This window comes from Galleria mellonella, unplaced genomic scaffold (assembly GCF_026898425.1).
Source record: "Galleria mellonella isolate WM207_F2 unplaced genomic scaffold, CSIRO_AGI_GalMel_v1 utg78, whole genome shotgun sequence".
NCBI classification, from domain to species: Eukaryota; Metazoa; Arthropoda; class Insecta; order Lepidoptera; family Pyralidae; genus Galleria; species Galleria mellonella.
This window is the reverse complement of record NW_026442151.1, coordinates 4,067,057-4,300,773: the sequence shown is the minus strand read 5'-3', so window position 1 is coordinate 4,300,773 and position 233,717 is coordinate 4,067,057. Positions and strand designations below refer to the sequence as shown.

Sequence of the window (233,717 nt, the reverse complement as noted above, 5' to 3'; positions counted from 1 at the left end):
CAAACCTTTTCATGTGAATTAATATATATATATATATATATATATATATATATATATATATATATATATATATATATATATATATATATATATATATATATATATATATATATATATATATATATATATATATATATATATAATCAGGTCATATATAATTTAATTTAAAATCTATTATTAAGTAATTATTATTTTAATGTTATTTCTGTTTATATGTAAAGAGAAATAATACATAAAAAGATTCGTGTGATAATTATTTATTTATATAAAAAAGGACAACAGAAAAAAAAAACAAATTATTAATACAGATTATCATTGCATATAATGGCTATCATTAAGTAAGTTCGATCTTTTATGTTATCCACTTTATTAATATTCTTATTAGGAGGAGTTGATGTTATTCGTTCCCGTCAGATGCTTTAATGAAATGAAGACCTGTTATGCAAATTTATCGTGGACGACTCAAAGAAATTCATTACAAAAAAAATTTATATATTTAGATATAAAAATTTATATATATAGATTTTAATTTGCCTTTTAAATATGAATTATAAAAGACATTTTTAAAAGGCATTGTTGTTTTATTCAATGTTGTTTTGAGAAAATATCGGAAGAAAGATAAAAGTTATAATTTCAATCTTTTGTTCTTTTAATAATGATTCCGTGCACTCATGTGGCATACAAAAATGGCATATTATTTTATGAGAAAAAATAATAACATATTTTTTTATTTATTATTATTTTAAATGTATATAAATGTATATATTATTATTTTAAACGTGTCATAGACAGTAGATACGTATAAGATTTTTAAAATTTGAATAATATTTAACAAAATCTGATCCGTCTGCCAAGACAAACCTTCTTGCCAAGCGAGGCTCTTACTGGCAAAATCTTTCTTATGGTAAAGGCCTATGCTCAGCAGTGGATAGGTAACGACTGATGAGATAAAGGCTAGGACTTATCACTTATGTTGCATATGACATATTACTTATGTTGCAAAAAATATCAAGAAGAGTGATATTGGATTAGGAAAGAAGATTAGAGAAAAATGTCTTACAGAGGGTAGATTTTACGAGTGTTGCCAGTATCGGCTATGATCCCCTATTAAAAGTTTGTGTATAGTGCCTACTATATAAATAGATATAGTTTATTAAACAGATAATTAAAAATATATAAGAATTATCAGAAAAATAGAATAAAATTAATTTTATAAGTTGCTTATTTTGTTGTTAATAATTTAATAAAATCATTTTATGTTCGGAACACTTAGGTCGTGTTATATAGTATCTATACATATGCATCAGTATGTAAATATAAATTATTGCCTAATTAATATGTAAAGGAAACTGTAAAATAGGAATTAAACGATTAATTTTAATTATAGTTGCCTAAGACACGTAGTCTAAATCTAGGCTAAGACATAAATATGTAGATAGATAGATAGGTTCTTTATTGTTTCATCCAAAACATTACAACAGTAAACTTATTCTAGATATAAACAATTACAAGAGCATGTATGTAGCATGTCTTAATCTATGAGAAATCTTTTTAGAAATTAGTACATAATGCTTCTCACATATTTACGCTCTACTTGGTATTCTTTCTCTATTATATCCCGCATACATCTGAACCCTCTGTTATAAACAAAATGTTCTGTCTAAGAGGAAATGTACATATTTGACAGCTGTTTAGTGATTTTCTTAATGTCACTTCCTCAGCTAACGTCTGTCAAAATGACAGTGATGTTTCACAATAAGTATAAATCATATTTACTGTTTATGATTAATAGGTCTTTTTTAATTTGAATTTATATAAACAGATTATTTACTAAATACTATCCTTATAAATCCTACCACTATTATATATGTAAAAGTTTATTAGAGACATCATACATATATCTATGTATAAATGGATGTCTGTTACTCTTTCACGTAAAAACTACTCAACAGTATTGAATTATATTTGGTATATGCATAGATTATATCCTAACTTAGGATACTTGGCACAAATATAAATTATATATTATCTAATTTTTTCGTGACATTTTTGTTGATTAAAAAAAACATAATTTAAAATATGCTCGTATTTATGAAATATTTTATGGAGGAGTCAAACAGAGCGATAGAAATACATTTTTGAAAATATGTGGTGGCGAGGGAGGACGCCATCCATTACATGAGGCTCAGGAGGAAAACCTCGACTAAACAAAATATCTAATAATAAAAATGTAATATTAAAATAAAAAATCCAAATTTCATCCAGGTTTGTATGCTCGTTACTAGATAGTTGATGATAGACAGTTGCTTGTTCTCTAAATTCGATAAAAAGAACCTATAAGTTCTATTCTTCTATACTTCCTTATTTCCCTTCATCTACTCTTTAAGTATAAAGGTGACAAATAATGTATATTCTAACCAGACAAAACATACTACTTCTCGCAGATGTAGCCGCGAAGTAAAAGTAGTCTTATAAATATCATCATCATTATCAAATCATTAAAAATATAAAAGATATTAATTTTGTTTGTTACCTCTTCCTATCTTAAAGGGTTAATTTAATATGTATTTGGAATGGAAAAGGTACCTATAGTCTATTTCCATGCCGGTCGATTAACATATCCTAGTTATGTGAACGGAGTCACTACTAAAAATAAGTTCTTATATAAATTTTAGATAAACGGCTGAGCTATTGAGGCGGTAAGAGGTAATATCATATTCTTTATCTCATAATATTGGTAAGGATAAGTATAGTAACGCCTGCACATATAATGAGAGCAATGAGTTGATGAACAGCAAATAAAATAAGGATTTTTTGGAAACCACTGGATTTGAAATCGCTTGTATTTACATTTACTTGTATTTCATACTATGTATAGTGATGTGTTTATGAATTCTGAATTAATTTAATTATAATTTTCTATTTTGTCAACTAATTTTAGAACAAAATTAGGAACCCTTATTATTTGCAATATACTTTATCAGATCGACCTCTCCGCAGTTCCCCCTGGAAACCATCGTGATTGATGAATTTGTCATGATGGGCTAACTAATCTGTTTCATCATCACTTATTATCCCTCACTGGTGCTCCGCCAGTGTATACCGGTAGCGCTGGCGAGGTTACTATTCCATTACCATCTATTAAAATCACTGTATGAAAAAAATAATTTTATTTAAAATAATCTTGATAATAAAGTGCAAAAATATGTTTTGTCTTATAGAAAAACGAAGGTAAAATTGTGTCGCATTCTTAGACAGTACAATCGCATTTGGCAGGATGCCACAGAAGTTAAGCGATGCCGTGCGATAGTTTGTTTAAACATATCTTATCAAATCAGTTCATCGGATAACGCCGGGGAAACTCGACTCTATTATAGAGAGTATGATATATATTTTGCCTGTAACAATTATGTTCATAAGATTTTATGAAATGTACTATGTATGCGCATAAATGTACGGAGCAATATACTTCTGTACAATCTGATCACAGTTTATGGTACGATACTTGAACGGGACGGGAATTTACATATTGTTCAGTTGTACCAGTAGGTACCTACTAGAAGTATCTACGTTTCTGTTGTCATTTGTATATTTTTTAAATAACTAGCCATTGTTTATTGTATTGTGTATAGGAAATTTACATATTAATTCATGTAGGTGTTTTGAGATAAAAAAGTATTCTGTGTTTTAAATGCGAGTAATCGAAATCGAACGGTCGTTTTTATTTAGAATAAAAACTGCTGCCGCAACATTGTTTCTGGTTTAGTATTAACCGATTCAATATACACCCGCACACACGCACACACGCACGCTAGCACGTACGCACGCACGCATGCATGCACGCACGCACGCACTCACTTACGCACGCACAAATACAATTGCACTTGCACTTTCATATACATACGTCGTCATTTCTTGATAATTCATTCTTTAATTTCCGATCTAAGTTTATCTACATTCCTTCGATATACATATAAACTTAGTGATTCTACCTTTTATCTGGCAGTATGCTTACCTACTATAGAAGTAACCATGCTCCATTTCAACTGAGGCTACTAATTTAGCCATTTCGTGACATTGTATCACTTTGCTAGTACGTGCACACCAAGGGTAATATCAGGGAATACACGCACGGGCGGGATTGGGTTGTACTTTAGCGTACTTGTCGCTGTTTTTGGCCTGTATGTTCTTATTATGTTAATATTCTTGTCTTATCTACTTATTTACTTAGTTATACGCAGATAATTTATTTCGTTTATAGATCATTATAATCTTCTAGCATATTCCTTTTTAAAAGGCCGGTAGTACCTGCAATGCTTTTGGTGTTGTGGGTGATAATGGGCGGCGGTAGTCACTTACCATTCGATGAGCCGCATGCTTGTTTCCCCTGTGTCATAAAAAAAAGATTGCTCGATGAAATGGTATTTAAGACATATCTTCGAGTTTCTTTTGTTGCAGATGTAAGCTCTTGGTAGTAATTTATTTTATTGTTAGGGTGGCAAACGGACAGCCGGTTCATCTGATGAGAAGCGGCTACTGTTGCTCATGAACACTTGCAACACGAGGGATAATTGCTTGTTCTTTGCATAATATTATTTGTACGTTTATTCAGGGTAAATGTTTTAATTAATTGGCAAATAATGCTCCTGTACACTCTGGGTTTGCTGGAAGAGAACTGTTGCAGAGCTCTCTTTCAGCGTATGTAAGCTCGCTTGTTTTATATCTTTATACAAAATAAATTATACAATGTAATTTTTGTGCACAATAAGGTATAAATATATATACACACTTTGTATTTTTTAATCACTATTATTATAGTATAAAACAAAGTCACTTACTGTCTGTTTGTCTATGTATGTATATGTTTATATGTATGTTAGATATTTATTTTAAATTATATTATATTAATTTTCTTAAACATCTTGTGTCAAAATGTGTACCTACCATTAATAAAAATCAGCATAACAACTTTAAAATAATAATATATTAAAATTGTTATTATACCAAATTTTGTAATGAATTATTCTTGTAATGTATATAGTAATAATGTTAAAATTACGTGGGAAATGCCGTTTGTAGGAAAAGTATTCTGATTATCAACATCTGAAAAATTATAGAGACAATGTCGTAACTTCGTTCGTGAGATCAGGATAAAAAGCAGCCTACATCCTTCTTCATTCTAAATAATATGCCAAATCTCATTAATATAATTAAATTGTGCCTAGAAGATATTTACATATGGGATATATTTAAGGAAAAATTATGTGAGGGGTCCTTATAAAAACAGTCAAAACAATATATTTTAGAAATTTTGTGTTTGTCTGTCTATTTGCATCAGCATCACACAAAAACTACTGCAGGAAATCGGATGCGGTTTTTAAAGGCATATTTTTAAAGGTTTAACTTAAAAACTTGTCTTTGTTTTATCTCGATCCGCCATCTAGTAATCTATTTAATTGATTCTTGCATTTTTGAAATTTACACGTACGAAGTAGCGGAAAATAAGCTAGTTTCATACACACTGAATAAATAAACAATTCATTTTTACAGTTATAAATTTAGTAAAATTATAACTCTAAGTCAGTCATAACTAAAATGTCCTCAAAGGTTATTTCAGAGACGTGTTCTCAACATTTCCAGTGAGCTAATGATGTGTTAGCATGAAAGAATATAATTTTCACATAATTTAGGTAATAATATAGTGCCGAATTTTTACTTTGTAATAGTTTAACAACCATGTTCTGCTTAATTTATGAGTCGTAGTCATAAATAGATTTATTAGGTATTTACGCGTTATATCTGTAGTATTTTTTTTTAATGGATGATAATGGAATGATGACCCCGCCTGTGCTATCGGTATACACTAGCGGGGCACCAATGAGGGATGATTGGTGAAGATGAATAGGCAGGTCAGTTAGCCCATCGTGGCAAATTCATCGATAAATTAGTTACGATGGTTTCCAGGGGGAACCGCGTGGAGGTCGACCTGGTAGGGTATATTGATAGCAATGAGGACTAACCTCCCCATTACCAACAATCCCTACCTCCCCATCTGTAGTATTAGGTATCTACATTTAGATAGTTCTTGAAGTTAATTATAGTCTATGAAACTAATAGATTTGTAATAGTCCAAGTTTGTGACTACAACTTTCAAATAATGATATCGTAGAGTTAATTAAAAATAGTAAAAATAATGTACAATTCATGCGGAAATTTACTACCGCTGTTAAATTGTGTAATACGTCCCCACAGTGACGGCAGCCAAGTGTTTTAAAATTGGTTAATTAGGAAATTAGTACGAGCATTGCCGCTAGCATAGCATGAGTTATCATCGCATCAGTATGCGTACAGGGCAAACAGAATTATTTTCAAATTAGAAATGTGACATAAATATTGGGTTTCAAGAGAAAGGAGGTCATTCTTAATGTGATGACGAGGGACGAAATTCTCAATTAGTCCGTGCTTTTTTTTTACAGTATTAATATATGTTAAATGTAAAATAGATAATTATAATTAATATTGGTTACACTTATGTATTTTTCTGTGTGGCTGTGTCGATTTAAAAGGGGAACTTGTGGTAGTGAATTTATTTAGTACAAAGACAACACTTTAGCCTTCAAGAATAGCATGTGGGTAGAGTTGTTTATAAGTTTCAAAGTACATTTTGTTCTTCGCGTAGTTCATATCTATAAGCGATTGTTACCATTTTAAAATGTGCCGTTAGCTTGTACTCCTATGTCATGGAAGCTATATAGAAAAATAAGGCAACATGAATTATATAAAAACGTATCCATAGGTATGACAATTTAAGACTACGCTGTACAAATAGCTTTTGGACAAGTGTTATTATTCAATTAAGGGCTTGATTGACTAGAAAAAAAATCCAGTTTATAAATACATTCATAATATGATATATTTTCATTAGTAATAGAAAAAAAAAAAACACTATAAATACTAAAATTTTGCATGCTATATTTTTGGCAAAACACGGATGTTCATAACATATTATTACTAGCATCTGTATAGGTACTTTGTTTTTCAGTAAATAAATAAACTATTATTACGATGTTTATAAAGAAAACTTCTAGAGAAAAAAAAATACAGTTATGCTAAATTTATTTACACTCTAATCTTTGCTCGTTTTGACAGGAATATAAGTATTTCTCTATCTCAAAGTACTAAGTATATGTAACATTTCATGACAGTAGGTTAAGACGTTAGAGCTCCAAGAGAAAGGGATTGTTAGCACTGGAATTTGACAGCCCCATTGCTAGCATATTGCTATTAGATCGGCTTTCACGTGGTTCCCCGTGGAATCCATTTTGAACAATTCTTGTTAAATTCGTCACGATGGGCTAATTGACCTGCTTCATCTTTATCTATTATCCTTTACTGGTGCTTCGCCGGTATATACCGATAGCGCGGGTGGGGTTACCATTTCATTATCAGCCATTAAAAAAATTACAATGTATAATTATATTGAAAAAAAAAGACATTGGCTCCCAAAATAGTATAAATAAAATTATATTAACTACAGGTTTAACTTACATGTAATTTAGTTAAAAAAGCTCAACTAGTTTCGGGACAATTCAGGTCCGTTAGCCTTGCGCAGCTGTGACGCGAGCACGAGCCTGACATTCTCGAAAAAAATACATGTAGGTTAAACTGGTAGTGATTACATTAAAATATAATGTGAACTTACTTTGTCGTGTTGTCCCGACATAGAATAGGCCAACCTTTCCTTTCGGTATTGAAAAAGACGACTAAGTGAAATGAATATTAGAACATCACCAAAGTCTAACTGCGGCTGCCAATCCGCGTGCCAAGTGCGGCAACTAGTGGCAAAACTCCCTTTTTGAAGGAGGCTTATATTCAGCTTTGGACAGTAGACGACTAATATGATGATGATGATGATGATGTGAACTTACGAAATTTTTAACAATAAGAGCTTAAATCAAATTGCAAAATAGTTTTGTAAATAACTATATCTCTATTTCATAAATCGTACAGACTTATAGGATCCGTTAATAATTACAGAAATATAGTGTGTAATGTTATTATTGAAGTTCAGTATTTACGGTAGGCAAATAATCAAATTAGGCGTAGCTGATTTATCGCGGGCCTCACGAACAGTTCCTCCCTTTTATTTATTTTTCGAGCCTACAAGTTCAGTTCAGATAAAGTTAATTACGGCGAAAAGCAAACCTGAAAAAGTAAAACTTAATCGCGTTAAAAAGGGAGGGTCTCTGATTCTCAGGTATATGTCTAATGGATGAAGATACGTAGGTTCTAGGGATTAGTATATAAATGGTAAGAAGTACGTAGATTTTGTTCTGTAAAAAAACAAAGATTCCCGTTACGTCAAAACATGATTCGAAGTAGATATTAGAATTTGAAACGCGGTATTGTTTGTTTACCTACATAGTAATTTATGTTCCTCGTTGTGCTGTTTAAAAGGGTTTTTAAATGAAGTTATTACGCTTAATAAAGAAAACGTAACGTCATGACGAACTCGTAAAGATTCTATTTTTAAACAACACCGAAAACGAGGAGGTTTTCAAATTGTTTGTATTTTGTTATGCGATTTTTTTTTGTTATGATACGTACAAGCTGATGCCAATCGACAATTAAATTTTTGCAATAGATGAGTCTTTACTCCTGTGATGATTCTTTTTTATTTTGTGGATTTTTTAAAATTAAGCACTGGATTAAATAAAAAATGATCAAACGGAGATTTTGTTTTGAATCTGATCTGCTCTGTATATACATATATTATATTCTAGGATGCAATCACTGTTTCTATGTCATTAATAATGTCTCTGTGGTTAACAGATGTAGTCACAGATATTAATTAGTTTTTACCAATATTATAAATGTGATAGTGAGTTTGCTTGTTTATTGGTTCATGGGTGCATCTGTTTTATGAGCAGTATAGACAGATAATATAATAACAGGCATAATACTCCCTCAATGTAAAATTCACTGCCATATAAACCCTTCAAACCGAAACACAGCCATGCAAATACAACTGCTTCACGATAGAAATACGAATGGGACAGAGATGTCCAAGCAAATTTGTGTTTTAAGCGTTTTACCTGCATTAATCAATCACTATGAAATTTGGTATTGATACACGTATAGTACGTGGATGATAGGATGCACATAGAATGACATAAGCTTTTTATATCGGTTAATGAACAGATCTCTGTGGCGCAGACAAAGTCGTGGGTAAAAGTTAGTTAATCATAATAATAATCATAATATATTACTGAACTATATTTATATATTCTCATTACTATATTATTATATACATATAACTATTATAAGTAGGACAGGACTAGCTAAAATTGGGGAACAAAGCAAAACATAGGACCATGACAGTTATAACTTGCTACGCGTTTCTACGCATCCACGACACATGTAGGGTTGTCAGTTGTAAGTTATCTTACTCGAAAATATGATAATGTATAATATTAAAATTAACAATACAAAAAAATGAATTATACTATTAGTGTTATCATTTAATTTACTAATTGTCTATTATATGCAATATGACAATTCAATTAAGAATTGTTCGTGTGATCCCGGCGTAGAATACGCTACCCCTTTTCCTGTGGGTGTCGTAACTAGCAACTAAAGCAAATTAATGGTAGAGGGATGGGCAGCAGCGTTCCTCTTAAAACATCACCAAGAGCTTAACTGCGGTTGCCAAACCGTCTGTCAAGCGTGGCAACTACTAGCAAAACTCCCCTTAAGGAGAAAGATTATGTTTAGCAGTGAAAAGTTAACGGTTGAAATGATGATCCTATTAAGAATTACAATTGTGTATGCTCACATTATTTATTTTTTTATTTGTTTATTTTTATACATGGTGTATTCCCCAGTAGTTCGTGAGAATTAGGTTAAGGTATTTCTGTACGTTATAACAAGATAATTATGGTTTATATGTGTACGAAATTTTATTTAAAACCATCTATGTTATTAAGTGTGATTGAGTCAGAAATATCCAAGCTTATTTATAGCTATTTTTAGAACAGAAATAGGCAAAATGGAATTTAATTTAGCAGCGTATTAGACAATTACATAGTACCGCTGCGTTGTACGCATGTACGCAATGTACTCAACAAACAGCTAGTTGGACACATGCGTCCAACGGGGTGTTTTGATGACCTCTTTATAGCTATATTTGTAGCAGTTGTATGTTAACCCTCGTACGCTCGATAAAGGCGGACACCGGGGGCCTGTGAAATCAAATAACGCACCTAATTCACTGTTGCAGAGAAATGTTCGTTCTTTCTCATGACATGATGTTCGAATAATGAATTTCTTCGTGAATTTCCATCACGTCTCAAAATATCAATAAACTGTTTGATGTTTTTTTTTTCTCAAAGGTAGGTTACGTCTGTTATTTATGAATGTATTTTATTGGGTATAATAGTCAAAAGCGAATTGTAAATGAAATATCTTATTTACGAATTGAAATCATTAGATCTCTTTTATGAGAGTGTATTAACACAGTATAACCTGTTTATTTTTCTCACAGAAACATGAGTTAAATGATAAAATTTCAGCTTACATAGTATTAGAGGCTCAAAATTTTTTATTGTTTTTCGACTAATTAATATTATTATTAGACAATAAGGTTTAGTTACATTTGTAGAATGCTTTCTTAAAATTAAGAATGTTAAACTAAATTATTTATTATATTTCTACAATAAAGATATACAACAAGAACATATCTTTTTATAGTATCGAAAGGGGCAAAACTGTTGACTGCTCGACTAATGAAATTGGCGACTGTCACTTATAGTATAACATCATAGAATATACTGCGCCGCCTTTGTATCAGAGATTCGATCTCACAATGTGTCGGTCCCAAATGGAGTAGATATAAAGTCGTAATGATGATAACTGATAAATGAATGATGATAAATATTATAAAAATAAAAGCCCGTATTGGGGAAAAGTATTGGAATTCAGTATTGATTTTGGTAACTGCCAAAGGGGTCGGTGGTTTAAAACCCTAGAGTAAATGTAATGTAATCAATTATTCAATGCCGATGATCCATGCCACATTGAATTTTAATACGTGGTATTTTTTAAAATGGGTATCGAATAAAAGTATTGACGCACTTAAAAATAAATATTTATAAGTTTTCAATTAAAAAAATATATTTTACAACGAAACAATTAAAACAATAAAGTAATTACAAGTGATCTACTTAATTCAAATATATATTTTATGTGTGTATGTTACACAATGTATTTGTCAATTGTGATTTGATTTTGAAGATAATTTTTTAATTGAATTTGAATTTCACATGATCATAGTTAGCTATTTATGTTAGCTATTTACAAGCAATCATCGATACTAATTTGGCTATATACTTATTTTTTTTTTATAAATACACTTATATATATGCACGACATATATTTTTAAAATAAAATCAATAGCCATTTGCCAAGGCAATTTAAAGTTAAAATTAATAGACAAAAGACGTATCTATATTTTGACGTACTCTTTCAAGATTATAACAAAGCAAATAGAAAAAAAAAACACAGCATTAATATAAATAGTGTTAATAAATATATGAGTTATTGTATAACATCCAAATATTTTTACGTAAATACAATGTTAATATTGAGTTCATGTATTGATTTCCCAGTCGATTGCTATGAGACTGATTTCGTAAAAGTATTGTCATTCTCATGAGAATCAAAAGACCAATTACAGTATCATTTATACTCTTTTCATTTGTATTTAAAAAATATGGATTATACATTTATCTATGTAGAATTTGAAACATAAACAATGTTATAAATGTAAAATCTTACGAAATTTTATTTCAGCTGAGCATTAAGTTCTTTTTCATATACTTCAAAAAAGCAAAAGTATAGTGAACTTGGTAATATTGATAGTGAGATATTATTCATATTACCAAGTTCATTGTATTTAAAAATTTGACGATAGGCTAACGGGCGGGCTGCCAGCGGGTGGATGTGGTTAAAATTAAATTTTTTCATACGCTGTTACTATGTTCATTTATAACGAATGTATTTGAGGGCACCACTCGCATGTTGCCAACCCTCATAATATATAAATGTAGACCGTTAACTACAGTACGTTTTATTAATGGATGGCAATGTAATGGTAAATTCGTCTGCGCTATCGGCGGCAGGGCACCACTGAAGGATGATAAGTGAGGATGGAAACCGGCCAGTCGGATTCTTGTGACGTATTTATCAAGAGTTGACCATGGTGTTTTACTGCGTGGAGGCGGACTTGATAGGTTACATTTATACTACTAGTGACGGAGCCATTGGTACCCATTATCTTTTACGAGAACATTTATATTTCTACATCAATTAGTTTGCCGAAATTGTACATTAATTAGTCAATTACATTTCCCTTTTGATGTAGGTACATACAATGATTTTGTTTTGTCGTTAATAAAATATGTATTTAAAAAAAGAAAACGATTTTAGAAAATATCAAACTGTATAAATTTTACGAATATTATCTATTTTATTAATTCATCGCATAGACAATAGCACTCTCAAAATTAAGATGAATCGACTCGATTAATAAGTAAACTAAACTAAAATAATTCTAGTTGAAACAAACTCTGGTCTTCTTAGTATTATAAACAGTTTTAATATTAATATTAATAAAATCGTAGGAATATCTATCTATACATAAATTTTGAAAGAATAATCGATATACATTATAGGTATTTACTCACATTTAATGTAAGCGAAATAATGTAAATATAGAAAAATCAAGTGATGGCCTAGCATACTTTCTTAAACCTAAATAACCATTGAATTATAAACATTCTACTTAGTATCTATCTAATTACCTATTCGAAAAATTGGCTACAATGATTGTTTACCACCAGACGGGCTGTTTGCTTTTTTGTTTTTGCCATTTTTGTGGTATAAAAAAATTCCAATTATGAGTGATATGAATATTTTCCACAAATCCATTATATGATATAATTAAATTTTATTTTATACAAATCTAAAAATAAAATTAACGTGAATTTTATTTTTAACAAATTCTCCCCTCATTAATTTTATTTTTATATTTGTATGAAACAAATTTATTTATTTAAATGTAGCACACAAAACATACATTTATTTCGTTCTAGCCAAGTTTGCTGCATTATTTTCTTGTAGATTGAATATTTTCCGTGCATGAGTTTTTTATGACAAAAGCAAATAAATATTCTTTCCGCCTACATACTAAGTATCACCATACTGAATTTGATTAAAATCTGTCAAGTAATTTCGCGTGACGCGTGTACTAACAGATAGGTACACAAATGTATACCAAATTTTTCTAAAATATTGGTATTATTACTGTCTTATTATATATAGTATGTCTATGTATGTAATACGAATATTACAGTGTTGATGTGCCTTATTTTGAGAACATAACGTAAGAAATAACAATTTCAACTTTGATAAAAGTACAGAATTACGGCGTATATAAAGTGAGTGTATGTATGTGTAATGTAATACGTAAAACATTGTTGGCTGTAAGTAGATTGTGTGCAACGGCGTGATACAGCGGTGAACTTGTTGGAGTTTCTTAGTGAAAATTTAAAGTTTACAAACATTTACAATGTTTGCAAGACGAAAAGAAATCATTAATACGATAAAAAGATAATTATAAGTGATGGAAAACGTTGATAACAAACCGAGTGACCGCGTTTAAGACTGTCCTCTAACACATTGGATTCTAATATGCTAGGTGAAATGTGGGAATCTAGCGTGTTACCTTCACTGCAACGCGCAACAGTGCTATCGACAAATGATTGACAAGTTGTTAGATTCAGATCGACATCATTAGTCGACGAGAAATATACAGATCATTAGGGATTATCGTATTGTAAGCATATTATAGTTGTTTATTTGAAAAAATACATTCGAATTACAAAAGAGTCCGCATTTATAAATTACTATATATTATATTATATTATATATCACAACGGTAAACTTACTCCATGATATTTTATGATTTTACCGTTGTTATATCACAACAGAAGAGCAAAATGTATGCGCTTGTATGCATGGAGATGATTATACATAGAAATTTAATAATCTTTATATTCAATTGCAGAGATTTTCTCTTCTAATATACGTTGACGGTAGTATTGACATATATTCTGCTATGCTACGGTAAAAAATTACGGTATAAAAGTGGACAATAGTAAACAGTACTAAATATCCTACTTATAAATAAAGATTATGTTCCACAAAAAAAAAAATTGACTTCAATTATAGAAAAACCAGTTATTTTGATTTGAAACTAAATTATTTAATCCATTTTAATAACATTTCTATGGGATCAATCTGTAAGTATATATTTTCAGATAAAGAAAAACAATTTTCCAGTTGGATTCACAATCGAAGAAGAATGATGAAACAAACATAAACAAGGCAACCTTACCTTCATTTTGAAGACGGTTGAAAAAAAAAACATAGATTATACTATTGCAGTATCATCAACACAAATGTATTGATTGTTGAAATTGAGTTAGCGATTACTTAATATAATTGAGGCACGAAATATAATTATTACCATCTCCTGGACTACACGTGATGTATCGTTAGACAGATAAATCGATACAAACGGAAATGAGGGCTAAACATGAAATACCTCAATATTGAGTACAAGGAAATGATTTGATTCGCTTAAAGAGCAAATTATTTCAATAAGATTATGGAATAATTGAAAAATTTGAGAAAATATTTAGTTCATTTTGTGAACATTTGAGTAATCGTCTTAATGTATTAACGCGTAGGTTATTTTTATCCCAGCATAACTTTCTATTTCTCTTATAATAATATAAAGATATTAATTACTCAATATACAGTAAACATGTGTACAGAAATACATAGATAGGAATACACAGATGGACCACATCTGAGATCAATATGCATTGTATTTTTTATCCCAAACTATGTGAGCAATGCCTCGGGTTACAGTAAATTGTACGTAATTTATGCTTATAAATAATATGCAAGCGTAATGAGCTGATTAATGATGTATATAGAATTTCATCACTAGACTCGTATTGGACCACCGCTGAGAGCGCCCGCCTACTTGTGGTGTCTAAATAGAAATCTGGCTTATGGTTATACACAATTTCACCTTTCAAGTACATCCATGTGGGCTGGCGCCGCCGCAACACACCAGGAGACTATCAAGCGCCGTAAATATTCATCTCTTGGAAATGGATATATATTTGCGGCGTTTGGAGTTGAGATTCTGGGCCTGAGGGGTTCCAAAACCATGAGTCTTTTTGAAGAGATATTATTCCCGCTGGTAGAAACCTCTAGCGATCAGAAGGCTGGCCTATACTTTGCTCAATGCATCTCCATAGCCATTCAGCGTGGAAACGCGGTAGTTAAGTACCCTTCCAGTTGACAGTGACCTCAAAGGAATTTTTTATCTTTAACTAATATTTTAGGGTCTTGTTATCAATATTTGTAGTATTTTTTTTTATGCAAGCTGACGGCCCACCTGATGTAGAAACTTGATTTTAGTGTACTCCTATTAAAAGTAGATGTATGTAATTGAGTTTACAAAGGAATAAATTTATGCCTTTATTGTTAAATTTCTATACAGATACTCTTTTATAAAACTGGCAAGAACTGATGATTTATTAATTATTCGTTACCTGTAAAAATTAAAAACATTTTGTAGAAAAAAAATCGTAGCTGTTTTGTTTCTATTTTAATTTCCTTGTTTAGGTTAAAGCAAGATAAAGCGGAGTTTAAACGCAAGCTATGATGATGTTGCGGATTAAAATCAGAAGAAGATCACAAATTATTTTGAAGTATTCCTTCCTGAAAGACCGGGAACACACCTGCAATTTTTCTGATGTGGCGGGTGTCTACAGGCGGCGGTAATCACTTACCATCGTGTAGCTATATATATATCAGTAGTATAGTATATATATATATAATCCTAATTCGGGAGACTCTTTGTAGTATACAATTAGCATAAATAAGTCCAAGCACCGACATTCTTCCTTTATGTATATAACATTATCTCATCCGAAAAACTTTTGTTTTATAATACCTACAGTATTGTAAAAGGGAATGTATAAACATACACCAATAAAATACAATATTTCCGTATGCCTCCTCCGTGAGGTAGGTACTTGACATAAATATTCATTTAGTAATACGAAGTTTTATAAAATTTCTTTACATTACATACATACAGGTGATATCGAAAGCGTCAGTCTCCTTTTTAGGAAATATTCTACCAAAATAATTAAATATATATTATTCCCAAAGAAATATGGGTCTAAATACGACAAAATCTCTTGAATCGTCCGTACTAACTTACCATATCATCTGGTAAGCCGTATGCTCCTATTCTATAAAAAATAAATACGAATCGAAGATTTTTAGATACGAATAAATAATAACTTTTCAACTGACAGAAAAAAGTTCTCAATTCTTCTTTTATCTGAAAGGATACATTTACAGATTAGTCTCATAGAATTTTTTTTTAAAATCGATTCAGTAATTTAATTCTTAAATAAAACAAAAAATCGATTTCAATTGTGTGTCAACAAAACGTTGGTATGCCACAATTGAAGTCAGCTTTTTTAGGGAGCGCAATCTTAATTATATATTCTACCCATGTACCGTTGGGAAAAATGTTCAATTGCACTGCCTCAAAAAGACACTAATAATTCTAATTTCAGACTATATTACATTATTATACTCTCTTTTTTATTATAGCACAGATAGTATATATATATATATATATATATATATATATATATATATATATATATATATATATATATATATATATATATATTTTTTCTGCCTACCCTTTAGAAGCGCTAGTGTTTTATTTAGATATAGGTACCTACACGGCTATAGATAAAGATAGATAGAGTATTTCAATTTTTATGTTACGCGTCCTCTACTAATTAATGTTTAGAACGCATAAATAAAAATACAAAAGCGTTGCTAGCAAACTTCTCCTCTGTTATTTTTATTATTTTTCTAAATATCTTTTAATACAGATTTTACGATTTTAAATTATGCATTTCGAGGTCATTGTTAATTCAAGCGCTATATTATGCCTAATTTATACCCAAAAATTGATACGCAATATTCATGGAGTTGCGGTATCTATTTAAAGCCATATCTGTGAATTTGTATTAAATTCCAATTGAGTTCGTACACTCCATTATCATTAATTCAATATTATGTTCAGATGTATCTAATAATTCTAATTACAGTATTGTTGGGGTTGTTATATCATATTCATGTTTAGCATTCGTTGTCGAAAAGGTTCGTTTGTGAACAATGGTTTTAAGTGTCACAAAGGGCGCGAATACTAAACGAATACAGGCTTCAGAGGCAGTAAGGGCGGCGCGGTGCGTGGGGTTGCGCGGGGGTGCGCCGCGCCAGACTTGTACGCGCGACTGTGGCGGGTGAACGCCGCGCCAGCCTCCACATACCCGCCGCTTATTCCAAATAGTCAAACGATAGATTCAGTGCAAAAATTCTGTGTGAAAAAATGCTAGTTGATTAGCCAGTTGTATGTGCGCGTGCCGTCGCCTGTTGCGCCCGCCGTTAACCCTCCCGCCTCACTTACGAAGTTACAAGGCCGCGCCTTTTTAGGCCCCGTCGATAATTTTCGGTGAGTACGTTTTCTTTTGTTACATTTGATGGGTTTTGAGGCCCAAACCGATTGTTTGGCGTGAGTTAATTTTAATTCCATCACCGAAGCGAAAGCCTCGTCGGCACGAATCACTTTTTATCTGTTGCACAGAAAAAGTTTCTTTCAAGTGTATTACTAACGATTCCAAGTTTCACAGCTTGATATTTGTGTGACTAATAATTTAAAATAGGCATCTATTGCTTGATAAAAGTGTATGTTGAATCTTAATTAACATAACATGTAATTAATAACTGATAAGTGGGTATGGGGTTCTCTTGTTACGAAACAATATTTAAACTACTATTACATCTTAACCAGGTGGTTGGTTAATAAACTTTTATTTTGAATTTTACTTCTCTTACATGACTATACTGTTCTTTGTTCCTGCAGTCGCCTTTCGAGACAGCTTTTTAATGAAAAGGAATTGTTGTATTCTTACTTCGTTATCAAACGGAAGTACAGGTAGAATTTTATATTAAAATAATTGTAATTACGTTGATATATCTTTATAATTGCTATTTAGAGATGTACTCAAATATATTGATGAATATAAGTAAAAGGGAAAATGACAAATCGCGGAAGAGATCTACTATTAGTAGGGTAATGAACGGAAAAATGAAAATACCTACGAAAACATATAAGAAGCTCAATATTAATAGATTTTGCTTCACTTTTTATTATAGTGATACTTAATAAACTGGGACCTTATTATAATATTTATTGCAGTTAATATATTTTCTATAATAAAATCTTCCATTTTGTAGGATTTTCGTGGAAAATAGGGACTACATTGCTTAGCGATGGCTGTTGCTTTCTTTAAAAGATTTGTCTAGAACAGATTTTGATATTCTCCTAGGCACAGAAGCAATGCAGTTGTATTTTAATACAGGTAGGATGAATTATTGTTTATTAATAATAACTTATTTTACTATCAAAATTTAAACATAATTTTTACTATAGGAATAAAGAATAGGTATTTAGTCTTATGGCTACACATGAAACCATTTTTGTAAAATAATGCCGAGACGTCATTGTGTTGAGGGTATTTAAAAAAGTATTTAAAATAAAACAGTTTCTAGTGAACTTCTTTTTCTTTATATCAGTTGTGACAGTCGGATTGTGGTGTCACAGAATACGTAGTAGCTACAGTAATAACAAGAATATAGTACAGTGACACATTAGATTTCTTGATCTTCCTAACAAACGTAACAATCCATACTTTCCTCATTAAAACTTAGTAAGTCCTTTCACATCTCGCCAAATAAGATAACACGGACAAAGAACGGCTGATAAGGGATAATTTATTCCAAAAGGGTGTGACCCACGGTCTAATCTGAAAGGATCTTCTATCGATGCTAAATAATGAAAGAATCTTGATTAATGTCACTTTGAGAGGGGAAACAGAATGAGGTTAATCATTAATAAAGGCCCAGATATTACAATATAATGATGATACGTGACCACTGTTACTTATTTGAATTACTGTTCCATTATTACAAAAGGAGGAAGTTCTCAATTCGTCTATATTTTTGTGGCTAGGTCACGCGATTACGTCGTATTTCCGAGTCCATTTGAATAATTCTTTTAATAATAAATAAGGTTTTTTAAAACGGAGGGTTTTTATCCTACATTAATTTTGTGATTATTAAAGTTACTGTTTTCCTTTGAAGCAAAAAAAAACTGCTTCTTGCGAAACCATAATTTAGATTCACAAATCATAAATGTACATTCTAAATTCAAATATTTAAATTAAATGTATTTACGACAAATTTCATGTTTAATCCGTGTGTTTTATGTAGTTATTGTTTTTTTGTGTAGCAAAATTTTTTTTCTTGAGTTATATTTATTAGTCGTATATAAAATAATCAGATTTTAAAGTTTCAAAAGTGTTTAGCATATTTTAAAATGCAAGATAGTATATTTATTAATTATTTTATAAAAAATAATCATTTTTATGTAGTGGTTTAAACATATAATCAAATATCTGTTAAATCATATTTACTGAGCATATTTTAAACGATGCAAGACGAGTGTAGTAGTTGTTCATGCACTGAATTTTCATTTAATGTTATTATATAAATATACATTGTAAATAAACCAAAAAAAAAAAGTAAATGATCTTGAGTTCTTCTCAATTTTATATACCGAACTGGACGGTAGGGTGTAAAGATTTGACGTTCATAACATATAATAAATGATTTTTGAATTTTGAATTTTTTTGAATTTTATAATTTACAGTCTTTAACCAACGCGTGTTGCGAGTAATGATTAATAGTGATATTAATCATTGTTATACACTGCTAGTTGTATGAGGAAGATCCATGTCGTTCAACAGGCTGTAGTAACAAAGTAACCAATATAGAAAAAAGAATTGGTATATTGAAGTGAAAACGACCAATGTATTGGTAAGTTGTAGTGGTAGAAGTGTTCGTAAGTGATGACTCCGTAAGGATAAATGCAGTGTAGGGCAACTTCTAGTTGGATAGAATAGTACTCAAAGGTATTGTAAAAGTCAACAAGGGCGGCTTCTCATGATTTTTGCAATATCTTTGAGTTAATGTAGAGGCCTATGTTCAGCTTGAGGACTGTGAATGTTTAAAATGATGACTATTAAGTAAAATGTGTTAATTAAAATTCCTATTTACATCATTTTGATTGTGAAATCGAATAGAAATTTTTATATATCTATTTTAGCTTTTGTTGTAAGAAAATTGGGGTAGTTACAGCTAAGTTAATAATGTTAAACAAACTCTTGTTATTGTTTCGAAATTGAATGTTATTGCAGATTCAGAGATAAAGCTATTTCATTGTTATCATGTGGTAAATGTGTGGTATGTAGTCACGAAAATAAATACGTCTAAATATTTTCTCGCGTGAATCGGCATATAAATATAATGTGCTAGTTTAGGATATAACCTATCTGTGTACCAAATTTCGTTTAAATAGGTTTAGTACATTTTACGTGAGTGTCTATAAATATAATTTATAATTGTCATATAATACTAGCTTAATCCAAAGTATGTGTCTACGTATCTGGGTCATAATGATTAGGATAAAATATACTATCTACTTGCCAAATATTACGTATTGTTTAATTTTTATGATAGGTATTTGAGCTGTTAAAGAGGAAAGAAACAAACTCATTTCTACTTTTGCTTATATAATGTTTACAGATAGGAAGCAAAGATTTAACTATCACCAGCACATTATTATTTAAAATTTATTTATACCCTGCTGTATAAATCCCAGTGCATACGAAAACGTCTAACAATTTTCTACGTGTTATGAGAATAAAGCTATCATAAAAGAAAAAGCTTTGCAAGCAACAAGAAATATAGGCGATTTAAAATCCAATACAGTCCGCGGGAGCATTGTTTCTAAGATGTTTATATTTTAAATGCAATGAGCTCATTTGTGGCACCGACGTGATGAATAAAAGAAACTGCGAGTGCTGTGAAACTTTTATGAGTAGCTGAAATTACTTTCAGAATGGATTGTTTAAATAAAGGTTTTGTAAAATCGTGCAATACCTTTTCTTGTATGCATTTTTCGTAAACAGACTTCTTATTATCAGCATAATATGTAAGGGACACTCATAGTTTGAACTAATATTATAATGAGGAACGATTTGTATTTTTTTTTATAATGGACAAACTGAAAAAAATGCTTAATCTATTTTCAAAATTGTTTCACCCATAGAAAATATTATTTTCGAGTAACATGAATTGTATTGAAAAAATCGCATGATGCTAGGATGAATCATAAAGAGGAACGATAATTTATGATTTTGTTCCGTCAAAAATGGAATAAAAAGAACTCCTTCTTTTTGAAGTCCCTTTTTAATTCTTAGATTTTTCTTTGTGCTTTTTTATGTTAAAGAATAGATTGTTGTCCGACCAAAAATTCGGTGCAAAACAAAAAAAAAACATTATTTTGCATTAAATTCTCAATCACAATGCTTCTAACGACTCTCCATTTACATGATCAGTTAAGGTATTTAGCATAACCTGCGAGCGGTAACACACATAATACATTATGTATCCATATTACATCAAATGTGAATATTTTCGCTTAAAGAGTATTTTGACATGGTATAATAATGTAAATAGAATTTGATTTCATTCGAACTCTTATCTTGAACGTATTTTTTCAGTTTCTTTTTAGTATTAAGACGAGCTTAGTGGAAAGAATATATATAAGGTGGGGGACCTTATATATATTCTTTATTGCACTAAAACATACAGTAACAACATTAAGTTAATAACAATGTTAGCAAAGGCGAAAGTATTGTACCTTCTGAAAGTATTAGGTTCAATACCCGTACAAGTATGCCTGTTAATATCATTTTGGGGTTTTCTTTTATGTACAATATGTATGTATGTATTACAAAAAATGAGCCTGTATGCGTATAAGTTGTCTAGTACCCATAGTTCAAACTCTGCTAAGTTTGTGACTAGGTAGTGTTGTGTAATAATGTACATACTGTTATGATAGAATATGGAATAATTGACTCGTAAAAATATTTTCATCTAATGTATGTAACATCTAACGCAGTGTTGGACGACCCCCCACTAGATGGAGATTTTGTACAAAAGTCGATTGTTTGGGTACCTCTGTCCCATTCGTGTTTCAACCGTGAGGCAGATGTGTTTGCATGGCTGTGTTTCGGTTTGAAGGGTGGGATATGGCGTGAATTTAGTGGGTACAGAGGAATAACACCTGAGTCCTCAGGAATGGCAATGCATGGGGGGTATCATGGGCGAAACAGTATACTATGCTATGTCCATGGCACTGCTCATGTCTATAGGCGACGGTTACCACTTTCTGTCAGGTGGGCTGTCAGCTTGTTTGCCATTCTAAGTTGTATAAAAAAAAAGATGGAGTGACGACCTGAAATGCGTCAGTGGATGCAGGTGGCACAGGACCGTTCGTTTTGGCAGTCTATAGGGGAGGCTTATGTCCAGCAGTGGACGAATAATGGCTAATGGCTATATATAAAATAATTAGTACATATTTATTTTTTATATTTATTTATTATCAACATCAATCAACATGTAGATACTGTAGATAATCGAAATGCTTATGTTTGTTTGTGATATTTCCAGGGATATATAGTACAAGGTGAAACAGAGTAATAGTTGTTGTAGTTACCCTAATAACATGTAATTTAATATTCTGTAAATGTTTGACAGGTGAATTTATAGCAAGGTTGCCGTGGGGTAGTGATCTGAATGTTAGAGTGAGAATCTGTCTATTCTTAAAACTATAAGTCTTAGTTTTAAACTTACATAGCGATTGATTGAATTTAAATAAAAGATATTTTTTGTTCTAATTAATTATAACTGAGATATATTTTTTAAGACGAACGTAGTTTTAATAACTACAGAATTTGTGAAAAATATAAATTTTACTTAAAAAAATTTTTTTTTTAATAATATGTTTTAGTTATGTTTTTCATTGTATTACTATAGGAAAAATAATTCATGTCGGTAACAGTAAAATACAGTTAATGCTGTAATATATATTTGTTTTTATACTAATGCTATCTTATTAATAATTAATATTATGAAAGTATGAATGTGAAGATGTTTGTTACTTAAACACTCTTCTGATCATCGGCAGAATGGTTTCGAATAAAATTTCGTACATAGATATACATACACATATATATATATATATATATATATATATATATATATATATATATATATATATATATATATATATATATATATATGGATAAAAAAAAAATATAACACAGATTATTTATATTTTTTTTTTAATGTAACTACTGGTTTTACTTATGTCCGTAATTAGATCGAGAAAGCTCGACTAGTCTCGGGACCAATGCAGGAACCTTAATCATGAGCGGCTGTGACGCGAGTGACCTGTTTTTATCTTACTTTGTCAATTATTTATTATTTATATTTATGAAATATTTAACATTTACCATACATTTAATATATATAGAAGCCACATTAATGTGTGGCTTCTATATATAATAATTTATTAGCGTACATATATGTAAAGATTATACTCTAAGATGAATATTTAATTTTACTTTTCTTGAGAAATAAAGCTGTAGTTTGAAGAGGTGTGAAGTTTGGCAGCAGTATCAGATGAGAGTTTTGGATAGTTAGACAAGCTAGCCGGCTCCTCATTCACAGTCTTTTTTCTATGTTGCCATCTCTTATGTTTCTACTTTATGTATTATATATAATGATGTGAGAATATAATAATGACATAAAAAGTGTACATACATCCATTAACTAGCTTTTTTGTACATTACTTTGTACGCGTGTTTTTTATAAGAAGAATAAAGAAATAAATAGATCTTCTCAAACACAACTATAAAAAGCTCGTCAAATTTGATAAAGTACTTTTTGCATGATGCCGGAACGAATTTATTAGATTACTAAGATAAGATAGTGTCAATTAATTATAAGGATTTTCTCTAAAGAAGGTCGAAATATGGAATACATGGGGTACTTTAAATGTTTTGCAAAAATATCATTCGAAATTCAAACAATTGTGATAAGCTAGAAATAATTGTTTGTATTTCGAATGATATTTTTTTTTATAAAAAAAAACTTTGTTCGTTATTTATAAAAGACAATAAATTTTTGTTACATATTTATATTTGCCGAGTGAACTGAAAATAGAAGTAACGTGAAAAGAATTCAGAGCAATATAATTAAAAGTGATCCTTCTCTTCAAGACTGTACCGCTCAGCTTTGAAATGTATTTGGAAGTAAAACACCATATTTAAGTATTGTAAAATCAAAGTATGCCGAAATCCAATGTGGACGGATTTCTTTTAATAATGAGATTCGTAAAGACCGTTCTTTAACAGGGACTGACAAGGAAAACGTGACCACAGTGAAGCGGTTAATTGAAGAAAACCAACGTATTTACCTATGAGACGATTTGGGTATATATAAATATATAATAGTATAAAAAAATACATGAATATAGTTAGGAGATTTTGTAGCTGGATCCCTAATGAACAAAAACAGGCTCATATTGAATGGTGCTCAAAGATGTTGCTTCTATACGATAACTGATATTTAAATACAGTTCATGACTACATCGCAGGAGATGAAACTTGGATTTTTTTTATATGTTGAATCAGAAAAAACCTTGTAAATGGGTTTACGAAACTGAGAACAGACCTACAAAATTGAGGCAAACGAGGAATGTGCGTAAAAAATGATTGTATTTTTTCCTCCTGCACGGATACTGTTTGCACAATTTCACTTGAAGATCAAAGGAATGTTAATGCTGAGTGATACACCACAATTTGTTTACTTACTGTCCTAGAAAAAGTCACATGAAGACAACCGAGCGTTCTCTTGCATCACGACAATGCTTCTTTCTATACAGCCAATAAAACAGAAACATTTTCCAACTCCGAAAAAGCTCGACTTTTTACTCGACTCGTGACCTATTTTGTAAATAGTTGAAGTGTAAATACTTGACACTACGCGATTTTTAAGATAGATTATTAAGATAATTTGAATTTTGATAATTTTTCCCTCTAAAAACAAAGATTTCATGAAAGGTAATTAATTTCATTTATTAACTCAGAAAAAGCGATGATAGTTTTCAATCAGCACGTGAAAAACATACCCTCAAATAATAATCGGTCCTCGAGTTTTGAAAAATATTCGAACGAATGAAAAAATCTAATGGAGAGTATTTCGAAAACAATAAATGTAATATTTTTATTTCAAGTCGTTTCATTCGTAAGTTACGCAAAACTCAGTGTGCCCTACCTAAAAAGAAAATCGATTTTTCACCGAAAATACGCAGTTACGTGACATCGATTTAATAATTTAAGATTAGGAAAGTATTTCAAAGTAAACATTAAAGAATATATTTTTCTATTAGACTCTTCATCATAGCGATATGATGTTTCGTTTGAAATAAAATGTATATGACAGTAGGTAAATCATCATCACGTTTCTTAGATATTTTTCATTATTTGGGGTCATTGTAGTAGTCATTGTAGTAGCTTCCGTTGATAGATACGCGTAATACCACAGTTTGAAGAACTTGTTTTTTACACTGTGATAGTACTATATAAAATAGTATTTCAGTATAAGGAATACCGTGCACGTTAAAGCATTTATAATTTGTGGAAAATCTATAGTTTATTGTATTACCGCTATTTTTTTTTAGGTAATATAATCATTGATTATGTTGTAATTTCAACAAATATACTTTTTTGACTGTTATATGATTTTATAGGTAAAAATCAAAAATTTAAATATTAAAAAAAGTGATTTATTTACAAAAAAAAAAGACCAGAGAAAAATATATTTTTACGTAAATCTACGCATTAAAGTGAGATCTTTCGAGCGCTCGGAATTGAGAACCCTCAGCGTGAGTTTTTAAAATAAGGTTATTGCAGAATTGTGAGAACCTTTTTAAAATCAGTGACATTTAGTTACTGATTTTAAAATAAATATTTTATGAAATGGAAAATTCGAATGGTGTTTATGAATATAATTTAATATAATATTAAAATATAAATTTATTACGTTTTTAGTTCAGTGAATGTAGGTAATGGTGATATATTACGTGTTCCTTTTTTAGAATTTAATTTGGAAAAGTTTTGAAATATCATGATACAGTGCAATTCAAGTGGGACGTTGTTTACGTAAATAAAAAATTGCTAATTATGTATTCTATAGTTGAAATTGCGTGGTCATTGTTTTGAAGAAAACTTTCATTATCGTCATAATAATTTATAGAGCACCATTGCTGTCGTTCATAATATTAATTAGTATCAGCTTGTTTTTTAATATATGGTAATGGAATGGTAACACCGCCTACGCTATCAGTACGGACGGTAAGGCACCAGTTACTAATAGGTGAGGATGAAAGCGGATCAGTTAGTTTATCTTAACGATTTGTTAAGAATTAACCACGATAGCCGAAGGATAAGTAAGCTGAAGTGGCAATGGGCTGGACACATAGCTCGAAGAACCGACAACCGATGGGGAAGAAAGGTTCTTAAGTGGCGACCTCCTACAGGCAAACGCAGTGTAGGATAACCCCTTACTAGATAGAGTGATGACCTCAAACGCATTGCAGGGAGTCAGTGGATGCAGGTGGGTCAGGACCGTTACTTATGGCAGTCTATGGGAGGGGCCTATGTCCAGCAGTGGACAGATAATGGCTGAAATGATGATGATGAACCATGATGGTTTTAAGAGGGGAAGGCCAACCTTGTCAGGTTGCCAACTAATATTGCCAGCAATAAAGTGTAATAATGCCATTTTTAACAATCCTACCACCCAATTAGTGCCAAATGAATCATGCTACTAGCAATAACCCCATTACTAACAACTCCTACAACCCAATTAGTACTAACTAAAGTCATGTAGCCAGCCAGTCACAATGTTCATTGTGCCCATTAATAAGGACTTTACAACGGGTATCGTTCCGGCATTCGGAACTGTATCCGGCCCATCTTCCGCCTCTCTAAATCCTTTATAAATCAGTCAATCATAATAATCCCATATGAATTGGTTCAGTGGATTTGACAAATAAAAATTCGGACTGATTTTTAAAGTGATCACGGTCTATGTACTATGGTGTTTGTTTCTAGTATGTAAATAGTAAGTAATTTCAAAATAAAGGAAGTTTTAAAATCATCATTAATTTTGCATCTAAATTGTATAGTTGCTTCGCCAAATGTGAATTGATTTTTATTAATTCTTTTTTCAATCAATAGAATGTAGTTATTTACCTCTGTATTGATTTCATAGTAATTTTGCTGCCGTTTATCTTTGCGGAGCAAAAGACTGCTTTTAGAAAAATAAAATTTAAATATAAGCACACAATTCCGCGTTATAGATTCAAACATAATCAATACCACATCATATCACATGACATCTCGCTGTTCGTTGGTATATGCGTGATTTCTTTTGTACAGCAAAATGTACTTGTAGTCTTTTATCGTCCATTAGCTTAAAGAAATCAACAATAATTAGTAAGAACTGAATTAAAACCGGGACAAAGATTGTGAATATAAATGCGTTGTTCTCAGTAGATTATTAGTACGTTATATTATCTTAATTATCTTTGTAACATAGGATGTTTAGCTTTTAGGCAAATAATTGCCACTTTGTAACACATCTTTGTTGAACAAAGTAAATGGTAGCAATACGAGTGAATAATACGGTAGCATCTGAGCGTGAAATAGGAAATTTTATTCGGCCATTAAGGAGAGAGCAGTTCTCGGCTAGATCGTGTACTATGATGCAAAAAGATGTCGTCTTTAATATTAGGGAGAATTCTACTGTTATTTCTTGGTTTGTTTCAACGTAATAGTCTAGTTTTATTGGTCACGTTTTGTCTGCAACAACATTGAGTTAAAAGTTTTGAATATAGGTTCTTTAATGTGTTTTGTATTGACATGAAAACAAAGTAATGACTAAAAAAAGTTCTCAACTATAGAAATCGAATGGCATAGATTAAGAATAGTATCTACGATCATTTGAAAAGTGTATTATGGTGATATATAGACAGTTTTTCTCTCAAAAATAGAGTAACAACAAATTTCCAAATTATTTGAAGGTTGGTTTCATATATATCCACGTGAATATTTCCAACAAGAGCTTCACAGTTTTCAAAAATATTTCATAAATTTGCGAATGGTCTTGTATAGATTACTAGACATTAGTGTGTTGCTACCACCTTGTCTTTCTGATTAAGCCAAGTATAGTACAATTAGCTTTTATACGTGACTTTGTTCGCTTGCCCGGGACATCAATTAGCCTATATCCTTTTCAATTAGCATATAGTATGTGTATGTATATAAAATTTTATAGTAATTGATTAAGTTGTAAAGGCACTGTAAGGTAACAAACAAACTCATTTTCACTTTTATAATATTAGTAAGGACAGAGAATATAACCTCTTTTCCTCTATAAAATTATTGACATTGCCCTGAAACAATATTAAGATGGATGGATGGAACTTAGTGCTATATTTATCAAATAATGTCTTACCACAAAAATGTTAAACTTGCGATAGATAGATGTTCAGTACATGTTTAGAAATCTTACCACAAAAGCGTGTCTAACACCGTGTAACATGTCTGAAGGAAAGCAAAACTTGCTTTCCTGTCATTAAAAATAGTGTTTAGAGTAATAACTTTTATTACTAAATAACAAATAAATTTTATTACACTGACTGAACTATATATTTAATTACTTAGACCTCTGTCTAAAAAAATAATTAAAACACCGTTTATCTAAATAATGTTTAATTAAACAATGTTTAACAGAACGTTTTTCGTTAAACGTTGTTTAGATAAACAGTGTTTAAAATATTTTTTGTAGACCGTATAGGTATTGAGTTCAAATATGAGTATACAGTCACATAGTTGTCACATATGTTAAAAATTCGACTAACTCTACCGTAAGGAAATACCCCTCGAAAGTGCAAGTTAATGTGAGAGATGACAGTGGGTTCACGGTTTCTTATGTTGGATTTAAATATGCTGAGTGAAATATGGGTTGACGTCGACAAGTTCTTCTGAACACCTTATAAAGGACAGTCGTGAGCATTTTGTTTTTATTTTTTGTTCTAATACTATATACAATCTATTAGGCGTGGGTATAATTATTTTTCATTTTAACCAACTTTAAAAAAAGAGCTTTTCAATTCGATTGTATTTTTTGTGTTTATTACCACACATCCACGTCGGTTGTAAACCGATTTGCGGAATTATTTTTTCATTTGAAAGGATATACTTACAGATCGGGACCAAAGAAATTTTATCCAAATGGCTTAAGTAGTTTAAGTTTTCAAAACAAAATAACTAGGTTTACCTTAATTGAAGTAGTTTCTTTTTTATAAAACACAATTTCAATTATTAGATTTAATATAATAATCTTAGTTCTTCTTCTAATACGTTTCACATGAAACATATTTCGAATGTACGAAAAATGTTTACGAAGCGCCGGGGATATTATCGTTACGTGAACTATGTATGGGAATATGGTTCCATGCAACACGTGGAGGCACATTACGGCTACGCGGGCAGTAGTTACTTTCTTTTATGTGATGTGATACGATCGTGTACGGCGTGTTATTATAACTTTCGCTGTGTGCGTTGATAACATCAAATTTTGTGGACATAGATCTTGTGATCGTTATTATTGATTGCATTGGTTTGAATTATGTAATACTAAATGTTCATATGAGGTCCTTTTATCGTTATAAGTTTATTATTGATCGAATTTATTTGAATTATATTAAGTCTACATATTCTAGCTTTACATAATTTGGAAAAATTATATATATTTTATATATTATTATACGTATTTTTCTGTATATGATTATATATGTATATCATATGGGAAAAAGAATATATATGTGTCAATCTACAATATGATCATAGCTGGTAGATTTAAACGTTTGATATTAATGTATCAAAGGTTTAAATTTATCTAGCCATTTAAGCGTGAATGGACAAACATTCAAATATTTAACTTTTATATTTGTAATATTAGGAGGGTGATAATATTTTATGATATATATACAGAATAGCTTTTACTTGCGACTTCGTCCGCGTTACTAGGATATGATGACAATTTGAGGTAGCATATTTTTTTATATATATATATATATATATATATATATATATATATATATATATATATATATATATATATATATATATATATATATATATATATATATATATATATATTTCATGATTTCAGCAGTTCCTAGTATTATTGACAAAAACATCGTTAAGAAACTAAATTACTTGTAATCTGAGTAAGAGAGTAGTAGAGGAAAAAATTTCATAAAGGCTTTAATATAGAATTTTTTTAATGTTAATATATCTTCTCACTTATTTATATCAGTTAATTTATTTCAGGATTTCGCGGCAACAACTAAAAAATAAATCGAATTAAAATAAATAAAAATTAAAACTAAATATTTTTATTCATTTTTGTGATTAGTTTATATTACTTATTGTATGATATTGGAATTTTTGAATACATCCATTTTTATTTTGTGGTTATGAGCAATGCTCCGAGCGACAGATATGTGAGATCTACATTTTTATTTATGTATTGTAGATAATCAATCTCTTTTGACATTGAATTTACCATAAAAAAATATGGCACAAACTCGATATGCCCAGCAATATGCATGTAATATTTAATTTCCAAAACTACGTGCAGGTTGAAAGGTGGCTTTTCGCTAGATACACACCGTTAAAAGGTTTTATATCCTTAGTCAGGATCGCTCCATATTTACATTATATCACTTGAACAAATATTCCTATAATATTTCACGACCATCGAAGAGATAAAAAAATAAGTAGATAATCCATAACGAGAGAAATTGATCGATGTGAATACCTTAGGTAGGGATGACTTGTGAGTTTTATTCAGATATGTAGGCATTATTTTAAGTTGCTAGCTATTTTTCAAACCGGTTTATCAGAGTTAAAATATTTAGATTGATCAGGGATTTGGCTTCATACGTTTGGTATTTTAGCTGGAAAAGTGATTTATCATAATTTGGAGCAGTGTCCTCGAACTGATTGTCATGTACTGTCATTCATTTATTACGTTTGTGTACTTGTTTCTCTTTTGTGCGACATTTAATTTTGTATACTTGTTCCTTTTAGCTTTGTTCGGTCAAAGTTAAATATTTTATATTTTACAAGAGGGAGACTACAAAAGTCGTCTGCAGGCTACCTCTGTCCGGCACGTGTTTCAACTGTATAGTGGTTGTGTTGCTACTGTGTATTGGCTATATTTATATATACATAGCTTTCTTTTGTATTAAAGTTTGGGGTATGATAGTAAAATTACAGAATACACCATAGACATGGCAATGCATGAGGGGCACCATGAGTCGTACGGTATTGTTCACGTTTATAGGTGCTGGTTGTCATTTTCTATGAGGTGGGCGGTCAGTATGTTTTCTATTCTAAGTATAATAGAATCAAGTTAAGTGCCATTCTTATAAGAATTTTTGTCATGTTTCTATGACATGAACTTTCGGTTTCGAAATCTTGATGAACTTGTATTGATCATGTAAATAAACAAACATCCCTGCCACTATATACTCAAGCTGTATATCACGACTTGAATCATATATAAATTCACATCGAATTCCATCAAATCACATTAAATCTATTCTGTAATAAGTTTGTATTTTATTTTCTATAACTAAATATTACTAGGATCAATCACGAGCCAGATCTCTAGAAGTATTTATTGATCAAGTTGGTGGTCACGATCAAAAGCTGTTATTGTCAGTTGCCAGGGGAATACTGTATTGGAGAGAGTAAAACTTTTATAACTCGGTTGTAACTGGCGCAAAACTTTACTATGAAAGGCCACTAGATATGTTGCGGTTGTTATAGCCTAGAAGTTATAAATTTTATATCTTTTTATTACGTATATATACTTTGATTATATTGGACATTGATAGCTAAATAATGAAGTATCTGTATTGGATTGTAACTTAATTGTAATGGAACTTATTAGTTTCCTGGTTCCTGTTATACTAGTAAAACTGTATATTTTTCATGAAGGAATATGAATTGCTAAACAACAAAAATTTTGTGCCTGCAGTATTAACTTGACAGTTGGGTGTGTCGTGTTGTTATGCGAGACTCATTGGTTTTTCAATTCGTGTTTCTTTGGGAAAAATAATTGGGTTTTTTGGTAAAAGATCCTAAAAAGGATAATATTATTGTAGTGGTATTCTTGACAAAGGATTATAATAAAAATATTTGTATTATTTTTATTTGAACGTAAAACGTTTCCTTTTGTCTGATTCTTTGAAGTCGGCATACTATGCGTTTCTGTTCTTTTGATCTCCGTCAGCAGTGATATCTGAGATTACTCTGTTATTAAACATAATAATTGTCGAAATAAAGAGTAGCCTATGTTTTTATTTATACCAACTATGTGTACTTATAATTTCATAAAGATTAGTTAAGTTGTTAATGGTCCAATAGGTAGTTAAAACTCACTTTAATAATTATAATATCAATAAAAATATCTATTGTAGAGTTTATATAATTTCTCTGCTATTTTTATAAAATTTAATGATAATGTTGTCACTTACATATACTAAAATGTTTACATATCCTTTGTATGATTGTTGAAACTTTATACAGCTGTTGAAGATCGTTTCGTCAAAGTTTTGGTGTAGTGTCATTGACATACAATAGATGGCCTATGAATCGTATCAAATATTTTGTTACAAAAAATAGAATAAATACGTTGTAACGCAAGTACCTGATATTTCACAAATAATTCAACTTTATTGTACCAATGATTATTTTAATCATATCCTATTATTTGGTATTGCAGATGTTTATAGGTTACGGTAATGTTTACCATAAGCTGGGCCGTATATTTATTTGTCACTTCAGTGGTATAAAAAATAATAAGTGAAAGTTTATAAGTAAGGATATCCAATTTGTTTGTAATTAGGATGTACACATAAAAAGTATGTTATATTGTCACAAAATATGACGAGACGAAATTCAATAAAACTTTGTCATCTTGTTGGGCTAACTCAAGCCTAATGTAAAAATTTATATTGATATATTTTGTTGTATAGGGTTGATTTAACAAATTCACCGAATCACATTAATACACTGGGATTACAAATTGTATGAAGTCGCGTAGAACATACATGTTATTGTTATAAAGAAGTTTATATAGAAATCAATTTGAATAAAAGAAGATTTGACATAGAAGATTTTATAACTTAAGGGTTATATTAAAAAGAGATTTACAAGGCGACAAAAATTGTTCCGCGCAAGCAATCCGCGGAATTAGCTAGAATTAAAACGCAATAGGCCTATCACTGAAATATTGGAAATTAAATTTAATAATGCATTTAGGAGCAAAATATGATTACAATTTATGGCAATTTTAAATTAATCATTAAGCAACGTATGCAGTTTATCATTAATAAAAGAAAGAAATTTTGAAAAAAGTGCGTTTAAGACAATCAATTTACCGAAACCAGACCAAATTTCAAGTTAGTGTACACATTACGTACAGGATTCTCTAGAGCCAAGAGTGATTTAGTGATACCCGTAATAATTAACAGTCTTTGTAGTTTATTGAAACTGGTCACGTTTCGTTAGCATTCGTTTGTGGGCGTACATTACGTATGGACCAAATCAGCGTAATCTGTTTTGTGTGTACATGTTAAGTTCGGCTGGTGTAGTGGAATATTAATTAACTCCTTTATTTTATCATTATTTTACATTAAAACATGCTTCGATTATAATTATTTTATTAAACGATATATTTTGCAACGACGAGCTATGAGAATTGTTGACGATACCAGGCTTACAAGCAGTATCGAACCTTTGTCTTAGGAGAGATTTTGCCTCACTGCGTATTCTACCGCTAGTACGACGGATAGCGTTCAGAGGAATTGTTTAATATGATGCCCATAGCCACTTTCTGCAATTGTATAGCTCGCTGTCGACAGGGAGAGTTCACCCTTATACCCCAGACCCTAAATAGTCGCGTACAACGCGTTTTTTCTCCCACAACATCTGGGATGTTTTCTCTCACGCACACTCAGGTTATGGAATGAGTTCCTTGCCGAGGTTTTTTCAAGAGACATATTGGGTTCATCGAAAGGGAAGTAAAGAGGTTTCATTAGAGTCGGCACTGCGCGCAATACCCCTGGTATTGCAGGCGTTAATAGGTTACGGTAACCGCTTACCATCAGGCGGGCCGTATGCTTGTTTATTACCTCAGCGGTATAAAAAAATTATGCAGAGTTCACTTGATGGGCAATGATATAAACATTAACAGTAGATATTATGAATATCACTAAATACACTGTGATACCTATTATTTCCCCTACTAATAATGGATGGATTTTTCATATGCGTTGCCATTCCTTAGAATTACTTATTTATTTATTAGTACACGTATATGTACATGGCGGACTTCATGCTAAAAGCATTTTCTCTCAGTCAACTTTAGGGAAGTGTCAGAATACTCGAATGCGGTACTAGTAATAATTGATATACCTACATACATACTAAAACTTCCACTATATATAAACAAATAAATATATATAAATAACAAATATACTTATACATAGATATATTATATTATACACAAATTTGAGAATAATATATAGTACTTACTACTCGGATACGGTATAAATATGAGCATAAACGTTATTTTTGAAAGACAATTTAGTCGGAAGTCTCTTGTTGGTATCAAGGAGTTCGTTCCAGAGCCGTATCGATTATGGTGTTATACTTTGTACCCTGTAATTTCATTGACACGCCTTACTATTTTAACCAAAACACAGTCATGTAAGTTTGAAACATGTGTGCGACACATTTATATTAACAGACGAAGTTTGTACAAAGTCACCCTCCTACATTCAATTACTAATATTCGTAAACAACTCTCTATTGAGTAGACTTTTCATAGTCATTACGGAATGACAGAAGTATACAGCTCCAAGTAATAAACTTAAATGTTAAAAATTGGCACAGTGTTTTTTTTTTTTTAAATAGCATAGCGTACACTTGGAAAGAAGATTCGTGCCAAATTTCGATGTTCAACTTCAGTAGTTAAGACTCTGTGTTACTTTTATTAGAATCATAGTTTTTTTCATATATTTTACAAAGAAGAGTTGAAAATCTAAGATTGGATATATTTTTTTAATACAGAGACGGCATTATAATAATTATGATAATATTCAACGTCACAAAAGTGGAATTGTAGATATCAATTATTCATTCTCTTCTCTCCAAGGAATATGAAATGAAACTATCATTGAGGTAAATTACTAAGAAAATGAAAAGATATTTTCGCAATTCCCTAGACATTAGACATTTTTCTGCAAACATTTTCTCATATTGAATCAGCTAACGGTAACTTGTCGTCGTTTATTTTGCGTAAAGAGGAAAACTCTATATCTAAATGGAAATATGTTTGAAAAGTAATTTCCATTGCATATTGAAATGATTTGAATTAAAATGAATTCAGATAACATGGCGTCTCTATTAGATTTGTGGATGATAAGCAATCACAACGGGCGAACTATGCAAAATATCTGTTCTAAAATTATCTTGATTTAAATACTTAATTACTAAATCTATTGTGTTAAAATTTGACTATTGGACTAATTTATAAGTATACCTTTTAAGATAGAAATAGAATTTTCCAAATTGATTTACAACTAACGCAGTTATGAGGTAACTAATAAAAAAAAATAGAAGCGAAATGAGAACCTTCTTTTTTTGAAGTCCGTTGATGAAGAGAAAATCGTCATAGTCGTAGAATACTGACGGATCTGACAAATATTACATATATAGATCCGTCAGTATTCTATGACTATGACGAAATATTTGATTGTTTGTAATGGATAAACTCAAAAACTGTTCAATTGATTTAAAAACTTCTTCTACCGATATAAAACAACTACATGATCAACGTGTAATGAAAGTTATATGAAAATTCTTTATACTCTTATGTAGTTGGGCTGGATTGCTAGTGTATACTATAATATTATTTTACCTGTGCTTTGAAAGTGAGGAGATACGACAAACGGTGTCTTTTTTGCGGTAAACGCGCAGACTTGTGTCTTCTTAGGGTTGAAGTGAACATGATTGCGTTCGCCTCAGATCGAAACTTGATCGAGTGAAGTTTCGATTTCAGACACAAGTCTGTTCCGGAGCTCATCGGTATGTGCCCGCGAGATCTTGTCTACTGCATGACCGGTGTATAATGCATCTCCTGTACTGTCGTCTGCATAGCAATGAATATTACTGATCTGTAACATATCATTGATATGCAGAAGAAACAGTGTCGGAGATAGTACACAGCCTTGCAGGACACCAGCATTCACAGGTTTTAAGTCAGAGCATGCTCCGTCGACTACGACCTTAATGCTACGTTCCTTGAGAAAACTGGCGACCCAACTGCATAATCTCGCAGGCAACCCAAACGTAGGTAGTTTTGAAATTGTTTTATATACAATAAAAAAATATTGTATATAAAACATACCATATATGTTATGTTTTATATACAAACCCTATATATACTTTCTTTTTTCGATAAGTCCGCCTGTGTACATTTTTGTTCTAATCCTGATATGTATATAAAAAAGTAAATATACATAATCATATAAATAAATAATAATTTGATGATCTCAGTGGTATAGCGGTTTAATACACTCCTTTTCTTACGATGGTTGCAGGTTCGACCGTATTATACACGTAAACAAATATTTGTATTTATGAGAATTAATCTAATCGTTTTCTAATGTATTTTATATAAAAATTAAAATTAAAATTAATCAGTCATTTTCAATAACAGTACAAGTTGTAACTTTAGATTAGACCTATCAATTGCAAAAAAGAATGAACAAAATCATTTCAAAATTGGCGACGATATCGTGTAATATAGACATGAAACATATATATGTATGTATAAAGGCAAACCTACTTTGTAAATATCCGCGTCTCTAAGGGAATTTACCCCGGCTCGCATCTAATCTCGCTGTGTACTCAAACCATCAGATTAGATTATGGCTTGCATACCGTATTCTAAGACATACGGTACGAGGAACTTGAGGTTTTAAGATCTAATTGATAAATGTCAATTCCTTATCACAAATCATCATCATCTTTTATACAACTAATTCTCTACTTTTTATATCAACAGCATTACGTTTTGCCTTTTTTATGATACTTACTTAGTATAGCAAACAAACTAATGGGTCGAAGTAGTAACCGTCACCTATAGACATACTATGGACATCACTGAATATATACTATGATACCCATGGTATCGCTTATGTGTTCCTATTTCTGCGGATTATGGTGTTATGCCTCCGTACCCTGTTATTTTATTGCTATGTATCACCCCTTAAAAGGAAACAGCCATGCAAGCAGAGCTGCTTCATGGAAGAAACACGAGTGCGACAGAGGTACCCATGCTGAACTGCTGTTGCGCTCGTGTTTGTAATGGAAAGTGGTAACCTTCGCCTACAGACATGAATATCCTATAAATATTATAAATGCGAAAGTTTGTAACGTTTGTTACTCTTTCACGTAAAAATTAATGAATGGATTTGAAAGAAATTTGATACACATATAGATTATATATCCTCATTTAGCATTATTTAGATACCGATTCACGTAGGCGAAACCGCAAGCATAGCTAGTCTTAGATAAATTATTACGCCTATAAAATTTCCCTTATGTGCCGTTGAGAACTAGGGTGTTGTACCTCCATATTTTATTAATAATTTGTTAATAATAATAAAATAAAACTGCAACTAGATCGTGTTTGTGCATAAAGTACTGGTTTTTGATTATAAATTAATAGCCGGGTCTACGAATAACTTTTGTATACTTTATATTAAGCGAAAAATGACATAGCGAGATTAGTTGATATAAAAAATGCTTATATAATTTATTTACATAAATTCAAACTTTCAACTTCCTATTTATTATAAATAAAAGTATTTTAATATATTATTAAAAAAATATTATATGATTGTCACAATTAATATTTTTTTTTTAAATTAGGCCAGTAAAGCTAAAGACTAGCATCAATAAAGTTAGAATTACTACAGTGAGGGTTCACAAAAGATTTATAATCTCTCAGGTGACACGGTGACACTTCGCGTCACCGTGAATTCTGTATGGCCATCAATAAAACAAGCTAGTTTGATGCCTAGCGTAAAATGTCTAAAGGCCTATAAAAGTTCGATATACCCACTATTCGAAATTCTAGTATTCCTGTAAAACGACACTCTTATATTTTTTAAATGTTCTATTATGAATATGTAGCTAGGTATTTTTTTCCGATTAGGTACATAAATTCAAGAGTAATAAAGTCTGTGTAGCAGCAGTGTTACTCTTAAAATATTGCTAAAGCCTGACTGCGGTTGCCAATTCGCCTGCCAAGCGTGACAACTACTGGCAAAACTCCCCAAGCCGGGGAGGCCTATGTTTAGAAGACAGCTAACCGCTGATATGGTGATGATGGAAGGTTGTAAAACTTTAGATAGTAATAGTGGTGGTAAATCTTCGAGTTTTGACAATCACATGCATACTAATGTTAGCAAAATTAAACAAAATAATTCTAATCAAATAACTAGTAATATAGACTTCCGCAAGATAACATTTAGTTCAGTAAAATAAATAAGTATATTATTTAATTTCATTTCTAATGTTAGCTAGCTTACTTGGTAAGTTTACAGATTCCAATTGCAGAATACCCACCTACAGCAGAATCTAAAGTTGCTCTAAGGATTACGTAATACTATTTGACCTAACCGTAGTTAGAGTCTTGTTTCCGCTAGAGCTCAGCGTAAAGAACATAATATTCAATTAGAGACGAACAATATATTTAATTATAACTAGTTTTTAGATAATTTTTCTCGTAAATTATAATAATAGAGGTAATAATTTCTACAAACTCTGTCAAATGGGTATACTAACTTATTCGTATTTCTGCCACTATGTAGCGGTATTTGTACAGCTATTTTGGGATTTGGAGATTTTGGATTATAAAATTACATTTTTTTTTATACAACTTAGAATAGCAAACAAGCTGACGGCCCACCTGATTGAAAGTGGTAACCGTCGCCTATAGACATGAGCAGTACCATGGACATAACAGACTATACTGTTTCGCCCATGATGCAGTATGATAAAAAGGCAAAATATCAGCACAGAAATGGATGAGAAGTACGTACCATGGGTACTGTCTGCTTCGTGTTCATACGCGATGTTTATGGTACTAATCGTATTTATAAGTTACCACTTTCCATGAAGTCATCAGCTATTTCATATTTTAGGTTGTGTAAATACATTTACAAAAATTATGATTTTGAATTCAGATTTTTTTATATTCGTATATTATCCCAGCTAATTATAAGCATGCCAATTGATAATGGAGGAATAATTAAATAAACATTACGCTACGCGATGCCGATGGGTATGCTACGCTATGTGACTTCTATTTTTACGTGGTTTCTCAAATATGTTTTATCAACAGTGTATTATATCGTGAGGTGATAATTTGCTAGTTTATATACATACATATATACCAATAATATATATATATATATATATATATATATATATATATATATATATATATATATATATATATATATATATATATATACGAGTATCAGTTATTTCATTGTTACTAGGATCAAAGTTTTTGTAATTTCTTATTTTCCTGTATTGGCGTAGATAAATAAGTGGTATAAAAGCGGATAAAACACATCTATACAACGGTGACTTTTTTGTAAGACAGTTGTATTAAAACAAGTCGTTTAATCTATGTTACTTTTATTTTTACTCTATTTTTTCTCTTACGTGGCGTCATTGGTCGTCTGTGTGTTTGTTTGGCAAAAATATTTAGCTTCACTGGTTGAACACTCCTCAAAAAGGATGCTAATGATTCTGTGATTTTATACTGTACAATGTAGTGAAAAATTAAGCCTTTATTTGAAAACATGTCTACGTAATATTTGGCAATGTACCATAAAATACAATGCCCCTATCAGTACGTTGGGAAAAGGTGATAGTTCAGAGAGATTTTCAATTATTACCTTGCCCTTGCTTGCCCTTTTATTTTCCATTTATAGGTTTGAACTTTTACCTTTACGGTAAACCTGTTTCATTTTAAAATCATTATTAATTTATCGTATAATATATAATTTATAGATATTAAAGCAATGTTAATACCTACTCGTATATTGGAACTAGAATTAAGGATTATCTTAGTTTGAAATTTAATGGAGGAAACTAATTGGTTACAATTCAAATAGCTGTTTGCCGTTGTAGTGTTTATTTATAGGATTTACCTTATAAATTGTTTATGTCGACAAGGTATTCAAATGTTTACAATATGCTCGAAAGTTTGCTTCTTAATATAAAATTAAATATATTTCTTTACAAAATAATAAATTAAATATCTTGTATTTTTTTTGTATACAACTGAGAATAGCAAACAATCTGACGGCTCACCTGATGGAAAGTGGTAACTGTCGCCTATAGACATGAGCAGTAACATGGACATAACAGAGTATTCTGTTTCGCCCATGATACCCCCATGCGTTGCTATTCCTGAGGACTCAGATGTTATTCCTCTGTACCCTGTAAATTCACGCCATATTCCACCCCTCAAATCGAAACACAGCCATGCAAATACAACTGCTATACGGTTGAAACACGAATGAGACAGAGGTACCCAAGCAAACGATTTTTGTACAAAGTCTTCCTCTGGTGTATCTACATATTGTATCTTACTTTAACTATAAATAAAATACAAATATGATTTTAAGTATGAAGAAAATATAATTATTAAAAAAATAACACAACAATATTGTGGGTAACTCTTGCTTTGTGTAGGTAGTACATAATTTCGGTTTTTCTAGTGGAAATAATATTATCCCTATTGAATTAAAAAAAAATATCATTAATAAAAACGGTTTAGTTTGGGGCGATCACAAATTTTTTAACATTATAGTCAAGATAATAATATTACTATATAGTTAACCAATATAATCTTACTAAAACAGCATATTCCTGTTGTTTAACATTTGGGAATTGCAATTTAATAATTTATAATAAAAAACTGTTTCAAAATTTTTCGTTTTCCATTTTAATTGTTTGATTTTGTTTCCTGTGTTCACCATAAACTCACTGTTTACAAAATCGTAAACTTTTAACAACAGCGTTAATCCAGTCTACAAACAAAATAACAAAAAGCTGTTGTCAGCTCCACTTCATTTAAAAATTACGAGGCCCGCTGTAACTTTTTATGAACGCGTCGGAAGTGGATTGCACTCAGTAGTGGGAGCACCTCAATTTCCAGTTATGAAATTCGTTGGACAATTTTCGGAATGGTAGAAATTTCGTTCGAATAAGCTGTTCAAATTGCTATGAAAATTTTTTGTGAGATTGAATTTTAGTGTTTGGATAACTGATTTTTTCAAGATAATACATGTGTATATGTAATTGTAGGTAGGAAGCTGTAAAGACTGTTACGAAAATTTTCTATGAGATTGGATTTTTATTGTTTGATCAATGACTATTTATTTATTTATTTAAAATAAGAATTCACAGCTCTTAAAAAAACAAATTACATGCCGTCTCTTTTAAATACAGCCAATAATGGATTTTAAATATACATATAAACGAAAATTATAATGCAAAAGCAAGCAGCAAAGGTAGGCAAGTTACAATGATTGTATGCAAGTAATGTACATAAGTGCATGTCTGGAAGAAACTATGTACAACAATTAGTGTCCATAAAGTCAGGTTAATTAATATACAAAATAAATAAAATTCATGTTGCTACAGTTCAGATATTCACAGCAATGATTAAGTAATACAATTTTATGGTAACCAATGGAAAGAGGTATTGATGTATAAGTGGGTAAGATAGTGTGAATTATAGTGTAATATAAATAAATGTAAATGTGTAGTATATGCGTATATGTGTACTATATATTTGATTTAGCCGACGGCCCACTTGATGAAAAGGAGTAGCTTATAGACTATCAGATTTCATTTCTATTAAAAATAAAGAAAATCTATATAACCATTAGGTTTATTATTTAACAATTATTTAGTTGTAGCGTTGTAGCAAACATGGAAGTTTCAACCGTGTGATTCTATAACAAACAGAGGATAAACTAACTACCTTATCAAATCCATAGGAGCTATGAAACAATAGTTTTGTTACATTATACATAACTGGTAAATACACTGCATATCCACTGAACTATTAAAGCATTAACTTCGACGGGAAAGCTGCCTAGCAGACCGTGGAGGCAGAAACTTGAACAATTAACATCAACACAATATTGTACCAATTGAATTAAATGTACAAGGTTTGTAGTTGACTGATTGCGTTGGAATGTATGCTATTGCTCACATTTCGATTGGTATTCGGAAATGACGAGTGACGTTATATTATTATGTATGGTTCAGTTATAAATATGAATGAATATAAATGGTAGATAAGGCATTTATTTGTGTTTCAAAATGACGAGTGAAGAGATACTCTGTTATATATCGTAATGTGATCGTACAAATGAATGTACGATCCTACAAACGTTTTTTAATCGAGTACGTAGTAAGAATTTATTTGTTTTCAAAAATTACAAGTGACGAGTTTTTTATACGTGATAGTACAAACGAGTGTATATAAACAATTTTTGAAGAGAATGAGATGAGAAAAGCTGGTTATTATGAAAACAACCATTCATTTATTTGTATTTGAAAAGCACGCGTGAAGAGCTATTGAATGGCGTAGTGTAGTTGCAAATACAAAAAAGGTTTAAAATGATATTGCAGTACTAGTTAGGTTTTATTCTTTGAGTGAGGATATAAAACTAACAGACAAAGAGGCTGTTACATAAATGGTTTAAAATAGTTTAAAATGCTTTTGATTTGCTTCGTCATTAATAAAAGTATCATCATCGTCATTATATCAACCTTTAACTGTCCACTGCTGAACATAAGCTTCCACCTTGGGGGGGTGGGGGTGGGGGAGTTTGCCAGTAGTCATCACGCTTGGCAGGTGGATTGGCAAGCGCAGTTAGGCTTTAGATATATTTTAAAAGAGACGCTGCTGCCCATCCCTCGCTCTCCCTTAGTTGCCTCTTACGACACCTACGGAAGGGAGGGGTGGTCTTTTCTATGCCGAGACCACACGGTCATGTATAATAATAAAAGTATATTTTAGTAATATTGGTTAACTTTTGAATATGTATTTGAAATATTAACAAGAAATTTAATGAAATCGACTTCGTCATTGAATACTAAAGTATGAATAAAAGTCTTAAAAATTACGTGAAACATTGTTGACGTTTTAATTTATAATTATACTTGGTTTACAGTGAGAATAAACAACTGGTGGGAGTTTTATTATTATTAAATTTGTTATTTGTTGCAAATTTCGTAAACAGAAATGAAAGGTTACACTTAGAAAATTGTTTGTGTTATTACCATAAAGTCTTTTTGTTTTAATTAGAATTTTTGTTATTATAAGTTTAATTAATTTTATTGGAACTTCATGTGTAAATTTAAGTTTGGTCGCGTTACAATTTCCTTATAATGTTTTGACTTTTGTTTTGTTTACTAGAAAAATTATACTCGACATACATGTCGTACACGAATAGGAATTTGCTTAATTAAATACAATATACTCTAGGAAACCTGAAGATATAATTCCATATTCCTACTGCACCATAATATATATATTCATTACAAATTTTGAAGTAATATTTTCCACAATCTATGAAATTGACAAACAATTTAAGAACCACCTTCTTTTATTGAAATCGGTTAATAAACTAATGTCAATTTGAATATTTCTTTATTTTTTTTTGTATGTACCACGATTGAAGTCGAATGAATGATTTTTGTAACTTCTAATATTGTGTTCATTAGGCAATAATACGACTTAATTCAATCATGATAATGAGAAAGATTTATATATAGTTTTAACTGACTAATTACCCTTTAAATGGCTGTGATAAGAAAACAATTACTTACCTTAACAAATTTTAAATGAATGTTTTAATTAAAAAAACCAGAAACAAAAAAGTGACGCGTTTTTTAAGAAGTAATATCACATTATTCGATTGAATGAAGAGAGTGTTTTTTGTTATTTTCTTTATCAACATTTCAGGTATTCATTGTCCACTATTACCACAATGTAGGGCTATTCAATATTTTGTCAATATTTTTTGTAATGGGTTCGATTTGTGTTGTTACTTCAAATAATGGGATGTCTGCAGCAGGAGAAAAATACAAAGGGTTCGCTAATAAAATGTTTTCATCGTTTTCCTAGAGCCCTTTGCTTTCATTCGTTTCCAATTTAACTTACATCGGGTCATTGGTTACAGTACAATTACACAGGTGATCTATTGTGAATGCGTCATCAGGGCCGAATTTAGGGAGAGGTGGGGGCAAACCGACAGGACAATTGATTGGAGCGCCAACAAAATTTAGCTGCTTGAGGGGGCTAATGCTCAAAAAATATTCAGTCTGTCGTGATATGGTAGACGTCGTCATTAATATAAGGGCTTATTCAGTATTTTTTCGTTTGTCATCAATGTAGTGTATTTTATTTACCGACAACGATTGGTAAATAAGGTGTTTGGAGTAGTAAATGTTTTTTTTCTTTGTTGGGTGAAAATGGTATGGTAACCCCGCCTGTGCTAACGGAATACGCTGGCGGAGCACCAGTGAAGGGTGATAGATGAGAATGAAAACAGGCCAGTTAGCCCATCATGATGAATTCGTCAGGAATTAACCAAGATAGTTTCCAGGGGGAACCGCGAGGAGGTCGACCTGGTTGGGTACATTGCTAGCAATGGGATTCTCAGTCTCCATTACTGACAATCTCTTTCGCCCCAGTAAATATTATATTTGCCCGCAGCGGCAAAGTGACTAGATCGAGTTCTTCACATCACTAGAAACTAATTACTACAAATGAAATATTTTGTCGTGCTTTAATGTTTTAGACGTTCACGGAAAAGTGTAATTTACTAAAATTCACTCTGACAATAGACAAAAGTATAAATGGGACTTTAAGGAAGGTTAATTGACGGCTCCGTCATTAGATCTTATTGGCTCTGTGCCCGAGGGGAAATGTTATCTTCTCAGAATAAAGGTTTAGGTTTCGAATTTCTAGTAATCTTGATTGATGGCGTTCATCAACCGAGTTAAAAGAGAAATAGGTTTTTTTCCATTGTATTTTTTGTGTGTATGTTACACAATACCTTTGTAAATTTAATTGTTATTTTTTTATACATGCCCAACTATGAAATCCTAATTTTGTTATTTTTATTTATCAAAAAAATAGTTTTAAAAAAGTGTAATTTATAGTTTAAAATTTGCAATAAACAACCACAACCACTTTTATATAGGACCAACATAATTGGGTTGTAAAAAGAAAAATATCTAAATGTGTTCAGAACTGACGGAGATTTGGTCGTCATACATAAAAGAAAACGGGCAAACTGAGAACTTTTACCGTTTCGAAGCGGTTTATAAATGAAAACATTTTCCTGTAGAATGGAAAATCTTATTGTTTACTTTATTGTTATTATATACTTCCATCAATTACCTCACTCACTCCCAAAAGGTAACCAAGGTAGTCGTTAGATACCTACAATGTCTAACATCGTTTATGAATGGCCGGCGTATAATGCTAATTCATGACTCCGGCCCATTGGGAGACAGTGGTGGACTCAGATTTGGATGGAGAAAGACGGGTTACATAATTAAGGCCCATGTCCACAAACTGACATATATTTACTGACTGATATATATATATATATATATATATATATATATATATATATATATATATATATATATATATATATATATATATATATATATATTGTAACTATTTTTTTATTATAAGTACATCAGAAAAAATCTACTATTACATTTATACTAAAGTCTAGGCATTCTATTTAAATAATTATTACCTTTTGGTTTTGGTTTTACGTAGGATAACGAAATTTCTCTATAAATAGTATCTTAAAATAAAAAAAAAACAATTATCGCAATAAAATAATTAATAAAAAACATCGAAGTTGTCATATGTAATAAAAAAAATAATAATACAAAATAAAAACAAAATACTGTGTGAACAAATATATTCTTCAGTTCTATTTACTACGACAAATAAGTGTCTCAGGAAAATGCCCGGACGTAAACAATGCAAACAAATGCGTAGTGGGGACTGATGCCAATTAAGTTACCAGGGCGACAGGAACAGGCTATCGGAACAATTAGCCATCGTTTGCCCGCTTTGTAACTTCTCGTATTATAAAAGGAAATACACACTCGTAACTGCAAGAGCTTTTTAATCATGCAACGAAATTTATATAATATATAGAGTGTCATAGAAATAAAAGTATCCTCAAATTATGGTACTTCAGTGAGTTTTTATGTGCGCCATCTAGTTAAAATAATAAGTAATATTAGAAATTACAATGTACCTATAATAATGAATATAAATATATATACATATATAGAATAGAATTGCTAGAATGAAATTACGTTACACAGCAACAGATTTTCGTTGGTCGATACACACTTTTTCTTTATTTCAAGGTACATCCGAACCCCTATAACTCACTCCCTAACGTATTAAACTTCTCTGATTTATATGATTAAAGATATACCTTAACTTTCTCCTAATTCGTTGTATTTTATGTGTATGTTTTACGTAGAAATATGTCGTTAGTTTGTCAGTAAATTATTTTGTAAATATGGTAAATATATTATAGAAATTTCACGGTATTATTTTTTGTTTAGGCATTAGCTGTATTCTGTGATTTAAATTACAATATAAAGTATTCTATATGATGTTCCAATGACTTATCGTTTACGTACAAATATTTTTAAAAATCTACACATTTATTGGTAAGTACCTAAAGTAAATGTATTATTTCTTATTCGAGTGGATATTTAAAATTATACATTTACTTCTTATTTATTTAATAAATAAGCAACTAATGTATCTGTTAAAATATTTGAAAGCGGGTACGTATTTGTGTATCTTATAAATTACTTGTAAAATTGAGCGATCCTGCTCATTTGCCACGGTTTTGAGTATATTAAACGGTCTTATCAAGCCATTTGGAACATTTCAAGTGTACCAAATTATAAGGGATGGTTCATTTAGCATTTGTTCATTTTGTTTTTGAATGCCTCTTATATCAAAATGAGTTTCAAATTAATCGAAATTATATAGAATTTTCAAATCATTACTTTGTACATGGGGCTTGGTTCGCATGACGTGGATAAAGATATGTCTTTCTCTATCTCGTATACTATGTATATAACAAAATTCATGACGATCGATTTAGCCTTTAATATGTTAAGATGTAATAAACAAAAGAATGAGGAAATTCATTAGCTTGTAGTACCTGAATATTATAATAATATAAGGTCTATGTTTAGTAGTAGATTGTTAATAACTGAAATGACGATGATTATATAATTAATGTTAGAAATTAACACTAATTGTAAGGCAACACTGTATTTACGTCACTATATTTTTGTAGACTTTGATCATATTGCTCTGTGTTTTATAAAAATAAATTAATTTTACTTGGAATTGGCTATACTCGTATTAGTATTCTTTCTTCAACAACTTTTTATTAACTTCTATGACTACGGCTGCTGATTATGGATTTAGTTCCATTTAGGTTTTGTTATAGGACTAATATATAAAGCCTAAAGGAAACTGAACAGGTAAGATCTGAAGATTTTCCAGTTCTATCAAGTTAGGGCAAAGACTTATTATTAATGGGAATTAGAGGACCCATTACCAACCATTACCATGTTCTGACAGGTTGACCTTAATACAATTCCTTCTGTTAGCTATCGTGGTTAATTTCTGACGAATTTGTCATGATATGTATTCCTTCATCATTATGTCCCGTGCTGGTTTCCCACCAGTGTGAACTAATAATGCAATTATTAAAAAAATCACGAAGACGTTGTTTTCTAAGTTTATTAAAGTCTATTCAGCCAAAAAGATTGTATATATATATATTCTTTATTGCACAAAAACATACAGTAATAACAATAAGTTAATAAACAATGTTAGCAAAGGCGAACTTATCTCTAAAAGAGATTTCTTCCAGTCAACCTAATGCAGTGGCATAGGAAGTAGTGAGTGGGCAGTAGTAGTGCAAGACAGAAATTTAAATAAATATTTACATAAATATATAAATAATTATATATATACACACATACATTCACATATATACATACATACACATACACATATATATACATATACACATACACATACATATACACACATACATACACACGTTAAATACAACATATAAATATCAGATACAAGAGAACACAATGATGACAGTCTTCTAATCATTTTTATATTTAAATTAAATTGGAAAGATAATAGATATTTTATAAAATATACAATATTAAAATAAATGTAAAAATTGGGACTGCATAGCAATATCTCCAAGATACTGGCGGTACTACCTCGCTAAGCTACCAGTAGGATATATTACCTAAGGGATGACCCGGTAGTGTTACGAAGTGAGTTACCGAGGGGTTTAGACATATTTTTTAGAAGTTTATACTATAGATCTACTAGTATCCTCTATGATTGGAATGAAGGAGTATTGAATATTTTATATTTAATATTTTAATTTTATTTATTTATCATCATCATCATATCAGCCGTTAACTGTTTACTGAGATTTTAACTGCAGTTAAACTTTTGGTGATGTTTTAAGAGGTATACTGCCGCTCATCTTTTATTAAGTTCCCTTAGTCGCCTCTTACGACTTTCACGGAAAGAGAAGAGGTGGCCCATTCTATGCTGGGACCACACAACAGACACGGCACGACATATTTTATTTATCTTATTTATTTGTTTTATTATTACACTGTCTTTACAGGATAGATCCTAAGTCTACGAGGTATAATGTATACCTACGATTATTTAATTAATGAATAAATAAGAACATGTTAGGTAAGAAAATAAAAAAAACAACCATTATACTCTCTTTTCTCAAGTAATGATGTAAAAAGTAGGTCAATTTCGTGAAAAATCTCTATATACAACAGAGAACGTGCAAGTTGAACTCCTGTATTTAGTATTAAAGTGACTACGTTGTACGTATGTTACATAAGCTCTCAGCCACCCGACCATTTAACTACACCCACTCGTTGTATTTAACGTCCCACTGCAAACTATAGAACAGTTTAAAATTTACCTTGCCGCAGTAGGAATATCAAGCTACCTACTCGTTTCTGAGTTAACCATTCAGCGGACAATTCCTCAGGTTATTTTAATATTTTTTTTTAGCTGTGGTTTGTTCATCGAGTTAGAGTATTATCTTTATCATTAATAATATTATGTATATTATATTTGTTTGTTTGTGGCTCTTTGGCACTTTAGCAGTTATATCAATCGTCACGAAATTTTGTATATATGTTGTATTTGGGATAGATATAGAAGGATATATATCTCCAATTAATCGATATATCTTGATCGCACGGATGAAATCGCGAATAAAAACTGTGAGAACGTTTAAATAAATTATTATATAGTTTGGTTTATTTTGAAAAAATACTACCAAAATTTGAACATAAATTCGCTACTGTTTATTCGCTAAATGCTATTAATAATTTACATTGAATTTAGTGAAATATTTTGACACCTACTTTCAGTAATAATTAGATCAATCTAATGCAATATAAAACACAAAATTAATATTGGATTGTGATGGGAGTAAATCCTATCAATTGCAAAAATAATTAGAAAATCGAAACCATAACTGACATAATTGTATAACGTCGCTGCCCAAAAATTCCTTAAACACCTTCTTCTTTTAAAGTTACATTGAAATTAGAACAAGAATTATAATTTTTGGTATTGTTGAAACGTCTAGGAATGTAGTGGAATGACATCTGGCAAAACATTATATTTTGAGAGCGTTTAACTTTAGTCCCGTGAGTGTTACTGGAATTTCGAATCACGTTGTGAAACCAAATGAAATAGCTAAAATATCTTCACAACATCGCTGGATGGGAAATGTAGTGAAGCTAGACGGGTCCGGAGTGCTGACTCCATTGCTGTCGATATTCAATTTGGCTGATCTGACTTTGCGTCAGAATTTGATGCTTTCTTTATGCTGGATGAATATATTTATATAAATGTAAATTATATAAGTGGACAAATTACATAACACCATTTAGTGACAAGTTAAGTTGATTGTGTATTATAATGACTGATATACATGTATGTATACATACGTAATACAAAAAATACCCAGTTCAATACAGATATATTTATAAATATAAATATTTGTACAATACCGGAATTAAACCAGCGAATATCGGAAGACGAGGCGGTGTATTAATTCGCGCACAAATTTAATGTTAAAATTACATGATACATACCATTTAAAAACATTGAAATTGCTAAAATGTGATTTTTTTAGACTCTTATGGTAGGGTTTATGACAAAAGAAATGTGTATCTTAACATTTCGTTACTAGGTCGCTTTCGGTATGAATGAAAAGACAAAATTGAGTCCGAAAATTCGGAATTTCGTTTCTTGGTAAACTCCTAAGTGATTAGTGTGTATCTGTGGTACTAATTATTAATAATATTTATATAGGTGTGTTTCATTCGTAGTACCACTACCAACATAAGAGGAGGTGGGATGGGAACACAATTATTTTGCCGAGGTCAAACCTGTAACCAACAGAGGGTAAGACAAAGACTTTAACTGCTACACAATTACTGTTACTATAAACTATCAAGAGGGGAGAGGCTCTTTACCTAATGTCGTAGATATTATCTATTTATGTTCGAGGTTGGATTTTTCCCCCTGCGTCTCTTTTCCAGACACATAATTTAGACCTTTCGTGAATATACTCTATATATAACATAGGCAGTCCATAGGCCTGTGAGCTTTATCTGTAACCTCAGCACCAAATAAGATCAAGGTCAAACGCAGGACTCTTTAATACTAAAAAAGAGAATAAAGGTCTGATCTTAGATAATATAGATAGAGTGTCTCAATACAAATGCTTCGAGAAAAGTGGGTCAATTTTTTAAACAATTTTGTGTGATAAATAGTTATGAGTGATCTCTATAACTTCGATATTTATTTTCCTTTATAAATTCTGCACCTTTCTAATGCGCAAAAAACAAAAATTAAATAATTAAATATAGATACATTGTGTGTGTGTAAGTATATAGAACATTAATAAAAAAAAACGAGTCAGCTGTTTGGAAAATTAGCTAACAAAAAGTTGACCCGTGTTTGATGCTCGATGCTCTATCTATACAATCTAAGTTCCTGATATAGTCACTAATAGATGGCACAGATAAAATGCAAATTGTCCGATTAACAAACTAGGTTATAAATATTAAAACTAGAGATCATTTTTACTTTAATATACTCCATGCGTTACTAACACACTGACATATATAAGTGCCTAACTGGGTAGATAACAACATAATACCTCCATTTATTCATTGCTCGTAGTTCAACCCACGTGCGTTGTCTGTTTTTTGTATCATAATACGAACAAGGTGTGTAATATAATCTGTACAGGCTATGAGGGGGAAAAATATACATCATTGAATAAATTTTACTCAGACAATGTCTGTAATATTAAATGATAGCTGTTTTTGGAAGCGTTACAACTGGTATATTCACAACAATTGGATTAGTGATTATTTATTTATTTGTTTCAGGTATTTAAGTATCTATTGTAATTATTATTGTCCATATTTGTAAATAGCTTACGGACTAACGTACGTACTTGTATTAAGTAATAAATAATGATTAAAATCTTAATAATTCAGACCTTTAGTGTCGACATTTTCGATAGGTATATTACTTACTTAATTAGCACTTACAAATATAATGTATCAAAGGAAAGAATATTATATTTATAATGTACATACATTTAATTATACAGGTTAAGTTTTACTTCAATCTTTTTGAAGACCCATGATTTTAATTCTTACCGTAACTTTTATCAAAAAAAAAAAAATCTATTTAAATCACTACAATAAAATTACAATATTTCTATGCATACAATTGGAAAAATATTTTATTTATTTATTATTTTTGAGGGAAGCTTACAGCTATAATAACTTAATAATTATATATATAACAATAAGCTAATTAAAATATATGGTAAACGTAATTTGAATTAGTTACAGTCTAGATAATTAATAAGTGTGCAAACATAAGCTAAAAGTCGTTAAAATCACTTAATGAATAATTTGCGATGTTTTTTTTTATATAAAGTTTATATATTTAAGCAAAAATCATATAATGATAATGCATTATTAACAATAAAAACATGTAATTTGAGAGCCAATGAACATTTTCATAATAATGAGCAGCAAATCAAATTTCATTTGTTTTTCCTTACGGGGACTCACCAAAATAAACAGTCGTAGTAAGTCCTAATATCAAATATTTATGGTGAAAGCTTGCTGAAACTGGAAAGTAATCCCTTGGCATTTCGCTATCGATGCTTTTTCCTTTAACAAGGGTTTAATTTGGAAAAGAAATTTAAATTTTTTTATCTCATATAAATTAGATTTTTAAATTTTGTAATAATTGTTTTCAGCTGTTAACTGTCCACTGCTGGAAAAAGTCCTCTTACATAAAGAGGGGGTTTTACTAGTAGTTGCCATGCTTGGTAGACGGGTTGGCAATTGGAGATGTTTTAAGAGATATGCTGCTGCCCATCCCTTGATCATTAAATTTCCTTACTCGCCTCTTACGACACCTACGCGAAAGGTGGGAGTAGCTCATTTTATGCCGGAACTACACGGCAACGGTTGTACAGAAATAGTACGAGTATATTTATTTCATTATTTAACACTTTATTGCACCAACATAACATGATTTGTTAAACAATTTTCAATAAGTATAGTGTAGTACAAAAGGCGGTCTTATTGCTATATAGTTGAATAATATTAATAATACGAGGGCTTCCTTTTAAGTCGTGTCGTTTGTCAACCTTGTATTTGCCACTCAATGTTGTGAGGGTATAATAACATAGGGTATGTTATGAGAAACAAAAAAATGAACAATCCGGAGGCGCAACCCAGAACATCCAGACCCGAGCCAATTTAGAAAAGTTCGTATCCTAAATTGGTTCGAATGGGAACCGAAGCCTAGACCTCATTTACGCAAAGCAACGTGTCCACTATTGTGCCACAGATGTAATCAATACTTTTACTAGTTGACATACAGTGTATTTTGCTGTATACTTTGTAAAACGCAATAGTTTACATCTTGTCAAAGTTGAAAAAAAAATAAGAAAATATAATGTTCAATATCTTTTTGTACACAATACATACACGGCGTAGGGATATTCTGCTAAATATAATCAGTAGGTCGATTTTACTTTTATCCAATCTTTTTGATGGAAAAATCTAACGATAAATATCAGTACTAGTTCTATCTTTCCAAGAATATATCTATTTAGAGTTTTCGCACGTACAGTTGTTGGATTTATTTTAAAATGGGCAACTTTGGTCTTGTATTCGCAAAGGTGTTAAGACAACGCTGGTATAGTAATCTTGTAACAGTTCGGGCGAAGTTTCCCGGCGCTTCGCGAGCTCCCAGCAGGGAGGGCGGGTAATGAGCTGCCAACTCTGAGAGAAATAATAAAATCTGAGGTTTATGCCCGGCGCAGATGTTGCCACGCGCTCTTCGCAAATTGTGTTGTTCGAATTACATCAACGTTGTTTGTCTGTGTCACAAATGAAACGCCAGCCTTAGTTGTATAACTTTCAAGACCATAAATCTTTTTTGTTATGTATTCCGCTAAAGTTAAGTGGGAGAGTTTTTAGAGATAATTTTGTAATTTTAATATTTTAGAGATATAAATTACCTACCTACAACACTTTCTTGTCTTGATGTAATTTAGATATCCCCTTATATATTTTCTCTTCGGCTTTTTCTGTACGGAACCTCTTTCCATTTTCCGTCGTTTATTGATGTTCCTAAAAGTTCATTTCCGACGGATACCAACGCCGTATAAAATTTCAGTACGTTTTTATTTGAATTAAATTTCGCGTAGAAATTGAATCCTAAATTAATGCGGTACATTTTACTTCCTTCAAAGCTGTACTGTAGATATTATGAGAGATATTATGATACTATGATAATTCTGCAAACTAATTATAACAAATTCATAGCATGTTCATAATTAACACGTAATAATATTCTATTTAAAGTTAACCTGGTGTGCTAAGTAGAATGTTAATTGCACCATGATGCCTTTGACACTTCAATATGACAGTGTTCCTTTGAAGGTCCTCAAAGTAATAATTAAATTTGATAGTTTACGCTACTTCTATAAGTGGCTTCAACACATTTTTAACTGACTAAAATAAGGTATGATAATGCGTTTGGTATATAAACATTTATATTGTTTTTAGATGTATTAAGGTGTTATTATATTCATCAACTTTTTCTTTTTAAATAATATATACCGATTAACATTAATTATTAGTTTTTTTTTATGCAATTTATGTATTTTAAGTTGCATAAATTAAAGTTTGTTACGATGGAATTTATTTTGTAAGATGGTAGGTGATGATTAGACAAAAGTGATGAACATTGTCCTTATATATTCTGCTTATGAGAAGGTGTATAAAAATTTAGTAATTTTTGAAATTAAATAAGTATATGTTTTTAATTTTAATTACAAACATTACTCATACTTTCAGATTACAGACATTCGTGTCAATAATAAAAACAAAGTGTTTGTATAACAGTTATTTAAGTAGATAATATCAATAGCAGTGGACGTTAATGGCTGTTATGATGATGAACTGATTTATTATTGAGCCGTTAACTGCCCACTGTCGAACATAAGTCTTCTCCATAAAGGAAAGTTTTGCCAGTAAGTTGCTATGCTTGGCAGGCAGGTTGGCAACCGCAGTTAGGCTTTTACATATATATGTTAATTTAACACTTTTGAAGTCTTAAATTTTATTTGCGTAGAAAAATCTATCTCTTTTAGTTGTTTAAAAACAGTGGAATGTTATTAAAACTTGGTACTCTGTCTACCTCGTAAGTATCATTTTCTTAAAGATAACAGAAAAACATTCCCGTAAGAGGGATGGTGTTAAATAGAAAAAAAAAATTAAGAATTTAAGAGACTCCACTATATTCGTAGTGAAAAAGGGAAAAGGGACGTAAACTTCCGACCCTTCGAGTCACAGTTCGCTAGTCTTTTTACCTATGCCCGCCACGTTTTTCTCCAAAACTAATGGCTTATATCCAACTTTGCCCCAGGTAATGAAGGGAAGTGTTTTCAGTAAGCTTTTTTATCATTTTTTTTTGCAGTCGGTATTACCGTATAATAATAAAATCCATACTAATAATATAAATGTGCAGCTGATTTTCGTAAGTACAAATAATATTTCATTTATAATTTTTTTTTATATAGATTACATGGACTTACGTATATTTTTATCGTGAATACTCAATTAGTTATCTATCAATCTTCATTCGTCATTGTTAGCATCTGTTAAAATGATGTTGATGTTCACTCACGTTTGATTTTGTACTGCAATTTTTTTTTTATTTATACAACTTAGAACGGCAAATAAGCTGACGGCCCACCTGATGGAAAGTGGTAACCGTCGCCTATAGACATGAGCAGTTGTATGACATGTTGTGTGATTGTTGAATTTTGCATTAATCTTGTGCTACAATTTGCTATGCTTGCACATTATAAATGTGTATGAATATTTTACTAGTGGAATTTAATATCGTAAAGTATAAGCGATTTTCAATTAGGTAATTTAATTTCTAAAATATTTTTTTGTACGTGATCTTGAAGTTTCCTAGCTAATAAAGCAATTCACAGAGATTCTGAAAGGGATAAACATTCCTTCATGAATGAATCACTACGTGACCAAGTACTACAGGAATATTGAATACTATTGTAAAGACGGTAGAGAGAAATGATCCGTATTTCATTATTTGATCAGTCTAGCGCTGACGGCCGTGGAGAGCAGACCTCCTTTACGGTGCGTACTACATCAATTTATAGACTTGTAAAGAAGATTCATTAAGTATACAAATTAGCTACTGTATATTGAATAGATTCGGTGTTTTATATTTATTATTTAGTTTATTTTTTAAGGTTTATATTGATTTTAACGCTTATTAAAGATAAATGGATTAACTGTTATATTTTTAATTAAAAAAAAAAAACAACAGCAGATAAGTCTCAGGTTCAGGCTAGCTCTATTTAAGCTGTCATATGTCTTATAAGGATTTGATTTCAATTGTTATAGATCGGTATTCCAATTTTATGTGTATCTTAAAAAAAATATTCATTTTCACTAGTAGACAATAATAATTTTGATTTTTCCTTGTACAAAGATCTTCATCATCATCTTCCTATCCTTATCTCAATCCCAAAGATAATACAAATTTTGTATACACCTATATATATCGAAATGTACAGTTTTAAATATTCCATACTATTAGCATTGTTCGTGTAAAGTGTAAATACATTTAACGCGCAGCTGCAAAAATAATTGAATTTGAAACAGCAAACAGAAACTATCGGCTGGCTGTGAACAATCGTTATTATGCATCGAAAACTATTAAGCTCCTCGCGGAAAATGTCGGTCAATATAGATAAGTTTGTCGCGCAACTTCGTGTGGCTGTCGCGCTTTGTTGCCGAGGTTTATCTAGCTTTACCAAGTCGACTGTGAGTTGATCGGTCCGATAAAGTCGGCGTGCCGTGAAAAAGTTACCGCTTTTATTTGCCCACTGAGTAAAAACACTTAACTTTTTCATTCAGGGGTTGACAACACATATTACGAATATACTTTGGGGGTTGGAAATTGGAATAGATTTTATTTTCGAGTGATTCCTAACACATTTTATTATCTTGTTACAAGTAGCTTTGTACCCGTATAATTTATAATGAAAGGACGTAGTGACCATTTTATTTTCTTTTTCCTGTTTCTTTGCTGGGTAGAGGTCAATTTTAAATTCTGTTATCGTTCTATAGTAGCTGACGTGAATACATATATGTACATATATATTAAGTAGTACTGCTTACAGACATGGACAGATGTATATTATAAATGAGAGAGTATATTAGAAAACTACAGCCAGCTGTACTCTTATGCATAAAGAATATTTTTTGAGTAATACGTCTAATTGCAAGCAAGTTTTAAATTTTGCACAATTACATTATAATCTTAGTTAAGAAAGATCCATAATGATATTGCGCAATAAACCATTAGGTCTTCAATCAAGTATATTGGCTGGCATTGTAATATCATTATTAAGGTAGATTTAATTTCTAATGCGGTATCTAAATGGCAATTTTATGTAGTAATAAAAATTATAATTAACTAGCTTATACGACAGACGTTGTTCTGTCAAATGCGCGAACTATCATATGCGCAAAGTTTTCTAAAATTTTCCAGTTTTCCGCGCAATTTTATTAATTTTTATTTCCGTCAGAACCTTCTATGAAGTATTGGAAAACATCAAAAAATTAATAAAATCGGTCAAGTTGTTCTCAAGTTGTGACGTGACCAGTGGAAATAGGAATGAATTTTTACATTATATATAGATTACTTGACTTTGTAAATTTGTTTAGTCCCTTTGCAGGAGTGATCTGATAAATATGTCGAAATAAAGACTATCTCATCTGTAGTTTACATTATGTGAAGGTGGAGCAAACAATACACATTTACAAAATCTCAACAAAATCGGTTAAGCTGTTTCGTAGATTAGCGTGAACGAACATCGTGACGATGATGTGATCGGGCGATCGTGACATACATTCGTATGGCACCGTCCGTTTCTTTTTTTACTACAGGTAATGTTTAGTTTTATTGGAAATTAAAATAACAGAAATGAAAAGAAAACACCTGGATTGGTCATAGTTATAGTACTAAGCGATTGGATCTTATAAAATCCATAAGCCGTCGTTTTTAAGATATCATCGACTATCGATTGGTTCAGAATGGGTTCGTGCCGTGTCGGTACGGCGTCTTTCGAATCCGGGGGTATTATGTAAGATATCGAAAGGTATCGAGTCGTAGCAAAATTATCTGTGCTGTGATACTTAACCATTGTTTTATGAAAGCCTCAAGAGGTACAATTGAAATAAATTCTCGTCTATGTACAATGTAATTCTTAATGAAGTAGGTTCGGTAATGCATCGATCAAAGAGACTTATTTTAGAATTTAACTTCTAGATAATGTATTATAATATATAAGAATGAAATGCAGATACTGCATATGATATTTAATTGTATGAGTATATATATATATATATATATATATATATATATATATATATATATATATATATATATATATATATATATATATATAGCCTATATCATAATACAGTAGTTAAATTTATTTTGGAAACTTAGCGGTTTCAGGGGAAAGATAATGTAAGTACTTATAATAATAATAATATTCTATTACTCTCTACGTGGAACGACTCATTTTCCCCAAATAATTTTTATTACATAGACGATGGCTAATTGCATATTTTTATTTGTATATAAAAACATTGTTATTATAATGATAGACCCGAAAAATCAAACTGTGTGCTTCGTAGAGTGCTCATATAATGCAAGATTCAAATTCACATATTTCAAAACGAAATCGAAAAGATTATTTTTATAATCATTATCAGATACATATATGAAAGGCAAATGTGGTAAAATACATATTAACTAATACATGTAAGTACATCGAATAAAACGAACTGATTAAATTTACAGGTACCTAAGTATTTGTTTATATTAGTTTTAAAATTTTTGAATTTAGAACGTGGAGTCATATAAGATCAAATAAAATTACACGTACAGTTTTAAAAAATAATATGAAATTATGACAATGAATTGTTAACATCGTTTTAGAATCGGCGAATACGTCAAGTAACATAGGTACTAAAAAAAATAGATGAATGAATAACCTTCTGCTTTTGAAAAATATTTACAAATACTTATAATTTAGAAAAGAAATATGTTCAAATAAAAATAAAATATGGAACAATGCCTTCACCTAGTCCGGTACATTGCCGTTATTTTTATAAAATGGCGTCGACAAAGCCAGCGGACCGTTTGTGATCGATACAGTGCGGTCCTATCCGGCATCTGGTTGTTGTTATGGCTGTTTTATCGTGACGTCAACAGTAAACAGGCCCCATCACTTGGAGTGAGAGCATCTCAGTTTGATGCTATCTTAAAAGCCAATCGCAAGAGTCAACATTGTTCTACTCGAAGTGAATTTGTTGCAACATTTTATTCCTTGTAACATCAATTGATAGAATGTAACACAATTTGTGTTACCTATTTTTATACGATTTAGAATGGCGAACAAGTTAACAGCCCACCTGATGAAAAGTGGTAACACAAACAGCAACATTAACCTCATACAAAGTGTGTATACTCTCATTTCATCACAGTATTGTGATTGTTATGATACTCCGTTGTCATTTATGAGGACTAAAAATATATGTACGACCTACACAGGTATTGTGTTCTGCACGTGCATAAATAAAGATTGTGTCCCACAAAAAAAAAAAAAAACCGACCTCAATTGTGACAAAATTAGTTATTTTGATTTAAAAACTAAAATATTGAATCGATTTTAATAAAATTTCTATGTAACCAATTTGTAAGTATATCCTTTAGGATAAAAAAGAATGTTCTAAATCGGTTTAGAGCTGATTGAGTTATGAGGTAACAAACAAAAAATTACAACCGATTTGAGAATCTCCTTATTTTTTAAGTCGGTTGAATATAACGGATTTTCATAATACAGCTGTATTGGTGATTGGAATAATAAATGTATCTACTTTCAATAGTCTCTAATAATATAGCAATATACAACATTTTTATACCACTGAGGTAGAAACCAAGCATACGGCCCACCCGATGGTAAGTGGTTACGTGTTGCCGACCTCTTTTCTACCTTTTGAAGAACTCCATGCTGTAGTCTCTTGGGGAAACCTCGGTAGGGAGCTTATTCCATAACCTGAGTGTTCGTGGTCGAAAACATCTCTGAAACCGCGTTGTACGCGACCATTTAGGCTGTAGGATATGAGGGTGAACTCCACAACAACAACAACATTGTATATATGTATCTACAGTAAAATTTCCTTTCTGACACTCAATTGCTGTAATTATATTGAACCCAAACCGATAACTGCATTGAGATCAAGCAACGTTATGAACGCATTGTGTACATAATTGCCGTCGTCCCTTCAACGGGCGGATGTATTATAATACAAGTACTCAAAATTATTCAAACATTGTTGAGAGTGTTTCACATATGGCGTGAATTTACTGGGTACAGAGGAATAACACCTGAGTCCTCATGGCAACGCATCATGGGCGAAACAGTATACTCTGTTATGTCCATGAATTATTCAAACATTTCCTTGTCCCTATTATGTTTGTTAATTTCTTATATAATAAGATATTGTTAGGCCTCTTTATTACGTACAATGGTGTATTATGTCGATACTCACAAATCCCCTTTTAATTCTTTATTAAGGTTATATATTTGTCTTAAAATAATGAGCTGAATAAGTTTATACAGATTACACTTTGGCTAAAGAAATCTTGCAATTTTGAATAGCTGTGCTTCAAAAAAAGTCTTTCTAATATTACATTATCAATTAATATAGGATTTTTTAGATAAAAATTTATTTTTAATATGTTTAAATTTGGAACCGTAAATAAACAGAATTATCAAAATTTTAAATAGTATTTCTTTTTAGGTAATATTAAAAATGTGAAGAGAATTTATTTGTTTATTATATTTTGGTATTTTAAAGGTTACACCAATTCTTAAAATCAATAATTAAATATAACGTATTGTAAAACCTTTATCGCACGTACTTTACATTGGGCACATTAAAAAAAAATATTATCGTATTCATAATATTTGGGGTAATCATAGATTACTCTCTATACCCGTATTTATTTATCTGTCGCGTAGATGATGTCACTGATAAAAAATAATTGGTATTAAGTTTATTATATACAGATATCTACAATAAAAATATATAAATTTTTGAACCTCCCATACTAACATCCGGCTGTCAAACGTAGTAACTACTGGCGAAACTGTTAATAGGGGAGGCCTAGTAATGGACAGATAACGGCTGATAAAGATGGATGGATACTAACATGGCACGTTCAATTGTGAAGTTAGTATGGGAGATTTAAAATTATTTTACTGGTTGTGTAATTATTTTAGTAAGGATGGATGCTTCATTTTACATATAGATAACAGTTTCATCTTATATAGATGAATAGATATATTCCTAATAGTAGATGTATAGAATTATAGTCCCTTCATAATTTCGGTTGATGGTGAAACTGTAATATTATAATTGGAAGTTGATTAAATGGATATAAAATAACACAATTTTGTCACGCTACAAATGTGATAACGAAATTGGATCAAACAACATCGATTTATATAACACTACTAGCTGTATTAGATGTTATTACGTATCCTGTATAATTTATGTCTAAATACATTTAAATTACTATTGTATTCATTTCAGGAAATCAATCGTTTCAGTCCACTATTACAGAGCCATAATAAATGTGGGTGGATTAGTTTATGATATTTGTTGATTTGATTATAATAGATGTTGTAAGATATGACAAAGTACGTTGTAATACTGCATGAGAATAAAAATTAAAAATGAAAATAAAATGAATGTACTATTTTTATTGACATTATTATAATAATTATTTATTTTTATCAGACTGTAAATGACAACTGAAATCTTGTAATGGATGGTCTTTTGATTACCACATAGCCATGTGGTAATCAAAATACCTATATATATATATATATATATATACATACATATATATACATATACATATATACATGTAAAGACTGGTGACGGCGTGGTGAGTTGGCTCGTATGGCTGCATATAATATGATTGAGCCCAATAGTGGCTGGCTCATCCGTCATACTAAAAGGGTGCTGTAGAATCATGAAAAATTACTATGTAAAAGAGTTTGTAAACAAGTCTATGTTTTGATTACATATATTTTATTCTATTCCAAGATAGGCCATCGTGGTAAAGTAATATGTTTTTTTTTTTGTGAGGAGATGCAGTAGCGGATGTTAAATGACTGAAATTATGACGATTGATAAAAAAAATATTCACTTAATAGTGGTAAGATTGATTGCGGACATCCAGAGAAAAGAAATAATTATTACGAATATCCATAGAAAACACAAAACTAGAGAGAAGTAGGTTACTTTAGATATATGATATTTATCTGGAGTAATATATGAGTTCCATAAATTCAAGTTAATTTAAAGTCACGACTTAAAATGAGCTTTACGTTTGTAATAATCTTTAAACATTAGATATTAGCAAGAAGTATTATTTAAATAAATTCAGTTTCATTTCAGCAAATTAATTCGGCTTGTTTACGCTGCACAAATAATTGAATACGTGATTAGCCGTTATAAATTAAGGTAACGACTAATCATTCTGGCTTGAGTTACAAATCCAATTTTAGGTTGCAACATTTCATGTTTTGATATAATGAATATTAGTACGTCAGTACGAACGGTTTATAATACAAGTTTAGATTAGTTTAAAAGTTTGCAATGGTCTCTACTTGATTTGTGCTTTCTCGCTTCGCCGGTGTTGGTTTTATAGTTTTGTTACAAATTGCATAAGTTTAGAGTGCATTTGTGAGTAACGTCATCGTACGATTGCTCATCATATTTCATCGTGGAAGCGACATTTATCTTGCCAAGTAGTTCATTTTTAAAGTCACTGCTGTAATGCTTTTTGCATATATGCATACAGGTATTCTGTTTTTAAACTAGTCCTCATGAAAAATTCGTGTTTTAATAAAACCAGAGCTACAATGCTTTCTGCATACAATTATGTATGAGGTATTTTTAAATTTATTTTTAAATAAAACTTATTAAAAATTTAAATTCATGTTTATTGTGCAGCAGTATTTTATTTCCAGACAAAACTAAATAAAACTTCGAGTGTACTTCAGAATACATTTGGGTTACATTTATACAAAGTTCTTTGCATGGGTACCTTTATCCCACTTGTGTTTTTGCCGTACCGTAGCTGTACTTGCATGACCAAGTTTTGAAGGGTTAATAATATAAAAGTTCATAAAAAATCCAAAATATATTCGAATTTATTTATATGAACAAATAAGAAAGAATATATCTTCTTAATATTATGAATGTGAAAGTAATTTTGCTAATTACATCTTTGCGTATTAATAAGTTATCATACAATTTGGAATTCAATATAGAGATGTCTCTCAATTTACCTGTATTTTATGTATGTGTACAAAAGTTACATCTAAGAATTTCTTTCTATTTGAAGTCAGTTAAAAGTAAATGAAAGAATATCTACATATTTTTTCATTAACTTTGTTAAAAACAAAAAAAAAAGATATAAAAGCTTTTTAATTTTCGAACCGTTTCTATCGATTTTGAAATATTATCTGAAACCGATTTTAATATATCTTTCTACTATTTTTATATACTATCACTTTTTGATTGATTGAAGTCGCCATTTTTTGTACTAAAAAATCTTATGTAATATATAACATACGACTATATTAACCATACATAACTGGTACATAACAAACATATTAACTATAGTATAACCTTAAACACTTGTCGTGTGGTCCCGGCCTAGAATAAGCCACCCCTTCTTTTTTCCGTGGGTGTCGTAAGAGGCGACTGAGAGAGCTTAAAAGTTAAGGGATAGGCAACAACATTTCTTTTAAAATATTACTAAAGCTTAACTGTGATTACCAACCCGCCTGCCAACCGTGGCAACTACTGGCAAAACCCCTTAACAGGGAGAGACCTATATCAGCATCATCATCATCAATCCTAAACACTGAGGTTTTTCTATTATACTCCAAATGTATATGTAAATAAGCCGATCTAAATAAGTTTATTATGTAAATTGAACCAACCGAGACTCGAAACCACAATCTCATTTACGTGAATGTGAACACGCTGTAGATGTCCTTGGATATCGTCTCGTCATATCGCGAAGTCCACAATTCTCTTTAAAGTCACAAAAAGTCGATAATAAGAAGTCATTGATCATTAGGGTCGTGCGGAAAATTTGGGGTACAAATGATTTATTCAGAAGTTTGGTACATTCATCTTAAAAGATAATATCTTAATGTGCTTTTTGTTTCAGTAATAAGATGTTACAGTAACAGGATGTTTCCGTTATCTTTTCTCACTTTTTATTATAAAATTTGACATTTTTTATATAAATTATTCTGGACATTTCTTGTGGGTAAGTAGAGACTGTCTGTTATCATAAAGTGTTATGTAAATAATAATATATAGGCTTAGAAAGTTACAGAAGCAGACTTATTAATATTATACTTACTCCTTTTTTTCTAAATGTCTGGTTGTGTATCAAATCGCCTAGAGCCGAACTGTGTTTGACAACCCACCTGCCAAACATGGCAACCACTGGTAAGACCCTCCATATGAAGAAGGCTATGTTCAACAGTTGTCAGTTAACGACTTGTACAAAAAAATACTTTAAATTTTGGATGAAACAATAAAGAGTATCTAGATAGACATATAAAATAACAGATTCAATTATACTTTTGTAAAAAGTCCGCTTCCACCCACGCGCCTACGCGGAATCCTTTACATCCTGTTCTCGTAGAAATTTCGAAAAATTTATTCTTAGTATTTATTTTGGTCACGTAAATAAATAAATAATTATTAACTTGTGTATAAAATTTCTAGTTTACTATTTCCTTACTATATAATTTGAAACTAAGATTTTTTTATATGTTACTAAAAATCAGTTTTCAATTTCCAAATTTATCAATCTGCTATTTAAAAAATCTCGAATGTACTTTTAAGTATTTTAAATATTATTAAATGAATTTATTATTATTTCTATTCTGTGTACAAGAATTAACTATATTAAAGTAATTTAATTTAATTTTCTATGATCAAATGATGAGATTAAAGCCAATATCATATTTAGCCTAAAGAACTCTGAAATATTTCAGTATTCAAAATGCGGAGCGGCACGGCGATCTTTCAATTTCGTCCAACTGTAATACGTGGGTGGCCTCAGTCCAATTGCAAAGGGATGGTATGAATTGGAGGGCCAATGAAATTTATTCACCATAGTACCCTTTTTAATAAAATTTCACGTCGAAAAGGAAAATATGAAAGTTTTTACTTAGTACAATAAATTTTCATTTCTATAATGATTTGCTTCATATATTTTTAACGTAGTGTTGTGTGCCATTCAAAGTTAGTTAGAATTAAATTTCTAGTTCTCTAAAAGCAAGATTGAATATCAAAATCATATATATATATAAATATATAATTGTAAAAAAGATGCGTGTCTAATGATAAACCAACATTTTAATTTATAGAAACTTTTTATGTTGTACATATGTATGACATAATGTGTCTACTTTTGTATTTTTGTGCTAAAAAGTAAATATATGGCTCCTGCCACTACAACATTTTTTATTCATAAAACACGTCTAATATACTCCAATATATTCAGACGTCTATGTACAGTCTGGTGCATTGAATATTTATTGACATAAATTCTTACATTTTTGCGTGATACTCAAATAAAGAAATAGACAAAATTGTAAAAATATTTTTATTCATGATAGGTAATGCGAAATATTAATTTAGAATTCAAAATTAAATTTTCATTACCTATTAAGAGACAGTCGTAATATCTATCATATGTGTAAATATCTTGACCGTGTAGTCCTGGAATAGAATAGGCCACCCCTTCCTTTCCCGTGGGTGTCGTAAGAGGTGATTAAGGGAGGGCAAAGGATGGGCAACAGCGTCCAACTCAGAACATCTCTGAAGCTTAACTGCGTTTGCCAATCCGCCTGCCAAGCATGACAACCAATAGCAAAACAATGGACAATTAAAAGCTAATATGATGATAATATGATATATATTACGATAAGACAGGAACTCACGCCGTATGATCGCTTTAATTTTAACTGAAATATAAGTATTATCCTTTAGCAGTTTGCAGAACAATTGAAATAACATTTGAAACAAAACGGACGAGTTTGAACTATGCGTATACTTAAAACAAATATAATCTATAATGGAGTTACAATTCAGAGCTTCTGGGCTTTTAGTTCGATAGTACTTGTGGTTATTTCGGGTTCCGATATAACTTTTGTTCGAATTGTTTTCTAGTTTTCGAATGGAGGTCAGAATAGTTTTGTTAGGACTGGCCATCTTGAACAGTTTACGTGAAGAAAAGGTTTCTTGTTTGAGAAGCGGGTAGGCTGGTTTAGTGGAAATTATGTGTATCTGTTATTTCTTGTCAGAAGAATTATATAAAGAGTTCTCTGTAGAAAATTTGTATCTTGACAAATAGTTAATTTTAACTTGAATTTTGATAGGTACAAATATCACTATTACTAAAACTCGTTTTTAAAATGTCCCTATGATTAGGTACTTTTAAGTTTTTTAATTACTTCCTCAGGTAATTTTATATCAAAAATTTTCAATTTCATCTGGTCCTACATTATTGTCCTTGATATTCCTTTAAAATTAATGATTATATGTATAAAAAAATCAATGGTTATTTTATCTGAATACATAAATTTATACTTATGCGAAGAAGCTATAAAATTAGTACGACCCATCAAATTCTGTTCAGTGCTATCGTAAAACGTTATGAGACGAAAGCGTTGGATAGGAAATCGCTGGTCTGTGCGTATATGGTACTAATATTAGGGTAAGATAACCTTTTGAAGTGCCCATAATGTGAGAATTTGCCTTCAAAAGTTTGTTTTTAAATTGTGGTCAGGTCATTGTCTGACCCGCTGCAAACGTAATAGTTTTATGTTTATAGTTTACAAATAACATAAAAGTACAAAATCGAAAGGAAATTGCGATGAGCGTCTTACAAAAGAATGAGGTTCAGGATAACTTTGTTTTTTTTAAATAAAAGCTTCTTTAGGCACGTTGGGCACTTTTTGGGACGAGGAAAAAGCACTGAATTCGCATGACCATCCGATTATTTAAAATTATTTTGAACAGTATGTAATTATTACAGCCGCTGATTTTGAATCTATTTTAGTAATTGTTTTATCAATTGATATGGTTTACTTGAGTGTGGGTCCCATATTAATTTTGTGAGTATAAAAGCTGTCGTTTTCTTTGCCGAGTAAAAAATTGTTGCGAAGTAAGTTTTAATTATTAATTAGTTAATATCGTTATCTACATAAAAATATAGTTAAATTGAAAATTTTGTAGAAAAATTGACTGCATAGGAAGTTGTGTCCATGGTGATATTAATATGTATGGACGCTGATCTTTGTCTATCAGATGAGCTATCAGTATGCCACTTCCAGAAAATAAACGTTTTAAAAATAACTGCCTTTTTGGTAAAGTTAAATAAATTGATGAATCACAAAATACTTGGTTCTAAATAAAAATTTAAATTTCAAAGTATTTGGATCAATATGATGATCATTGATGCAAATACAGTTCTGCTATTTTGCCATTACAATATAACAAATAAATAAATTCATGTTTAAAATGTGACGTTGTATATATTACCTATCCAATTCGTTTTGTATGTCTAAGTATTTATTCATATAAAAAGGCCACATTTCATGAAGTCACAACTGAACAATTTATGTTTATTATCTATTGTGTGATAGGTCGCCAGCAGTAAATTTTGTTTAGCGCCCCTTTGTCATTGTCGAGGTAAAGCATTTGTATGAGTGTTTGAGACAGGATAGGTTTAATATTCATGTCGACCGATGAAAATGCCCTATATTCAAATTATGTAGGTGCCATTTTAATATAAAAAATATAAAATCTACATTTATATAAGTAACCTTATAAAGATTTATTTATTTATTTATTTAACTCTATATTGTACCATAAATAAAAATATTTAAACAATTGAATAATTTAAGTGAAATACAGTAACATAAATACAGATTGAAATATACACATAAAGGTACAAAACGCGGTCTTATTTGTATTTAATTTCTTTTTTATACTCAATAGAAAACTCTTCGTCTATTTGTGTTTTTTTTTGTTTAAAATACAGGAGGCAAATGAGCATACGGCTCATCTGATGGTAACGGACTACCGCCGTCCATAATCACCCTCAACATCAGAGGTATTGCAGGTGTGCTGCCGGCCTTTTAAAAAGGAATATGCTCTTTTCTTGAAAGTAATGATGTCGTATCGGTTCGGAAATACTGCTGCTGGAAGTTGATTTCAAAGAGTGGAAATTATGCGTATGCGAAAATAACATATATTTTTGCGATCTGCAAATTTTGAAGATAGTTTCACAATTGGCAAGTATATCGTGTGTACATACAAAGTATAGTTGTAGACAATTAGAGATTGTTGTTTTTTAAATGATTTAAAAAATTATAACAAACATTTAACGAAGAAAAGATGTTTTCTATACAAAAGAAACTCCTGTGAAAATTCATGTTTTCAAAAAAAATATTTCGGCTGTATGTTGTGTAGTTCCGTCTTTTATATGTATATTAACCTATAGATATAGAGTTTATACCGTGCATAAGGGTACAGAGTGTAATATAATAGAGTGCTGAAGGTCCGTTTTCACCGTTTTGGAATGGGATTATTAATATTCTCACGTATACATTCATAATAGTTAAATTTGAATAGAAGGTATTCATAGCGTTAATGAGTTTAAATGTCAATTATTCGCAGTAATTATCGAAAACGGTTGATACGAGCTTCAGGTAGTTACATTATTTTAGATTGGAATAAATTTGATTTGGAGATACACACGTTTAGTATATAATATATAATATATTTTAAATAACAGCGGCATTCCGGAACAGATATGATATCGAAATCTTCAAGAAAAGAGCATATTCCTTCTTAAGAGGCCGGCCACATCTGCAGTTTCTCTGATGTTGCGAGTGCCTATGGGCGGCGATAATCACTTGCTATTAGTTGAGCTGTGTACTCGTTTGCTCGTTATGTTATAAGAAAATTGGTCTAATTACAACTGTATTTATTTGATAGAGTGGTACGTCTATGTAACACATTAAATTTTGAACTATATTTTCCTCCGTGACAATCTATGTACCAAATGATGGAGTGTATTGCGTGACCACAGTGTACCTACGACACGTAAATAATTACATATCTTCACCGGTGACGTAACACGTAATGGAAGTTTATTTATTTCTCGCCTTCGTTTTTCAAAACACAAATAAGCGGCTTAGTACTCAACTCGCATGAGCCATGAAAGAAAATAATTATGCGGCCGCAGTCGCTAAAGGACTACGCAAACGAGTGACTTTCCGTGGAAAAAAATTCTCCATTGTTTACCAATTCGATGGTATATTTTGTATGTCTTTTGAACCTTTTGACAATTCTTCAAGGTTTTATCCTTATATTTTTTTTTAATATGGAATAAAATAGAAAGCCGTGTGTCTGTGCTCGCAAAGAAAAAATGGAGAGACAATTCACAAGGGAGTATACTTTATCGAACGCAAAAAGAATTATTAAAATTGGTTCAGAATTACGAAGATATAGCATAACGCACACACATAAAAGTACGGATAAGTTGAGATTATCCTGTTAATGGAAGTCGTTTAAAAATTGATACAAAACAAATGAAGTTGCGGCATCTTTATAGGTATATAAATCGCTGTGCACGCGATCAACGCCAAGCGACAGAATTTATAAATGGGCGTTTTTTTTATGTAAATTAGAATGGCAAATAATCTGACGGCCCACTTGATGAAAAGATGCAATCGCCGCCTACAGATACGAATATTGTGAGCCTCATGGTACTTAAACTACTTATACATTGCCATTTTTAAGCGGTTTCCAAAAGAAGGAAATTATAAATGTGTCTAAATATATTTTTCAACTCAGGTATGTTAATTCTGATTAAATTATTTTGGATATTATTTTTCTGTAATCGATATGAATTACACCCATATATACCCCATATTATTCTGTAATGATTGAAGTTAACGTTTCTTTGTGAATCAAAAAAATTGTTGTGAAGCTAAGTCTACCTACCACACAAATGAGGGGGGAAAGGGATTGTTAGCAATGGAGTTGGACAGCCCTATTGCTAGCAATATGCCCTATTAAGTCGACCTCCACGTGGTTCTCCCTGGAAACCAACGTGACTAATTTGTTGTTGAATTCATCATGATGGGCTAACTGACCTGCTTCATCCTCACCTGTCATCCTTCATTGGTGCCCCGCCGGTGTATACCGACAGCGCGGGTGGGGTTACTATTCCATTATCACTCATTAAAAATCACACACATTGGATTTGAAAAGTACGAAATATCAAATTGTTTATCACTGTGTTTGATTGAATAGATAGATACTCTATATTGTTTCCTCAAAACGATTACGGTAGTAACTTATATAAATAAATGCAATAATATAAATGGATATGTACGCGCGGGAACCAATATTAGGTTCCTAATGAACGTACTGCGGTCTGGTTTAGAATATCAAATATGTATTAAAAGATACGAGGGCTGACCTTTAGCTGTAACGTAGTAAGCTGCATCCATCAGTAGGTACTTTTGTATCTTTGCTAGTGGCAATCCTTGCGTCCAGGGCCTTGCAGCGTTTCTTCTCGTTCAAAGATCGTCTCCGTCCTCAGATTAGCAGATGCGGACTGTATCAGCGGTGTATCACGGTTTATCCAGCGTGGATAGATGGTAGAAAGAGGAAAGACGATCAGATACAATGTAGCGGCTTCTCACGCGTGGTCAAGAAGGGCGGTTTTCATCCAGCATGGGCGGATATCAGCGGGAATACGACACAACCGTCCGATGATGTTACCTCATAGGCAGTTATGGTAACACTGGTACATGCAGCGAAACAATAATGAGAGCGGAGCGTATATAATATAAGAGTAGGGTAGATTAATTATAAATTGACGGCGTCAAAAGTATATACTTTCTATTAAATATATATACATATATCTTATATTATATACTTAAATACATGTGTAAATATATATCCACCTACATATACACATAAAACATACAATTATAATATTGTTAGGTATGTAAAGAAATAAGTATTCTACCTTAATTTGAAATCCTTTTTTGTGGGGCAACATATGCAAGCACTGCATGATATATTTCTAATATTATTATGTCTAATATTATTTTTAAAACTTATGTTTATCTTTTAACGATGCATGTATGTATAACGGAAATTTTATAAATTTATTGTCGGAAAATACAAACATAGTAAGTTCATAAAATTTACTTTATACATATACGAGTATATAGATATTATGTACATATTATAATTGCGTATTTTCGATACTAAGGAATCTGTCCGCATCATGATAGTGAATTTATATTCTTTTAGGTTAAATATGACTTCTCTGAATTAAATCTAGGTATAGATAGGTTAGTTAACTGGTAGTTTTTATTAAATAGATCTTTCTTCTTTTCAGAGTACGACTCATAAGCGGAGATACTCCACGCCAGAACAACCACTGTGGTTATAAAAGGTAAGATAAAAAATTATTGTCACTTCACTCAATTGTATTTAATATTGTATTAAATACGATTGAGTAAGGTCCATTAAACTAAATGTTGCATTAAAATATAACATTTAATGTTGGACTATTTATAATACATGATTTTGTTCGCGTGACGGGAATATATGGATAAAAAGAAAAGTACCCTATGCCCGTCTCAATTTATATATGTTAACATTTCATGACGATTGGTTGAGGATTAAGTGATTAAGGTGCCATGGCAAGAGAATGCAAACAATTCACTTACATATTTATAATGTATAGTACGGATTAATAATTCTTAAAAAATATTTTTAAGTAACTGAGTCAAAACATCAGAAGACGAAGTTATAAAATTACGTTTTGGTGAAGATGTTTGAATAATTATTACTCTGTCACGCTTAAACAGATGAGAGATTGGAGTGAAATTTTGGTACATTGCACACTATCATGAAATAAATATATAGAATACTATTTACTCACGCGGTTAACGCGGCGGATTACAACTATTGTACAATATTAGTAAAGATAAAGAATAGTACGGATCATTATAAGGAAGGGTAAGGAATAGAAACAGGTAATAAAATAAAAATCCACCCATTCGACTCTAATATCAACACCAATTTAATTTCTTTGTCTATTTTCTGTTCGTTATAGTATACTAAAGTTATAGTAACAGTACAATATTTATATATTTCAGAGAATGTAAACCATGGACGGAAAGTATTCAAATACAATGTAAATATCCCAGTTTCGGTGTAGCTTGATGGGTCTCCTGAATATTCATGTAAAATTTATCTAAATGAATAATTAGATATAACTTTATTTTATGTCTGCTAAATGACGTTATAACTTTTAGAGTTTCTAAGAAATTGTCACAAAATTTTACAAAGATGTAGAATATTAAAAAAATGATATATCAGTTCGAATATTTTTGAGTGTAGAATATTTTTTTTTATTTTTTTTATTTAGAGGCTTTTATCCTATAAGAATGTGTCAGCTTCATCATACCCTAATTTTATAAAATACCTCACATACTTAAAACATTGATACATAAATAAATAATACATAATATCTATTTTCTATTTTCATAAAGGGAATTATTGATACAAAAATATAGTAATTAAAGATTTTGCCATTCCAGAATGTGGTTCTGCGAGTATATTTGAAAATAAACCAATCTCCTGTCTATTGAGATTATATTTCTGTATCAATACATATTGGTATCTGTATATTAGAAATGTGAAAAATATGTATATATTTTTCACATTTCTTATATACAGATACCAATAATACTACGTCACCACACAATAATACGTCATTAAAAAGGTAATTAAAAATGCAATATATATTGACAAATATTATTTTTGTATTCTCAAAATAATATATCAGTTTTAAGGATGTGAAAAAGTAAATTCGATCTTTAACAAATTGTTATGTTACTAATATAAGAGTAAACTATATCGATTAATAATTTAAGATTTTTTAATACCGACGTTAATTTCAAGCGTCATACAATTAATATTGAATCAACACGGCAGTAAACCCAAATGATTGTATTGAAAATCTCCTTTCTATATCTTAAAAAGTATAATATACTTGTGGGCATATATAACATTTTGTTTTTTATAAAGATGAAATTGTCGAACAATTACAGATTAAGGGTAGTGCCTAGAACGAGCAACGATTATTATCGATTGCCAATAATAGATAGACGTTTTAAAGCGTACATACTTTAACTTACCGAAGTGTGGCAAAACCGTCGCAATTATCTATGAATTTTCAAAAACAATTTTGCTAAGCTAAGGTTTGTTTAATCGCTGTGTAATGTTTTTAATCGCTGTTAATAATGGTTTTTTTCTTTTGTCTCGCTCTTTAATAATGTTATTGTATTTCAGTGCACCTTTTTTTATTTATCCTTAATTATTAGAAATATGAAAATGAACACTTAATTTGTTTATAATATTTTCTAGGAAAATTACGAGAGATATAGTTTAAAATTAAATGAAAATGGATTTATTTATAAATACAATTATATAATTGGATAGGCAAAACGGAGCAATTAGAACAAAGATATTTTTACTTACTTAAGCTATTAGCTTTCTTTTAAAACTTTAAAGATGTTTGCGTAATTAGATTTGGAATACCATATTCTTCAGGATTATTACATTCTTAATTACGTTTTTATTCATAATTTTATTAGGCCCTTTTTCTTAGTTGTTATAAGTTAAGAATGGAGAGATTATTTGTCATTACTGTCACAATAGAAGGCAGTGTTTTTTGCGGGTTAAAGTCTAGTTATGTTAGACTGTTATTATTAAATAAATATAATTAGGTTCTGGTCATCTGAATGAATTGATTATAAAAACATTATTTATTGTTTATATGTGTTGAAAGTGCAGTTGAGTATGTATTAGCATGAAATATACGGAGGTACATAGAGGAATTTCAAATTTGTATTAGTTATAAATGTGTGTTGGTTTAATGCGCCCCTAACAATAGTTTTTATAAAAATAATAAAAAAAAAAAACTATATCGGCTTCATTTTATAATGTTTATTGAATAAATAATTTAAGTTAATTTTCCTAAAACATTTTTACGGCTTTGAAATCATTATAATACGTAATTATTTCTTCGAACTGTTTATTTTTACTTAAACATTATGTTTTTATTAGAATGATTATATTTGAATAAACACGAAAGACTTAAATACCCGTTATCGTTTCAAACATTTTGATTATTTACAAATGAAATAACAGTAGGCGTTGTGAAGTCATGTACATGTTTCTTAGAACAAAATGGAATATGAATGAGACATTTCGCATTAAATAAACCGTTTATTTCTATTCTCATTCCTTTATTTTTGTTGTTGATATAACCTTTTGAAAATTTGCTGTACATTAATATATTGGCGATGGTTATTGCTATATATCAGGTGGTTTTATTGTTTGCTATTCCTAGTTATGTACGAAAATTTAAGTGTTAATAAAAAATTGTTTGCGAAATTACTATTATTTCCATTAAAATTAGTATGTAATACTTATTGATATCTATATCTTGGCTTTTACGACATTCTTCGTTCTATTTCGATATTTTGGTCAGTAGCATTTTGCATATTGGTAAAAGTATAAAACTGATTTTTATTATTATATATAAAAAATAAAACTCAATAAATATTCTACGTTAAAAGTATAAACGATTTATTCGATCTGAAATTTGCAATTCAAAACAAGCCACCAAACAAAATCAAGTGCCAAAAATTCCAAAAGATATAATGTGTTGGATTTAAAATTGTATAAATGTTAAATCGAATACATTTACGATACAATAATGTTGCGTACTTTACACGTAAACGTTCGTATTTTGAAACAAAGGTATTCCCGAATTCCTGGGAGCCGATTAATGTTTATATTTAATTTTTAATGCACTCTTAGCATATTTAACCTCGGGACTTTGTAGCATGTTTTATTCATGTTAACTGGAGCAACCAGTAATGTTCGTCTTAATCTGGCGGATTCTACGCGAAAAATCGCTGCCATGAAAGAATCTCCATTTGAATGAAGTGTTTTCTTCCATTATGTAGCTCGTATCTGGCTGTTATTACCGGCCTCACAATACGGCTGGGTCTGAAAAGCGGGAGGTTCACTTGTTGCGTCGTGATTCACAGGATTTCGAATGCCATATATTGATGAGTCGTTTAAATAAGGGATGACTAGATTTTTCATAATTTATGTTGTTAAAACTAAAATGTATTTTTTACGTAATATAGACTGGCAATAAGCCATTAATGACAAGAGGGTTTGACACTCAAGTTTGTCTGCCTACGTCGTAACGAATCAGATAGAATTAAATTACTACAATATTGAATTATGGGCACATAAATAAAACAAAATAAACCAAGAATAAAATAAACATCTATATAGAGTTTATTATATGTAGTAGATAATATACTGAAGTATTGTGAAAAAATATCCATTATTTCCCACCTAAGTATTCTTAGTTTGTTTTTTATTAACTAACCTATGCCTAGATTTTTTATTTGTTAAGAGTAACCAATCTTTATAATGTAAATGTATGTTCAATTATATGTTGGTATTTTAGGATAGAATAAATGCCCACATTTTAAACATAACAATAATTTAACACAGATAAAATAGGTATGTATATAATAAATAGAAAAAAAAAACGTATAAATTCTAATTTAGGTATTGTCTTTCTTTAATTCCAATTAAATATCTAAACTGTATTTAGACAATAGAGTATTTTTTAAATTTTCATTTATTTTGATAATTATGGGAACTAGAAATGAATGTCGATTATTTGGTGTGTAAAATTATACGAGAAATATGAATTATAATTTATTCAAAAAGAAAAACTAAATAAGAGTTTCTTAATAGAAATATTCGTATATTATAATATCTAAAATTGTCGTGTATTCTTAAAGTAATAGTTACATTTATATACTATATTATCTTTATAATAGATATTTTTTTTTTAAATATTATAGGATTAATAAAGAAGACATGCTTTTGAGTTCTTTTAACTTTTTTTATTTATTTTAAAAAGCCGATTACGGCTGTATTATTCTATAAGTGCTATAATAATTAATATTAAAAGATTTTGATATTCTGTTTATTCTCATACAAAATTAATATACGACCAATATTAAATTTGTCAATATTGAAGTAGCCCTTTTTTGTGGAATTAAATTTCAAATTATATTGAAACTAGTAGTGCCATACATTAACCTCAGTATGCATTTTCATAATTCGAATGGTATGTATGTAAGTGCTCAATATAATTGCTTAGTATAATTGCTTGTACAGTTGCTTCAATAAATCTGCATAAGTAAGTTCCATAACTAATTACTATATTTGTGTGTACCGTCATTACAGTTGAATAATCACCCTCTGTAATTATGGGTCATGCAATATTCAAATGATTGAACATTGTTGGAGACTTTAACATGAAAGTGAATATTTTAAAACTTACATTAACTGCAAACATAATTTGTTTTTCATAATTTATTTTACATACTTATTTTCTACGCTATATGCTGTAACAGATTTATAAGTATAATATAAAGTTAACGTTTTGTGTCAAAGTTTATATTCAAAACAAACACAAATAAAAATGTATTAGTCATAATAATGATTGATTATGAATAAGTAACTAGTTGTGAACTTACTACCGGTTCTTTTTTTCTATTTTAGTAAAATATATCATCATTACATCAAGCGTTAACTGTCCATTGCTGAAAATAGGCCTCCTTCTATAGGTCGGTTTTGCCAATAGTTGCCATGCTTGGCTGGCAAGTTGGCAACTGCAGTTAGCGTTAGGCTTTGGTGATGTTTTAAGAGAGACACTGTTGTTCATCCTCCGACCACTAAGAACCCTTAGTCGTCTTTTACGACACCTACACAAAAGAAAAGAACTACGTTGGGACCATACGGCAATGAAATACTATATATTCTAAGGAAATATAATTTTTAAGTAAATACTTGTTTTTAATATTGTTTGTGTCCTATGTTTATTCAACGAGGAAAAAAATATAGGGCGTTGTTTTTTTTTATTTATATTTAATGTTATATTTATGATACTTCAATGAAAAAAAAAAGAGAATGGATAAATTGGCTTAGTTTTATTCAGTTATAGCTTCATAATGATATATCTTTGCCTTCACTTGTCTTGATCTACGGTGACAGATGTGACAACTGACAAGTGTCAACGTCAGAAATCAGAATTTTATTATCTGTTACATTTTATGTTACATTTTAGTACAATGTTATAAAAGTAGCTGTATTTTATGGCTCCGCTTGCGTGTGTGACTGACATACATGAAGTATCCTCTATACTAAGTTAGGATAAAACCTCCTCGTGTAAATTCCATACAAATCCGTTCAGTATTTTTTGCGTGATGTTCGAACGATTACATGGATTTTTCTGAACTGTGCAATCAATGTGCTCCCAGTCCATAATGGTACAAGATTGTGCAAACTAGATTATGTAGGTAAATGTCGCATTAATTCTAGTGGATTTGTTTGGGTTAATTAAGACTAAAAATTCACTAGCGGTTTTATTTTCACTGATTACTGGAGTGCTTTAACAAAAAGAAACTTAACTAAATAATTCATCACTTTGTTAAGTTCCGTACATTATAATTAAAATCATTAGTAAATGAATTTAATTCAATAAAATAACATTTAATTAAATTAAATTCATGTTTTATTTTATAAAAGTAATAATAATAAATAAGTGAATTGGGATAATTGTTTCATGCAGCTTAGAATGTCAAACAATATATATTTATATTCAAAAACTGATTCCAATATTGTTTCAATATAAACTTATCTTGTGTTAATCTGTTAACCACATTGTTCAATAGTTCATTCAGTCCTTTATGTTGGATTCTATTCCATTTAAAAGCAAATATAATTTGCGGTAAATGTTAGTTATAGTGGAGGGAAAACATTTCAATATTGTTATATAATTGCCAAGTCAGAATTATCCATCTACACAATTTGGAGTTAAGCTGTCTCTTTGAAAGCGTTCATGAGTATGAAATTATACTAACAAGAGTTTAGTTGGGTTCTGATGAACATTCAAAGCGATAAGCAGTTTGTTAATGTGAGTTAGGGTAATTAAACGTCAAGATGGGCGACTGGTAAGCTCTTCCTGTCTTTATCTGAATTATAGATTCCAAGAGGAGGATTATAATAGGATTAAGATATTGGAAGAGAATTAACTTTATTGTTCATTTCGTATTAAAAAATATGATTAAAAATAAAAAAAAAAATTAAATATTCCTAAAAAACAGCGCCTTCATTCTTAACAAAATTAATATCTTGCTATTTTTATTTTACAATAAATAAAGGTATCAAAAATACAAAACGCTGTGTAGAGACAATAGATTCAAATTATTTGAATTTAGAACGCGGAGTTGTGCCTTACATTTTTTCCGCCACCGGTATTCTGACAAATTTAAAATTCATTGCATCGAATCTTGAATTCAAATTTTTCGGTTGTTAACACATCAAGTTACCGCAGAGGAATAAGAAATTTTTAAAATTAGAACCTATTATTATAATATCATTCACGAGTAGAGCGGTTGTAACTTTTAATGCAGAATTTTTTATTATTGTGTAAAATGCTAAAGATTAAATTACCTTTTTTAGTTTCTGAAAGTATCCATTTGTTAGACTCTGAAGCTGTCATAAGGCCCACGGTGTTCGCTCACTCCTATAGCCCTGTCTGTTTACCCAGAGGGATCTTAGAATGTTCACCTGACATTGTTTCCACACATGTTGGCGGTTGGTTTACAATTGTATTGTTACTATTGTGTGTTTACCTTTATTACCCTTACAGTCTAACATTACTAGTATATTTGGTTATCTACAAAAAACACAAAGTTGCTAAATTAGAGAAGAATCTTTTAATTATACTTGTACTGGAAAATTTTTGGGATCGACTTATTTTTGTTAAACAGTTTTTAAGCGAAAGGAGGAGGTTTTCAATTCGTTCGTATTTTTAATAAGCTTTTATATAACTTATAATGTTTTGCTACAATTGAAGCCAGTTTTTTTTTATGTGGAACATAATCATGCAATTTTGCGATCTATAGGGTAGATTTTCGTATTATTTAAAAAAAATAAATTATCACCATTGAAATATTTTTTTCTAGCTGAAATTTCAATCGAAGAATTTCATTATTCATTCACAAACATTATGTTTTTTATAAGTGCGCGACTAATTTTGTAAAGTTCATATCTTTAACAAATCTAATTGTTCACTGACATGATGATAATCTCGCTATAACGGACTCTAAATACAAATAATTATGCTGAGTAAAGTGTAGGCAAGTCCAAGGTTACATTTCACCTAAGCAGTGGAAATCAACAATCGCCATGTAACGGAATTAAATGTAATTATATAAAAAAAAAACGCTTCCTTCCAGATAAGGTTAATATGTTCTTCACGAACTTAAAAAAATACTACATCTTTTTTTATTACAAATTTGAAATAATTTTCAACCGACTTTAAAAGAGGGAGAGGTTCGGTTTTCTCAATTCGGTTTTATTTTTATGTTTGTAACTTAATAACTCCGTTAGATATAATCTGATTTGGAAATTTCTTATTTAATCTGTGAGAATGTATTTTGAAATTGGTCTTATAAACATTTTACTAAAATCGTTTTAGTAGTTTAGTTTTTAAATGAAAATAATTGGGTTTGCTACAATTGAAGTTGGTTTTGTGAAAAAGAAATTATATATATATATATATATATATATATATATATATATATATATATATATATATATATATATATATATATATTTACTTGCATTTTATATATAATTATACTTCAACACAGTTCAGACAATTGAAATTTTTTTAGCAAAACAAAAGTTTCTTAATCTAAAGTTTAATATTCTTCACGAAGATAAAAAGAAATATGTCTAATTACATTACCTACCTAAAAATGTAAACGTAAAAATTTATGTACATATTTTGATGTGAAATATAATCAAAGTTACAAGACTCACGAAACAATGCGGACTTTAAGCTGGCAATGGTAGCAATTGTAAAAGTTTTCTATGAAAATGTAGCGAAGCAAAATTTATTCCGTGACTCAGCAATCCCAGTGAGAAACTTTACGTCTACTGAGCATATTGTACAATATGTAGAAGTATCTTCGTTATGGATCTTTTATATCAGCGTATGTAACTACATAATAAATACATTTGTATACCAATAATTTTAATTTTTCTTAAATAACTCTTAATGATTTTAATTTGAGCAACACGTGCATATGCTGTCATAAATAGAATAAATATTATATTAGTATTCCATTTATACAGTTATTAAGTATAATATAATGGGACAGATAAACTATAATAAGATAACAGATTCTTCACATTCAAAAAAATGTGGAACTTGAGAATGGAAAGAGGGATATATTACCTTCAAATAAAAATATAGTTACAGAAGACTAAACAATAACTAAAAATTAATAAAGAATAAATAAAATACCTACATTTGCATAAAAGTCATCTTCAAGAACGTTCTTATGTAGAAATATATGCATTGTCTATAATAAAGCAAAAATAAACTTTTTGCAATGTTCCTGTATAATTATTTAAAAAAGTGTTCCGTTACCGAACTAAAATGTTAATTTGAAATAAAATACTTATTAACTTGTCGTAGAAAATAGTAATAAAGTATTTAAAATTTATGCAAGCAAAATACAAAGTAGGTGCAAAACCTCAAGCGATTATTTGCATATTGTTCTATAACTAACGTTTTAGTTGCTTATCATAACATTTTTTAAATAATAATTTAAGAATACTGAAAATTGCGTATTTATTTTAAATTAGCCAAATCAGTTTAGTTTTGAAATCATTAATTTTGTGTATGGTATTTTTAAAATAAATAAAATTCCAAGATGCTCTTTGATTTTTATTCAAACGTACATAAGAGCATTTTTGAATCATTAATAAAATGAAGCGTATGTCTGATGTGATCGCATAAAATGATTGTTTATTAATTTAAGAAGCTTTTTAACTTAAGATTCTTGATGTATCTTAAAAATTGAGATTATATTCAAATGTCTTTATATATTATAAATTTCCAAAGAAAAATAGATTTTTTTAATACAAAATAATAGTCGTGATCCTATAATAATATATGATAATAAAAATTTTTTGGCAAAATGTCTAATGTTATAAACAAATACCTTTGATTTTTTCTTTAAATAGTATAAAACAAAATTACTATTTACCATCTGTCTGTTTGTCTGTTTATATGTTATAAACTATACAAAGATAATTCCCTAAAACTAATTATATTAATGTACTAATAAGAATTGTAAGGTCATCAGACTTGACCAACAATAAAACTTTCACTGTCGTATTTTTACATTTCTTAGAGTTTTCTTACGAAAGGTCTGATATACAATTTATATCTGTGCGAAGCCGGTACACATCTCTAGTTACATACATTTAATACATTCATAAAGCATTTGTTACTAAAAATAGAACAGCAGCAACGCATATTTTATACCTCTTCCATTATTTTCTGTTTATGATAAAACGCAGTTTATTCCAACACTAAAAACAAGCTTTTCGAACTTTATAGGGGTAATCTCCATTGTGTTTATGCCTTTATTACAGTATGTCCCGTTGACAAATAATTTCCATTTTATTCTTTACTAGCTATAGCCTTCGAATTTGTCCGCTCGAATTGGAATAAAAAGTTCCTATATTGTTTTGTTAGGATTTGGGTCACATGTGTACGTAATGTCAATTCATATTTGTTATTAAAAGAATATGGATGTATGAAGAATTCTTTAGCACTTATCATCATCATATCAGCCTTTAACTGTCCACTGCTGAACATAAGCCTCTCCTTTGGGAGGTTTTGCCAGTAGTTGCCACGCTTGGCAGGCAGATTAGCAACCGTAGTTAGGCTTTAGAGATGTTTTAAGAGGGACGCTGCTGCCTATCCCTCGCGCTCCCTTAGTCGCCTCTTACGATATTCACGGGAAAGAGAGGGGTGGTTTATTCTACCCTGGGACCACACGGCCATTTATGATTAGCACTTATTATGTCATGTAAATAAGGGATTATAGAAATACGGTAATTTAAATGTAAATAAGGTAATTTACTAAATTCTTATTTACTCTTTTCTCTACACAGCTTAACAAATTAAATAAACTAGTCTTTTATGACTATTATATGTGTACACATATATTCTCATAGCCAAATAATGCAAGAAGATGGTTCTAGTATCAAATTTTATGATATTTTAACCTAATTAAAAAAAGGTGGAAAGGTGGTGAAAAAAAGGTTCTAAATCAGTCGAATATTTTTTATATTTGTTATCGCACAATTTCGTCATTTATAAACTGTTTTTTAATCGAAAGAATATATTTTTAGATTGTAGGACCACTACACAATTTAAAAAAAAATCAGGTCAATTTGTTTCAAAATAACTAGTTAATGGTTATGACTACCTATGCTTAATTCAGTATTGCTATAATAAAAAAAAAAAAAACACGTATTTTTTTTGTGAACCAAATTCTATTTATAAATTTTTTAAAGTTTCACATTTTCATCTGATTGTGGTGGAATAGATGCTGTCTCTGTACGGATTTTACGAGGATTTACTAAAAGAAGATATCAAGTAAATACAAACAATGAAGATATATAAAGGTAATATTGTTAGATCTAGAGAAATGGAGCAGAACTTTCTAGATAAAGTCTGCGCGCGGTCAGTTGTCGCACGGCATTTATGAGAAATGCCACGTCTGGAATATAGCGCAGCCCAATTTATCTCGTTGCAAGCGGTAAGGAGTTAGTGGGTCCCATCGGCTTTAATTTTATGGTGCTATAAATTTTTCTCAACTTAAAGCTCGCTTGAAGTATTCGGGTTCAACATTTGAATGAACGATTTAAGAGAGTTCATACCGAAATAGGGCAACGTCTATATTATTTATTACAGTAGTGGTGTTGTGTTTGAAGTAATGAAATTGTCATAATATAAGCGATGTAAGATAAGAATTCTTAAAAATGAGATATTATAATATATAATAGATCCCTCTATTTCCTCTTTCAAGAAAAGGTTGAAATCACATTTTCTTTCCCTTGAGTAATATTTTTTTTTGTATTTTTCTAATTGAACTGTCAGATCTTAAAATCATTAAACTAAATTTTTAATGTAAGTAGTACATTCATTTATTTTAACATTTATTGTATATTTTAATATTTTATTTAATTGTATATTTGACTGGAAGAGATCTCTGTCAGAGATAAGTCCACCCTTCTCACAACATTTATAAATACATTATTTTATATGTAACATACAAGTGCAATAAAGAATATATATATATATATATATATATATATATATATATATATATATATATATATATATATATATATATATATATATATATATATATATATATATATATATATATATATATTATTTTAACTTTAATCATGGTTTAATATGGGAGAGGCTTATTCTCAGTAATGGACAGTAAAAAGCTGAAATGGACAAATCTATAGTCTTTATCAACAATTTTACTAGATTAGTAAACAAAGAATAGTTGTCGAATGTATACCTAAATATATACAGATATTTGCAGTAAATTTTAAGTATGCAGTTTGTAAACAGTTTGGTTTTATTAATAAAGCATTATGGTTACATGATAATACAAGTATTGGGTATAAATTGTCATTTAGTTTAGTTTTACCTAAATTCTGTTTTGGTCTAGTAATATACTATTACGTAAGAAACAATGGATGTATTTATACTACATTATAATCCAGTACCACATACTAGGCTGAGATCAAATCCAAATGCAAACTATCTTTATTTAAATAGACATGTTTCATTATCATCATTTTCCTACTCTTATCCCAATTATTATTTGGGGTCGTCGTAATATAACTTTCACTTCCATTCTTCTCTATTCACAGTCGAATAGACATGTTTACAAGTACCTTTAAATATTTTTTTTTTTTAAATCTACTGCAGGGTTTCGAAAGTTGTTATTTGTTGAAAAGAGACCACAAGAAATTCAACAGTTACTCTTTTAAATCTCTCTTAACATTATGTGTATTTATGACATCAATCGGACCGAGAACTTATATTAGAAGTTATTGCTGGTAGCTTGATCAGTCATCTTTTTTTAGTATTTTTTTATGCAACTTAGAATGGCAAATAAGCTGACGGCACACCTTATGGAGAGCAGTAACCATTGCCTATAGACACGAACAGTACCATGGACATAAGTATACTGTGTCGACCGTGATATCCTTTATGCGTTTCACTATATACATACATTCTGTTAGATGCTTTTTTCATGCGCGGATTTTCTCTTAATGAATATATTGTTCGTTGTGAAATAGTTTTTAACTTAGAGGAACTTTATAACCGCTATAGATGTACCTAATAGAAAGAGAATAACTTGCAGATATGGGATTATTCTAGGTATATTGTTGCTGACTGTCATCTAATCGTGAAAAAGCACTCTATTGGCCCCCATTTCGTTGAACTTATAAATTAATTCAATAACCAGGGCCGTACCTACTCCTCTCCCGGATTAATTTAATTTGTTAACTGTATTTTCTTCACCGGCGAATAAGTCGAAAATTTAAATTAACAGACAAAGTACATGGATGGATGCCACTCAATCCAATTCACGATTTTTATGCTGCATAAATTTGAGTAAAACTACAAAGTTGTTTTTATTTACAAACTTCCTCATTTATAACATTCCTCATTTACAACATTCTGTTTGAAGTCTGTGCCAATTGATACGTTATGTTATTGTTGATAGATTTGTAAAATTTGACAACTGCTTATAGTTGTTTAAGGGTGTACAACTGCTTGTAGTTGTGTATTTCATCAGAATTGTGTTTCCTTATTAATTTAAGCTGTATCATATTTTATTGTTCTCATTCTCTTTGAGCTTGGCACCGACTTCAATCAGATATTGTCCTTTAAATTGAAAGTCTTATTTATAATTAGTTTATTTTCGCTTTTTGATTTTTGTTTTATCTTTTTTTAATGTCAGTTTATTTTTTTAAAAGTTTGTTTATCTTTTCCTTTTTAGTGTGAATAATACGCAAATAATGAGTACAAAACTACGTCATATAATACAATCAAACTGTTATGTATTATATCATAACAGAGCTGTAAATTATTTTCCAAAAACTTTAGTGTGAATTATATATAATTTTTTAACTTTTATTTTTTATTTTTAGTAATAGTACTACTTGTATCTAACAGCTATTAACTCTCGCTAATTGGAGAACCTACTCGAAAATAGGATATCATCAACTCAAAATGCACGTGTTCTGTTAACAGATACAGAGTCCTATGGCTTCCATCATCATCCCAGTAGCTTGAAATTATGATTTCCAGAAGCAATCACCCAAACTAGAAAGAGTCTAAGAAATTGTCTATATGTCCTTATATTGCCCAAGGAATTATACAGAATAAACCTTCCATCAACATGAGATGATGATAATCAGAGGTATATATTTGAATAAGTTGGAAAAATATAAGAAAGTCCATATAGCCTATAAACATTGAGAGTCGCCCTCGATATATCGATATCCTTAGGATCCTATCATCAGATCAATGCGACTATCTTAAGAGTATAATCTTTCGAATAAAAAAAAGGATTTTCAAAATCAGCCCACAATTGATGGCAGAATCTGTAGATATACATATAAAAAAATATACAGCGGAACATAGAACCTCCTTCTTTTTTTTAGTCGAATAAAAAGTACAGCCAAGTTCGACAGGCTCCTATAAAATAATGACCAGGAAAGTTCGGAAAACCATAGCGCAATACACGTCAATTTAATATAGGTACATTGTGGCAGTGATATATTGGTACGTGTTCACCAAACTATTGCCGTTCTGGGAGCTTATGATGTAATAAGCAATAAATTTCATACGTACGAGTATAGTATCTAAATTCAATATCCGATAACAATTTGTAGGTACTAAGTTTCGTAGGGGTGTGAATGAACCAGTCCAGTTGTCTCTAACTACGAGTACGTAATGGTACATGTAAAATAATACTTAATTTACATCTCTATGTCTGTCTGTAATCATTGAAGCGTAAATTATTTGCCAGTATATATAGTCTTAGTTGTATCACATAATTTTCTCTTACTATACATATTGCTTAGGCTTTGTTTATTAAGGATATAGAAGTAAAAAGTCGGTCAAGTGTTATTATATTTTTTGTTCAACTTAGAATGGCAAACATGCTGATGGTTCATCTGATGAAAAGTAGTAACCGTCGCTTATAGACATGAACGGTAGCATGGACGTAACAGAGTATTCTGTGTCGTTCGTGATATCTTTCATTCGTTGCCATTCTTTAGGTCTAACGTGTTATGCTTCTGTACCCTGTAATTTCATTGCCATGTTCCGTATTCCATGCAATATCAACTGCTTCGCGGCTAAAACACGAATGGAACGGACGTACCCAAGCAGACGAGACTTGTACAGTTTCCCTTTGGTATATTATCATTATTATATCAGTCTTTATATTGAACATATGATATTGGAAATTACAGTTAGGATAAAGAACTTTTAAGATATATATGAGAAAGGAAGGTGTGGTCCCTTTCTATGCCGGGACCATATGGCTATAATGAGCTATAGTTGTAGTTATAAAACATGATCCCGCGACTGTAATGGATTTTTAAAAATTGTATTAGTTGTAATTTATGGACACGAACTATGGACATTATTAAATGCCTTGTAATGCCAATAGGACCATTCAAATTTGTCGCTTTATCTTTATTAATGTAGTTATTGGTTAACTCAGTAAGTGAGTAATTACATACAACGATTAACAATCGTAGTCATATAGGTTCCAAAAAGTCGGAAATGCAACGTAATATACTTACGATTCTCGACAGTATTGCAGACTGAATAACATTTTATTACGTAATGTTTACTTTGAGCAGAATGAATATAATTATTGTATTGCCATTCTTTAGGATATATTTTTATTTGTACATTTGCAACATTGAATTGTTTTTATTTGAAATTTCGCGATTGTTATTAATCCTATTAATAAAACGTTTAAACGGCTCAACGGGTTTAATGAAATTTGTTTATTGGTACGTCAGCCACGGAATATAGCCAGTTATATATTTTTAACCGTGACCTTTAAATCTCTTCAAAACTAATTTGAACTCTCGTTTCGTATGTTTGTGTATTAGCTTCAAAAAGATGAAACTTTGAAAACAAACTGACGGCTTATCTGATGGAAAGTGGTAATCGTCAATTTAAACCGTCAAATATTCACGTAATAATATTTTTTATTACGCGTCTTTTTTTTATTATTAATTTTTACAACGATTTATTGAACTGTCAAAAAGTAGAGGGAATGTTAGTAATAGGGTCTAATAGTCCCATCGTGTCATCCTCGCGGTTTCTTTGAAAACCATCGTGGATAATTACTATTGAATTCATCACAATGGGCTAACTGACCTTCTTTTATCTTCATTTATCATATTTCGTTGGTGATTCGCCAGCATATATTGAAAGCGTAATCGGTGTTACCGTTCCATTTTAACCCACAAAAAAGCTGTTAAGATCCCAGAGTTAACAAACAAATCCATGTTCACATTTAAAACATTAGTTTTTTATAGATCAAAGTATAGTATAGTTACCATGTACATAAATGACGTGTCATTTTCCAGAACATCAAAATATGTGACTGTAATGCGAGAATAATGTAGGGGTCGAGGACTCGAGAGGCCCACTGTACTTGAAGTGGCTAGCTAGGTGTGAAACTTTTAAATGAGCTAGGTTTCCAAGTAGTTTTCTAGCGTAATAGCTTTTGTATTATATATGAGTCTGTAAATGATACATACTGTTGTAAATATAAAAAAAAAATTATTACATTTTTAAAAAAAAAGAAGGCTCGATTGTGTCTTATTTTTTAGGTGTCTGTTACAAGATTAATTCTGAATCTATTCTGATGATTCTGAATTTTTCCTTTAAACCTGTATTGCTTCCATATTAATTTTGTATCAATTAAAGCTGTCGTTTGTCGTCCAGGGTAACAATTCTGTTATTTTCGCGAATGAAATCTATCCGTATGCCATTTTCTTTCTTGATACTGTTTATTGTCTCCTCTGTGAGATTACAATAGTAAACTTATCACAAGAAAATATTACACTAAAAAAAAAACAATGCGTGTCTTTATCGCTAAGAGCGATCTCTTCCAGGCAACCTTTGGATGGAGAAGAGTAATTGTAAACAGTCTAAATGTTAATAATATTAATAGTTTAATATGTCTATGAATTGTCCACTGATTATTACGTGTGTTTTAAAATATTTAATATTTTAAAACACACAAAATAATTTAAATAAATTAATTTTGATATAGTCTACCTAATATAAATGGAAAGCTGCTGATTAATGTCCAACAAAAATTACTATATTAGGAAATATGAAACTTTGTTTTACATATCGTAAATCGTTATACGCATACTGAATCGTATGGAAGAGCTAATAAGTTACAGTTGGTTACAATAGTAAATTAATGGTAGTAAATTTTTGAATAGGTAGTTATTACAATTGAATCTTTTCATGTTTTTAGTAGCATGGAAAGAATTATGGATATATGGAAGGAAAATAGGTAATAGGTGAATATAAGTAATATGGCAGTGAAATTACAGGGTAAGGAGGGTTAATGCTTTAATTCTCAGGAATATCTAACTATAAAGAGAGCTTTTACGTGGGCTCAGTGGGGATTGGATTGCGGTTAGGTATAATGTTAAAGGTTTAAACGGTATTTATTATTTACTAGTCATATTCCGCGGCTTCGTCAGTGTGAATCATTATATAAAATACTTAATGTTGAATCTACTTTAGTATGTTATGGTGCTTTATAAAAATAGATTATATCCTAACTTATTAGGATATAACGTATTTGTGTACTAAATTCAATTTATTACAGTAGTTTTTTGCGTGAGTGTAACAAACGTCTATCCATGGATGGTATCCTTACAAAGTTTCGTAGTTTTTTTTTTTATACAACTTAGAATGGCAAACAAGCTGACGGCCCACCTGATGGAAAGTGGTAACCGTCGCCTATAGACAGATAGTTTGATTCATCCGTGTCGTATAGGCTATGCTATATGTTTATGCTGTATGTTTATTATTATTCTGATGCCACTTAGAATGGCAAACAAGCTGACGAAATAACTTATGAAAAGTAGTAATTATGTAAGTCAATTTATGAACAAATTGAACATGACAAAATACACTGTAATACCAATTGCAGTCCTTCATCTCGTTTTATCTCATATAGCTTAAAACATTTATATCCTCTTTCCGACCGATGATCTCGTTATCTTGTCACAGATATTTTTGCTTATATAGATTGGGGATTTACATGCAGTAAATTTAACAATGTCGATAATTGCATTGCATTTAATTTGTTTTCGTATTACACGAAATATGAATTACAATTAATATGTTTCTCATATTACTTTCGCGATATATTAAGCCTTTTATTTTATCACTATACTAACGATTCGGCTTGGCTTCGCACGGATAGATAGAACTTTTGAAATCATATATAGCTTATGCCTATTCTTTGCTGATAATATAGATTTCTATACGTGAAAGAATTTTTAAAATTAGTTGAGTAGTTTTTATGTTTATCTGTTACCTATTATTAAATAAATAAACATTTGATTGTTTAATCAAACTTTGCTCTAAAATATTTATTATTTTTGGTAATAATTTACTTTCTTACTTCTTAAATTTAAACGGTTTGGAATATAATAACTTAAATTTTATAATTTTGGGGCACATGAGAGAAAACCTTTTGGATTAAAAAAATACCAAAATTAATTCATAGTTGGCGTATCCAGAATTCTGTATATCTGCATATAAAATGTATATGCATACTAGTATATAGACAAAGTGATAACTTCGTTATTTTTAAATTTCATGTAAAATGGTTCTCAAGAATAAAAATAGTGTAAGGGTACTTTCGCAAAATTGTGTCCTCTAATGAGAAATAACGAGTTGCGTTCTAAGAATACTTAATACTTACCCGTTCAGTGAATGTAACAGCACTCTAATTAAAACTTGAGCTTTGACATAAAATTTAATCACTGACCTGTCTTTGTTAGTTACAGTTCGATGCTAGGTTTTATTGAAAGTCAGAAATTTACGATGAGAATTGTAAACCGCTCTATAAAACCCGAGGATTGGTGGGAGGGATTGTTAGTAATGTGGACTACCAGTCTTATTGCTAGCAATATACCCTGTCAGGTCAACCTCCACGTGGTCCCCCTGGAAACCATCGTGCTGAATTCCAGGTGTATTTATTACGATGGGCTAACTGATTTGCTCTTTCGTTTTCACTTATCATCCCTCGCCATTCCATTATCATCTTTAAAAAAACAACCCTAGGATTTCTAGGCTGGACGACGTAGAAGTAGATCTAACGAGGTAAATTGTTATTATTGAGCAGGTAGTTCTTATCTTACTAAAATAATAAAAATGTATCCAGACCAGATCCAGAACGATCCTGAGCCACCTGCATCCATTGACTGCCTGCAATGCATTTGAGGTCATCACTCCATCTAGTGAGGGGTGGTTTTACATTGCGTTTGCCCGTTAGGGGTCGCCATTCAATAACTTTTTTCCCCATCGGTTGTCGGTTCTTAGAGCTATGCGACCAACTTCTTGCCACTTTAGCTTGCTTATCTTTCGGGTTACGAGTACGTTAGTGACTTTGGTTCTTTTGCGGATATCCTCATTTCAGATTCTGTCACGCAAAGAAACTTTAAACTCTCCATAGCTCGTAGAATAATTTGCATATCAGAGATATTAAGAAAATATGAGGGATCTTAAAGAGAGCAATATATGTTATAACGATAATTTTTAGAAATTTTGCATCTCTGTATATTTTTTTTAGTGGGTGATAATGTAATAGTAACCCTACCCGCGCTGTCGGTATACACCGGCGGGGCACCAGTGAAGGATGATAGGTGAAGATGAAGCAGGTCAGTTAGCCCATCGTGACAAATTCAACAAGAATTGTTCACGATGGTTTCCAGGGGGAACCATGTGGAGGTCGATCTAATAGGGTATATTGCTAGCAATGGAGCTATCAAACTCCATTGCTAACAATCCCTTTCCCCCCTCTCTGTATATGACTGCACCAATTTCGATATGGTTTTCACATTTGTATTTCTGAAGGTCTAACTCAAAACTGGTGTATGTTTTATCTTAATACACTATCTACTTACTTGTTTACTTGTTTTCCTACTTTTGAAAACCACTCATACGAAGTAGCGGGCAATAAGCTAGTTTTTAATAATCCCATTGATGTATCGGACAAGTATCAAATATTTGTATTATTTTAATTATTAAATAATATTGATAATTTGTAAAATATTAATAAATAAATGTTAGTTATTGAATGTTAGATTTGTATGTATGTTGTAAGTAATAAAGTACTCTATAGAATTGAATTAGAGTACATATTCCTTGTTAAACAAACAATAATATATTATTTATTATAACGCAGACAATACACGACTGTTATTGTAATACAGATAATACACTGCTATCCTTTATGACTTGATCCTTGAGGGCCGAGTTATTATGCCTTTGATGTCAATGAACGCTTTAACTTTTTATCTTTCAGAACAAAAATAAAGATTTCAGAGAAATACGGAAATTGTTCAAGTGACGAGGCAACTTCATCTCCCAGAAGACTAGCTAAATAAAGCTCCTTTTGTTTATTATTAATATTGTAATTATATAAAACTTACTTTTTCTTACGATTTCGTCCACACCACCGGAATATGTTTATAGATCAGGATAAGTAAGTATCTATATCTAATAGTCTATGTCTTTCTCTATCCCAAGCAGTGTGTGTATGTCAAATTTTGTAATGATTGATTGAGCGTCAAGAGATAACAAAAACCAAATTTTTATTTTTATTATTATTATTTCAGCCGTTACTTTCCACTGCTGGATATAAGCTTTTCCCATAAGGGTAGTTTTGCCAGTAGTCGCCACGCTTGGCAGGCGGGTTGGCAACCGCAGTTAGGCTTTTAGAGATGTTTTAAGAGAAACGCTGCTGCCCATCCCTCGCTTTCTCTTAGTCGCTTCTTCCGATGTCCGCGGGAAAGGAAGGCGTGGCCCATTCAGGTTCAAAAATGAAACCAGCAACTAAATTAGCTAATATATCTGCCCCAGTAAACCTGATATTAAAAGATCGCGAAGCCTTGTGTAAATCGCTATATCACCTAGATTGTCATCAGATAATGTAATTTTATTTAGACTCATAGTAATTTATTTCAAGAGGCCAGGCAAGAGAGAAAGAAAATCTATATCACTAGTTATTTCTTTTGATATCTTCATGACTGTGATGATAGACATCTCTAAGTTATAAGACAGTTTATCTCCTGCGTACCAAATACTACGTGTATGGCAATATTTGACAATGTTCGGTTGAGCTGTTAAGCAACCAAGAACCACCAAAGTCACTGTTACATTTATAATACTGTATACACGACTACGTTTTCGTGACCGGGATAAAAAATAGCCTATACATATTCTTTTCCTTTCTAGATATGTTTCATAACAATTGGCCTGAATTGTTAAGATGGCGAGAGGTAATAAATAAATTTAGAACATTAGTAAGGACACTTCATATAGTCAGGGTAGTATTTTTACATAATATGTGCATATGATCATTGTGTACATTACTAATTTAAAAGACTTCATCTGTAGTTCCGACCTAATGCCATTTCCAACCTAGTGGGATAAAATAGAATAATTTTATTCTATCCAACGCACAATTTACAAGAATACACTCTCACGGTCTGTCACGCGACATTGAAACTTTAATGAGCTCTGCGTATCTTTTGATGCTATTTTATAACAGCTGTAACTACTGATATATAGGCCATAATCATAGATGTACAAAAATTCAAAGATGCATAATCACATACAAACATTTAAAGTTATTCTAAATAAAAATATAGATAAAAAGAAAGAAAGAAACTTTATTTATTACAAACATACAACAACACGTAGGGGGGGGAGGGATGTTACAGAACAATTAAAAGTAATAATAAAATAATTAAAAAAAAAACTACCTACTACAGCAGTCTATTAAGAATGTGTGTGTGTGTGTGTGTTGCAATATTTGTCAAAAGAAAGCTCGTGCTCAGCATGGTGTGGTACTGTCAGGGATGCTACAGCGCTAATTAATATGAACCATGGATGAGTGGAATTTATTAGACATGAGTACCGCTCCGATATCTATATATTGGGTTCTTCTAGACATTAATAGTCGAAAAAAGGTTCATCAAACATTTCGACATCGCCTGTACTAGTCGGATATTTAAATTCCATTTCAATTGGTTTCTTTATTTCGATACATTATATTGGATAACCGATATTAAATATGTCCGTTATTGGGTTAACATATAAATATTGGAAGTACAATATATAAATACTGCTATATATTAGACACCTCTAGAATTTATTATAAATTTGAAATATGTTTAAATATTATATTTTTACAACAAAATTGTAAGAAAATTTTATACAATTAAAGACTTCCGGATATAGTCCAAACAATTGTTGAAAACGACAAAAACTCAGTGAATTCATTGATTTCCCGTTACATATGTATATAGATGTATATAGACAATTGAAAATAAACTATAATTTCGTTGAATATTTAGTTTCTGACAGTATATCTTGACTTTTTGTATATCAATGACGAGATTTGAAGATGTTCTCTTTGCAATCGAGTCCAATTCTCACTTTACAAGTTTTATATAGTTTATTTAGTTCGCATTTCTTAGTAACCTATTTTTAAATATTGCAACATGCAGAGATAGAACTTGCAACTATCCAAAAATGACGCAGTGTTTTAATTGTTAGTCGTATATTGTATCATCATCATTATCATATTAGGCGTTAACTGTCCAATGTTGAACACAGGCCTCTCCCATAAGGAGAAATTTTGCCAGTAGTTGTCATGCTTGGCAGGCGGGTTGGCAATCGCAGTTAGGATTTGGTGATATTTTAAAAAGAACGTTGTCTATCCTTCGCCCATTAAGTTCTTTTAGTCGCCTCTTACGATGCCTACGAGAAAGGAAGCGATGGGTCATTCTATGCCGGGACCACACGGTTATATTGTATATGCGTAAGAAACAGAACAATTTGTAGGCATTTAAATCTATTAATATGAAACGAACACGGGAGTAAACTCTGTCGATTTCAAAAAGGATTATCAAAATCGGGTCATAATATGCAAAGATAAAACGTAACATAGCCCACGAATTCCTCCCCTCCATTTGCAAGCCGCTTAGAAATTAACTGGAATAATAGATGTCTTTTCGAGTGTCAGATTAGTTACTGTCGTTGAGATAAAAAACATTTTGTACTCGGAGTTAAATTATTGTCCACTTTAAACAATCTGATAAACAGTCTACTGCTTGAACAGGTTAAGGAAAGCTGATAAAATCAACGGTGTCGCTTTCGTAATATGTATACAGTTAAGGGTGGATTTACAATGCTTAGGTTTACATTATACATTTTACAGAGTTCCTCAGAGTTACTTCTATGTATTTTTTTGTTTACTTTAAAAGAACTTGTGTAATTATTTTTAATGTTCAATTTATGATATGTCCAAGTGTATATATAATATTTTTACAAGCGAATAGATAAGAATTTATAAAAAGTGCTCTCTATTTCATACTGAAGCTAAATAAAAAGCAAATTATTTATTAATCTTTTATTAAAGAAAAAAAAGACGTTACAAATAAGCTCTTAGAGTTTCTTGTATATAGGTATTAGCCTTACGGGTATTAGATTGATAGCGCTTTCTTCATATTACTTTTGTAACAACCTTATAATAGAAAGACAAAAGATTTATCTTTTTTTTTTATTTAATCTTTCTATTTTACTTTATTAATATTATCATTTCTATCTCTGGTCTTTATCCCTGAGAATTGACATAAAATATTAATGTGTTAATCGAGAATATTGTATACGATATTTTATTCAAATGTGTGTAGTAACGCTTAAATTTGTAATAAAATTCAAATTTCTAAACATCAAAATACCTTTACAAATTTTCACCTTTACAATATTAAGTAGTTAGTTGGATTCATAGTCACAAGTTTGTATCCTCATGGACATGTTACTCCCATATACCCACATCTATTTATACTCGAGAAACTTTACTGCTTCTGACGTTGATAACATAAATTAGGCATATTGCCCCTGGGGAGTTTACTATGTATGTACACAATGATGATAAGAGAATGTAGAGAGATATTAGGGAAAAATTGATTTATAACTTATATTAACATAGAATTTAAATGAAATTGGAAATAACATAATAAATATATTTTTTTAATAACTATTAAGTAAATGAATAATTGTTTATTTAGAATTAGGTCAAAGGTTGCTCAAACATTATCTCAAAGAACTTTTTCCTAATAGTCGTCCAAGGGATACGTTTAGATGGAACAACAACATTCTATTTAAAATTATAATGTAATTGTTCGAGACACGCCAAGGGTCTTTGACTACTGGTTGTTTCTTAAACTGTGTCCTAATATAAGATTATGGTTTATTTGTGTATCAAATTTTATTGAAACTCTAAGCATATATGACTAACAATTACCAAACATATATACAAACTTTCACATATGTAATTACTACTAGCTTTTACCCGCTGTTTTGTCTGTGTGACTTGGCTATGTTTACTGGATAAAAAGTAAGCCTGTTTTCTGCTACATCTCTTATAGTACGTGTATATAAAATTTCATATTAATTATTTTTTTTTGTATACCACTGAGGTGGCAAACAAGCATACGGCCCATCTGATGATAAGCGGTTACCGTAGCCTATGAACACCTTGAATACCAGAGGTATTACGCGCGCGATGCCGATCCTGAAGAAATCTCTTTACCCCCCTTTTGAAGAACCCCATGCTGTAGTTTCTTGGGAAAACCTCGGCAGGGAGCTCATTCCATAAGCTGTTAAGGCACAAAGAAGTAACAAACAAACTCACTTTCACATTTATAATATTAGTAAGGGATGAGTATCTACGATATATCTTACTATTTGAAAGTCATACTAAAATGATATTTCTGAAGAGTACGTTTTGAAAAGAACATTTCGTTGATTTTCCTCCTTCAGAATTTTCTTTTTGATCCCGGACTTTTCTATTTCATTCCATACGATCAAAGTCAATAGAGATATCAACAACAACGCTTCTATTTTAAATGGTAGTACTTTGATCAATGTTATAATATTTTATTGAAAGAATATTTTAGTTTAGTTAGATTTAGTTAAACAAAAATTTAATTTGAGTCTTGATAAAAATAGTAGAAAAAGAATATGCCTGTAGATACGAGTATTATTTATTTATTATAGAGATAGGATTAAAAAAAAAAATAAAATGTGTTCAGAATTACAGAAGATGAAGAATGATGAAGATTAATATATATATATATATATATATATATATATATATATATATATATATATATTTATTAAAAAAAATATAAATTTGTCTGTAACAAATCAATACCAAACCACACAATAACAAAATACATTTTTAAATAGTAAACACACGTAAAACTTTAATAATAACCGATTAAAACAAAAAAAAAAAGAAATTATAATCGTAGGTCTATTTAAAATTATAATCGTAGGTCCTATTTAAAATTGCAATTGATTTTTTTTTCCTGAAATATATATATGTATCTATTATAAATATAGTACCGTTGATTATCCCATAACACAAGTCTCGAACTTACTTTGGGGCTAGCTCAATCTGTGTGATTTGTCCGTGTATATATATATTTATATATATTATTATTTATTTTCTATTTCTTTTTCCATTAATGTATATGTATCTTAAATTGAAAATATGTAAAATTTTATGTTTTCAAGTGACTACCAAAAGAATGAGAAGACATAATATATATTATTTTATTTGAAATCAATTATGTTTAAGCAATAAAATAGAGCTCAAATAACATTTCACGATAAAATAAATTCCTTGCCTTTCTATTAATATTACAAAAGAATCCCGAGAAAGCGGCGTGGGTAATATTATTCTAAAGAAATTGTCATCGCGAGATGTTGATTTTACGAGTACCTTACAAAGTGAGTTTTTGAAAAATTTATTTGTTGCGCAGGGAACTTTCTAGACACAGTGTTTATTGTTAATACTTGACGAATCTTCAAATAATCACTTAAGTCGCAGTTTAGTCTCACTTTGACATTTAACAACTACTTTGAATACATTCTATTTAAAATTGTATCAAGAATTTCTCTATATTAAAAATACTCTTTACTTTCAATAAAGTTTTGCCATCAGTTTAATTTTAATAGTCTTCTACAGAGATTTCGCAAGCTGATTGATGTATTATCTTCAACTTATTATGCCTTCAAGGGACAGAAAATGCATTTCCAGAAGTATTAATGACATTAATGACATTCTCATTATATATATATATATATATATATATATATATATATATATATATATATATATATATATATATATATATATATATATATATATATTTCATTGTAAACATTTGAATTTAGAACACAAAATCGTGCGTAAAAAACAAACAGCTAAAACTGACATGATTTTGCAAAAAGCATTTTCTCGTCGTAAATAAAAAATAGTCGTAAAAAAAAATTTAGACGTATTGAGAATTTTCTTCTTTCATATACCACTTATTACTAGAGAGACTTATTAATTAATAATTAGATATACGACCAAAACGTTTGGGTGCTAATAACTTTATTAACAATTTAGATCACAGAGATTGTCCACAGCTGTATTCGGGTAAGATTGTCACTAGAAAATCATGTCTTTTGAATTATATAAGACGGTATAATACAAGAGCCTGCAACCCTGAATATACTTAACCTATTGAAATGGAAATTATGACGGAAAGATGAAATTGCAACCTTAAATTTAGTCCATTAGAATGGAAATGATGTCGTCTGTATCAGAATCAAACGCTCTACAAGGTGGCCAATTGTAAGTTGTAGAAACAGAAGATGTACCTATTGAAACGTAATACAAATATTAATGATGGATGGATGTATAGCAAGATTGTAATAAATCTTAATAATATAAAAATATTGTGATTGGATTAAACATTTTTCAAGTACAGACATCAATCTATACATGCAAGTTGTAAAAAAAAAAAATGGTGTAAGGAGAGCAAGAGCAATAAAAACTTAAACAATAATTTCGTCTGTTTGTATGTTTGTACCAGCACACGCAAAAAGTACTGCATCAAATTTAATGCGGTTTTCATTGTAGTTTTTTTAAAGTGTGACTTAAAAACTGGTATATGTTTTATTTTAATGCAGTATTTAGAAGTGGCTCATTCCATTGGTTTTCATTCTTTTGAATATAACGGGAAAAAACTACTAACTACTACTAACTAGTAAGAAATAAATTAATACTACTGGATTTATATATAATGGCGATAAAAAAATGTTTTTTTGCTATAATTTTTTTTATACAACTTAGAATGGCAAACAAGCTGACGGCCCACCTGATGGAAAGTGATAATCGTCGCCTATAGACATGAGCAGTACCATGGACATAACAGAGTATACTGTTTCGCCCATGATACTGCCCATGCGTTGCCACTCCTGAGGACTCAGATGTTATTCCTCTGTACCCAGTAAATTCACGCCATATCCCATCCTTCAAACCGAAACACAGCCATGCAAACACAACTGCTTCACGGTAGAAACACGAATGGGACAGAGGTACCCAAGCAATCGACTTTTATACTAAGTCTCTCTTTAGTCGCAAAATACACAAAGATAGATAAGACTAAAACAAGTTAAAGTCAGAACTTTTTAAATTATATAGCTTGCTGCTTTGCCCTTATAAACTATGAAAAAATACCCTCTTTGCTTATCTAGAACATGATATATATTTGTGTCAAATGTTATTGTGTATTTTTTTTGTATATTAAATCTGTTCAGCCTTTTAAGCGTAATTGAGTTTCATCCAAACGTATTTATAAACTTTTACGTTTATAATATTAATAAAACTTCAGGAAGATAAAGCGACTATAAAAGCTACAAAGTAATAATTCTAAAGAAGGACACGACAGCTTCTAGTCCGAGGACGAAGTTAAAGCGATGTTTTGGTTTATGTTTTATTCATCGGTCAGTTTACGGACGTGTTCGTACTGCCCAAGGGAGATAGAGCCTATTGTGAAGGGACTTGAAAAATATTCATTCAGTGAACTTTGTAACTTTAAAGTAAATAGTAAATAATTGACAGTATATAATAAGACATTAAAAATGAAAATATTTATATGAAATTAAACAGATATGTACTAATATTTGATGTGGCGTAATAAGTACATCTAAGCCTTTGTATTTTACAATATTTTATGATACATTTGTATAAATCTCATAAAGATGTTTTTAAACTGACTTAAAAAGGAATAGATTCTTAATAAAATAGAACAGGCCACCCCTTACTTTTCCGTGGGTGTCGTAAGAATCGACTAAGGGAGCTTATAGTGGACGGATGGGCAGCAGCGTTCTTCTTAAAACATCGCCAAAAAGCCAAACTGCGATTGCCAACCCACCTACCAAGCGTGGCAACTACTGCTAAAACCCCCTTTATGGGAGAGACTATACTCAGTAGTGGATAAATAACAGCGGATTCAATAATAACATAATAACAATAGGTAATAAAAGAATATGTTACGCGATATCTTTGCTAATTCTAAATTGACATGAAGATTTATTTTTTCATAAAAAAGGTTTAGTTCTGCGTTGTCATTATATTATCGTGAAAAATTACAATAATATTAATGTGTATACTAATTCGTAGAATTTGCATTAAATATCAATTGATATTGCCTAAACATAATTTGGGTAAAATGTATTTTTCAAAGCAATTACTTCACACACCTTTTAAACATTAAATATTCCATTTACCGCTCTTGACCCCAGAGAGTTTGGTCATTAAACATTTATTCAGCAGGACACATGAGGATGTTGTCCGATGGCTGAAATCAATACACTCGAAGGACATTTAATTTTTATGTAACCATAAGTTATTTAAAATACAAAATTAATATTCTAATGGATCGTCCATTGTGTCGTGTTGTAATGTGTATGCACCATATGTTTCCATTCCCAGAATATCGAAAATAACGAGTGAATAGAGCATTTTCTACTTTACATGCAAAGAAAAGAAAGGTGCAAATGAAGAAAGGAAAACTTAAAATAAAAGTCCCAGGCGGGTATCCGGAAAAGGACTTTAAAGAACTTTAAAATATATCAGATTAACTCTATAATAAAAAATATTAATTTGCCTCTTAAAATTGTACTGAATACTGAATAAATGTGTGAACTATATTTAACAGTCAGGATGACTTAATTTTTTTTTTTATAAATTGAAAATAAACTCATTTTTTACCATTGCGCAATCTCATAATTTGAATACTAGTATAACATTGTAATTATTATATTATTGTGCCTAAGTAGATTTTAAGAAATCAATATTTAACAAGAATTAGGTGTATCCCGCGACTCTACCTGCATGACCAGTACATAAAGTATCCTATACCGTACATAAAGTATATATTATATAACCTATACCTAATATCGTGGTGGTTTTAACGGATAGGAGTCCGGCAGTATCTATACGCCTCCCCCGGGGCGTATGGGTCTGCATAAAGCATTTCCCCACGTTAAAAAAAAAGGTTATAGCTAATTCGTGTACGAAATTTCATTCAAATTCGTTCAGTAATTTATGTGTGAAAGAGTAATCGATCCATCCATCGTTATAAACTTTCGCATTTATTATAAACAGAATTAGATATAATTAAACTTATAAATATGAATATTTGTAAAGATAGTTGGATCTTCATAACAGAATCACGATTTATAAGAATTAATGGAAAGTTAGAGCATTGTGATGATTGTAAACTGTAGTTAATCATACGTATATGTTCATGTATATATACATATGTGTATACTTATATGTAGGTATTAATACATATTATATGGGGAAGAAAGGTTTTTAAATGGCGACCGCGTACGGGCAAACGCAGTGTAAGACGATCCCCAGTTAGATGGAGAGACGACCTGAAATACATTGCAGGGAGTCAGTGGATGCAGGTGGCTCAGGACTTTTTATGGCAGTCTATGGGGAAGGCTTATGTCCAGCAGTGGACGGATAATAGCTGAAATGATGACTATAATAATATAATAAAATAGTATATAATCTACCATCTTATACTAAAATATAAATAATATTATTTTTTTTAAACCGCCATCGACTATCTGTGCACATCCTAAAGGTTGACTGGTAGAAATTGACTATAACAATAACTCCACATTTTGTACTACATTTTATTGGCTAATAAAGTTTAAATAAATAAATGACAATAATAATGATTATACACGTATTTGCACAGGACATTTTTGTAGTGCCTATTTCCTAGCCAAGTCGCGGAATATTTATAGCTACTGTAATAATAATTAACACATTGTTTTATTCATTTGATAATAATTATGTTGACAGTGATTTAGTGGTTTGTGCCAACTGAATTCCCACTGGCTGTATTATGCCTTAGGGACATAGAGGAAATTCATGTAATTTTCTTGTTTGACACATGAATAACCCACTCATTGACCTGACACACTGTTTCCTCCTTCCGATTTTCCCTTTTCAGATCACACGCTCGTTACATTATCAACATTCAGTAGATGTTCACAAAAAGAAGTTTATATATTCATGCTTATACTCAAATTCATATTTATTGTACAAACACATAAGTTTGTGTAATTTATAAAGTAAAAACACTTTTATTTTATATTATAAATTATCTGTAATTTATAAATTAAGTAACATTTATGTAATACCTCATCAACATATAAAATTTTTAAGTTCCCTCATAGCTAATTTAGCTAAAATAGGAATTCGGTTTCCATTTAACTAAATAAAAGTGATTAAACAATTAGGGATCTACTGTAATAATGAATAAAAACGGTACAAAACAAATCTAAATTCATTGTTAAAACTTTCAGTCTAAAGGGAACGAATGTCTTTGTTTGAATTTAAATGAAATAATAAAAATACAGATATTGTTGGGTAGTGAAAATCCGTTAGCATTTTTAAGACTATATATATTAAGAAAATCTACAAGAGAGTATTAAGTTTCAATGTATTTTTATTTAACGTTATAGCTGTGGGTTGAATCCTGGTACATTTATTACAAACATTTATATCGTTGTATGAGAATTTGTACTAATTCATGAGTATTTCTTGTTTATATGAGTGTGGTATTTTCTGTGTATAAATATGTCTATATTTACATAAAGTTGTTTAAATAGATATGTCTGTAAGTTGCCTACTACCCATAGTATAAGCATTTAATAGTATTTATTTATTTACTCAGAAATCTGGAGTTAAATCCAACTAGTGACAGACTATGCGGCTACTTCTTTAACTTAATTTATATTCACTGAGTTAGATCTACGAATCAATGCTAATTCCTTTGCCTTAAAGTCTTGCGTTTTAAAATGTGACTTCACAGATATTTATTCAGAGAATAGGAAAAACTTTATCAAAGTAAATTCATTTTGAACTTTTCTAAACTTATTTTTAATTAGATTACTTTTGTTATTCGGCAAAGGATTATAAAATTAATTAACGGATTCGAAACAAGCAATTTCGCAAAAAAACTTAACGAAAAATGTAAAATGACGAGATGTATAATAGTAATCATAGTTCTATCGCATAAATGAAATTCCTTCATGAAATTCTATATAACAAAAAGTTTTGACAAAGTGAGAGAAGGATTAATAAAGTCATTATTAGTTAGTATTAGTTATGCATTAAGTTCAACTATTATACCTCATTTTTGTTGCCAATAATTTAATATATTGTAATATTTCTTGATAATATAAAATTTTAATTTAATGTTGGCCTTATTCAATCTATATTAGCTGAACTTAAACCAGAAATTTTTTAACATCTCTCTAAATTATTGATAACCATTAATTCTTCTCTTTCCGTGTCTAGGGAAAGTAGATAAAGTTTTGTTTGAAAAATCAGTTCAGGGTACGATAGGACTGATATACCTGAAGAAGGTAAAAGCCCTTAAAATAATAAAAAAAAAAATTCAATATCATTTTTAATAACTGTATTTAAATTGTTGACGCACTTCCCTCCAAGTGGAAAGGAATTGAACATAGCTCTTTTAGAAACTATGCAGTACCTGTATGGCAACAGAATAAAATGTGTAGAAATTGCTGAATCTAGGTAAGAAAGGCAGTTCTCTAATTTGTAGTATGATTAGTAAGTTTTAGTATTTATTGTATCCTCGAATCTATTTCTTAGAAAAGTCGTATTATTTAAAACATCTCAAAATATTTCATCAAGCATTGTCGAAATATGTTGAGAAAGATGTATTTATTTATCTTGTTATTCTATGAAATAAATTTATGTAATATCGAGAATTCTAAATTAAATCAATCGACTTCAAAGAATACATACTTTATTATAAAATTATTAAAGTTTCCAGTTTTCTTACAGTGAAGCTATCAAAATAATACCCTTAAATAACTTCGCAATGAAATTGAATATGAAATGTTATTGTAGTAGAAAACGTTATTATTGGTAACGTAATAAAATAACAGTTAATTGAATAACAATTTAGAATATTTCATATTAGCTATATCAAGCAGCTAGTTAAACTAGCTGAACACGTGATTTTGTTAGTACTATTTGGACGAAATCATCACATAATATCTATGTCAAATATCATTATGGTTGAAATACCAAAGTGTCATAAATATATTTTTACATCTGTAATATTAAGTGTATTAGTATCTGTATTATACTGAAGATGCATGGATTGGTTGCACCGACAAGAGGAAACTCTTAAATGAAAATGAAATATTAAGTAAGAATAAGGATTTTTTTTTATGGGTGATGATGGAATGGTATCCCCGCCTGCGCTATCGTTGTACACCGGCGGGGCACCTATGAAGGATGATAGGTGAGGATGAAGCAGGTCAGTTTGCCCATCGTGCCAAATTATACAAGAATTGTTCACGATGGTTTCCAGGGGGAACCACGTGGAGGTCGACTTAATAGGGCATATTGCTAGCAATGGGGTTGTCAAACTCCATTGCTAACAATCCCTTTCCCCCCAAGAATAAGGATTTGTTGATAAGATTATTATTATACCTAAATCTAACTGAACATATATTAAAGTCATTAAATAAACTATATGACCTCTATGACGGGATAAAATTTTACTTGAAACAATCTGCGAATTTATGCTGAAGTTGCAAACTTTAAATCTTTTCTCGTAATATACATGTATTAAATCAATTTGTTCAAATCTAAGATATTTGTAAATAGTAAAACAGCCTGCCGCGTTTATTATTTCTTGATTTTAAATAATAATTTCTAAAGGAAAATTATAACTTATAAATAATAAATACTTGATGGAATTAAAGTATAGAAACAGATGAGTCTTTGGGAACTTGTATTCCTTTGAACTTGATATTAATATTTCTTGTCAGTTCTAAGAAAAGTCAATAACTGCTGCCTGGGCCCTGTTATCTCCCGTGAGAATTTCGCAAACTGAGAAACCTTTTGTTAGTGTTCACTTATGACATATAAAGAACCTTTCTGATGTAAAATGTATGCTGTTAAGTCAGCAGCGTTTACTGCCAACAAAATCTGTAGGTATATATAAGTTCCATAATAAATTTATTTTTATAAAGTTGTTTTAATCACAAGTTAAAATTGTTATTTATTTTCATTAATAGCCGAGTGATAAATGTGATTTTATAAAAACTTTCTAATTACCTGTTAAATTAACAAAATCGCTGTTAAATTAAAAAAAAGTGCTAACTACAAAATAATTAAGTTACTACGTCTTCAGACTTATAGTTTTTTTTAATAGATGATAATGGAATTGTAACCTTTAACACCAAAGGGTAACTACTCTTACACAAGTAGTAGTGGTTTATTTATATTAATAATGTACTTTATTTATATATTTATATACATTTATATATTTACGTGAATGTTTAGTTTGCGTAGTTATTTTAGTAGGCGTGTTACAATAATTATGAGTCACAGCGTTTTCGCCACTACTATCCCTTAATCGTTTTCTATTTTTATCTAATGGTTAGCCGGTAGAGAACGCCATAAGATATTAAGCTCGACGTTTCTGCAAATTTTGTGAAAGTAAATAAATAATCGAATATAAAGAAATGTAAGTATTGACGACATTTCTCGTTATAAAATTGGAAGTTTATATAACAAGGAGGTACGTTACAAAGAATTGCGCAGTAAAATAATCTTTCTTTGTAGAGTTATGTCATATAAAACAAAGTAATGTTGTGATTCTGCGTTGAATAAAATTTAAATGTATAAGTTTTAAACTTAGATACTTATTAGCTGAACTATTTTCATGGGCGAAACAGTATACTCTGTTATGTCCATAGTACTGCTCATGTCTATAGACGACGGTTTCCACTTTCCATTGGGTGAGCTGTTAGCTTGTTGCCATTCTAAGTTGCATAAAAAATTATATCTGTTTATATAGCGATTGCTGCCAACTTGCTAACTTCGTAACTTATCGCAATTTTATAAGTGTGCTTCTAAAACTTCGATAAGGTTTATTGTTTACTTCATTTCAATACTTCAATTGATTAATCAACTAAAGTTTTGTATAACTTTTAATTAGAATTGTGTATCGAAAGTCTTATAAACTTTTCTTCCAATTCAAAAGTTAGATGTTAATCATTTAAGGTTTTGTCTGGAAAAAATAGTAATTTGTTTATTTCACATTGGCTATACAGTTTGGGTTTGGATAGATAGAATTCAGCCGTTAACCGTCCACCGCTGAACATAGGTCCCCCATTGGGGGGAGGGGGGTTCGCAAGTAGTTGCCACGCTTGGCAGGCAGATTGGTAACCGCAGTCAGGTTTTAGAGTTGTTTTAAGAGGGACGTTGCTGCCCATCCCCTGTCTTCTCTTAGTCGGTTCTTACGACATCTATGGGAAAGGAAAGGGTGACTTATTTTATACCGGGACTACATTTTTTTATATATATTTATATATTGCAAAATAGATACAAACAAAATCTAAACTATCAAAATTTTGATGCTAAAATCACTATTATAGAAAATATTTAAACGTTCATAATTCTAAAAGTAATCAAACAAAAGAAAAATAAATATTAGAAAAACGAACATAAAGGAACGCATAACTTTTATTTTACATTTTACGTTCATTTTCTTATTGAGGTGAAAGCGTAACCCACCTATGAGTGATGGGTGCGTTTCTATTAATGGATGTAAATGACGCAAAGTGAAGGAACAAAAATAACAATTTATCTTTACACCTTTTGCATTGTATGCGCTATAAATAATAAAGAATACATTATAAGAAAAAACGTTTCCGTGTTCCAAGCAGTTATAGCAATTTTTTTCATGTCTACCTTCTTTCCATAGCATACAATTTATCAAAATACGTACAATATGCTGGTAGTTTAGTCGGATTTGTAGGTAGGTATATGATGCTGAGAATATTTTAATTTTATAATATATATAATATTATTATATTAAAAAGTATATAGTAGTGTAATGATGAATAAGGGTTTTTCAGAGTCGGCAACGCGCACGTGATACCCCTAGTGGTACAGGCGTCCATAGACTACAGTTTTTCCATCAGACGGGCTGTATGTTTGTTTGCCACTTTTGTGGTATAAAAAAAGTGTACCGATCTTATTAGGTAGTTGATAGCCTTTGGTAGTTGTTAAATTAAAGAACGTTTTGAAGTAAATAATTATTATTTTAATTGAAAACAAGCAAAGAGTTCCAGACATGGTTCGTAAGTTGAGTAGCGTTATTATATTATATATAAATTAATAAGTTAAGCTTCTAATTCCATCGCAACCATCTGGTTGAGTGGCCATCTTTGACTGTACGTTTTTCAAGATACTTTTTTTCCACGCACAGTCACGCTTTGGAATTAACATCCAGCAGTAGTATTTCTGAACAATATTTAACGTTACTTTGTAACCTACAAGAAAAGAACATATTCTTTTAAAAGGCTGGCAGTACACCTGCAATTCCTCCGGTACTGCGGGTGCTCGCTGGCGGCGGCAGTTACTATCAGGTGGGCCTAATGCTCCTTTGCCTCTTCTGTTAAAATAATAATTGCCAGGTGCAAAAAATAAATTAACGTTACTTTCCAACATGTTATAGTTGTCGAAATTTTATACTGAATTGGAATAAATACGTTCCGCTCTGCAAAGTTAAGTCAAAAAGTTATTTCCATCGTTAACATACAGATATGCTAATGAACGATGCTATGTTTCGTTTTTATTTTAAAATTAATATGTGGAAATAAATCCTCAATCAGTTGCAAAAAGAATTGTAAATATCGGTTCAGAATTTGCGACGTAACTGCATAACATATTTAAATCTTTATTAATATTATAAATTTGAAAGTGGGTTTCTTTGTTATTATTTGGTGGCTTGAGAACTTAAACTGTCCCTATGAAATTTAATATATACGCAGTATAAGGTATGGAAAAGAATATAGGTTACCTTTTGTCCCGGTTAGTAAACATATAACGGTAACGACAATGAAATCGCATGTAAAATTCAGTATATAATAAAAAATGAACAAAATAAAATGAATTGAGAACTACCTTCCTTTAGAAGTCCCTTAAAAATGAAGAGATTATATGGATAACCAAAGTGATCGACGAGGATATAGCTTTAAAACTCTTTAAGCCGAGATGACAGGGATCGGTCACATCTGTCGAGTGGCAGATAGGAGGGAAAATTATTGAAGTGTAGATCGAGTACAGGAAAATACTCCGTGAATTGCTTTTTTCTTGAGAAAGACGAATAGTTTGTAAAGATGGCATAATAATAGTTAAGCTATAGATACCCGTGTCTTTTTCTCGTAAATTACGATTAAAATATTTAAATCAATTCAATACTATTAATTCGTATGTTTTGTTTAATTTAAATCAATTCAACTGTTTAAAAGTCATTCAAGTGTCATTTAAAGTATTTTAAGATAGTCACTTTTACAGTTTCCACAATACATACACTAAATGTTTTTATGTAAATAAATTATATATTATATTGTATTATGTAGAAGAAAAAAGAATATTTGTATATTTAAGCATTGTTCAGACATCTGAAACAGTTCTAGACCCAGCTAATCTGGAACGGTAAGAAATGTAAGCAAAATTTGACCTCCACCTGCCGTGTCTGAAGTCCGTAACACGTAGCTACTGGATCGATACGCCGCGGCTCTAAAATTATCCAATACTTGTAGTGCCGGGTACAGTCAGCATGTTAAGTTGATGGTTGGGAGGATAGATTGGATATAGGTTAGGTTAGGACAGACTAATCAGAATATCATACTAATGCCAATAGTACTAATATTATAAGGGTTCGTATATAAATATGTATGGATGCTTGTCACTCATTCATGTTTAAATAGTTGTCATAAGTTCTATTCCACACTAGATAGAGTCTACTCGTATGGTATTTATTATATTTATATAATTTAGGTTGCTCTAGTTCTTTTGGAAGATAACTCTTATATAATTAAGCTTCCTTGCGGTACTCATATAACTTTGGTCACATAAATTTATTAAAACGAAATTCGTATGTACATCCGTTTGTTTGATTTATAATAATTTTACAAAGACCAAAATTTTTAGAACATAATAATATGGTAAGCACAAAGGCGAGCTTATTTCTAAAGATCTTTTACGTGCAACCTTGGACTTAAAATTTGGAAGATGGATGTAATTGAAAATTTTATTGATTGATACAAGCTTCCGTGATGGAATTGAAAAGATACTCGACTTTAATACTCTGTTCTCTGTTGAAAGGTATATTTTATATCTTTTTTTTTTTTATTTAGCTATGTTTGATGAGTTACTAACATTTAATTTTTTTCTCTTCCTTTCCTGTTTATAAATATCATGTATTTTATTTACAATTAAGATTTACAATAAAATTGAAAATGTGTTCTGACTGTACTTCTGTACTTATCAAGCGACAAGATTACGTAAGCACATCCTTCATGATATATTTTATAAGACTTTATTTATTCAATGTGGTTTTTATATGGAACTTAGAATGGCAAACAAGCTGACGGCCCACCTGTTGGAAAGTGGTAACCGTTGCCTATAGACATGAGCGTATTGCTTATACTGCAACATAATAGAGTATACTGTTTCGCCCATGATACCTCCCATGCGTTGCTATTCCTGAGGACTCAGGTGTCTTTTTTTAATGGGTGATAATGGAATGGTAACCCCGCCTGCGCTATTGGGATACGCTGGTGGAGTACCAGTGAAGGATGATAGGTGAGAATGAAGCGGGTAAGTTGGCCCACAAGAATTGTTCACGATGGTTTCCAGGGGGAACCACGTGGAGGTCGACCTAATATATTGGGCATATTGGTAGCAATGGGGCTGTCAAACTCCATTGCTAACAATCCCTTTCCCCCGGACTCAGGTGTCATTTCTCTGTACCCTGTAAATTCACGTTTCTAGATAAATTATCAAAATTATGTAAAAGAAAAATTGATTCCAAAAAAATTACATGTAATATTTTAGTCCTGTTTTGTAAGTGGTATGCTTTTTAAAATTAGAATAGGAATGAGTTAAAGTACCATTATAGGACATTGTGTGAATTGGTGCTTCGAATGGACTCGAAATATTTTTTTAGAGTATGTATTTACTTTTTACCACATCTGCCAGAAATGGTACGAAAGTTAAAATTATACATTGCGATCGTACAGTTTTCAATAGTTGTAGATAACTTCCTTTCGGTCATATATTTAGTTTATTCCTGTTTAGTACTGTTTTAATATATTATATATATAATATTAGGAGATTAGAATCATGATAAATTAACACTTTCGATAGGTACTGTCTAACATTATTAACGTACAAGCCTATCTATTTTGAAACATTTTTAATGGTAATTAAAGTTCAATTTTGTTAAGTTTTACACTTGTTTATAATTGACATTCTTTTCTATTTTTATGTTTTTAGTATTACGATTAATAAAGTATGTTTAAAGAAATTGTTATTCCTTTCATAATTAGGTAAATTAAAAATATGAACAAGAAAATATTAGAATTTTTATAAATATTCCAGGGAGAAATATTCTTAGGAAGAACAGTAATGAGCTGCTTTGTGTCCTATTAAGGATGTTTTAATAACTCACTTTCAGATATAGTAATAACAAAAAAGAAACTAAATCTCATAAAATTTTATCTTCTATATTTTTTTCTTTTTATATAACTTAGAATGGCAAACAAGCTGATGGTCCACCTGATGGAAAGTGGTAACCGTCGCCTATAGACATGAGCAGTACCATGAACATAGCAGAGTATAGTGTTTTACCCATGATACCCCCCATGCGTTGCCATTCCTGAGGACTCAGGTGTTATTTCTCAGTAAATTCACGCCATATCCCACCTTTCAAACCGAAACACAGCCATGCAAACGCAGCTGCTTCACGGTTGAAACACGAATGGGATAGAGGTAGCCAAGCAATCAACTTTTGTACAAAGTCTCCCTCTGGTGATTATGTTTAATAAATTTAATGTAAAAATAAATAAGAATTTTGTTCTATAAAAAGAAATTTGCTTCAATTATTGTAAAATTAGTACGGGAATAGGAGTAACATAGAAGTTAATCCTACCTTTGAAGTTAGAGTCCTCAAAATCAGTTCAAAATTACGAAGAAGAACAATTCGTCTTATAATATTTTGATAAGTCATTATATTTCCATTATTAGATATTGGTTTCTTCTCTTGTATTAAAAGCTAATATCTTAGATATTAGAATATTACATATAGTGTGATGTTAATTTATTATTACCACACTTGTTAAGCGGTTTAGTGTAAAGTTTTATGTGTGATTTATTTAGCCTCTTTTTTTGGAAAAAGTTTGGATTTTTTTTTTCTTAAGTTCATTAAAACGAATTAATATGTACAAGTATAATCGATCGGTTAAAAAATGTTTGTACGAGTATCCATTTTCGCCAATTTTGGTATGGGGTGCTAAAAGGATTGCATTTTTGATAAAATTATAAATTTAAATTACAAAAGCGGTTACAGATTTAAGCTGCTTAAAGGTAAATTAATACCGTGGTTCCATACACGGAAGTCAATCCTATTGATTGCAGAAAGCTTATCAAAATGGATTCAGATTTGGCGAAGGTCGCTATCGAGTGCAATAGGTACACAAAAAAAAATTTTGATAAGTTGAGAACCTCCTTCTTTCACACTTATCGATGTGGCGTTAGGATTTATACCTATTCATAACTTTGCTTAACTTTTCTTAAGGTAGACCTATTGAAAATATTGAAATAAGTATGCAAATAATTTCTGTTTTTTTTATACTTAATAGCTCATGTGACAGCGGTTTGTTCTGGAAAATTACTTAAAATATGTCTTGAAGAAAGAAGAATTGGGATTGCAATACTTTTTCCATTACACACGGTGTAAGTAGATTAAGTACTTAGGGTTCACCGACGTCTCGATCGGTCACTATCCAAGGCGACTGGACATCCATTACAAACGTATATAACTCAGCAAACGGGCGCACAATCACTGGCGGACATGAACGGAGATGGCCGATCAAATGATTACGGATCACAAAGGGGCCTCGACAGTCGCACTATATGCGCAGAAGCAGATATTGATCGTGAAATTATAAAAACAATACGCCTAAGTTCCGCTTTGGTGTTTTCACCAATAATGGATATTTTCGAGTGGGTCGAATGTGATATTTGTGGAAAGTGTATAAATGTTTTAATGTAGTGTAATGATATAGGAAGAGCATAGTTATTATACTATACGGTTATATAGGGAATAATAATAAGGAGTATTGTGCTAGAAATACGCAACGACGTAAGGGTATGTATGCATGTATAATACGTGTATTATGTTTATTTGGACGAAGTTATTTCAAACCACATATCTCATAATGGAAACCCCGTGGCTTGGCATGCGCGGAAATTATATTCGGTACCCGCGGGATTTCCAAGAACCCTTCATTGGTGGATGCCTACGTCATTGGTGGAATGTGTATGCGAAATTTCAAGTTTCTATATTCGGTTTGGGTTGTATATCAGTATGTCAGTCAAATTAACCAAATATGTACAAAGTTCAAACCTATATTTATTACAGATAAATACTGTTATCATAAAAAATAACAATGAGCGTCATTATGTACAGTTACGTCAAATGCATAATTTATGAAGTAGAAATCTGAGGACAAAACTCGATAGTAATAGTCACCATAAATTTTTAAAAGTTTGTTAAATTAGAATGGATTTCGAGGTATTATTCATTTCAAAAACAAATGATTAAAATTGATTATAACTTTTTATTATAAATTTTTGTTAAAATAGTGGACTTTTATTTGTAAATTAAATTGCACAATACAAATTTTAAGCTAAATTCGCATCATGCACTCAACTATCATAGCCTTAATTGTATATTAAAGACTATTAATGTCAAAATATGTAATAGTGGGCGCAGGAATTATCCTTAGTCTATGGCAATGGACCGTGATTTTTTTTTTCGTTATGATATCATTCGCAGTATCTACTTAAGTATCATTAATTTTAGATTATTATTTTTGTAAAAGAAAATCGATCGCAGTAGAAAAAAAATCTCATATTACAATCTCAGTTGTGATAAATAAATGTATTTAAAAAATTGCGAAACTACTCAGTTTGGCTATATAGACATATGTCCTTTGTCTTTTTCTATGTTCCTATTAATTTTAATTTTGCAATTCATAAAATAATCTTAAATAATTTATAATCGTTAATTTTATTTGTAGCCAAAAGAAGACTAAGCTTCATATATTTGTATCTACGCCTTTCTCATTACTAATTACACTATTACCACTACCTACTTTGGCGCCAAAACATTTTAATTTATACTACAAGACATGCCTTCGTCATTTCAAACAAAAAATCTTTTATATAAAATCTATTTCTTGTATCAGCCGTTAACTGTCTACTGCTGAACATAGCCTCCCAAATAAGGGGAGTTTCGCCAGTAGTTGCCACGTTTGGCAAGCGGGTTGGCAACCGTTGTTTGGCTTTTGGTGATGTTTTAAGAGGGACGCTGCTGCCCATCCACCACCATAAGCTCCCTTAGTCGCCTCTTACAACACCCATGGAAAGGGAAGTGGTAGCCTAAATATAAAATATATGCAATCAGTTACTTGAATTTGAAAATTATACAGTACAAATTAGCTTGGCTTTTTTTTGATAACTATCGATACCGATATTTTAGACAGAGGTATGTTATAAATAATAGTATAGTCATACTCGTGAACGGGTGCTGCCTGTAGTGACTGGTCTGCTCTGGTCATTGCAACTGATTTATTTTAGTGATTTGTTTTAATTATTTACCATATAGTATTTTAAATTTTATGATCTGATGCTGTTTAGTAGTTTGTTTCACATTTACACAAATTCATTATTTATATATTTATTAATAGTTAATTTTTTTTTTCAAAAACAGCTGAGATTCTTGTCCGATCTTCTTAGCTGAAATTGTATTCCGAATGAGTTGTAGGGAAAAATGACTACTCAAAAATGCTTATATCTAAGTTTACCTATTTGAATAAAAATATTTCTTTCTTTCTTTCTATAGTAGTTATTTTATTATGTGAACACTTTTGGGTGGTTGCATAGAATAATTCTATAGTTTCATCATACTAGAGTAGTGCTAACCCTTATTCTAGTTGGTTACTTGCTCTGTGGGAAAAAATGCAAGGTTAATTTGTTAATTATTTAATAAACAAGGTGAGATTGTTTTAGTTTTGATATCAGTGTGGCTAAAATTAGTAAGTTTTAAGCTTAGGTATCAAAACTTATTGACTATTTGCTTATTTCGGTAAGTTATTTATTAGGTACCTATCTAACTAATTATATTAGTTTGTTAAATAATTACATTTATAAATAAATTGATAGGTATTTGCTATATCAATAATTAAGGCTATATATATATTCAAATAATATTATATTACTTATTAAATTAGCATTAATAAGTAATATAATATTATTAGAATATCGATAGAAAGGAGGCGAGATAAAAACCGATATCAATTTTATCACAAATAATAAGAACTTAATTACCTTAAATTAAATTTTAATGGTGTTTTAATATAGTAACATAAAACAGAATGAATTTAAATATTAATGAATATTTAGTTGAAATCACATCTTTTTCTTTAAAGTTGACTAAGAAATATTATAGTTTCCTGCATTTAAGTATTAAGCATATAACTTATCCGTGTACCAAATTTTACTAAAATTTTTTTAGCAGATTAAGCATGATTGCGTAATAAAGATATAAACATCCATACATCGTTACAAATTTTTAAATTTATATTATTGGTAGGATTGTAATATTTTATATAATCATATCTGCCGTTACCTGTCCACTGCTGATCGTAGATCTCCCCGATAAGATCCCTTAGTTGTCTCTTACGACACCCACGGGAAAGCAAAGGGTGACCCAATCTATGCCGGAGCCACGTGACAATTTTTACTTATATTTACCTGTATATATATATATATATATATATATATATATATATATATATATATATATATATATATATATATATATATAAATGTAGTGATATTCGATAGTGTGATTTGACTAAAGCTAAAAAAGTAATACAGAGACTTTTCCTTGTCTATAATCTTAGTAAAAATGATAAAAACGGGTTCCCGGGATATGTCTAATATCTCAGCTATCCTTTTGGCAGAAATTCGATCTTCAAGAATAATATAATGCTGAAATAGGTGTTATCTTGCGGAAGTTCATATTACTGGTTATTTGATTAGAATTACTTTGTTTAATTCCGTTACCTTAAGGAGGTGATTTGATGGTACGTGTGTGATTGCAAATATTCAAAGATAGACTACCATTATTATTACCAGAAGTTCTACAATCTCTTGTTACTGTGTCTGTTGAACTTGTTGCTTGTTCACTGCAGGGTTCATTTTCCACGTTGAAATGTCCTGTCTTGTAACGAGACATCTAAATTTTGACAGTGCTGTAGGAAGGACTTCTCTTAGTATCTGTGATGTCTTAATTTCTCTGTGTCCTTTGCAGATTCCTTGTAAACCTTCATGACACACCTTAACATATTTGTGACGTGGAACTTATTCGAGACTCTGTCATGTTGTCATTTACATGAAATTTCAAATAGTAGAGTAAAAAGCAAATGAAATTTATGCAGTAATATTACAAAATGTTAAGCAATATAGTATCAAATTATTTTTAAATTTCAAGTAGTCAAAGCCAGGAACTATTCGGCACCCCTTCGTAAATCTTGATCCATATTACTTTTATTTTAGAAAATTTATTATATTTTACATAATGTGGTAGTAAAATAAATCCTCCATTATTGCAGAGGACAGATGTGGTAAGTGTTAGAGATATATTATTACCTTACGGGTTAATTTAGGGATCCGTGCTCAGGCAATAATTCTGACACTGCAAAAACCGTGTTTATCCAAGTAAATACACCCACTCGTGTACTCGTACACGTTAGCACTCATCGTTTGCTGTTATATACCGTGACTTTGATCAGTGAATTTAAAGTATATAATTAGATTTTGTCTCGCAAAAAATCTATTACTGCAATCGTGACAAAATTAATATAGGGCCTATGTAGGTGTAAAACTCTATCGGTTCCAAAAAAATATCAAAATCAGTTCAGAATTGGCAAGCATTTTGTTCAATATATACACCAAAAGTACAGTGGAATTAAGAACTTCGTCCTTGTAACTTTGATCTTTGGCATTCACTACACATTATTAATATGGTTCGGTGGATCTTACCAGGAATTACTTAATGTTAAATAAAATATTACCTCACTTTCTTCTTTTTGAAGTCGCTTAAAAAGTTAATTGTGACTGAGAAAATCTAAATAAATTCAAATTTGATAATTGACAATTTATAAGTTTTTGGAATATATTTTCATTCATATGAAATTTTTAACGCAAAGTTTTTTACAGAACTTGAAACGTTATATTATGATTTAGTGAGTACTTTTAGGACTTAGGTTATAAACGTTATGAGTTCGAATTTGGTTCATATCAAAAACTATATGTTAATTTCCAAGTAATTCTCCAGTGATGGAAAACACCGATAACAAACCAAATTAATCCGTGTGTAGACCCGCGCCCTGCCATATTTGATTCTATTATGCTTGGCTAAAATTAGATATGTCGAATGTTAATGTATGTACTCGTATATAAGTCGTGAACTCGGCTTGAAGGACTAATTTAGTAGTATAAATAATTATTGAAAAGGTAAACGAAGGTTTCTACATTTATATTTATAACTAGCTGACATGGGAATCGTTGTTTTACCCACTGCTACTACTACCTAAGTATTTTTTTTCTTATTGGGATAAAAAATATACTATTTCTAGTGAATTCTTCATCTTTGTCGGGTGCCCATGATTTACTACACTCTACTCAAATTGTAGTGCATTTATAAAATTTCATTAAAATTGGTTGAGTGGTTTCAGGAGATTAGCGTGAACGAACGTATTGGGATATGGGATTTTCATATACTTATTAAGACTAGTCTAGTTGCAACTTGATCCACGCGATCAGAATATATTGATAGAAAAGTAGCCTATGTTCTTTAATATTATAAATAATAAGTGCACACCAAATTCCGAAACGATATTTTGAGTAGGTTTAATGGCTCGATAATAATTGCCAAGAGATAAACGTGCAAACTCACTTTAAAATTTTATGTCATTAGCAAGGATTTCAATTGTAAAAAAAATTCGTGTTACTGATATTAATATTATTGGCACGACGTAGAAATCAATTTTGTATATTATTGTAAAAGTTTTGTACACATAAAAAAAAATAGGAATATTCAAGGTAATGTCTTATTCCAAGTTGGATGTTGTTGAGTTTTTGCCCCAAGACTGTATATTAAATTAAAGAGTTATGGAACTTCGAATAAGAATAACTTTGCCAACCGTTGGACAGTTAAAAATTAAAAGTTTTTTCTTTGTATAAAAAATAATTAAGTGTCCTTAAAAGCTTTTAACATTACGTGTATTTCAAATGACTCTTCAGGTCCGTATAATCGAATTGGAGTATTTAAATTTCCCTTAGGACGGTGAAGTGTTTTCTTAATTTCATTTCAGGAATCAAAGCAACTGTTTCTACAACTATTAATTGGATTATAGTTATATTTGTTTTATATTTATATATTAGCTATTTGATCTTTTTTCTAAGTCATAAACAGCCAAATTGTTTTAATGTTTTTTACCATATAAATATTTTTTTTTCTGGATAGGGACAAATATGAAATATACTTTAAGACTTTTTTTTATTTTTATTTCGAATTAGGCACACCAACAGTATACATATTATACATAAATTAAAATAACATTTCTTATGTAGTATGCTGATATGCATACGTATAGCAGACTTATTATATACCTATCAAATATACATAAAAAATCATAAAAATCGTTCGATCCGTTTTAGAGGAGTTCGATCACTAACACCGTGATATGAAATTTTTATATATAGTATAAGATTATATTAGATTTAAATTCAGTAGTGGTAGATTTTCAAAATTATCAGTAACTATATATAAGCTCGATGAAATTTGGGCAGGACGAATCTTGTGTTGCCCGCAAGGGCAATGGCCGTGAATTTTCATTTTAATTTTATTATAAAATTTTAAAGTTTCAGAAGTAGTTTAATTTTTTATTATTATTAATTTAGGAACCTTTCTAAATTAAGTAGTAGATACTACTCTTAATATATACATTTTAATTTATTTGGCCGATATAAATAAACGAGTTTAAAATAGATCAGTATCTGCGTCGTTAAATTTGGGATTACCTAATTTAAAATCGATCGGAATGTTTAAACTTTGGTAAAGTATCTTTGTTTGTGAAAGTTTCGCAATGTACGTGAGTACTACGAAGGATCTAAAAGTATTAGGCATTATATAATTAACAATTTAGTACACTACATCAGTGTACTAAAATGGATCATGGATTAACAACTATTTACTACAGAGCAACTCTACAGATTTCAGTATTTATATAGTTTTTTTTATAGCACGTTGTGCTATAAGCAGCTGCAATGCAGCTTAACCTTAACCTTGGTCTTATTCGAAGCGCTTTCTATCCGAAACCATTTTCGTAATAGGTTGATTCTGTAATAGTTCAATGTTGAGCTCTACTAGCATTAGTTATTTGGGGGGTCGCTCTCAGGGGTCTGTCTGGAATTTCTAGGCCACTTTCTTTATACACATATGTTTCTTATGTATATAATTTACTGGATAATGACTTTATGCACGAAGGAATTCTAAAGGAAAATTTAAAGGTTTAAGTTGGAATTCGATCTGAGAATTCATGAACGCAGCCAAGCTTGTACGACAGATTAGCTATATGGGTGAATTTTCTAACAAATTTTTACGAAACAAATTTGTTTTATTTTCAATATATTTTTAAAAAGTTATACGAATGATAAACATGTTTATATACGTTTATTTGGAAATGTACTACGTAATTGCAAATTGATATAGATCGAAATGTTATCCATCGTTATTTTTTACTTTGTTATTCTTTTTTGCGTCTATTTATAAAATTAATGAACACGAAAAGTCACAAACATTTTTAAAGTTATTTTTTGCAAATATATGTAAGAAAACAACCACCAGTTTTACCAGGGAGAGACTTTGTACAAAAGTCGTTTGCTTGGGCACCTCTGTCTCATTCGTGTTTCTACCGTAAAGCAGTTGTGTTGTGTGGGTTATGGCAGTGAATTTACATGGTACAGAGTAATAACACCTGAGTCCTCAGGAATGGCAACGCATGGGGTATATCATGGGTGAAACAGTATACTCTGTTATGTCCATGGTACTGCTCATGTCTATAGGCGACGGTTACCACTTTCCATCAGGTGGGCCGTCAGCTTGTTTGCCATTCTAAGTTGTATAAAAAAAAACAAAAATTAGTATGTTTGTGTAATCTACAAAATTTAAAACGAATCTATTCAAATATAATTTATTTAAAATCCGCAAGGAACTGTTCCTTGCGTGGATGTATTTATATAAACAATGTTGAAAGTCATTACCTACTTTTCTTCAGCAACGAGGTCAAAGAAAAATCAAATGCAGTTTTAAAAAAGAATAAAAAAATACCCTGCGACATTTCGCAGGTAGATCCATTGATCAAAGATTAAGTGACAATATTTTGAAATAAAATTAATATACCCTTAACAAATCCCTGAGCTTTTCTAATAAAACGGAGTAACTGAAATAACTGTAAGATCATTATATAAGTATACCTGTTCTATTTATTGTTAAATATCTCATAAAAGTGATATTATTTCCTGTTAAATTAACCTTTGGTGGTTATGAAGTCCTTTCCTTTGGAGGTTTGAGGGGGGGGGGTATGATGGTGAAATTATATGGCTTGGAACCATAATACCAATTTCAGAAAAGTAAGCCACGAATAGTATCATGAGTGTTACTGTATGTTATATGATATTAACGGTATTATTCATATCCAAATTCAAAATGTATAACTTTTTCACCCACTTTAAAAAGAAGGAGGTGCTTACTTCGGTTATTTTTTTATGTTTGTTAACTCGTAACTCCGTCAGTTATAAACTGATTTGGAAAATTGTTTTCTTTTCTTTTATCTGAAAGGATGTACTTACAGTATGGTTAAAAAAAATACTAAAATTATATTAAAATAACTGGTTTTGCCACAATTGAAATATGTTTTTTTTGTGGAACACAATTTTAAATAATTAATTTATATTTTAGCGTTTTCACGGCTCATCCGAGTATTACAATTTGATATAGGTATAGTAATTTAATGGTGGAAGACTGGTAGCAGCTTCCCCCTTAAAATATCAATAAAGTCTAACTGTGGTTGTCAATCCGCCTGCCAAAAGTGGCAGTAACTAGCCCTTGATGGGGAGGCCTATGTTCAGCAGTGAACAATCAGATACAATAATAACAATAATATGTAATATCTAGTATGAAGAAGCACATAAGCTATATCGCGAACATAGTAGGTACTTTTATAAAATACGGCGCTTGCAGCCCTATTTTATAAAGGAAAATAGACGACTATTTGTCTATTTTCCTCTGTATAAAAATTTATTAATAGACAATGTGAACATAATTGTGTGGTACGCGTTGTAGTAGTGATTACACTATGATAACACATTATTTCTTTATATTATAAATAATTAACTTTAATTCTCAACTATTGATATTTCTTTGGCAGGGTGGCTCGCGGACTTCTATGAACATGACCTAGTGCCCCATGACAACGGCACACCCATACTCACGCCATAATCGCTCGCCGACCTGACACGCACAAACACATGTGAGTATTCTATTTATAAAAATATGAGATATGTGATACTCAAATGTGAATTTGTTTTTATAGTCACATGTTAAGGTTCATATTCGACTAATTCTAAGTAACTAACAAATCTCTTGGTACTTATATGAGCGTAATTTATTTCTGTCTGCGGTTTATTTTTTTCGTACCGACTTGTTACGTTGCCTATAATAATTTAGCTGACAGTACTAAATTCCAGCCAATATACAAATAAAAGGTTTTGGCACTCAATTCTGATTACTTCATAAATAACCTATATTAGTTTGGAAATTACTTCCAGTGTATAAATGTCGTATATTTTATGTTTCATATGCTCAAATTATAAAACTAGTGAAATATTTTTTCGATATTATATATATTTACTTTTTAATAACAATAAAAAGATAGGTAGGAAAAAGAAATTTACTGGAGAAATCAGTTTATAATACAATAGAGCTGATGTACTTAAGAAAGAAGTCAGTTGTTGAAAAAATATAAAAAGCTTTTATAACTTGTCAATGTGAACATAGTCCTAACTCAATTATTAATTGTTAAGTTTCAAGAATGCAGTATTAAACTGCCACTGACAAATACATTTTTAAATTAAAATTGAAAATAGATTTAAGAGTCAGTAGACGTGGTGATATGAAATATTTCCTGATGCATTGTCAAGGTAACTCTACTATAATGTATTAAGTATATACTTAATACATAACAATTATGTAACGGACGTTATTGCATACGCAAATATACTTATACATGATGTAAGAAATAGGGAAGTCACCCAAAATCTAGCGATACATTTATGAAATCGAGCGACTATCCCCGAGGGAAGTGGGAATAGAAATAAAATTGACCCTTTATATAAACGGTTCGGTCAAGTGATCGATTCAAAACGGTTTGGAAATTGTTTTCATATTACGACTCATGCTCTTTTGGGAAGTTCACACAGAATCATTTGTACTTGTATTGATATTGTGATATTCATCACAATTACATAACAATGAAGGTGTATGCTTACGTAATCTACATAATTCTACGCTTTGAAGAGAAGAGGGAAAGAGAGATACAGAGCTGAATATACCTAGCTCGAAATTAATTTTGGGTTAAGTATATTCAGCTCTAAAAAGATCTTCTCTGTAAACAAAATTTTATGAAATTTGTGAAAAAATATTAGCTGAGTAAATTAAGTAGAAAAGGGATAATAAAACGTCTGCTAACAATGAGTTGAAATTTATAACGTTTTTAATAGATTGTCAGACCCTTTCTGGTTTTATTACGCTAAATTTGTAAAGTTTCAAGCAATCAAGATTTTTATAGACTGTCTCTTTAAAAGATTCCTGTATTTACTAAAAAAATTAATATAAGTAGGTACCTAGTGTAAAAATAAGTACTTGATAAATATATCAAAGTTTTTTAAATGATTAAATGTATGTAAATATTTCAGACGCTAGTTATTTATTTTACTTGATATTATTCTATTCCCTTCACAAATATGATAGATTTTTATTTATAAAAATAGAATTTCAAGTTTTATTTTTTATCTATCAGTCATATGTAAATATTTTTTATCAAAATAAATATTTCAATTAGTCACATATTTTTCCGTTTACTAATTTCGTTCCAGATCGTCTAAAAGGGCTTAATAATAAGACCGTATCTTGAACTTTTAAGTCTATTTCTTATCCCTTTGTTATAAAAGGATTTAAAAGTACTTCTTGTAATTTTCGCGGTTTTATTGGTAAGCTTATTATTACGAGTATTAATAACATTCTATTATATCTCATGTATCAGAGTATATTTCTTCATGGATATTTTTTTTTTATAGTAACGTAGGTAAATTATAAAAGCATTCTTGATTCAGTTCGTGATGTGAGACATTATAGTGTTGAGTTCGTCTTTTACACTGTTTATATGTATTAAAGTTGTTGATGCTCTCCGTGGCCCAATTGTGGGTGTATTGCCTTGCATCAAGGAAGTCCTGAGTCCGATTCCTGGTCAGGCCAATTTAGGATATGATCTCTTCTGAATTATTTCTGGTCTGAGTGTTCGTTGTGCTCCAGAAATACTTCGTCTGGTTCTTCATAACACAGGGTATACAAGTTTGAAGATTGAGCGATTGATGTGATTTTATAGCGCTTTATAATTATGGTAAATAAGTGACTTTCTTCGTTGGTTGATAATATAAATTATTATAGGTCTACAATGTTGCCGCGCTGGTTGCTAGTATGCTGCGTGGTGCTGTGCGCGCGGCCGGCATACCCGCAGGGCGCGCAGCAGTGTCCCGCAGCCAACACCATCACCCCTTGCAGTTGTACCGTGAAAAAGAACGGCCTCGACATATTATGCGAGTTCACCGAACAACAACACATACAAAAGGTAATTAGTTTAATGTCGCGCTCACCATCTATGCTACACGAAGTTGTGTAAGCTGCCGGAAAATTATTTTAGCTAATAGGAAACATGTCGTCGCTATACTGTCACTGTCACAGACCATTATTTTAAAATAATTTTGGTGGAAGAATACGAAAGTGGTTTTTGTAATTTTTCACTAAAACATAGTTCTGAATACATCATTGAGAATTTTTTTTTTTTTTTTGTATGAATTTCGACTAAATCACTTAGATAAATCCAAAAATAAATGCAGTAAATATATAAACGTTAATTTTCACATTTTACTGAATTAGCGTAAAGTAGAATTTAATATTGTAGTAACAACCTATATACTGGGGGGGGGGAAGGGATTGTTAGTATTGGGGTCTAACAGTCTCATTGCTAGCAATATACGTATCAGGCCTACCTTCACGTGGTTCACCCTGGAAACAGTCGTGGCTAATTCTTATGGAATTCTTCATGATGGGTTAACTGACTTGCTTTCATTCTTATCTATTATCTCTTACTGGTGCCCCGCCAGCGTATACCGATAGCGTAGATAGGGTTACTATTCCAATATCACCCATTAAAAAAAAGGAACCTATTTACTATCAAATACAAGAGTACTTGTAAAAAGTGTTGTAGCGCTCACGTAACGACTAAATAAGTTAACAGACTTGTCACGGCGATAAATGTTAGAAGTCTAGACTAATCTAGACGCAGCAGTTCTAGACTTTTTTCTTGAACTTTATTCATACAAGAATGTGACACATGTCAGACGTGTTCAGCAATGGACGATATATGTAATGATGATAATCAATCAACAAATTAAACACCACCTTTTTTCCGTCGTACCAAGAAAATCAATTAAAAAGTGACATCAAAAAGATTGTGACTATTTCCAAACATTAACTTCGCCGTTAGCGAGTGTGAATTACTCTACGTTAAATTTAATTGTGTCCATTTAAAAGCTTTGTTGCTCGCATTCCACATAAATCTTGGGGAATGGAATGCAATAGTTCGTACTACTGGATAAAACGAGCTTTGTAACTCGTTTGAACATTTGTCCAAGCTATTAATTGTTGTTTTATTTTTCCTTTTTATATATAAATGAATTCTTATTCGTTATGAATAGAAAAGTATTAAGGCGGTAGTAATAATTCTATCATTGTAATATTTTTTATACCATTGCGGCGGAAAACATATATACGGCCCGTCTGAAGGTTAATGGTTAGCTATTAATATATCAGCCGTTAACTGTCGACTGCTGAACATAGGCCTTTTCCATAAAGGGAGTTTTGCGAATATACATTGCCTTTTTTTGTTTAATTTACCCAAAATACGGGACCTAGGCCCTTTTTCTAAATTCCCATTTTTCCTACTCTTACGTTCAGACATCATTTACATAAGAAGTAATTGATGGATTTCAATGATAATGATGTCGAATTAAAGCTGACATCTTAAGCTTTCGAATGCCATATCATTTTTCTAATTGACATTTGTCGTTTTAGTAAAATCAATGCATATATGCGCCATCAAGGGTTGAGTCGATTTGGTTGCTCGCGAGTGTAGTTAGGTATACATAGCAAGCAATAGCTTGCTACGTGCGTTTTATTGATCCTGAAAAAATCTCCGTTCATTTCTTAAATATAAAATTATTATTGATTAATTTAATTTTTAATTGTGTCTTTTGTATGAAGACAAAATAATACAATTACCTAAATTATATGTAATAAACTTTATTTCTAGTTTTATTACATTTAATGTTCGACACAATTAGTTTATTACATTTGTGAAATGTACTATAAAAACATCAAGAACATTTTTATATTAAACAAACATTATTCTTAATTATAATTATTTATAATTGTCTTCATTAACGTAGCTATTTTAATAACAAAAGAAAATTTTCTATTTGAAACATTCATTAAAATTATATTCAGTAGAAGTATTCTTGTAAAGCAATTTATAAATTGATTGCATTGAGTGATACTCGAAGAGCCAAACCAGTCATATCATTAAAATTTGATATTTTCAATGCGAATACAAAATTTCATCAAATATCAATAATTAGAAATCGTATATTGGCAATAAATTCAAGCCATTAGTGCAAGTTTTACCTAATAATTGTGGTCTTATAATAATTATGTAATATAACATACTTTATTTGTGTGACCTCACAAACAGTTTAGATTATACATTAAATATATTTATTGATATTAAATTAACTGTCAAAAGGCGTTTGTATACTTTAGATTAGTACAAAACTTTAATCTTAACTTAAGCTTATCTAATTTTCGAAATGATTATTTCTATCGACTAACAAGCGAATTAGCAAACTTGAATAAAGAGGATATTTTCGAATTAAATTTATTTTAATGAATATACTATTTTTGTTTTAGGCAATGAATACACTGCGTTCAAAGCCAATGATAATATTTTATCTGAAGTTGAGGCACAACAATCTCGCCAAGCTACCATCTTACATATTCCTGGGTTTGGACATTCGACACTTGACAGTACACAACAGTAGTCTTGCTGTCATAGAAGATTCCTCACTCAGTTCTATTGGTGAGTACATAGCATATAAAAATGTTAATAATATTTAAGTAATTGTATTTATTTTAGTTTTCGTAAATTTTATCCACGAACTTATAATTTATATAAATTTTTTAGTTATACTATACCAATTAAAATCTAATTTAATGGCTGTGATATCAGGACTAATACAGATAATGAAAGTTCATTTGAAAACAATAAGAGATAATCTAGTTATGTTTTACTTATTCGTATATGAATGAAAATACTTTATATATTTGATTTTAGATTTGTGATAATATGTTATATTGTCTGCAAATCTTATAATTGCAATTATTATTAAAACCACTACTATTTTTGGCATTAATATTAGGCACATAAAGTAGAATTCAAGAGGAAAAATGTAAGAGTTTGTCGTAATGGATACTCCATTAGAGATGTTGAGTGACGTAGTAATAAATTGACTTCAATGCAAACAGTTGAAAATGTCGGAATTGGTCTTTAAATCAATTGGTCTATATTTTGTACGACTTTAGATGCGTAATGTAAATCCATGCTTGAGTATATACGAGAGATCAGCATTAGCCTCAATCAAGTCTTTTTTCGTTTTTTGAACCCCTGCCACAAAATAAGGGATGTACCTAATGAGTTTGAAGCCTTTGTGTCTCTGTGTGTCGACTGAGGCACTGTAGGTCCTAAACGAATGAAACGGTAAAATGTATTTTATTTTATTTTTTGTTTGAAAGGCTCGGTTAATCCGGATTGCTTTTAGCTATGTATATGTGATAGAATTGATTCATTCCATGTATAGCAGATTATATTATTTTACCTTTTTTGATATTTAGAATGGTAAAAAGGCTGACGGCCCTCCTAACGGGAAGTAGAAACCGTCGCCTATACATATTTAAATCAGAGTACACACTGTTATCATTCCCATGGTATATCATTGCCATTCCCGTTTCTTACGAATAAAATGTTATGCTTTTGTATTCTATTATTTTACTGCAATATTACACCCTTGAAATCGACATACAGCCGTGTAAGCTTTGCAGTCTCAGTAAAAAGTCACAAAAAGAACAAAATGCTTTGAGCACAGCGAAATTTCGAGTGACTCTAAAGTGCTGAGTGGAAAGTGCTTCAATAAGCAAAAATGCTTTGTCGCTGTTGGCCTCTACTATGTTATTAGAGTAGCTTTACCGAATGTTAGATAAGTGCGAGAGGTGAATACAGAATAGTTGACGGTTAACTTTGAGCAGGATCAGTATGACTTGTATTTTTTGGCTCGGCCCTCGTACTGTAGTCCGTTGTCCCTTTTAAAGTGTTCCTTCTTCCTATGTTTTGTTTCCAAATACTTTTATATAAACTCCAAGTGTAGTTTGTTTTAATGAGACTTAATGAAAATGTAAATAACAGGATAATTAAAGCGTCAAATTGCTTGCTGGTAGCACAAATCAAAAATCGACTTATTATTTTTTGACTACATTACAAAAAAATTTACTAAATATTAGTACAAAAGACGGACTTAATGCTATATAGAATTCTTTCCTAGTCAACTTTTGGAAAAACAAAAATGTGGTGAAAAATATTGGAAGTTATTGTGGCTAAATAGTTACAGTCGTATTTATATTTAATATTTAATCATAAATTATAACATTGGATTTTTATTTAATTCTATTAATACAGACTAATATATTCTAATTCGTTAACAAAATTGAAGAAAGAAATTAAATTCCATTTCGAAGAACCGTATAAAGGTATCGTTTGTTTCATAATAATTTAATATGTTCTACAGGTAATAAATTAACGCAACTTGACGTATCGCAAAACAGTTTGGCGACAATACCTACGTCTTCGTTCACTCACCTGAACCACCTCCTCATACTCAACATGAACCATAACAAGGTAATTAAAATGCCAATTAAGTTAGCGGTCTGTCGTTGGTAATACTGAGATGTAAATACGCCATTATGATTTTGTACGCTACGTAACAAGTTTACTGGAAATATGTTTATTTATATCGTTCAATTTATGTAATGTACTTAAGTATTCATATCACATTTTTACATTTAAATGAATTCGATGAATATTTGATATTTTTCTGAATATAATAAAAACAATGGAAAGCATAACTGCTTGCATTCACAAGTAGATATTATATTAATACATAGCTATAAAATGTTTATAATTGTTGATATAGATATCCTATATTGATGGATAATTAATACTGTTATGTAATTTGTACATTTACAAACAGCCAGCAACTTTATAAAATGGTAAAGGAAAACCATTGATTGTATTTTATTGAGCGTTAGGCTTTTTATAAAATTTTGTACTTGGACCCTTACATTAGATGAATGAATTACGGATGTAATTATTACATATATTATTATTATTTACATTATTACATAGTACATTAGATAATGTAAGGACCTCATTCATTTAATATTAATATAATGAAATATTTCCTTTCATAATTTATATTCATTCAATATTTTATGTAATATCATCCTTATTATCGATTACATACGAGTAATTTTCGTTGTTTACAACAACAAATTTATAAATCCAATTTTCACACAATGAGCGTGAAATAGCATATAAAAATGGATTCTCCGAATATTATGTCGGCGTATGACCTGATTTCTTAAGGTGCATGAATATGAAAATATAAAGGGATGGAGGGGCTTTTGCTAAGACGATCATTAATAAACTAGTTTTGACGTGATGTATTTTTTCACGATAAGGGGAACAAAAATCGTGTAAGCTAAGTTACAGAATAATGTTATGCATGATATCTAAACACAATCTAAGTCGGGCTGTGGTGCCACCGAATAACTCTATAATAGTGTGGATTCATTTGATAATTGCTTTATTTAAATGATATTATTATAATAAATTTAAATTTAACATCAATACTAATTATAATAAAAACATGTGATTAATGAGGTAATATTTAATAATATACAGTGCCGTGTGGTTCTCGCATAGAATGGACCACCCCTTCCTTTCCCGTGGGTGTCATAAGAGGCGACTAAGGGAACTAAATGGTCGAAGGATGGGCAGCAGCGTCCCTCTTAAAATATCACTAAAGCCTACCTGCCTAGCCTGCTGCCAAGCATGGCAACTACTGGAAAAACTCATGGGGGAGGCCTACATTGACCAATGGATACTAAACGGTTTATATGATGATGATTAAATAATATGAATTAAATTAAATTAAAATGCAAACAAAAATTTACTTTAATGTAGATAAATAAATATGTCCATAATTACAATTCCTAATTGTGTAGCTTAATAAATCAATTTAAACAATTAAATAATTCACAAAATATATTTTCCTATCTCATATGAAGTTAAATCGTTAGCGCGTTTATTTTTTACAGTACCGATAAACAATTTGAGTATGGGATTTTCACTTTCGTAGAAAACCAATTACCCTATTTTCTACACGCAGAATGAAATTCCCGTTACATAACCTGGTTAGTAAACAGGATTGTTTACCCTCACAGAAAATCTGTTACCTAAAACAGTTTGTACAACGAACAAAGGGTCCAAAATAAAAAAAAAAAAAACCTTTTCTTTATTCATGGTTAGAGAAGGATAAAGCATAACACTTACACTTGTCCTTTATTTGTTGTTCTTACTTAAATTTATAATGAAACAATTTCTTTTAAGGTAACTGCAGTGCATAACAGAGCTTTTATGGGCCTAGATACATTGGAGATCTTGACTCTGTACGAGAATAGAATATCTGTTGTTGACGGTGAAGCTTTCAAAGGGCTGGAAAAGTAAGTATTTTACTTAACTTTTATTAAAGATTTTTTATAACCAATTCGTTTGTTGTCCTATACAAGGATTGTTTTCTATTTGTCATGTAAACTGTCGTTAGGTATTAGAGGTTTATTATAGGTAATATACATATACAATACAATATACAATATTAAACAACCAGTGAACTATAAACGTTCTTTGAGTTTACTTATTTAAACAGTAATAAATATTCATCAATAAGTACATATTGAAAATTTGTTGGTTGTTACCTATTCGTGATTATGACGTGGATAGTACAATTAATTTTCTTTGTATTCTTCATCAGTTTCTTTAGTAATTTTCATATTATGTTCTTAATAAATTTAAGCCTTTTTTATCATTAAGATATTACTATATTTTTATATGTTTTTTTTTATGTTAGAAGTCTAAAGACTATTTCTGATATTACGAATTTACGACATAATCATGTACTTTTTTTGTATAATGTTTTGTATTCCACTTTAACAAATCACATTATGCACCCACTTTGATTTCCCATCAATTTGATTTGTTTACATAATATGGTGTAATTTGATCGATACAGTCAAGGACGTTTTCGAACGACTTAATACGAATTAATTAGAAGGATTCCATCTCCGCTCATCGATCATCGTTACAAACTTCGACATGAAATTTTAATAAACTACATCAGCATTTAATTAATTATTCACTATGCGATTATTGGAAAGTTCATGTTAAGCTGAACAACTTTTCCAATAACGTTGCAATATCAAACAGTAAAAATCCAATTAAAATTAATTGTATTAATAACAATTTAAGGTTAAATATGAAAGTTTGTATTTTACGCAATTATTTGCAATTATAATGGCAAATAACTCGTCATCTATAGACATAAATAATACCATAATCATCATATAACGGCACATGCGCATAGCCATGCTCTTGGGGTCTCTATTAGATAATAGCTTGGCCTAATAACCACAACATTTTTTGATATTTGTTTCAATGTTCAACAATAGTAATCTCCGAAATTGCTCAACTGATTTTAATGAATTTTTGTCAATTTGTATTGTTTGCTTGAAATTAAATATTATTTGCAATAATTTTATTTGCGTTTAATAGTCTTAAACCAATAACAAAGGCGACCTAGTACTAAGTTTGACACCTATATAATTGACTTAAGCGATGTAGGTACGCAAACAGTTTCTTTTTTTAACTTACCTAATAAGTAATAATAAGTTATGTTTTAGTTTTTCAAAGTTGACGAGTTCAGACTAAAACACAACTTACGAGTACGCATTATACTTCAGGAGAGAAATAGGGCTGATAACATTCATGAGCTTTATACAAAACTATTTGATTAAAACTATGGAGTGTATAGCTGTAATAGTTTATCTAACATGATCTAATTGGTTTCAAGGAAGTTGAAACGTTTAAATCTTGGCGGAAACGATCTGACGGCTGTTCCGCAGAAGGCGTTGGCTCTGCTTGAGAACTTGAAAAAACTCGAAATGCAAGAAAATCGCATCGCATCTATTTCAGCGGGAGATTTTGCAGGTTGGATTTGATTTCGTAAATATTAAAACGAGGTTATTTGTAATGTTAGTTATTATTAACTTTATTAATTAAAGTAAGTAACAAACGTATAAAGTTATAACACAAATAGTATTTAGGAATTATTCTTTCAATGGCATGATGTGACATAACAGCATAAATCTTTTCCTTTGCATGTAATAACATCTTTTATTTCAGGTCTTCGTAACCTAGATTCGCTAGGTTTAGCACATAATCAGTTACGTGAAGTACCAGCTGAGGTATTTTCACATTTGGTATTCCTCAACTCGTTAGAATTAGAAGGTAATCAAATCCAACGGATTGATGAGAAGGCTTTCGCTGGACTTGAAGGTATACTATCTTTTTTTATATACTTAATTTTATACGTAATTATTTTGTAAATGTAAAAGATATAATTTGCTATTATAATATATATCAAATTTTAATGTGAAATGAATTTTATTCATTTATTTATTATTACAAAATCTACAGCTCTTAAAATCTATATTTTAGTGTTACTATTAATTAACTAACTACAGCCAATTACGGATGTACAATTTATAAAATATACCTTATTAAGAAGTAAGCGTTTACAAAGCTGAAGTTATGTGTGTGTACGTGTGTGTGTGTATATGCGTATGTGCGCATGCGTGCGTATGACTATTTGTGTGCATGTGTGTGTGCGTGTGTGCGTGTATGCGTACGGGCGTGCCTGTGTGTGTATGTATATGAGTGTGTATGTGTATTAGTGTTTTATGACATGATATACTGTAGTTAGTGTTAATGTTGCTATAATACATATATTCTCTCATCCAAACTAAAAAAAATGTGTCTAGTTATGTGGTACTTAAAATGTTTATAACAGATATTTTAAAGGTCGCCTTATTAAATTTTGTAAAGTTTAAACGTTGTATTATATAAGTCACAAAATCGGGACAGTTTCATTTGTCCCTATCAACGTTTCCCCACCGGTGTGTTGAGAATGAAATTTTTCTACCTGCCCCTATTATTGTTCTATCATTAGGGATAACTGTAACAAAATGTCCACTTTTCCCTGCTGTTTAATTTAAGTTAATTTGGTGATATCTAAATTTTATTTTTCTTGATAGTACTTCAATAAATTGGTTATAATATGAGTATCATTAAAAATCCTTGTACCTCATAGTACCTGTCATTTACTTTTAAAATTATTCATGTAAGCAACTAGCTTCGCTATCTGTATCACCGTCAAATATACTTGATGATCAATTATTGTAATTTTTACGTTTCACAAAAAACAATACCTCATTAATTTTATTTATTATTTATTTTATTTATTCATAAACAAAAATTTGTATTTGAATGTTATAGTAAATATTTTCCGGTATCAATTTATTCAATTCAATTTATTTTATTCAATTTATTTTTACTTGCATTAGGTCGATCATTAATAAATCCGAAAAAGAGTACAAGTATTCTTAATTGTAAACATATTATAATTTTGTTGTTTGATTAGAATTATTTTAATTTCGCTATCATTAATATGAGCGTGACTGCAAACACTTGAAGATTGACCACCAGAAGAAGAATTTTTACCAGAAGTTAAAAATAGTCACACATTAATAGTAGCGGGATTAAACAAAATAATTCTAATCAAATAACCATAATTTCGCAGAATTTTATAATTTCTTGTAAAATTTATTAGAAAACCTGCAATATCTCCGTTTGGGCGACAACCGCTTGCATGAGATTCCGTCAGAGGCTCTTCGCCCGCTGCACCGTCTGCGCCATTTGGACCTACGCTCCAACAACATCACTTACATTAACGAGGATGCTTTCACTGGATATGGTGACTCCATCACGTTCCTCAATTTGCAGAAGAATATGTGAGTTTTATTTTTATATTTTTTTAATAAATTATTTGTTTACACTGCAATATTTTAACTTACTCTTTACGTATCTTTGCTAATTTTAAACAGTATTTAATAATTATTTTTTAATCGATATTAGAATTTTATCTGGTAATGTACTCCATAATATTAAATTATATTTCACTAAACATGATCAACAAACTATCACTTCTAAAGCACGAGTGGTAATAGACGCCTATCAATATTAATGACGCTACATATCCTATGTCGCCCATAATATTTCTCTTATTCACCTTACCACTTTATTTATTATTTTATTTTTTATTAAAGAAAAACCAACAGTTAGTAAATTTCGTAATAAAAAAATCAATGAAGACAATAAGCCAATTACAGGTTGTCACAAATGAATAGAAGATTTAAGTAGATAATTTACCAAGGTTTAAAAACTAATAAGTATAACTAAATAAAATTTAAAGTAAGAACATTATAGTGGTAAAAACATTATAGTTAAACAAAATACAGTTATACAAAATAAAAAAATAGAATGTTGAATTATTAAAGAACCACTGACTCAGCACACGTCTTGCGGATTCTATCTTAGAATTAAATAAACCTAAATCGAGATCTCTAGATATTTTATTATAGTTATCGCTTGTACGCCGGAGATATGAATTTGTAGATTATGGTAATATGCTTTGTTATCAGAAATTGCACTAGATTAAAGCATCCATATACTTTCAAACTAAAATACAACAACGCACACATTGTTATGTTATGTTAAAAATAGATTATTCCTTTTTAAAGCTAAAGCTTTTCTTATATTAAATATATTATATACAGTGGATCAAAGATTATTATTTTATGTTGTTAAAACCTGATCATTGTTATATTACAAGTAACTATTTATAATATCTCAGGGAGATGTTAAAAATATAAATTGTACATAATAATATGAATAAAATTATGAATTGTACGTAATAGGTTAAATTCAATAATCCAATCTATTACGTATAATGTACAAGCTTAGATTATATAGATAGAGCATCAAGCCTCAAATTAGCTAATTGTTAAATTTGCTGACTCGTTTCATCATTTATCAGTGTTCTATCTTTATGCACATAATATATCTTGACGTAATTTTAATAAATAAAATAAATGTTTACGCATTAAAAAGATGCAGAAATTATAAGACTCACTCATTACTATTTACCATGCAAAATTGTATGAAAAAATTGGACCGTTTTTCTCGAAGCGTTTTTATGGAGACACTCTACCTATGTAATCTAAGTGTACAAGCTATCTTTACTGTTATTTTTTATACACCTTAAAATGGCAAACAAGCTAAGGCTTCAGTTGAATTATTTCAAATAAGGAAAATCTAATGACTTTTTCTCGTTAATTTAAATTTAAATTTACTTTAGATTTTATCGTTCTCCAAGTCGGAAACAAATTTGGAATCGAATATAAATTTCAGTCTTGATTAATAAAATAAATTTCCCTCTTTAACAACGTTAGTAGTAGAAATAATTTTGTTCCTTGATTTACAATATTGAATTTTCCTCGATTGCTTAGCTAAATTGAGATTTACAATCTTATTACATGATTGATTAGATCTAAATTACTTCGATTATCGCTCGTTACTATGAATAAGAGTATTGCGTGTTCGCAAACTTAGTCGTTCGCTTCGTTACTTTCACACAACGGATACTAAGTTTTCCTTGTTCTGTACTTGATATTATATGATCATATACTATATTTTTAAACTATTGTGGATAACAGGATACATCAGCTGCCGACGATGGGCTTCGACAACCTCAACTCTCTAGAAACGTTGAACTTGCAAAACAACAGGCTTCAGCATATACCTGAAGAGATAATGGAGCCCATATTGGATACGTTACGCGTAGTTGATATAATGGGTAAGTGAACAAGTTACTTGTACAACGTAGGTTTATAAGTAAATTAGCTTATTTATAGAATGCTTAACTGCTCTATTGGAGTCCTGAGCTCGAATGCTAGTTTAAACCTACAATATTTTCAAATTCGTGTTTTGATCATTAAAAAATGATTGTCATTTGTTTCGTATTTCGGAGGGAACGGAAAGCCGTCATTCCGTAAACATGTTAATGGTCTTTGTGTATGGCGAGGCCGGCTTCGAAATTTTTGACAGCAGAGCGTGCCTTTCTCACACGAGTAAGTTGCAGTAGTAGTAAACAAGACCTATTGTGCAGACTGCCTAATATAATAGTCACAGAAATTAGTAGAAATTGACAATTTAAAAATGTCAAAGATTTATAAAGTTGTATGTTTGTGTATTTTCTACTCGTTCATTTAAAAGTTTTCGAATGAAATTTAGTACATAGATGCATATTGAACTCAATGCGTATATCTAAGTCATAACGTATTTTTTATCTTAATTCTTGCAGGTAAAGTTGTATTTTACAGCTAGTGAAAGAATAATAATAGTAATAGTAGGTGTAATAGAATAGAATGAAAAGAAAATATTTCTAGAATATTCGTAGTACTAAAAACTAAATATAATTATTAACTAAATCCGAAATAAATTTGTTCTTTTTTAAATAAAACACGTATTCCGTATAAACTAAACGCGGTACTAAATAATGGAGAATTCGAAAAGGAAAAAATATTCACCCAAGACATTGGAGCTTGGCAGCGCTTAACAAGGGAAATTCTAAACTTTTTCATGAAATTTTAATTAGTGTACAAGAAAACTGTTTTTATAACTGAGCGCGGTAACATTGTTAGTATCATAGATGTTTATACTCGTAATTAAAGTTTCTTAATAACTTATTTAAGATTTTGTTTCACATAATTTGAGTTTAGTTTCCCACAAAAATACCGACTTGATATAAAAATACTTTGACTTAAAAAATTCTGTTATTTTGATTAAAAAGTGAACCACTGAACCGACTTTGATAAAACTTCAATGAGACTATAAATATATAAGAAGATGTAAGCGAAATCTTTACAACCTTAGACTAACTAGTCTGTAGATGTAATTTAAATGACCTAAATGACTATTATATATAAATTATTCAATAAAATATAATATTAACAAAAAAAATAAGTGATAAAACGTGTAATAAAACGAGTGTGTAATCTAAGAAGCGAGGAAGGAGAAAATGAGGCAGATGGAAGCCGGCTCAAGGAGATTAGTTTGATATTTTCCGTTTCTGTAAGCTTAATTACGAAATGAACGAAGTTAATAATACAGTATAATTCCTAATGAAAATAAATATTAAATTTAATTAGCTTTATTTATAAAAAGCATGTATATTTTAATAAGTATAATTAACTGTAAATTATAGCGTATTTTGTTTCGTAATTAAATAATACTTTAGTACTATTTCTTATTATGTGATATTAAATATTTCAAGAAAGTGTTCTACCGATGATGTTAAAAATGAAGAAACATGTTCTATACTAAAACGATGTATTTCATTGGTAAATGGTTATGGGTAGATCTAATTTTTTTTTTATCATCTAATGTTTATTTAAGAAAATTTTTAAATTACCTGACAGAGTAATAATTTCGATTTCAACATATTATAATCGCATATAGCATAGCTGTTTCCCGTAACTTTGCCTGCGTTAATCAGTATATAAATATATTCTATGTGTTAGGATAACACAGAATATTTTATATATCTTAATACTGCATGCTTGAATAGTAAATGAAAACTGCGTGATTGAATAGTAAATGAAAAATGATTTTTTTTAAATAATACCAGTAGTAGTATTAACAGTAGATTAGAATTATCCTCTTATTAGCAGAGACTAACATATTCAGGAGTGAAATATTTATCATCATACCAGCCGTTTACTGTCCACTGCTGAACATAAGCCTTCCCCAGAAAGGGGTTTTGCTAGTAGTTGTTACGCTTCGCAGGCCGGTTGACAACCGCAGTTAGGCTTTACTGATGTTTTAAGAGGGACGCGGCTGCCCATCTCTAAACTAAATTCTCTTAGTCGCCTCTTACGACAACCACGGAAACGGAAGAGGTGGCCCATTCTGTGTCGGGATCACACGAGTCTTTCTGCTATAAATGGGTCATTATTGTGAAGAAGTAAGGCTGAATATTTATAACTCGTAAATAATTAGGTGTATTTTAATTAGCAGTGACTTGACAACGAGAAAGATTATAATTAGTAGCAGTTAACGGTTGTTTTACCTCAAAAACTGCTGGGTTTTAAAGGGTCGAAGCCCTTTGATTATAGTGTCCTATTTATAAATAGTAACTAGGTACTTAATTATTCATAAAAAGACGTTAAACCTTCAACAAGTTGTTGTAATTTTATTTTGTCATTTTTCATACCATTGAATAGACTCAAGACATGAAATAATTATTGTTCCGAGTTTATTATAGGTTTCACATTAAAAAAAAAGAAGTTGAATAACATTTTATATTTTAAATATGTTTTGGATAGTTAGATGAACTAATATCGCTCTCAAAAAATATCGCCGATATCATAATGATATGATATCAATCATTGATATGATAAAGGACTTAATTCCGGTCTATTGACTGTTGATATGACTGATGAGCATAATACAAAATAAATCTCGAAATATAAAATCTATGCATTGCGATTGTTTCTCCATAATGTAGGTTAATACAAATTTACGTTCTCAATTTGTTTACAGATAATCCGTTAATATGTGACTGTGAGCTTGCGTGGTACGAAGCGTGGTTGGCTGGCCTTCGGGACAGAGACGATGAGATGATGCAGAAGAAACGCACCGTTTGCACTATGGTCAGCGAGCACCGAGAGTACAGCGTCTCCAAGATGCCTCTAGAGAAAATGAACTGCAAAAGGAAACCGCCGTACGGGCGTACCTCCGGCGCCACTTCTAATTACCCCACCATTGTGATGAACAGTCTTCTTATCCTTATCACCAGGTGGCTCTAGATTGTATCCTTTACCCTAAGTTACCCCTACTTCGTTAAGTGAAGACTCACACTCGAATCAACTGTGGCCGGATGGTTCGACGCGATGCTTCGCAGGTAAGTTATGTTTTAAACTTGGTAACGTGATGAATTTGTGCAATAAAATACGATACATATCAATTTTGGGCTGATTAAAACAAAATTAGTTGTATTATGGAGCGGTAGCTTGATAAGTAAAGATGGCGGTGTAATATCGAGTAAGTTAGTGATACAGTATTTTTACGAGTTAGACGACCTCTTACGGTATGCCTTACTATAGTGTAATGTACCAAGAAGTAGGTAACAGCAAATACTTGACACCAGTATGGCATTATAGTAATAATAGGTATCACTGGAAAAATATTTCTTATTGAAAAAATTGTACTGAACTCCACCTTCTTCGGAGGTAAACTATAGAGTATTGAACTCATCTTGATAATTGTGATTTTCACGAACGAGCTATAAAAACAATCTTGAGCACAATTTTTAGTTACATATTTATAAAGCCCTTGATAATAAAATTTCAATATTTTTTTATCATTTACCCCTGCCTTTACTATGATAATTAAATAAGCTTTTACGCATTTACGATGTTGACTATTAAAGTATTGTATTTATCTTGTAAGGAACGAGACGTTTTTATGCTATATTTATGTACGATTTATACCCATCTATTCATGAATTTCCAGCGATTCTTTCAATAGTAAGAATATAATGTTTATAATGTTGTTACATTATGTTGATTAAGAAATATATTTTAAAAAGAAATATATTCAATTTGCCTAAAATAAAGTAACAAACACATGGGACTTTATTAAGCAAGCTTGTTTGTTATTGTTCTTATTTTTGAGAAATAAGTTATCTTTAAGTGCGAATTATTCCAAATTTTACATCTAGAAACCTTTTAATGTTCGATTTGATGTAGTTTAGACGTAGATAGATTATAAGTGTTAGATAAAATTTGTCGAATTACATGCTGTTAATATGTTGACACTACGTAGACTTCTTGAATAATATATGAACAAAAATATTATTCCATCTTTATAACGCGTCGGAAAATGTTAAGTGTTAATATTTTATTATTCCATAATAAGTTATTGAAATGAATAACATCGCTTTGTTAGGGAATAATTTTGTTTATAGCTTTATTAATTTCGTAGGTGAAATACACTGTAATTATACTTGCTGTAAAAGTTTTATCAATATTAAGTAGTCGGTAATAAATGTGACTTTAGACGTCGTTTGCTAACGATGTTACTTTGCGAATTAAAGTCCTTCAGAGAACGTCATGTCACAGTACATACATTTAAATTTTATTAGTACAGTCAGCGTCTCATTTAATGGTAACAATAAATGGGTATGAAGTCATTATGAAATCCACGTCTAAATAGGGACGTTAGAGAGCCCGCAATTCATTAAAATAATATATTATTTTATAACAATCTGTTATTATACTTTAATATTATTATATAATTCTATATTTTACCCGCTTGTGAGAATTTCGTCCTCAACTCTGACATTAACGAGTATTTCGGAAAAAAAAATTTGTACAGCAAAAATAGCAGATGTAGATACGCATTTAAGGGCGTCACGCAACCGTGCTCAACATAAACTGATTTCCGAAGGGCTTTGGCAATATTACTTACGGTAAGAACATGATGAATAGTGGTATTTCGTAGGTACTTACTTTTGTAAGCCAATTTTTTCGTCAGTCACAGGGATAACTTTATATGATACAATTTGCCAGCATTCGTTTCATCCTCTGGATTTTATAAGAGATGATTAGGGAATGAAATTGAAGTAAGTACACCAGTATAAGAGAAGTAATATTCAATATGAAACCACATTACAAGCCATTTGGCTGGCATATTATTAATAGTAATTTCATCTCATAGAGTGAGACCAATGTAAAACTGTAGGATATTCATGGGATGTTATGATTATGGTTTACAAATCCAACTTTTGTAAAATAGAGGCCATTGTTTTAAAATATAAATGTATTAAAGGTTGCAGATAACAATTTAAATCTACATCCTATCAAATTGCCACGTATACGAAATTCACTTAATGTTAAGTTGGTGATAGAGAAAACGCAGTAATCCTTGAAATACCAAGAAATCAACTTACGTGTCTGTGTTTTATATAATATGAAATCTCTTAATATTTCATAGTCTCAATATTATTAGGTTATGTATTTTTCTTGTATAAATAAGTTATACTATTGTGAGCTATTGAGTAGACAGATTTTGTTAGTTTTTACTATAATTTCATTTAAAAACGTATATACAATATTAATATCTATCCTAATCTGATGCTGACTGTATGTATTTGATGTTATGTCTCTTAATTACCAGAGCTATATAAATTATGAAATGAGTTGATCTAAGTATGACATTGGCGAGTCTCCTATGACATAATATTATTATAAAAATAGTTTTTATTGTACAATTATATTTATTTTATTATTGGACAATCTGAAATGTACCTATGGTTGATAGGCGTTCACAGTAAAATTTTAATGAATCAAAATGTGTGTACTTTGAACGTTATCAAGTGATAATATTGTAAACAAAAACATATCCCTTAGCCTGAATTATAGAAATTTAAGAATATTAAAATATGTATACAAAAAAAATTGAAAACAAATAAAGCTTAGGTGATGTGATATAGTGGAGGATTTTGTCGTGTTTGCTACGACGACTTTATTTTACCCCTCGTATGAACATAGTTTGTATGAATGTTTGCTATAATAACTAAAAAAAAAAGTTAGATTATGTATGTAAGACGCGAGATAGAATACCCATGTGTTCTATTTACATACATATCTATATTTGCCAATGTAATCATAAAATGGATTGTCATTCATTGTTGCACCGTAAATCAGTAGTAGTTGCACTATCTATGTTTAAATATAATTATATGTAATGCACATTTATTGTACGTAAATGTTATGAAATGTAACATTGTAGTATTCTGTATTTAATTGTAAAAATCGGAGTCGCAAAACCTGATAACATAGGGATTATACTCATACCCATGCCGTCTTATACTCACGGTATATACTCAAGTATTATATTGGAGTTACATGTTATTTCATTATACTCATGTATTGTCTATAATTGGTGTTATATGTCGTGTTATGTCAATATACGTATTTACTATTTCACTTTTACGGTATATAAACTGACGCAAGTTAAAATTAAGGCTGCCAAGTGAAATTTTCTTTGAAATACAGTAGATATATCTATACATTTTTAGAATAATATAGACTATATGTATACATATTATTATTATTATACATTCATATTATTATATCAATATATCTATTGAAAGCAATGAAGCATTATGGGAACCAGTACCAAACATATCTGGTTGATGTTGTGCGTTTTATAAAAGCGTTGCACTTTGAACCAATGATCATGCATATCAATTAGTATTAAGTCACTCTAATATAACTTTTATCTCTATTGTGTGTTATTGTATAATCTTATACATTTACTGTTATAACATTATTCATTGTTGTATGTATGGAGGCTTGTAAGATACTGTGTTCATTGTAATCCATCACGTAAGCTAGGCTGTCACTTTGTGCATGATTTGTCATTATGACAATTTCAACACTCTTATAAAGTGGTGTGTTTTAATAGTGATATATCTATAGACTATAGATGCATCACATTTGTTATTCTGATAATAATTCTGCGGAAATCATAAAGTACATACATCCACATTAAAATTAATTATAGACTTGATAACAGCGATATAATTGTCATAATGACAAATACCACCCATACGTGTTAGCTTTTAATGTTTTAACTAAGACATCTAAGCAACATAGTAAGATACTTGTGACAGTTTTACAGCAATAATAACTTACGAGCTGACGATGGCAGTTTATTATATTGACTGTAATAATTCGAATCGGGAGATTTGTATTGCGTAGAGACAATTCTAAAATTGTATGTCGAACGTTACTGTTGCAATCTGTGGTGTATTCGAGTTTATAGTCACATTTATTATTTAACAGTAATTGTAGGTAATCTAACTCTAATATTGAAAATTTACTGTAAAGATGTATTTATTTAATTTCGGTTTAAATAAAATTTAAATATAATTCAGAGTGTTATTTTATTCCTTCATACCTGATATGTAGTTTGACATCGAAATGTTTAAGGTGGTTGCTTGATTAAAGATTGGGATACTTGGACGTTTGGTAGTTTGATTGAAGATTAGATATTGTATAGACCCTTTGGATTCTATTATATTACTATGTAATGCAATTAATATTTATTAGTATACATATACCAATTTTTAAGTTGACCTTCCGGAATACGACTGTGAAAATCACATATAATTTGGTGCAGTAGTTTTTGCATGATACCGGAACAATCACACAGATAGAAAAAAAATAAAAAAAAATATATTGTATTGGATTCTATTGTTCTTATTGAGACCCCTCATAACAATTTTATTTAAATATTTCCCAAGTAGCAGACATTATCCAGTTATAATTTTATTTTATTAGGAAGATTAGTAACGACATAAAAAATGTCGAAAAATCTTTGTATATGACCATAGCGACTAATGGTTTAATATACTGCTTCACATTTCAATGGTGGTGGGTTCGATTCCCGCTTTATGTAATTATTCTATGAGATTGAACTTCTTGTAGGTTGAATGGCAAATATAGATAGATAAATACTCTTTATTGTTTCCTCCAAAAGATTACAGTGGTAAACTTATTATGAATACAAACAATTACAAGAAAAGCATACACTAAGAAAAAAAATCGGCCTTATCGCTAAATATAAAGTATATCTGTTACTAACCCTAACAGAAACTTTGAGACTTTTTGGAGCAGAACTTTTTATTATTATTTATAGCCGTAATACAAGTAGTTAAGGACCCTTTCGTCTCACCAATTCACATATGAGCGATAAGAATATTTAGCAGAAGAGGATATTTAGTTGGAATGAATAATCGTATATTATTAAAAATAATATTAAATTCATAATCGATAATATCTTTGACTATCCCACTTGGAATTTCAATTGCGGACATAATCAATTGACTTCAAAGAAGGAGATTCTCAATTCGATTATTATTATTTTTTTTATTAAGTTCGTTACCTTATTACTTCGTCAGTTGGAATTTTTTTATTTGTCTGAAAGTTCCCATGGAAATTTTATCAATATCGGTTAAGTAGTTTAATTTTTAAATCAAAATTTATCTCGTTTTGCCAAACTAACTCAAATAGAGTTGGTTTTTCTGTGGAACACAGTTTTAAGTTATTTATTATTAGATATTTAACTCGATATTTCATTTGTTTGTTTTTTTAAATAAATAATAATTATGTAGGCATTTTTAATGAAATAGGACTTCTATATGCGTAAACGAATTCCAAGACTTGCACAATGAATATCAATGGCTTCTTTTATAAGAGTCGGGTCTGATTGACTTAAATATGTTTAACCTGTTTCCTTTATTTCGGTAATCCGTGTTCGACTGAATTGGCAAAAATTCGGCAGTAGAGACTTTGTGAATTTTCACTGAAAGTAATAAGAATAAAATGGACTAGCACTCAAATGCAATGAGCGGAAGAAGAGACACTTTTTTATTCATAGGTACTGTAGTAAATTGAACGAGAATTTTATTGAGGGGCTAAATGGAGGCATCTTATTAAAGGAAATAAGCAAAAAATATACTTAACAAGATTTTATACAAATATTAACTTTTACCTGCGACTTCGTCCATGTGTTTGTTTGTTTATAACACTTTATTGTACAGTAAAGTCTTAAATTATAGGATATAGAGTTCTTAACTATATTAATTTACTAATTATAGAAATTCCTTTTTATAGGATAGGTTCTTGAGGCGGACCTATCCCATAAAAGGCATTTCTTCCAGTCAACCTTTGAATATTTGATAGAAATTGTGAATTGGTGGAGACAAAAAACCATAGCTAATTAAAAAAAAATAGGAAAATAATACGTGATACAGTCACAACACGAGCACAATATTGATACTGGACAACATAACACATCTAAATAATAATCATATTATTATATGTATCACATTTCCCATATTTAGAACTAACAGATTTTTTCATCATGCCTCCCATCAAATTGTTTATAATTACTCCTCTCCATCCAAAGGTTGTCTGGAAGAGATCGCTCTTAGCGATAAGGTCACCCATTGTTTTCTCATTGTGATTATTTCTTGTAGTTATTTATATTTATAATAAGTTTACTATTGAAATCTTTTGGAGGAAACAATACAGAGTATTTATCTATCTAAATGACACCTAATAAATTTAAAACAATTATATCTCTATGCAAAACACTTATAATATTCTAAATTGGGATATGTTCACCGACCAGGATAAAAAGTTGCCTTATGTAAGTAAATATGTGTGTATGGAGTGTATGGAGAAGTCTCCATACCATATAGAATAGTACGTGTATACCAAGTGTCATAGTAATTAATTAAGTAGTTGAGGTGCCCGAGGTTACAAATAAACAAATTTACATTTATAAGAATAATAATTTAGTAATATCTAGAATTGGAGGAGTTTAGCTTTTTTATTGTGTAATACTTTTTACTCGCGACTTCGTCCTCGTGAGTGAAGTATCCTCATTTTAAATTCCACATGTATATAAAAGTTCATGATGATGGGTTGAGTAGTCTAAAACGTTAAGAGGTAACAAACTTTCATATTTATGATATTAGTAAGGATTTTAAAAATTTATAGTTCTTCACTTAGTAACTTATAAATTCTTAGTATATTTAATTTAGGATATATTTAGTTATAAAATCCAATATGGCACTAAATAAGTTTACAATGCATATATCAAAACTAGCTGTAACTAATAAAAGGACCGAAAAACAGATTATTTGTATTATAGGGAATACCTAGAAAATATAATTATAATTTATGAATATCATAGTATATATATATATACGATCCTAAATAGACACAGTACCTTCAGTATCGGAAATCGTTAATTTTGCGGCAGCATCGTGTTTTAGCGATTTCATTGCAAATCGTCAGTGAACTTATAATAAGTAAGTAAGTAATGCGTAAGGTATTTTTTATGTAATTTTCATGTTTCTGTACTATTGTTAAAAATCTAATTCAATTATGATTATGATATATAATATGAAAATATAGATACTGCAAAATATGATAGTGCAGTTCACCGTGTGTGGCATAGAATGGGCCACCCCTTCCTTTCCTGTGGGTGCATAAGAGGCGACTAAGGGAGGGCGTGGGATGGGCAGCAACGTCCTTTTTAAAATATCTCTAAAAGCCTAACTGCAGTTGCCAACCCGCTTGCCAAGCTGGGCAACTACTAGCAAAACTCCCCTTATGTCCAACAGTGGACAGTTAACGGCTGAAATAATAATAAAAATAAAATGATAGTGCAGATCACCTTAACACGTCAAAAACTTCGATTCTAAATGATTTCCTTATATTGAAATTCGATGTTATCAAATGGTTTTTGGTCTCCTCATCAACATCATTCATCTCACCATACAGGTGCCAAATTTTTAAATACATTCTGTTAGAACTACAACAATGAATGGTTTTAATATTGCATCTTAATTTGTTATGGTGCTCTTCTTACAGTATATTATTATGCTGGATAGTTGCTTGGGTATAGGACTTAAAATCGACCCTTCCTTATATTGATAAATAGAGCTTGTTCTTTTACCTTACACTAGTACATCGTGAGGAGAAAAAAGAGTGTGTCTTTTTTTAATGGGTGGTAATGAAATGGTAACTCCGCCTGCGCTATCGGTATACGCTGGCAGGGCACCAGTGAGGGATGATAGGTGACGATGAAAACAGGTCAGTTAGTCCATCGTGACGAATTCCATCGGAATAGAATGCAATAGAATAAATCACAATAGTTTCCAGGGAGAACCGCGTGGAGGTTGATCTGATAGGGTGTATTGATAGTAATGGGGAAATTAGACCCCAATACTAACAATCATTTTTCTTCCAAAAAGAGTATGTTAGCAATCAACCACACTAGTTGTATACTTACTCCTTCAGCACATGAAATGTTACTATACAGAGAACATATGGAATCATATAGGATTCACGTTAATAAATCCACTTGATACCAACACCGTCGAGTTGGGTACTATGGAACGTTTCTGAATTGAGGCGGGTCGTGACCCCAGATGTTTGCTTTCTCAGTTTTCTTATAAAAAAGAAAAGGATTGTTTGCTATTTATTATTATTATGAAATATTATATAAGAGAATCAGTGCGATGCACCGACACTTCTCCTGAACGTTTTTCGCAATTTATTTGTTACTAGTTTTTACTTGCAATTTCTTTTAGGTAACCGGGATTTGTAGATTGATCAAAATAACAAGTAATGGCCTATGTCTTTCCCCAATATCATGTGTATACCAAATTTCATGACAATTAATCGATACATTAAGCCACCAAGAGTTAAGAAATAAATTCAATTTTACATTTATTATATTATTAAGGATATTCGAATATACGATGTTTTGTTAATTTGTATATATAAATTATTGGGAAAGCAATACACATTGCCTAAGTTACGTGTACCTAACTCATCTGAGGTGTACCTACATTATTTAACAGAGACTTCAGTCTGTCAGCTGTCATGTTAAAGCAAAGAGTAGTCTAGCGTCAAGGTAATTATTGATTTTGTTTGTAAACTAACAAATAGTACGTGCTGGCGGAGCCATTATTCCTTGGTGACAGTTGATTTATCACCCTCCGCAGGGATCGGCTTAGTGAGGTCAGACAGATCCCACTATAAGCTTTTTCATACGCGCCGAAGCTTGTTGTCGTCTGTGAAAACAGTGCTGCAAGCTTTATATAAAATCTAAACATCCTCCTAACGTTGAATCTTTCTCTATAATAATTATAAATGTGGTAATTTGAACCATTACTTGGAATATATATTATCCATTCATGCTTAAATGAACAGATTTGAATAAAGAATAAATCTGCAAATAAATCATATTTGTAATTAACATATAGAACATTTTTATTGTAATCCATGCGATAACACTTACGGGTCAACTAGAAATAATAAATGAAGTTTACAATTATACGTTTATAATATCACTTATCAGTTACCCTATAAGTTATTATTAACGTCTTTTTAATTACTGTTTCATGCAAGTAAATATTAATTTTATTTCATTTTGACAGTATTTAATTATACGACAAATTTTGAGGTGGTGTTGATTGAATTTTAGTGTATAATTACAGACCTGCTATTATAGGTTCAAATTCACGACTGTACGAATGATTTTTTTTTGTAACACAGGCGGTAAAAGAGCATGCGGCTCACCTGATAGTAAGTGAATACCGCCGTTTAGGAACTTCCGCAGCACTAAAGGATTTGTAGGTATGCAGCCGGCTTTTTAAAGTAGAATATGCTCTATTATTGATGATATTTTAGTTTGTGGCAGGCTGTACGATAGTAAAATTTATTTTATTTATTTAAACTTTAATGCACAGTAAAATTCTATGTACATTTGGCGGACTTAACACCGGACGGTCTTCTTTACCAGTCAACCATTGGGCAAACCGAGAAATACGTAGGCGGTGCATTATTGAATAGAGGAAAAATTTAGTAGCAGGTATCAATCCGAACAATTCCTTAGAACACAAATGTTACTCGTATCTGTCACATCATTATAGTGGTTGTGAGTACTAATTAGTATTACAATATATATTAATGTATCTCAGTCTTTTTTTTTTGTAAACTAGTTTTTACCTGTAACTTAGAAGCAGTCTTTACAAATAGATAATTTTTTCTAGATGTTAAAAGACAAACCAATTTTTAAGTTTGATCTCCAGAACGCAACTGTGAGAACCGCATTCAATAAAGATCAGAATTCGGTTATATTTATCCGTTGGCTGTACTAACACCATTGAAATCTTTTATTTATTACAAATGAAAGTAAAAGTAAAGTGTAAAAGATCTGATATAAATATTGATGAGCTAATTACAGCATCTATGAAGAAAGGGACTCTACGAATGTCCTTTGAATACTCGTAGATATCTCTATCCGAGCCGTGCTTCTGCTGTCAAGAAATGCCGTATTTCAGTTTAACCGAGTGTAATTTGCTAGCGATCCGATAATTACTGGAAATTACCTTATTACCTTATTCTCATCAATAGCATTGTTTTCAAGCGAAGAATAACTCACTATTTTATGATGTCTATTGTGCCGGTTATCAATAGAAGGTATTTACTTCTTAATACATTTAAAAAAAAAATATTTCATTGGAAATATATTTAGGAATAAATGGCTTTTATACCACGGGAGTTTCTAAGAAACATTGCCATGATATACATATAGACTGAGACCAAAATTTCACACAAGGGATTAGTTACGGAACCATAAAAACGAATGTTTCAAAGCGAGTCTGTTAAATCCTTCTGTAAGAGATTTTCGTCCGTTTAATAAATAATGAGAGGATGAACGAGCACGCAAAGCAAAAACCAAAGGATCGGAATATTTTAAAAGTAAGCGATCTCTAAATCCCATCCCTGAGGATAAATGTAAAGGTAAACAGCTCATCTTATGCTACGGAACGAGTCTAGATTTATCACAACATTTTCAGTGCAAAATTCTATACTGTAGATGATACCGTTTAGGTTTAAATTCAACATTTTATCATTCGCGTGGACAGTAAATTTCTCTAGTATACAAAATATCAGGTATAATATTTCCTAATGTTTATTAAAAAAGTAAAAACTATAAAAATATAGAGTTCAAAGACAAATACCGTGGACTTGGAGTCCACGGTATTGTCGCGATTAATTAATATTCTCAAAATAATATCATAGATTTTGCTCTCTGTTACAATACAATATAATTTATCATCATCAACATATTAGCTTTTAACTGTCCACTGCTGAACATAAGCGTTCCCTTAGAGAGGTTTTGCCAGTAGTTACCACGCTTGGCAGGTGGATTGGCAATCGTAGTTAGGCTTTAAAAATGTTTTAAGAGTCTTACGATAACCACGGGAAAGGAAGCTGTGGCATATTCTATGCCGGGATCACATGGGAATTATAACACAAATAATAATATATACAGTAATAATAATACTATAGCAAATAAAAAATAAATATATTGCCACTCTTATTTCTTTTATAAATATTACCTATTCTATAATATTTGCTAAAAGATTAATCCTTGGAATTTAATAAATCAATAAGATTTGTATAAGAAAATTGAACCAAGTAAACTTATTGAACATTATACTCAATCCATGTTACCTATTTATCAAGTTACGAGATAGAAACAAAAAGGCGAACGGAATCTACGGTTTTCCTGTTTGGAAATATATAAATAATTTATTTCCATAAATTCTCTATTTGGTGAATATTTTTTTGGCATAAAACCTCTGGATATGTGTTATGCTCTTGTTGCTCGTGAAACGTGGTAAATTTGAACTCGCACAGCCAGGCGTCGCGTCGGGGCCGCCGTGATTACAATATTGCTGGCATTTTCCGTCGCCTCTGCCCTGATGAAAAATATGTTTTTCCCTCGTCCGCGTATATATTTTTTTTTCAATTGCTACAACTACAGCTCCCGGCGATGAGGCTATTTTTTATATTTCTACTGTACATGTGTCTTTGTAAAGAAAAAGTACTATACCAAACTAACAAATAATGATTATGGCGATTTATTATTTGTATGAAGCCATTTTTAGGGTTCTGTCTTAAATTATATAGATAGAGCGTCGGACCCCAAAAACCGGTCAACTTTTTATAAATTGTCAAATTAGCTGCGTCGTTTTTTTACCAGTGTTCTATACGCATACAATGTATCTTAACGTATTATTTTATAAATAAAATTAGTATTTACGCATTAAAAAGATGCAGAAATTATAACACAAAATAAATATAGAAGTTGTAAAGGAATCATAACTATTTATCACGCAAAATTGTTGAAAAAGTTAACCCGCTTTTCTCTCATACGCACAACGGCCCAAATGAGAGGCTAAGCGCGGAAAATAGAGTCTTTTTCACATTCACATTTCACAACCCGCTTTTCTCAAAGCATTTGTATGGAGACACTCTATAATAATACCTATATATAATAATCTAAGAATAATAAATAATAATCTAATAGTAACAATAATAATTATCTAAGGGTTCTGTACTTAAAGTGTGTCTATTATAATGACTGTAGTTGTCTATCTATAATGAGCCTTTAGCTAGCTTATGAGTGTTTCCCAACCTTTTTTGTACCTTGCCCCACTTGAACATTTCTAAAATTTTTATGTCCCCATACATTTTTTTTTCGAACAAGTTTACTTGATGACTTTAATCGCCCATTTGATATTTTGATAACGTCAATCGAAATTTTACTTAATAAATTACTTTTATTAAATTTGGCAAATAGTTTAGTAATTTTTTTGAAATTTACCCATAAAATGTAATAATATAGTTCAAATTTGAATAAAGCCTTCTTCTACTTAGCCTTTTTTGTAAGCTATAATTTCAAAAGATTTTAGTTGTGTAAATGATTTGTTTAATATATTTGATATAGATTTTCATCATCTTGTTCATTTTATATATTCCTCTCATGATAATATTAAACATTGTGATATTTAAAATAAAATGTTAGCAATATATGTATGCAGTGAAGGAGTTGTTGCTTATTTAACATGATAGAGTGCCTCCATACAAATGCTTCGCAAGAAAGAGGTCAACTTTTTTATCATACTATATGAAAAGGGTTACCATAATATTACAGGTATATGAGAGAAAGTATACAAACTATACAAACATATTATATTCGAAAGAATCAAATAAATATTCCATAGTGATTTGTAATAATGTTTATTTTTACTGAATACTTTTATTTATATTTTAATATAGACATAAAATAGATTTAGTTTTAAATAATTGGAACTGGGCGCTGTTTTATTTAAGTCATATATATTAATTTGTAAGCAATACGTACATTTGTATTTTTATATTATATGACAAAAATAGTTCTCAATTCTATTGTAAAAATTGTCTCGATGTAGGAAACTTTTGATCTAATTACTTGCAACACTGAAAAGAAGTGTGTTTATTTATATACATCACGTTCTCTTTATATAATATAAGATTTTTTTAATTTAATAACAACAATATTGATCTTTATTAAGTTGGAGGTGTACTTATAGTAATATATCTACACTATAATAGGTATTATATGTACCTATTATGTTATAATAAGCTTATTCCAAAATAAAGATAAAAAATATTATCTTGTGCATTATTTACTAATATGAAACATGTTTATAAAAACCTATTACGTTATAGAACTTGACGAGAACATCTTGTTTCTCCAGTGGATCCATAAATGCTAGTAAGTGTATTAAACTACACTGGAACACATAAAAAAATAATGGCTCTCTATATTGCTTTCTTATAACAACAGCTCCCATGTCTTTCAATGTCTATACCTTTATAGGTGTTTTATTTTACAGTTTTATGATTATTATAGATATTGCATAATATTTTATTTTAGCTTTCGTATGTTAAAAATAGAATAATATAAAATTTGCAATAGACGATGTTACATATGTGAGTGTGATTTGTCACAAGACTATAATGTTCAGCAGGTTGAATGAATGAATGAATGAGTTTATTTGTATTATACAATATAGGAAATAAGCAAGATAATTTACAAACACAACGTTACAATTGTATACGTACAGTAAGTATTGTTTTTCTATATACCTATAAATTATTTTGACATATATAGATATTTATTTATTTATTATATTCATTATTACAAATATGTGTACATGGCGGACTTAATGCTTTAAAGCTTTCTCTCTCAGTCAATCATAGGGAAGTGTCAGAATACTCGAATGCGGTACTAGTAATTATTGATATACATGCATACTAAAATTACATATATAAACGAATAAATATATATAGGTACCATTACTATTATTTTATATTACACATTGTTTTTTGTTTAATGATGTATTTTATAATCGGAGTCCATAAATCTCAAGATAATTATTTATCATCATCATCATATCAGCCGTTAACTGTCAGCCACTGAACATAGGTCTTCTCCATAAGAAGGGTTTTGCCAGTAGTAGTATTATACTTTTTTGAAGAATTTCATACTACATTTTTGACTAGCGCCGAGAGGAATACTGGGGGGGTTTTAGTGGGTAAGTATCCCACAGTACCCATCGTAATCCCGCGGCGGTGGGTCTCTTTCTGAAGATTTTCCCTTCGACAAAAAAAAGGGTAAATCGCGGCAGGGAGCTCATTTCACTGCTTGAGCGTTTGTGGGAGAAAACTCGTCTGAAACCGCAATGTACGAGACCATTTAGGTTCTAGCGTGTGAGGATGAATTCCCTGTCGATGGTGAGCGGTTACTGATTCATCTTCCAGTTCTGTCAGTGATAATTATTACATGGAACTACGTTCATGTAAGCAGAATTACTATGAACAACTATGAACAATCATCAAGTTTAATAACTATATAATAAATTAAAATTGGATGAAATTCCGTTTTTTATACAAAAGAATGTTAAAATTACAATCACCAATGAATAACTTAATAATCATAATGATAGTTGACATAATAATTACTTTTTTCTATTTTATAATCAGTATTTTAATACCAAAGTTTACATCTTGTTATTATATAGGTAAGTTTTTTTTTCCTTTGAACGTCTCGACTTTTGAAGTTTGTTCTAACAAAGAAAAAACTTTGAATTTATAATTGCTTTGGACTCGAACAACAATTATTGTTTTCGAAGACTCCATTTTAGAATTACTATAACAGAATATTATTTTTAAAATATATTTCAACTTTTATCAGTATTGCATTGATATTTTTATTGTTTGTATTTAAAATTTTATGTTATTATTTTATTATATTCGTATTAACTATAAGGGTCTTTAGTTTTGCAAAAGAAACATGGCATAATTTTATTAACAATTCAGTTAAAGTATTCATGCAATAATTAAATTAATATTACATATTTAATTTTATTGAATGTTCAGTAAGTACCTTGCTTTATATATGAGAGTTAAAAATTAAGGACATTCAATTTTTATTGAATGTCCTTAATTTTTAAAGTGCCATTATAAGCTATCAAGTTAAAGCTTGATACTTGTACTTGTTATTGTTGATTGATAACAAGTATCAATCAACAACAACAAGTACATATATACTACAACAGTATATATACTATAAGTATAGAGCTTGATATTTTAAAATAGTAAGCTATATAATACAAATAGGGCTGTCTTTCAATTTGAAAGGAAACGTATGATAGATAATTTACAAGTTATAGAGACAACATTTTACTTCTCAGGAAGAGTAATGTATAATGTACCCCTGTGTGCTAGAGTGTCTTTGGTCAATCATTACTATTAGGATGTTTATCATAACTATACGCGATGGTTACCACATTTCATTAGCTGGATTGTCAGCTTGTTTTGCATTCTAAGTTCCTTAAAAGAATAGGTACAAAGACTATGTTATGTAGTTCTGTGTATTAAGGCTTCTTAGGCTAACCCGCCTGCCAAGTATGGTAACTACTAGCAAAACTATCCTTATGGGAAGGTCAGCAGTGGATAGTTAACGGCTGAAATAAGATAAATAAGATTTCTTAAGGGTGGGCAACACGCACGTGACACTTCAAGTATTGCAGGCGTCCATAGGCTACAATAATTTTTTACTATTAGACGGGCTGTATGCTTGTTTTCCACCTTAGTGTTGTAAAAAAATATGTACCTTTTTTCATCATTTAAAATATAATATAATATAAGTGGCAAAATCTATATTGAACGAATTACCTTCTCAGAAGGCATATGCCGGAGGGGACCTTAGTTAACTTTAACACAAAGTGCACAAACTGTTGGACATACAGAGTTTGATCTGTGATACGGCTTTGCAACTTGAAAACTACTGTTTTAATGCCAGATAACTTAGAACAGTTTCAAAGTTATCCGGCATTAAAACAGTTTATATCTTATCTTTTGTGAATAAATGCGCTTGGATGCTTTACAGTTTTTGGTTATATATTTCTGTCCATGTATTTTGATATTTAAAACCTATGTAGGTGAATATTATATTCCTCTTTGAGGGTATAAGAAGTAACCGATATATAAGTATTATATTTGTAGTTCTTATATGTGTAACTTTGTAATAAGTATCACACTTATATAAAACAACTTTTGAAATAAAACTAATATATTCCTACATTTTTCCTTCAGTATAAAAGTAATAATATTGTACTATTACTTAATATTATATATAATATTAGGTATATAATTAGTAATTAATATAATACTTATATTTAGTATTGAACATTTTATATGATGTTGCCAAACTTTTACTTATTATATGTCTAACAAGCAACTTAAGATAGACTTACATATAGGTATATAGAATACTCCGTTGATAATATACTCGTCGAGTAATTTAATGAGATTGTATTACAGTACTTTTTCTATTAAACAATATGAAAATAAATAATAAAGTTGACATTTTATGTTGAGATAATTACATCAGAAAATAGTAAGAAAATATACATTCAAATTTATATTGTATGGCGTGTTTTGGTTCGCCACGACAAGATTAGAGAGTGAGAAAAGTTGATCTATAAAATAAAGCCTACTTTAGCGTAATAGGACGAAATAGATATCTCATTTTTCAATATGATTTATTATGTTTTGTTAAAAACTGAATATTTCATGACATTGGGAGTTAGGGGTTATGCTGCGGTGAAGGTTGTAATGGGTTTATAAAGGCATCGTTACACTAACGTATTAAAATATTTCTTATACAACTTAAAATGACAATAAGGTTAAGGGCCCATCTAATTTAAAGTAGTAGCCATTTCCAATAGATATTGACCGCCCCATAGATATCTTAGAATTCACTGTTACATCTTCGGTTACGCTTTGCCATTCCTGAAGAATATGGTTTTATGAATCTGCACAATTTATTTATTTATTCATTAGTACAAATATGTGTATATGGCGGACTTAATGCTAAAAGCATTCTCTTCTAGTCAACCATAGGGAAGTGTCAGAATACTCGAATGCGGTACTACTAATTATTGATATACATACATACTAAAATTACATATATAAACGAATAAATATATATGAATAACCAATATACTTACACATATATTATATATACTATATTATACACGAATTTGGGAATAATATAAAGCACTTATTGCTCGGATAAAGATAAAAAGTGAGTTTGAACGCTTTTTTTGAAAGACGGTTTAGTCGTAATTGTAATTTTACTACTAAATTCCATCTATTCTCGCCTTTTATTCTCAAATACAACCATGCAAGTTCTTGGTTAAAGAAACACGAGTGGAATAGTAGGTGCTATAAAGTATAGTATACTACAAAGACGGCTTGTTATAGTCTCGATCTGATGATAACGATAACTGCGCTCCACAGTACGTAATATATTGTATTTTTTTTGCTTTTTATTTATATTGATTTGTAACTGTTATATTATAGATATTTCTCTTTGTTCGTTTAAAGTACTATAAAAAAAGAAACATAAAAATATAATAGTATGTAAAATATACTCTACAAGCATCGTATTGGTTAGATTGTAGGTATCTCACATTGTTGGGATGGCAATATCTTGTCATAATGCATTAAAAGGAAGTAAACAATAGAAAAAAACTTTATGCTAATACTTAAGAACTTAGTAAGGGTCAACGGATCCCTGGCTCAGCTTTGACTACTGCAGTATAAATATAAATACACATATATATACTGCATAGCGGTGGTATTCTATCAGGTCTGCAAATAATATCACAGAAAGACACGCCTGAAACTATCGTATACATATCTATATTCTTTAGAGTATACAATTTTTTATCTTATTACGTAAGTACCTATTATGCTGAATTTATGAAACATTGTACGAAGAACTATCTCATTTTTTTTTTGTAAGCTTAGTACTAAACAACTATCTGGATGAAAAAATGACTTCTTGGAAAGATGAAAATATTGTGAGACGAAAAATTTCATACCTATTTGTAAACCAAACATATCTATTATAATTTGCTTCGATATTTTTTGTGATACGTTTTCGCGTGAATATTTTCAGTTTCATATGTAAACGTTAGGCATATATTTCTCTTTGTAGAAAATATTTAGTTTCAAATTTTCTTTTATTCGATAACTGTATACTTAAAATTTGTTATTCGATTTTCTTGAAAATACTACAAAAACGAAATGTGTTACAGTAAAGTACTAGACGATATTTTATTCCAATATATAAAATAATATTATCAGTATGAAATTATGTGCAATAAATTGTATTAAATATGTAAGGACAGGACGCCCTTGCCCGTGAATGTGATATCATATGATGGCGTTTTGTTTGCATAGTTTATCCCTACACGGACACTAATGGGTTGATACAGTAATATTGTTGTTCTTATCTGATTATGGATTACTGGAATAAGCTATTACGTTTCTCGTTTCAGAATATTTGGTGGTCAGTGACGTCTGTGCATTTGTATAATCGTGACATTAATTTTTTTTTTTTACTTTTCTTATTTTAAATACGAGATATCATTTGAATGTAGCGATTACTTAATTTATGGCTATTTGTGACAAACGTTTTTAATTATATTTTGTTTAATTAAAATAAAATGTTTTACACATAAATAGCACAAAAGTTTTTTAAATTCGTAATTAATGTAAAATTTAAATAAGTTTTAGCATGCAGTTAGTTCAGTCGCGTTTAGCTAATAAGCCTTCGGTAAAACTAACAGCGGCTGTCAGGTAAGATTTAGTTTAAATTTTCAAATAATAAAAACAAACTGTCGCCCAAAAAGTTCGGAGTGTAAAGTGAAGCAGCATTTCACTCCAGGACAAAGACTGCTATATAAGTCACAAGTCTGACTCTATACAGTGTACTGTTCTCAGTTGTGGGCGGGAGCTCCTGGATACAAGCTTAATCCTCTTTATGCGGTCTAGAGGCGTGCTATGAGAATTGTCAAGGATCCTAGGTTAACAGGCAGAATCGATCTCCTTACTTTAAGGCGAGACTTTATTTCGCTTTGCATCTTCTACCGTCTGTATAAAAAAATGTTTTCTAAGGAACTCTTTAATATGATACCTACAACTACCTTTCACCATTGTACCTTTCGCCATCAGCAGGGAATTTATTCTCATAACTTAGAACTAGAATGGTCACGCACTCTGTGATTTCAGGTTGTGGAATGATCTTCCTGTCGAGGTATTCCTTAGAGACTATAGTATGTAGTTCTTCAAAAAGGGAGTATTAAGGTTTCTTAACCGCGCGCATGACATCCCTGGTATTAAGTATCCATAGGCTACGATAACCCTTGTTTACTCGGTTTAGACGGGCCGTATGCTTGTTTGCCATCATAGTTGTATTAAAAAAAATGATAGGCAGTGAAAGCCAGTAAATACAAATCTTTATCTGTGGGAAAGATAAAAAATAAGGGAATAATATGGGAAAGAGGATAGGGTTCCTTGTGTGACTAGTCTTAACTACCAACAGTATTCTGGATTAAAACATAGTATATTACAGAAATTTTAATCTATATCTGTAATTAGGGCTCTTTTATCCCGATATGAGTGATCATATCACAATATGAGTAAAGATGATTAATACAGATCGTTTATTGAATCTAATTACCTGTATTTTTAAATGTTATTATCTAATTAAAAAAAAATAACTCATACATTGCTGTAAAACGTATTTTAATTTTTATGTAATATTGCAATAAGTATACGTATGCTGTAGAGATGAGAGCTTTGAGAATTATGTGTGGTATTATATTAAAAGATAGAGTAAGAAACAGTGTGATTAGAGAGAAGTGTGGACTGAAAGACGATGTAGTGACAAAAATCGAAAAAGGAATGTTGCGTTGGTTTGGTCATTTGGAGAGGATGGATGAAAGAAGAATTACGAAAGAGATTTATCGAGCAAGAATGAATGATGTCGGTAGGGGCCGCCCTAGACGAATGTATGTTGACCAAATAGGCGACGTGCTGAAGAAGGGCCAAATTACAAGTACCAGTAACCGGCGAGCGTGTATGAAAAGTTTGATGAATGTGGAAGAAGCGAAAGATGTTTGTTTAAATCGAAGCATTTGGCGTTCCATTGTTTCTGCCTACCCTAATGGGAGACAGGCGTGACCGATATGTATGTATGTATACGTTTCTAGTAACAAATATAATTTATATATAAATTGTAAATAGCATACCTAGATGGATTGAAAAAGTAATGAGATATAAAGGATAATTGCAATTAAAAGAATAATTAGGTACCTTCATAGGTTTAAAACGGTATCATACCTTTATCTTTACAAAAGCTGTGTAACGAAAACAGGAAGGTTTTATGTAAGTTATCGAGGTTTTCCCAAGAGATTACTGCACTGGCTCTTTTTAAAAGGGCGTTAAAAGATTTCTTTAGGGTCGATAAACCAATACATGATACCTATGGTATTATAGATGTTCATAGGACGATAATCGCTCACTATTAGGTGAACTGTGTAATTGATGTCTTCACCGAATAAGAAAAGAGCTTATGAATATTTTTTATAATTAATAAATTATTATTTCACAGGAATGCATCTTGTAGCCGTGGATGGTTAAAATTCGTGATTCAATGCACTTTTGGTGCTATCACTGTAGCCAGCTTCATTCTGATACTTATTATGGCGATGCAAAATCATAAAAATAATCATAATTCTATTGATAATACACGCTGTTCTGCAATCAAGTGCAGAATAGAATGCCATGACGCCCCGTATTCTGTTGATTATGAAGATGACATAATTTTCGTATCATCGGTAATTATTTTTAAATATTTATTTTTATCAACATTTAGTATGAATGAAAAAGAAACTTAGTTCATTTTACACATATACATTAAAGATTGACTGTCAGAGATCTCTCTATGTTATAAGTTTACCATTGTATATTAAATCTTTTAATGTGTATAATGTAAGTTATATATAATAAAGATTTTACAATACAATACGATATAATCTCAAATAGACATCTATAAAGCAGCAGTCTATATATGAGCAGAGCTTAAAAAGATCTAGGCGCAAGCAAAGCTAATACCCTCTTAATGTTCGTATTAAAATTGTAGAGCTTTGACTGCAGATTAATATATTATAATAGTTACTCCAGTCTAGACAAGGTATTAATATTTTTTATGTATAACGTAGAAGTTAAGTCAGATTTGAGTGTAATCTCTACAAAAGGTAAGGTTTATGAAAGGGCAAAAAGAGCATGAGCAATGCAGAAATTTTAGAATATGTTTAATTGTGAGTAAAATAATTATAAATTATTTTTAATATGCATATTATATGCATAAAAATATCACAGTTGAATCCTTCTATTTTTTTTTATTTCATGTATTATTTTCAGTTATCCGAATTCGACTGTCAAGGACATTCATTAGTACTCAACCAACCAATGTTTATAAACGAAACTATGCCTTCGAATTGGATGTCTAGAGTACGAGTTGACATTTATAACTTAGTTGTTAATGGAGGAAATCTTAGACATATCAGGTCAGATGCATTTATGAGTCAATTTGGAGCAACCATAGTTACTATACTATTTGATGGAGTAACAATAACAACGTTTACCGCAGATGCTCTAGTGGGACTTTCAAGTTTGAGAGAGTTATATGTCAAGAACTCTAACTTATTGCACTTGCATCAGAATGCTTTACGTGCTGTTGACGATACTTTATGTACTCTTACTATAACTGAAAGTGGTTATTGGAATCCTTACAATGTAACAGGATCAGGAACGTCTGTATTATCGAAATTGGAATTAGTAGACTTTTCCAACAACATATTTGACAATATTTTAAACAAAGAAAGTTTTACTGCTTTAGTAAATTGTAAAATTTTATACCTTAATTCGTGCAAAATAACAGCAATAGGTGAGGGTACTTTTGATTACTTGACAAATATACATATTATTTATTTAAATAACAATTACCTTATAACAATACCGCCAGGACTGTTTGACAGAATTATAGAAATGGTACGCCCGTACCCCCGAATTTATTTACAAGATAATTTATGGTATTGCGATTGTACGATGAAGCATTTAAGAATACTGAACAACAGAGATATACTTCCTGTTAATCCGGTCTGTCACAGTCCCAAAGAGATGCATGGACAACAATTTTCTGCGCTCGAGAACTTTTGCAATAACGAAACTCAAGGTGTCGTTGTTGTTGAAGTATATGAATCGGAGAAGTCCACTTTAATCCCTCAAAATGATATTATTGGTACGCCATTTCGAGATAATAATTATACTAGAGAAGTCAATCGTAATGATGATTTACTTTATTACAATTATTCATGGAGATTAGTGTCACCTATACGACAGTTTAGTTGTAAATATGAAACTTGCACAATAGATATGTTTTTAAGGTCCAAGAGCCGGAATAAAGAATATACATCTATTAATCTTAGTGATTGGATAAGACCGATGCTTTTATTAAATAGTACAAAATTTTCAATGATGCAAGTGAAGTTGGTAGAATCTGATCGATATGGACTGTTGTGGTATCAGTCTGATTTGCCAAATGAGGTATACTGTGTAAATACAATGCCCAAATTGATTCGAATATATGATATAAATATTACGAATCGCTACACATTTTGTCCTATAAATTTAGATTCAAAGGAAGTTGAATCTACAAAATGCGTTGATTATCCATTATCTGATTATTTAAATAATGATTCTTTAAAAGGAATTAGTTCAGTAACATTTTATATTTTTACGGTATTGATATGTCTGGCTTTCGGAGCTATATTTGTCTATGGTTTAGTACGGATAAAACCCACTCTACTAAAAGGCAGTAAAAGGTTACTTTTTGTAAAACACAAAAATGTTGAGGCATTGGTCTTACCTCCAAAGGTTTCTCTGCGAGATAGCGTAGTGCATAAAGAATTTTCCCCTGTACATTCGGAGAGTATATTTTTTGTGTCGTCTAATCAAAGCATCAAAAATTTTGTCAGAATGAAATCTACTAGAAGTAATGACAGTAATGCTCCTAGCTATATATCAGCTTTGCAACCCACTGATGATCAACTTGCAGAGTGGCGCATTCGGCATCATTTTGATACCAGTTTTCAGACAATGACTTCTATAAGCTCTGAATTCTCTAGATTTTCCTCTTTGTCTGATGATAAATTTGATAATAAGTCTACTGAATTTTTCAGTGATGTAGTGTATGATAATTTGAAATGAATAAAAAAGTTTAAAAGTCGTACTTTTTCTGAAAATTTAATGTTAGGTGATCAAGTAAAAGATGACGATGGAAAGAGCTATAAATTGAAATATACGACAACTATATATCAAAGTACTACTATTTAGTCCCATTAGTTCTACACTATGAAATGAACAATTTTTTTTAATTATCTCGATCGCAATGTCTCACTATAATTATCTTAGAAGATTACCACTTTTAAGAAACAGCATTTAATATAAATAATTAGATTTTTACATAGATAAAATTAGATTAATCATTTCATAAATATGTCTTGACCAGTCAGTCACTCACACACGATTAAGCATTGATCTGATGTGGTGACGGAATGTGTTTCACTATTTTTTTCCCAGGATATCGTAAGATGTGGCCAAGAGAACAAAATATTAGAGATCTATGTCCAACAGTGGGACATTAATGAGTAAATAGGGTAGAATGGTATGGCCATGCATTGGCTAAAAATATCAATGTACTAAAAATTATATTAAGATTACTATTTTATTAAATTAATTGAACCACTCAATAAAATGTTTAAGTAGTTTGGATAAATTGTCCATAAATTTTATTCTAAATAATAAAATATATTTTTTATTAAACATAATAATCAAGTTGTTTTATTCGAATCCTCCTCAAAGAACACATTTCATCCCAACGCAATTCCTAATCGGTACGTGAACCTATAAATATCAACTCGTCTCACATCATCAATTTTGTAAGTCTACATAATATTTTCTCTCAAAATTCTCTACTACACGTAACGTTGAACGCATTCCCACTAAACTAATAGATTGAAACGGTGACATTTCTACTTGTTGATGGTTTCCTAACTGGTGTCACAGCCGCTACAGTCTTCAACCGTGTCGTGAATCAATCGAGTACAGCTGTTTTGTGTGTTCACCGCCGCGCCGCGACGTGCATTGTCTAGCTATTGGCTGACCATTTTATTTTTGGTTACATTTAAAAACAACTGTAGGCCTCGGCCGAGATGAATTAGTATCATTATTTTTAATCTTAATACTATATAATTGATTTATTACTTTTTTTTTTAAATAATTTAAAGAATATATTTTTATTAAATAAGATATATTTAGGTTGATAAGTACATTAATCTATACTAATATTATAAAGAGAAGATGTTTTTTTGTTTGTGTGTAATGGATAAACTGAACAACTACGCAACCGACTTTAAATATTTTCACCTATAGTAAGCTATATTATATTATTTTCGACAATTCTACCCATGCGAAGTTGGGCCAAATTACTAGTTATTTATATTTTATCGGAGGTATTCACGACCTGAAAAATTGTATGGTGCACATCAAGAATTTTGGGAATAAATTACATGATAAAAGTAAACATTTTTATTTTATATGAGTTGTAAATTAATTAATGAATGGATGAGTATACTTTATTTGCATTATACAATATAGGAAATAAGCAAGACAATTAACAAACACAACGATACAATTGTATAAGTACAGTAAAGCTGTTGCCGTAAGCCATTTAAATTAATATTATTTTAAGTAGTGTTAGAAACATAGCAACAGAGTAAGAGAAATAAAATATGAATAAAATAATTCCTTTTTTTTAGGACAACATCGTAATTATTTTTTTGTTTGTTCATTAAAAGTAGGTATAACGTTTTGTTTGTCTATTCGTATAATGTATTTGCCCTTTTGTATTTTCCGGACTTTTTTGTTTGTTTTAATTAAATTACGTTACTCTTACTTAAATATGAAACGTTACACATATGTGAAAAAAAAAATTAAATGGAAAAATGTATCTATCTACTCGTAAATTGATACGAGGTACAATATTAGGTTAAAGGATTGAAAAAATATTCAAGGAAGTATGAAATAAAATTATAAATGTTACTTTATATCATATAATTTCATTATATTAAAAAATGTTATTTACAGAATATTCTCTATCTCCGAAATGTGTCAGAAAAAATCTGTATTGTAATAATTTTCACAAAATATATTTATGTAATAAAAGACACATTACAAGATTAACTTTTCCCTTGGACGCATGGGGTTCCTTAAAAATAAGGTTTTTTAAGGGTCAATAATGCATTTGGGACACCCCTGGCAACAGGCGTCCACAGACTACGCTAACCGTATACCATCAGATGAGTTATAATGACTTAATTACTTGTCACGAAATTTGACACAAACGTAGTGTTATTGGGGAGGACATAGGCCACTTCGAATCCCGGTCACTAGGTCACGTGGACGAAGTCGCGGGTAAAAAGTAGTTGTAGTGTAATAAAACACTTCTTGTAATTGGAAATTAGTACCTTGACAATGGTGAAGGCTAACAATAGTTCGAAACGGACTACAATTGGCAGGCAAGTCTTCCGGTGGTAAACAATTGGCAGTGATGACAGTGCCACTGTCATGGCTGACTGCTACGTCATCTAATGGTCTATTATCTTTAGTGCCCAATAATTAATGATAAAGAATTAATGTGTTACACGTGATTTATAATAAATCGTAATGACTGTGGATTGTTGGAGTGTTATTGTAATTTTAGATTTTGCTTTGGAACTTCCTTATTTTTTCGAAATAGCAATGAGGGCTTTTTTAATTAGTAAAAATGGAATGGTAACCATTGGCGGATTTACATATTTGATGCCAGTGGACTATTTAAATTTTTCCATACCTATCAATCTATACAATTCAATAGCCTTGTTCACAATCATGTTAATTAAAATTGTTTTGTTAATAAAAATTTTAATTTTATGATTAGAAAAAAAAATTGTTTTTAAATTCGCCGCCGCTATAATCTGCCGACATAGGTCTACCCTAATCCAGCTTTGAGAGGCTGTAAGTAAATTCGTCACTGATGATAGCCTCGCTTGCGCTATCGGTATACACTGACGAGGCATCAGTGAGAGATGATAAGTGAGAATGAAAGAAGGTTTATTAGCCCATCGTGACGAATTCAACAAGAATTAACCACGATAGTTTCCAAGGGGAACCGCGTGGAGGTCGACATGATAGAGTATATTGCTAGCAATGGGGCTGTTAGACCCCATTACTAACAATCCAGTTTCCAGAAAGAACGGAGGAATGTTACCATTGGTATCACAGTATATTCTATAATATGTTGCTATTATAGGTTATCACTTTCTTCAGATGGATTGTCGGTTTGTTTGGTCGTTGTCAGCTGCATGAATAAAATAGAATTTTCATTGTAATATATAGTATGGAGTTTCAGATATAGATCTTGTTTTAATAAGAGACTGATCTAGAATGCTATCTAAACCGGATACAATGCTACACCTGTAAAGTGTAAAGATACAAATTAGGCTTAAAATAATTGTAAAAATTGTATTTTTACGATTATGAATAAATTTATTTATTTATAAAAGAGCTTGTCTATCATTAAAGTTTTTTCCAATTCGTACGACAAGGTCTTATATAAATTATTTCACATAATGTACAATAAATTTTACATCATCATTATATCAGCCTTTTAATTATCCACTGTTGAACATAAGCCTCCTCCTTGGGGGTTATGCCAGTAGTTGCCACGCTTGGCAGGCAGATTAGCAACCGCAATCAGACTTTAGAGATGTTTTAAGAGGAACACTGCTGCCCATCCCTCGTACTCCATTAGTTGACTCTAACGACATCGACGGCTAAGGAGGAAGTGGCCTATTCTATGCCGAGACGGCACATACACGGCCATTTTGTCCTGTTAATTTACGTAATGTACAAATAATTTTATATATATTTATGAGAATGTTACAAAAATAGATAAGGTATATAGTTGCCATTTTCTATCAGGTGGACTTACAGCTTGTTTGCCATGCTAAGTTGTAAAATGTTGCATTACGAACACGAAAATTTACTCACATATTTTTAAACAATAACTGAAAGGGTCTCTGTTAAACTCTGTATATATTGAAACTCTTTACTTTCTTACTTTCAGAAGATAAAGTTGAAGAGTGTTTATCTCTTTATTAAGTTACTTCGTTAAAGGTAATATCGATTATCTGTTTAGTAAGTCTAGTATAATCAAGTTGTACTGAATATTAATACACCAATCTGGCTACAACAAGACCAGTTCAATTACCTTAACTACATTGCATATTGTATATAGTTATCTAATTAATTGTGCTTTAGTCTACACAGTTAACAGTTTAACAAGTTTAATAATATAGTTGTACTAGTGACTCATAATTTATACCAACAATATAAAACAAACGATAAAATCAATTAAACAAAATAATAAGTTAAGATTGTATTTTACAAAAAAGACCATTTTCAATTATACAAAAGTCGATTGCTTGGGCACCTCTGTCCCATTCGTGTTTCTACTATCCTGTTTGCATGCTGTGCACTGCAGGGCTGTGTTTCGGTTTGAAGGGTGGGATATGGCGTGAATTTACTGGGTGCAGAGGATTAACACCTGAGTTCTCAGGAATGGCAACGCATGGGGGTATCATGGGCGAAACAGTATACTTCGTTATGTCCATGGTACTGCTCATGTTCTATAGGCGATGGTTATCACTTTCCATCAGGTGGACCGTCAGCTTGTTTGCCATTCTAAGTTGTATATAAAAAAAAAAAAAAAACTTAAAAACTAAAATACTAAACCAGTTTTGATAAAGTTTCTATAGGTCTAATCTGTATTTTCTTCTAGATAAAAGAGTTATGAGGTAATAAACATAATAAAAATATAATCGATTTGAGAATATCCTTTTTTTGAAACCTGTTGAAAATAAATCTCACAATTGTAATTCCTAATAGGTTACAGGTATTTTTTTTTATGGGTGAAAATGGTATGGTAACCCCGCCTGCACTAACGGGATACGCTGGCGGAGCACCAGTGAAGGGTGATAGATGAGAATGAAAACAGGCCAGTTAGTCCATCATTATGAATTCATAAGGAATTAACCATGATAGTTTCCAGGGGGAACCGCGAGGAGGTCGACCTAGTTGGGTATATTGCTAGCAATGGGATTCTCAGTCTCCATTACTAACAATCCCTTTCTCCCCTAGATTACAGGTATTTGTCGACTATTGCACTCACATTCTCGGACCCGCATCTTGCTGAGCATATTAGAACCCAAAGCTGTGGAGATTGAGCCTATATTAGCTTATATTATTATTATTTTTAAATCTATGTTTATAGCACCAGTGAATTTATTAAATTTCTGTGTCGCATTGTTTCTGGTTTGTAAGAGTTCAAGTTCTACCCAAATGTTCGTATTAATTCACGTTTCTTATTATGGACAATTAGATATGTAAATTGGTAGACAAAAGTTTTTGTGTCCTCTACATTTGAATTTACATTTTATGAGATCTATAAGTCAGAGTAGTACTGGCTCACAACATTTAATTTATAACAATTATGTATAATAAGCGATAGAATTAACAAAAGTGAATAACAAAATAATAAGAATATGTATGGAATTTTTCATATGTCATAATCAATCGTCATCACCACAGATAATATAGGACTAGGCCATCACATAATCCATTTATCATGTGACCGCGCCGTATGTACAAAGTTTGTTCATTTTTTATATACAATAAATTTAATACAATTGGAATGCCAAACAAGCTACCGTCTGATGAAAAATAGTAACTAACAGTCATTTATGTGACTGTGTGTGAACCGCCATGGTACGGGTCACATCACAAAATATCTACACTACAATTTACTCATATATACAACATGGTATCCCAGATGCGTTGCCACTCTTGAGAATTAATGCTTCCCTGCCCTGTAATTTCACTGCCATAGCCCATCCTTCAAACTGAAACACTTTCTTCCTGCGACCTAAAAAGTAAAAACATGATTTTATGCAATATTTTTCTTTTTATTCGGTTTTGGTATACCAAAAAATATTTTTATCTTTGAACCCCTTAAAAATAAATGTCCCTTGAGGAATGTTGTCAGAGTTTCAAGAATATTATTGTGGATTTCGTCTTATTATATACGTAAGTACTTATAATATTTCGTTACACGCTGTATATAAGCGTCCTTGGTTTCTATAATATTTTTAAAACTTTGCGCCTATTAGTTGAGTCCGGAGATCGTACGATTAATTTGTTTACACGATGATGTAATTAACTGTATAAAATAAAACACAACTTTAGTGTACTATCTCAATCCACACATGATTACAGCAGTCGTCAAACAAGTTATAAATATACTGACTAATGAATTTATATTTGCGGTATTAATTGAGGAACACCTGTATAAGTGATTAGAACAAGTCCAGTTGAAACATTAATTGGTTGTGGCCTGAGCGCCGTGCCAAATCCGGTGGCAACGGACTGCGCATGCGCTCCTGAAACTTGCATTTAATTTCTGTTGAAAAGTATTTATTTTTACAAATTTAAATTAAGAATATGGATAAGAAATATGAAGTACCTGTCACATAATATCAACAGCCAGTACTAACCTTAAAAGATAGAGAGCGCAGTTGGATGACGCTCAGGGACACCGAGGTCCTATTTGTGTAACGCTAAGAGCGATGCATCGATAAGGAATTGCATCAAATTCGATGCTGATAGTTTTGGACAAACAGCGGAACTATATCGCTCGAAGAAATTTACCTAACCTAATCTAAATTCCAGTTAGTTTATTTAGTGTTTGCTCAATCAACCCTCAGTGAGCGTTTTTAGGGGCGCTTTCAAATACTATGTCCAGAGGTGCCAGATAATCTAAAACTGGCAAAGTTCATTAGGACAATGCTTAATTGTGGTCCAAAGGCAAAGTGTAAGGGTAAAGAGGTTTCTTCAGGGTCGGCAACGCGCGCGTAATACCTCTGGTATTGCAGGCGTTCATAGGCTACGTAAACCGCTTACATCAGGTGGGCCGTATGATTTTTTTCCACCTCAGTGGTATAAAAAAAAAGGTTCCAAAGCAAACCTTAATCTGTGTTAGTATGAATTTTCAAATTTATATATGAATTATTAAAAACGATTGTTATTTGTTTCATGCTTTAGAGGGCAGGCAAAATCATCGTCAGTTTAGCCACATTAAAGCCCTTCGTTATGACGATAGTGTCTAAGAACTCTTGACACTAGATGGCAAGTCTCTCACATGATTAGGTAGTACCAGTGCACAATGTTCTTTTTTTTAATGGATGAAAAGGAAATGGTAATCCCACCTGTGCTGTCGGTATAGACTAGCAGAGCATCAGGTCAGTTGGCACATCGTAATAAATTTAACAAGTATTGATGATGATAATTTACAGGAAAACCGCGTGGAAGTCGATCTTATAAAGTATATTGCTAGCAATAGGGCTGTTAGACTATATTACTAACAATGGTCGTTAAGCTCCCTATAATATCGTAAAACACAACGAGGGCTGGTTCATCCATCATACTCGTGGACGTGTGTTTTTGGTCGGGTCTATTCAAGAATACGTGACTGATTGTAGTTTTTTTTTTCTTTTTATCAATATGGTAAAAAGAAAAAAATATTTGTGGTAGTAATTTTATCAATTCACATTTTTGTCATAAACTAAACTTTTATTTGAAAAAAAAGCAATAGCTTCCATTTGTATTCTGAACTGAGCGGTACATTCATAAAAAAAAAATGTTTATTCAAGAATGCTTGTAACTAAGTTTACTTGATTTTTTTTTTATTTATTTATTTTGATACCGTTCCTCCAGTACACAATGTGTAAGCTATAAGATAAAGTTACACTACTCATCAGATCAAAATGAGGTTCGAATAAATAAAAATAGATGCTGCATGAGAGTCATTAAACTTTCAGTACCAGTTGAATATGGCAATACGGTTTCAAAAAGCTCAAACCGCATTAGAGCGATGCAATATAACAGGGCATCGGAGTGGCGTGGCATTTATTTATATATTATGATCCCAATCGCATTCCGACAATATAACAGCAGAGTGAAGCTGAATAGTAAGGTTACAGTTATTTCAAGTATCCTCAGGTCGATAAAAAAGGCTTTAGATTTTTTATTGACCTACAGGACCTTTCATAAAACTGATATTTCTTCATGTTCATAAATTTTATTTTCTGTTAACTGTAATCTCTCATTGGACACTGGTGTATATTTGTAAAACATTGTATCTTGTCCTTTATGGACTCTCGTGATACAGGTTCGCCTAGTGCGGGGTCCAATATGCTTGTGTGTTTCTTGTGTTTAATTAAAGAATAAATAAATGAAAAATAAATAAATTACTTTATTAAAAAAAAGAAACAATTATAAATAACAATTATTACAGAGTATATTAACTGTATGGTATTGATATAAATATTTGAAGCAATCCAGCTCAATTGGAAGCGGTGATACAATGATATGGCGTCTTTTCTTGTGGTTTTGTATTTTAAATAACTGAAATGGTAAAAAAAAACAAACAACGCTTTTGATGGAAAGTGGTAACCGCTGCCTAAAACTATGAACAACTCTCAGGACACCACAAAATACATGGTTTTTATCTTACCAGCGAAATCACGAGAGAATATACAATTCCATATTCAAAATTAATATAGGACCAACGTGGGAGTAAATCCAATCGGTTATCATATCAGTCCACTGCTGAACATAAGCCTTTCTCATAAACGGTGTTTTGCCAGTAATTGTTACTCCTGGTAGACGGATTGACAACCGGAGTTAGGCTTTTAGTGATGTTTTAAGAGGGACACTGTTGCCCATCCCTTTACTATTAAATTACCTTAGTTGTCTCTTACGACACTCACGAGAAAGGAATGGGTGGCTTATTTTATATCGGAACCATACGCCGACCTTATCGATTACAGAATAAATAATTAAAATTTATTTGGAATTGACGAAGATATTATTAATATAATGTATAAAAAAATACAGGTGAATATAGAAGCTTGGAATTTGCTCTTCATGAAATTGCTTAAAAAGGATAAATAATTCAAAGTAGTTTAAATTTCTGTTACTCGCCGTCTCGCCGCTTATTACCAGACAGTATATAATGAAAATTATATGTAAGTGTTGTTACTCATACTAGTGGTAAATTAAGGTGCCATTAGCAAGTTTCCTAACGAGACTTAAGCTGCTTACAATGCCAGACTACTGTAACTTAGACGGCGTACCTATAGTTGGTACATTACCAGTGCGGCGAATTTGGTACGTACACAAACATATATATTTATAGTTTTATTATAATAGTAATTTTAGTAATATCTTATATTTTATGAACAATATATTCATATTTTAGATTATATAGATAGAGCATTGAGACTCAAAAGCGAGTCGACTTTTTGTCAACTAATTGTCAAATTAGCTGATTAGTTTTTAATCAGTATTCTATATATTTACGCATAAATTATAGCTTGATGTATTATTTATAAAATAAAATAAGTGTTTACGCTTTAAAAAGATGCAAAAATTATAAGACAAAATAAATTCAGAAGTTATAAAGAAATCACTCATAACTATTTATCACGTAAAATTTTACCCGTTTTTTTTCAAAGCATTTCTATGGAGATACTCTATTTATATAATCTAAGATTCATATTTAGTAATTTATAATAGACTGCTGGGTTATTTTATGTAAAGGAAGTTTCTGGTTCAATTTTCAGTCGAGTCAATTTAGGAAAACTACTTCCCAAAACTAATTCGGATCTAATCTGGATTGTACGTCTGGATGTTTGTTCATTGGTCAATTTCTTTTAGAATAAGATATTGCAACTTAAGGATCATACAGCTGTTTGATTTTACAGTAGCGGCACTTATATTTATTATAACAAACAACAAATTTATTTTGTTAAGTATGCTCGTATTCAAACAAAAACAAGAACTTTTAAAATTCAACTTTTGTTTCAAAAGAACAGCAGTCGAATTTATGCCTATTTTTTTAAGGCAGAAAATGTTCTCCGAATTTTGCGGTTGGTTTTCGTTATGATTGATTCGAATTAGTTGTTTCCCCAATTTTGTTTCTTGTGACAAATTAGAGAATATTTATTTTGTTTGTAAAGCAGGATCATTTATTTATTATTTGATTTTAAATGTTTCTTTTGACTTTCAAAGTGCACTTAGAGCCTTGTTTACTAAGCGAGTTCACTTACTCATTAGTACAAACAAACCTCTTCTCAGTCAGTCAGTTATTAACAGACTATTTAGTTGCAATCTTTATTTCTATTTGTATTATCATTGCAAAAAAAAAAAAACATTAATCGTCATTTTATAATCGAACCCACGACCATTGGAAGTTGAATTAATATGTTAAACCACTATACCACCAAGGTTGTTGGATAAAGAATTAATGTTGTTTGTATAATCTGGTTATAAAGACATCAGTATAAATAATATTTAATTCGGTATGTATTAATAATAGTTACATCGAAAATATAGTAATCTCAGCAAACAATAGTAAAATAGTAGAATGACAGCTGCCAGAAAAGTTTCAAATTGGCTGCTCTCGTTTCGTAACTTGAGCATGTCATTTTCTCGGGTGAAAATATTAATCAACCGTAACAGAGCCGTATGACATACGTTTATTATTAATTAAGAAACGTGCTAAACGAATGTCGGGTCATTACTGACGTAGAGCCCCATAACTCACATTTTATGACTTGATGTAGATACACCAATATATGTATGTACATTTATGTAGATACATAGATGTATCTATATTTAATTAAATTACATTAAATACTATTAGACTTTACATAGCGTCATCTAATCCCAAACTGACCATATTTTGGATACTGGATAACCGATAGACATATACTTTTTTGTAAATAGATAAATGTGTCTCTTACTGTAAAAACCCGAATTATGGTAAATTTAATTTTTTTTATGTTTTCTTCAGAAACGTGCTAAATGTATAAAATGGACGTAATATTTAGACATGTTAGGTTTGTAATGTCTGTTTGGTTTGATGAAAGCTCCAAATTCTTTTTTTAATAAAAATACTTACATTTAAAGAGTCATTATGATAAATCCTAAGATGTACTAGTAAAATCTAAGATTATATATGCAAATTATTTGTAAAAAAAATATCTAAATAATAGTATAATCCTTATCAAAACCCATTTCTAGGTTTAGACGCGGATTTTGGTAGCAACTTTGTCAAAATAATTGATTAACTGACAACCGAAAATGCTGCGTTTAGAAATGTAGTTAGTACATATACACTTTTATAGAAATGAGTGTAATAAGCCGAAATTTAATTATTTACTCAATAAATATTCATCCTCTCCAATTTTTTTACTTTTAATAATACATCGATTATATTGAAGGTTTAAAAAAAAAAAAGTAGAAAGAAAAAAAGAACAGAAAAATATGATAAAATATTTTTTTACATTCTTTAAGGTAAGTTAGGGCAAATTGGTTAGTTCCATGTAAACTATTCCTGGAGTTCAGTTAGTCATATTCATAGTGCTATTCTCTAAGTCAAACCCAAATTTAACTGGTAGATTGGTGAGTAAATTTGGTTTTCTGTAAACAAATAAAATAAAATAAAAATAGTTAAGGTGCCGACGTAGTGGATTAAGGTAAATGTGCTACTATTCTCAGGTACTCGCTTTATTTTTAAAATTCATTTCACTGCACATGACATTACTAAAGAGAAATTATTTGTATAAATGAAGTACGACTCTTTACAGAGTAGCTTAGCATAGGAACTAGTGCAAAGGCTGCGAGGTAGCTCCTATAGTATCGAGAATATAATTTTGAATAGTTTGGGCTGCTTTTAAATACTATGCAATATACTCGTAGCATTTACAAAAATATTTATTTACCAATTAATTTGTACAAAAAAATATTTTTCTATCGATTTGCCATTTTCATTGCATTTGGCCGCAGTTGGCAACGGCGGAAAGTGTTGAACGCAACAAATATGTCACTGTCCACGATTGGGAACACCTGCTGCCCCCTCCCCTGGTTTCTTCTTTCCCCCCGAGAACTTTCCACCTACAACCCCTGTTTAAAACTTTGCCCATTTACATTTTATGATGTGCGTTTCACTGGAAATACTAATATAAAGTAGTTTTATGATTAAAGTTACGACATGTATAATAATAATACGTGCGCTTATCTCGTGGTAGAATTCGATAAGAATAACATTGTATGTTGTATTGTATGAAAAAAAAAATTAAATAAGGTTGTCGTTAAAGTGTATGTTACGGCCTCCAATGTACATAAATGACGGTGAAAAATGATGGATTATGATTTTTAATATAATCTATTATTTATTATTATAGAATGCTGGTATAAAAAAGTCTGTTTTATTTTTGTTATTTATGCATCTATATCAATGATATTAAAGAGGTGAAATATGTTTGTTTTTTACATTTTTGTTTATAAAAATAACTGGTGTATATTATTTGCGTATTTGTAAATTTAGACACATAGTTATATTTCTATTTTGCTGAAATAAAATATACACTGGCCCTATTTTTTTAGCCTACTATAAGATACAATATTAATACATCAATACCAATATTATAAAAAGATTTGATTGTTTATTTGTTTGTTTGTAATGGATAACCTTAAAAATTTTCAACAGATTTTAATAATCCTTTCATCTATAGGAAGCTACATTATCAGTAAATAATATTTTTTTTTAATAGAGATTCCTATGAAAATTATAATTGTATATCCCAAGATATCAAACATTTGCCTATCAAAGCTTATATAAAATACTAATTAAAAATTAAAAGGCGAATCGTTTGTAAATCATAATTTTATCATATAAAAATATTTAAGTTAATCTGAATTTCCCATCTTAATGCTCGTCCAAATTATACGAGTCTCCAATGTTTGACATTCCAAGACATTGTACTTGAATTAAAAGATGCCATGAGCAAATTCATGAGGTGATTGATTTAAACGTTCTCCACCTGTTTTCTATTATACTTACGTCAATTTCAACTGTTCAAATGTAACAAGAGCTTAAACTATAATTAACTATTTTTCAAACGTCATTTATAAAAGTGTAGGTTTATTTGCTGTGTAATAAACACTCCATTAGGACTTAATACTGATGTTTATTGTAGGTTTCGTTCCATACACATTGTATAATTTAATGGGCCATATCTTATATACATTGACGTATCATAAATCTTATGGTGAGAGAGAGGAAATCATTAGGACCGTTTCGTGTACATTGTTGTGACAATAATTTTCCACGTTCCGTACATGTGTGTACCTAAAACAGTATTTTATTATTGCCGTTTGTTAAATGAAAAACGCGCGACAATGGTCGTGGCATTGGTCCAGCTCCGCCACTTTTCAGATTTATGGGTTAATAAATTCTTAAATGCTTATTAATTAATTTAGTTTCGCATTTGGCGGATCCGAGTGGAACACACCACGGGTGGACATCCGGCAACTGTACAGAACGTGTAGTGACCTTAACAGCGACTGTTAAATACAATTCGCAAAGCCCAGAAATAGTGACTCGCTGGACGGGACTAGAACCTGAATCCCCATACATCCGAGCCAATCTGGGTGACATCGGTGCGCGATTGCGATTAGTCGCTCATTCGACTCAGATAAAGGGACTCGTATTCCTCATTCTTTGGTTCTCGATCGCTTACAATATCGCACAGTATCTTTGAATTAACAACAGTTTAGTTAAAAATGGTGAGCGAATTGATATATAGTGAGATATCCGATTAATTTTATTATTTTTAAAATTTGTTTTTCATTTAATTAGTGAATTTAAAAAAGTGTACGAAGTGGCATGAAGTTTTATTTTATTTCTGTTATTATGTATGAATATGTGTTTTTAATATTATTGGTGGTATTTTCAGGAGGAACTAGACAAAGAACAAATTGCTAGTAAGTATACAGTTATATTATATAATTGTGAATACTCATACAATGTCATAGAATATTTATTCCCTAATTTGGTTAAACCAATAGATAGGTTGTCCCTATCTATTGGTTAGATGAGGTATTAATATAAAATTGACATTTATTATTGTTTTTCAATGTAAATTTTAAATTATCCATAAATATCTACTATTACATATTGTTAGGTTGAAATATGATGATAGTTCAAGTTTAGAAATTGTTTAGAAATATTATTCAAATATTAAAATCATATTCCTATAATTGTTGAATGAATGTAAAATTTCGAAGCAGTTTCAAGATTCCAATTAAAATTTATGAAAAATCATTGGAATATATTTGAATGGCAATATATTTGAATTGTCATCGAATATACATTAAATATTTGAAAATAGTTACTTAATATTCAGAGTACTTACATGTATTTATAGAAAAAAAATATTTTCAGTCCTGAGGAAAGCTTTTGAAGCTTTCGATCATGAGAAAAAGGGCTGTATTGGCACCGTGATGGTGGGCACCATCCTCGGCATGTTGGGTCACCAGGTCACTGATGACACTCTAAAGGAAATTATTGAAGAAGTAGACGAGGATGGTTCGTATTTCTACTTATATTTAGCTATAGTATAATATACAATATCTTAAATCTCAAAATATTTTTTGGCATTTTTAAAATAATGAAAGGATGAGCAAGTTTTGATGATCATAAAAATAATAAATGAAAGTAATAAGAAATTGGAACACTTTAATTAATCGATTAATTGATTGTTTATTTTTTTACAAAATGCCATTTGATCGAGTATTTTATTCGTTTGTTTACATTTTTATTAACTTCTATTGAAGGAGACAATAACACTATTATTCATTCAAAAGCTTTTATCTTTTAGACTGCGATATTTTTTTATTTTATTCGACATTTTGGATATTTAGCATTGTATTTTAACATCACTCGTATATGAACTCGTAACATTTCTTTCGAGAATCACTTTTTAAATACTAAACTAATTTTATATTATTTAAATGTTGCAATTATGGTTACTGTGTAACGTGTAATTGTGTTTTTTATTTATATATATTTAAATAATCTTTATTAATTACACATTATAAACATAGAACATCACAATAATCTATTATAAATTATTTTTATTAAATATATTCCATAATTATAAACGGTAGAGCTACAGCCAGTATTTATTTAATAAAATTTCATTTACATTATTTATGTTTAAATAGACTATTATTGTACAATGTAATCGTTTGTGTATTAGGTATAAAATCAATATTAATAACTTTCTATGACGTGTTAATTGACTATTCTAACGTCTCCTACAATTACAGATACAGATAATTGTCGACACTCTTAATTGATTATATTAATTTTCATATAAATATTACAATAAAAAAACTTAACATGAATAAAATATGAAAGTGTGTGAAAATGTTCTAAAGTGTTACTCAATAATGTTTATGTGGTTAAATGGATTTCAATAAAAAATTATAAATAAATATCACATATTCATAATATATATTATCTAATACACGTACGATACTTTTATTATAATTCACATAGTTAGATCACAAGTCGTAGCTAGTTGTATATTATTATATAATAATTGGATCAGATGTATGTACACATCTTTTACAGTTTATTTTAGTCTATAAATATAAATATTATGTTAGACGAAATACGTTACGTACATTGTAATATATTGTATATGCTGCGGTTAATATATTAGATAGGTATACTTGTATCACAGTCAAGAATAGTTTTTAAAGGTATTTATATATCGAACAGGTTCAGGAGAATTGGAGTTTGAGGAATTCGTTACGTTAGCTTCAAGGTTTATGGTTGAGGAAGATGCTGAAGCTATGCAACAGGAACTCAAAGAGGCATTCCGGTTATATGATAAAGAAGGTATACCTGATAATGTCATTACTAATATATATATATATATATATATATATATATATATATATATATATATATATATATATATATAATTCATGATTTCAGCAGTTCCTAGTATTATTGACAAAAACATCGTTAAGAAACTAAATTACTTGTAATCCGAGTAAGAGAGTGGTAGTTTCGTTCTCTCTAATATTGGATTCAAATTTGCTCGGTGAAATATCATTATGTCGAGTATTATGTTCCTTATAGGTTTATTAATAAAATATAATATTTTATCCTATTTAGTTCTTAATATCAATAAAAAAAATTATTTGATTCATTCATTCTATATTCAATTCTACCGAACTCACACAAATTATAATAATTTCAATTTGTTCCAAGTTTTTTTTTTAATAGAAAGAATTTATTTTCATTTTTATTTCCTTATAATTATTATACGATTATCTTCTTCGTGGAGTAAAATTTAAATTATAATCTTATGATAATATGTTTTATAGAGTGACGATTTGCTGTGACCTACATAAAAAATTCAAACGAATGTAATGTAGCTATTTTTGATTTAACAACGTATAACGTGCCTAATAAATAACTAACTAACAAGATGAAAATAAATCTTACAATAAAATCACAGAATATAATATTGGATTTCTTAATATAATAATTTTTATAAGCTAGTACGTTTCAACTTTAAAGGAATGAAGAAAAAAACATAAACTCGCTGTAATTGAGTGTAAATATTAATTTTAATTTTCTGGGAGAGGAAATGGAGAGAAAATTAATATGTATAAGGCTTGAAACGGTCATTGCACTTTCTTAAAATTCGAGCTAAATTTACGAACACATTAATATTTGGGGGAAAATTTTAAATATATGCGAGTTGTTCTTTTTTATAAATTAATGTCGTATCTAGTTACACAGTAAATTTGGAAAACTGAATTCATTTTAGAAGAAAATTGATAAATTTATCAATCAATTTCTTCGAATGTTTTTCAATAGAGTTTCATAAAAATGTAGTATTAGGGTAACATGGAACTAACAGGTGTACCTTTTAAAAGGAATGATGAAAATCGGTACAAAGTTTGCGAAGTTATCGCACTTATAACCTTTTGTTGTAGTTGGTTTAAAATCCAACTACTGTTTTGTTTTTTTTTTACACTGCAAAAGTTTTTTCAGCGAAATTGTGTTTAATTACATTGAAATAATTTTGTTTTTATTAATATTAAGGACTAATTTTGGTAAAAAATATTCTATAGTCTACGTAAGTTACGTAAAAGATATATATATATATATATATATATATATATATATATATATATATATATATATATATATATATATATATATATATATATATATATATATATATATATATATATATATATATATATATATATAGTTATCTATGAAATTTCAATGTAGTAGTATATTTCGTAACTATTTGTAAGGTCATACTAAACATTTTCTACATTACAAATAAAAATGATTTTTAACTTTAAATTTTGTACTGTGATTTAGACACAAATGTTTTTAAAATTATTTATTTGAATGTATATTATAACATATGTTTTATTGAATAGTGAAAAATTAATGGAAGATATGATGATGATGCTTTTATTTTAATTTACGAGGTCAAACTCGTGGCTTATATAACTACTAGTAGTAACAATGCTGAATAAATTAACGTAATTTCCGACTTCGTTTACATGGAGCTTTATTGCAAACTTTGTAAGTTTTTAAGGTTTAAGTCTTGACTAGAGACTGGCCTACTTTATCTATACCTCTAGTACCGATCTGTTGGTCAGTTCTATATAAAAACCAAAAAAATTGTTCGGTTTCAAGCTTCGTAATAAGCTCCAGGGAAAAGAAAGTAGTTAATACATATTCTCTAACTGATATTCCAGGTAACGGTTATATCACGACCGCTGTTCTAAGAGAGATCCTCAGAGAATTAGACGACAAAATTAGTGCTGAAGAATTAGATATGATGATTGAGGAAATTGACTCTGATGGCTCTGGAACAGTTGACTTTGATGGTAAGTATTACATTTAAGATAAATATAAATATTATTGGTATTACACCTAACCTGATAGACGTTCTGTCAAAAGCTACTAATATGGGGGAAAAATTGGATTTTTATGTTTTTCCGGACAATTTTTAAAATTTTCTCTTCTTAGGAACATTGCCCGCACTTATTTATTAATTTGCAATTAAAATTTCAAGCCGCTCTTTCTATTGGAATATTAGATTCAGGAGTATTTAATGTTTAATCTAAGGCCAGGATTATTACCACCGCCATGTTTAATCCTATCTATCAGGCGGAGTGGGTATGGCTTATAATATTAAAATTTGGGCTGGTACCTATATAAACAACCGAATAAATTATAATAGATATTAACGGCTACATTAAGATATTAAGGACGAATTTCATCCCGAATTATTCGATGTCTGTATTATCGCTTAATTTTCAAAAACAAAAGCAAACAGTTCTAAATTATCATTTGAAATGTGCTTCTGTAATGAACTAAAACTAACTTTAAATACAAAGGTAATTCAGATATTACTAAACTTCCATAGATCTTTTAAAATATTGTAAACCCCGGTGTAAAATTAAAATAAACACAACATTTTTTAAAATAAATAAATTTTAATTATTAAAGTAAAGAAAAGAATGAAATTAAAGAATAGATATTAGCTGATTGTAAATTAGACTAAAAAATTAAAGGCGTTCAACAATACACGTAGTCTTTGTAAAACAACGCATATAGAATTATATAAGGTTTCTAGCTAGTCTTCAGTTATATATATTATAAATTCTAGAAATTATTTTCTTATAGTCCACGAGCTGAAATCTACTACTCTTATGTCTTTGACATTGGTTTTGATGGTTGTGTCAGTTAATTTTGATTTCGTAACACTTGGCTAACAATATATCGCGCGGCCTACCTATAAAAGCATTATCAATCATTCAAATTGTATAAACATTTATTTTTTAAATAAGAAAAAAAAAAAATTACGAAAGAGATTTATCAGCAAGAATTGGAGATATATGTCGATCAAATAGGCGACGTTGAAGAAGGGCCAAATTAAAAGTACCCGTAACCGACGAGCGTGTATGACAAGATTGAAATAAAAAAAGAGGTTTGTTTGAATCGAAGCATTTGGCGTTCCATTGTTTCTGCCTACCCTAATGGGAGACAGGCGTATCAAAAGACACGATACTACCGAATCTTTTAATTCTAATAGAATATTTTGAAAATAAAAATGCCCAACGTGTTTTCTTACTTCAAAAGCGTACGTTCTTTGCAAAAGAGTATCTAAAAAAAATAAATATGAACCGAGATTACCGCATTCTTACGCAAATGGAATACAGAATGTATTTTCTAACAACCAGAAATAGCATGGCTAGGAATACGAGCATTCAGTATAGCTCTGCATTATATAATATTAGATATTCAAGTGCTTCATATATTTTTGTATTAATAAAAGTTGTTAAATAATAACTATTGTGAGTATTATAATTATTTATATCGGATTTACTCGTATTGACTATATTTAATATTAGAGTTATAAGAAGAAATGGCTTCTATCGAGTTGGAAACTAGTCGGCCAACCCAGAGTTTAATTAAACATAAATTAATATAAGTAATTCATAATTAATTAAAATAATTATAAATACAACATAATTATGAATTTACATATTACCATTTCTATTATTTTTAAATCAAACCTGTAATTTTATTTCTAAAAATGTAAACAGATATTTAAAAATAGAATCAGTCACTACGCTGTCATACCGTTTTGAAATAACATTTCTCTTTTTAACGTGCTTTCGGAGATATAAAGAACTATCTTTATAGCTCCGAAAGTACGAACATTTATCAAGATATTTATCGTATTTTGGTGTCATTTAAGTCTATGGCACTTGAATTCCTCGTTTGTCATAGAGTCTATAGTATCTCATCAAAATTGAATTTACTAAATCTGCTGTAATACTTTTCAATGCACCGTATCGGATTTTTTAAGATTTTCAAACCCTTTGAAGGAGAGGATTATCATAGCGTATTTGACATTAAAAGGAAAATCGTTACAAACTCATTTCCGTTACAATATCTGTCGATGTAATAATATATAATTATATTACTTTGCATTTATATATTTAACGTTATAATTAAAATAGTCAATTATATAAACAAATATAACATTTTCCCTAGCCGTTTTATTTTATAAGCGACTTTAAAAATGGGTTCTTTGATGATATTTCTTTTGTATGACTGTTACCTTTCATCTTCGTTGATTCTCCATCAACTTTAATGATAATTCATTTTATCTCGCTTTTTTCTTCTTAAATATATTATATAATATTCGAAATTATTTTAATAAATATCAGATCTTAAAATAGTGTATACCGTGAATATTTAATTTTAATAAATGGTATATCGTAAGACTCGTCTTAATTGTGGGAGAGTTATAGACCATATGACGACAGTATACAAAAATATAACCATCATAAAGTGTCAAATATTTATTATAGAGTCGAGTTCGTGTATTACTATTATGCCCACTTGTTAATACGAGTATGTACTTATAGGTACTTATAGCATTAGTTGATTTAAAATTCATATTGGTAAAAATGTATTGTCATTATCAAGCGACTTTTAAAAATGTGGTTCTCAACCCGATGGCATTTTTTTTTTTAATTTGTTATCTCATAATTCTGTCAATTATAAAGTGATTTGGAAAATTCTTTTTTTTTGTCTAAAAGGATATACTTTTAAATAGGTCCGATAGAAGTTTTATCCAAATTAATTAGGTAGTTTAGTTTTTAAATATTTTTTTTTTGGTTTTGCCATAACTAAAGACAGTTTTTTTATGGAACTTATTGATGTTCAAATTAAATATTCAGATGAACACTCAGTGTCTTAACTTGTTATGGAGAGATGAAGTTTCATTATAACAATAATATTTTAAGTCATTTATTATCTAGCACAAAGAACTCGGAGAACGTGGGCGACCTCCTCATTGTAAAGGTCTGCACAGACGATGGACACTTTGTCCGCGGGCAAAATTTCCTTTTCTATGAGAAGTGTAGTCTATTTCAATAGAAATAAAGTAAATGTATATGTTGATGTTCAATAGTACTACAAATGAAATATCGATTAATTTTTCAACCGACCCTAAAAAATGGCGGATGTTCTAATTTCGTTTGTATTTGTTATATTTGTTACCTCAGAATTCAGTCATTTATAAATAAATTTGGAAAATTACTTTTCTTTTGTCTCGATTTTTTGTACCACTAAAGTGGCAAACAAGCATACGGCCCACCATTTATAAATTAATAATAAATAATATACTTTTATTTCATTAATAAATATATAATTACTAGCTTTCACCTGCAAATTCGTGAGCGTGAGCGGTAAAGTTTTCTAACAGGAATAAAAAGGAGCTTATATCTTTTTCTACGTTCTATAATGTACGTATGTACCAAAATTCATAGTGATTGATTAAGTCGTTAAGGCACTAAAAAGTAGCACACAAACAAACTCACCTGTATTATTGCTACTTAAATAATAATTAATATTATAATATATTACAAGCCTTTACCCGTAACTTCCTCCGCGTGACCGCGCGATCTTTTCTATCTCATATAGTATGCGTATACTGAAATTCATACTGATACGCCGTAAAGGAGTTACGAGGTAACAAACAAATAAACTCACTTTCACATTTATAATATAAGTAAGAATTATTGTCTGTAGTAAAAAAAGTTTAACTGTAAAGTTTAACAATAGTATAAATTAATTATTGAATTGTTAATTAATTTATTTAATAAGTAATAAAACAAACACAAATTGGACCTTGAAAAAATACGCACTTATCTATTTAATATAAAATGTTCTAATATTAAGATTTTATAGATGTCGTAATTTATGTTTTATTAATATTACCTAGGAAGAATTTTAAATTTTTTTTCAAATATTTTGTAACTACCTCATTAAATGGTTGATAATCCAACAAAAAGAGGAGAGAACATATCTATCTTAAGTAATATAACTTATTGTTTTTTCTCATTACAGAATTCATGGAGGTGATGACAGGCGGCGATGATTAGGCTTGCTTACAAACATGTTGTGATACTTACGTTCATTCATACATATTCTGTACCCAAGAGAACCCACTTATAATTTAACACCAATGTACCTTCAAATGTGTCATCAACATAATTGAAATTATATAAGTTAATTTATACACTTACTTTAATTAATATAAGACTTATTTATTTCATGTTTTATTTATTCATCCCCGTCTCTTAACTTTTCAGCAACTAAAAATTAAGTAAGTACTCATATTAATTTTTATGAGGACACATTATTAATACATTATAAATAAATAATATACTTTATTTCATTAATAAATATATAATTAATAAATTCACGCCATATCTCACCCTTCAAACCGAAACACAGCCATGCAAACACAAATATATAATTACTAGCCATTAGCTGCAACTTCTTTCGTGCAAGCATGATAAGTTTACTAACTGGAATAAAAAGGGGTCTGTATTTTTCTCCATTTTAACTATATATAGTAAATGTATACCAAAAAGTGGTTAGTTAAGGCGCTGTAAGGTAACAAACGAAAGATATATATATATGAAAATTATAAAATGCATAATATACTTATATCCCAACCAACAAAATTATTTTGACTGACGTTTGAATGACATAGGGTACGTAGTCCGCTCACCATTAAGCGGTCTGCAGATAAAAAATGATCCTATTATTTTTATTTTTATACAAAGAATTTAAACGAATATGTTCTTGTATATTTTGATACATAAACTATACAAGAAAATATCCAAAAATGTATAGAAAGCAAAGGTATAACAAATTAAATGCAAATCCAAATTATAATTTGCGACCTTTATTTACTCCATATGGAAAAAGACACAAAATTATAACGAAACGAATAACAATAATGTCTTCAAGTAGGGACGGAATGATGCCATTTTCTGGTGAAATAAAATCCTTTGAATACATTAAGTGTAATGTGAGCCACGCCTGGTGTAATAAAAGTGTTTATGGCACTCGTTACGCGGTGCGCCGTAATTGTGAGTGAAAGTAATTTGTCATGATAACTCAACAACGGAATTGTATTTTTTGTAATGCATCTTAGAATGACCAAATCTGAGAATAGTAACCGCCGTCTGTAGATTTGAATAGCACCATGAACTTCGCTGAATACTCTCGTGATACCCGTGATACATATTCCTCATGGGTCACTATTTCTGAGCACTGGGATATTATGCTTCCGTAACATGTACGAGTAATTACTTCGGCGTATCCTTGTCCTTTAAACCAAAATACAATTATATAAACACAGCTGCTTTACAGAAGAACCACGAATAGATAGACGTATAATGCATACTACCTTTGTATAAAGCCTACATGTTGTGAATATATAAATGTATCATCATGAAAATGCTGAATATTTAGGGTGAATATGTTCCATTGAATATGTTCCATGGTAGTTCGAAACAATAAAATCGATTCCAAAACGCTACTCTTTATCCCCAATACTTTAAGATCTCGCTGCTGATATTTACAGGCTTTACAATAAAATATGGTTTAATTTTAATGAAACATCAACAAAAATGTCATAGAATCGAGTTACTTAAACATAATTTGTTGCCATTATCTTTAATTGCGAGCAAGTACCTAACGCCTAATTAATTCTGGTGACGAATTGCATTGACGAGTCGTTTGAGTTCGAGATGAATTATGGCATAAGAAAGGAAAAGGTGTGAATAACGTAAAAATCAAGAGTTGTCTGCCCCCATCCGTAAACTAGGGTTGGCAATAATGTCTAGTTCAATGTATGTTGATAAAAAGTGCACTAAAGTCGAATAATTTATTTTTAGATGAATCCAATATATTTGATCAATATACTAGTGAAACATCCAAATTGTAACTCTGTGGGATACGATAAAGAATTAAATTAAATTGAATTTACTATTACACACGATAAGTTGGGTTGCCTATACAAAAATTGTTTGCAAGTAATCGCGCTACCTTCTGAATTATTACTCTGGCTACATAGCGTTATATTTATAAGGCAACACTTATATTGACAGAAACAATATTTGAGGGGAAATATCGAGTGATTAATATTTCGGGATTGTGTATAGAACAGATAAAATTAAAATAATTTTATTTTTAAAATTGCTTAGTTTTATAAATAGTAATACTAAGTTTATTATAACAAATTAAAACCTGATACCTGCAGATTATAGCAGTATGATCTTAGACTATTCAATTCGACTTTGATAATTACAGCAAAATCATTATTATAAGGAGCTAAATTTACAATAGATTTAAGATAGTATTATGTTGAATTTCGTTCCTAATGATTGTAACACAATAGTTTGGTTAAACTATGAAATTAATTTAATTTTAGACATAAGTTAAATAATTGATGTTATCGTGAATATTTTCCCAATATGAAGATGTTTACCACCGCGCTTGCATGAGATGAGTTAAAAGAAAGTCTACAGAAAGAGAAGGTATAGACCTCTAGCACTTTGACTTGTCTATCTCTTTTTATGCAACATAGAATAGCGAACAAGCTGACAGCCAACTGATGAAAAGTGGTAACTATCGCCTATAGACATGAACAATACTATAGACACAATAGAGTAAAATATTTTACCCATGATGCTATTCATGCGTTGCCATTCCTGAGGCTAAGGTGTTATGCTTCTGTACTCTATAATTTCACTTCGCAACGACTTTAGAAATGGAATATAAAGTAGTCACTGTCAATAGAGTGATTATGGAATCTATATATCTAAACCACAATCCTAGTTTCTGGATATTAGAATGCCTTTACAAACACTATTTTATGCCTGTCCTTAGTAACGATAAAAACAATTGCATGCTCTCAATTAAAGTAGATATATAATATATACGTACTTAACTATAACAATAACCTAAGTCTCTCTACGGGATATGGGTCTCTACCTATCCGAGCAAGATATTAGGCTACTAATACGAGTATTATTAGAAAAAAGAAAACAAGTACGAAGTATTATTGTTTTATCTATGACGCCGGCCACATAATTGTTCGGCTCTTCTATTTTTTGCATTGGTGATGCTTTGTTTGATGCTTTGTTTCTTTCGTTTCGTCTTACTTATATGTGGAAGAAACTAATGACATATTATGGTGATATATTTTTCCTTGTGATCTAATATATATTGTATTACTATTTATACCCAAGAATGGCAACACATGAGAGATATGTATATTATGATAAAATAACACAAATACCTTTTAATCATTAAGGGTAATATTATAGTTGTTGTTTCAGTTGCAATTTACGAGTATATTCGATACAAATAAAAAATATAAAAAAATAAAGTATAATAATACAGATAAAAAATAAATGTTAACCATAGAGTAAATATTACCAAAACGAAATTGTATATAATTTAAAAATAGAACAGTAGATGTAGACTATACGTAAATGTTACTTAGTATATGGAGAGGTTGGAAAATAAGTGACAAGACAAGACAATGAGAGTTGTTATAGAAATGAATTTTGTGATGTTCATGTCTATAGATGATGGGTACTACTCTCCATAAGATGGGCCATCAGCTTGTTGAATCAAATAATGTATCAGACCTTAACTGTCCACTGCTGAACATAGCCTTCCTCATAAGGGAGGTTTGTCAGTGGTTGCCACGCTTGACAGGCGGGTTGGCAACCACAGTTTGGCTTTTGATAATGTTTTAAGAGGGACGCTGCTGCCCATCACTCCACCATAAGCTCCCTCAGTCGCCTCTTATGACATCCACGGAAACGGAAGGGGTGGCCTCATCAATTAAATAATTCATTCTAATGGTCCATTAATATTTATTTCTAACAATATTTTTATAGCTATTACTATTAGGAGATTTGCTGCATTTCCACGCTGAATAGCTATGGAGATGCGTTGACCAAAGTATAAGCCAACCTTCTAGTCGCCAGAGGTTTCCATCAGCTGACATGATATCTTTTTAAAAAGACTCATGGCCTCGGGGTGCCACGGATCTAGACATTCTCAACTTCAAACACCGCAAATATATCTTCCAAGGGATGAATATTTACGGTGCTTGATAGTCTCCTGGTTTGTTGCGACGGCACCAGCCCTCTTGGATGTACTTGGAAGGTGAGACGGCACCACCGTATCCACGCAGGTGAAGTCCCATACAAGTGGACGCCTCTCCTTCAAGGTACTAAGGACATCCTGCAGGTCTTTTGCCGTCATCACGCATAAAACCAGGAGATTCTAAAATGGCAGGAAATTAATGATTGATAATTATTAGCATTCTAATTAATTTCAATAGTAGGCATACCAGTAAAAAAAATTAAAAACTCGAAATAAAATCACAGTTATATCAAGTCGCCTGGCTAATAATTACAGCTTTTTATGGGGTAAGATCGGTGCCCAATACTACGACGTTGGTACCATATAACATTAATAAAGTTGTTCTAATAATTGTTTGTTGAAATTCTCTTATCAAAGGAAGCTTATTCCTGGAGCGCAGTCTCTTCAAACATCTAGACTAGACCACACCAGTTACTAACTTACTCTATACCAAGTTTTAATAAAATCGCTTTGATAGTTGAGACGTGAAAACGTAACGAACTACTTCAATTTATAATCTTCAAATATTTATCCGTACTAGCTTTGCCAGCGACTCAGTAGACACAGTAACAGACGATGATACATTTAAGCCTAAATAAACGATTTCTTTTTTATTTGGCCACATATTCCACTGCTGTGACTTTTATATAGCCATAATTTGTTACACTAAACTTAATGAAAATAATGAGCGGCGACGTCCATCTGACAATGAATCTGAATCATCATCATATCAGCCTTAAACTGTCAGTTGCTTAGAATGGCAAACAAGTGAACGGTCCACCTGATGGGAAGTGGTTACCGTCATCTATAGATATGAGCAGTACCATGGACATAACAGAGTACACTGTTTTGCCTATGATACCCCCCATGCGTTGCCATTCCTGAGGACTCAGGTATTATTCCTTTGTGCCCTGTAATTTCACTGCCATATCCCACCCTTCAAACTGAAACACAACCATGCAAACACAACTGCTTCACGGAGAAACACGAATGGGATAGAGGTGCCCAAGCAAATGACTTTTATACAAAGTCTCCCTCTGGTATTATTATTATTAGTTACTTCATTCTCGGCTAATTTGCCGGTTTTCTCAGACAACCCGTCCCAAAAACCTTTGGAAAAAAGAAAGCTGAGATCCCAACCCCTTTTATTGCGTGTGTATGCAAATATGCATACACATATGTATTACTACATATATATTATTTTTATGTTTCATAGCTCTATACGTGTGTGTGCGTGTCTGTAGTGGTGTGATGTGGTGCATCTTGTAAGTTTAGAGTAATTATTGTATTTCCTAGTACTTTACATATTATGGCCGAGGAATGCATGGCTGCTTGTTTTTGTAATATACCTATATTGATGTTCGCATGTAGTTGTTATTATTAGTATTATTATATTATTCTTTATTGCACTAAAACATACAGTAATAACAACAATTAAAAAATAATGTAAGCAAAGGTGAACTTATCTCTAAAAGAGATCTCTTATTATTACTATTAAAATCCAAGCACTTTATATAATTTTAATAACAAATAGAAAGTAATATCTTATAATTGATATAAAGAGGTTCGATCAAGAAGTCATAACACAAACAGTGAATTATATTAATTTTGTTTGTTTGCTTATAGTCAACTGTTACCACAGATTATCAGATGAGACGTCAGCTTGTTTACCTTTTTTATTTGAATAAGAAAAAAAAACCGTCCTCAGAAGTCACTGTGTTTTCTATGGTGTTTGTTATTCCTATATATAGGCGATGATAACTATTTTCCATAACTTTTCCAATACAGCGACTCATTGATTTTCTATTCCCATCAGTATATAAATAGAATTTGTTCCTCAAAAAAGAGCAGCGACTTCAAGCGTATGATAATTAATATTCATAAATACTGTCACTATTTTTATCTTATTAATGTAATAAATTTGTAATTAAACGATGTATGTACATGGCAGATAATTATGAAAAAATAAGAAAGATCTTAATAAGATCGACAACCAAAACAACGGTTTTAGTTTATCAGTCTGTCAATATGTTTGTTCCGATATCACGCAAAAATTACTGCACCAAATTAAATTTGGTTTTTACAGTCGTGTTTCTTTACCTTAAAAACTGTCGTGTACCTTAAAAACTAGTGTATATTTTATCTATGAGTTTTTTTTTACTTTATTTCATTGTTTTTTTTTTTTTACTTTTGAAACCCACGCATGTAGGATAAAATGTATTTACAAATTAATTTTAATTACAAACTATTTGAAAAATATTTGAATTTAGAATGCGGATTTATGCGAACCATATTGCTCGAAACAGATAATATCATAACTGGTTCTAAATTAGTGAAAATGTCTCGTAACCGTATGAAAATAAAAATTATCTCTTTTTCGAAATCTTGCATGTTTGCAGAGAACAGGATTAATGATGTTTTTGCTATTTTACGTAATTATAAGGCAAAATTTCATCAAAGATTAATGACAATAAGTAATCATATTGTAAAGACTGTATTCTTCACTGCATACCTGACGACAAAAGATTTTATAATGAAATAATTTAAATTTATATTTGTAATTCATGTATATTTTAAAAATAATAATAATAGTTTGTATAATTAATAATGTAACTGTAAACTATGGGTATATACCTGAAAATAAAGAGATTTATTATATTATATTATTATTATTAATTTAAATAATTAATTATTTTAATAATTATATTATATTATTATTATTAATATCTAACTACATATATTTAACAAAGTCTTTTCATTGTGGAGACGTAAATTTTACGTAACAGACTTCATTTTAGTGGTTTCCTATGAAGTGTTTGCTCCACTATTTATAATCTTACCTTTATTATAAATAGTCTGTTAGTATTAAACTGATTTCAGATACAAGACGGTTCATCGTGAACTTTAGCTGCCAAAATATTATGTCAGAAGCTACACTGTGTAAGTCGTGATATTAATCTTTTCTATTCTTATCTCTGTACTACCTCTTGTATCTTAATATTTACATCTCTTTCTGTTGTAATATCACAGATGCTGTATTTCCACGGTGCGCTATGAAGTAATTATAACAAGTTTGCAAATGGCCTATAAATATTATGAACGCCGGGACTCAGCTGTGTAGGGTGACCAAGAATATCAAGGAACGCGGATATAATATGATCACGTCTAGTACTTTTCTATAATTATTATTTAAAAATATCTGAGTATATATTGTATGGTTTATAATAAAAGTATTGTAAACTTATATTAAAATATATATGCGAGTATTTCGTTTTAACCTATCCTTTGCTTTATCTGTGTACCAAATTTCATTTATTTCGTCCAGCCCGTCAAATATGATTAACTTACAAACTTTTAAACATTTTTATTAATTTACAAATATCATTGCGTATGATGTAATATAACATAGCAAACACATTATTTTATAAATAGGGTTTCATTTTCTAAAAATGTTTAATTTCATCATCACCATCACATCAGCTGTTAACTGTCCACTGTTGAACATAGGCCTCTTCCATAAAGGGTTTGCTGTTAGTTATCGGGCTTTAAAAGGGACGCCGCTGCCCATCGCTCGACCATTAAATTCCCTTAATCGCCTCTTACGATACACATGGAAAAGGAAGGAATGGCCCATTCTGTGTCGGGATCACACGGTAAATGTCTAAATTAATACGTACCAAATCCAAAACTATTCATATACTTATAGTCACTAGTCGAATTCTCCAGACAATTGGCTACAGTGGGAGTTCTATAATTTTAAATTTCTTTGTTTGGATATCAGCTATCCTTAAATCCCACTATCCTACTTTGTATTTTAAATCTGACATGTCGCTTAATATAAAGATTGGTTGGCGCCGCGCTCTGCAACGAACTCACGGCGAAACGGCGGATTACACAAACTTGTGAACCTTTCAACCGTGCACCGCTGTATAAAGCGCCCTAACGGCTGAACGGATTTGAATGCAATTTGATACACAGATGGCCCGTATCTTGGATTGGCACGTAGACCAGTTTTATCCCTGTTCAAAAGGTAAAGCCCTGTGGTTTTGCGTGTATGATAAATTTCAACTCTCATGTTTCAATAAAAAGGATGCTCTCAATTGGACAGTATTTTTTATGTGTGTAGAACGCAATATTCTTGTTAATTGTACACCAATATTGTTTTTTTTTTAAATAAAATGTCCTCGTATTAATTTTATGGTAATCAATTGTTTTTGGTTAATAATAATTTGTTTCATTCTAAGTTAAATTATCACGAAAATTTACAGACAAATTTAATGTAAATTGCAAATAGACAAATCCTACCATTTTACGTACATACCCTTTACTCGTACATCTTTATGGGTATAAATTGAATTTACAATGCCGGAAAAAAAATTTGAATAATGTATAATACTAATTAGAGGGTTATATGAAAACAATCAGTTAAAATTCATAAAATAATCAGATTTACTTATTGGCAAAAATATATAAAATATATTACACATAAAAAATAATGCCTACTCATATATTTTTTTATGAAGTTAGAGTCATCATTCTTGCGTTGCCGACCCTTGAGACTTAAGAGCCTTAAGCAGCGCCTAATAGAAATTTTATTACTGCATGTTACCTTTCAAACTAGAACACAGCGACAACAAAATTAGAAGCAAGCTATTTAGTGAAAGAATATAAATAAACTTTTAGTTTAAATGCTTATGTTATAATAAATATTTGATAAGAAATCATAAAAATTTCGTATAGGAAAGATTATAATTATATTTGCATACATTACTTTATTTTATAATAACGTTATCATCTTACTAATAAAATTAAAGATTGTGTCCCACAAAAAAAATCGATTTCAATTGTGACAAAATCAGTTATTTTGATCTAAAAACTAAACTACTGAATAAAATTTTCATGGAACCAATCTGTATATCCTTTCAGATAGATAAAAAATACAACCTAATTGAGAATCTCTTTCTTTTTGAAGTCGGTTAAAAATTACAATAATACGATGTCTGTACATATATATATCTTATGCATTGCATTGCAGGGAGTCGGTGAATGCAGGTGGCTCAGGACCGTTCTTTATGGTAGTCTATAGGGGGGGCTTATGTCCAGTAGTGGACGGATAATGGCTGATGATGATAGGGTCTTATTACAAACAATAGAAACCAAATCAATATTTTTTAGAAATTTTGTCCATTTGTCTGTCTACATATGTTTATATAAACTGGTGTACGTTTAATCTTAATAAGGTTTTCCTACTTTTGAAATTTACGTGCATCTACGGAGCAGCGGGCAGTAACCTAGTACCTAATAAAAAGATAAAATAATTAATTCATTAGACAACATTTGGTTTAAGTCCGCCACAGAGAAATACTATCAGCTGATAAATCTATCAACCACATTTCAAACGTCATTACTACCTACGTCAGGCGCACCTAATGACGTAAGAAAAAAAAATGGGTGAAAGATTTACCGTCCGAGAGTGTTTCTCTCATGGTGTAACTGAGAACACACTCAGCCCGGTTAGCAGAGAGATCTTGCAAACTCCAACAAATCAAGTTGTCAGAAGGAATTTTTTTCTCAATTTAGGATTCTCAAATGCTTTTAGGGGAGAAAAATTAGGATTATGCAATTAAAAAATTTTCAAATATAAATAAATAATATATGACATATATATTATTAATATATTATTATTTTTATTAATATATGGCAACGCATGAGGGTATCATAAGCAAAACAGTATACTCTGTTATGTCCATGGTACTGCTCATGTCTATAGGCGACGGTTACCATTTTCTATCAGGTGGGCCATCAGCTTGTTTGCCATTCTAAGTTGTATAAAAAAAAAGTAAGCGTTACGCAATCACTTAATGCTGTACAGCATTAAGACCCCTTTTTGTACCAAACATTTATTTGGAATGTGGTCAAAAAAGAATAAATAAATAAGTCACATCTATCTCCAAGTCTTTAAGCTAGAATGGTATACCCTGTGATATTAGAAACTAAGCTACAAACTTTTAGGAGTACTGAGAACAGTCAGACCCGAGTCAAATCAGAAAAGTTCATTATGTAAATTGGTCCAATCGAGGATCGAATCTGGAACGTCGAAAGGCAACGTGCCCACCATTACGCTATGGAGTATACTAGGTATAGTAGAGTTGGGCGTTCAAGACTCGTTCGTATCAATGTTTTTCAATCACAATAAGTAGATACGTACTTGTACATTACAGATATATTTAAATTTACTCTTTAAATATAGGTACTTGGAAAACAAACAGTGTACACATAAATATAAAGTCTATGTATATCTGCACATTGTACACACATTAATGTGTATTAATGCCGGATACGTAATACACGTAAGTGATGTTTACCAGAAGAAACATCCGTTGGCGTTTCAACGTGCAACTTGAGTATGCAATAAATAACTACTAGCTCTCTATCTAGAGGTAGGTACCTAAACAAACGAAGCTTACAATACTAATGTGGGTATTACACATTTAACGCCTGTACACACGACGGACATTTTATCCACGGACAAATTTCTCTTTACGTAAACTGAGTACGTGTGTGTGTATGTATACTTTAATTTGTGTATACAACACACATACTATTTTAGGAGTTTTGTAACGACCGGACTTAAATGTACGTCGACGATTGTGTCTCTGGGAAGAGGTAAATAATTTCTAAGGACAAAATGTACCTCGCGAGTTGCAGGCTGACGTAATCTCATAAGAAATATGTATCTTGTGATTAAAAATACATCATATTGTAATTAACCGGTACAGAACAATGGTATACTCATATTTTGCTCTGTATTCTAGTAATTTGAGTATTATATTCAGCACTTCATTCCAGTATACGGAATACCCTAATGGGTGGCTCAATACCTTCGGCAGGAAGAGGGGAATTTTTAAAATGAATGGAAATGGAATGGTAACCCTGCCTATGCTATCAGTATACGCTGGTGGGGCACCAAGGATTAGTGATAGGTGAAGATAAAACTAGAACAGTCATTGTGAATAATCTAACAAGAATTAACCATGATGGTTTTCAGGGAGAACAGCGTGGAAGTCGACCTGATAGAGTATATTACTTGAAATGGGCATTAACGTCACCATACTAAAAAATCCTTTCTCGGGGGGAGAGGAGTTAGTGAACGTTAATAATGGGAACTAACTGACTTGACCCTTGAAAATCGTCATAGTTAATTTCCCGTGAATTTGTCATGATACGTGACCTGATTTCATCTTCATCTATCATCCTTCACTGATATACTTACCATTACATTTTCATACTGCTGAATAAAATACCTTTAGCGTGTTTAAAACGATTATATGACAATTTGGGACGCATTGCTCTATCTACACGTGCCTGTTAAACGATAGTAAAGAATTTTTTAAACCAACGTCATTATGACGTCATTCGAAAAAATCTTATGACTGTCACATATTTATTTTTAATTTTTATGATTGTAAGTAAAATTTTTTTTACGAGCTGCAATCTGCGGCTTTGCCAAAAAGTATATTATGTATATGTTACTACAGGTTTTTATCTATCTGTGTGTAATCTTTTGTCGGGAATTTCCGTGTTTGCATCTTAGTAGGTACTTTTTTTATTATTAAATTTTTGTTAATAGCCAATGTATTTATAATATTTTCCTATGTATTAGTTCAAGGCATAATTAATCTGTGTATTACCATAGACAAAACAATAACACTACTAAGTTTAATTCAACACTCCTGTTTAAGTGTGATTGAGTAATAAAAAATCAATATAATGTGACAGTGTTTGTATCTTAATTTTTTTTTTAATTATTATTAGTGGCAACTTTATTGGTAGCTAAATATTTATAACGTAATATTTTTTCCTATTATATTTGGGATAATTATAAAATAAAATAAATAAATATATAAAATAAATATTAAATATAAATTTATATTAATATAATATTGTTTTGGTTTGAAGGGTAGAATCCATATTTCAATGCTGACAAGATACGGGAGAATAACATCATAGTCTACAGAAATGCCAACACATGAGATTTACAATAGGCATCACAATACACTTTGTCTTTTTCATAGTGCTGCTTATGAAGCAGCACCATGAAAAAGCTACAGTTACTATTTTCAATGAGGTAGATCGTCAGTTTATTTGCCATTCTAAGTATCCTTGTCGCCTTTTACACTCACGGGAAAGGAAGGGATAGCTTATTTTATACGTATGTCAGGACTGCATTGACATTTAGATTAATAATATTAATCCAATAAGGAACTATTCAATTATTTCTTTTCAGTTTTTTTTTTTTAATTTCAATTAAATATTCTACATAAACTCACTATGTTTCTTGAATTAATACATGTGACTTTTTTATATTAATTCACACAGATAAAGTCACGACTCCCCGGTAGTATATAAATAAAATCGTGGCATGTAGCTACTTCTCTAAATATACCTAATCAAAGTCACAGTAGTAGGGAACTCTCATTAATTAAATCTATTTATGACCGTACGTGTATGTTGCCTTGTTTCAAGATGCTTTTTACTGTAAGAGACATCTTTCTATTTCCGTGTCCCTCCTGAGGGACGGCTATTTATGTGCTGCAATGTATTGAAATGATAATAGAATTTACGGGTCTCGCGTCACTTTTTTTTTATCTAATACGTTCTTTGGTTTGTTGCTTCAAAGATTTCCTTATGTAAATAAACAATGATTTTGAGTATTATTCTTATTTTAAATTATCATGTATAAATTAGTATATATATAGATATGAGAAAATAATAACATTATGATCTGCTATTTTAACTTTTTAAAAAGTACTTTCTTTATACTGTGGCGCATTCACGAGAAATTGTTAACCTCTTTTATGCACTTTCTTTTTGTTTTTTTTTTGTTTGTATATGTTTTGTTTAATTTCTTTAAATATGTACCAATAGCTTATGTTATTTGTGTGTTGTAAGTGATGCAAATAAATTATATATCTATCTATCTATACCAAATGATTAAAATTAGTGTCACCGTTCATTTTCATTACCAGGATTTCAGGATACAAAGGAAATATCAAACTGCAAGACTAGCGTGATAATGGATCTTATAATTCTTATACCTCACTGTAAGAGATTCATGCCCGGTAAGGTATTGATAATCATAATGGAAAAGTATGACGAGGATTAAATAATAAGGAGGAATAAACCTGAGTCCTCAGGAATGGCAACGCATTGGGGGGTATCATGGGCGAAACAGTATACTCTGTTATGTCCATGGTACTGCTCATGTCTATAGGCGACGGTTGCCACTTTCCATCAGGTGGGCCGTCAACTTGTTTGCCATTCTAAGTTGTATAAAAAAAATAAAGTGAATTATATTACTGTAATAGTTTTTATGTATGTACGTACATACCGTGGGTGAAGTTGCGTGTGAAAGATGGTAAGTGAGTACACAAAGTATCACGTGTTTAGAACGATATAACCATGTACAATTTTATTCAAATCCGTTCAGTAGTTTTTGCGTGAAAGAGTAACAAAAATCCACCTATGCATCGATCCTTACAAATTTTCATATTTGTAATGTTAAATTAATAATATAAACGAATATATCTACTTATTACAAACTCTCTAGTTCCATCAATAATTAACAGAAGAAAATAAAACAGAAATTTATTCGTAATTAAACCTTTTCTTATTTAAATTTAAAAGAATTTAAAGCGAGCCTATTTAAAAGAAAAGCTATGTAAAAACTGACGTAACGACTTATATTACTTCCGTCCTATAATAACGTCGCCTTGCATGTTGCACCGTCACGAACTCATTTCACCCTCAGTAAAATATTTTTTTATTTCTCCGTACAGAAACTTCACTTGAAACTCGCTTTAATTTTAGTATTCACCACGACATCTAGAACGCAATCTGCTCGTATTTATCTATAATAATGGTCCCGTTCTCTATTCCTTCTAAGCTTAACATCGAGTCAGATAGCATAATGAAATGTAACCATAACCGTGATCAGGTGAAACCGCGAGAACAATTTAATATTATCTTAATGTAAATTCCGTAAACAGGGTTACACGATAACCAATACCGTATGAGCTTAATAATATACCAAGCATATATAATAATATACATAGTATGAACACAACGTAATAAGATTTCTAATCGCCTTGGAGAATACCAATTTATAAATTATTTAACTAATGTAATTTATAACTGATACCAGGTTTATAATAAAGGTCGACAAGAGTAAAAATATATCAACTTTGTTCTCTTATGTCAGATGTAGTGTCGTTTTAAAAAAAATTGGTTGAAAGATTTACCGACTGACTGAATTCTTTTAGTTACACACTAGAAACACACTCAACTCGGAGAGCAGAGAGATGTGGGTTCGAATCCCTTTGGATCGAGTTGTCGGAGGGTAGATTTTTCAACCTATTAACAATTTAGAATTCACACAGAATTCAATGACGATGAGGGTTGAATGTAACCGGAATTCTAAAATAAAATAATGGAATTAAATAAAAGTACTCTTTCAACAGCGCTTTGTTTCTCTCTATGGGGATTGGTTGAGAGGTTACGGTGCTAAGAGGTATTAAACAAAGACACTTTTTTATTTATAATATTAGAAAGGACGATATTATTATTTATTCCTATAGTATTACATTAAGATATAAACAAATACCTAACTGGATTAATGTAAAGTTCTTGCTTTGTAATTAAATTATTTTGTCTGTTTTTCTAATTCAAAAGTTGTTCTGGTGCAATATATGAGCACATAAATATAAAACTACTAAAAATAAAGTATGAATAATAGTTAGTGTAAGTCAAGTGTTTCATTATTGTGTATACACAATTAGTTAAACAACTTCTAGGCAACAAACTTTGGCAATTTCATAACTGAGGTCTTAGACATTAATATTCATTATGGATCTACTTACTAACCTACAGATATAATTTTCTATTCTATTAGATTATAAAGTAAAATAAGATTAATGTAATGTTTAGCTTCCTTATAAACTAGCTATGCCCTCGATATTGTTGGCGTGGAATTAATTTTAGTGTAATTTGCGTACAAAAGTACTTACTCCACATGGATATTATATTATAAACATGAAAATATGTTTGTTTGTTTGTTCTTTTTTTTAATAAGTCTTTGATTAAAGTAAGTTAGTTAACCGTTTCTGTTACACAGGAATAGAACCATGGCCATTACAAAATGCACTATGATCAGTTTCACGAGTTCCATTCTATTAAATGCAGAATACCCGATTAATTGAAGAGATTGTTAACTGAGATTGCCTAGCAATAAGATTACTTTTGTACTATACTATACTTATTTAAAATCCATCAACAATTTATGTAATATTGGTGCAATAAAATGTTTAATAAGGAAATAAATTGTTTATGGCAATTTACTCGTAATCAAGTTCTATAAAAAAAAAAAAAAAAGTCATTACATCTATGGCTTTATCTTTGGCCTTCATTAAATATTTCAGCGCAATAAATTACATATTTGATTATACGTTTAGTCGTTGGTTCATTGCATGATGTTTCAATTATTAATGGAAGGTAGAACTCCCCCATAAACTGCTATAGGGAACGGTCCTGAGCCACCCGCATCCAATGGCTCCCTGCAGTAGTTACATTTGAGGTCGTTATTTCATTGGGAGTTGCCCTACATTGTGTTTATGTCCATATGGGGTCACCACTACAAAAACTTTCTTTTAGGGGTAGATAATATATAGCAATATCTATGTATTGTTATTACAGCTATTGTAACCACAATAAAAATACAAAATATATTATTAAGTATATAATAATAAATATACGAGTATATCGAAATAAAGAGTCCTATCGATATATAATTTATTTATTAGATCAACTGGGTGAGTTTTACAGTTTTCCAATACGCAGATCCAGGAGATCATCAGAACAATAACATTTATAAAAATAATACACATAAATAAACGGAATATATATATAAAAAAAAGGATTTAATTTAACTTGAAATAATATTACAGCCAAAATTTCAGCACACAAACAATAATATAGGCATATACACCATATGGTGTTAAGTTTGCTTAAACTGCAGTTCTACATCACCAATCGATGCCCTACAAGAGTTTTATTATATTCTTCTCCTGAAGAGTTGTGGAGTGTTAAGAAGTCTGACATTAGCCATATGAAGATTTTTGTATGTGAGGGAATGGTACATGTCCCAAAAGAAGAAGCAAAAAAAGTGAAATGCTAAGGCTAGTAAAATGTTGTTTATTGGATACAGTGAACAGACTAAAGGAAATCGGCTCATTGATCCTAAAGCTAAGACTTTACTTACTACTTACTTTCTAGGCGTAATGAAGTTTAATAAATAAATAAATGTATGTTAGACTGGTATGGGTAATTTTGAAATGATAAATCTTTTCTTCTATCAACGTACAGAGAGATCCAATATATTGGGGGGAAAGTGATTGATAGTAATGGAGACTAAGAATCGCATTGCTAGCAATATACCTAACCAGGTCGACCTCTACGCGGTTCCCCCTGGAAACTATCAGGTTAATTCTTGATGATTTCATCATGATGGACTAACTGGCCTGTTTTCATTTTCATCGAGCACCCTTCACTGGTGCCCCGCCAGCGTATATCGTTAGTACAGGCGAGGTTACCATTCCATTTTCACCTATCAAAAAAAAAAAAAAAGATTTCGGGGCGATACCAATATTACCCATGTCTGCTTTCTTTCCCATCAATTATTGGGCCTACGAGCTACGAGTATGTAGCCTATTCATATTTTGCATACAAATAAATTCAATTATAAAATAATGTTTTCTAATTAAAATTTATACTATTCCAAACTAAACTAATTTGGTACGTAATTCATATTAACAGTAATTAACGCGTTATAGTCGTTTAAGTGTCATTTGATTTATAATTAGCATCTATTTTCATCCATGTCGATAGCATTGGCTGTCACGAATCTGAGATGCCACTCATCAGTCGACGCAGAGGCGCAGCGGTCACCAACAGTTTAAATACTTAATGATAATAATAAATCAATTGACAATTAATTAAAACGCTCATTTTGACTTGTTATTGTTCACGCGCTATTTAAAAAGAATAATTGCTAATGGTTTATCTTGTTTTCATGTAGATATCGTAATTGCGTACAGCCGTAACTGTTTTTTTTTTGTGGATGAAAATGGAATAGTAACCCCGCCTGCGCTAACGGGATACGCTGGCGGAGCACCAGTGAAGGGTGATCGATGAGAATGAAAACAGGCCAGTTAGTCCATCATGATGAATTCAACAGGAATTAACCATGATAGTTTCCAGGGGGAACCACGTGGAGGTCGACCTGGTTGGGTATATTGCTAGCAATGGGATTTTCAGTCTCCATTACTAACAATCCCTTTCCCCCCAGCCGTAACTGTTAGGTTTTTAAAATGAAGAAGGTACTTCACAATTCCAAAAGTCCTATTGTTCATAAATTTATGTTTATTTAAATTCTGTGATTTGGACTAAATAAAAACTTAATATGAATACATATATTTTAACTTATTCAACCATAATTAAAAAAAAAGGATAACATCTGATTGCAATAACGTTCTAAATAGAGTTTTTCAAAATAGCTATATGTACAAGGCGGACTTAATACTTAAATCCTTCTCTCCCAGTCAACCTTAGGGTAGTGTTAGAATACTCGAATACGTTACTAGTATTAATTTAAATATGAGTACATACACAAATAAATATATATAAATAACAAACACATACATAAAATATACTATAACACGAAGATGAGAATAGTAAATAATGGTATTAATCTTGTGATTTAGTTCACAGAAATTGTAATTTTATTCATTTATATTTTATGTCAATATATATACACTTTCGGATTATTTTATATCCTGAAAATAGATTACTCATTTGAACAGTTAATAATCAATAGGAAAAAAACTCGTGCCCGTCTGCAATTTCTTTAAAGTAGGCTACTAGGTAGTACTAAACGCTTACCATCAGGTGAGCCGTATGCTTGTTTGCCACCTCGGTGCATAAAAAATTGTTCGATCGTATTTGAAACATTCTTAATGCATTATCTAGCTAAAGCGATAAATAATATTAAGATCTGTAATTATGATCTAAGTATAAAATATATAAACATAGATGAAGTAAATTATACGTACAATAAAATAAGCAAGTGGCGTTTTATGGCCTTTATATGCCCCTAAGGAGGAAAAATAGTCGGTAATTGTATAAATTATTTAAAGCTGCTGTACTCGCAATTTCTTTACGTTAGGGATTTCTTTAATTTCCCTGGATATGAAGTATCTATAGTTATATATTTAAGTATCTGTGAGTACTCCGTGACCCGGGATCAAAGACTGTATATATATTTACAATACTTCAGAAAGAAGAGGCACGGAAAGAGGCTCTCAATTGTATCTCTTCGTTATATAGGTATATATACGACTATGTTATATGTATATATATGCTACGTCTTCGTCGTACAATTCTACATTGATTTTGATAAATTTTCCTGCAATATTTGGGGTCTATTACTGTGTTGGAAGTCGATATATTTATGTATTATTAACCTTTTTTCCCTTACTATTTGTAATATTGTTTATCTATTTATAGATAGCTATCGCTCCGGCCTGGCTTCGTACGAGTAAATAGAATTTTCGACAATAATGTATAGCAAATAAAGTAGTTATTTGCTGATAATGAATTTTTCTATAGGTGAAAGAATATTTAAAACAGTTGAGTAATTTATCCATTACAAACAAAATTTTCATTTTTATAATATTACTAATACTGGTACTAATTTTACGTATTTTACATAGCTGTAACTTCAAGGGTAGCGTAAGGGATTAAAAATAAAGTGTTTTCATGCAGACGAGTTATTATCCTATTTACATATTTTCATTTTTACTTAATCCTTTCGCCGTGTGGTCCAGGCATAGAATCAGTTACCTCCTCGTGTCAGTTACCTTTCCCAAAGACGTCCTAAGAGGCGACTAAGGGAATTTAAAAGTTGAGGGATGAGCAGTAGCTTCTCTCTTAAAATATCAGCAAAGGCTAATTGCGGTTGCCAACCGTAGCAATTACTGGCAAACCCCTCTTATGGGGGAGGTCTCTGTTCAGCAGTGCATAAGTAGCGACTGATATGATTTTTACTTAACTTTTATTTTCTTATTATTTTTTGTATCATTTTTATTAACATAAAAACGGTCAAAAAGTATTTTATTTTGATTTATATAGTTTTGTTTATTATATGTAAAGTCTGCATCTTTTATGTATTGTCTTTGATAAAAGTACTCTATCGAATTATCAAGCAAACAGTACATGAATATAAAATTAAATGATCAATTAGATTAAGCACCCCTGAAATATTTTATGTAGCCGGAACATGTTGTGCACCTGATATATAACGGCCTACATAGACAAAATCTGGACCAAAACTGAATACAGTCTGTTTGATTGAATACATACACATAAATTAGTGCGAGATATAACATCGGATTGAAAAATGGTGCGTAATTTTCAAGTTCGTGTAGTGTAGTAGGACTTTTATTTTTCAATTTACTTTTAATTTTTTTTTTATTACGTTCCGTGATGTATTGTGTGTGTTTAATATGTTTTCTAATTCAGTTTTTCTGTTTTACATGTGCACAGGAGGAACTTGACAAGAGTCAGTTGCAACGTAAGTACTTTTATTAATACTTATCTACCCTAAATAATTCATTCTTCGTATTATGAAAAGTCAAAGTCACTACAATTATAAATAGTTTGACACTTTATTAATTATGTATCTAAGTATGTGGTAGTATCAATGTATCTATTTGACGCGCAATAGAAACTTCTAGACAGTTTTATTTCTATAATAATATTGATTAACTGAAATTAAAAGGAATAAAATTGGTGGCTTTTTAATCTATTAGTAAAAAATATACAAGAATCTTGTCTTAGATTGGATTGGATATTTAGAGATTTTTACAATTATCAACAAATATTTATCAATAGATTCCTTTGCAACTGGTATTAAAGTACTGGCATAAAAAAATGCAGTTGTTTTAAATTATATTTTTTTTATAATTGATTATCGGGAATTTAAAAAAAAAAAAAATATAACTTTTGAATGAAATGGAAACAATTAACGGATATGACAAACATAACCTCAAAAAATTGAGTAGTTAGTTATTTAATTATATAAAAATAAAATTAACACACCTAAATGAAACAGAATTTTAATTCTAATAATCTTTCATGCAGTCCTGAAGAATGCCTTCGATGCGTTCGACCACGAAAAGAAAGGAGTTATAAGCACAGACATGATTGGAACGATCTTGGAAATGTTGGGACATGAACTCGACGATGATACTCTCAACGAGATCATTACTGAGGTTGATTCTGATGGTAAGTTCGTAATAACTTAATCTGCTGATTATTATTAATTAATATATATATGAGAGCCAGCATATTAATAAGTAATGCTCCCTGAGTCGACGCATAAAGATGCCTGTACTTGGAGATTTCCGTATTTCAAATGACAGACCGTTCCATAATCGAATGGATATGACTGTGAAGGAATTCCCAAAAGCCCGGGTATGATTTAAGTATGTGACCTTAGCGAAATAGTAACAATTCCAGAATTTTAAAATCCTGCCTTATTTTTAAATAGCTGCGGATTCTATCAGTACAATACAAACATTAATTCATGTGTATATCTCTGTGTATTGGTCTAGGTGTTTTCTATATATAATAAATATTTTTAACTAAAATAGTATATAATATTGAACCGTGAATTTAACGTCATTAAGTTGAATTTCGTATTTAAAATATTATTATTAATTAAAATAATAATAAATTTTATAAATAGGAAAATAAATAGGACAGTGTAAATTTAGCACAGGTATTTAGTATTTTTTTTAGAGACAACCTATAGCACACACGTCTTTTTAGATCACGTGTGTAACAAACAAAAATACGGCACGTCTGATGGTAAACAGTTACCGTAGCGCTGTGGTCGCTTGCAACACTACGGGTGTCACGTACGCGTTACCTACCCTCGTTCGTGTTCTTTCTTAAAGTTATGAATTCCTGTGAATGAGAGGAATATTAGCATATTTTTGATAGCCATGTTTATGATTTCCTCGGATCTGTTAATTTATTTGATAAAAAGTTCACGGCCGGCTAGTAAATAGCGTGGCTGAGTATCTAAATACTCTGCTATGTACTTTTTGAATAATTTACATAAAAGTTACATAAGTAATATTTACTTTAAAGAAACAAATTATTAGACTTTACTATGATGATACGTCACTTATAAGATAAAGTAAAAGTAATAAATACCATTAGACATTCATTTTACATAGCGTCATTCGATAATAAATAAAGCAGAACTAAATATTCGTATAATTTTATAATACGTAGTTTATTTATAAAAGTAAGATTGCATTCCACAAAAAAAAAAAACTGACTTCGGTTGTAAAACAACTGGTTATTTAATTTAAAATTTAAACTACTCTAATCTAAACCGAATTTGATGAAATGTTTATGAAACCAATATATAAGTATATCCCTTACCAATTATATACCAATATATAAGTATAGTATAGCCTTTCAAATAAAACAGAATTTTCCAAATAGATTTACAGTTAACGGAGTTATGAGGTAATAAACATAAAAAAATTAAACCGAGTTGAGAACTTCCTTACCCTTAAATTAAGACTGTAATTCCAAGAAAGTCATTAGGCTTGTTGTTTTTATTAATATATTTATTTAAACTACCGGTAAGAACAAAAAAGGAAGTGTCTAATCTGCTCTATCACGCAGCTCTGTTGTAATAATAATATTAAAAATATGAAATTCAACTTAATGACGTTGAATGCACGGTTCAATATTAAATATCTATAAAATTTTATCAAATGGAACATAAATTATTGGATTTGGAACAGTATTAAAAAAACAGAGTAGCTTTTTGTGAAAGACGAAATGGTACATTTTTTCGATTCAGTGGCGAGATTTCTTTATACCTATCAATTTGATGTCACAGCGAAATTATTTAAGTACAAACCCTATCAATATTATAAATGCAGAAATTTGTAACGATGGATGGATGAATGGATGTTTGTTAATATTACACGCAAAAACTACTGAACGAATTTGAAAATAAATCGGTACACATGTAGATTATATTATAACTTAGGATATTTTATGTGCTTACAGCTAATATGAACTGAATTTCTAATACATCAAATAAAAATTAATATGATGATCCATAAAAAAGTAATTTCGCTAAACTATTAAATTAAAATATTAGATTAAGACATAAATTTAGAGAAATGGTGCCTAAAATCAACTCTGTTGACTAATTTAAGTAATAGATGTGGTACAAATATATCATACTGTTCTAATTATTCTATAATAATTTATTAAAAGCCAATTATAAAATTAATATAATGGACTTACACTAAAATTTTTAATTAAAAGAAAAATGATTAAAAAGAAAGTGATAATTGCATACGGAAGGACATCTAGAATTAGGGGAGTGTGAAGTTATTATCGCGTCTTTACATGTTTGCAGTTCAACTATTATGTCAATAGATGGCGCTAATCTAAATTAGCAGTAGTTCTTCAGAATAGTGGCCAATTATATAGATGGCGTTAATATTGAAACGGCGAATTTTATTTGATATGATTAGACATTATTTTACAGATGAATTCTTAGTGATAAAAATTAATTCATATTTAACATTAATTAGCCTGTGATTTAAATATAACAATTTGATGTAAATTATTATTTGTTATAACTGGAGATTGTAGTTGAAAGCGGTATTGTTATACTAGGCATGTAATAGTAAATTATTTGGTAGAATAACGATAATGTTTAAAAAAATTATCTTAATAATAAAAAATAAAAATAAAAAAAAGTGAATCGCCTCACCGTGACAATGCACTTAGAATTGCCGTGACCAGGATTCGAACCTGGGTTACTACGGAATTATCGTTTTTCCACAACGTAGGGTCCTAACCACTAGACGATCACGGCTATTGAGGCTTATCGACAACTGGCGAATTTATCAATGACTTCTACCATACTGATAACATTTTAATAATAATATAATTTATTTTAATATAAAATACTATATGTTATATTACGTTACGAAATATCGCTAATTTGTAACAAAAGTAATTAATAAATAAAAAAGAATTATAATAATAGTAATGGATAAAGTTTTAAAATTTTTATTTTAAGTTTTAATAAATATAAATTAAAGAATAATTGAAAATAATTTATCTAATAATATCTTTAATTAACTTAAAATAGATGGAAATACTAATTTAAATTTATTTTAAAAATTGTTGTGTGTATCTTTTTGTCTATTATTTTTTTAATCTAAAAATAAACACCTATTTCATTCTGGTGTTAATGTAATAAATTTATTAGGAAATTAAAAAAAAAAAGCTTATATTCCTATAATTATTTCTATATTCCCCTTTCTCTAAAAGTACTCAATTTTATTTTGTTTTCTAGGATCTGGTGAATTGGAGTTTAGCGAGTTTTGTTCTTTGGCTTCCAAATTTTTGACAGAAGAAGTGGACGACGAAGCTATGGTACAAGAATTAAAAGAAGCTTTTAGGTTATATGACAAAGAAGGTATAAAATTTTTAAGTACATTAAAAAATATAATATATTATATATTCATAAAAAACATTAATTCTTTCATAAACGCATTTCAGCTATTTTGTCTCTTTATATTCCTAATGTGAAAAAAATTGACTAAACAGTTCGATAGGTAAACTAGGTTTATAAAAGATTTGGCGTTTTTATTAATAAGGAATTTAGAATTATATGCTATAGACAGTGACGTAACAATAGGGTAAGCAGAGCGAACACAATATCACGGGCTCACGGCCTAGCCATGCTTCAAGTTGCCGTGAGCACAGGAAGAATATAACATTTATTGTATAATTTTGCAAAAAAAAAAATTGTACTTAATCATTTTAAGAATTAGAATATTAACTCGAAGAACATTCAAGAAATGAACAAATAAATTGTCAGAATTTTAACACGATATTTTGAAATAAAACTAAAATGTTAATTGTAATAGTGTTGATGTATATTTAGTGATATATTATATAATAAAAATGAAACTATAAGATTAAACTTTTTTAGATAAAGGAATGACCTCATCCGGTGAATTTTGCATGGGAATATATATGAGATAGTTAGGGCCCCATCTGGTGAATGTAAACCTTAGATAGTGGTAGATGGTGGTGCTGGCTATAGAACATATTCATATTATGACAGTAATTTCGTTAGTCTAAAATAAATTATTTTCTAATTTAACAATTGCGTGTAATATTTTAGTATCTCAATTTTTTTTTCAACTTTCGACATACATTTGAAATTATTTATTTTTACTGTTAGAACAAAGATTTTTATTTTAATTAAAAATAATTTTATACTAATATATAAACATTCAAAAAAAAAAAAACGAGTGCTCTAAAGACTAAGACTAACAATAATTTTTAGACATTTTGTCTGTCTGTCTGTCTGTATGTTTGTTTCAGCATCACGTAAAACCTACTGCACGAAATTGCATGTGATACATAGTTGTGTACTTGATGATCTAACTTAAAATCTAGTGTATTTTTCATCTGGATATGCCACCTAGAAATGGTCCATTTCACTTGTTTTGCTACTTGTGAAATCCCGCGTACAAAGTAGCGGTTAAAAAGCTAATCACATATATTATTCTTGTTTTACAGGCAACGGGTACATTACAACAGACGTCCTGAAGGAGATCTTTAAAGAGTTAGACAACACTATCACGTCTGAGGATTTAGATACTATGATTGAAGAAATTGACTCTGATGGGTCGGGTACTGTTGACTTCGATGGTATGCATAATTTGATAAATAATAAATTTTAACAATTTTATTTTATATTGGCGATCGGTCCTGACTTCTCAAGGGTAGATAGAATTCTAGTAAATAATGTATAGCCTATATTATTCGCTGACAATGTAGCTTTCTATAGGTGGAATATTTATTTCAATCGGTCAAGTGATTTTTGAGTTTATCTATAACAAACAATCATATCTTTTCTTTATAATAACTGCCGCCTATAGTTATGAGCTGCTTGATTGCCATCACAAAATAAACGTGTTTCAACCGTAAAGCAGTTGTGTTTGCATGGCTGTGTTTCGGTTTGAAGGGTGGGATATAGCGTGAATTTACTGGGTACAGAGGAACAACACCTGAGTCCTCAGGAATGGCAACGCATGGGGGGTATCATGGGCGAAACAGTATACTCTGTTATGTCCATGGTACTGCTCATGTCTATAGGCGACGGTTATCACTTTCCATCAGGTGGGCTGTCAGCTTGTTTGCCATTCTAAGTTGTATAAAAAAAAATGATATTTAAGTTAAGAACTAAAATTGTTATGCCTCCTTATTCACGTTTCAATAATTTTACTGGTCGTCTTGCCCTTCAAACAGTTTTTTTTATGGATGATAATGGAATGGCAATCCAGCTCATACTAGCGGTGTTCACTGGCGGGGCACAAGTGAGGGATGGCAGGTGAGAATGAAAAGGCAGGTCAGTTAGCCCATCGTGATGGGCTGGCAGTCCACATTACTAACAATACCCCCGGGCTGCCCCCCCCCCCCTTCAAATTACTACTTCAAACTACGCAAGAAGCGCGTGTAAGACAGAAGATACTAAGGCGACTTTGTCTGGTCAGTGAGTTAAAAGTTGTTTGTTTCTGTTTCAGAATTCCTTGAGGTCATGACTGGTGAATAAAAATAAATATAATTTGAGAAAATAGTCTTAAATATAAATTGATATTTTAGAAATAATATAGTGTAAATAAACAAACGACCAAAATATATTTTCGAGGACTTCGTGAGACATCGAATGTGCCGGGATGGTATATTTTGAAGATTAATTAATTTAGTTTTCTAATTTATATATAAATTATTAAAATAATTAATTTATAAATTATTATTAGGTATTATATAAATATTTAAGAGCATCATGAATGTACAAACAACTGCGCGCAGTTGATATATTTTTGTATAAAAAAAAAAAAGGAAAATAAAATTGTTTATAAATGATTAGTTTGTATAATTTTTTTATCTTTCTTTAATTTTCATCATATATAACATTATCTATACTTATAAAAAATCTGTAGAGAGGATAATTCTGTACATAAAATAAATTTCCAAAATAACTATCAGGGAGTGATTAGTGATCGATTTTTGTCTGTCTGTCTGTATGTTCGCTATAGAAACAAAAACTATTCGACGGATTGTAACGAAACTTGGTACAATTATTCTTCATACTCCTGGGCAGGTTATAGTATACTTTTCATCACGCTACGATCAATAGGAGCAGAGCAGTGAAGGGAAATGTTGGGAAAACGCGAGAAGTTACTCCATTTTTAAGCTTCCGTCGCGTGTGCAGTCTTAATGGCCACTGTTTAAAATGTAAAAATGTCCACCCGTGCGAAGCCGGGACGAGCTGCTAGTTATTAATAACAGACTTTATCTTTTTTTATTATCAGCAATAATTTGTTACTAAAAATAATACTAACTTATTGATAATTGAGGGTCTACTGCTTTAACAAAAAAAATCATATCTATTACCGAATTAACTTTATCAAACTTAATGAAATCGAAAAAGCATAAACATAATGCAGCGATAAAAAGAACATGAGGTTTCATTTCCATAACCATTAACCATTTATATTCTCATCCTTGAATGATGCCGATTCAATGTATTTCTAAGCATTATAGTACAGTTTAACATAAACTGGACTCTTTAGTTTCTCGTTAGGCAAATCAGTAACTTACTGCCAATTACATTAAGTTTACGATTAATACGGGACTTCGAGTGGAATTTCTATTGAACGAAAGGAAACAATTCTACATTTAAACAATTTATTTTATAAGAATCGAGGCACAGGTCTTCAGTATTTAAAATGCTACTTTCAATTACTTATTTTATAGACTTCTGCGTAGGCATAGAAAGTTGATGGATAGAAATAAAAACGTGACATAGCTATAGATATTTCTTCAACCTAATTGTATAACGTAGTTGCGAGAGTGCTTTTTCCTTTTGTTACTTCGATTTGCGACATTATTTCTTACAATAACGGGCACCTGTAATAAATAGCTGATGGCTGGTTAGGTTGGTCACTGGTAATTTTACGTAATATTTACAGTGAATCTAAATCGGATTATCTACTCGTCTTTAACAGCTTTGCAAGTATTTAGATAGGGATAACTCAAAGTACGTAAAAAGTAACACTTGTTGGTTAATGTTATATTTTTTTTTAAATGTTAATCAAATATTAATACATGTAAAATAAGGACAAACATTTTCAAAGGTTTTACTTGCTGCCTTTATAGCAAATTTGGTGTTAACTTATATTTTTAGAATAGAATGTAAGGAACGTTTGACTAAATGGGGATCAATGTATAATCGAAACATAATTTCTCTATTTACATACATATTGTTATAATTTACTTGTACAAATAAAAATTCAGAAAAATTGTTGGTATAATAAATTAATTTGTTCATTTGCGGATTATCAAATATATTTGCTTTTTAATTTATTAAAACACATTTACTTATAAATGTACCATTATTTATATTTTTCGCAACACCTAATTACAAATATTTCCTCGTCGGGTTGCTCTATCAACAAAAGATAGTACGTGATCATTCTGACTGGTCAATTTGTTTTTTTAGGTTGCAAAAACTTAGTCAAAGAAGTTCTAGAGACTCCAGTTTGTCATCGCCCTCGTTCACGTAAAATTTTTTTTGGAATGTTTAAAACAAAATATGTATATAGGTAAAAAACGATATTAATTATGTTATTTGCTTATCATTTGGTTTTTATACTTATATTACTTAAAGTATGGTAGAAATAGACTAAAATATAGAAGTAAGGAAAATTTATGATACCTTTTCATATTTGAGTCTTCCTATCCTCGTCGCCAGTGTGTTATATCTTACTGTCATGGCTATATAATTGATTAATACCACTTGACTTTGAGATATTACGGCATCTAATGACATATCTCGATTACATAATATTATTAACTCACAAATATAGATTAATACTATATATGACATATCATCTAATAAATTAAATATAATATAAAATTGTAAAGCAATTAAGTTAGTTTTTTGTCGTTGCTTCGACTTATTTTTTTTTTTGTAAAATTCAGTTTCACTGATAAAACATTTCGTTAAAATTATGCTACTTATTTCGATTTCATTTTATTATATGACAACTACAATATTCGAGAATTTCAAGGCAACATTTTGTGAATAAAATCTACTATTTTCAAGTCTACTATTTATTACATTTTCACTTTAGACATGACAAGCTCAATACGAGTATGTGTACCTAATTACATTATAACTTCCACATTTCTCATCTATTTTATTAGTCTTTTTTATCTTTACACTTTTTTTTTAATATCTATGGGTAAATTTGAATCTTTTAAAATCTTTATATAACACTTTCAATATAAAAATTCTTGTGGTACCTAATCTTTTTATAGTTATTCGATTTGAAATTGATTAAATCTTATTCATACATTATGTCTATATCAAGATACATTTAAATGCAATAGAACCGGTAATTTTTTCAAAATTGTCCACTATCGACATGGTTCCATTAAGATAATTTACTAAAGGAAACCGCGAAGTAACGAAAGCTTGATTGCTCGTTTCAAGCAAGGAATATAAGGGTAACTTTGCGGTCACCGTATTACATTTATGATTTGTTCCTGTATTAAACATGGAAGGTACGTAATAGGAAACGTATTTTCACCATACAAAGTAACTAGTTACATATTTGTCGCTTTAAAGTGACGGTTTTCAATTTGTTCATACTTTATTGTATCTTACATTTCATCGTCATCTGTTCTGATAATGTCCTAATCAGGACATTTATTATTAATACTTTTTTATCGATTGTTAAAATAACTATTTTAGTATTAAATTTTTTTTTCTGATTATATTTGTGAGCTTATTGCTAGACATCACATCTAGAAATTTTTATTTAACATGGTATAATTGAGATTGTGTTTCACAAAACTTCAAATGTGGCAAAACATTTGAGGTCGGTATTGTTTGTAGTTCGATTTAAAAACTAAACTTTTGAACCAATTTAAATAAAATTTATATGGAAGCAATTCGTAAGTATATTTTTACAAATAAGAAATATTTTTTTTTAAATCGGTTTATAATAAAAGGAGTTATGAGGTAAGAAACATAAAGAAACACAACCGAACCTCTTTCGTTTTAAAGTTGGTTGATAGCATTTTTTGTCTACGATAATTCCTTTAATTTAAATAAAATTAGTATCATTTGGTTTACAATGAAATGAAAGTAAAGTAATTACAAGTATTCATCAACTATAGTCGTTGTCGTGAATGTAAGACTCGGTACATCTTTATTTCGCCGAGTAGAGAAGTAATCTAAAGAAAAAATAAATACCATTATAATAAAACATCAACGAAACCAAGAAGATATCATATAATGTACTAAAAATAAAAAATCTAAGATAAAACATACAATTGAATTTATGACCTATTTTTAATATCTTTTAAAAAATATCTATACCTAGATATGAAACAAGAGAACAAGCTATAGTTAGATACGTCAAATTCAAAATAATACGAGTAACAACTATTATTTTTTGCATAATAATAACTACATCGATTACTGCAAACACGTACATTGTAATAATGAACAGTTCAACGATAAATAGAAAGTTAAAATAAACTAGATTTGATAAATGGTTACCTATTACGTCGTAACTGTTTTACAACCTGGCAATTGGGTCTAGACCGAGTCAAATAAAATAAAAAGTGCGTTGTTATTTCTATTTTTCAAATCTAGTCCATTATCAAAGTTTGAATTGAAGGTGAAAGAAATGATTGCTCAATTCCTAAATGTATTAATTTTGTTTTATTGAACAAATTTATAAATATAGTATCGCCGTGTGTGCCCTTTCATAGAATGGGCCACCCCTTGTTTTCCCATGGGTGTCGTAAGAGACGATTAAGGAAGAAAGGTCTCTAAAAGCTTAACTGCGGTTGCCAATCCGCCTGCCAAGCGTGGCAACTACAATACAAGTTTCAGAAATAATAGATTCTCAAAATATTTTTGTATCATTTCTATTTTCAGAAATTTTGTCTAATCAATAGTAAATTAGATTTCTCCTCTAATAGGAAGAGAAAACCATATATTCTCGTAGACTCATGTCTAGTAGTGGGCCATAGGTTGTAATCGAAGTTCGTGGTTCATATTCCTGAATTAGATATATCTAATTCAACACATAGGCATAGAGGAAATGTATTATGGTATTTATTAAAGTGAACTTCAGTCAACAATAATTATACTGGTACGAAACCCTTTTTATGCGAGATAAACTCACGTTTGACCAGTTTTTTATTTATCTAAACTGCCAATAGTAATTTGAATTGAATCCCACGTATTCATTTCATGCATGAGATGCTTCATAGAATAGTGATTAATTGGTAACTATTACTATGCAAACAAGATGCTGTTACGTAAAGTATCGTATATTGTATGCAGCTACACAAAACAAATCTGTGTGTCGCTTGCAAAATTTAATATAAATATTGAATAAACCTTATATTAAAGGAACCCTAACACTGTTTCAATGAACGTGTATTTATTTAGAAAAAAATTATCAAGACTTATCCAAGAAAGTTTGAGTTAAATCGGAATCATTAATATCCTTTTAAGAAACTACTTTACTAGTGAAATTAAACATTCTCCCAAATAAACATGACACGGCAAAATATTTTGATAACTACACATTAGTAAATAAATAAATAAATATTACAAATTGATAGCTTACACAACACATTCATTTTGAAGTAATGTAACTTTGTTTCAATCATGTATTTAAAGAATTTAAAACATGTCCTATATTTGAGGTCACATTTGACGGTCGCCGTATTAGACTGACAGGCATGGCTAACACCAAGGTTGTAGTTATTGACAGCTATCTAATTGTAGTGACATAGGGTATAAAATTAATTTTAATAATATTACTTTTAGTTAAGTTCCTTTAGTGGCCACAGAATTTATACTTCCATTAGCATCATCACCATATCAGCCTTTAACTGTCCACTGCTGAACATAAGCCTTCCCCATAAGTGAAGTTTTGCCTGTAGTTGCCACGCTTGGTAGGTGGATTGGCAACCGCAGTTAGGACTTGTAGATATTTTAAGAGGGACGCTGCTGCCCGTCCCTCGATCTCCCTTGGTCGTCTCTTATGACACCCACCAGTGGGTGGCCTATTCTATGCCGGGATTACACAGTAACTTCTATACGTCCATAACTCATTATTATTAGCCTTCAAAATACTAATCATTAGTTAAGTAATTTAAATATTATTTTTTTTACATTTATATGTATTCTTTATCGCACTAAAACATACAGTAATAACAACAAGTTAATAATAGAGTTAGCAATAGCTTAGGTGTACACTTATCTATCAAAATAAATGTAAAAAAATATTATCAAATATTAATAAAGATAAAAAATGAATTAAAGATTTAATTTAAACTGCTGGTCCAAAATAAAAAAAAGCATGGAACAGGTAGTTAGTAATCTATTATATTTTTAAATTTTAATCAAAATTACTGTATGTAAATACTTCGAAATAGTGACAGTAATTTTCAGGTAGTCAATTATTTTTTAGATACTCTGGACCCAGATTCAGTGTATTACTTAATAGTATATATACTTTTATTTTAAATGTTGCAATCCCGCCAACGTCAATAGATAAATTAGTAATAAATTAAGAAGAAATTTTTATTACTATCATAATAATTATTATTGTGATTATTATATTCAATAAATTATGTTAATTTTATGTAAATGACACATTGAATACCCATATAATGACATTGTATATTATGATTATATCATATTAATGGTATAATAAATTATGTAAATATAATACAAAATATAATATTTTTTCTTTATATCTTCTTTGTATTTTTTAATCAACATAATCAAATACATCTTCATATGGGGAAATATAAAAAATAATACAGGTTTAAATCAAGTAATACGCGAATATAATCAATTCACTTGATGTATAATATAATGTCTATATAAATTACATGAGAAACACTACCGCAAAGTGTTCTATCCAATTTATAGTCGTAGCGAATGCCACACGAGTGTTGGCAATGTCAATATTTGATAGAATGTCGTAATCCAAATATTATTTTAATACCCGTAGGCGTATTAGATTGGAAAGTTATTTCAATGATTGCAAATCAATTATATAGAGTATTTTAGGGTGTCGGTTGTTATTTTGCGTAAGTTGTTTTAAATTCTATAGTGCAATACTGTTTCGTGCGTAGACTAGAGTCATCAAGAAGTTAATTGATAGTAAGTGAGTAGAATATGTTACGTATACATAATTGAATGCTTAAGTATTTTCCGAAAGGAAACGCCGTTTGTTTTTTTTTTTATTATACACGATGTTTTTTTTTTATGGGTGTAAGTGGAATGGTAACCCCGCCTGTGCTAACGGGATACGCTGGCGGAGCACCAGTGAAGGGTGATCGATGAGAATAAAAAGAGGCCGTTAGTCAATCATGATGAATTCATCAGGAATTAACCATGATAGTTTCCAGGGGGAACCGCGAGGAGGTCGACCTGGTTGGGTATATTGCTAGCAATGGGATTCTCAATCTCCATTACTAACAATCCCTTTCCCTCCTACGATGTTTTATTATTAAATGTTTCATATGTACACATTATATTTTAATTGTAAGAATTAAAATATTTTGGGGGAAAGGAATTGTTAATAATGGGGTCAAATGGCCCCATTACTAGCAATATATCAGGTTGACCTTAATGCGGTTCCTTATGGATAATATATAATTCTAGTTCAAGTTAGGCTGACTGACCTGCTTTTATTCATATCTGTTATCTCTCACTGGTATCACGCCAATGTATACCTACAACGTAGGCAGGGTTACCGTTCACTGTCACTCAAAAAAAAAAAAACATAAACTAATAATTATAGAATTCACATGTATTTTAAACAATTAAGGGCCTCGGATTGTTTCAATCCGGTCAGTCTTACAGTAAAAATACACAGTGGTACACGTTAAATACATTTTTGTATTTTTTGCAATCAACAACGTTCATTTCCGTATTGGCTCTATAATAAATTTGTTGCCATATAAAATATTGTTTTTTTGCAGAGAAAATTTTTAAATAATTAAAATATTTAAAAATAGTTTCTAAAAATTTTCAACGAACGGAATTTTTTATATAAACAGTAACAGCTATTAGAGAAGGTCTTCTTATGATTTATCCCAACTTAGCATGATATCTAATAATATAACTGTCTTAAATTAATAAAAGAGCAATATATAATGCAGTTCAAAGTACATGAACGAACATTCAATCCCCATAGTGTTAATGTCATGTCATGTAAATGTTATAATCACTTCGTCATGTAGCAGATAATGTCATACATAATAGTCATTTAGATAACTGTTATTAATTATTTAAATAGCATATACACTAATTAATACCTCTCAAGCCATTTTATCCGTCAGCTATATCGTAAATACAAGGAATAAATCAGGTTTACCCTCCCTCTTCTACAACATATGTTTATTGACAAGTTACAACCAGTAGACAAGCTTGTTACTATTTTCAACAATTTAATATCAACGCGAGTGGGACACAGATAGGTAAATATGCAGACACTTTTTACACAAAGTCTTCTAGTTTTTTTTTTATACAACTTAGAATGGCAAATAAGCTGACGGCCCACTTGATGAAAAGTGGTAACCGTCGCCTATAGAAATGAGCAGTACCATGGATATAACAGAGTATACAGTTTCGCCCATGATACCCCCCATGCGTTGCCATTCCTGAGGACTCAGATGTTATTCCTCTGTACCCAGTAAATTCATGCCATATCCCACCCTTCAAACCGAAACACAGCCATGCAAACACAACTGCTTCACTGTTGAAACACGAATGGGACAGAGGTACCCAAGCAATCGACTTTTGTACAAAGTCTCCCTCTTTTGGGAGATAAAATATAAAAATAAAAAATCTATATGCATCTAAAGTAGAATTTTTAACACAACACACATTTTCTCTAAAATATATATTTATTTTACGATTAGTTACTCACACTTACTACGAGCATTTAGTAAGATTATGGAATTAAATATTTCTAAAAAAACATTTTATTTCGTACATTAATGTGTTCTTAGTAGTCGTACGAGTAGGTGCGGTTACAATAACTTTAATGGATCAAAACAATTTTTATGATTATTGTTTATAGTTTACCACAAATATTCAGGTTAAAGAATAAATTTCTAAGTACCTAATTTAATTAAACATAATAATGAACACTAATATCAACAATATAAATAACTTTATTTAAAATGTAAGTAAGTAAGTATATTTTACTCAAAATTAAATTAAAATAGGTATTTGTTAATTAAAAGTAAACAGTGTCAAAGAATAAACTGGGTAAATAATATTTTATATATTAATACCGTCATTTAAATTAAATTATGCGAAGTATTTCAAATACTCAATCGTTAATATAATAATTCAAAATTATTAATTTGCAGAAATAATTGGATGTGACCTATTCGATGATTTGTCACGTTTTAGGTGTGTATTTGTAATATATTCAATATAATAGGTAATGTGTTATTTATAATTTTAACAACGTTTAAGTAGGTCGCTGTGTTTCGATCCGAAACATAGATTTATTTCCTTTACATTTTTATTGTAAAAAAAAAAATATTAAAAGTTTACAGTAAAAAAGTATAATTAAAAATGGCTCCGTAAGGAAGGAACAGGATTAATACGTGGTTTTATTTTATAAAATTTCCCGAAGTAATATTATCCACCGAATAAACTGCGGAGACAAATTAACTTTCTTCTCGGACTATCCACGCTGTTTATTTTGTATACAATAAAAAATTACCCATAACATTTAAGAACTATTGATTTTATTTTATACATATATATTATATTACCTAACATAATAATTTTTAAATATAAATTAATAATATTTAATTAATACCTAAATAGCTGAAAGCATTCAGATGAAATAGTTTTATTATTATTTTATATATTAATTTATGCGGACAAAATTGAAAAATAAAGTTAAATCGCTGAACGGTTATAGTAGCAAATATGTGGTATGTAGATAGACCACGTACTATATTTTATATAGAATATTTTCATACTCTAATAAACGTGGATAAAACCACAACATAGCTGTATTTATTTATTCATTAGTATGCGCATGTATACATGCGTACATGGCGGACTTAATGCTAAAAGCATTCTCTCCGAGGCAAACTTAAGGATGTGACAGATTGCTCGAATGCGGTACTAATAATATTTGACATACATACATGTTATAATTTACATGTATAAAAAAATTAATAAATATATATAATAAAAATACACATATATATGATATAATACACGAAAATGAAAATAGATAGTACTACTCGGACAAAGTAGAAAAAAAATAAAGCTGTAGTATGTGATTTTGTACCCGCTAAATATAATTAATTTTTTTTTTCATTTATATCAAAAGAAATGAATGCAATATGAAAGTCTATTGTGTTATGATAAGATCCATAAATTCCTTAAAAAGAATTAGTATATATTTTTTGTGTAAAGATTATTTATAAAAAGCGCCGAGAATATTGTGATGAGAAGAGAAAGCTAACCGTAGATATTTAAAGTAGACACGTCACAATAATAATGTAAAAAAAAAATTAGAAGCGTCAATGACCTCGATAGGTTTGTTGCTACTAGAACGATGTGCAAAAAACTCGGGAAACGAAAAAGATGTTAAAAAAATTGAAAATCTTTCTTAATTCTCTTAATCTTTTATAAAGTAGTTAGTGGTATTGATTGACCTGATGTCCCAGGACAAGCTTTTAACTATCTTGTGAAAAGTGTTTCCTACTTATAAATATATAAAATCGTAAGGGGCACTCTTCCAAGCCAAAACTTCAATTTATAAAAAAAATGCACTAAGGAATATTCTTAGTCAAATACAATTATTAAACTATAATTATTTCTAAAAGATAAAGTAAATTAATGTATCTGCCATTTCATGTAAGAAACATAAAACCTGAGAATTTATTAAGGACAGGAATATAAGTACGAATAAAACACGTTTCTTCTAATCTTCGATGACATAATGCTGATCAGGACTTTAGCTACGGACAATGTTGCAAGCTACGGCCCCTTTCGTGACCGACCGCAAATGCCCGGAAGCCAGTGACCCACTTCTAAGTTTCGTGGCCAACTACATCGCACCCATGGCTTTTTCGTGACAAGTTGCATCGGCTTTTTTTAAATTTAATAGGATATTTTATTTTGGCATCCACATATTCATTATTAATAAATAAATAATGAAATTTTAGTCCGCGAAAAACAGGATTTAAATCGTGATAAAAACAGGAATTAAATAGCGAACTGCTGTTTTGTAGTCACGTTAGATTAACAATATTTGAATTTAGAATAAGAAATCGTATATACATGTATATCAAATGAAAAATTCAAAACATTGCCATTGACAGAAAAAATAAAAAGTAATTAAGACTAGGAAAGATCAGAAATGAGGAAAAGTTTTTAGAAAAAACATTATGGATAATTAAAGGGTAGAAAAAGATCAAGAATAGACTGTTTCATAAACAAACAGTCAATCATGGCAAAACCAGAGGAAGACTTTGTACAAAAGTCGATTGCTCGGGTACCTCTGTCCCATTCGTGTTTCAACCGTGAAGCAGTTGTGTTTGCATGGCTGTGTTTCGGTTTGAAGGGTGGGATTTGGCATGAATTTACTGCGTACAGAAGAATAACACCTGAGTCCTTAGGAATGGCAATGTATGGGGGGTATCATAGGCGAAACAGTATACTCAGTTATGTGCATGGTACTGCTCATGTCTATAGGCGACGGTTACCACTTTCCATCAGGTGGGCCGTCAGCTTGTTTGCCATTCTAATGTATAAAAAAAAACTAATTATTTTTATTTAAAAATGACTGAACTAATTTTTATGAAATTTTTATGAGACCAATTTGAAAGTATATCCTGTACTTTCAGATTGGTATAAAAAAATAATTTTGCAAATCGGTTTATAAATGACAGAGTTCTGAGATAATAAACATAAAAATAATACAGTTGATCTAAGACCATCTTCTTTTTATGAAAATTAATCCGAAAGAGAGTTAATACTAGAGTGACAGAAAATGAAGGTGTTTGAAAAAAAGTAATATGTAATAAGGGCAAGATAATAAAGATGACTTTTAATTGTTAAATCAAAAGATAAAATTATCAACTGCTATTTTATAACTAAATCATTAAAAAATCATAACCATCTTTTTTGTTTCTCCACACTCGGGTAAAAATAGTAATATAATACACATCCAACCCACAACACTCTATTACCACTAAATTGATACATCATTGCTGCATCTTTTGCTATCTAATTACCTGATCTTAATTAATATTAATAAATCAATGAAAATAAATGATTATTTATGTCACGCAACGAAGTCATTAGTTCCCAAATCAGTTTCATTTGCCGCGTGATGCTCTTGCAAGAGCTACATAATTGAATGTAACTTGAGCAATGTGTCGTCACTTCAATCTACCTGTTTGGGATCCAAAATTATTGAGTATATTAATTAATATAAACCGGTTTGATGTTTAGTAAAAAAAATATGGATTACATTATAGCATACAAATTTATAGTAGGTATTAATCATCTTTATTAATGTGAGAAGTGTTCTGGACCATATAAAGTTAATATTATTAATAATATACTTAGTAATAGAACTCAGGAATAGTTTTCTTTTACTATAATAGTGGCAAATAAGCATAATAAATGTAAAGCAAGACTTACTTGTAAACGGGATGTGGGAAAGATAATTTTTGCACGAAACCTTTTGATTTAAATATATTTTGGGATGCTATTCAGTAATTAAAAAAGATAGTTTTAAAAATTGTAATTCTTTAGTTAAAAAAAAAAAACAGATCCGCGCAGCGCAAGACTTCTTCAATCGCGAGGTTGTGGACGGTATCTCACGTCGCTTCTGGAGGCCTGATGGTAAGCAATTATGGACGCCTGTAACACCAGGGTGGTCACGTGTTTGCTGCTGACCCATTTATCGTGCCCCTTTTAAAGAACCCCATATTGTATGATCGGAGGAATTTCTTCTAAAACTATGTTATAATGCTATATAAGAAATTCTTCAAAAAATAAATAAAATACACAGGCCGTCGAAAGTCGAAACGCAATACATGCATTGATAATAAATCATATCATTCCAAATGATAGCAGTAAACTCACCCTTTGTTAAGTTAGATTTTAATTTACTCGGAAAAATGGGGGCTAACTCATAAATACGTCTTGCTGGCCCATTATGGATTATAGTAATATATTTATGTCTCGATATATTTAGTTCATGTTAAGACTCAACATATTTCAATAATAATAATAAATATCAAACAATCACACCAACTGTATGAGCATAAAGAGTTTTTTTTTTTAATATTATGAGGTACTAGGCAATGAAGACACAGATCCGAGCCAATTTAGAAAAAATTGTTCCTCAAAATTGGCTCGACCGATAGTCGAGTACGGAATCTCATCTATACAAAACCCACTATTGCATTACGGAGATAGTCATTTCTTAATTTAATGTGACGTACCTACCTCCTTAAAATATCTTGCGTAATGTAACAGATTTACTATTATTAAGTTATTGTAACTTAAGTATGCCCTTAGTAGTAAAGATACTTTTGGACGGTTCTAAAATTTATTCAATATTGTAATCAAAACTCAGTATCTACCTGTAACAACCGCTTATATTGCGCAAGGGTTGTCATAGTTACGTTAGTACTAGTTTGATTCTCTCTATTGTATGACGCTGCATGGTCGAATAGATTAGCTTACTATAAGATCTTGACATAATTACACGGTTTACTTTGTTTGCTGTGTACATTTCGAGAACGTGATAATCATAAAAAAATTGTTATAAAAACCTATCTAGATATAATTATTTCGGCACGACACTATTGCTTTGTCATCCATTAAATATGATTTAATGATAGGTATGTTACAACAATCTCGTGTAATGATTATGTCGAATTTTTAATGTAATTTAAGATATCGGTAATATTACAATAGGATTTAATAAGCAAGCTTTTGTATATTGTTACTGATGCATTGTTATTCTATTAATTTTTAATCTATTAGACAAACGAGGTATTATATGGTCCATTTAAAAAAAGTAATTTAGTTGGCGAGTAACGACACAACTGTTCTTAAATATCATCATCATCACATCAGTCTTTAACTGGCCACTGCTGAACATAAGCCTCCCCTTTGGGAGGTTGAGCTAGTAGTTGCCACGCTTGACAGGCAGATTGGCAGCCACGGTCAGGCTTTAGGGATGTTTTAAGAGGGACGCTGCTACCCATACCTCGCCCTACCTTAGTCGATTATTACGACACCCACGGCATAGGAAAGGGTGGCCATTCTATGGCGGGACCACACGGCCAAAAATATATGTTTACAGTAATAACATTTTAATCAAATAGAGTACATTATTCAGTATGTAAAATGAGAAATGATCTTTTTTAATAGATGAGGATGGAAACATGTACTCGCCTATGCTATTGGTATACGATGTCGAAGCATAAAAAAAAAAAGTAAAAATGAAACCATGATGATGAATTCAGACCAATTGGTTCATCGAGGCGAATTTACTAGAATTAAACATAATAGTTTTCAGGGGAGATTATCTGAAAGTCGATGTGATAGTACAAATTACTAGCATTGAGGACTAACCATCTCATTCCTCCGATCCCTACTTTTCCTTTTATTCCTATTTTGGTTGAAAGATATGGAAAAATGTCAGATAAATGTATAACAAAATAGCTACAATAATGAGAATGTGCAGGAATGCTGGCACTATAGGAGGCCTAGACTTTACTATTAAAAAAGTAACATTCCAAATTCAAATAAGTAGGCACTTACGTAATATTAAAAATGTCCGATACCTGCAATATACTCGCTTTAGACTTATAGAATGATATTATTATATAAATCTCTAAATGCAATAACAATATCATACTATGCAATCATAAACTACTTAATAATCTATTATTACATTTATTAACTACTAAAAAAATTGAACGGCTTCGGTAAAAGTACACAAGCCTGTGTCCGCGTCTCTGTTTACATGTTTATAGGTATATATTTTTTAATTTAATAATTAAAAAATTCAATAACTAATAATAGATATAATGTCATCATATCAGTCTTTAACTGCCCATTGCTGAACATAAGTCAACTTGGGGGGTTTTGGCAATTGTTGCCAGGCTTGGCAGGTGGATTGGCAATTAGGATTTGGAGATGTTTAAAGAGGGATACTGCTGCCTATCCCTCGTTTACGTTTACCTTTATGGATGACGGTGTGATATATATATATATAATTGTTATTACAAATATATTTGATTTTTGCTTATTATACCAAAGATATTCATCCAATACAAACCTCTACTATCTATACGAAATGAAAAAAGTATGTAGACAGATAATGTGTAATCGATGTTATACAGCTGTATATATACAGACGTAAAAAGTAAGAAAAGGTTAAAGAAGTTTATCTGAGGAGCGGAGTTTATTAAGTTTGCAAGATACAGTCCCCGAACCCGAAAGAAAAAGGTCAGGTTGGAAACACAGAAACTGCAGATTGGGTGTAAAGTTTTGCGTTAATTTCTATTGTATCTATTTATTCTCTATATATGTTTTTTTTTTTTTATCTATTCATTAATATTTTTAAACAGAAACGTATGTTGATGGTAAAATTTATGTTTGGAACTTTTAATGAATAAATAGTATTAATAGTGTATGGTAGTAATAAAAACGTATTCATTTTAAATATATTACAAATAAAGCAATATTATTTTTAAAATGAAAAAGATTTCCAGGTGAAGTCGTAACTATTTACGAAAAATACAAACTTAGCAACTTCATTATATTCCCGTTATATATTTATATGAACACAAAGTTATATTGTTTAATCTATATTACGAACATTAAAGTTGACTTAATTTTTTTAAATTAATAATTAATATTCGATAAAATATGTCCAATTCTTCTTATTTAACACAATATGTGTAAAATGCCTTTATAATCAGACAGATTACCCTCTTGTATTATTAACTATCTAATTTTTATTTTATTATCATTAAAATTTAAGATACTAATACATATTATAATAAAAACAATAGAACAATAAATTAAAGTTAATATAAAATTCCTTAAATACTAATAACAATTAAAAGTAATCTCCCAACGCACCACACCGAGGCAGCGTACCCAACATACTGGCAGCATTACCTCTTTGCATTTTTTATTTTATTTTTATGAATTACTCGTAATCTAGTCTGAATTCGCACGGGTAGATAGAATATTCGAAAATAGCTTTCTATAGGTGAAAATTTTTTTTAAGTCGGTTGAGTTGTTTTCGATTTTATCCGTTACAAACAAATACATTAGTATAAATAGGATTATAGATATTTCTGTAAGTAATTATTACTTATTTATATTTTACCGTATGTAAAACTGCTTATTATGTATGGTAAAATCAATGGACTAACCTGAATCAACAGACAGACACAATGATTTAGGTAGACACAGTTAAAAGAGTCGAACTAATTTTATTTTGCGTTTATTATAGTAGCTAGACACTTAGATAATTGCTAGTTCTGATTGACATTTTAATTATTTGTGAAAGTGTACTAGATATTGTCGATTTGAAATTTAATCAAAAGAACTCGTTAGATAATAGAATAAATATTTATTTCTGATTAGAATAATTATTCTTATAAATAGATTTATCTATACATTGTATCGTATTATAATATATCAGGCGTTAGCTGACCACTGCTGAACATAGCCTCCCCCATAAAGGAGGTTTTGCCACAGTAATTGTGAAAAACGGACATTCTTTTGAATTTATTTATATTTTAAATATATACGGTACAGAGCGAGACGTACATTTCATATAGTGTTGGTTACAGATGAAAATATGTAACCTTGTGTGAAAAATTATTTTAATTCGTTTTATTAAAATTATTATGTTCCTAACAGATGGCGTTTATACTATTAATAAGAGCGAAATAAAATCTATAATAGAAGACAAAATAATAATTTTTAAAATGTTATCTATCTGTATATTTGTTCAAGTAACACGCAAAAACCTATACTATCTATAAATAGTTTATTTAATTAGTTATCCTACTTCCAAAATCCAAGCATATGATGTCAAGGGTATAATAGTTCATGATATTTTTATATATTTTCTAAATCCAATTATGAAATGATTGTACATATTCGCAATATATTAGGAATCATAAAGCTCTCGAATCAAGTTGACATTCAAATAATCGTGACAATCATGATCGGAGGAGGATAGTTCAATTATATGGTATAAAAATAAACATCATCATTAATCGACCCCGCCCATTGAATTCGATTTTCAATCGATTTAAAAAAAAAAGTTCTCAATTCCGTTGTATTTTTTTTTAATATTTGTTACTTCACAACTCTGTCAGGAGAACACAACTTTTTTTTAATATTTGTTACTTCACAACTGATTCGGATTTCTGTTTTGCATGGAACGGTAAACGGTATTAGAAACCCTTTTATAAGACGACGAAGACGACAGGTCTTCTGACCCTCCTAGCGGGAGGGTTAGGTGGGAGCCTTAGGGTGGACCCATTTGCCCCGGCTTCAACTTCGAGGGCGACTATCACCGGGCTACTGGAAATCTTTATATAACAATGGCGTCATATAAAATCTTGACACTAGAGGGCGTCGCTTTCATTAATCAGCATTGCTCAGTCAAATCCGGTATAACCGGTGTTACTAGATATTGGTACAAATGATATTTATACCAATCAATTAGCTTATTTGTAAGTATACAAAATTACATTAAATTGATCTTATTGAATCCATACATCCACTAATAAAAAGACATTATCCCTCATTTAGTATCAATAATTTGCCAGTTGAACTTGTCAGTTAACGCAGTTAAGGTTTAAATTATTCAATTAACTTTTAAGTGAGAATTGTTCAATAAAAGTCAGTGTCATATCACAGTTCATACGATGCTATTATAGCCATACATATTGTAGTGTTGGTAATAACTGGGTAAATCAATATAATTGCCTATACTTAGTAAATGGTGATATGACTGCCTACGAAGAAGCAGTAATTCGGGTATAAACTGTTATATTTTGGGATTTTGTATATTTATTATAGCTTAATAAGAATAAATATGTCACGATTTTTTTTATCATTTTTATTATGTTTAAAATTATTAAATTTTTAATTCAAGATTTTATTCTCTTTTTATTTTATTTGTTTGCTATTGTAGCTATGTGGTCCCGACATAGTATAGGCCACTCTTTTATTTCCCATAAGTGTCATAAGAGATGACAAAAGGAACTTAATTTTCGAGGGACAGCCAGCAGCGTCCCTCTTAAAACCAAATTGTGGATGTTTAGCAATGGACAGGTAATGGCTGAAATGATAATAAAAATAATATTGTAGTTATAGACACTAGATTAATATAATTTTATTTTGGTATAATACTCCGAAAAATAAAACTTTACAAGCTAACAAATCCATGAGACGATGCTATATAGTATTATTATATTTGTCTATTAAAAAAGAAAATAATTCAACATAATACGAGTATAGAGAAAAAGGTATCTATTAAACGAGATCATCCTTTTTTCAATTCAGACTTCAGAAAATGACGGTTTTTAATTCGATTGTATTTTTTTATGTTTGTTAGCTCATAACTCCGTCACTTATAAACCAAATTGGATTTTTTTTTATTTTTCGAATGGATATACAGATTAATTCCATAGAAATTTTATCAAAATTGATGTAGTAGTTTAGTTTTAAAATCAAAATTATTGATTTTACCACAATTGAAATCAGTGCTTTTTGCGAAACAAAATCTTAAACTTTATTTACATTAAATAAAGAATTATCTTATATTTAATGTAAAATGGTATCAATAACTTTTGTAAGTATATTACTATTTATAGCATAATAATATCGAACACATCATAAAATGCTAAAAAGTAAGCAAAATATACGTACATTTTTTTACATGGGCAATAAATTTGTATCAATTTCAATTTTAAAGTTTTATAAAGCTGTTATAATATACTATTAACCTGAGTGCTTATATTTCAATTCCAATTCTGACTACTTTTTCATTTTTAACACTAAAATATACAATACATTATTATTTCAATACAATCATCATATATATTGAACCCTTCAGGATAAGTTTCTTCTCCGTTATTCTCAGCTGAAATTACATTTCTAACTGGGCAGTAGATTAATAAAAAGATACCATTCAAAGATGCTTATAATTAAGTTTGAACTCTTTGGAATCAACTTCCAGCAACAGTATTTCCGAACCGATACGACAACATAACCGTAAAGAAATGAGCATATTTTATGTTAAAAGGCCGGCAGCACACCTGCAATGCCGTAGGTGTTGTGGGTGACCATGGGCGGCGGTAGTCACTTAGTCGCATCAGGTGAGCCGCATGCTCGTTTGCCCCGTGTTGTAAAAATATCTGTTTTATGTAATATGTTATAATATGCTTTACTTATATATATATATATATATATATATATATATATATATATTATACACGTAAAAATTCTACTTCAGTAATCTGTCTCAGTGCTATCTCTTGAACAGTGTCGTAGCTATGGCTTTGTTTTATACTCAGCATATATTTTTAGTAGAAAAAAATATTTTTAAAAAGTAATATATCTCCCACTATTTATATATTGATTTAAAACTATTGGTGAATGTAATATTACAGGTAGGTACCCTTTTTTGTCATTTCCGTTAAACGTTACCGTGACATATTTACATATACTCGTATCAGGTTGTTCACCAGTGGCTTGCTCTTGCTCAGTTACTTTTATCTTATAAATCTGTTTACATAATCAAGTATCATGTATTATTACTGATAGATTAAGTATGTTATAAATCAAAATGTTACTTGTTTCAGTTTACTACTGTACAAAGTTACTTATTTTACGTCTTTGAGTATATTTATGAGTACTTAAACGTATATCCGCCATCTTTAGATCCGTAAATATGATCTATATTAGTGTATCCGTATCCGCAAAATCCAGTTATCCTTATAACCAAATACTAATTTGTAGATAAGTACTTAATTTTTTTAAAAAATAATACTATTTTTTTGCCCGTTACTTCGTATGCGTGGAATTTAGAAGTAGAAAAGGCAATGGAATGTACCTATTATTTCTAGATGGTCTATAAAAATAAGACATATACAAGATTTTTAGTTAAACCTTCAGAAATATAACTGTGAAAATCGCATTTAATTTGGTGCAGTAGTTTTTGTGTTATGCCGGAACAAACATACATACATAGTTTTAGTATCTACACTCGAGAGCAATGAATCCGGGTCACTTAAAAACTTATAAATCTCGGAAAATAAGAATGCTAGTTTAATGAAATAAATAAACCCGCTTAAATGCAGAAATGGAAGCACGAGGAGGTAATACAAAGTATTAAAATTCAAGAAAATCATATTGTTGTACAAGAATGATTCATATTTTTGTTTTAAGGCGAGATCAGTAGTTTTTTTTTCTTTATGTAATTTTTAATAAATAAAATGCAGTGGCTTATAAATTTTATTACTTTCATTTAAGGGGTATTATATTGTCTTCTTTTTTTTATTCAATTTAGAATGGCAAACAAGCTGACGGCCCACCTAATGGAAAGTGGCAACTGTCGCCCATAGACATAAGCAGTACCATGGACATAACAGAGTATACCGCTTCGCCCATGATACCCCCCATGCGTTGCCATTCCTGAGGACTCAGGTGCTATTCCTCCGTACCCAGTAAATTCACGCCATATCCCATTCTTCAAACCGAAACACAGCCATGCAAACACACTGCTTCGCGGTTGAAACACGAGCGGGACCAAGATTTATAAGGCCATTAAGTTCATTTAGTCGCCTGTTACGACACTCACGGAAAAGAAAGAAGTAGCACGTTCCATCCTGGAATCACACGGCAAATGATTGGTTACTGTCATCTAAATGTGGACGTGAGTAGCACCGTGGATATTACAAAATACACAGTAATATCCATTCAGCATTTTCTTTCCTAAAGTCTTAGACGTTACACCTCGGGTTCGCCATTTTTGCCACTGTAAGCATTTGTTCGGCTTACCCCCTCTAGATCGACTCTTGTATGCCTCAATACTTCATTATTTTGTATCAAAATCTGACAATAATATAATAACAAAATTATAATTGTAATTTGACAATTTTAACAAACATTATTACTGAACAATTATTTAAAAATTGTTCAATCATGCAATAATAGGTTAGGAAATACTGATCACAGATTAACTTGCAATAACGTACCTAATAAGTTCGAATTATATATTTATAATATACCTAGTATCTTTTATAATTATATTTTTATGAAGTTTGCCAAATAGTAAAATAATATCCGAAACACAGATGAACAATCTCAATTGGTAATTTAACTGTGCCGTAATGTACAAATATTTTATAAATCGAAATATTTAGTCCATTTGTTCACGCAAAACTGGTTCGAAGATATTATCTCTGGTTTGTATTTCGACGTTTCAATGACATTCGTAGTTTCTGCACTGGCAATATCGGAAAGCTATAGATTAATGTATCTGTAGAAATGCTAACCTAATTATTATAAATTTGCGCAATTTTAATTTAAAACAATGACAATTGGGTTCGTTGTCAAATTTGTGTGTGCATGTTGCATAATTTTTAAACTTGACTCTGTGTATAATATTTATGATTATTATTTTAGACCTTCATTTTCCAATAATACGAGTAGATATAGAGACAAGTGCTGTTGTATTTACAATACTGCTAATGGCCAGCTCATTCCTTCTGTTTGTCTCTTCGGCATGAAGTCCTACAAGATACAATTCTCGTTCAAAGAATCTAGACATAATAAAATTAAGTAAATAATCTTATATCTCATTTCTTTTAATTCAATATAACATTAAAAAATTTAAAAATATATATATTTAAAGATAAAAAATTTCTTTAAGATCACTGCCAGCTGGTAGGGTGCCTAGGATACTTGCTGCATTTCCACGCTGAATAGCAATGGAAATGCGTTGACCAAAGTATAGGCCAGCCTTCTGGTCACCAGAGGTTTCCACCAGCCGGCGTGAGATCTCTTTGAAAAGATTCATGGCCTCGGGGCCCCACGGACCCAGAGTTTCAACTCCAAACGCCGCAAATATATATCCATTTCCAAGGGATGAATATTTACGGCGCTTGATAGACTCCTGGTGTGTTGCGGCGGCACCAGCCCTCTTGGATGTATTTTGAAGGTGAGACGGTGCCACCGTGTCGACGCAGGTGAAGTCCCATACAAGCGGACGTCCCATCCTCCAAGGTACCAAGGACATCCCGTCAGGTCTCTTGCCATCGTCACGTATCAAACCTGGAGGTTCTAGAATGGCAGGCACGCCCGCGGTGACAAGAGCCCGACGGAGAATGTCATTAATAGCTGAGTGGCGCAGCAAGCGCCCAGCACTCTTAAGGCAAGATAGGCCATGGTGTCCCAAGGCACTGACGTTGTCCCCACACCTGCAGTAATGGGGAGCATTCGTTTTGGCCCCCAATCTGAGAGAGATTGAGAGTCTAAACGTTGCGTTATCCAATAATGTTCCGATATGAGGTGAGGGAATTGTGTGTAACCAAAGGCCAGATTCCCATTTGGACACCGCGAGAAGACGGGCGCTTTCAGCAGAGTTCTGGGAAGAGTCTAGTAACGAAGTTCTGTATAAATCATTAATGGGCTCATCCCATTGCCTCTGGATTTTGGGATTTATGGGAGAAGCTACGTTGGGACAAGCCAGAGACCAAGCTTTTTTAGCCTCAGGCAGGTAAGCTATCTCGAAATCACCGAAAAAAGGTGTTAGTATTTTTTTCACGAGATTCTGCGTACCGTGCGCTGATGATAGAAAAGCTGGTAGGGAGATATGGGAGATTTGGCGGATTCCCAGGCCCCCATGCCTGACCGGCAAAGAGGCCTGAGTCCATATACGGTCTTCGAAAGTGATATTAAAGAGGGAGCTCAGAATGCATTTTATTTTTTCATCAAATTTTGCGGTGAGGTCTGGGTATTTCCAAAAGGGTGTACTACGAAGAACTTGAGTAAAATTGGGTACAAAAAGGCAGTATCGAATAATATTATATGCGATGTGAGTGTTGATATTTAGGAGGCGGTCGGAATTTGAACAGAACTTACTAATTTTGTTTTCGACAAAGCTGGGGAAAGATTCATCAAAAATAGGTGATCCAAGGAGGTGAAGTGAACTTTCATTTAATATTTTAATATTTGGAGCCAGGGTGTTAAATTTAGAGATTACTTCATCTTTATTAGATAAACTATCCGGAATGAAAAGTTCACATTTGGAAAAATTTAGTTCAAGCCCAATATGTTCGAATTCTTGTATTAGAATATGAAGGTCATCGAATACGGTGTTTACACTTCCTCCTAGGGTACCGTCGTCTAAATACCACACATTGAATTTCGAATTTAGAAGCCGAATAATTGGGTTAATTCCTAGGCTAAAAATGGCTGGTCCCAGAGGGTCGCCCTGCTGACAACCAACAGCCGAGAGTAAAGTATTATTTAAATACATAAGTTTAGTAGGTTCGCTATAACATTGCCAAAGGAAGTTGTAAATGTGAGGAATTTTTTGTTTAATTTGAGTTAACAGGGCGTCCCTACTAAGTGAATTAAAGGCATTCTTAACATCCACCTTTAGCAAAATATCGTTGGTAGATTTGGTAATGTATGTGCGGAGAGAGTGTATGGCTGCTTCACACCCACCCTTGGAACCGAAACCGAGCTGATATGGCTCAAATTCCTTTTTCAGGTTATGTGATATGGCTTTGCAGCAGATTTTAGCAGCAAGCCGTCTGTAGGTAGTACCTATTGCTATAGGTCTAACACCGCCGTCTTTTTTGGCGAGAGCGCAAAGGTTTGCACCGTATAAAATTTCGGTTATGCTCTCATTTATTTTTCCAGAGAGCATTAGGTTTACAAGGGCTGTTAAGTCCTCCAAAAGCGAGGTGCCGGCATCGCCTGGAGTACCATATAAGAGGTCTTTAAGGTGCTGAGGAGTAAGTCCATCTAGACCACCAGCAGACCCACTGTTGAAGGACTTAACTGCATGCAAGACATCCTGGGTTGAGGCGACGATATAGATATCTGTGTTTTCGGGTGCGTCAGGAAGGTTGAGGTTGGATGGCAAAGGTGGATGTTTAGAATGTAAAGCAGCAAGTGTAGATGGGATATTAGGAGCTACAGCATCATTGGAAAAGAGGAGACGGGCCGCACTTTTGACGTCTCCGTCATGCACTTTGCGTTCAACTTTTTTATAAATACTACTTCCATTGCGAAAAGTTGGATGTTTGAGGAGGTTTGAGATCCGATCAGATTCCAGTTCCGAGCTGCAACAGTTTGATTTTAATGAACTGGTTAGGGAAAGGTTTTTACGGTCTATGTCGGCATGTAATATACGGTAAGGGAAAGTTAGTAAAAGCTCCCAGCTATGTTTCGAGTTATCTGAAACAGCAGTTTTTAGGCTTTCAGATAGTTTTTTCGCCACAGATGAACGGGCGGCTCTAGGTATTCTTTTTACAAGAGGGACAGAATGTTTTAATTGACTAAGTGTTTCATAGAAAGGCTTGTTTTGATTGTTCGAGTAGTTTAAAAATTGGGAAATAGGTTGTTCAGAATTTTGTTTATGTGTTTTACTGGCATGGATTCGGAGACCTCTCTGGCCTTTAAAAAAACGCGGCTGGGGACATATTGGGCATTGTATATCATTATCCTGTGATGCTGTAGATCCTGTGGGCTGTAATGGAACATTATTGGATAGCACATTCGTGGTTTGCTTAACGACATTCTCCATAAAAAAAGTACAAATAGAATATAAAATGCGTACGTTAAATTATTTTAAGAAATCACTTTACAGATATCTGTCCATACTATGTAAGCTATAAATTAATAAAATTCTACTTTACAATGTGTATGTGTGTATACAGGCACAGATATTTTGCAAGTGTATGAATGACATGGCTTATATTTCTCTCCGAACAATATATTTATGCACTGGACGAAAGTAATCGATAAATATAAAAGCAGTGGAACCGTAGAGATAGAACCTTTATTGATATTTAATTAAAAAAAAATATAATAGTAAGTTCTGAATTTGATTATATTTAGCCTTACTAATATTACAAATGTTGAAGTGCGTTTTGCTTGTTACCTTTTAAATCATTTCAACTGA

General features: G+C 30.5%; 5 protein-coding genes and 1 non-coding gene across 7 annotated transcripts; 4 read left to right on the top strand and 2 right to left on the bottom strand.

Annotated features, from left to right (window-relative positions):
- The first annotated feature begins 17,439 nt into the window (after nt 1-17,439).
- Nucleotides 17,440-142,116, top strand: LOC113517505 (leucine-rich repeat-containing protein let-4). Of its 2 annotated transcripts, XM_031912326.2 has the most exons (12): nt 17,440-17,683; nt 71,824-71,880; nt 120,865-120,966; nt 123,162-123,342; nt 125,739-125,907; nt 127,667-127,776; nt 129,550-129,662; nt 131,066-131,202; nt 131,398-131,550; nt 132,884-133,064; nt 134,829-134,968; nt 137,716-142,116. In XM_031912326.2, coding segments are annotated over exons 3-12 (1,452 nt in total). In that variant the 5' UTR covers nt 17,440-17,683; nt 71,824-71,880; nt 120,865-120,964; the 3' UTR covers nt 137,982-142,116. The 2 variants fall into 2 exon arrangements, with proteins under 2 accessions (XP_031768186.1, XP_026757991.1); XM_026902190.3 differs by lacking the exons at nt 17,440-17,683; nt 71,824-71,880 and adding an exon at nt 112,131-112,451.
- Nucleotides 142,117-156,407: 14,291 nt separating this feature from the next.
- On the top strand, nt 156,408-162,095 carry LOC113517357 (uncharacterized). Its single transcript, XM_031912515.2, has 3 exons — nt 156,408-156,818; nt 158,635-158,860; nt 159,447-162,095. The coding sequence occupies exons 1-3, from the start codon at nt 156,757-156,759 to the stop codon at nt 161,292-161,294; spliced, it is 2,136 nt and encodes a 711-aa protein (XP_031768375.2). The 5' UTR covers nt 156,408-156,756; the 3' UTR covers nt 161,295-162,095.
- A 12,486-nt stretch (nt 162,096-174,581) lies between these two features.
- On the top strand, nt 174,582-183,272 carry LOC113517214 (troponin C, isoallergen Bla g 6.0101-like). The gene is made up of 6 exons (XM_026901807.3): nt 174,582-174,875; nt 175,046-175,073; nt 175,534-175,677; nt 176,878-176,997; nt 178,896-179,027; nt 183,070-183,272. The coding sequence occupies exons 1-6, from the start codon at nt 174,873-174,875 to the stop codon at nt 183,102-183,104; spliced, it is 462 nt and encodes a 153-aa protein (XP_026757608.1). The 5' UTR covers nt 174,582-174,872; the 3' UTR covers nt 183,105-183,272.
- Nucleotides 183,273-202,562: 19,290 nt separating this feature from the next.
- On the top strand, nt 202,563-209,286 carry LOC113517358 (troponin C, isoallergen Bla g 6.0101-like). Its single transcript, XM_031912467.2, has 6 exons — nt 202,563-202,693; nt 202,837-202,864; nt 203,434-203,577; nt 206,699-206,821; nt 207,937-208,068; nt 208,944-209,286. The coding sequence occupies exons 1-6, from the start codon at nt 202,691-202,693 to the stop codon at nt 208,970-208,972; spliced, it is 459 nt and encodes a 152-aa protein (XP_031768327.1). The 5' UTR covers nt 202,563-202,690; the 3' UTR covers nt 208,973-209,286.
- Nucleotides 206,128-206,212, bottom strand: Trnah-gug (transfer RNA histidin (anticodon GUG)). The gene is given in 2 exon segments: nt 206,128-206,162; nt 206,176-206,212. It is a non-coding gene; the product is annotated as a tRNA-His (tRNA).
- A 20,242-nt stretch (nt 209,287-229,528) lies between the features above and the next one.
- Nucleotides 229,529-233,339, bottom strand: LOC128202180 (uncharacterized). Its single transcript, XM_052901494.1, has 3 exons — nt 230,681-233,339; nt 230,262-230,314; nt 229,529-229,633 (listed from the first exon to the last, which is right to left on the bottom strand). The coding sequence occupies exons 1-3, from the start codon at nt 233,337-233,339 to the stop codon at nt 229,529-229,531; spliced, it is 2,817 nt and encodes a 938-aa protein (XP_052757454.1).
- Between the last annotated feature and the right edge of the window lie 378 nt (nt 233,340-233,717).

What these genes read in the sequence shown, in the direction of transcription:
- LOC113517358 (XM_031912467.2), top strand. An exon ending in TAGGTTATATGACAAAGAAG is followed by an intron (nt 206,822 to 207,936) that starts GTATAAAATTTT and finishes CTTGTTTTACAG; the next exon opens with GCAACGGGTACATTACAACA. An exon ending in GGGTACTGTTGACTTCGATG is followed by an intron (nt 208,069 to 208,943) that starts GTATGCATAATT and finishes TTTCTGTTTCAG; the next exon opens with AATTCCTTGAGGTCATGACT.
- LOC128202180 (XM_052901494.1), bottom strand. Translation starts at nt 233,339, where the DNA reads ATGGAGAATGTCGTTAAGCAAACCACGAATGTGCTATCCAATAATGTT. An exon ending in CCAGGAGTCTATCAAGCGCC is followed by an intron (nt 230,315 to 230,680) that starts GTAAATATTCAT and finishes TGTATCTTGTAG; the next exon opens with GACTTCATGCCGAAGAGACA. An exon ending in AGCTGGCCATTAGCAGTATT is followed by an intron (nt 229,634 to 230,261) that starts GTAAATACAACA and finishes TATTATTGTCAG; the next exon opens with ATTTTGATACAAAATAATGA.
- LOC113517214 (XM_026901807.3), top strand. An exon ending in TGAAGAAGTAGACGAGGATG is followed by an intron (nt 175,678 to 176,877) that starts GTTCGTATTTCT and finishes TATATCGAACAG; the next exon opens with GTTCAGGAGAATTGGAGTTT. An exon ending in TGGAACAGTTGACTTTGATG is followed by an intron (nt 179,028 to 183,069) that starts GTAAGTATTACA and finishes TTCTCATTACAG; the next exon opens with AATTCATGGAGGTGATGACA.
- LOC113517357 (XM_031912515.2), top strand. Translation starts at nt 156,757, where the DNA reads ATGCAGTTAGTTCAGTCGCGTTTAGCTAATAAGCCTTCGGTAAAACTA. An exon ending in AAACTAACAGCGGCTGTCAG is followed by an intron (nt 156,819 to 158,634) that starts GTAAGATTTAGT and finishes ATTATTTCACAG; the next exon opens with GAATGCATCTTGTAGCCGTG. An exon ending in ACATAATTTTCGTATCATCG is followed by an intron (nt 158,861 to 159,446) that starts GTAATTATTTTT and finishes TATTATTTTCAG; the next exon opens with TTATCCGAATTCGACTGTCA.
- LOC113517505 (XM_031912326.2), top strand. An exon ending in TTCCTCACTCAGTTCTATTG is followed by an intron (nt 125,908 to 127,666) that starts GTGAGTACATAG and finishes TATGTTCTACAG; the next exon opens with GTAATAAATTAACGCAACTT. An exon ending in TCAACATGAACCATAACAAG is followed by an intron (nt 127,777 to 129,549) that starts GTAATTAAAATG and finishes ATTTCTTTTAAG; the next exon opens with GTAACTGCAGTGCATAACAG.